Genomic DNA, 280,824 nt, shown 5'->3' with positions numbered 1-280,824 from the left:
TGTCATTGTAACAAGTATAACAAAATTTAGAAATGCCATCCAATCTGTATATCACATAGCCTTTAAACATACAAATAAAAGCAGCTAAAAAAAATAGGTTTAAAAAAAATAAAAAGCTGAAACCCATCACTCACACACAAGCATAGGTTCCACTAACAAGACTGTAAAATGACTTTGTTTTGCAGTGTTTGATGAGGTTTACCATTTCAGTCAGTAAGCTAATGCGTTGCATTAGCTCACTTCTGACCCTCATTACTCCACTCCTTCTGTCACATGGTGACAACTAAAGCACAAACTATGGTCTTCAGAACATAACTTCAAAAATGAATAGATGATGTCATGATTAAAATCAATGTATTAAACCTGTTCAAAAAATGTAAGAAATAATATAGGAAAAGTGAGAAGGGGATCTTTTCTTAAAGGAGGGATATTTGCTTTATTTAAAAATGGAATTATGTATTTTAAAACATTTCCCTGTGGTCTACATAAACTGTAAATGCTATGCTTGGGTCTGAATCCTTCATTAATTCTACTCCACAGGTCCATCTTCAACCCTATTTCTGAGTAATGACACCAGAAAGGTCATTTTGAGCGCTGGCCCTTTAAATGCACATGACCCCACCCCCGCCAGGTTGTTGACTGTGCTGCTCTGTCCCATTCAGCCACTTGTGTTTGTTAATACAATCAACAACTGAACATTTTAGGCAATTGGCTCGAAGTTTGGACATATTTTCAGGATGGACTACAACCACTGCTGCTGACAAACAATTATGTTGTACTCGGAGAAATGTTCATCGGAAGTCTTGACCCTATATCATGACATAACTAGTTATAAAATGTAACAAATTAAGAAGGAATTGAAACAGGTTGTAGAAATCCATTCGATTTTTGCTGGAATGAATATAAAGATAGCTTTGCAGCACCTGGACGGTTCAAATTCAAACTTTATGAACTATTAGGGTCCAAATATACAAATAAATGTACCAAAGACTAATAAAAATGGGTTTAGCAAAATATGACCCCTTTAAGTGTTTGTGCTTAGTTACTTTCTCTTGCTACAAAAAATGCCAAAATAAAAAAATAAAGCATGGAAAATGAAACTAAATATTCACAGTGCAATCTTTCAACTCAGTATTTCCCTTCCCTTGATTTTCCCTCTACAGAGAAAAGAGCAGTGATAAATTACAAGGTAGAATTTTACAGTGTTTGCTTTTGGAGGAAACTATCGTGTGAGGTGGATATTTATATCCTCCTCGGGCAGCCTGGCAGTGACATCGGCTTCACAGGACCACTTTCTGTCTTCACCTGTTGGTCAGGAGCAAAGGGGGCTCTCCTCCCCACATCATACAGAGACTAGTGGAGATGCCCTGAGGATCAAGTGGAGTCTGCGGGCCCCCCTGACCATGCTCTGACTGGAAACTGGAGTTTAGCATGTTCAAAAGCAAAATGATTCAAAGTCAGCCTGTGTTTGTTTATTCTCAGCAGAGAGGATGTAGAGAATGACTATCTTCAGGAGGCCGAGGTGGGACAGACAGTACATAACTCACACGGCTGCCAAGTCTACTCAGCCCTTTGAAGTGTTCCGATGCGTACATGCTGCACATATCCACTTGCAGACACCGCTTTACGAAATTATCGTCATCTGATCTAATTAAAAACACCAACTAAAGAGTAGAATCACCTTTTAGAATCATCAATACGACATCCACCTATGCCACTGAAATCTGAGTGTCTTCCCATAAAGATCTCATCTTTGTTTTTGAGGTCACCTGTGGTTGGCCAGTGGAAACATTTATTCAAAACAAAGTAACGTATCTGTTTGGGAATATACCTCACCCACTTCCCTTTCTCCTGTGGCAGGAAGAAGGTGGTCATTTGTGGGAAGAAGAAGAAAGTGTTACTCAGATTTTACTCACGATTGTACGAGTGTAAGAGGAGCTGTCATGAGGACACATCATCTTGTTTTTGTGATGACTAATCAGCTGATTGCTACCAGCACCTTTCGCTTCTGGTTTTGATCTTTTCATCACGGTAATGGAATCACCTTGAAAAAAATGTGCACTATATGTTTTGTTCGTCTATGAGTAACGTGTTTTTGTCTTCGCTGATGGTATGTAACGTGACAAAGTGAAAGGTCTAGACTAAATACTTCTTTCTGCCATAACTGTAATATAGGATTATTTTCTCTCTAATGCAGTCGACAATTAGAGAACAATTAAGACAAAACGCCAGGAGAATAAGGCTAAATTCCATCCAAGTGAATACCCTCACATCTGGGAGACAGGTGTAGACCTAATTCTCATGTGTCTGAACTTTCTCCCTAATTTACTTATTCAAGGCTCCACAGAAGTAGAAGTGTAACCTCTGAAACTGAGCGGATTAGAGTCTCAGAAAAAGCAAAAGGCATGTTTATCCCCGTAAAATGAAAGCATGGCGGGGCAGGTAGGGGAGAGGACAACTGTAACATGTCTGAAGCGTAACCTGTTCTCCGGCCCTCGCTTTGAAACCAGATGAAGATCGGCTGCGGCCCTGAAGTCATTACACCTTCAAAGGTAATTAACACATGGCTTTTGTTTGGACCCGATGAGCCCCAGATTATGTAGGTACAGATGGTCAGGGGGGTGGACGACAGATACCAAGAGCAAGGTGTGCTTGGATGTGCTTTCATGTCAGCAGGAAGTGCTTGACCCCTGGCCCCCTCTTGACCTCAAATCGAGGCTGTCAACACCACTTCCTTGAGTGCCCTGTAAAGATTAACATGTGGACAGAGACAGGGGGCCTTCAGACCACTGCATGATGAGCAAAAGGACTCAGCTGGCATCTCTGCCCGACAATGCTGTTTATGACCCTGGAGATCTAAGACTTTGTTTATCAGTTTTACCTGAACATATACAGTCATGGAAAAAATGAATAGGCCACCCTTGTTTTCTTTAATTTCTTGTTCATTTTAATACCTGGTACAACTAAAGGTACATTTGTTTGGACAAATATAATGATAACAACAAAAATAGCTCATAAGAGGTTAATTTCAAGCTGATATCTAACCATTTTCCATGGTTTTCTAGATAATAACCAAATTAATTTAAGTTCTTACATCAATATCTATGGCATTGCACTGACAAAAACAGTGCTTTTAGGCATTCTATGTTTTCTTTTTTGTCTGTTTTAGTCACATGATACACACAGGAGTTAGTACTTGATTGCATAGCCATTGTCTTTGATGACTTTTGATGGTCTAATAATTTTGTTCTGCAACTGTATGTGTTTGTGCATGAAACTGCAACATGATGAGCACCCTGATGAACAATGAGCACCTTCCCCATCTTTTTCAAGGACTCTGTCTTTCAATAACGGTGTCTGTACCCATTTAAAGGTAGAGAACTCAGGTCCACTTGGATGTGACCTGGGTGACCAGTCGTCCTAGTTAGCACAGGATGGCACTGCATTTCTGTCAGTCATATAACAGCACATGGATGTAAAAATTTGATGTTAGTTCTGGCCTCAAAAAGCCACTATATCGATGATGCAAATGCACACATCAGGCTTTGAGATGGCAATTCTGTTTTTCTAGTTGTGATTAAGTTATTGTGATTGTAGGATGTAAGCGGAACAGGTTTATTCTGTGTAGCCGAAAAAACTGAATGGTGTTTAGTGCACCTGAACGAATGACAATGTATTCTAAATGCATCACTGTATATCCATGTACAGGGTGGGGAAGCAAAATTTACAATGAACATTTAGTTGTCTTTTCTCAGCAGGCACTACGTCAATTGTTTTGAAACCAAACACATACTGATGTCATAATCATACCTAACACTATTATCCATACCTTTTCAGAAACTTTTGCCCATATGAGTAATCAGGAAAGCAAACGTCAAAGAGTGTGTGATTTGCTGAATGCACTCGTCACACCAAAGGAGATTTCAAAAATAGTTGGAGTGTCCATAAAGACTGTTTATAATGTAAAGAAGAGAATGACTATGAGCAAAACTATTACGAGAAAGTCTGGAAGATACTATTAAAGAAGAATGGGAGAAGTTGTCACCCGAATATTTGAGGAACACTTGCGCAAGTTTCAGGAAGCGTGTGAAGGCAGTTATTGAGAAAGAAGGAGGACACATAGAATAAAAACATTTTCTATTATGTCAATTTTCTTGTGGCAAATAAATTCTCATGACTTTCAATAAACTAATTGGTCATACACTGTCTTTCAATCCCTGCCTCAAAATATTGTAAATTTTGCTTCCCCACCCTGTACATTTTGGATTTTTTGTGTTTCGCTTTTTTTAGTAAACAAAGACATTGCAGACTCCTCAGTCTAAGAGTCTCAGGTTATAAAGACAGTTTAGCTAGGTGGATAAATGGATGTACCCATAACAAGCGACATCGGTGCATATTGTATGCAATCAGTGTCATTTAAAACAAGGACTTTTTACATACTGTACAAAGCTTCTGTTTAGCATTGTGGTCAAAAGTCCAACCCGGCCTTATCCTAGAGGATGTAATTAGCAGTGCTTCCTCCTTTTTGTATCAAAGGGTAAAAGGTCTTGACATAATGTTGAAGGCCCTATTGCATCTGGAGACCACTTTGATAAGCCTCCTATGCCACTCAAAACCGTCTGTTTCCTCCCTCAGGACATATTACATTTATTCAAAAGTAAGCACAAGTTGAGATACCAGTCAGTGGACTTGTACACACTCTGTATCATAATACCCCCCAAAAAAAGTCTAAAGCACAGCTACAATTAACATCTATACATGTCATTTTTATTCATTTACATGACTCATTTGAAATGTTAACATGGCTCCAGTCACTGCAGGTGTGTGTATCTCAAGTTTTCAGTGAAACTAATTTGTAAAGTTACTAAAGTGCTTTTATTTTGAAACAGGAAAGGGTTTGTCGCAAAGAGAAGGTTTGAGGTTTCATACTAAATAAGACCATTTTTACTTATTAGCCCGCCCCCCAGAAGGGGAGCCAAGGGGTATTGTTCTTGGTTCGGTTTGTTTGTTTGTTAACACTCTAGCAGCAAAACTATTGGTTGAATTCTTACCAAATTTGGTTTATATATTGCCAGTGACCCAAAATAGATCTCATTACATTTTAGGAAAAAAAGGTCAAAGTTTACATTTTTTATGAAGTTTTTAAATAATTTTTTTCTCCATTTACTTATAATGGGCAAAATTTCACATGTCTGTAGCAGCAAAACTATTGGTCGAATTCATACCTAATTGGGTTTATAGATTGCCAGTGACCCAGAATAGATGTGATTACATTTTGGGAAAAATAGGTCAAAGTTAAAATTTTTTATGAGTTTTTAAAAACTTTTTCTTCTCCCATTTACTTAAAGTGGGTTAAATTTCACGTCTATAAAAACATAAATTTTGTTTAAATTTACTTCAAACTTGGCACATATATAGAGGCAATTGATATGCAAACATCAACAAATGCAAACACATGATGACATTAGCTGGATCGATGCCAAAATAAACAACAAAACATGCGAGGGGCAGGGTTTGTTGTGCCTGGCACCACTTGTATTACAGAAGAAATCTGAAAAGGCCTGACTAATGCAACCATAATTCACATAAATGCAGGCGTGCCAATATATGAGGAAAGTCATCAGTGTGTTACAACCATGCCATTCGTCTGTGATTTCTGCTTTATTTGTCATGTTTGAGTCACTTAATCTGAATCAGCCACAGTGATGAAATGTCTAGATTATTCAGAATGTAATGGGCTTTAATCATCATTTAACTCACATTCTTTCTGCATGTCATGGCTGGTAATGGTGCAATAATGTCTAATACAGTTGTTTTGTTTTTTTTTATTATTCTTTTGAGTTAGTGTGAGCTTTTATCTGTATGTGACAAAGAACTGAAACATCCAGCGTGATTAAAACAATGCAATAATGCAAAACCTGTGGTGCACAGATTGTTCAACTGAATGGAAACAATAGCCATCAGGTACAGACAGCAGGTCAACATATGAGCATTTGAAGGTTCAACTTAGTAGTAAAGTCAGCCTCACATGCTGTCAGTCACCCACTACTACAACCATATTATCTGTGTTCCAAGCTTCTCACATGTACACGTAAGATATACACATATAGCCACAGTGATTCCTACAGTTTAATATGAATTATCTTAAACAGACACTTGGATCTGGGGGTCAGCAGTCTGTCTCAGGAGAGTGTTTGATGACGGCGTTTTATTGTTCCAGAAGGTCAAGATCTTCAAAGCTCTCCTTCTGTTCTCCACAGGGCACCCGAGCAGCAGCTGTCGGAATACACTCTGCTTTGTGTTTTTATACGAGAGAAGAGGTAGGTGAAGCCCACTCTCACAGAAATGTTTTTACTGGGGGGTAGGCACTCAGCGGACACCATAATATTGTTGTTCTGCCCTTTTGTACTGAAGAGCGGGGAGCGTGTGAATCCTGTCGAATGGGACATCACTGCGCTGGAGTTTGGCACTGATCAAATAGCGTTTTTTGGCATGATTCAGCACGCTTTGTATGTTTATGTGTATGAAGTATTAGACCAAAAAACACCACCTTTTCTTTTGTTTCTTTTAACCCATTATTGGGTACGTGACTATTTTTGGTAATTTCCACACTCATTACAAGACAGTGACAGCAACATTTCCAGTGAGGACAGTGAATCAATAATCTCAGGTCCAATGTGGTCTGCAGGGTCTGTAAGGTCCACCTCTGCATCAACAGTGAGTGGACCTGCTTTGTTAGGTACCATGAAGTAATGGTACTAATGTAAGGAATGATGTTCAAAGGGATAATGTGGATGTGGACAGGGGTCTGGATCAGCTCTTATGTTGTTGTAATGTTCTAAAAGTGATGCTCAATTTTCTAAAGTACATGTTCCTTTCACCTTACATGTGTGTCTTGTATTTTTTACATACCCTTTTTTTGCCACTTACAGGTAAGGAACCAAATATGGTAACTTGATTGACCTTGATTTTCTACATAATAAAAGATTTTGAAAAATTTCACAAAAGTAATAAAGTCTTGCTATGTCCTCCAACAACACTCTGGGGTTGAAATTTGGAATTTCAGAGTATTTCCATGAGTGCCCTATAAAGGGTGAATGCTGTCTGTAAGAGCTTTTATGCTAAAACACTACCAAATCCTTTGAGTGTTAACCTTTAGGTAAAGCGTTGCTACTTAGAAAAATATTTTTGAAATATTATTTTTGTCATATTATTGGATAACGCAGAGTTTTCCTGAGCTCTACTGAATATATGGTTCCAAGATTACATTTTGCAGTCAGTGCCAGGAAATTTTTAATACGCTGTTCCACATATAAGAGAACATAGGGATAACTTTGTATTTTTTGTTGTAACAAGCTTGACAAGCCAGGGCCTCTTTTGCTGCTTGAAGTCCAAGGGACGGCAAAATCAAAAGACTTCAAAGAGCATCTGCAAATACAGATAAAGTGTGGCGGTTCTGCAACCTTCCCACATTTTGTTTACACAGAGCCCTTTAAAAAGATGCACAACCACATATTTTCTCCTTGACATCTTCCAGTACAGAATGCAGTCAGAGTGTGGCGCTGAAGATAAATACGAGTCCATGAGGTGATGAAAGACGTTAAATGGGAACACTTCAGGACTTCAGTCTTCTCGCACCTCAGATCCAAAGAGAGGAAGAGCTAAGACTGACGACACACTGAGCACGAGTGGTTTCAATCTGTCAGGACTCTTGATGCCCCCCCACCAGCAGAGAGACTCACAGCCAACATGGATGCACAGCCAATGCGACCTAGCCTGGCTTGGTGTAGAATAGTTCACACACTGTTTCTCTGACCTCCTGGACCCTCCAGCTGACCACCCTGAAATGCTGACTTTTCTTACGCTCGCTGTGATGCTGCTCCACCCGCGCCCTTCCCTCTTGACAGGATGTCCATGAAAGTCTCCCACTTGCCCCCACCTGTTTTCACACCCAGCACGCTGAAGAGGCTTCTTTTCATGCCGTTGCTATGCATTTGAAGTGTCCAGTTGCTGAACACATACGCTCAAGAAGGTCTGTGGTCTGTGCCTTTGGTAGCTGGAATGCTGTTTTGGGCTTTCTTTTCAAAGCTACAAGTCAAAATGCTCCAACTTAACCTTCCTCTTGTGTTTAGGTTTTAAATGCATAAATGAACCACATAAAATTTGTGTATTGCATCAAGGCTTTTTGACGTTGTCAGGAACCTCTATTTCAACAAAATAATACCAATTTTTTTTTTTTTTATAGTAAATTATGAAATGCTCTGGTTGAAATTATGACCTTTGTGTTGTTAACCCTTTCATGCATGAATTATGAGAACCTTAGTTGAGTTTTTTTCCTGAGTGTTTTTATTCCTCTTTAGGCATGAAAAAAACAATGTGATTGAAATTTTTTTTATGAACCTATTTTTCATGGAGTTACAAAAATGTCCACTCAGCTGGACACCAATTTTTGAAGCAAAAAAACATGGATTTAAAACCCATCATCAGAAAGTGATAAATTGCATGAAAACTATGAAATAAAAACATTTTTCATGCAGCTAATCTGATGTTTTCTCACATTTCAACATACTCTAATACTAGTTATTATGAACTTCATGCAGACAACATGCAAAAAAAAAAAAAAACCCTTTTGATTAAGAAAACTGTTGATTACAGTCTAATAACAATTAACAATTGATTTAACACGTTACTGCAGTAATGGTATGAATTACAATGTATTATGGGATGATGCATAAGTCTCCACTGTGTTGGCTGATATGGAACTAAAACAACAAAACCCATGAATCTATAAGAGAAGAGCTGGAGAATAACTGTCCACTGTAGTGACCAGTATGCATGAAAGGGTTAAGGCTGGATTCAACCCAGTTATAAAAATAAGATTATAAAGCAATAATTAGAGCCCAAACTGAAATCCTAAGTGCACTGTTAGCCAACACACTGACAGCCAGCTCCTCTAACAACCATGTGAGCTTTTGGGATTCTCATTTTGTCTTGTTATCCAGTTTACCTGCACAAAAACAAAACAAGCAAAGATGGGCATTTCCAGACATGTGAGGTCAGCTCAGTGTCGAGTTGGTGACTTGAGTGCACATCGAGGGGTATACTGACAAAAAAAAGCCTCAGAAGCTCACACCAAAATTTTCAAACCAATATTTTCATGGATAAGGAAGCCTAACAAGGTAACCAAGAGATGAGAAACAAATTAGATGATAGATAATTGTTTTTAGTGTATTTTACAGCAGATTTAAGACATGGGTCAAAACTGAACCGTCAACATAAGAGGTAGTAACAGAAAGCTAACACAAGAAGAAGGATAAACCAATTTATTTTCAGAAATGTAGAATAAAAGCAGTTTTGTAGTGCCACGTGTGTAATACATGAAACGACTACTTGTTTTCACTTCACCTAAAAAGATTGCCACATCATGTCATTAGCTTGATAAATCGGTCAGTGTGAGAAAATGTTTTAGCCGCCCACTGTGAAATCAAAAATGAAGCGGTGTGTATATTCCCAGTTCAGCCACTAACACTGAACAGTCAACTCACTCTGCTTGCCAGTTTTTTTTTTTTAAGAATCCTCTTTCTAACAATCCCCAGGTTTTTGAATATTTACTTTGCCAAGAAATGGCTTAGCACAGCAGACATGCAAATATGACAAGAAGTCTGCACCAGTTTAGAGTTTTTATCGCTTTTGTATCACTTGCCACCCAAACATGGTGTCTACAATTGAAACTACAGCAGCGTATTTTGCAGGACTTCTGTTATGTATCAGAAAACCAGTAAAGCTGCATCAGTGAACTTGCCAGAGAACGGGACACAGCGGCAGAAAGGGGGGGTTAGTGCTCAAATAAAAAGCTGTCACTTTGAACATTTCCTGCTGATGTTTGATCTCAGCGCTCATGAAAGGCCCGATAATGATGTTTAATTGATTATGTAGAATGAATAAAGCTCGGTTTGCTCTCATATCATTCGTTCCTCCCCTCTTTGTGTGCTCTCTCCAAAAGAAGATCGCTCGCATGCCATATTGCTCCTTCCCTTTCTTCTTCTAAAACAAATAAAGACGTCAAACATCAAAGCTGTTCTTGGTTAATAAAAGAAGACCTCAAATATTTTCCATTATGTTTGACATGGTTTTGGGTTTCGCCAACCAGAGAAATAACAACAGGACAGAATAAAATGACGCTATTTTGTTGTTGCTCCGTTTCTGTGTTACAGAGGTTAAGCAGACCAAACTTGAGCCTGTTCTTTGATCTTGTTGGCTCTAATTATTCAAAGGTAGTCTCTCTCTTTTCTTGTACTCTTCTGAGACACATGTGCCCCCACCCATCCCTACAAAACACTCCACTGCTCTCTTCTTACTGTCCCTTTCCACCCTCCTGATTATGATATCCAGAGTTCCCGGCTAAAACAACAGTCTGTCAGAGGATCACTTTCCTTTGAAGTCGACGTCAGTCAGTTGTGTTTCTGTCTTGGGCAGAGCGCTGACCCCTGACCTGCAGTGATTACTTCCGTGGCGCAGCCAAGCAGAGATAACTGTAAATGCAGGCCTTTGATATCCACTTAAGAGAGAGAGAGGTTGGGCCTTAAGGGAAATACAATAACACTTACACACCTTTGCATATGTGTGCACACACTCACACACAGATAGACTGACAAGGCTCCATATGGCAGAGGTCCAGGAAACATGGATATGACTTCCTGATCAAAGCTTTAAACAGTGATATCTGAAACTCTCTGAAACAAATCAGAGGTGATTTATAGGCCGAGACTCACATCTTAAATCTTACTCCTGCTGTCACATTGCTACCGTGTGATTTGAGAAAGCATCACGAAATAAGACAGAAGTTGTGCTAATCATTTCTGGGACGGTACGAGGACAAAGAGGTGGGGGGCTTTTTTCTGGAGTTTGGAACTTCTGGACTGTCAGATTTTGGAATAGGGTGGGGAAATATGTCAAAATATACCCAAGGTGTCATGACTTGGTTTTAAGTGGGAAGTACTACATCACTATCACAAATACAAGACTTGTTTTTGGATGTAGGAAGTTTCTCCCCTCACAGATGCATTCATTTGTGAAGATTTCCAGGGTAAATATTTTCCAGAGACACTACATCATCAGTTGTTTGTATTGTTAATGTTGCTTGGCTAGCGAGTGTACCATTTTTACAGTGATTCCTTATAGTCTGTCAGCACCAATGCCACTTTTCCATTGAAGATATCACCTTGACTTGCCTTGACTTACCAATCATTTTTGCATTTCCACTACAATAAAGCAGGAACCACAAAACACTATCAGATATGGTTTCATGTTACATTTCCACCAAGGTTCCAAGTAAGCTAAAGTGATTCTACACATGATCTTAAATCATGCAGTTTACACATGAGTTGACAGTTAACCATTGTTGTTACATTGGTACACCTGTGCATCCTTATGTTGTGACATGTGACACCAAGCCAAGCTAGTGGGAATTCTTCAAAACTGTGGAGCAAATTTTTAAGTAGTCTCTATCTTGGTAAATCGACCATAGTTTTGAAGTCTAAACAACTATATTCTCACCTGAAAAGTCATACAACATAGCTCTACTTCAGTACAACCTCATCACTTGTAGCGTTTTGGGTTTTTTTTTTATACCAAAGATGGCAACACAATGTCCACATTGCATCACTTTGACAGTCACGCAGAGGGAGTATTAGTGGAATTGCAGTGTGTTAGTGCCAAAACTGAGCCAATTCAAGTGACGTCAAGGTCAGTTGAGCTGATACCATCAGTGGAAAAGCAGAAAAAAGTGTTTGGTTAGTCCACTTTAAAGATCCAGTGTGTAATCTCTGGGGACATCTAGAGGTCAGAACCCCCCCCCCATTCTCCCCTATGGGGTGACCACAAGGAACAGAGGAGGCCCTCCTTTTAGTCAGTGTTTCTTTTTTAACACACAGTGGCAATCAAGGTGCAAGAGTATTTCATGTGGTAAGGCCTGGGTGGACTACTTTATTAGGTGAATCACCAAGATATCCAACATCAGTGTTTATTTTATCCACTCTGGGCTGTTTAGCTAAGGGGATAATACGTTTGGGAGATATTCATCATAGTAATAATAATAATAATGGATCAGATTTGTGTGGCGCTTTTCTATTTTGCATATTCAAAGCGCTTACATTGGATCCATTGTTCATTCATTATACAACTGTAGCCACAGCTGCCCTGGGGAAGACTGATGGAAGCATCCACGCCAAATGACCCCTCAGACCACCACCAAACATTCACACACATTCATACACCAGTGTGAGTAGCAAGGTGAGTGAAGTGCCTTTCTCAAGGAAGACCAACTCTCTGGTTATCGGATGGTAAATGGATTGAACTTATATAGCGCTTTTCCACACCTTCATGGAACCCAAAGCACACGACAAACCCTCACATTCACCCATTCACACACTCATACACCAGTGCTGTCATGCAAGGTGCTGCCAGGCCCTACTGGGAGTACTTTAGGGTTCAATGTCTTGCCCAAGGACACTTCAACATGTGGACAATCGGAGCCAGGATTCGAACTGCTGACCCTTTGGTCATAGGAGGACTCGCTCTTCCTCCTGAGCCACAGCCGCCCCAGTACATCACATTTCTATCAAAATAAGTCTAGCTATTGAAGCAGAACAATAGACAAGGCACACTGTGTTTATCATGTGTGCTTGCTATGATCAGCTTTAGTGAAGAGACTCATACACAGGGGTTTAATCTTTTTCAGCTTCTTCTTAGTTTATGCACTGAGATAGAGTAGCAAACCCATCGGACATCAAGAAGATTTAAAAAAAAATACTTGCCACTTGTTGAACAGAATGGAAGACATTTAAAAAGCAAAGTCAAAATAAAAAAAACGATATTGAACATTGAATGCATAAGTCAGTGATGGGATAGCACAAAGGGTTGATTATTCAGTCCTTTATTGTGGATGTTTTTTTTTTTCTTTGAAATAAGTATTTAGTCCATATGACAGTCCATTTTCATTCGGGTCCAGATGTCTGACTTTATTCACATCCACCAAAAAATGCATGGGCAATATCCATTTTCGCATGCATAAAAATGTAAACAATTGTAAACATTCAAGCTGCATTTGGCACATGGGTTAGACCGCTGTCATAACTGATTACCCCTGTGAGAATGGTGTTACAGAGCTATTATAATCATGTTCTGTTTAAATCAGCCTCAGCGAGTGGAGAACAGCATTAAGGGTCCAACACTCTGACATCGGCATATATAGTCATTACTGGAATGACTGTTGACATGTTCTGCAAAACAAGACCAGAATCGACCGCGCTCTGATGCGAAGGACAAATGAAGATGAGCAGATGAGAGTTCCTGTTGGGGACTCACTCTCTCTCTTTATCCTCAGCTGTAATTATGGCCTTTCTTTTTTCACTCTGTACTTCCAGTAGGCTGTGGTATTTTTCTTTTTCTTCTCTGAAGAAAAGAAAAAGCCAAAAGAGTAGTGCGCTGCTGGACTGAATGTCATGTTCTAGCTCAGAATAGTAAACACAAAGCCTTGTAATTAGCAGAATGCTTTTGTCATCTTTACCTCTAATTTCTCTTTCAGCACAAAAGTGAGTGCCACATATGAAAAGCGGGAATCAAAAGAAGCTGTGGAATGTGTCAGGGTAAAAATGAACACAAAAATGAATGACGCCTGCAGACACTGTTGGCTGCTTAGACTATATGTGTCATGCGTCTCTTTTCTCACTTGATTTCAGTTTGTTATTAATTTGTCTTTGTGATTGGTAGGAGACAGACGAGACAAAAAAAGCAAACAAGACGGACCAAATATTTTAGCTTTTAGCTATCATCGGTATGGTTTAACGCATTATTATAATCAGTTTAGCAATTTTCTGCTTAAATTTTCACACTTTGAACTTTAACCCATAAGGACCCAAACATCCACTGGCAACCAAAAGCATCTACTGATGTAAATATGTAATAACTGTTGATCTATTAATCCTATTGATACATGTAAATAACTGGTGTAAAATGCCATTTGTCATCTTTTCATGGTCATCAGATATGACCCATTTGGATGTTCAGAGGCTCCGTAGTTACCATGGAAACACCGTCATCTTCTACAACATTGATTCACCAGTAAAACCCATTGAGTTTAATCAGTTACAGTGGATGGAGACACGTGGTTTATGTTCAGTTAATGATATATTTTTCAGAAAAAGTCACTTTTTTTTCAGTTTTCTCTGTTTTTGATATAATAATCCTCAACTTTAATCTGAGCTTTTATGAATATCTACATCATCAGTGAATTAAATATAGGAAAATACATAATGTCCACTGAAAATATGCAAAATACAGAGAATAATGTCATAATAATTGGTGATAAATCACTTAAGAAAAGTTAAATATAGAGGAAAAAAATATTTTGGAACGGCCATAAAAATAGCACTGAATCTTTATGGGTTAAGTGAACAATGTTAACATTATCAACTGACTAATGGGGAACGAAAATGTCAAACCTCTACTGAGGACTTTTTTCTGTTATTTTATGTTGTCAACACTGCTGATAATTTCCTCCCATCTCCGTAACCCTTAAAGACCTAGAACTACTTTTGTGGTTATTTCCAAATAATTTTTTTCTCTATATTTTACCTTTCTCAAGTGATTTATCACTATTTATTATTTTATTGGCTGCATTTTTCAGTGAAAATCAGGGATTTTATAATATTTCAAACTGAAGAAAAAGTGAGTTTTTCAGCAAAATATGTTTTTAACTGTCATTTGTCAAACTGGTGAATCAATGATGTAGAAGACAATGGTTTTTCCACATTCACTACGGAGCCTCTGAACAATGGGTCAATGGGTCAGTGGGCCAAATGGGTCATATCTGATGATGATGATGAAAAGATGACAAACTGCATTTTACCCAAATTATTTACATGTATAGATAGGATTAGTGGTTTAGAAGTTATTAAACTTTTAGCTTAGTAGATAGTTTTGGTTACCAGAGACTGTGTAGGTCTTTGAGGGTTATAATAAGAAGAATACTCAGTAATCAGTATTGGTCTGTGCATTTTTTTTCCCCACTAAAATGCAGAAAGTAATGCAATAGTGCATCCCTACTGCATGTTTTATTGTGAGATGAGGATAAAGTTCCACATTTTGATGCACAGTACTGGTATGGTAGATAATCCATATTCATCAGGTATCGTAGATGGAAATCAGGTAGGATCTGGAGCAAAGATCTGCAGGACACAGATTTGGGTCAATACATATTTATCCCAGAAATCCTAGATCAGGGGTGTCAAACTCATTTTAGTTCAGGGGCCACATTCAACCCAAAATGATCTGAAGTGGGCTGGAGCAGTAAAATAATTACATAATAATATATACATGATGTCAATTCCAAACTTTTTAATTCTAACTTCTATGTTTTAGAGTGAAAAAAGTAAAATTATATTAAGAAAATGTTTATATCTGATGAACAACCATGAAGAAACTAAAATCTTTGAAGAAAAATATGTGCCTCAGCTTCTCATTTGCACATGTTCAAAACAACTTTTAGATCACAGTGGATCTACAAATACACAAAACATTTAGTAAAAGGCGGAATATTGTTAAATTGCTCTTACTTGTCTTAAGACATTTCAGTTTGTTGATTTTTGTTTAGGTTATTCACATTTTTTGTGAGAGGATTGTTTGTAAATTAAAACATTTTCATGTAATTCTACATTTTTTACACAGAAACAAAGAGAAAAATTTGAAGTTGTCATTATTTGTAGGTTATCATGGCAGCATTTTAGTGATTTGAACCACTTGAGATTGAATTGGAACCTGAACTAAAATGACAAGTGAAATTTTTTGCAATTACAAATTCAATCCCATTGGACTCTTTGGTAGGTCGGTTTTGGCCCGTGGGCCGTATGTTTGACACCTGTGTCCTAGATAATAAAAAAGTGGGACCTGAGAAGCAGTTAATGCTGTTTCAAACAGCTACCTCAGGAGGGAGCTGCAACTGCTCAGGATCCTGCTGCAATTTCAGTCACATCAGCAGTGCAGGCTTTGTCACCTGTCACCTTGTTAACCTGCTTCTTTGTCACTTCAGACGTTCTGTACGCACCAGCCTGGTTAAAAGAGAATCCTGAATTAAACATGTAAACTGATCTCTCTGTAGATGCAAAAAACAAGACAGGAATCATCTTATCACACTCTTTGCTCTCTGTGCTTTTCATGTGATCTGTCTGCTGAGTTCTTTCATGTGAGACTGTTTCAATCCACTGGACGAGTGTCTGTAGGTGACAAAAGATGACGTCTCAGTCCGTTTTAAGGCGTGTAATTCTATACCTTTTTAGGTTTTGTGTTTTCATATTTATCCTAAGTGAAGAGCTGGTATAATGCAGTCAGGCATTTGACAGGGCAGGGCATCTCTTTCATGTCTTTTCTGTAATTACTTCAATTAGTCATGCGAGGAAGAGAGATGTAATTTCGCTGCTGTCTCAGGGATGTAATTTACTGTCATGCCAAGATAAACTGGGTACAAGTGTCCGTGGTACATTTTAATTTCTGTCATTTTAATCCGATGGTGAAGGAGGAAAGCCTGTCCCTCATTCACAGAAATGATACGAGGCTGTGCCCGTGATTTATGGGCATCATCAATTTTAATTTCTTGCCCTCTGACTTTGAATTGTAAATAATTTGACTGCTCCCATGGTAACACCTACCATGTAAACAGACTCAGCACCAGCGGCCCTCTACTGATAGGAACTTTGTTTAAGGTTAGCGTCGGGGCAGAGGGGACTACTTGAGGAGACGTAACTTTGGAAATCCCTTTCATGTGATGGAAAACCGATGAACTTCTGTTGTAGTTTATTGCCGGTGTGATTTTTAAAAGCGTCCCAGTGGCTCTTTGAAGTGAAAACTGGTCTGTTTTTCCTCTGCAGTGGTGTCACTATGTCACTGTTTCTCTGTTTCTTGTCTCTGATTGAATCCTTTTTTAAAAAATTTCTAAACCTGTAGGACAAAACTGAACTGGAGCGAATCAGTGCAGTTACTTTGAACAGGTGTTTCAACATATCTATTGGCTTATTTTATGCAGACAAGATGAAGATTATGGGTTTTGATGATGGGGAAAAGGGTGGGTTTTCTGTTGAGTTTATTTTTACCCTAAGCCATCTTTGTCTAGACGCCTCATGGTGTCCTGTTTCTATTAACTGAGAGTAAAACGAAAGGCTTTATTTCTGTTGAAATGTAGGTTTTAAGAAGATTGATGCCATCAGTGGCAAAAATGCCCCCTCTTCAAAGCACGCTGACCACGCCATAATCGTAGTATCTTTCCTCACTTTTTACGGATTTTGTCATGCATGCCTTCATGCTGCTGAAGCCAGCGGTTCATTATGCTTTTACGGCCTATTCCGGGCCAAACTTGACTCACGCTGCGGTCACACACGTCGAATTGTTCTCCTGACAGCTGTCTATGCCTTTATAATAGCTACTTGAAACAGAGGAAGGGTTTTATTTTCCTTCTGAGCATTATTTTTACTGATTCATGTGTCTTTTTATGATGTTATTTCAGCTCTGAGCAAATGTAAAAATAGTCACAAAGTGCAATTCCCAAGCATTCATATACCTAGCACATAAACATTTTTATTGCTTGAATGTAATTTTGTGGGAAGGAATAAGAAGGAATACAAAAAGACAGGCATTTTTTGATTTCCTTCCAATAAATGTTTGGAATTATAATAACCTCTGGGACAGACAGCCTGGTACTGTCTTATGTGGCTTGAGGATCCGGGTAGCTCTCTCTCCCTGTGGTATGCGTGTCCAAGGGCTTGTTACTCTTTGAGGTCTTGGTTTGTTTAATGAAGTGGTAATCTGTCTACACAGAGGATCACCCTTGAATCTAGAGTTCACTGTGTCAAGTGGCTCTGTTTATAAACTTCTTAGTGTCTCTAATAAAAAATGGCTTCCACACACTCTTCATGCTTTTGGAGTGGTACGTCTAATGCAGTGATTTATCTCCGTGGCCTTTGCCAGTTCTAATTTTTCCCCGTGATGCTACCACCTCCGGGTTTGTATATGTTCAAGTCGGTGCTGACATCGAAACCTATGCTTGTGGCTCTACTGCGCTGAGGGCCAAATGCAAATTGTATCCTAGTGGGCAGCCGGCAGGGTTGTCCATGCAGGCCAAAGGATGCTTGTATTCTGTGTGTTTGTGTTTTCAGGGTGCTGAGGACTTTCCAGCTGTGGCACTGCCGTTTGGCCCCAGGAGCATCAAAAAAACAATATCAACAGCCGAGTTACAGAGAGGGGACTGAAAACACGATCCACTCCGCCGTGTTTGAAATGTTAACTAAAGAAAACAAGCTCGCTAATGGTTTTGTATTTATATATTTTCTTTGCAGGCTTTGAAGTCGGAACCCTTGTTGTATATCCGCCCCAGGCGACTCTGAAAAGTAGCCTCACTTTAAAGAAACCAACATAGTTTTGATTGATCGGATGCTGAGGACACAGATTTGCCTTTATGTACTTTAAGCTGTAAAACAAATGTAAATTTCCATTCCGTTTAAGTCATATTGTCACCCGACATGAAAAAATTTTCAGAATAAACCAACCATATCACTGTTGTTGAGGAGTTTATTGTCTGTTTTTGACCTGAGGCATTATCTTTTCTTGTTATTTTCTTGGTAATGGATCCATGTTTGATAACAAGTTGCAAAACTAATACAGCAGTTCACAGTAATCCCCCATATTTTTTTTTTTAAATAACTTTTTTTATTTGAAGAAGATTTTACAAAGCAGTACAAAACACAAAAACATACCCATCTATACTTAATAATTGTATACATATTTCCCCACCCGTATATACACCCACTCATAAAAATAAAAATATACACTTGCCCATGTTCACAATGGTGAATAAAAATAAAATATCTGTATATATACACTCACACATATAAATATACACCAAAACATATATTTACAACATCATATCATATCAGCATCATCATCATGTGCAACTATACTGCGAATTTGTAAATATGTATACAGAACAAGTAATATAAATATTTCCTGTTTCACTCTCGCTGTAAACACTGCAATTTTTCCACGGTGGGATTAATAAACTCATATGCCAATTATTTTCTTCCTTTTATTATTATTATTATAATCATTTGAAAGTTCCTTCTCATTCACTTACCCTGTGTTCTCCACAAATACAATATCTGAAGATTATTGCTCCACGTTTATTTTGTTACATCCATATGGCGGCCTGGAAAAATAAATATGGTCTTTAAATAAGCTTTAAATAATTTATCCAGTCTGTTTTTGCATATTTGGCTTCACCATCATCGATTCAGTTCAAAACAACTTTCAACACAATTATATTATGTACATTTCAAATACACTGTTGCAGTCTGCACTGTTTCCTGAGGTTGACAATAAGTAAAATTTGTCATTGTATCACGAACATCACAAACCCAATTCCACCAGTCATTCACTTTCTGGATTCTTGAATCCTGAATAAACAAAGCCTAAATTATCTGCATGGCTAGATACCACTAGAGTCACATGACAAAAGATGTTTTTGACCAAACTTGGTGACATATTAATTTTTTTTGAAGGATATCAGTGCAGACTAGTAGACCGTTGTGTGTCTGCGTATGTGTTTGTTTTCTTTGCATGTGTGTGTGTGAGTGCATGGGTGTGTGGGCTGGGGGGTTATTACTGCTTCTTGTTGGTTGCGGCGCAGTCCTGTCTGTTCTGTGGGACATCTGTGGGTTGCGTGTTGAGCTTTGTGGAACGGTGCTCTGTTAGTGGAGTTAAACAGGCACAGTCACGAGCTCCACCAGACGCCATGGGCACAAGTGGCCTTGTCTCTTTGAGGCTTCATACACACGCACATATACTGACTTACAATGCAACAATACAAAGTGATTCTTATACACAAACATAAAGCACATTCAGTTACAACGACATGCAGATATCCTAAATTAGGTCAAGACTTGAACAACTTATAATATTATTAAACCTTCTGGGGAAATTTGACTGGAAATCATAAAAATGTGTATGTTACATCAAAGTTTAGTGTCTTATTAAGCTTTGATAAAAAAAACAGGAAAAAAATAAATTCATAACTGTCACAAATATTATCTAGAAACTGATCATTTATTCAAGACTAGCATGATAGCTTCTTTCATTAGGGCTAAATGTGTTAGCAAAGTATGTTAGCTTGTTAAATAATCTCAAATATATTCTAATACTTTCATAATAAGTTATATAATCAGTTATGTATTACTTTACGTTACATTAGCATGAGAGTTTACAAACATTTTCAACTCAAGACCCTAAAGTCTCTCCCTGGATCTCTAATTTATAAAACTACACAATGAATTTACATAGCATATCGATGGCCAAAAAACAAAACCTCCTATCTGAAAAAAACACTTGTCAGGAAAAAAAAAACACGTTTAGTTTTATAATAGTATGGTCTAGGAGGTTTTTGTCAGGTGACCTTCATGTCATAAGAAAGGGCAGATAGACTGAAAATGTGAAGTCATCCTTGTTCTCACCATTTAATGTGAAAACTCAAAATCTAAAAATTTGCAGATAGGAGGTTTTGTTTTGTTTTTTGGCCTTCAAATATGCATTTTTACACTATTACCATCAAAACATTGTTGAATTAAAACACTTTGCTGTCTAAATCCACATTAAAGACAGGTTAATGAATGCTATGTGCTAATGCTAATTGCTAATGTTTGGTACCGTGTGTGTACAATGCTGCTTTCCAGGCAACGCATAACTCGTGTTTTTCCAACCTTCTACCGGTGAAAATGCACTGGAATGGCAGTCAAACCCGTGACTTCCCACCCGTGAACTCGTACTAGATCGATGTACTCCCAGTTCCGAGCTCTGACATCATGTAGCAATGGCACCCCCCACGGATGCGGGGTTCATGCAAATTGTTTATTAAAATAAGGTATTGCTCTGACATTATTTCTCTGCAAATGTTCTGCATAATCAGCAGCTACTCTAGTGTTAGCTAGTTTTCAGTCCATTGAGTGCAAGAATAAATTAATACCAAATACGTATCCAAATACACAAATAACATCACATAAAAGGTATAACAGCTTCTCTTGCCTTATGCGCCGTTTTTTACTTCTCTGTGTCCCTCAAATAAGCAAGGAATGAACACCTTTGGCGATAGAAATGATTGTAAATGAGCATAACGTACGGTCCGCTATGCTGGTTTGTTTACATCTAACTCCCACAATTCCTTGCGCTCAGGCAGTTTGGCGTGACTTGCCTGGAACGTAACAAAGTCATGAGTCGTGTTTTGAAGTCGTGACTTACAGGTTCAAAAAACGGCCTGGAACTCAGCATTAGGACAGGTAAAATGCAGAGACCAAATTTCCCTACCAGGATAATAAAGTGAGTTAACCTTTAACCTTTAGGTTGGGGACAGGATATCAGTCATATATAACAACACACAAAACAATCAAAGGCTAAGATATACATATACAAATGACTTATATATCAGAAGTAACAACATTGATTCTTGAGAGTCACTATTTGCTCATAGAAAACTCACCTGACTTTCCCAGACACTGAAAATGTTGTTTTGGAGACGTCTATCCAAATGGTTCTGTATAAAAACATATTCAGGACTTTCTTCATTTTGAATAGGTTTGATACAGCAAAAAAATACATGATTTTCTTACATTTTAATCAGGAAAATTAATTTACACATCATAGAACTGTTATTTCATTCATTGAAAACTGGAGACTTAGTAAGTACTGGTCTGTGTCATATTTTGGTTCGGATCTTGGGAACGATAGCATTGTTATATTCATTATTGGATAGCGAGCTAGATAGGTTAGCTCACAGCTAATAGCTTGCAACAGACTGGAGTCTTTTTTATGATTGATGTTTTGCCATATGATGTACCTACACTGTAACTGCAATATTAAAGAGTTTACATGACAATATTTTAGTTTTTTCAGAAGCTTTATAATACTTTTTGATATTTACAATTAACTTGTTTGGAGTCACAGTGCCAAAAACTAACTTCCGAGTCCAGTCAACAACAGCACCTTTATGTTCATTTACCATACCTTCTTTCTTTAGTGAGGCACCAGTTAGGGTTCAGAAATAAAAGTGACTCAAATACATTATGCAGTTTTTATTCTTTTACCTGCAGTAGATTAATGTTACGTATCTTAACCCTTTCATGCATAGTGGTCACTACAGTGGACAGTTATTCAAAGCTGTTCTTTTTGTATATTCATGGATTTTATTGTTTTAGTTCCATATCAGCCAACACAGTGCGTCATCCCATACACTGACATTCCTACCATTACTGTAACTTTACTGTTCTCGATAAACCTCATCTGCACTAACATGTTTTAGTGTAAATCAATTGCTTGTTATTATTATTAGACTGTATTTAACAGGGTTTTTTTTTAAAAAAAAACAAAAGGTTGTTTTTTTTGAGCATTATCTCCATAAAGTGATTAATAACTAGTATTAGAGTGTGTTAAAATGTGACATCAGAAAACATCAGATAGCAGCATTTTAAAAAAAAAAAATGTTCATAGTTTTCACACAGTATGCCAGTAAATACATGTTACTTTGCTTCAAAAATTAAATGCATGGTGTCCAGCTGAGTGGACATTTTTGCAACTCCATGAAAAATAGGCTCATAAAAAAAATGTTGAATCACTTTGTTTTTTTCATGCCTAAAGAGGAATAAAAACACTTAGGAAAAAAATCTTGATTAGGTTCTCATAATTCATGCATGAAAGGGTTAAATACTGTTTAAGCTGTAGGTCTGTTTACAGCACTGTATCGATTCACTTTGTGCTCCACTGTGTTGACATAAATCATCACTTTATTTACCTTTTCCCTGAACACTATTGTCAACTTACACCAAATATTGTTTTCTTTCTCATTTGTTCAATAATTGTAAATTTTATCAGCTTCATCCACTTCCTCTGCTCTTTATTATCACATGTAAATCAGTACGATGTCAGCTAGGTGTGTTTTATGGCTCAGGGACACAGTACTGCAGTATACTGGGGTGGCACTGTGGCATAATGGGTAGCACTTTCACCTCTGAGAAGGATGTTCCGGGTGTGATTCTCAGTCAGATCAGAGCTTTTCTGTGTTGAGTTTACGGGTTCTTTAGACACTGCATGGGTTTCCTCCAGGTGTTCTATTCTCTCAGGTACATATAGGTTAATTCTCCAGTGTCTGAGGATCTGAAGTTGGTGCCCACATGTTTTCTATGGTTCCTAATGTGCCATGAACTAATGTTAGGTACTACATTAAGATGGGTAAAATGCAGAGACCAAATATCCCTATGGGGATAAATAAGAGTTAATCTTTTACATTTTATTGAATACAGAGTAAAGTGGAACTGGAGACAGGAAATGACATCATGGCTTATCAAGTAAATCAGAATCAGAATACTTTATTAATTCCAGAGGGGAAATATTGGGTGTTACAGTCGCTCCATTCAAGTATATTAAAAAAAAAAAAAAAAAAAACGTAGCAGGAAAGAAATTATCAATACAACCAAAAAAGAAAAAATAAACAAATATATACATATAAAGCTAATAAGCTAGTAAGTTAGAAGAGCAATTTGGACAATATGTACTAGATCACAGGTGTCAAACACGCGGCCCGGGGGCCAAATCCGGCCCGCCAAAGGGTCCAATCCGGCCCTTGGGATGAATTTGTGAAATATAAAAACTACAATGAAGATATTATCAATCAAGGATGTTCAATCTAAAGTGGGTCAGACCAGTAAAATACTATCATAATAATCTATAAATAATGAAAAGAAGCTGATTTTTCTTTTTGTTTTAGTGTCAAAAAAGTAAAATTACACAAAAATGTTTACATTTACAGACTAGCCTTTCATGAAAAATATGAACAACCTAAACTGTCTTAAGAGAAGTATGTAGTATTTTAACAATATTTTGCCTATTATTAAATGTTTTGTGTATTTGTAGATCCACTGTGATCTGTACGTTTTGATTCACGTGTATAAATGGTAAACTGAGGTGTAATATTGTTAAAATTACACTTATTTTTCTTAAGAATTTTCAGGTTGTTCATATTTGTTCATGTTATGTTCAAGTACGGTTCGTAGATGTCAACATTTTCATTACGGAATTTTACTTTTTTCACTCAAAAACATAGAGAAAACTTTGGAGTTGACATCATTTATAAGTTCTTATCCTATTATTTATATTATTTTACTGGTCCGGCCCACTTTATATCTATTAGGCTGTATGTGGCCCTGAACGAAAATGAGCTTGACACCCCTGTACTAGATGATATGATAAATAAAGAAATATACATAATAAGTGTTGTGAAATCTAAATTACGAAGCCTACTGTACATTTACATTTACAGGGGCTTTAAAGTGTTGCTGGGATTTTGATTTGCCTTGGCGTTCTCCTTTCTTCATGCACTTAGGGAGAAGGTAAAGTTGTGCTTGGAAACTCCTGCTGTGTTTCTACAGGAAAATGTTCAACTGTAAGACTTGTGAGATCTTTCAGTCTTGCACAAACTACTCAAATCTCTGAAGCTGTGAATGGGTTGTCCTGTATTTGCCAGCATTTTGGGTCTTGACTGACCTACCCTCCGTGTTTGCATCCTGACCACACCAGCACCGTCTATTTATCAGCGGTGTGTGGCCTCCGAAGCCTTTACACAGCAGCCAAAATCCAAGTTTTATTCCCAATGTGTAACTATCCAACACTTTAACAGCTGCCTTTTTATGGATATTGATTTATTTTATTTTAGGACAGAGTGGGTGTCTCTGTGTGAAAGCGTTTTATCTCACTGCCGTCCATTTGTCAAAAAATGAGCCATAAACTACCCTGGAGGCTAAGAGCAGAAAGTCCAATACAACTTGCCGCCGTTTCCTTTCAAAACGACGCAACAGTGATATTAGCTGGTAAATGTTCGGTATCAAAGCAGTAAATGCAGAGCTCTGTTTTATTCTATAGCTGAAACGTTGCGTTCCCCCTTCTCACGTCAGACCCTGATAGATTTTAAATGATTTTAAGGGCAGAGGAGGATAATGAAGACCAGAGTGTAAACGGGCCAGAGTGATGTTAAAAAGAGAGGAAAAACTGGGGGAGATCAAACAGCCCGTCTATTGACTTTGATGTTTGTCTCTTTCGTTCTGAGTTGCGGTGGTTTCAGACGTTTTATAAGTCTTCCACTAAGATGCTTCATGTCTTCTTTCTGCCACCTATTTTTCACATACACATTGCATGTTAGAGTGGAATGCAATTTTTTTTTTTTTTGGTTGTTTTTTTCCCATAGGTTTTACCTGATGCGTTCAAGAAAGGAGTTATTTGCAACTTAAAAATATCCACATCCTCCCTGAGACAATGTGATTTATTTTTGTCCTTTGTAGAGTACAAGAGATTCACAGCTTTATTTAAAAAAAAATGTTGTCCACTCCAAAGGATATTTCATTTAAAAAGTATCTGAAAATAGCTGTGTCCAATGAATAATTTCATGTAAAAAAGACAAAACTTTTATGTTCGTGGGTCTCAGGAAGATATAGTCCTGTTTATTTAAGCAGGATCAAGGTTTTTAATGTAACAGTCGTCTGATATTTCTACATTTAGTTGTTGTTTTTTTTTATTTGATAGTACAATAATGACTTGGTAAACAGGTTTTTTCTATGTTGGACTTTGGTCATGGAACAATTTGCAAAACTCACCTCAGCATCTCATTACCTTATGTGAATTCAAATCTGTTCTGTCAAACTGTCTAACAGAAGTGTCTAACCGCTATCCTTAAACTGGTTTTCAGCTTTTTATGTTTTTAGCCATTTTATGCTGTCTTAATTGTATATAAGTTTTATACGCTTTTTATTGATTTGTATTGTACTGATGTGCCTCTTGGTCAGGTCTCCCTCGAAAAAGCCAAAATTAAAGTTACTCCCTGTCTGTGTACAAAGGTTCTTCTCAACACATGAGTCCAAATATGATTTGCGAGATGTTTGTAAATTTGTTGTACAAAAAGCTAAAAAAGAGACAAAAAGAAGATGTATATCTGTTGTTGGAGTTAAACTATGGAATGAGGCCAGCATGGATTTAAGAATGTGTAGCCCATTTTTGATATTTAAAAAAAATGGTACGTAAGGCAATTTTTGAAGGATACAATTGTTAAGCTCTAACAAGTAATAGGTCAATTATTTATTTTTGAGTCTACATTAAATTACCATTAATTTGGTGGTTAAGTTTTCTATTTCTCTGGTTTATTTTCACCTTTTTATTTTTCGCTTGTTTGTTTGCTTGGATCCATTGTTTTTTTTTTGTTTTTTTTTTGTTTTTTTTCCTATATTGGATGCTGGGTAGCTGAATTTGTTATGTAGGACAGGCATTAATACAAGCATTTTGCTTCTGCCTGTGCCTTTTCAATCATTAACCTGTTGGTAATGTTTGTAATGTTTGAGGTGCTGTTGTTGACACTGGTTATTATGTGATGACTGAATAAAGAATTTCACCATCATCATCATCATCATCATCATCATCAAAAAGATATTTTATCTCAAGGGACTTCCTGGTTAAATAAAGGTAAAAAAAAATAAATATATATATATATAAATAGCATCACCTTTTGATGTAGCCTACTTTCTTTGCAGGGAAATCAAAGAAATTGATTGGTTTTATCTGGATCTTCTTTCAGAGCAATCCAAAAAGAGGAAGTGCTCCTAACATGTTGCACATTTTTATTGGGATGCTGTTCATGCTTTCTGCCTTGTTTGTTTTTCTCAGAGCTCTGATTTGAAGAACAAACCAGCAAACAGACCAGACTCACACACTGAGGTGCCAGCATGGGAGGCCCGGCCGGCTTGGCAGGCAGGCTCAGTCCACCAGAGCGCTCGGCCTTTTATGAGATTACATGAAAGCGCGGGAAATAACGACAAGCGTTTGATCATCTGAGACCAAGCGGATTTTACTGCAGAACACAACACCTCAGCTTAAACCTGGCAGAACATCACCTTCGCCTGCTTGAGACAAAGATGAGAACATAACATGGCCCTCATCACTTTCACCTAACTCCAGTCTACCACGATGGCTTCAGGTAGAGATTTGATGCCAGGCTTTCTAGTCAGACCCAGCCGCAAAGCCTTTTGGGTTACATTTATTGGGAGCAAGTAATGAGCTAATGTTGAGGAAATATTTAACTTTCCCTGTACAACATAAAGGAATTAATAGCATTCTTGTCAAACAGAATGGAAACGTCTGCTTTTCATTTGAATCTGCTCGAGCCTGGGCATTATGTCATGGTATCGTACTCCGCTTTTACCTGAGTGTGTTGAAATTATTTTCCACATGTTTGTGTGGAAGAAATAGTTGACAGATGATCATATCTTTTGGCGTGAGCTATTTTGTATAGAAGCACTTGGCTAATTCTTTGTGATGTTAGTTCTTTGTGTGTCAGCCATTATACATAAATTTGTGAAGTTGCAGCCTTGTAATAATTTGAAGTGAGTCAGACTAAGTGAATGAATCAATATTATCACAGCAGGGAAGGGTTTTGTATCATGCTGGCAGGCGAGATTTACAGGGATCTAAGTGCTTTTTTGCCAGAGGGTTGGTGAAATGAATTAAATATATGCTTATTTCACCAGGGCTTTCTTTTGGGACTATTTACCATGCAAATTATGCTGAACAATCTGCATACAAACTAGGATATTGCATATTTTTGTCTATATTTGTACATCCATGAGGTCGGCTTTTGATGAACGAAGGCCTGACAGATGGAGACAGAAGAAGAAAGACAGAGACCCACTAGAAACCACAGTAGTCAATGGCATGCTTTACAAGAGACAAAACATTGAACAAAAGAAAAAATAGGATAAAGGATGTATTTGCTTCAAAGGTCTTACTGTAAGTGTAATTTTCAAAAGGGCTGGGTTGCCCCCGTTCTGTAATTAAGTTCTTCTCATTGGGTTTGTCTGGAATTAAAAGGACTATTGCCACTTTTCAACATGGATGTTTTTATATGTCTATGTTTGTCTGTGGTGAAGGATGAAAGGGAGATGCTTTCCCCTGTCTCCTGAAAAGTCTTTACACCAGTGGAAAGTAGACGAGGAAGAGACTCAACAGCGTTTGAACTTGTGTCTCGTGCCCTTCTGGTCTTCAACCAGTCAACAGAGGTGGTTTCATTTTTATTGTACAGTTGACACTGTGATGCTTTTGTTTTTTTACCCATAAATTCTGGCCCTTTTTGAGGTAAGGGCTGTCTAGAGGTCTTATACCGCCTTTCAAATCAGTCTCCATTTAAGAAAATGAAAGCTGAAGTGGAGTTAAATTATTATTTATCGAGTCACACTACCTTTAAACCCTGCAAAAATGACAAGTCTAGTAGATCCCTTGTGTCTCTTTCAAATGCTGCATTCATGGTCTACATCCGTTTCGTTTTTCTTTTGATTTACTCTCTTCACTGATCGTCTGTGACTCTTTACACACATCTCATGCTCTTCTGTGCTTGTCTTCATTTTGACATCACTGCGGTGCCCTTTGCTCTGGAGGAAACCGGAATGACAATCTTTTTCAAGTATCTTACAAAGTGAAAATCTGATGACAGTAGTTGAGACTAGTGGACTGTAAAGCATTATCTGTGGTTCCGTGGTTTCTTCCTCAAAGTACAGCTCCAGGGCAGCTCTCAGAGTTCAATCACAACCCCAGCTCTGCTTCCAAGACTACTCTTGAAATGACAATGATACACTGATGTCAGATGCGGGTGTTTTGCTAAAAACCAAGGCAGAAAAATAATAATGATACAATAAGACGGGGCCAGCTGATTTTCCTGGAAACGCTGATTCATTGGAGCCAATGGATTGAAGCTTCTTTGCTTTCTCTTGTCTTTTTTGTGTGTGTGCCAGACATTTTGTCTTCTTGATGAAGGATAGTCTGCAGCATTCTTCAAAGGCACTTAAGATGTGTAATTAATAACAGAAATCAGTAATCTTAAATTACAGCAGAGGACACCAGGTCTTTTTGAACCCATCAAATCTCTAATGGGTGACTTGAGGTCCTTTAATTAACTGGGATTAAAAAAGTTGGGTGGGGTCTGCCTACCCCGCACCCACCAGCTACCACAGGCACCTCCACCCAACACCCCAGACTGCCATGGTGTTTCCCAGCTCCCTGTGTCTCCCTCACTAGACCTTCCATTTCGCATTTGCTCTCCCACAGTAGATTTCCACACCTCCACTCCCCTGAAATCTCCACCCATACTCACCTGTTTTTTTACTTAGTAATGACCACCTTATATATGCTGCTGGTCACCGTCAGATCATAATTACCTCTTTATTCATCTCCACCAATAAGGACGTAGGATGTTCAAATTTACCAACTCAAGCTTGAACCATCTGGATTATTTCAATCCAATATTAATATGTAAGAGCCCATAAAGTTGTTTCACGCCTACAACCAAGAAATGGTAGGTGTCCAATAAATGTGAAGTGGAATCTTGTCCGTCCCATCATCAACAAGTACCTGAAAGAAAAGAACAAAAGCTTGCAGTTGAGCAATGTGATCTGCCATCTACTGTAGCTACAAGACTTTACTTCTATTGTGCATTGTTCAACATCCTCCACTGGTGACATATCTTTGAAGACAATTGTTCCAAACTCATGGAAATTTTGCCTGATCCCAAGTTTCCAAGAATCCTTGTGGAACAAGTTAAAGTACCAGAACTTAACTTGATGGGAAACTGTATTTTACCCAGCATTCAATCTTCCTTCATTTCCATCCGTGGCCTATATTTCTTTTGTTGCTTCAATCTCCTTGGACTATCAAATAAATTCACCGAACATCGCCTGTTTTCCTTCCCCTATTCCCTTTCTAAGGCTTGGGGGAGAAAAAAAAGAAGTGTCATTGTTTGGCACAAACAATTTTTTCTTATCAAGTCATCTCTTGACAGTAGTGATTTTCTACTCTTGGAAAACACCTCCTCAACCATGCAATTTTGATTTGTAGTGAAAAACATCACAAACAATCCTCACTAGCACCCCGCAGGCAACTTATTGAGCCTGCCTTCGTCTATCACAGGGCATTTCTGTCAGTCACAGCCCTGAGAGGAACCGCAAGCCTCAACCAGAGACTGTGGTGTTGTCAGTAACCTTCATGTGGTGCAGTCGTTCATGTATCCCTCCACCCTCCACTCTTCCTGACTTCCTGGCCCCCATGGTTTGTATCTCAGGCAGTACAGAACAACCATCACATGCTTGTCTAAGCTCTGCCAGCTTTGTTTACAGCTTTCCGACAAACAGAGGTCTGACAGAGAGTCGAGAGCTAAATATAGGCCGGGCCTGTCATTATCAGGATCATTTGAAAGTAAAGCTGTTGTTTGCTTGAGGCTACTTTTTCCCATTATGTGATAAGCCAGAAACCCAAACAGTGACATACAGTGTGCTTTAACTGCACTTAAGGTCATCCTTGTGTGGGAGCATGACCTAACATAGAATTTGATGTTTTGATGATGTACAAATGGCTCTATGACACACATGCACAACTTCCAAATAATACATGATGATCCCATTCACAAAAAACTAGCCACAGCCTTTAAAAGTGTTGGGACAAAAATTACTGGCTCATGAATCAACTGCACCACCAAAGCAGCCAGTCCCATGTTTTTCTCTACTCTGTGGGTGGTCCCATAGGGGTCTGTTTGATTATGCTGGGATAATCTTTTGATTACAATTGAATATGGCTGTCATGAGAAAGCAATGCAGTTTCTTTTTTCTCCCAAGAGTAAATATGAATGAGCTGATAACAAGCCCAAAACCAGACTTCATATCTGGCCTCGACTCTAAAAAGCCACTGGTTTTAGAGAATTTCAACCTCGCAGCAATTGTTAAATATGAAATAAATCTGTAGTGTACACATTCTTGGCAAGATTTGGAAGCTTTCTTTCTTGTCTGTGTCTGTGGAGAGTTTGTGCTGTCAAGACATATGTGATTTACAGACCGACAAATGATACAGAAGCTTTGGAAAGAGGTTAATGAAATTAAATCATGTACACCAGTGTTTGACACACTTATCTGTCAGAGAAATCCATTGAAAGCAGAGGGGTGTTTATACTTATCTGTATCTAAGGCCAGTATCATGGATGACTACAGCTGTGTTTTCCACTGCAGGAACTATCCCCAGGAACAAAAACTTTTGTGTTTCCACTGAAGCAACCAGGGTCTAAATTTAGTGCTGCAAGGCTTTGTTTTATCCATCCCCCCAAAAAAACCTGCTTGAAGTGTAGTACTTTCTGAACTTTAGGACTTGACCTACTGAATTTTTACAAATGGTCGGTGTTCACAGCATTTTATGTTGGCTACTGTTTTTAAAGCTGTGACAGTCTACACTATTTTTCCTTGTATTTCAAAACATTTCCATGAAGTTTAAGAAGAAAACATGTGACATTTGGGCTGGTAATGTGGTCCAGGCCTTATTGAGAATTTATTTATGGTTTATTGAATAGTCACCTGCAAAAAACGACATGGAAAATGTTTCTTTCTCTTATGTCATGGCTAATTTGCCTCATCTTTGCACGTCTGTAGACCATGATGGAAATGCAGGCAACCAAAGATTTGAAGGAACCTTTTGGTTTCTGGGACTAGAGTTCTGGGATTAACAGTTACAGCTGGAAATGGGTCTTAGAAATTGTAGTGGAGTCCTTGAATCCACTCCTAAGAAGGGTCGAGTATCTGCTATATACAGTCATTTGTATGTTTTGCTTGAGCAGGTGCACCTGTCTGTCAAAATAGGGTCAGGAATGTTCCTTTTATGGGAGAATAGATGCTGAGATATGGTGACACGTTTAAGGAAGTATCTGAACGCCCTTTAGTTTCCAGGCTATTTCCATTCATTCCTTCATCCTGTACACTGTCCCCTTTTCTTTTCTTTTTGTGCCCATAAAGGGACAGTAGATTAGCTTCCCCCAACTTGTGACCTCATCTGTGTTTGATTTTTACCTACTTGAAATTGGCCATAGGGTTAACATTGCATCCTTTGATCAGGCCTGCCAGGAATTGGACTTGTTTATCTTGTTTATCTGATGATAGCCCCTTAATGGGGGGCATACATTTGGCAGTGGCATGCCTTGATGTGGGACTTGATAGCTGCAGGACACAGAGAAGAGAGGACCAGGACTCTGTAATGGTCGGAGGTGAAGGAAAGACGATTACAGATGTTGCTGGAGGGAATCTGAAACTTGTCTCTCTCTGCCTCTTTTGTCCAACACTTATCTGACCCCATACACATGGCCCTTCATCATCATCAAAAGCACAGATATCCATCCTTTCTCTTCTCTTTTCAATCTAAGTATCTCCTGCCTGCGGCTCTCTGAGATTGACAGTTATTAATCCGCATGCTGACGGCCTTTCAAGGCAGTCTGTAAGTGCAGGAAATGGCACGTAATCAACAAGCTCCTCAAACAAGAAGTCGCCCCGTTCCTCCGTTCATTGACTTGCTGATGGAGATGTGAGGAAACGGGGCGGGTAGACAGCCAGGCCCCATCCCATCACTTGCCTGGCTCGACCTCAGCCCCCTGAAATGAAAGCTTTCCTCTTCTGCGCTGCAGCTGGACTCCAGGGAGTCTGCAAAGGGTCTGTTTATTTGTGCAACAATGTAATCAGGGGGTCTGTCTTTACTAGACCTAGCCTTTGCACCTTTTCTCCCTCTTTTTCTCTCCTTCCATACCAGCCCCATCCTTTCTTCTCTTCCCATCAGCTCCCCTCCCCTTCTTTTACCATCTCTCTTTCACCACCCTCAAACTTTTTCTTTGAGCTTCATCATTATCCAAATCCTTTCGCTGACCCTCGTTGACCTTAAGATTTGTTTGATGTGGTCCTGGCAAGGAGAGAGAGATGAAATAAAGTTGAGCGTTTATTGTTTAAAGGGAAGATTTCCATGATTAGGGTTTTAGAAATAAACTTTCCATCTTTTTACCTAAGAGATTGCCGAGGCCTGTGTGTGTGTAGGTGTGTGTGTGTGTGTGTGTGTGTGTGTGTGTGTGTGTGTGCGTGTGTGTTTCTTCGTGGAGACAGAAAGGCAGTCTGTGAATTGCATGAGTCGTCTTGGAGGCGTGTGTTAATCTACCAGGATGCCCATTGATGTTGGTCGACACATGCACACTTTCTCCTGTTCCAATCAAAGGGAAAGAGTGTGTAGTGCGGTAACATGCTAATAATTTAGTCTGTTATGCTGCGGTTTAAATCACGAGATTCCTTCAGTTAAAAGCCAAGCATAAGTAAACAAGCTCACACATGTGGCCACAATATTGCTGTACTTCTGTCCAGAGACGTTCTCTCTGTGGGAAAAGGTTTTTTTTCATTCAGCATTTCTTACTGATGTATGACAGAGCCCTCAGGAGCCCCAAGGCTTCATCCAAATGTAAAGAAATAAGTCAAACCGCTGAAGTCAAAACATTTCTAAACTATATTACTCTAATTAATGACCCATTTGAATACTTCCCTGCCATAGGTTATAGTACCTGCGTCTGTCCAAAAATAACAGTAGTTACTAATGATTTAGAATAAATTCTTTTAACAAAGTTAATAGTTGTCAGTTTCCCCCTGATTCTACTTCTTTTTTTTCCAAGGCAGTCTTATAAAAAAAAAATGATTCCATTGTGTGTCAGTGTTGTGTAAATTCACAGATATTTGAGTCAGTGTTTCAGATTCAATACACTTAACATCTATTTGTCAGCTTTAACCTGTTTTGTTTTCTACATCGTCTTAAAGTCTGTTGCTAATCCTGCTCCCCATAACTCAAAATGAGCTCCAAGTGCTTTGCAAATCTATGATGTCTCTTATTCCCCTGTTTGTCTCGAGAGACAGACAGGCGGCTTAGTTTGGGCTGGTCCGCCTTCTGAACAACAGCATCTCCAGTCTGCACCGCTCCGCACAGAAGAAGCATCTTGTTTTTCAACTGGTGGTTTTCTTAAGCCACAATGTTTGATGTGGGATTCCCTTAATCACACAACATGCTCTCTAAACATGAACTACATTCATCTTCGCTCTGCGACTTCTGGACTCACCAACCCCCCCTGCCCCCCCTGGTTTGTCGCTGCTTTTGTTGAGTTATTGTGCAACAGTGTAGTGAGACAAGAGGAAGACAGTGGCCTTGATCTCTATGAAGTGATTTTGATCTGGCCAATCCAGCAATTAGGCTACTGAGGGAAGAGTGAACCTCTAATCCTGGATGGGAGACATGTGTTCTTTGTAGTCCTAATGTCTCTCTTCCTCCTCTGTCCACATCACTATCTGATGGGACGCAGAGTAAGTATTAAACCAATGCCTCAGATGGAAGCCTACCATTAAGATGGAGATGTTGTGCTCTTTGAGGCTGACGACTTTTAATTATAAGCTGAGGGCCCGACGTAGTTGTGTTTCCTCCATCTTTTGCTGAATAGAGGGTTTGCTCTGCGCTGGCTGGAGACCTGGTGCCAGGCTTTGGAGTCAGCATGTCACTGGCGGGTACTTTGTGGGTACGAGACATGCCGCCATGCTGAGTATGACTCTACAGGAGTCCCATATGGGGGCAGAGATGAAAGGCTTTTATCTCCCCTCGCCACCCCCTCCTCTTTCCCCACTGTCCCCCTCCACTCTGAGCTTTGACTGGCAGGGCAGTAGGTGGAGGATAGAACTAGAATAATCAGACTGGTTGTTAACATATCAGGCCTTCTTCAGGCTTCAAGGGCATCCAGTGAGATCAAAGCAAAGCATTCAGTCCAGAAGCATGACATTGTCTTGCACGACAATCCATCTAGTCTGCAATTCAGCTGTCAGTGAATGAGGAAGTGGTCATGAACAGCAATGGGAGTCTTTCACTGTCCCCTAATGAGCTTTGATGATCCAGCACAAAGAAAGTGTCATAATGGTCTCATACAAAATCTAATGCTGTTTTTTCATTTGTTTATTGTTGTCGTTAAACCGAGAATGACCCAACCCACACCTTTGTGTATTCAGCAAATGATGATGGATGTGTGACATATGGCTGTTAGTGAGCAAGGTAGGGTTAGGGTTTCTTTCTTTCTTTCTTTCTTTCTTTCTTTCTTTCTTTCTTTCTTTCTTTCTTTCTTTCTGTCTTTCTTTCTTTCTTTCTTTCTTTCTTTCTTTCTTTCTTTCTTTCTTTCTTTCTTTCTGTACATAGTAGCTCTTTTCCCTCCTTCCCTCTCCATGGGTGCTGTTGTGTATATCTCCCATTCCCCTCTGGGACTTCTTTATTTTTCAGTTTTGTTTTGTTTTTCAGGCACTCTGCATTTACACCCAGCAGCCCCTTTGATGTTGTTGCCCGGGTGCTGGTGGACAAAGGAGCCTCCATCAGCTGGACTTAAGGATGGGGTGGTGGGGGTTAGGAGGGGAAAAAGGAGAAAGGGATGAATAAAGAATCAAAGTAACTGGAATGGGGTTTGGAGGCGGAGGACTCCATGTGAAACTGTGAACCATGTACCCCTCTTAAATATGGGCCAGGAGTTCACAGTTGTCATTGCTTTTCTTTGTTTGGCTCCGGTCCCTTTTGTGTTATATATTACCTCCATGTGTCTATTTTAAGGCATACCTATTTATGGGTTTGTTCATACCGTAAAACTGCCAAAAGACTCATATTTTACTCTTTGCAGTTTGGTAACGTCAAAGACCACCAGCTGATGTAAAGGTCTCAGAGTCACGGTGCCCCCGTCGCTCTGTGGCACCTTACTCTGTACCACTGCCTCTTCCACTCGGTGCTTTCTGTCCGCTTAGCCATGCACAGCCAGGCCTACTGATGCCACTGCAGCCCCTCACACTCCCACAGTGGGGGAGAGACAGTCTGTGCTCCCTTAGCCTATCAAATCCCCACAGGACCACTCTGGTCCACTGGAGGTGAATTCAGGGAGCAGCCTTTGGTGGTGCCGACACAGCAGCCCTCTTTCACTGAGGGCCTCATTAAACCTGACAACATCCCCTCAGACTGGGCTTTATTGTTCAGCCAGCTTAATGCTAAATGACATTTAAAGGCATCACCAAGGTGCAGGTATTAATGCCTTTGAGGAGCACAGAGGCCTTGCAAGATAAAAATGACAGCAACTAAAGTGGAATTGAACACTTTGTTTGATGTTGGAAGAAAGATACATTTTCTATAAGGTAGGTAAGCTGTCCAATATAACCAGTATTTACATCCTGTTCTATGTATTAACAGAAAAATCTCACTGGTCATCCTCTCTTATCTCATTACAGTATGTTATCATTAGATTGTTAATGATGATGCATCAGTATCAGAGCAGCGTGTTAGTGTTGAGCTACTTTTAAAGGAGATCAACACATCAATAACGGGGCTGAAAGCGAAAAAAAAAAACAAAAAAAAAAAAAACAAAGCCCTGATATACAAAGCTGTTTTCAGTTTTTGGGACTTTTTCTCTAATTTGATTTTTTGGTGAGATATTGGATTTAATAAAACGAAACCATGTGAGATGTTAAGTGGGAATGATCGCTATTTGGTGGAGCTGTTAAGTCACAGACATCTGAAATGCTTTTTGTAAGATGTCAGAAGCCAGAAAGTGAAGACAATTGGTTTTCTTTTAGAAAAGTATGCTTTGAGTGGCCAATAAAAGGGCTACAGAAATCTAATCCATTATTATTATTATTATTATTATTATTATTATTATTATGATTATTATTATTATTATCCTGTGGGTAAAACAGACATCTGAAGAGTAAGTGGAGTAAGATGAATATATGTCTTCAGTTGTATTGTATGGAAACACTGCAGTAAAGTACATGTCCCTGAAACTGTGTAATTTTGGATTTATTCCTTGGTGGTTGTAGGGGGGGGGGGGGGGGGGGGGGGTTGAGTCCGTCCATGTGTTAATCAAATAACTGACTACACCTGCTAAACCTCAACATTCTTGTCTTAGACAGTTTTAGTTGTTTGTAAGGTGGAAAATTCAGGTAATGCGGTCAAAATGATCACAGGAGTTTCGCTGCCAGGTTGTTTTCACTCGGTCTCGGTTCGTTTGTGTATAATTAACAGATCAAAGCGTGACGTTCTGTGTCACTTGTTTAACCAACTCCATATATACAGTCATCAGAGTCTGTTTAGTTCCCATACCCACCAGGCTCCATCCTCTATGGATTACTCGTGGACATACATCTTCACTTTTTATTTATTTGCTTGTGTGCAGTCACGAAACAAGCGGAGGGTAAAGAGCATGGGCTCCACATGCTGGAGGGGCTCTGCTATGTAAACCACCAGACTCAGGTTGGCAAATGGATCCAATTGGGAATGGTCATAGCACAGATGAATGAAAACTGTGTAAACAGTCTGCGAACCATCAATATGTACTTCGGCGAGGTGGAGGGATGCAACTGAAACATCTGTCCCTCCACTTCCACTAGAGAGTGATTAAGCCATATTTATAGGCGGCACAGGAAACAGACCCACAGCTTATCTTATTGCGGACAGGTTTAGCACAGCTGGTTTAAGAGGACAATAACAGATTTTAAGGAATGACAAGGCTCTGGCTGCCTGTGCAGTATTTGGTAGCTGGAGTCTGTTGTACTCCTCTGTGAATCCTTTCCAACAGATTTTTATCGCCAGGGCGGATTCAGTTTGTAATTCAGAGAAAGTGCAGAAATTGAAGACAGTTCACTAAGATTTCACTCACTCTCTCAAGACTTCAAACACACAGTGAAATAACAAAAGGAAGTCTGGCAATGAAACATGGCTATGTTTGTCTATCTCTATCATTACCACATTTTGAGGTTTTTCCATTTCAAAAATCATGTCTGTGGCCATATAAGATAGACTTAAGTAGTTTATTCAGCTGTAGACGAACAAACTCTGCTTCCCCTCTCAGCGTCAGAGATGCAGTGAGGAGTAAAACTGCTCTGACGGCTGTGTTTTTACATTGTTGCTGTGCATCTGACCTTCCTCCTGACAATATTTCTTTAACTGAGAAAGATCAAGGAAGACGATATGACCACTGTCAGCAAATACAAAGTCTCGTAACCTCAAAAGCGTAGTGCATGTCACGTCCTCTCCTATCTGTGCTTTGTCTACCTGGGTCAGCAACTCAATACACTGCAATTCCTGTTAAAAATAGGCTTTTTCAATGAGAACTTACCTGAAACTGTGTCTGAAAAAGCCTTTATTTGATTTTCAATAACTCTGTCTACATGAACACTTATATTCCGTTTTTTCCAAGTTCCAAAAAATACAATATAACGCTGGCAAAGAAAGTATATTCCTCAAATATTCCTATTTACATGTAGCCATGCATGTCCCTTTAAAAGTAGAGCTTTTGCAAAGTTTTCCACTGATGGGAGGCCACTGGGTCAACATGGCCTCCTTCTTTTGTTGCATCAAACATCTGGGAAACAGTCAGTTTTTGCTATTTTCCATACCCATAGACCTGTTTATATCCTCTGCTATAATGTTTAACTGTAGGTATATTTCTCCTTCTGACCAGAAATGTGTTTTCTTTAGCGCATTCATCATGTGTCACAAATTGGTGCAAAATGCCCAAATTAGATTTATTCTCCAAATACATAGTGTACATGTCCAAAGAATCCTCCTAAAACTGGAATAATATCAGCATAATAATATCAATATGTCTGAATTGGAAAATGCTCCATTTAAAATATCAAGCAGAGTATGGTATTTACATCACTGTCCAATTCAGAATAATATTCACATATATGCATGCATAAAAATGTAATCAGTGTCAGTCAGTTCAGTTTGCACCAAGATTAACCAGTAACACTTTATTTGGATATTCCACCTGAAGAGAATTTACAGTGACCAACATTTCAAAACCTTATGTTCAACATCAAGAATAATTTTGTTTAGTTAAAAAACAAACAAACATTCAATCAATCAATTTTAGCACAACTGTGAATAAAATGAAATACACTTTATAATAAATATTTTCTTTCCTCATAATTTATGTCTTGAAGGGTGAAAAGATTGATTATCTATAGAGTAAATGTAAAGATGATTCACCTGTTGTAACATATAACAGGCAAACTAAGGAAAACAGCTGCAGTCCTGAAAAAGAGCTACTGAAATGTTATAAAAACGTTCACATAAAGTCTGCAGATTAACCTTTTCTTTTCAACTATACCAAGCATTTCCATCTCAAACATAAAGATTTGCTTCAAAAAATTTGTTGTGTCACTGGGTCAAAATAGAAAACATAGAAGCACATATAATACGTAGATATTTTGTATTTGTCCTTTTTAGCTTGTAGCTAAATTTAGTGCAACACATCTTTTCTCTCCGGAATTAATGTTTTTTGTGCATGGTTCCTGATAAATAAACTTAACTAAACACGTAAAGGAATCAGGTGTTCATGAAGGCTGGGAGTAAAAAATATCCCAAATCAGCCATAGTGCAAAAATATAGCAGCTAGAAACAGACTCCCAAACTCTCTGATGCAAAAACAAAAATACTGTATTACCTACTGGGATGTTATTGGAAGTATTTTTTCAGAACCAGAATCAGGAAACTTTATTAAACCCAGGGGGGAATTATTTGATGTTACAGTTGCTCCTTTCAAGTATAATAAAAAAAAAATTATCAATACAACAAAAAAAAAGAAAAATATATAAATATGAAGCTAATAAGCTGGTATGACGTAAAATTAAAACAGCAATTTGGACAATATGTACGAGACTATATATTATCAATATGATAATTAAAGAAATATACATAATAAGTGTGCATAATATCGTTGTATGCAATTATGATTATGTGTAAATAAGGTGGAGTTAAACACTGTTAAACTCCACCTTATAACCACATAATTACAATTACATACAACAATATCTTTTGCTGCTTTTCTCCACAATTTGAACAAATGACGAAAGAAATTTATTTTTTTTAAAAAGCCGCTTAATATACATGAAATATGTATGTATATGTATTATGTGGTTAGTTCAGCACAATACAAGCTCCGTACTTCCTGTTGTTTGCCAGTGATTCATTAATTTTCTATTATGTTCAAATGCTCAGGCAGTAATTGTAAGTCAACAGAGGTCCTCCTTGCACTCAATGCCACAGCTCAGTGGTTGTGGTTCCTGTGCCAGGGGTGGAAGCTCCCTGGTTGCTATTAGTGAGCAGGATCAGTGCTGGGTGGGAGGAAAAGGAAGAGGACGGGGAGACACCTGGCCTTTTCTCTTTGAGCGCTCAGACATGTCACGGCTGTGCCTCTTGACTAAATCAGGATGCAGGATATTGGCCTTCCATTGATGTGCCTCTTCAACTCATGTAGCACCCACAGTGTCCATGGAGGTGGAGAAGGTCCTGCTGGATTAGCCTCTAGCCCCCGTGTGACTCATTTATTCAGTGGCAGACGTAAGAGTCCTTTTGGGATCTCCATATTAAGGCTGACCGGTTTGAGTGTAGTGGAAGAAAAAGAGGAGGTAGATTGACTGTTTGGCCAACAGTGCGTTAGTCAGACACCATAAAAGCCGCTGTATACTGTAAGTCAAATCAAAGGAGTCTTTCTCTTTTCTTTGCCTGCTCCATCTCTCAGTATCTGTCTCAGTGTGCCGTTAGATGTGTGCTTCATCGTGGGGTGAGCGATTGAGGGGTTTTAAAGCACGCCAGCGCTTTGTTTTATGTACAGAAAAGTAAGAGCACCAGCGGCCCCTTTGAAGGACTTTGAGATTTACTGTTGTTTTTTCAGGAGAGGCGTTTTTTAAATTACAGCTCATTGTGATTGGATGTGCTCCTTTGCTGTTTTTGGACAGGGTTTACGTCTTATGTCTGGAAATAAGTGTGGTCTTCCATCTTCATCAAATAAAGTAGAATAAGTGTAGAAACTACACAGTGAACCTGCATTCAGAGGTCAGAGTTTAGCTTGTGCTTTTGGATTTTTATGTGACTGATAGAAATATTTACTGAGAGCCATAATTGAAATTAACATGCATTTGCAAATTATGTCACATTTTTCACCAGAAGTAAGCTTTATATCAACATTTGTAGATACATGTATATTAATGTTATTTTGATAGTATTTTAATTGTTTATGGTGCTTTTCAGACGTGTTTCCCTGAAACTAAACGCATATGTAACTACTTTACGGTTTTTATGGTTAGGTTTGGACACCAACAACACTGTGTTAGAGTTCGGAAAATATACTAGGGCTTGATTTAACACAGGAAAACTTCTCAAAGATGTGATTAAAAATGACTCACAATGTATTTAGTAACATTTTAACCAAATCATGACCTTTGCCTAAATCTGACCAAAGTGCTTTTATGGCTTAAACCAAAACACTTACAGGAATTGGGATACGATGTCCTGGATTTGAGTATCAACTATGCACCCCAACCACCCCCCTGGCTTTTGGAGAAAGGCAAAATAGATCCTTCAAAGACAAATTCTATTGCGATTACGTGCATCTGTGGTTTGACAGAAATGTACAATGGCAAGATTTTTTGTGGTGAGTTGCTTGGGAGCTTACATCAGTAACCATGGCCCACAATCCTTATAAAAGTACTCACCCTGTTGGACGTTTTCCCCTTTTATTGCTTTTTTAACTGGAATAAAGACCAAAATAATTAATCTTTTTTGACAATAGTTTACAAAAACAAAAATTGTAAAACAAAATTGTGCCAAGTCCTATCAATCACTTACAAATATAAAATAAGTTGCTGCATACATATTCACCCTATTGATACTCACTGACATAATTCATTGGAGATCCATTCAGTTGGTGCTAGTACTGGATGAAATGGAGATTACCTGAGCGCAGTGAATGCATCTTAAGGGTTTCTTTCATAAAGACACCTGTATCTGGAGCTCTGGTAACTTGTTAGTAAGTAAAGCCCACTTTTATTGTCCCTATAGGGAAATTAAAGCTCTGTATTGCATTCATCCAAGGAACAGTGGGTGACCAGTGAAGGCATGAAATCCAGATTTTTTCCAGTTCCTTGGTCATGGGTACTGACAGGAGAATTAACCAGGAATAGGTTTGGGATGGCAGAGAAAACTTTCACATCATAAGAAGAACAAACCACACAGAAAAGCCCCGTTCCAACACTGAATCGAACTCGTAACCATCTTGCTGTGAAGCGAGAATGCAAACCACTGCACCTTGTCAGCACTCCTGGATACAACTACACCACGAAGACAGAAGAACACCCAATGCCATGTAACCTGACAGAGCTGGAGCAGTTTTGCAAAGAATGGAGTAATATTGCATTATCCAAATGTGCAAAACAGATTGAGACCAATAAACACACTCAAAATGTGGTGATTGTAGAGCAGGGGTGCCCAAACCTGATCCTCGAGGGCCGGTATCCTACATGTTTTAGACCAGGGGTGCCCGATCCTGGTCCTCGAGAGCTACTTTCCTGCATGTTTTAGATCAGTGGTTCCCAACCTTTTTAGGCTTGTGACCCCATTTTAACATCACAAATTTCCGGCAACCCCAAATATTCAAAACAGAAACTATTTTTTTGCTAAAATTAATTTGTTTTGATCATGTAATAGTTTAAATGTTAATTTTAGATGACATTTAGTCTATATAATGTCTGTTATTGTGGACGGAGGCAGAAAAGCCAGGTGTAGATTACTGCACAAAGGAAGATTTAGATTTTCCTTGGTCAGGATATGTACAGTCAGTCCAGCTTGGATTTACAAGGCTGACAATTAATACTGAACAAACAAGAACTCAAACTATGAATTATAAAAGAGCTGCAGCATCTGAAAAAGACCACAATGTACATATTATTAGTAATTTTTTTTATTTTTATCAAATTCTAGAAATTTCAGGCAACCTCATTTGAATTCCAGGTGACCCCACGTGGGGTCCCAACCCCAAGGTTGAAAAACACTGTTTTAGATGTTTCCCTCTTTCAGCACACCTGACGGTCGTTATCAGGCTTCTGCAGAGCTTGATGACAGTCTTATCATTTGAATCAGGTGTATTGGAAGAGGGATACATCTAAAACATGCAGGATAGTAGCTCTCGAGGAACAGGATTGGACACCCCTGTTTTAGACATTTCCCTCTTCCAGCACACCTGGTTCAATTAATGATCAACTCCTCATCAAGCTCTGCAGAAGGCTGGTAACCATGTAATGGCTTTCAGGTGTGGTGGAAGAGGGAAACATCTAAAACATGTAGGACACCAGCCCTCAAGGACCAGAGTTGGACATCCTTGTTGTAGAGCAGGGGTGTCAAATTCATTTTAGTTCAGTGGCCACATACAGGGTGGGGAGGCAAAATTTACAATATTTTGAGGCAGGGATTGAAAGACAGTGTATGACCAATTAGTTTATTGAAAGTCATGAGAATTTATTTGCCACAAGAAAATTGACATAATAGAAAATGTTTTTATTCTATGTGTCCTCCTTCTTTCTCAATAACTGCCTTCACACGCTTCCTGAAACTTGCGCAAGTGTTCCTCAAATATTCGGGTGACAACTTCTCCCATTCTTCTTTAATAGTATCTTCCAGACTTTCTCATAATAGTTTTGCTCATAGTCATTCTCTTCTTTCCATTATAAACAGTCTTTATGGACACTCCAACTATTTTTGAAATCTCCTTTGGTGTGACGAGTGCATTCAGCAAATCACACACTCTTTGACGTTTGCTTTCCTGATTACTCATATGGGCAAAAGTTTCTGAAAAGGTATGGATAATAGTGTTAGGTATGATTATGACATCAATATATGTTTGGTTTCAAAACAATTGACGTAGTGTCTGCTGAGAAAAAACAACTAAATGTTCATTGTAAATTTTGCTTCCCCACCCTGTACAGCCTGATATGATATAAAGTGGGCCAGACCAGTAAAATAATATAAATAACAGGATAAGAACTTTTGAGTGAAAAAAGCAAAATTCTGTAATGAAAATGTTTACATCTATGAATTGTACTCAAACATAACATGAACAAATATGAACAACCTGAAAATTCCTAACAAAAATAAGTGCAATGTTAATATTATGCCTTAGTTTATCATTTATACGTATGCATCACAACTTACAGATCACAGTGGATCTACAAATACACACAACATTTAATAACAGGGAGAATACTATTAAAATTCCACCTTCTTCTTTTAAGACATTTCAGATATTCACATTTTTTATAAAAGGCTAGTCTATAAATGTAAATATTCTTGTGTAATGTAACTCTTTTTACACTAAAACAAAGAGAAAATTTTGCAGTTTTCATAATTTATTAGGTTATTATGATAGTATTTTATTGATCTGATCATTTTTAGATTGAATTGACCTAAAATGATTTTTAATACCCTTGATTGTTCATATCTTAAGTGTAATTTTTGTATTTCACAAATTCATCCCAGGGGCTGGAATGAACCCTGTGGCGGGCCGGATTTGGTCCCCGGGCCGCACATTTGACACCTGTGTTGTAGAGCATCTACTAAAAAGTGACTTGAAGGTGGCAGTCACTTATTTTCCATTATATTATTTTCATTAATTGACGTACATGTAGAAATTTGTTTCTACTTTGATGTTAAAAAAACTTTTGTTAAAATTCTTGTGCAAATTTAAGCCCAATTATATTTACCATAATTCCATTTCTGAAAGCAATAAAAGAGTATAAATACTTTTTATAGACATTGTACATTACCCAACCAGGTATGTGATGCAGTTCTCTGTCCTCTGAGCTCATGTGTTTCTACTCTGATGTCATGATAAGGTGCTATATCACATTTTCCTGGCCACCAGAGAAACACAGTCTCACCTTTCAGCAGAGCACCCCGCTGTGTCTCCTGATGACCCTGGAGTTTCAACTTCCCTCAAGCACCACTTTTTCTTACACATGTGCAAAAACAGGTGCACCTTCAAAGTCTGAAGGTAAGCAGGAGCATTAGTTCAGCTTGTTACATAGTCTGAAAAGAAACATTGAAGTCAGGGATCTTATAAATCATTGAGCATGTGTCAAATCTAATAAGCTGATCACACATATTGACCTTTAACCTCATCTTCGGTATTATTGGACGTAAGTATCAAGATTGGTGATATGAAAAGTGTGGATGCAGGCAATGTTACTTCTCAGATACAAACTCTGAAAACACTTCTGAGGTCCTTATGAGCAATAGAAGACAAATAAACAAACATAAACAACGGTCTTTGACACCTGACATCACACTTGCAAAAAACTAGTGCATTCTGGGTAGTTGTCGCCATTTTGGAGGGTAAAGAGATAAACAAAGCTGCATGTCAGAGATCAGATGAGAAAGTTAAGGATTGTTTCTTATGTGAGAAATGGGGCACTTTTGCTGCGTGAGAGGATGCAATAGCAGTTCAAAAGGTAGAGTAGTTGAACTAGGTCTATGTTTTTTCTCTTTTCCCACCTGGAAAAGAGGATATGGACTGCAGACAGAGGACATAACAGAAGTTGCTTCTCCATTAGACATCTGCGCAAAACTTTACCGATATCTACTAAGTGTCAAAAAAACAGAAGTGCATAATGTCGGTTTTTACATTAAATCACAAATTTGATGATTTGTTTATTTATTATCGCAAGATGACACAAGAAGTCATTCCATAAACATGGCGATGAACGTAAATACGGTGTTGATTTACAGATATATTCATTATTATTATATACACTACCAGTCAAAAGTTTGGACTCACCTGTTTTTTCTTTATTTTCAGGACTATTTAGATTGTAGATTCTCACTGAAGGCATCAAAACTATGAATGAACACATATGGAATCATGTAGTTAAAAAAGTGTGCCATAACTCAAAGCATGTTTTATATTTTAGATTCTTCCAAATAGCCACATTTTGTTTTTATTGCTGCTTGGCACATCCTTGGAATTCTCTCGATGAGCTTCATGAGGTAGTCACCTGAAATGTTTTCCAACAGTCTTGAAGGAGTTTCCAGTGATGCTGAACATTTGTTGGCCATGTATGGACCTTCTCATGCCATTTAAATGAGAAGGTGAGTCCAAACTTTTGACTGGTAGTGTATTACCCCTCTATCTCGTACTAACTTAAAAAATGATCGGGTTTCCTGGTGTGTCCACACATACCGCGACATGTTTCTTCTTCTTCTTCGCTTGTTGTAACTTACAGTATGTCAACATCCGTTTTTTTAAATTTGCCTGACTCTAGTTGCAAAAAACAGGTCTTTCCAATGCAGTTTTGCGTGATATACCATTTGCGCTACACCCGAAAATTATTAATTATTATAATTATTAATTGAAAAATCTGGCAACTTGTCCAGGGTGTACCCCGCCTTCGCCCCTATGTAGCTGGGATAGACTCCAAGCGACCCCCGTGACCCTAGTGAGGATAAAGCGGGTTCAGAAAATGAATGAATGAATGTTTTTTTTCCATTAGGTAAATTTTTATGCGCAAGTTATATTTGCGCAATTTGAGAGTCAATGGAAAAGCGACTAGTGAGACATCAGGCTGTTTTTTTCATACCTTTGCTGTGATGACTGTGTTTGCACAATTCTCCGGTTAAATGAGTAAAGATCCTGCACCCAGCCACTGGAGAAGTGTCCATGAGCCTCAAGAGATTTGTCTTTTTTGAGCTCTTGAAGAGTGTAACCACTTATGCTGTAAACCAGATAGTTAGTAATATCCATGGAAGACATCAGAGGCAGCAGTGCCATTGGCTTTCCAGCTGTTATTTTTCAGGTTATACAGATCTATGTTGTATAGAGGTCAACTTTGCAAAGTACCGATCCCTGGCATCTTTGCTAAGTTTCTCTTGATATGGTATCCACTTGTTCCTCTTTTTCCTCTCCATTATTATACACTCACTGCCAATGAAAACTTTGAGACCATATTTTTCAACATAATTTTTATTTTGAAACCCTAAACTGGAATTTTTTCATATGAATCATTTGTTTAGGATATTGGCATACAGAAACAAAAATCTAAAGTTTCAAAAATAATTTCAAAACAAAAAACTTAAAAGAAAATGGCACCTGCCAAACACAAAGTCACAACAGTAGCGGTCCTGGTCAGGAGTTGTCACTCTCCCTCACCCTGGATGCGGTCTATGGTTAACAGAGCCTGTGGTCTTGCGGCGTTCAACCAGGTTTCTGATTGTGGGTTGGGAACAGCCCATACATAGGCCTGGCTATATCACTGTAGCACAAACCGGCCTCCACCAAACCCAGTGCCCGGAGACGTTCACGTGATAGATGTGGCATGATGCCGTTCACTGGACTAACAATGGTGGCCTTTTTTGGGCCTTTATTTAGGCCTTCAAAACCAATCCTCAAATTGTGCAGATACCCACTGAGTATTGCTCAATGTGTATTTGGTCCACTTTTGCAAAGAGACCAACCCATGTGCAATGAACCGTGACAACATGACAACTCATCATTATCTCAGCTACCCCAGCACTAAGTCATCAATAAATCCCCAATGAATAATTATAACCTCCCCTACAAGTAGAAATATGCAGACATTTCTACCTCAAAGTTACTATTGACTTTCAGTATATCTCCATACCGCTCCTCTCCATTGATAAACAGTGTTTGTTGTTGTTTGCTTACCCACCAAAATGGCACCAGGGGTGTGTCAGTGAAGTCATTGTCAAAAACCGATTGAGGTTTGTCCATCTGTCTATGCATCACTCAACTAAAACCAAAGCAGTTTGTTTTAATGTAGGTCATCATTTAACAGGTCTTCATTTAACACAGTATTAATCATAGCTGTGTCAGAGTACAAGTGGCCTGATGGGACCCAAAACCTGCACCAGAGAATGAGGCAATCGCTTTGCTTTGAACCTGCATCACAAGGGATTACTGCTTAGGTTTGCACAACCCAGCACACAGGAAGCTGTTAAAGACAAGGACCAACACTGCATCTTGACCTCTGACCCCTACATCCTGACCTTTCCTGCAATCTGACATGAGCCCTTGACTACATGAAAGCTGTCCTGTTGACTCTCCAGGGCTAATTTAGAGTTCCGGTGCCCCTGACCACTGTGAGGACAGACAGTCAACATATTGGCCTCTGGACGTTTGAGAAAAACCTAAGGCAGACTGGTTTCACCTCATACAGAAAATGGGAACAGTTTGCTGGTGTTTGCACCGGCATAGCTTTGGGAATACCTTTTTGATCCCAGATTGTTCTCAGTGTACGCTCAAAGTTGGCATCAACTTGAGGCACGTTCTCCACTTTTATCCCCAAAAACTTCAGTGTGTTTGCTGTGAATATTAGCTTGTTACTGAAGGCTTTACGTGTCTGATAAAGTCCTTTAACCAGTCTAACAAAGGGCAACCTCACACTGTGCCACCTGCCACTAACTAAAGAGATTTCGGTCATTACTTTTTAAATATCATCAAACATCGGCCCTTTCATCATTCTGAGTGCGTGACCTTCAGGTTCACAGTTTCTCTAAGCATGACTGACAGATCTTGTGAGGGTCACTGCTGCAGTATTTTTATACCACTCCTTTTAATGGGACCTAAAAATAGAGATGCTCTGCTGACCTCCAGCCTTGTTAGGTCTGCAGCTCAATTGAGGCACGATGACTCAATCCCCCACCAACACACACACACACACACACACACACACACACACACACACACACACACACACACACACACACACTGGTTCACTTTTGACGTCACCTGGACTGAACTGCTACTTTATTTTTAAATGCTCCAGAAATTAATTGAATGGTCTTGTTTCGTTGAGTTTGTGCAGAGTTATGTAAGGGGATTACTCTGTTGTTATTGCTTACGCCCTGACCATGTAGGCCACCACACAGAGGAAGGAGGTGGAGATGGACAGAAGAGGGGGCTTGGGGTGGAGGTGGAGGAGGGTGATGTAGTTGAGGTAGTAGTACAGAGCTCCAGAAATAACCCAGTTCCAGGCCTAATTGTACATCGCTCCAGCTCACTATTTCCCTCTTCAGCTGCATGCCAAGGTCTTTGACCTTATCATCCACCTCACTGGTTCCGGAAGAATCCTTTCCGCCCCCCGTGGCTACCAAAGCCCCAGTCAATACACAGAGCACAGCAGCAGACCATCTCCAGCCTCAGACTAACAGCCAAGCGCCACAACCAGTTAGGAGTGATCCCAGCAGAGCGCCCAAGTGGCTCAAACTGCCAGGTATGTTCTAATCATCACAGGCGTGGGCCCCGTGGCTCCTTAACAAAGCGTAGCCTAAGGACCCCAGGCCCCTCAGAGAGGCCGGGGGCCTCAGGAAACCTGCACGTCACTGCAAAATATACAGTCAACAAAGACGCAGCTTCTCTCTATTTGCATTCTCTCCACACACGCAAGCTTTCCGGAAGCACGTGTTCACCAAACATCGGCAACCATGTTTTGTTTGTGTATTTTTTTTTTTTTTTTGACAGTGCTCTAAACGTTTGCAACTTTTTGTGTGCGAGTTGCGTGTGGAGCATCTAAGAGGAATGCTCTCTCTCTGTGTCCCCTGCAGCATTCCTCCATGGTTAGGCAGCTCTGTGCCCGTGAGGGGGCCACAAGGGCCTCTTGTCTCCTGAGCTCTAATGCATCACAGCCCCAGATCAAGCACAACATGCATGCAAGCACATACATGCACACAAACATCTTAGAACAGATGCACGCCATCACATATGTATTAGCATCCTTGTGATCCCATGGTTTTTCATACTTTTGCAAAAAAGACTTTAAAAAGAGGCACTTACATGAGACTTGTGTCTTCTTAGAAGTTTATTTTATGGTTTCAACTCAAACCAATCAACCAAAAGCGTCAAAAAAGTGTCAGGACAGTGGCAGTGTAAATGATGAATATACTCCTGTCAACACTTTTAGGAACAGACTGAAGGTTAAAATGAATGTTTTATGGATCATACATGTCTGTAAACTTGATGACGTCTATACTTTTAATTTCCTGGTTGTATGTCCTCACAGGCATCTCAGTGAAGCCAGCATTTGGAGAAACTGGATCTGTCGGTGTATTATGATCACTTGTCTAGAGATGGGACCCAAGTTTGGGCTGGAAAAAAAGGAGCTTTAAGATGACAGAAAGTTGGAGAGATGGGAGAAATGTGTCATTGTAAGAGTAAAAAAACAACAACCGAAGTCTAATGAGTGGGGAATTAAGGAGTGAAATCTGACATAATCCTAACAAACCCTCAATGGGACTCTGAAGACTGATGCAGATGTCTCCACCCCTGATAAATATCAGCCTAAACCAAGATTACTGTTACCACATAACTTTATCAGACATATATGGACTTTTAATCTCTGTTTTCAGTTCGTGTAAATGTAAATCTACATGCAGATATTCCCAGAACTCAAATCCAGTGAATATTATGTTGTAGCTGGTGAGTTTATGAATTAAATGCAGATTTAAAAAAAAAAAAAAAAAGGTCAAGCTTTATCTAACAACTTTTAACCACATTTACAAAGAAAAGGTTATTAGTCGGCTGTAGCTCTATATAGAGTGATCTCTGACGCCTCTATAAAACCTGTCTTATATCGACAACCTCAATCAAGCAGATTTCTCCGAGCAGTGATGAGGGCCTTATCCCATGTGCAGCGCTGTCCAAGACCAGCCAGAATGCTGGAGACAGATCAGTCTCTGTCTCCTGGGAAAAGTTTCTCACTCCGGAGCTTCTCCAAAGCGTCTGGACTGGCTGTCGACACTCCCTGCCTTTAATGTATGATCAAGAAAAGCTTTAACTCATTACTCTCTTCAATGCCCCTCCCCATTCTTGTCCTAACTGCTTTCGTATGTTTAATAATACTGCCTTCAGAAGTAATTTGTTCCACTAAGATGCATAAGGAGAAGTTGGAAAAGATCCATTCAGTTCAAGCAAACCTCCAAAAGAGACAATACTTTCAATGGCTTCGTACAGTACAGAAAAGATTAACTGTTGGTAATGGTGTGACAAAACTACAATTGATCATGGTTAAGTGTTATTGATGTATGTGTTTTTCATTATTATTGTTTTGGTTTTATGTTTGTAATGTCAAGGGAGTCTGTTCAATTTTGCTTGCAGCATTTCATCTGAGTGAAAGCTGTGGTGCTGCACTGTAATGTACTGTACTTACAACCAGAAGGCTGCTATTAATGGCAATAATTATTAACCTAACAAATTACTCACTTCACAGAACGCATATTAGTACACCAATAGTTCAAGCACACCTTTTCCAAAAGGTCTAGAGAGGAAGTGACTCCTGGGATACACAAATCTAGTATGGGCCATAGTAAAAATGTGCCGGGTCAAATTCCAGGTGCTGCGTCGAGTCCCAGCCTGGACTCTTGACTTTAACCCAAGTTGCTTCCAGCTGTATGTAAGCTGCATTTGTAAGCACAGTGAGTCACCAAACAGCCACACAAATAAATAGAGTGAGGTGTTGTACAGCTATGCTGACTCACAGTGAAGACACGTTGGTCAAATACACCACCAGTGGAAAACCATCAGAGGCGCTCGGGTTAGAAAACCCCACATTACCCACTCCCTCACAGTCGCAATTTCCCCCCTCTGCTGTGATGAAAGGAGAGAAAGCACCTCCACTACTTGCCTCTTTTGTTTATTTACCTTCAGAATTACACCCTGCTCTTCTTGGACCATGTTCCAATGTGTTTTGTTATGTTTCCTTTCAAACAGAATATCTATGCGTGTGGTCTCTGGACATGTTTGGCTAACACATGCACACATTCGTGCACGCACACTCCCATTCAACTTTCCCCCTGTACCAGAGGTCCCCTTTGCCCTTCCCCCCACCTCTAACTAAACATCGCAGGACAGCAAAAGGGAACTTCAAAGTGGCCGGAGGGGGTACTCCTTTTTTCCTGGCACTTGTCATCATCTAAGGACTGGCTGCTCCCCTTATTACTCTAATTGCTTCCAACTGCTCCAGGAGGCTTTGATGAAGGGCGCCATGGAGCATGCTGGAAGCACCTGTTGTTGCACTGAGGAGCACAGGTGGGTCTTATTGGTGGTGGCATGGAAGTGAGTGGACAGCGTTATCGGTTAGCCTGTATTTAAGCATCATACAAGTCAAACAAATACAGAATGAAACCTTAATCTCATTTTCGGTTTGAAATTATAGTTGTACAGAAAACATAAACACCAGTAAAATAAGATCAACAAAGGAAGTAAAGTTGTAAGACGGAAGAAAACCCAGCAGGCAGCACTGTGGCTCCATCTTCTGGCATCTCTGTGCTAGAAATCCAGCAGCTGCAAAAGAGATGAAACAGATCAAATAAAGGTGTATGAGAATTAAACACTGCAATGCATGGGGTAAATATAAATATATGCCACATAAATGACGAGCAAAATAATGAACCTAAATTAGAACCTGAAACATATTCCATACGAACAAAACTGAATTGCTTAAGTTGTGACTTTAGTGAACTGAATTCTAAATAATGTAAAAGACTTGAATGTAGAATGTAAAAAACTTTTATGTAAAATACTGACACGTGTAAATACTAATTGCAACGACACAAATAATGAATTCAAACTAGCGCTGGCAATTCATTTAAATCAGTGATTCGCTGACCTTTTACAGCTCAAAACCCAAAAAATCTACTTTGTTTCTTCAGGACCCATACTTATAAAATGAAATGCCATAAGGAACACAATTTCACTGTTTTTTCCACTATCCAAATAATGCGTCAGTGTCCTTTTTCTGTTCTTTTATGTCATGTTCCATGTCTTCCCTCTGTAATCTACAATTTCCATCCAGAAAATGAACTCATATATCACATTACTGTTATTTATTTTACTCTAATAATCGACAGATGATCACTCTGGGTTTGCACTCTGCCGTTGGGAGACACACAATGAAATAATAATCAAAATTGCAATATGGTTACATGCAACACCCATGTCACAGAAGGATCTGTTTGTTATAAATTAAGAATTTTGGTTCTGATCCTAGCAAAAACACGTATCATCAGTTTTATGTTTTATTTATGTATTTTTCAGAGTTTTCGTTCAGCCTTATTTAAAGCCTAGGCTACATCATTTTCTTCCATGAATTCTGTTGAGATACACACCAGCTGAGGGAGAATTTTCTCAAAGTGCTCAATGTCCACTTGATCACAGTCCTCAGATTCGGCTTGTTTTTGTGATCTTATAGCAGCCTCTGCAGGTCAGAGAACACAAAGGCTAAATAAATAATGAACTAATCAACATTGGAGGAAGACTACAGGTACAGGAAGCAAGATTTCTTACCTTGGACAAATATTTTCAACATCTCAGTCATGAGAAGAACTGCATCACCACTCACTACAAAACAGTACAGTTTTAAACATCACAGTTTAACACTTTTTTTCAATGTAATGTGAAATTAATATTTATCCATCTCACATCTGGTTTTATCCTCCTTGAAGAAACTTGACAAAAGTTTGCTTACAGTCTCCTGTAAAATAAAGAGAATAAATACCCTTTGAAACACTGGAAGTTCAGCTCTGTGAAAATTAAAATTATGCTTTGTTTTTATATGTACAATTAAAAGAACAAAAAGTTAGGGCATCAAGCCTCTTAGAGATCATAATCATTCAATGAACAGTGTATGGTGTTTGTAGCCGTTTTATGTGGCATCCTTACACAGTTAGTAGTAATGTTGACAAGAGCTTGCCAAAATGGCCAAAAAAAATCAAACCTCTTTACTTTTTTCTGTAATTCACTGTTATGGACAAGGTACAATTTTAATCAGTTGGTTTCTGGTTATAAGAGCTGAAGACAAAGCCTAATTTAAAGATGAGTTTTTCTTATTTTACTAAAACTATGTGCCATGTACAAGTGTAAAAACACATTACAAGAATTTGTACATTCTATATATTTTTTTTATTTATCTTGCTTTTTTTCTATTTTTCTTTTAATAAGTATATGTCTGTTGATATTGCTACTGTTTGTCTCTAATACACCAAAACAAATTCATCATACATTAAAATGTATACTTGGTAATAAAGTTCAATCTGATTCAGAAGTAAAAAGTTTTAATACGTTTATCGAGCAAGAAAAGGAATAATCTTCATTTTGCAATTTTGTCATTCTCCAAAATTCTTCAATGAATCTAAATTATTCAGTACATCACCCTAATTCAGACAAAACATTCATTTTAGCGACATGTTTATATTCTGAAGCAGCCCATTTAAACATTACCATACGTATACAAGAAAGTGACAAATTACTATTTTGTAAGAGTAACAACCGTTGTCATCGTTAATCATAGTAGATCTATTATATAACATTGCAAAAGTTTTATTTTGTGTTCACAATCAATTTGTGCTGGATCATTACACCAAATTACATTCAGAAAAAGGTAATTTCCTGCAATATTCTTTATCAGCTAAAACATTCACCTATGACTATAAGATTATCGACCAATTTTAAAATCAGTGCAACTAACTTTTCCTTTCGGCTTACATTTTGTGCTCATGCATCTCATAAAAACATCACATTTAGGTTCTGAAATACTGATCCCAAACTATTGACTATCTCTGGTTACGGAGCTATTGACGGAGTTTTATCAAAATCAGGGAATAGACGTCAGAGAAAACGCCGTACACAGTCCTCCCTTTGGTTAAATCGCAGAGAAAACCATAAACGATGAAAAGTTAACGGTATAAACAACAGACAGTTTACCTTCTTAAATTTTATTTCCGCGTCGCCGTCCGCCATGTTTTAGAATCTTGGCGCTCTGTAAACTGATTGGCTGTTGGAATGTGACGTCAGTTTACGTATATGCGTCATTGTTTTGCAGCGTTAAACTTGATTTGTACGCTGCAGTTTACATATGCACTATTATGAGAACACTATCCATACATATGAAGAACTTTTTAAAGAGAACTAATGTTTAAGAATCCCTTGGTATGTATTTGTTTGGTTGCTTGGTTTTTTGTTTGTTTGTTTGTTTGTTTTTGTTTGTATGTTACGATTGTTGCAAGTTCTTGTGACCTTGTCGATTGCTTGTTTGATCTTTGTTCACTGTAATCTTTGAAATACATGTTTAAAAAAATGTCTACACTGCAATAAAGAATATATCAGAAGTGTACTGTTTTTAGTGAATTTTGAAATCCAATCAGAAATAAAAAATATCTATTGTCCACCCCAAAAAAAAAAACAAAACAAAACAAAAAAACACATAACACCACCGACAGAAAAAAACAACAACACAAAAACAAGAAGAGTGTTGCCTTTTGCCCATTTTTTAAAAACCCTTAAAGACCTAGAATTATTTCTGTGGTGACTTTCAAATTAATGTCTCTACATTTAACATTTTCCAAGTGATTTATCAACATTTATTATCATATCATCCTCTGCATTTTGATCTTGTCACTGCAAATCAGGTATTTTCCTATATTTAATTCACAGATCATGTGGGTGTTGATAAAAGCTCAGAATAAATTCAAATGTAATTATATCAAAACAGAGAAAACTAAAGAAAAAGTGACTTTGTCAACAAAATACATCATTAGCTGAATATAATAACAAGCATCTTCAACCAATGTCATTTGATCAAACTCCTTGGGTTTTACCGGTTAATCAGTGTTACAGAAGATGACATTTTATCCACGTTCACTACGGAGCCTCTGAACATCCAAAAAGGTCGTATTTGATAAATATGAAAAGCGGAGAAACTGCATTTTATCTTGACTATTTACATGTATTGATAGGATTAGTGGTTTGACAGGTATTAAAGATTTTAGATCAGTAGATGTTTTTTTGTTGCTGGTTTAGGTCTTTGGTTAAGAAACCTATTTTATTTAGCTTTTTAGGAAAATAAACTTACACAATACTTTATAATTTTACTGTAGCTACATTAAACACTTTGAACATTGATTTGGTTTAATTATTGCTTTACAGATTAGTCAGAGAGTGGTACACTTGAGACTTTTATTATCCAGCAAATTTATCATAATCTCTGAGCATTTTCGAGTGTATATCCCAGACCCATTTGAGGATTAAGCATGACTGTGGAAATAATTTCCTCTGGATGTTCTTCCATCTGAAAGAAAGAACAAACATTTTATACTCACCTGATTCTCAAACACACACATAAAATTAAATATTGACTGGACTTTTTGTAAAACAGGCACAATTATTTGTTTTTGATTATTGTTTATGATCACCTTTGGAATAACAACTCATATCAAATGTTGCTCTAATGGTGAGTGTGAAGTTGGTTCCATTCTCAGAACTACGTACGAGAACCGAAAACGGAACTGGTTCTGTTGGTCTCAGTTTCATCAGAGAGCAGAGATAGCAACACAAACAAAGCATGAACCATGATTCTCAAGAAACAACAGCTCCGTTGCTTTGATAGGTCAGTTATTATTGATGTTATGTGAAGGAATGGATGAGTTGGACTAACAGAAGACATGGAGAGAATTACATGTTTAATGGAACATATACACTAATTTGGACATTTTATTACATGCTTTTTCACAGTGCTGTAGCTGGTCAGATTTTCTATTATAAAAAAGGTCTAAATCTGAACTGTGAACAACTGTGAACTGTGAAATGTATGAGGGCTGTAGCTAAATATTTAATCAGCCCTCATGTTGACCACATCCTGTGACATGTAACACTTGAAGACTCATTTGAATTTCATTTTTAAGTAGCACCACAACTCATATATCGATATTAATAACACTACTATGCCAATGTGTTAGATGTAGAATATACTCAGACTCAGACTCAGTGTCATTCAGCTAATAGTAGAGTGATAGAATGTATTATAGTTACCTAGGTCTCAGGGTTTGTAGCATGAAAAAAAGAATAAAATATAGAATAAAACATAGAGAAGCAAAATAGAAGAGAATAAAAAACTACCATAAAATATTCAAAAAAAAGTATAATAAAATAGACTTCTGAATATGTACAATTTTGCAAAATATACAGCCACATTTAAAGCGGTGGTGCATGTAGCAGCAACATGAGCAGCAGCAACAGTGACACTAATAATAATAATAATAATAATAATAATAATAATAATAATAATGCATTGGTTTTATATAGCACTTTTCTAAGTACTCAAAGCCGCTTAAAGTGACACATAATGGCTATACACATGCCTTTCTCATTCTCTTATTTAACCCTTTCATAAACCTGATAAACCTAATCTGCAGTTACATATTTGAGTGTAAATCAATTGGTAATTGTTAATAGACTGTATCCGATGTTTTCTCACATTTTAACATACTATAATACTGGTTATTACTCACTCAGATAATATGCAAAAAAAAAACAACAACTTTTTGTTTAAAAAAAAAAAAATGTAATTACAGTCTAATAACAATTAGCAATTGATTTACACTCAAATATGTTACTGCAGATCAGGTTTATCAAAAACAAGAAAGTTACAGTGATGTATGAATTGCAGTGTATGAAATTATGCATATGCGTCCACTGTGTTGGTTGATATGCAAGTAAAACAACAAAATCCATGAATATACAAGAGAACAGCTTTGAATAGCTGTCCACTGTATTTACCACTATGCATGAAAGGGCTAAGACACAGCCGGAAATATGGAAACAACTTTGAAAACAATTTAAAAAAAAAAAAAGCAGTTTCTACAGACTAAAGTTAACAATTTTTTGCAGACATGATGAGATTTACTTCAATAATCTTATTTTTTTGTAGCAGATTTATCTCAATATATTAAAAAAAGGAACAGAGGTTACACTAAATACTCATTTTGGCCTTTAGAAGTCATTTAGTCTGATACTGTGGAGATAATTCCTGCATCTCATTGCTATTCCTTAATAAAGAGATTGACAAATAAATATGTTTACACATTATAACTTTCAAAACCAACACAGCTGAATTTTGCATAATACTTCTGCACAGTAGTGGTAGTCTCATATATACTCATTTATGCACCACAGAAGATGAACAGCGTGCACAAAAAGAAGAAGTCAACTGAGTGCGGTGGGAAGGTGGTTCTATATGAGTTATTTCAGCCTGAGAAAATTTGACAAAATCCCCACAACTGCTCAAGTCTGCATGAAATCTATCATGTCTGGATGCACCGGAGTTTTATAGTTTCTATCCTGTGTTTAGTAATGGATGACCTTAGTGCTCAGAAATAAACCAGGTGCACACATTTTCCTCTGATTAGAGAAGATCCTGTTGGGGGAAAAAAAAGGCATCTGTAATTTCCAAACAGCATTACGTAAATCAGCAAACATCTTGTCATGGTTGATAAGAGTGACAGCTGCCCTTTAGTCAAAACACATATCTGAAATTCTTGTCTTTTTTTGATCTGTGGCGGTGAATGTTGAGAGGCCTGTTTCAAAAAATTGTGAAACGGAGTAATAATTATAATAATAACATCCTGTAGGTAATAGAGTCATAGAGAAACAAGCAGAACAATGTTCGGTCAAACTTTGTCTCTGTAATAATATCACTTAAAATGAAGTCCTTTACAAACTTATAGAAACAAGTGGATATTTCTGTCGACTGATTGTGTAATGAAAGAATACAGTTCAGCCAAAAAGGGATATTGTAAATAACTTGATTTGCTTTATATTCTATTACAGTTTATTCTTTATACCACTTGTTTATTCTTGTTCTTTTTTTTTTAACATTTCATGGTATTTAACAATTCCCTGTTTGTCCTGTGCATCTAGTGAACTGACCATAAAAAAAAAATCTTTGAATTATTTTTATTGAATCAGAGGGCAAAAAAAAAATCCAACGATGTTAATCAATGAAATCACAGCCTTACTTTTAGTAACCCTCTTCAATCCTTTCTGCTCTCAACCATATTTTTGATGTTAAAAAATACTGCTGCAAAGGTTCATGGTTTCTTTATTAGTGCCCTAGGGTACGTTTTTTTTGCAGAAGAATATACAGCAATAAAAACAAGACGAAGTTAACTCACAAAAACAGCCTAATAGTCTTAAAAACAAGTTCTACTGGCAGTGAGACCTTATAGGAATAAAAGAGTTAAAGGTGAGAGGGATGAGCCTCCTTGAGCAGGTACAGGTACAGGTACGGGTACAGATACAGGTACAGGTACAGGTACAGGCACAGGTACAGATACGGGTACGAGTACAGGTACAGGTACAGGTACAGGTACGGGTACAAGTACAGGTACGGGTACAGGTACAGGCACAGGTACAGATACGGGTACGAGTACAGGTACAGGTACAGGTACAGGTACGGGTACAAGTACAGGTACGGGTACAGGTACGGGTACAGGTACAGATACAGGTACAGGTACAGGTACAGATACAGATACAGGTACAGGTACGGGTATGGGTACAGGTACAAGTACAGGTACAGGTACAGGTCCAAGTACAGGTACGGGTACAAGTACAGGTACAGGTACAGATACGGGTATGGGTACGGATACAAGTACAAGTACAGGTACAGGTACAGATACGGGTATGGGTACGGATACAAGTACAGGTACAGGTACAGGTATGGATATGGGTACAGATACAGGGGTTATCCCTGGGTTTATTTACATGCTATGAATTGGATTATTTCCAGTGATGAATCTATTAAATCACTATCACTAAGAATAACTGGGTTAATGATAAGAAACAACAACACACACAAACAAGGCTAGAATAGCTTTATTTTACACACTGTAAAAAAAAAAAAAAAAAAAAAAAATCCCATTCTTTTTACAGAAAAAAGACTGGCAGTTGTGGTTACCAGAACAATACTGTAAAAAACACATCAATACATAAACATTTTTACAGAGTAAAATGTAGATTTAACATTTTAAACATGTGAATTCAACATTGGATTTTGGTGATATTTACATGTTTAAAATGTTAAATTTGCTTTTTTTAATTTTTAATTTTTTATTATTATTTTTTTTAAGGTGTGAGAATAGGCAGTTATTTCAACGTTATGGTCTTGCAATTTAAACTGCACCACATTGTTTTTCAATTTACAGTTTTATTTTCTCAAAACAATGGAAATACATAATTTCTACATACAAATCTGGTTTTGTCAACATACTCTTCCTGTAAAAACTACAGCTATATTTGATTTAATGATTGACACAAAAATCTTTTCAAATAAACAACTTTGCATTGTATTTTCACTTACAGTTTTTTTAAGTTGCAATCTTACAACTTTTTGGTGTTAATTCTACGGCCATTTTTTTTTTTTTTTTTACAGTGTATAATATAAATATAATGTAAAAATAATAGTAACAATGTAACTGTACTGTGAATGCTGATCTCCATAGTGCAGCATTAGATATAATATTATGATAATATTTATATAAAATATGTTATAAAACAATACACAGTTAAAACATATTAAATTTGTTTAGCTGTCATTCGCATCCTCTAACCACTGAGCATCTTCGAGAATGTATCCCAGACCCATCGAGCGCCTTGGACGAGGTATAACAGAGACTGTACCCATGTTTTCCACTTGTTCTCCCTCAATCTGTTAGAAAGAAAGAAGATTTTTATGTTTTTTTTTTAATCAGCTACAGCAAGTGTGAGCAGAAATCAAATATTCTGTTAACTTTTACACAACAGACACAGGGTTATCAGTTGTACTTATCGTCACCTTTGGACTGACGACTCGTCTCACTTCCACTTCGCTGCCTCCGATGAAGTGAGGACCAGCCCAGTCTGCTCTGTCAGCTTCATCCTCTGCACAAAACCTGACATAGGCCACGGCCTTAGCGTCACCTGAGTTAGGGCTCTTCTTTACCTGCAATTTAATTCAGAAAAAGCAAGTGATATAACAATCTGACAATACACTGATAATAGAAGTGTTTTTTCTCCTTACCTTACAGTATGTGACAGTGCCCCATTCTCTGAAATATGCCTGAATGTATCCTTCATTTAAATAAGGATTCAGCTCTTTTACAACTAACCCATGGTCCTAAATGAAAGACAATAGAACAACATACAGGACACATAAATAATAAATATATTTAAGTCACATCAGTAAATAAATAAATAAATAAATAAATAAAAGTGGTGTTTCCTATTGAATAACAGTAAGAGAAATTGTTTACCAGTTCATAAATTTTTGCGAAAGAAGCCATGTGTTTCTTTGGCATACTGATGCAAATTCTTCTCTTGGCTGTCGTCTCCACATCCATGTCGTCTGTAAATTTAGTTTAATTTAAGCAAAATTGACAACATAATCTGATTGTTTTTGCAGATTATTTACACGATATAATGAAACCAGGACAACTGCTACTCACCAGAGGTTGTAATAACGATTCAACTACCGCAAGAAGACTCAGGAAGAAAATTCCCAAAATGCTCCACAGTGAGTTTATATACTGTGTCCTTCTGACAGATTCTCCTCCCCTGTCCAACGTGTTTTCTCGTGAAGCTGAAAAAAAAAAAAAACAAATCTCGTTTGAGTCATTGGTTCATGTTACCCAACTTGTTCAGCAGCTTAGGGAAACATACCATTGGCTGGTTCCTATTTATTTCATCAGAGAATTGTTGCATGGATGGCATTTTGAAGAAGTCATATGGTGGTGGAAAACAGTTTTTGGATGCCTCATGTATTTATGATATATTGCATGAAGAATCACTCTTAAGTCATTGAACTCTACCAAGTATTATTTTATTCTCCAAACCAACATGCTTCTTCTGCACATGCTCTGTTCCACTGAGGTCAAAATGGGATGTTTCAGCAAAATAATGAAACACATCCAGGGTCTGGCATGATGAAACTGTCAAGAATTTAGTTGTGTTATTTTTTCTTGTTAACAATAAACAAACAAACAAACAAACAAACAAAAAAACAATAATTTGGATTTGTTTGTGTCTGTCTGATGCTTGTTCAAGCAAATATTTCATAATATTTGAGATTGTATAAAATTTAAAGGGTATCCTACAACTTTTTTCACTACTTGTGATGCTGACAAAATATAATTGCTAACATGTGTATATCCCAATGTATGTGTGTTTGTATTGTTTTGTCCTTTATTGCATCCAATCCAGCCAAATTTAATGTTTTTATTTTTTCTTTATCTTTCTATTGCATTTGATGCTTATTGTCTTGTGTTGCTGTACATTTGAATTTCCCTCTTTAGGGGAATCAGTAAAGCATATCTTATCTATGTTATCTTATCCCAAAATGCACCTTTTCCAGCCCACATGGGAGACATCTCACATTGGATAATACTGTGTTGTGTTTTCCTGTAAATGAAAAATATATACAAAATAATATAATATACAGCTGGAAACCAAATTATTTAAATAATAAGTATCAGTCATATTATAGTATATAGCATAGATATGCTTAGACTAGGAAGGTTATTATTGTTATTAATTATATAAGGAGAAGGGGTGGGAGTTTATGTTACACTTCTTCTCACTCCTTTTCGAATATGTGTCATATGTCTTATGTATTATGTTTAAGTGTTTTTTTTTTTCTGTTTTCTGTTTTGACATTCATATTTGAAATAAATACATCAATCAATCAATCAATCAAAAAGGCAACATTACAAATAAGAGACAAGTCATTTACAGACACCATACCTCTGTCCAACAGGTTGACCTCTGAGAGCATCCTGACTGACCACATCACTGTGTGGAATGCTGCCATCACCAGGACGGAGAAGAAGTTCAGCAGTCATCCAGAATCCCAACCATAAACTGTTGTATTACAGAATAAAATCCAGGAAGGATTTTATCATGCAGGATGTACCGGGAGGTAACTCAAGCATCTTCGGAATTTTGTGCAATGCACATCGCAACAAAATTCTGAAGATGCTTTGATTGATTTGATGAACAATTGGTCACGAAAGTCTCTTGCAGCTTTAACTAATATATGGATGTCACTTCTCCCTGAATCACTGGGGTCACATGTCGATTTTTCCATTAAAACATTCACATAACAATAGAAGAAACATTAAATAAATACAAAAAAGTGTGACTCATTTGTCTGGAATGGTGACTGGAATTAATTTTGGAGTTTACACTTCTGCATGTAAACTAAATCAATCAAAATAGGTGTGCACTCAGTGTAGAATTACAATTTAGGGTGGTTTTTAAGGAATATAGTTGGCATGGAGGTATTGAAATTAACACATTTAATGTTATTCAAATGAAAATTTATTGAAGATCAAGTGAAGCTATCATGTAAAAACTTTGCGCCATAAACTATATCCATAAATTCCTCAGTGCAGCTTTACCATTTAATATGAATCCATATACAGTTGCGGAAAAAATTAATAGACCACCCCTTGTTTTCTTCAGTTTCTTGTTCATTTTAATGCCTGGTACAACTAAAGGTACATTTGTTTGGACAAATATAATGATAACAACAAAAATAGCTCAAAAGAGTTTAATGTCAGAGGTGATATCTATCCATTTTTCATGTTTTCTTGATAATAACCAAAATCACATCAGTTCTTACATCTATATCTATGGCATTGTACTGACAAAAACAGTACTTTTAGTCATTCCATGTTTTGTTTTCTGTCTGTTTTAGTCACATGATACACACAGGCAGTGGCGGCTGCTCATCTTTCAGACAGGGGAAGCTCATTGTCGGCTTACATTAAAAAAAAAAAAAAAATGAGAATGCTCAGTGACCTTATTGTACCAAGTAGGCGTCTTTCCCAGGGACTGGACCAGTGTCCTCTCAATGTCCAGCAGAGCTAGGCTGCTTAGACTGCCTTGGCCCATTGTGTTGTAAGTGTCAGACTTCAGCCTTTTTAAACTACAGATGCTCCTTTCACTCCGACCTAGCCGACAGTTTGATTGATTTAACTATCTACAAAACAATATTAAACTCGAACAAGAAATGATTAAATTATATAACTGAAACAAGAAAACGCTGAAATTATGTTAAATTGAAACAAGGAAGTACAATGAGTGTGTTTTATTTACAGTGCAAGAAATGAACGAGTAATTTCGTAGTGGTTTCTCTTTCGATTTCACAGCAGAATGTGTGACGGTATTAAACTGAACTGTGTCAGTGAAGGAGCAGATCTGAAAACAGCTGTCAATCAAACGGGATTCAGCCTTTCGACCGATCCTCCAATCAGCACGTGGGATTCTGGCGTCCAGCCCGGCCGAGCTCCGCCCACAGCTCCATTCACCCCCAGAGACGCCCGGCGTCCGGGGGCGGGACAACATCGTGGCATTTATACAATTACCGTCCAGTTTTGACACAATGAAAAAAACTGTTCCACTCAGTCCCATTGAAGCCCAGAGACGCCCGCAGTCTACGGACAAATGCACTGAGCAGAGATGGATGAGAAAACAGCGCAACGGGAATGGAGGAGAAGTGAACAACATCGCGTCCGTTGGTTTGTGATAAAGCTGATTCTGAACGAACTCATCTTTAAGATGAACGTGTTCTAACACATTTGTAGTCAATGAAATGTCAACACAACCGAACATATTTAACCATTTAATTTACATAATTTTAGGGGAAGCCGGGCTTCCCTTGCAGTCTATGAGAAATCGCCACTGCACACAGGAGTTAGTACTTGATTGCATAACCATTGTTTTGATTTTTGATGGTCGAAGATTTTTTTCCCCAACTGTACTTTCAGAAGAAAGTTGTTCTGTAGGTCAATGGCGAGAGATGATTTACTTTTGATTCCAGTGTGATATATGGCATCATTTACACATATGATCATTTTACAAGTCAAGAAAGCTGCAGTCTGTTGTAAAATTTTGAAATATCAGCCTGTGAAAATACATAAATACATTGACTACACACATGAAAGTTGCATAAGTCCAGGATATATGCATTTGCTGAAGATGTTTCTGCAGCTTCAACATGATAATTTTTTCCACGACTGTACATTTTAAAGTAAAAATGTGACATCATAGTCCTTTTATTAAGTCCTTCTCATCCTCTAACCACTGAGTGTCGAGTATGTATCCCAGACCCATGGAACACCATGGATGTGGTTTAACAGAGACTGTATCCTCATCTTCCTCTGAATCTTCCTCCATCTGAAAGAAAGAAAATGCATTTATATCAGTTGATGAGCCAAGTTGTCAATTAAGACAACAAGAACACTGCATTCTGGTTTATCCTCACCTTCAGGCTGACAACTCGTCTTATTTCTACTTTGCTGCCTCCGATGAAGTGAGGACCAGCCCAGTCTGCGCTGTTGGCTTCATCCTCTGTAGAAAACATCACATAGACCACGGCTTTAGTCTCACCTGAATTAGAGCTCCTCCTTATCTGTAATTCAATTCCACAAACACATAAATAGGTGATTAAATCTCAAATATTTTAATTATCAGTATCAGTAAATGATTTCAGTCTTTACCTTACAGGATGTGACTGTGCCCCATTCTCTGAAATACGCCCGGACATAACCTTCACTTAAACAAGGATTCAACTCTTTTATAAACAATCCATGGTCCTGGTAAGTGAAAGAGGATTAAGAATTTTATGAAATATATGATGCATAAACAATCAAAATACAAAAACATGTAATTGTTTACCAGTTCATATTTCTCCTCTAAAGCTGCCATGTGTTTCCTTGGCAAACTGATGCAAACTCTCCTCTTAGGTGTCGTTTTCTCTTCCATATTGTCTGGACAGGGCCTTATAATAAACACAAGGCAGAGAAAAATAATATTAGTAAGTAAATAAAGTTTATTTATAAAACGCTTTTCACAGATAAAAATCACAAAGTGCTGTACATAAAATGAGTGCAATAAAACAATATAACATACATATTACAGAAGGAGACATTTAATGCTCAATGTGAAATAGGGAATATATCCCATTTCTAGATTTTATTTATATGATTAAAAGAAATCAGAAAAGCTGGTACTCACTGTGATGCTCTTTACTGAGAATAGTCTGGCTCCAACATCCACAGAACGCGACACACTGGGTTTATATACTGAGTCCTAAGAAAATATTCACTTTCAAAAAAAAAACCCCAAACAAACAAAAGACACATTTCTTGTAAAATTCTGTGAAACCCAGTTACAGTGAATGATCAAAGTTACCTAACTTGGCCGGTCACCTGAGGAAAACATTCCACCATAAAGTGCTCCAGGGGAAATGTTGACATAACTGAACATGTGAATGAGCTGAAGTTCACGTGACATGCTACTTTATACAGACACAGCAACAGGACAATCAGGTTCATCTGCGAACGTGCAAATTTACCTGTCCCAGACTTAACCCTCTCATGCATAGTGGTCACTACAGTGGACAGTTATTCTACAGCTGTTCTCTTGTATATTCATGGGTTTTGTTGTTTTAGTTCCATATCAGCCAACACAGTGGACACTTATGCAACATCCCATACACTGACATTTATACCATTACTGTAACTATGCTGTTCTTGATAAACCTAATCTAGAGTAACATGTTTAAATGTAAATCAAGTGCTTGTTATTGTTATAAGTCTGTAATTAACAGTTTAATTTTTTTTTTTTTTTTTTTTTTTTTTAAAGTTGTTGGGTTTTTTTATGTAGAAATGATAAGTTACTACTCAAACATCACCAAATTCACCTAAAAATTACCCGAAAACCAACTAAAAATTACTTAAAAACCACCTATAAATCACCCAAAAATTACCCAAAAACCACCCAAAAATCACCCAAAAATTACCCAAAAACCACCCAAAAATCATTCCAAAATAACCCCAAAACCACCTAAAAAAATTGTCAAAAACCACCTGGTTTTTTTGCATATTATCTCCATGAAGTGAGTAATGAGTGGTATTAGCATGTTAAAATGTGAGAAAACTTCTGATTAGTAGCATTAAAATGTCTGCTCAAGGTTCATACTGTCTTCCACATATAATTTTTGTAGATAATTCATTTATCAGACAAACTAGTAAAGCAGGTAAAGAAACAACTACCCCGTCTGAAAAATGAATTACCTAAAATAAGCATTAAAAATGTTTTTATTTCATAGTTTTCACACATTATATCAGTAAATACATGTTTCTTTGCTTCAAAAATATAACGCATGGTGTCCAGCTAAGTGGACATTTTTGCAACTCCATGAAAAAAAGGTTCATAAGAAAATTTTCTTTAGGCATGTTTTTTTTTCATGCCTAAAGAGGAATGAAAATGCTCAGGAAAAAAAAATCTTGAGTAAGGTTCTCATAATTCATGCATGAAAGGGTTAAACACATGTAACTGAACCCCAGTCCCTTGTCCTTTTTATTTCTGGTCATCTAAGATCATCAGTAACTTTAACAATGTCATGTGAAATGTACTCTTAAGAAATACGTGTGAGATAAGATTAAACATATCTTTTTTGTATATATTTCCAGATGCAGATAATAAAAACAGTATATGCTGAAGAAAGAAACTAAATATGCTTTTTATATCTTAGAATCGCACAACTCAGCCCTTTAAGACCTAAACGTTTTTTTATGTCAACTTCCAAATGTAACTTTTTGTGAGTAATTTATAACAATATTTTCCGCAGCATTTTGCATTTTTCAGTGAGAAAGAGGTATTTTACTTTATTTAAGTTGAAATCTTAGTGTGTTTTCAAAGGTTGTTACATCAGAACAGAGAAAAGTGAAGTAAAAGTGACTTTTTCAGCCAAATATATCATTTACTGATTGTAAAAACAAGCGTCTACAGTTATTGTCATTTGTCAAAATACATGGGTTTTGCTGGTGAATCAATGCTACAGAAGTTGATGGTGTTTCCCCCTTCACTACAGAGCCATATCTGATGCTGCTGAAAAGCTGCAAAACTGTAGTTTACCAAAATTCTTTACATGTATTGATAGGATTAATGATTCAAAAGTTATCAAACATTTGACATCAGTGCATTCTTTTGCTCACCAGTAGCTGTTCAGGTCTTTGTGGGTTTATCTTATTGTAATATTATATTAAATTAATGAAATTCACAGCAAAATGTTCGAAATTTTCCCAAATAACTACTGTATGTTAAGAATAGACATAAAGTTGAGACTAAACTAAAAACTTAAATGACTCACAGCTTTTGAGAAAAGAGAAAAGTGGAGCCTGAGAAGGCACCTGCACTTCCTGTGCATGTTTCTGTACCTCAGTACCTTTAATTTATTAAAATCAGGTGATATACTGTATATTGCTGTTATTATTACACTATATAGATATTTTTATTACATTAACATCATTCAACATAAATATGCAAAACTGGGAAACTAGCTATAAAGAATGTGATGAACATGTTTTTATATACAGAAATTACACATAGGTATATTTGGCCAAAGATGTGATAACTAGAAATGTAAAAGCTCTACACCATATGTTGGACTGTCCTCTGGTTTGGACAGTTGAGAAGTGATTATATGAGCTCCTACAGGGGTGAATCTAGGATCAGAGGTTGAGTGGTGCTGATCACCCAGAGTGCTGGCTGGCCAGGCAAGATAAATTTCACTGTTTTGTATATTTTAACGCAATATTGGACCATCACTCCCACATTTGTGAAAGAAAAGCATAACATTTTTTGGGTATGAGAAACTCTGTGACTAAACCATCACATCTGATAAAAGTTATTTCAATGCTGAGCCACAATAAAAGAGGAATGAATTGGAATCATGAAAGAAATCTACCCTAACCCTAATTTCTGGTGGAAGGTAATCCTCCTTTTTGATGCAGCAGCTCCTCAACATATACATCTACGAGAGAATGGGTTTAACTCCAGAGGAATGTTAGAGCTACCAGATCTACTTCCAAACACTGTCTGCACATGACAATGCATTCACTTTACAGGTTCTATCAGTGGAACATTTATAAATCTGTTCTATAAATGTACATAAAACAATATATATAGGTGGAATAACACTTTATCTTATACCTACAGACACAACAGCAGCTTCTGTCAGTCCAGTTCAAACAGAGGACAGAGGTGGACTGAACCACATGGAACATTTCCTAGCTAGAAAAAAATATCAGCTAACTCCCACCTAACAGCATAAACAGTGATCTACATTTCAGTGCAGCAAAAACAGGGACTGGCGATGATAATAAAGTGTTGGTATTAAGTGATAGAAGTAAACAAATGTCCTGGTTTAAACCAGGTACTTCCACCACTACTGTACCCAACCCCAGAAGGCAGCGCCTGCCACTGCTCTGTACAGGTGGAGCCCACAGTCTGAGTCAGGGAAGGGGAGGAGGGATGGAGTGGATCAAACTATTTTTGAGACAAAAAGGGTGTGGGGGTGCTGTATTTTTTGTTGCTAAAGTATTACATTTCGACCATGTACTGTATATGGTTTTGATATTTTTCTAGCATGTTAAGAATGGACATTAAGTAAACAAGAAAAAGGAAAATTTCAGCAACCTTAAAATATGTTAGGGGTGCTGGGAATCAATTTAGGGGTGCTTCAGCACCCCCAAAAATGGGCTAAAAACGCCCATGCTACAAGCCAATTATGCACCACAAAAGTTTATTTAATTTTATTTTTTATATTTGTTTTGCACTTATGGCAAAATGAGCCTTACTCAGAAGCCTCTTTGTTGGTAAATGACAGCACTGCTCAACCATTTCAATGTAGTTTTTGCTAATCAGACAATTCAAAACATTGAACAAAACCAAGAAAAGTCACAGCTGATTCTTTGTGTGATTTATGAGAATTATTTAAGAAAAGTATCATTTATTGAACAAGTAACATGTTTTGGAAGAAGACAAAACAGACAGGGTGGTCAGGTCATGCATTATGTCCCCAGGGTGGTGCCTCGTAAAGTGGTGAAACTCATAAAACTGCATAAATTCCATGCATTGTTCATGGTTTTAAAAGGATGACGACCTTTTGATCCGCATCAACCAGAATCAGAATCTTTTTATTGTCATTGTACAAGTACAACGCAATTGAGGTAGAGCTCTCCAACTTAGTACAAGACATTACAAGGCGCAACCAAAGACAGTAGAAGGCACACTTATTTACATTAGAAAAGATAAAAGATAAAGGTACTTCAAAACCAAAAGATAAAGAAGACAATCTCTTAGAGAAAATTTTTCACTTCACTGAAAGGAAAGAAAAACACAGATACCAATCATACATTTCCAGACAAGGAAACATTATCATCCAGTTCTCAAGAAAGGTATCACCTGTGCCAAGTTTTGCACTATTGTGTACTTCCATTGTTTACTACCAGTTTAGTCAGAGTCTTTTATGGCAACCATGGACTAATGATACCTCATTCATTGTTATGTTTTATATTTTTGTTCCCATTTATTGCAGCTTAAAAAACTGAACCTTCTAAACGTTTTATCTTGCATGTATTTTTAAAAATGTTCACATATATTTGGGATAAGTTGGACCAAAAAAGAAGAAAAAATAAACTTGCCTCTGAAGTTGCTGTAGATGTATAAGCATGCATAAGCATTTTGATGGTGTTATTTTATATCAGTGCATAACAATGTATAAAACAGTTTTGCAGTGTCATGCAGCATACACAGGCTGAACAATATGAGGGCAGCTGTTGTCCAGCAAGGCACTTAACCCCCCATTTGTTTCCCAGGTGCTTGACATGACAGCTCACTGCGCTACGCAACAGCAGTGTCTGACGATCAGGAGCTAATATCTGGGGTCTTCTCTGCGGCTGTGCAGTGTCTGATCATTTCATCCCCTTTCTTCTCACACCTCTCAGACTGTCTTTGAACCCTGCGGACTCTGACATCTACTCCCCTCAGGTTTTTTTTTTTTGTTGGTTCCTCTAGTTAGTTTTTCTGTTAAATAAACACTGTTTCTCCCTTCAGCACCATCCGTCCATTCATTCTCTAACACATGACCCTGCTGAAGATTTTGGATTTTTAATCTTTGACATATCAGATAGCACTGGCAGATGATAGTTAAATGGAATTTTGTTTTTTTTATTTTATAGTTGATATGGTTTTATTTGGAACTGCGTTAAAAGTAAAAACAGGTCTGACTGTAATGAGTACAACAGAAGACCCAAAAGCAGAACCACAAGCTCCATTAGAACAGTCTGTATTTTCCAGCAGACAAGCAGCAGGTGAGTCGGGGACAGGCGATGGGTCTGTAACCAGGAGAGCCAGAGGAGCGAAGACAGGAGATGTGGTCAGGGATGGAAGACAGGTGAGTAAACTGGGAGGCAGGTAGAGAGACGTGGTCAGAACTAAGGCAGGTAATTTACCAGGGAGCAGACAGGCAGACGTGGTCAGACAGACAGGCGGCAGATGGGACAGGTCAGGATCAAGGTTCAGACAGGAAAACCCACTGGAGGGTCTCACACAAGGTAGAAAACAATCTGGCAAAAAATAAAGAGCAGACACTTGAATATATAAAGACCCAGCCTGATGGGCCACAGCTGAGCTCACAGGTGAGTGGAGTTAGCTGATGAGGAGGTGTGACTGAGAGAGAGAGAGAGGAGCAGCAGAACAGACAGACGAGACACTGACAATTTCATAAAAGTAATATTTTGTTTTTGTTGAAACACTTTGTGATAATTTAATTATAAGGCACATGTATACAGTAGCAGACAGATTAATACCCAAAGAAACAGTATCTGTAAGCCAATTATGCACCACAAAATTTTATTTAATTTTGTTTATTGCATTTAGTGTTTTGCACTTATGGATAAAAATGAGCCTTACTCAGAAGCCTCTTTGTTGGTAAAAGACAACAGTGTTCATCTATTTCAAACGCAGTTTTTGCAAATCATTCATTTTCTGAACCCGCTTTAACCTCATTAGGGTCATGGGGGTCACTTGGAGCCTATGAGAGTGGAGAGTCACAGAACGCCAACCAATGAGAGCGCAGCATCACAGAACATCAACCAATCAGAGCGTAGCATCATAGAACGTCAGCCAATAAGAGCGGAGCATCACAGAACGTCAGCCAATGACAGCGCAGCATCACAGAACACCAGCCAATGAGAGTGCAGCGTCACAAAAACGTAAGCCAATGAGAGCACACCATCACGGAACGCCAGGCAATGAGAGCGCAGCGTCACGGAATGCCAGCCAATAGAGCTCAGCGTCACAGAATGTCAACCAATGAGAGCGGAGCGTCACAGAACGTCAGCCAATGAGAGTGCAGCGTCACAGAACGTCAGTCAATGGGAGCGGAGCGTCACAGAACGTCAGCCAATGAGAGCGGAGCGTCACAGAACGTCAGCCAATAAGAGTGCAGTGTCACAGAACGTCAGCCAATGAGAGTGCAGTGTCACTGAATGTCAGCCAATGAGAGCATAGGGTCACACAACCTGAGAGCCTGATCCTTAGTTTTTTTCTTTCCTGTTGTGCTGTTACACAGTTATAACAAACATTTTTTGTAATTAATAACTTCTATAGTAGTTTACTTCAATGCAGTTTAAATGGCCTCCGTCACAGAGTAAAAATCTTTGAAATAATCACGAGAAAATTGTGTGATTGATAATTTTTGAATCAGGTCAGTATTGTGAGGAGATCCTATAACTCATCATGCTGCGCCAGTGTTTTTGTGTGTGTGTGTGTGTGTGTGTGTGTGTGTTCTTATAACATATTATTATTAAACACCAACTACTTGCAAAGAGAAATAAATCTAATTAACCAAAAACCTTGCATTTAGGCTATCACTTTTTTCTTGATTAAAAACAGTTGCCAGTGAGAATATAGTCAAGCATTTATTTTGTTTTTTCACACCACAACTTTAAGATCATCATTCACAGTTTCAACAGTTTTTCTTAACACAGTACATACAAGAATATTTCTATAAATAAATATAAATACAAAGAGTTTCCAGTTTGGTTCACCCTTAGATACAATAGAATATATGGACACTTAATTCACTCATACTAGTTATACTGTTGTACTATTGATAAAGTTCCTGATGACATGTTTTTTTAATAGAGATAAAAATCCAACAGGTTGATATGGAGGAGATCAGCTCAGTCACAAACTGAAAAAAAGTAAAAATGGAAGAGCTTTTATGTAGAAGACTTTCTTTCTGGTTTATAGTCGATTGTTGCGACAGATGTGAGGTTCTACAGATGCTACTCACCTGACACCAGATTACTCTGCCGATGAATGAATGTCATGTAGTTTGCCGATGAGGAATCTCTTATCTTTACCCTCCTGTATATGACACAGAAATGGATCATAATGTTATGTTAAAATTATCACACAAAGGTAGTTATTGTCCAAGGGAAGAACTTTTAACATGCTTACATTTTCGATTTGTTTTTCCAACAGTTTGATGATTTTCCTCTGGCCGTCAACAACTTGAGCATGAATGTAAATCACTATTCTGAAAAAGGAAATGACATACTCTCCCAACAAGAACATGGCTGGTACTTCAGCATATTTCACGCTATTCTTTGAGAGCGAGATGAAGAACTATTAAAAAGTGAAAATTATCATCAAACATCTTCAGCAAATGCATAGATTTTGGACTTATGCAGCTTTCACGTGTGTAGTCAATGTATTTATGTATTTTCACAGGCTGAGACTTCAATATTTTTTTACAACAAACTGCAACTTTCTGTACTAAAATGATATAAAATGATGTAAAATGGCATATTTTACACTGGATCAAAAGTAAATCACCTCTTGCCATTGACCTACAGAACAACTTTCTTCTGAAATTACAGTCACGAAAAAAATAATTAGACCATCAAAAGTTATCAAAAACAATGGTTATGCAATCAAGTACTAACTCCTGTGTGTATCATGTGACTAAAACAGACAGAAAAGAAAACATAAAATGCCTAAAAGCGCTGTTTTTGTCGGTACAATGCCATAGCTATTGATGTAAGAACTGAAGTGATTTTGGTTATTATCAAGAAAACATGGAAAATGGATAGATATCAGCTCTGAAATTAAACTCTTATGAGCTATTTTTGTTGTTATCATTATATTTGTCCAGACAAATGTACCTTTAGTCGTACCAGGCATTACAATGAATGAGAAATTGAAGAAAACAAGGGTGGTCTAATCATTTTTTCCATGACTGTAGGCCCCATTATGTCCCACCCTTGGCATGACATGAGACAAAAACAGCTACTGAATGAGTACAATCTGTGCAGCTGCAAGTGAAATAAAAACATCAGACAGTTAGATTACACAAACTGCTCTTGAAACTCTGAACGTGATGACTCACAAAAAGACTCCAGAGGCCAGAAATAAAAATAGTGGTTTTTCCACCAGGTGAGTGTAGGCCCAGCTGAGCCAGCCCAACGCCGGGTAGGTGTCCTCCACGTCCTGGGCCCACAGCTTCCCTGACTGAAACATCGTGGTGAGGTTCCTGAACGGGCCGCACCCTGATGATGGTTTAATCCTGCAGAAGGAGGACAACACCATTTCTATCCTTTGGACCACAAATAATAGTTGTAGATGCAGACTGTTACACCCAGGAGCACTACCACAGACTGTACAGGGTGGGGAAGCAAAATTTACAATATTTTGAGGCAGGGATTGAAAGACAGTGTATGACCAATTAGTTTATTGAAAGTCATGAGAATTTATTTGCCACAAGAAAATTGACATAATAGAAAAGGTTTTTATTCTATGTGTCCTCCTTCTTTCTCGATAACTGCCTTCACACGCTTCCTGAAACTTGTGCAAGTGTTCCTCAAATATTCAGGTGACAACTTCTCCCATTCTTCTTTAATAGTATCTTCCAGACTTTCTCGTAATAGTTTTGCTCATAGTCATTCTCTTCTTTACATTATAAACAGTCTTTATGGACACTCCAACTATTTTTGAAATCTCCTTTGGTGTGACGAGTGCATTCAGCAAATCACACACTTTTTGACGTTTGCTTTCCTGATTACTCATATGGGCAAAAGTTTCTGAAAAGGTATGGATAATAGTGTTAGGTATGATTATGACATCAATATATGTTTGGTTTCAAAACAACTGACATAGTGCCTGCTGAGAAAAAACAACTGAGTGTTCATTGTAAATTTTGCTTCTCCACCCTGTATAACACAACACATGTCTCCCATCTGTACTGTCTGACATGTTGTAGCTCTACTCTTATGTAAATATGTATATGGCCAATACAGTTTCATTACTTACTACTATTATTATTCATTACCTCGGCCAAGGAGGTTATGTTTTTGCCAGCGTTGGTTTGTCTGTCTGTCTGTCTGTCTGTCCGTGTGCAAGATAACTCAAAAAGTTATGGACGGATTTGGATGAAAATTTCAGGAACTGTTGATACTGGCACAAGGAACAAGTGATTAAATTTTGGTGGTGATCGGAGGGGGCGGGGGGCGGGCGGCGGCACTGATCTGCCTTGGCGGAGGTCTGCGCTCTCCGAGTGCTTTTCTAATTTGTACTATCTTTATGCATGCACATTTTTCTTGCACTTTTTCTGTTGCTGCTTTGACCAGTGATTTTCCCCATTGTGGGATCAATAAAATCTCATCCAATCATCTAATCTAATAGTATTGGTGTTTGTTAAACAGCGTACTTCATCTTAACCCTTAGGTCCTCCTCTGTACATTTTTGTACATTTTTCTCCTTTTTTTTTTTCATTTGTTGATCATTTTGGCTGTGTTGCAGCTTTTGGCCTGAAATTTTGCAGAAATGTTTCTCTTTAGTTATATTTTTGAAATCCATCCAATCTAAACCTTTTACTCTTTGATGTGTTTTATTCTCCCATGGTACATTTTGCACCCTGGTCACCCTCATGTACAAAAATGTACAAGCACAAAAAAACTGCTATAAAATCATCATACATCATTTTTCTTAGCTTTTTTTTTTTTTTTTTTTTTAATAAATCTCTTCCCACAACTTCCCACCAGCTCAAAACTACCAAACATTCAATAGTTTTCAGGATTTTAACCCTTTCAATGCCAGTTTAATCAATTGAATTTTGAGTGATTTTTTTTTACAAAAAAAAACAAAAATTTAATATTTCCCATAAAATCAATACCAGGTGGATGAAACATTGTTGGTTATGAGAGTCTTGGATAGGCCAAAGATTATTAACAAAATTTGTATTTTTCCTGTAGTATCAGATACTCTCTCTGGTCACCCTCATGGACAAAAATGTTCCATTCACTTCTATTATAACCACACTTTTTAATCTCACTGCCATTACATTTTATAACTGTACTTTCTGTAATGTCAACATGTTATTTTGAAGATATTTTTAGTGTATTTTATCAAATTTAACACTACAAACAAACCTGACACTTTGACATAGCAATTATTAGAATATGATAAATATGCTTGGAACACAATGACTCACAAAGGCTTCGTGTGTTTGTGGAATTCACACACATGCCATTGTTGTTTCGTTACAGACTGTAAGAAGGTTGACATATTTGTACTCACGTCCAGATTGTGTAGGTGACAGACACAGAAGCGCCAATAAATGACGGGAAGCACAAGAGAGAGATGAACAGTGTTGTCATCTGACTGGCCCTCCAGGGTTTTCTGGATGCCTGACAGTTGAGCATCAGACTGGCCTGAAAGTGAACAAACCTTATGTTTCAAATGCACATGTTCGATATGAAAACACCTGCTACACCAACCTTCTTCATATAAAACAGCACAAAGAGTTTGATGATCTGGACTGCAGGAAGTAGCGGAGCAAACAACACCCCAAGCCTGGGAAAACAACACGACTGTCAACTTTATCATTTTATTATTATTATTATTATTATTATTATTATTATTATTATTATTATTATTATTATTATTATTATTATCATCAATTGTTCTGTGTCTAAATCAAATATTCATGGTCATACCAAGTGAGGGTTTGTCCATATATGAGTTCCAGTACATTACGGGCAATGTCAAACATTGGCTTCCTGTTCCTTCTCAGCACTTTCCTGGAAAAAAGTCTGAACAGAGGATGCTATAAATATACTCATTCTGTTGAAAAATGCCGTAAAACATCAGAATCAGGTGACATATATTTCTGGTGAAGCGCAGCTAACCTCCAAAGAAACTCTCCCAGAAAGCTGTAAAGCACCGTGAAGATAAAATCCATGAGGAGTAAGCGGTACAGTTCTTGCCCTACAAAGTTCTCCCAACACTGTGAAGAACAGAAACACATGTCATGACAAGGTAAAGTTGATTTATTAATGGTTATTTTGGATGTGAGGAGAAACACTGTGACATAATTTGTAGTGAATAAGGTTGTAAAGTTACATCTCAACTCTTGTTTTGACCTAGTTTTAATCACATGATACATTTCAGGAAGCAAATAAAAGAATGTTTGTGACCTGTAGACCATGACTTTCTGGTTCAACGGCAATTCTCCCCAACCAGCGGTAACACAACACTCCAATAATACTGACTTTCAACAGCAGGTTCCTGAGAAAATTATCAATACGACACATATAACTCATTTGTCTGGTGGCAAAATGTCAAAATGTCAGCAAGTGACAACATGTTTCTAAGGTCGACTTCTGAAAAATGCCAAGTAACAAACACTTTCCTGTGTGGGGAGTTTTCGTTCTCACCTGAAGATGGAGACACAAACGCGAACACTGGGAGACTCGTGATTCTCCATCCAAGTCAGTAAGTTAAAAAGTCCAGGCAGTAACAGGTTTATGGCAGATACGACTGCTGATAAATGGAGCAGTTCTGATTCTTTGAAGGACTTGGTGTTGATGGCACTCTTTGTAGGAAAGAATAAACCACAAGAGAGATATGGGTACTTCATGAAAATAAGGAAAATGTATAAACTCAGAAAAGTGTTTATTCTATTCTATGTGTTCTATTCTATCTGACCCACTCTTACTGGTAAATAAGAGAGTTTCAGAGTTGTATTGGATTGGTTGTTCTGTGTTTTTGATGTGTGAAACCACGGGGGGCACTAGGGATTTAAGGCCCTATGAAAAAAACAGCCCTCTGGGCTCCAAAACTTCACTGCTGCAAACCCTAAAAACATTCCACTGTGCAGGCATGGATCACTGTTAAGTTTAGAATAGTTTTTAGGATTTTGTGTGAAAACTGATGAGAAAGATGCAAGCCCTGTTTTACATTTAAAAAATATTTTTTAATGATAATAGTATTAGTTTTTTTTTCCCATTGATAGACAATAACAAATAAAATATAGTTGTACAGTTGTACAGTTGGATGTAAGTATATTTACTAGACGACTTTTTTGCCAAAAACTTAACTAGAAGCACTCGGAGAGCACAGACCTCCGCCAAGGCTGATCAGTGGCCCCCCCCGTGGGCCCCCCCACGCCAAGGAGGTTATGTTTTTGCCAGGGTTTGTTTGTCTGTCTGTTTGTTTGTTTGTCTCTCCGTTAGTGTGCAACATAACTCAAAAAGTTATGAACAGATTTTGATGAAATTTTCTGGTCTGCGCCCCCCCCCGTGGGCCCCCCCACCCCCGATCACCACCAAAATTTAATAATTTCTTCCTTATCCCATTTCCAACAGACCCTGAAAATTTCATCCAAATCTGTCCATAACTTTTTGAGTTATGTTGCACACTAACGGACAGACAAACAAACAAACAAACAAACAAACAAACAAACAAACAAACAAACAAACAAACCCTGGCAAAAACATAACCTCCTTGGTGGAGGTAATAAATAAGAATAACATTCTACTATTTTCTAATGCTCCTGTCAGCCATGTGCCTTTAGAGTTGTGATCACTTTTCTCCCTCTGTAAAACTTTCTGACACTGTGACTTGCATTTTCAGTTAGATTAGAATTATGTCTACCATTCTATCTGACACATATTCACACGACAAATGCATAATGTGCAACGTATCTGCAGGAAAGAAGAAGAAGTAAACTATTTGTGGTGAGAAGGTGTTTCTGTCTCAGTTGCTTTTGTCACACAGCCCCCACTGCTCATGTCTGCAGGAAGTCTGTCATGTCTGAGTGCACTGTAGTGTTTCAGCGTCTAACCTCGGACTGGTAGTGGACGGTGAGGGTGCTCACAAATACACTGGCCAGACAAACAGCCCACCCCGTCAGATGCACGACGAGGCGGCACAGTCGATACAGGCAGCTCCTTTTGTTTTCCCCTCTGATTATCTCAGACAGCAGCTCCTGTTAGAAAAAAAAACAACATTCTTTGTAACATTTCACTACCAATATTTGAAAGTGGAAACACTGACAAGGGTGACAGCTGCCATCACAGAGTGTGTATTTACAGATATGTTAATCCTCCTTTGTTGGAAATGTTCATGTTTAACCTGTCTATGAATGTTGAAAGACTTGAAATGCTGAAAAAAATATATAGGAGGGTAAAACAGGCTCATTAAAAAGTTTCTGCACTGTAAAAAAAAAAAAAAAAAAAAAAACTGGCAGTAATGGGACAAAGTGCAAGCTTTATCTGTTACTTAAAACCACTCTATGCTTGAAAAATCCAACTTTTGTTAAAAATACTTTGTAAACAGATAATGAACGCATTGAATAAATTGTACTGTGTTCAAGTGTTTCCTGATCTGTGTCAATGTGTATGTATTTTGTTAAGCGTCTAGTTTTTTTTTTGTTTTTTTTGTTTTTTTTCCCAGAGTTGTTCTGAAAAACCCGGGACACAGCCTGCCGATGATTTACTGTAGCTACAAATACTATATACTTACATGTTATTGTTTGCATACTTGCATACAATACCTATGTCCTATATGTATTGTCTTTCTATTCAAATAAAGCAGAAAGAAAATAAACTCAACCTTCCATATGAAATCTGTTTTAAATCTGAATACTGAAGCTTCTACGTACTTTGAGCTGAGTTCGGATGTTCTCAGACTGGAGTCTCACCGACATCGTCTTGGTGACTTTAAAGTCCCACGAGCAGAAAACCTTCACTGCCAGATTCACATTTGAGTTCATCACATGAAGATTTTTCCCAAAAGAGTTGGACATACTGAAGAGGAGAGCAATAACTATATAAAAATACTATAGAAACAAGTGATGCCAGGTAACAAACCCTGCCCCTTGCACATATTGTAGCTTATTTTGGAATTGATCCAGCTGATGTCATCATGTCTATGCATGTGCTGATGTCCAAGGTTATAATAGTTTTGGATTTTTCATTATACTTTAGTTTTATTTAGTTTTGAGCTTTTTTTCTCCAAGTCAGTTAGTTTTAATTTTTTTTTTTGAGAGCAGGTTTGCTAGTTTTTATTAGTTTTTGTTATTTTCTAAATGCTTAGTTTTAGTTTTTTTTTTTTTAATCTTTTCTCTTCTTTTCCGTCATATTCAAATAAATCCCAGACAGGACTCTGCTGCTTTCTCCCCACTTTAGTCTCCATGTTTCCAGGTAGAGTGGGGACCAGAAGACGACTGTAAACCACAAGTGACCACAAGTGATGGACCATTAAATACCATATAGTGCCAGCGGTTAAAATTGCTTGAGGGAAATAAATCGATTTCATAGACAAAAATGAAAACTAAGGGAATTTTATTCATAATTTTTATATGTTTTAGTTAGTTTTGTAAGCACACAATACAGTTTCAGTTAGTTATCGTTTTTTTCTTTTAATTATAGTTTTTATTTATTTCAGTTAACGAAAATGTTTTTACAATTCTAGTTTTTGTCATTTCGTTAGTTTTTGTTAACGCTAATAACCTTGATGATGTCAGCATGAGTTGCCTCTATATATGTGCCAAGTTTGAAGTAAACTGAAACAAAATTGATGTTTTTATAGACATTTGAAATTTCACCTATTATAAGTAAATGGGAGAAAAAAAAGATAAAAAATTTCCTAAAAAATTTTAACTTTCACCTACTTTTCCCAAAATGCAATCAGATCTATTCTGGGTCACTAGCAATCTATAAACCCAATTTGGTATGAATTCAACCAGTAGTTTTGCTGCTATAGGGTAATAAACCAGAACTGACTGGATTAATTCAGCCTTAGTCCCACCTGTACACCAGGATGATGCAGATTGTGAAGAATGCAATGGCGATAGTAAAGAAATATGCAGCTGATATGTTGTATGGCACCGTCTGGGAGGTGACTGCGTTACAAACTGGCAGCTCTGTTGATGCACCGCTGTAGGAGGGGTTTGGACCAGCAGCTCTGCAGGTTTTGAAGGCATTGTTGGTGTAGTAGCCGTAAAACATCAAAGTCTGGGAGAAGTAACCCTACAGTGGATAACAGGAACAACATTCAGCTCAAGAGTGCAACAGGAATAATGGTCAGGTGCTGCTCTGGTGTAGTGGGTGGAATCTGACCATGCCTGTGAGAAGCTCAAGGCCCGTGAAAGTGGAGACCTGAGGGTCATGTGGTGGAGGATGCACGGCTTGAGGGAAGACCACGAAGAGGCCGTTTATGACAAACAGGAGGAGGTTAAAGAGCAGGAGTGTTCTGAGGAACAGGAAGTAGGAGAGTACACCGGTTCCGAAACGAGCGCTCATGGTCTTCATGGACAAATGCCACAACCGGAAGTACGTGAGGGCAGGGAGGCAGCTGAACAGGCAGTGGCGCCAAGTCTGAGGGGGCAAAACATCACAACTGATAAGTGTTGTATAACCAGTGGTGTACAAGGTACTTTCAAACTGTAATCCATTACAGATCACTTGTTACTGTTATTTAAAAGTAATTCCTACCATACAATATTACTGTCTCAGAATTTTAATGCATTACATGACTCCTGTATTACTTTTTGAGCTCATACAGATGCTTGTCATAAATGGAGCGTGCATTTTTTTTTTTTAAATTTGAGCAATTAAATTATGGGCAAAAAGTGTGTTATAACAAAAGCACTATTGAACATAAAATAAAATTAAATATTAGTAAATATATAATAAAATATTACTGAAAATTGATTTATAATGCCTTACATTACTGCGTTACAGCAAAAAGTAATCAGTTACTGTAACGCATTACTTTTGTAACATTTTACTCCTAACACTGTGCATTAAGAACTGGAAAGTTTCAGTTGAGTAGAAGTACAGCTCCCCTACCAAAAATGACTGGTAGAAGTTCAAGTCACCAACTTTTTGTCTATTTGTGTGTACTATGTGTTGTTCCTTGTTTTTCTTTTTGTATGTCTTCCTTTTTTTTGGGGGGGGGGGGGGGGGGGGTCTTGTTTTGTTTTTTTTTCCTATGCTTTGTGTTATGTTTGTGTCTGAAATAAACTAAACTGAACTATACTTCAGTTACAGTATTATGTCATTTGTAAGATGCTTTTTTTTTAAACCTGCCAATGGATGAAAATTAGCCGTTTGCCTATAATCTCTTGTATTTATGTGTAAATGTACATTAATTCAAACTGTCCCATTTTAAAAATAAATAAATCATTCATGCATTCAACTGAAATGTTACTCCAGTTAAAGTCTTTAAGTATCTAGTATTTACTGTACTTAAGTATATCAAGTAAACTACAATTAAATGTACTCAAGTAATGAAAGCAAAAGTACCAGTAAATGTTAATAGCAACAAAAGGCAGTCAGAATTTGGAATATTACTATACTACTGTATGCTACTATACAACACTACCACTGATGCACACGGATGCAGGTGGTCGATGGTTTATTACAGGGAATATTATTGGAACTCACCCTTGAAATGTACGCACTGAGGTGACGGTAGCAGGGGATGTTTCTGTTAAGGAGTGAATTCTCAGCCACGTCACTGAAAGCAAGTCGCCTGTTTGAACAAAATAAAGGAGTGTCGTCAACAAATAGGCCTATACCAAATGATAATGAAGTATTTAGTACAGTATTTACATTATTTAACCAACATATGTGTGAAAAAGTTATTGAAATAGTCAATGACGTATCTAAAAAGGATGATGATACTGCTTTGTACCTGAGCTCCTTCTTATCTGCCAGACTAATGGGCATCGCCTGCAGCTTTCTCAAACCGTCTCCCACTGAAAGGCCTTGGAGGTCGGACACCTGCTGCTGCCTCAGGTTTCCTGTAAAACACAGTTTGAACTGTCTGAATTATGAGGATGTCGCTTGGACTCACAAAGGCAGAGAGAAAATGTAAGAATAGAGGTTAAAACACAAAGAACAGCAGGGGTCAGTGGTGCTGAAGCTTCTGTCTCTGTTTACCCTCTGTACTGATGTTGTCAGCCTCTACCTGGGCAGGTCTGGAGGGGTGAGCAAGATCACAGGAGGAGGTCTGCTGTTGTCCTCTGCTAGTCTGTCCTGGTAGATCAAGAAAATGTGGAAAAAAATAATGCCTTCATGGTTTTACGAGTATGAACAAGCATTTTCATTCTTTTTTTTTTTTTTAATATAGCAGTTTCCTGTAACTCACTGATCACAAACATATGGCCCACCAAATTACACAGGAGCTTTTCACAATTATTTTAGTGCAGGGGTCACATTCAGACCAATATTATCTCAAGGAGGGGTCTCAAACATGTGGCCTGAGGGCCAAAACCAGCCCGCCAAAGGTCCAATCAGGCCTGCAGGATGAATCAGTGAATTACAAAAATTACATTGAAGATATTAACAGTCAAGGATGTTAAAATAATTTTAGGTCAGTTCGATCTAAAGTGGGTCAGACCAGTAAAATACGATCATAAAAAACTATAAATAATGAAAACCACAAATTTTTCTCTTTGTTTTAGTGTAAAAAAAGTAATATTACACAAAATTTTTTACATTTACAGACTAGTGTTTTACAAAAAATGTGAACAACCTGAACAAATATGAATAACCTGAAATGTCTTATGAGAGTTAAGTGTAATTGTACCAATATCCCGCCTGTTATTAAATGTTTTGTGTATTTAGATCTACTGTGATCTGTAAGTTGTAATGAACATGTGAAAATGAGAAACTGAAGCCAAATAATGCATAAATTGTTAAAATTGCACTTTTTTCTTAATAAATTACATTTTGTTCATGGTTGTTCATGTTTTTCACATTTTTTTAAAGGATAGTTTGTCGATGTAAACATTTTGATAATATAATTTTACTTTTTTCACTCATAAAACATAGAAGTTAGACATTCATATTTTGGAACTGATATTATTTATATATTATTATGTTTATATGTTACTAACCTATAAATAATGACAACTCCATACTTTTCTCTTTGTTTTATTGTAAAAAAGTAAAATTACATGAAAATGTTTCCATGTACAAACTATCCTTTCACAAAAAATGTAAACTACCTGAACAAATATGACCAACCTGAAATGTTTTAAGATAAGCAAGTGCAATTATAACAATATTCTGCCTCTTATTAAATGTTTTGTGTATTTGTAGATCCACCGTGTTCTGTAATCTGATCCAGTTCAATCCACTTCATTTATATAGCACATTTAAACAACAAAAACATTTCCAAAGTGCTGCACATAGAATCGTAAAAACTATAAAACAAAAAGAAAATACACTAAAAAAACAACTGTTAATTAGCACATAAAACTAAAAACAATGCCATTAAAAGAAAATACAATAAAAAAAAAAAACAAATAAGTAAATAAAACCAAAACAAGGCTATAAATAAAATAAAATTAAATAGTTAAAAGTAATAAAATGAATAAAAGACACAGAGGACCACACAAAGTAAGCTGTAATATACATGGATCAATGAGAAGCAGAAATAAAATAGTCTTTTTTTTTTTTTTTTTTTTTAAAAAGGGGTAATTATTTATATTAACACATTTCAGGTTGTTTATGTTGTTCACATTTTTGAGGAAGCTTTGTTGATGAAAACATGGTGTAAACTTTCATTGTAATTACTTTATTGGTCCAGCCCACTTCAGATCATGTTGGGTTGTATGTGGACCCTGAACTAAAATGAGACTGGCACCTCTGCTGGAACGGAAACTTAGGTGTAAACTTCTTTCCACACCTTGAGTGCATTTGTTGCATTCTCTATGTGCTATAATTCTGTTTTCTTTATTACTCGATTGAGTTCTTGAGTCATTCCTATAGGTTTGCAGTAAATTATTGATCAACAAGTAGTGTAGTACATGTCGTGTCACCTGAAATGCGGCTGGGCATTGATGAGAGAATCCTCAAAGTGGCAGCAGACCATTGTTGTCTCTGCAGGGAGCTAACTGGCACAAACGTTTCCTCACTCGTGTTCGACTCACTGTCTATAGAAACAGAATTACATCAACCCTTCTGTGGTAACAGTATCTTTATTGACTGATTATTTCCTACACATTGGTCCCACTGGGTTACTGGGTATTTGTTGTTTTAGTTACAATAGCAGACCTGGTGTTGTACTTCTGGATGCCGTGAATACTTCCATTTGCAGGGCTTCAGGGCAGCTCTGGGGGGGTGTTTCTGCAACCTGGCAGTGCCCAAAGTTCTGTTCTGGAAAATCCTCTGCTATGTCACTGAAGGAGAAAAGGAAGCAGTCAGTAAAAAGAAACTGTATGATCGAATCATACAAACAACAAGAAAAATAAGTCAGAGTTGGTGAGAAAATTAACAGACATGAAAATGTATTTTTAAGAGCATCAGTGAGGGAAAAGATTTTTCAATTCAGTTCAATATTTATTTGTCATATGTACAGAGAACCAGACAATCATACAATCAGATTCTTACTTTGCAGGTACCCTTTCGCCGAGCACATACAATCTAAGCAAAACAACTATAACAATTTAACTTTAAATAAAGAGCCTGTACAAATACAGCTAAGCATATTTAACAAACTGTAACAAGTCTAGAAAATCTAAAAAAAAAAAAAAAAAGGAGTCTAGATAAATATAAATAAGTATGTCTAAAGAACTAAGCAAACTAACAATTCTAAGTGTAAATGAGTAGCCTAACTAAATAAATAAGAATAAGCATCTAAACCAACAGTAGCGTTAGCAGCAGTCGTGAAGTACACCGAGCATTTTAACCCTTTATCAGGTAAGTAACTATTTTTGGTAATTTCCATACACATTCCAAGACAGTGACAGCAACAGTTCCAGTAAGGACAGTGAGGAAACAGTCAGGTCCAACAGTGAGTGGACCTGCTTTGTTAGGTACCATGAAGTAATGGTACTAATGTAAGGAAACCATGTTCAAAAGAATAATGTGGATGTGGACAGGGGTCTGGATCAGCACTTATGTTAGTCTAATGTTCTAAAAGTAATGATCTAATGTTCTAAAACATATATGTTCCTTTAACATTACATGTGATTTTCTTGCTTTTTTTTTTTTTTTTTTTTTTTTTTTTTACAGATGGGTGCTTCTATGAAACTGGTCCCTAAAAACAGGACAGAGGAGCTAAACATTCAAACCAAATGGAGACTAATATTATGAAGCAAGTTTGGAAGCACTTTGAGTCCACTTTAAAAATAAATATTTATTGAGATAAGAGACAAACTATTTTTCAGATAAAACACATTTTTATATTATTTTTATAGAAAAATCTGCATGTAAGACCGTAAAAAGGACACAAAAATTCTGTGCTACAATTTTTTTTAATATCTTTTTATTCTCTCACATGTACATTTTGGGACTCAAACTAATTATGCAAGGCAGAATGTTTCACAAAAATGACCACCGTTGAAAAATCACTTGCAATTTATGTGTTTAAATGGGCAGGTTCCACATGTAACACTAATGGACACGATGGGTTACACACAAAACCTGGAATGAGACTGCACATTCATGAAAAGCCCACATGTCTGGATTAGAAAAACCACTAGGATCAGCAAATTTAACACGGTGTCTTTATTTACAGCAGTATATAAGACCATTTCAACCCATGGTTTCCAGATCAAATACACTGACAGCTAGGTAGCTTTTCCTGTCCCAATTTTGGTCCTATGTTTGGCCCCAATATTTTATTAAAAATGTATTAATTTTTGGATGGCTCAGAGCAAGAGTATACTTTTTTTTTGCATTCATCTGAGGTCATCATTAGGTACATCCTGGAGGGAAATAGATCTAAATTTCTCTCTCATTATTGGGTCTAAAAAAGCTGGCAAAGTGCCAGGTACCAAAATGAACCCAGTTTCATAGAAACGCCCATATACTGCTTGGATTTTTATACATATATATATATATATATATATATATATATTTTATTTTTTTTTTTTTTTATTTTTTTTTTTTTCCACTTATGGGCAAGGTGCCAAATATGGTAACTTCACTGACCTTGATTTTCGACATGACAATAAAAAATGTTGAAAAATTTCACAAAATTAATTAAGTCTTGCTATGTTCTGCAATATCACTCTAAGGTTGAAATTTTGAATTTCAGAGTATTTCTATGAAAGCCTTGTAAAGGGTTAAGAGTGGAATTAAAAGTGAAAGCAAAGATGCACAGAAGTGAGTGAACTAAATCAAGAAAATTCAAGCATCCTCCCAAATTCAGCCACCAATTAAATAACAGAATGAACTTACTCATAGTCTGAATCCATTTGACAATTATCAACACTTAAGCAAACGCTGTGTTCCATGGTCCTTGATGATTTCACTTTACATCCAACAGAGGCTCAGTCTTCATCAGACATGCACAGACCAGACTTCAGTGGGTCATGGAACTATGGGATCAACTGTTTTTTAAGCATTTTCATCCATCCTCCCAGACTGAAGAACAAACTCTTACAAAATACTACTTGTGTTTCCTGTCTTTCTGAGCGAAATCTCCTTCTAAACGTTATCACAATGCTGCTGGGACATAAACAACTTCCTCACCAAAGAAGCAAGTGTCAAAAACAGATATGCAAATAAAAGACAAGAGGTCAGAAGCCATCGATGCATTTTGTCAAAGACATGCTTCAAACTTCCCCTCTCAATTCACCCACGTACCACAGCTGTGTTTAATTTGCATGTGTGAATAGAGGTGTCTGCAGAGATGCCCCACACCGGCAAGACACAGGAAATAATCATGCGCATAGAAGTAAAAATATGTGTGTATGTCTTATTTTCATGTGTATTTTAATGTAGAGCATGAATGTACCAATATTAAATACATTCTACAGAAACCGCAGCACTTATTTTCATTTGGAAGTTTCACCAAAGACCTCAATATGCTATTTTTATTTATTAATTTTAATTTTAATTTCAATTTCTAATTTGACAGTTGTCTCATGGCCACACATTGCTAACATGTTAACATGTGGCCACACATTTATTCTTTTTTATTTTTTTTACTTTTTTCTCACATGTCACCAAAGGGGCTCCATAAATAAATTCATGGACTTGACAGGTTGTTTTTTTTTGTTTTGTTTTGTTTTGTTTTTTTTCATGGATTTGACAGTTGAAGGAACAGTATTAAAGGTGACTGTCCTATTAGAATCACTGCATCTACTGCCTCCTAGTGATCAAACAGAGGAACTACTGCTACATTACAGTGTGCTGCTTCACTTGACATGATGATACTGGTTGTTCAGTTAACCCCCATAATGAAAGGTTTTCTTACTGTTAGACTATTACTATTAATTTATTACTATTACTTTTTTTTTCTGTTATAACATAATGTTTGTGCACCATACCATGTATTTGGTGATGGGCAAAATAAAATAGAATGAATAATCAAATGAATAAAAATCAAATATATGAAAAAAGAAACACAAATTATGGCTCAATCTTGTAAAATCCACATTTATAGCACCATATTAAACTACTTTACCTTGAAACTCTAAACACTTTAATGTCAATAAGAGGTAAAAACAACAGGAACCACACAGTAGTCATCAGAAACAATCCTTTTTATTGTCTTACAGTTGTCACGAGTTATGAAATTTTCATATAATCTATGATAAATCTGGAAATACTGACTGTCCCACAACAAATATCAGCTCTGTGAATATTTGATATATCAAGTATTTAAAACAAAACCTATATTTTCTCTTTGTTGCATCTCTTGGTTAATACAATAATAACCAGTATACATAGAATCAAGGAGTCAAAAAATATGTTAGTAAATGACTAAATAAAAATAAAATTAAGTGATAAACACATAAAGTGAGGTGCCCTTCAAACGAATTAAAACAGGTCAAAACATTATGTCTGTTACAGGCAATAAGAGCTGGAATAGTCTTCCAACAACTGTTTGTGAAATGTCCACCTTTTCTACATTTAAAAAAGAGCTAAAAAAAAAAAAAAAAAAAAAAAAAAAAAGGTTAAATTCTAATCAAACCAGTCAAACCTGTGATGTCTGCTCAGCATTTCATTTCCATCTCAGAAGTTATTCTTCTTGGCAGTTTTACTTAGTATTTATTTTATTTGTAATGTATAATCTTATGCACACTTTTACACATTAATGTGTTGTATACACTGTATTGTCTTGTTTGTATGTTTAGTCTGTTTTTAAAAGGTGAGGACTACGGATGGAAAATGGCTCCCAGCTAAATCTGGCACAAAATCTGGCACTAAATTTACACAAAGTAATGTTTTTATTTGTACTGAATGTTCATTGATATGCACTGTCCTCATCAAATAAACACATAAATAAATAAATAAATCTCAGTCCAGCATTAGGTTTATTTTGTCAGCAAAGTTATAATTTCCATATATGTTAATTTCATAGTCTCTGTATCAATATATTATTGGAACAGTAATATTCAGAAAATATGTGAAGAACATTATAAACAAACTAAATCTGTAAAATAAGGATGTAATAGAAATTCTATGGGATCATTCGAACAAAGATTAAAATTATATTAAATAATAAGTCAGTGTCAAGTTGAAACCCAAAGAAAGAGAGGTACAATAGATGACATGATTACTTAAGGAAAGAATTAGACAGCTGACCCGAGAGTGTTCAAGATGAACAAAATGGAAAAGTACGTCACAGAAAACCCAGACCTTTGGAATGGTGGTTTGTTTGCACATATTGTATGTCCAGTATTTTCTTGATGTATCTTCATAAGGAGACTAAGAAATAAAAGTATGTATATGTAAATGCACCAAATATAGATGACATCTCTGCAGAAACAACAAAGTTAAAGTAGCCCTTTTTTTTTTTTTTTTTTGCACAGTATTGTATTTTTCTAATCATGATAACTGTGTAAATAATGTACTAAATCTATTTTATTTGTGCCAAAGGGGATGAATGAAGTCAGTATTAATCTTAGTGTATATTCAAAATAAATGTACAAAATTAGAAACAAAAACTCATACAAAAACAACATAAATCCAGTTTTCTGCCACAAAAGAGGACAATAAGAGTTATAAATCAATCTGATTATTATGGCTGAACTGGTACAATATCTAAAAACGATGATGCATAAAGATTTCACAACATTGTTGATTTTAAAACTGCACACATAATGTGTAAAGCACAGAATAATGTACTTCCCTACATTGTTCAGCAGTGGTTTGAGGTTATTATGTACTGAGAGGAATCAGGATGTTAATATTAAAAGGCTCAGCACCAGTTGTAAAAGTACGCGTGTAAAAGAGATCAACAGGGGAACTGAGGACACATGATTCAATTCACATATTGAAAAAACATTCATAAAAAAAAGGTGGTTAAATTTAGAAGTGATGTATGATCAAAATATGTTTTTGTATAAAAGTAATCTGATTTTGTTCTCTCTTTGTTGTTTACCTAAGTAATTTATCACCACCTATTATAATACCATCATCTGAATTTGGCATTCTTTTCAGCTAAAATTGGGTATTTTTCAGTATTTAATTTACTGATCATATAAATCCTGTTCATAAAATTTCAGAGTAAATTTGAAGGTTATTAGAAGGCTATTAAAACATAAGTGGGTACATTCTTGTTTTGTTTCATGTTGATTATATAAAAACTAACTTATTTTGTTTTTAGCTGCATTTGCTGCTCTGATCATAGAAAAGAGGAGTCAAACATGCGGCCTGGGGGCCATTTCTGGCCCGCCAAAGGGTCCAGTCCGGCCCCTGGGATGAATTTGTAAAATGCAAAAATTACACTGAAAATATTAATCATTTTAGTTCAAGTTCCACATACAGACCATATTAAATCTCCAGTGCATCGGATCGGTAAAACACTATCATAATAACCTATAAATACTCACAACTCCATATTTTTCTCCTTGTAAATGTAAACATTTTCATGTCATTTTACTGTATTTACACTAAAACAAACTATCATTTCACAAAAACACGAAAACCCCAAAACAAATATGAACATTTTGAAATATCTAAAGTGCAAGTTTATCAATATTCTGCCTGTTATTGAATGTTTTGTGTGTTTGTAGATCCACTGTGATCTGTAAATTATAATTCACTTGTGGAAATGATAAACTGAGACAGAATATTGTTAAAATTGCTCTTAGTTTTCTCAGGAAATTTCAGTTTGTTCATGTTATTCACATTGTTTTAAAGGATAGTTGGTAGATGTAAACGTTTTCATCACATAATTTTACTTTTTTGCTCTAAAACGTATAGAAAAGTTTGGAGTTGACATTATTTATATATTATTCTGTTATTATTTTACTGGTCCGGCCCACTTTGGATCAAATTTGGCTTAACGTGGCCCCTGAACTAAAATGAGTTTGAGTTAATAAATAAATAAATAAATAAATAAATAAAAATAAAATGAGTTTGACACCCCGTCTTAGACATTTCATTAATAAAAACATAAAAACAACGCCAGTGCTTTAGTGAATTTCCATTTCTAAATGTCAAATTGATATAAAGTAATGTGTTTGATGTACGGTATGTCCCTGAACGCACCTCGTTGGGGGCGGTCTTTGAAAAGTTGTCAGGAAGCTGTGACTGACAAAACGAAACTCTCCCAACTTTAACAGGAAGAGTTTTCAACTTGTCTTTTAACAGTAACTGTCTTTAAAACAAAAACAAAAAACATGCAAGGCAGCGCTTACGGAGCCTCGCTGGCCGGTGGGGCCTTTGACTTAGAGAGTTTTTTGAAACAGCCTCAAACTATTTTGCGCTTCCTCAGCTGGGTGAGTGACTCCACACAAATGCTAACGTTAGCATCAGTGCTAGCAGCTGTCGCATCACACAGTTTATGTTAACAGATGTGCGCTGCCATCGTCGACACAAACCTGTCAGCAGCACCGTTTGTTATATTTATGAGCCAGTGACACAGAACAGAAATGTACTGTCAGGTTAAAATCAGCATACGTGTTAAAAATGTGCAGACTGTAAGCATAACTATAAGCTGGTCAAAATTAGCCAATGTTAGCTTAACGCGTCCCGTGCTGTGTCACCGCAGTTAGAGCCATTTGATCATGTGATGATGAACTATCTGTTTGGCTTCTCATCTTCTTTGGTAGAGATTATTTTATTGTGTAAACTTCAGACAGTAAAACTTCCAGAAGATGTCGCTCTTTTTCTGGAAGGGTTGTGCTAGACAAGATCAGGAAATGAAACTTTGATAGGGTCAGGTGATGTGCACCTGCTCTTGTAACATCGAACTGGTTTCCCCCCTTTTGTATCATGTATCATGCACTATTAATCATAAAATACTCAAGTGGTTGGAAATATGTTCACTTAAGTACATTTTTGAGGATGAGTTTGCAGTATGTGTGGGCTTAATGATTCTTAAATAACTTTGCATCATCATATCTGACAGCCTAAAAGTTTTTGCATATCATAGAGAAAACCTGTTTTGCTGTACTGTTATTTCCAAATACATCCAAATACTGCCACCACTGAACATTCCCTTCTGTTTTTCACTTCCTTGCAGATATTTTCCATTGTTGTCTTTGCCACAATCACAGCTGAAGGCTATATCAACCCTATCACGCAAGCAAATGGCAAGTGCATGTTCAATGACAATGACAGCGCCTGCAGCTTTGGCGTAGGAATCGGGATCCTGGCGTTCTTGGCTTGTGTGGTTTTCCTGTTACTTGATGCCTACTTCCCCCAAATCAGCAATGCCAAAGAGAGGAAATACATTGTTATTGGAGACTTGGGCTTTTCAGGTAAAACTCTAGCTTCATCATCGTGTGTTTGTACTAGAATGATAAAATATGTTGCATAACAGGAAGTTTGGGCCTGGTGTGGTTAGTAGTGTCATCACATTTGATCTTAATCTTAGCTCTTAATTCCTCTTATTCCTTTTCAAAAGCGTTTTGGACGTTCCTGTGGTTCATTTGCTTCTGTGTCCTGGCCAACCAGTGGTCCAAAACTCCTGACAGGACTGCTGTTGCTGCTGACGCCGCCCGTGCTGTTGTGGCCTTCTCTTTCTTCTCAATCATCACCTGGGTAAACCTCGCCATCTCACCACATCCAGCATTTGACTTGCAAAGTCTTAAGAGAACACACAACTCACACGATTCAAATCCATCCCCAGGGTCTGCTGTCCTTCTTTGCTTATCGAAGGTACCAAGAAGGCGTGACCGATTTTAACGAGGAGTACAGAGATCCAGCCAATGACCACAGTTCTCCGTACCCAGCTGGTCCGTATCCCAGCAGCGGCCCCACAGGATACCAGCAGTCGCCTTTCTCCCACAGTTCGGAGAATCCTGGAGATTACCAGCCACCCGCTTACTGAGGGACTGACATTCAAACCTGTGAATCCATCAGGGGAGTTTTCTTTTCCAGACAAAGATGTGTGCCGACAGTTCATTAACAATTTGGACTGCTCTTCGCACTCCGATTTTCCCTACTGCAGAATGTTTTTGCATATTTTTGGGTGCACTGATTTGTTTGTAGTTTCTTTTGTTGTTGCATTGTTTGGTGGGTGTCTGTTGTGTGCTTCGATCCAAACCCTGCTAATATTGTTGAAGTGATTGATTTGGTAAGAGCACGGACAGCTGTGCCATGTTATGTTGTATTTCTACCAAAACAACTGTACTCAGTGCCCCTTTAATTTAGTTTTAGTGCACTTTGAAACTTGTTAGTATCAAGGCACTAAGGAGAAAATAGGATGTGGATTTGCTTTATATCTTGAACATTTGAGTTTTTTCATGTGTTTGTTATTGAATAGTGCATAAACATATTGTAAACTTCCTGATATGCTGCAGTTCAATAATTTAATCTTAACAATACAAACCAAAAATGTCCTTTTACATATGACTATGCCACAGGCTGATGTTATTTTATCAGTGGATGCAGTGAAAATGTTCCCTGAGAAACTGCCGTAATGGCATCGTATTCTTTAAAATTTTTGTCTAATCAACCACTGAAAAATGTCTTTTGTGCACTTGAACAACAATTCACTTCTTTAGGGTAGTTTATTGTTAGAATCCAATCTAATATTGTTAATTTTATTGTCAAATCTTATACAGTTGAGTGTTTTTTAGGGGGGGTTATTTTAATTTAAGGTAGCAGATCACGCCAATTACACAGATATCAGCTACCTCTAAAAAAGTGCGTTCCTTTATTTCAGTTACACATTTTTGTTTTTAAATGTCTCCACCACAGTTTGAATGCAGGATTTCAATGATTTTTGTGGAAAATATTTATTATTATTACTTAATCCTTTTGGCCCAGGTACACATGACAATCACACTGTAATTGTTTCCTAAATTGCCACTTTCTTGTGCTTTTCTTTTTCTCACACTGTGTTCATTGCTTACTGTTGTACTCAAAAGCTTTACAGTAAATCAAGTGCCTTATACAGTGTTCTGTATTACCAAGGTTTTGCCAAATAAAACATTCACATTTAAAGCCTTTGGATCCACCCACAATTTATATCCTGCTTTACAAAAACTAGAGAGAGTGAACAGGGCAGACTGAGCAGGGTTGGGCACCTTTAGCAAATATTTAAGTAGTGATTGTGGTGATGATTTAGGAGGGGCTTGTGACCTTTGATACAATGAGAAAGGCTGTATAATTAAAATACTGTACCGGAGGTTTAATCTTCAACAGTGTAAAGTTAAAACCAGCTTTTGTTCTATACTGAGCTTCTCAGTGAGGTATTAAGCTCATTATTTTATTATTCCCTGCTCTGGGCCTTGTGAGATGATATGGAATAAGAAAATCACCTTTTGTTTTTGATTAATTAACCCATAAAGACCCAATGCTACTTTTATGTAGTTCCAAAATGACAATTTCTCTGTATCTAGCCTTTCTTAATTGATTTATCACTATTTATTTATAATATTATCCTCTGTATTTTGTATTTTGTCATTATAAATCAGATATTTTCCAATATTGAATTCACTGATCATGAAGATGTTCTTAAAAGCTCAGATTAAAGATGAGGGTTATTATATCAAAAACATAGAAAACTGTAGAAAAAGTGACTTGTTCAGTAAAATCTATCATTAACTGAACATAAAAACAAGGGTCTCCATCCACTGTCATTGATCCAACTCCATGGGTTTTACTGGTGAATCAATGTTGTAGAAGTTGACAGTGTTTCCACGGTAACTACAGAGCCTCTGAACATCCAAATGGGTCATATCTAATGACCATGAAAAGATGAATAACTATATTTTACACCAATTATTTACATGTATTGATAGGATTAATAGATCAAAAGTTATTAAACATTTTAGATCAGTAGATGGTTTTGGTCTGTGATGGATGTTTGGGTTTTTATGGGTTACTGGAAAGGACATTTTAGTTATCTGGTAGATGCATTATATTGGGTAAACAGTGTTTTATTCTAAGATTGACTGATAAATTGCAAACAATATGTATACATGGCATTTGTTAAATTATTACACATCATGTTTAACTTCATTCACTACACACTTTTTTCCTTTGGTTTCTTTTATCCAGGAAGATGTAATTTATTCCTCACTACATGATGCAGTATGAAAACACATCGGGTTATTTGTGTAATGTTTTTATTGTCATAACTGTGTTATCTTTCAGCTTGACCTGATCTGTTCCCAAATGACCCACAGGTGAGTTCCAGGAGACTTTGTTTGGGTCGCCAAATAAATTTGCTATTCAGAATATTTCAGTAAGAGGCATTATATTGATAGTGTTTCATGGACATAAACAGAGATAATCAGAGAAGTTGGAATAATATTGATTATTTTATTTCATTATAATGGTACCTTTCCCTGGGTTGGATATAATAGACAGCGAGTGAACATATAGTCCTTAAAGCAGATGTGTTGGAAGCAGCAAAATAAGCAAAGTGCTAAACTCAGTGCTGCCATGTCACACACCCAGGAAGCAAACTGTTCCAACTGTAATGTTATGGTTGATCAGTGTATTTCATACATGATTTTATACACAATCTTATGGAAATGGCCTGTGTATTCTGTTTTTATTGTACTTTAATTGAAATAAATATTATTTTTATAGTATTATGAAGTGTATGATGAGAGAAACAGGCAATGACCATTAATATACCATTAATATACCCACAAACTCACTTTTGACAGAATCTGTAGATTTGTGTTGAATTGGGTCGTGATGGTTTTAAAAAGTAGGACATCAGAAACACTGCTTTAAATCATCCTGTTGAGTAACTGCTTTAAAACTGCTTTAACGACAGTCACATGACACTTGCTCTGGCATATGACCACGGGACTTTCCTGAGCACCACAGAGTACTGGCATGCATAGTTAATACACCATAAAGGAAGAGTGTTCAGATCAACTCGCCGATATGTGATTGTTACATTTCCCATTGCATTTCAATGCACCGTTGAACAAACACCACCACCCCCTTGCGTCGACGCGCGCGCAGGCTGTGCATGGTGCTGACGTCACCAGCACATACAGGAAGTAATGATCGGCTGCCTGGCGAACGGGCAAACGGGGCAACGAGCAAAAAGATCCGATGCACCAGGCGATACAATGATATCTGAGCTCCAACCGAAGGCGGACTGAGAGCTGGACGTCTAGCGCATGTGGTGAGTTGGGGGTAGAACCGAGGGGCTGCTCCACCGGTGAGTTTTAGGGGAGAACCGGAGGCTGAATGCTGCGATTTGTGATGGCATCCCTGTCTGTAACCTCTGCTCTGCTGGCAGGTCAGGGACATGAGCTAACATATACATACATACATACAGGATGAGTGCTAACTACAAGGAGCTTCAACCACTGACAGAATAAGGGATTTCCTAAATAAAACACGTGTATGGGGGTGTCCAGGGTCATCCAATCATTCCCTGCAACACATATCTCCTAATGTTAACCCATGAAAGATCTGAATGGTTCCCCTTGGGCTACTACTCATACCATAGTGTACCTATTATTATGACCCTAGAAACTCACTGAGCAAAAACACACAAAATCAGGCCTATTGTGTAACGCACATCTGTTTGAAGATTCTTGACCTGTTTGAGATTCTGCCTTAAAGCACCAAGTGAACACTTTATGGTCTTCACACATACTCTCCTTGGTCTGTTCCCTTTGAAGACCTCCACCCAGATGTTTCCCTTCATGAACAAGCAATTTGAAGATGCCGCTTTGGGACGTTTGATTGATGAAGACATAAAATAACACATATACTTACAGATAATCTGAGTGGTATTTGTTACAGCCCTCTGACAAGTGTCTGTGTGAGCTGCATTTCATAGAGATGGTGAGTTCAATGATCATTGGAAAGTACATGTGCAAAACAGTTCCTGCTGCTCCCACATTGACTGTTTGTATTGGTTTATTACTACTGCTTGGCTGATCTTTGGCCTCGGTTCACTCCAGGTTCTCAGAGGACTGGTTACGTCACTACAACACCTCTGGTATGCTGGATTGAAGTTATTGTAAAGAACACAGATTTGTTTTTACCACTTGCCAGATTTCTGTTTGCTTCACCTTTTTGCAGGGTGTTTATTCAAGTAATAGGATGCTTTACTCAACTCTATATGATTACAGAACTGCATAGGCTACCTCTTACAAGGCCTTTGGACTAGGTGTATAATCTTCCAAGTCTAGTTAAAGTTCACTACTATTGTAAGCCTTAGTCATGGTTACAACACAAATACTCACAGTCCAGATAAAGAGTTCAGAAGACCAAGCGTTGAGGTGCATTGTAAGGACATTGGGGTAGAATCAATGTCGCCAGTTCAGCAATCAGGCAGGAGGAGACGGAGGGGTAAGACTGTTAAACGTTTAAAGTTTAAATCAACTGTGAAATCTGATTTGGAGTTACTTACACACTTGTTGGTGCATATCAGAGAGGACAGTTGTGTTGCACTGGACTGAGGGCCCTGATGTTGTTGCTATAATGGACTGCTGTTTGGCTCGGGGGCCCTCTTATGAAAGAGCCTTTCAGTTCTTACTCTCCTTTCAGAGAATTGCAGCCATGTTTAGAGCGGTGAGCTCCTGAGGCCAGGTTTAGAGGTCCTGGAATTTGGTTGAGACTTGACGGCACAGAGGTTCTACATTACAAAGCCTGATGGAGTCTCTTTATGTGTGGATGAAATCTGCCTAAGCTCTGGCAGTGTGTCCAGGGGTTAACAGAGCAAACAGCTTCAAGTGTTTTGGTTTTGTTGAGAGTGTTGATTTAACTTAAAGGTCACATTAGTTTGTGCCGCAGCTAAGTAAATATCAGTGTAATAACACATCCTGCAATTTGACTGGTTTTAGCCTCACGTAAGAGCTTGTTAATTGATCTAAATTGTTGAGTGTAACTTTGGCATCATTAGAAAAGCTCAAAATTGTGTTTATCTCATCTCATAGAGGGCTGCAGTTAAAGCTTACTTGCATTATAGATGATCTTTTAATTGCTTTTTTGAATGATAGATGGATAGTCAATAGTCAAAAAGGTGAAAAATAAGGTAAACAAGAGGATCTCATTTTTTTCTTTGATGAACCTCTGAAACAATGAAATCTGTCACTGAAATTACATGCAAATATGATAAAAATAACAGTGGTAGATCCTGCGTCACTTGATTTTCCTGGTCTACCTGTTCACACTCCTTTTTATTGTCACTGAACAGGCTCCTCCCAGCCTCCACGTCAACAATTGAACAGCCAACTGATACTCACAGGACTAAAAGACAAACCACTTTCAGCTTCATTCTGTGTATCTTTTTATTTTACTGAGAAAACAATCACAGTGTCTCTATGAGAGCTCTTACCAGAGGCTAAAATGAAGCAAGATCTATTTCCCAGCGAAAGGAAAGATTTGATTCTGTCTGTCAACTAATGGAGAGTATGTGGGTAGGATATGTCACACTGTCGTCTGTGCTGTTATAATCTCAGTAATGTTTGATAGAAACATACTTGTCTGACAACATATTATTTAAATACTGGTATTCATTTGGATATTTTTCATGCTTCTACTTACCTCTCCATTATATATTAATGTTGTGGACTTTGAAGATGATTGGTATGTCAGTATTATGGTAAGGAAATGTACTAGTTTTATTAAAAAAAAACAAAAAAAAAAAACACACACACACATAATCTGTGTAATAGCCTATTCAAAATAAGTGTTTTCCATAATTCCATTGAAGTGTGTCTGTCTTGTCTTGGTCTTGACTTGCTGTCACGTCTTAAGAGTCATGGTCTTGTCTTGGTCTACTTTGGTTTCGGTGCTGTCTAGGTCATGGGTTGGCCACCTTTGCTGTCTAAAGAACCATTTTAATTAATATGTTTTACCTGAAAGTGGTGACTCTGTGCAAGCTCTCATTTGTCATTACTGGGATGTGCAGCAAAAATTGACTGGTGTGTGAAGGTTTTTTTGCAGTGCTGTATACAGATTAATGCCCCCAGTGTCCTAAAAAGAAAAAAGGTAGTCTACTTTGACTACTACTACTACTTGTGCTTCCGGATTCTCTTGGAATATAGTCTACATTTTTACAACTGCATAACATCAGAATGACTTTATGGTCGCGAAATGTTTAAAATGTTTTAAAATGAGTGTTATTCATTCCCATATCTTTTTTGACAAAACCACAGGGATCCACTGGAAAATGGCTAAAGAGCCATTTGTGGCCCAGGAGCCACAAGTTGCCCACCCCTGGTCTAGGTGGTCAACAACACAATGGTAGTTTGAGTCTGATGATCATAAACAGATGTGATGAGATGTAATGTCAAGAGGAGTGGACTGAACCTGCTGTCTGTTTTGTCCGTAGGTCACCTCAGTCCTTCGTCCCCCATGCCTGCTTCCCCAGGCTACGCTCAACTGGACCAGAATGAGCCTATGAGCAGTCTGCGTATCTCTGTCGGAGGCCTCCCTATGTTGGCTTCCATGGCCAACACCACTGACCCGCGCTTCCGCCTTAAATGGAGGCCCATCGTTGTGGTGGCCCTCTCCCTGACCTTGATTCTCTTACTTTTCATGCACCTGGGCTCAGGCTTTCGTTCTCATCCCTCAAACAGCTGGAGAGCCAGTCGCAGTGACCATCATCAGTCCAGTTCCCATTACAATGACACCTACCCCCTCAGCCCACCAGAGCGCACGCCACTGGGCACCCGCTACCGCATCGGGGTCATTGCCGACCTGGACACAAACTCCCTCAGTACAAAGAAGCTGACGTGGTTCAGCTACATGCGGCGAGGACACCTGTTGGTGTCACAGAGTGGCGACAAAGTGGCCGTGGAATGGGACGCAGACCGGGTGGTGCTGGAAAGCCACCTGGCAGAGAAGGGCAGGGGTATGGAGCTGTCTGAGCTGGTGGTGTTCAACGGGAAGCTCTACAGCGTTGATGATCGAACGGGTGTGGTCTATCAGATTGACGGCGACACGGCCGTGCCCTGGGTCATCCTGCCCGATGGTGACGGCAGCGTTGCCAAAGGTTGGTATTATTAAGGGGGTGCAGATCAATCAGTCACCAATCATATTCAGATAGTCTTCATTCTAAATAGTTTTTTTGGCTAATCAGATGAACCCATCAGATCAACTTTATTGTCCCCGAAGGAAAATTTGCTTTCGGCTAAAGTGTGAAACAGGTGGAACACATACACATGACTATACAGACATAGGCACTCAACATGAGTAAAAGCAAGTATTGTAAATCGTAACCGTAAAAAAATACTCTAATAAATGCAGAAAATACTATAATAAATGCTAAAGCGTGCATAAGTCTTTAAGAAGAGTAATAGACCTTGGTATGAATGAATGTTTGAGTGTATTTGTTCTCTGTTCAGTAGCACGGTAGCGCCTCCTGGAGGGAAATAACTCAAACTCAGTAAACAGGATGTCAGAAATGTCATTAAGAATCCCATTGGCAAATTGTACAACAGACCCCACCCTAGCCCTAATAATCTTCATTGTGGTTTTGGCCGTGTTTCTAAGTTTTGTTTTCTGTAGAACACAGTTAAATTACCAAACGAGGCAGCCATGATATATTATGCTTATGCTCTTCAGAACACCAGTATAAAACAATCACATCATTTTAGTGCTAACACTAAAAAGCCTTGGCCTACGAGGAAGTGCAGTAACCACAGAGAAATCAGATCAATCAAAGTCTACACTATTTTTAAGTTCTATCAAATTATCAGATTGTGGAAAAATAACAATTTTGATGTTTTGTTCATGCATCGTATTGCAGAGATATCTACAGCAGTTACCATGCTAGCCAGCTAGCCGTGGTACATTCTGTTTTCAATACCATTTTTTAACACTAGAGGAAGTTGTGATCCACTGTAGCATCCAGTCTGCCCTAAGTCCTATTTGTGAAGAAGATATAGCTGGGTGACATTCTTCTCTGCTGCATTTAGGCAGTGTTTGAAGTCCCAAACCTGCACGTTAATTAGCCAGCTAAAATAGCATGGAAATATTTTTTGCATTTTTTTTGCATCTAGAACTATAGCATAACAACAAAAGTATGCAGTACGCTGGTGTGGATTTTATGTATATGTAAATCATAATATGGGGTTATTGACAGACCCTTAGTAATTAGTGACTACTACACTGAAATTCATTTAATCATGCTAGCGTGCTATTATGCTAATGGACATTAGCATCTCACTTTAACACAGTATGTCTAATGATGTGTTACAAAAACACACAAAGAGGCTCTGAGCTGCTTCAAAACGTAGTATTTGTGTTATAGCAATACAAATATTGTTGATATTTTGCAAAAAATTTCCTAAATTAGCTATATTGATTTTTATTTCAAAGTTAGCAGAACAAAAATAGTCATTTAGCCACACTAAGCACAGGAGCAGAAATTACCGCTGCATCATTCTGTTTATTTTGTAGTTTGGATCTTGATTTACATGTTAGAACACCAAAGTCAAATAGTGCGCTGTGCTTTGAAGAGACCGTCAGAGCTTCTGTCGCCTACAGTGTACATACTGACTGGCTTTGGTTCTTAAAACAGTTGGTAGTAGGGATTTATTTTTTCATGTCAATTAGAAATATAACTTTTTAGACTAGTGAAATAAATAATTCATGGTAGACCCTGTAATTGATAATCCTGCTCAATATTGGCCGATATTCCAGAAATCCTGATGAGAGGAATTGTAGACGTTATGTTTTCTTACCAAATTTCTCACATGTAGGCAGTGTTTTCCTGTGGTTTTGACTCATGAGTGTTTCACCTGCTAGGGTTCAAAGCAGAGTGGCTTGCAGTGAAGGATGAGCACCTTTATGTTGGCGGCCTGGGGAAGGAGTGGACCACCACTGAGGGTGAATTCGTCAACAACAACCCAGAGTGGGTGAAAGTGGTGGGTTTCAGAGGGGATGTACGACATGAGAACTGGGTTCCAAAGTACCATGCGCTTAAGTCTGCTGCAGGGATAAAGTCTCCAGGTAAGGACAGGAATTTGCTTATGTATTCACAGTTTCTGTTGGCGCTTCTTCCCATTGCTTTACTTTTTGTAATCCTCTGTATTTCTGTAGGTTATCTGATCCATGAATCGGCAGCATGGAGTGACACCCTGAAACACTGGTTTTTCCTCCCTCGCCGCGCCAGCAACGAACGCTATGAGGAGACGGCAGATGAGCGCCGGGGCACTAACCTAGCCCTCAGCTGCTCACCAGATTTCAAAGACATCACTGTAAGCCGAGTGGGTGAACTTAACCCCACTCACGGCTTCTCTTCCTTCAAGTTTGTCCCCAACACAGACGACCAGATCATCCTGGCGCTCAAATCAGAGGAAGATGCCGGAAAGATCGCCACGTACATCATGGCTTTCACACTTGACGGACGCATACTTTTACCTGAAACAAAGATTGGAGATGTGAAATATGAGGGCCTGGAGTTTATTTAGAGGACTCTGAGACTTAGAGACTCCCTTTGAAGGCCGCTGCACTGGGATTCTGTGTTGTTTACAATCCAGTCACTGTTGAAGTTCTTCACTGCTTCCTCATTGAGTTTGTGAAAGACACAAATTCAGCTCATTATAAGGGATCGTCTTGGGTATAAATACACAAACTGTGGGCTGGGATTGTAAAATTTGGGTGAGAGAGCTGTCAGAATAAACAATGCCAGCTAGTCTTGAGGTGGATTAGCTCCTTCCCAGGCTGAATGTGGCCTTCAATGGTACTGTAGCAGCCTTTCTCTTAATGAATGTAGAAAAACTGATTCATCTGACTGTGATTTTTCTTTTTTTTTTTTTCTAAAACTTACATTTCCATGCACATACTGTACACTCTGAGAGGGTCGAAATGTTTTTCTCTTTTACTCCATATTAATCATTCTGTTCTCAACAACACAACAGGATATTTTCACTGTTTTTATTTGTTTTAAAACTCAACGTTATCTGAAGGACATTTTGTTATAAAAAAACAAAACAAAACAAGTAAATTATACTATATGTAACTTTTTTGGATGGGCTGACCGAGTAAAAAATCTTGATTATACTTTTCTTGTCTTGCCTTGTCACTAATTCACGAGCTTATTTAACCCTCAAAGACCTAAATGTCTACTGATCTAAAATGTTTAAAAACTTTAGAACCATTAATCTTATCAATATATTTAATAATTCAGGTAAAATGCAGTTTCTCAGCTTTTCATCGTAATCAGATATGACCCATTTGGACATTCAGAGGCTCCGTAATGAACATGGAAACACCGTCATGTTCTGCAACGTTGATTAACCAGTAAAACTCATGGAGTTTGATAAATGACAGTGGTTATAGATGCTTGTTTTTACGTTTGGTTAATGATATATTTTGTTAAAAAAGTAACTTTTGTGTCAGTTTTCTCTCTTTAGATAATATCTTTCAAGTTTGCTTTCAGCTTTTGTGAACATCTACAGTAAATTGAATGTAGGAAAACATGATTTTCACTGACAAATCCAAAATGCAGAGGATAATGTCATAAATGGTGATAAATTACTTAAGAAAAGTTAAATATCAATCAATCAAATTTTCGTTACATAGTGCCACATCATCACAAAAATTATCTCATGAGCAGGTCTAAACTAAACTAATATAGAGAAAAAAAATTCAGCAAATGCTCATAACTTTAGGAAATTGCATAAATCTCCAACTAGTGACTAATTTCAGAAACATTATGTGTCAAATATAAAATTGTTGAGTGCAGAAGTCATGCTCTAAGTACAGAAAACTAAATTTATTTTCCCTCAATTCCCATAGCAGGTTTGGACCATGCATTATCGTGCTAGTTCTCATAATTCACTTGGATGTGACATTTAACCCATAAAGACCCAGCACTACTTATGTGGTAGTTCCAAAATACGTTCTTCGCTATATTTAACTTTTCTTAAGTGATTTATCACCATTTTTTTATGATATTGTCCTCTGAATTTTGCAGTTTTTCAGTGAGAATCATGTATTTTCCTGCATTTAATTTACTAATCATGATGTTCATAAAAGCTCCAGTTAAAATTGAGGGTTATTATGTCGAAAACAGAGAAGACTGCAGAAAGAATTACTTTCTCAGTAAAATACATCATTAACTGAACATAAACCAAGCATTTTCATACACTATCATTTATCAAACTCCATTGGTTTTACTGGTGAATCAGTGTTACAGTAGATGATGGTGTTTCTATGTTCACTACGGAGCCTCTGAACGTCCAAATGGGTCATATCTGATGACTGTGAAAAGTTGACAAATTGCATTTTACACCAATTATTTTCATGTATTAATAGGATTAGTGGATCAACATGTATTAAACAGTTACATCAGTAGGTGGTTTTGGTCGCCAGTAGCTGTTTGGGTCTTTATGGGTTAAGAACAAGTTTATTAATACCAGAGGTTTGTAGATACTCACATATTGAAGCATTTGTTTCTTTTCCACTGAAGTGCAGTAAAACAGAACCGCCTCAATGAGTCATCCAAAGCACTTCCCAAGCATGTGCACAAAACAAAATAAACATCTTTATAAACTGCTGAAATGTGACTGTGAGGTGCAAAAAGGTGACGTGGGGCTTTCTGGTGTTCAGAGAAACGCAGAGGGAGATCTAGCACAATGGATTATGGGAAAGAGTGTGTGGTGGTGGATGATGTATGACTGAGGCGTTAGCTCCACTTCCCTCGAGCTGGATCTGTCAGAAAAAGTGCCCTTTAGTTTTATTTATGTCCCACCAGGGGGCAGTGCAATTGTTGTAGTGGGTATTTGAAGCAGCATAAATCAGTCACACCATGAGTTCTGCCACTGTGAATATCATTGTTTCATAAATATAGTCCTCTTTTCATTTGACATCATAGCGTCTGGGCCATAATGAAAAGATGAGCTATCTATGTGACTGCATTTACATGGTTGGTGTTATTTATTAAACAGCAGGTCCTCACAAGGCAAAGATCTAACCGAAGTGTTGAATTAAAATCAGTTTCATAGCATGTGCTGGAAATCCTCACAACACAAGGAAATGCAAAATCTCTGCAAATACAACGAACAAAGGAATAGCCTCCTGAGACCCAGTAAGGAAAAGTTTTGGCTTTGTTACCCCGCTCCTCTGAAGGGGAGGCAAGGGGTATTGTTTTTAGTTTTGTTTGTTTGTTTTTTTGTTAACACTCTAGCAGAACAACTATTGGTTGAATTCATGCCAAATTGGGTTTATAGATTTCCAGTGAACCAGAATAGATTTGATTACATTTTGGGAAAAGTAGGTCAAAGTTCATATTTTTTATGATTTTTTAAAATCTTTTTTTCCCCCATTTACTTATAATGGGCAAAATTTCAAGTGTCTGTGGCAACAAAACCGTTGGTTGAATTCATACCAAATTGGGTTTATAGATTTCCAGTGACCCAGAATAGATGTCATTACATTTTGGGAAAAGTAGGTCAAAGTTCAAATTTTTTATGAATTATTTTAATGTTTTTTTTTCCCCATTTACTTATAATAGGTGAAATTTCACATGTCTGTAGCAGCAAAATTATTGTTGAATTCATACCCAGAATATATGTGGTTACATTTGGGAAAAGTAGGTTAAAGTTCAAATTTTTTTATGAATTTTTTCTATCTTATCTTGTACTGAGCGAAATTTCAAATCTCTGTAAAAACACTGACTTTGTTTCAATTTACTTCAAACTTGGCACATATATAGAGGCAATTGATATGGTGATATCCACACATGCATAGACATGATGACATCAACTGGGTCGATGCCAAAACAAGCTACAATATGTGCGAGGGGCGGGGTTTGTTGTGTCTGGCACCGCTAGTTTTTTGATAGGAAACAGCATAACCCAAGAGTTTTTTCAGATACTTCAAAAAAAAAAAAAAGGAGTTGAATACAGCATTTTTTTTTTTTTAATATAAATAAAGCTGTGAACTCTTGTCCACTACAGAGGACAAAAGTGCTGGGTCTCGTTGCTGGGACAGACATGCTCCACGAAGTTCAGACAACCAGGTGTAGAACCATTTTTTTTTGCATAAATACAAGCTCTAAAAGACAGAAAGATCTCAAGAATGGCTTGGCAGCTGTTGTGCAAAATAAATCAGCTACCCTGTAATGTGTAAAAAAAAAAAAAAAAAAGTAATCAAAGGAAAATGCATTGAAACCAAACATTTGTGCTTTTGGTTCTGCATCACTTGACAACACGCATATATTCAGTGCATGACCTGTCAAACCAATGAGGATATTTTCTTTATTTGCTTGTGTTTTGTCTTTATGTGTGTTTTTTTAGTCAACATATTTTCAAACCAGCTTCTGCTGATGTGCCAAGGCAAGTGCAGTACGTCTGCCAAGTTCAGGACTTTAAGTCAATCCTGGTTTCTACTGTGCTGTTTGTGAATAAGACACAGATTGTGCCCTATTTGAGTCCTAATGAACTGCACTTTTACCAATTTGTAGTGAGGCCAGAGGATATTAGATCCAGCAGAATGGGCAGGTTAGATTCTAGACAAACTTGACTAGTTTATTTATTGATTTTTTTATTCATTTATTTTGCACATACATAACATTGATCAAAGTCATAATAAAACAGTAAAGGTGCAGGGAGAGACAGAACACCTAAAATGGCTTGTTTTAAAGCCTCCACCTTATAAATACATAAACATAAACGTTATGAGACTTCCAGTTTCTAGTTTTGTCTTGTAGTTTAAGTAATTTTCTCATTTTATTAACCTCTGTTGATTATTCGTGTGTGAAGGGCATTTTTGCACACAGTAATAAGTGATAAGATCTTGTTCTGTCTTGCACACACCTTTATACAGACAATCCAATGTGAAAGTAAAACCCTCCCATTAATTTTAGACAGATGTAAGCGTCATCAGAGCCAAACTGAATGAATCATTAGACTAGTCTATAACTTCACTGAATCTACATACATGAGCACCGGACCTTGAGGGACCGAGCCTTTGCTGCAGCTGCCCCCACTGTATGGAGCGCACTCCCACAAAACATCAGGAACTTGAATTCAATACAAAACTTCAAATCACTACACAAAACTCACCTGTTCAAACTTGCATTTTCTTGAGCCCCTTTGTACTTTTGTTTTGTTTGTTTGTGAAGTGTCTTTGAGTGTCCAAAAAAGTGCTATATAAGTGTGATGTATTATTTTGATGTGTTATATCATTATTATGAGTTGAGTCATCAAAGTTTTTTTTTTTTCCACTCATTTCTGTTGCAAATATTAGCTGCTCTGACTGTGAGAAGCTTGAAAATGATATCTGTTGCCAAGTGTTTCCCTGAGGGACAGGTTCATATGCATTTCATTACCAGTTCTGCATTTTGTGAGCTGTTTTCCATTTGACATGTTTTTATTCCCTTACACTTATTGCTCTGATCTCATTTATGTTAATTTCTTACCATTTTCCGCATTTTTTTTTTTTTTTTTACTGCTACTATTGTTCCTGCTCTTCGCTGCTGTAACACTGTAAATTTCCACAGTGCAGGACAAACAGAGGATAATGTTATCTCATCTTATCTGGTGAGAGTAATTTACATTTCTGATCCATGAATCATGAAATCCTCAGACGACTGCCAGTGCTTTTTCAAAACACCAGACTGTTTTAAGCCTTCCTCCACATTTTGACAATATGCAGACCTACATGCCCGGCAGGTGAGTTTTCATGCATCAAACTGTAAAACACTCTGTGACTCATGTTTCTGAGAAGTGTATTTCTTTTTGTTGATGTTACAGTGTAGAAAAAGTTGACTCAGTATGACTTTTACACAATTTTGCCCAATCTGCACACAACAAACGTCATTTTCACTGTTGCACTATTTCATTACTTATGAACCTCACCATTATTTAAAGAATATTGTGTACTTTTTCGATGAGCTGATAAAGTCTTATACTTGTCTTGTCATTTATTTATAGGTATATTTAGCTGCCAGACTGGTTCAACAGAAATCTGAGCCAGCAGGCTTGGGCTGGATCACAGCAGTTGTGAAACATCCTGATTGTTTGCTTTCATGGTAAATGAAACTCAGAGAAACCAGCAGGGGAACAGAAGTGAATGTGAACACTGTTTTTTTAAGAAGAAGTGACATTAGTGTTTTGGAGCTCAAAGGGAAGGCCAGCATTTGAAGAAAGGAGGGTTTTACAGCCAGACAAGAAAAGGTTATGTGTTTTTCTTGCAAAAAAGTAGTTTTGATTTTAACTTCTTGCATCCTATCACAACTTTTAGTGGATTTATGTTAACTTTTTTAAACAATACTTTCATTAATTTGCATACAAAAAATGCAGTTTTATGTAATGTTGTAAAGCCATTCATTGAATGAAGAGTACTCTAATATAAAGTTATGCAGAATGAACATAGAAGGGTGAAGATTTATCTCATATTGCCGCTTTTGTGATATTTTTTGTCCGTGTCAGGTGGTTGGAAATGTTCTCGTATAGAGGAGTCTGTGTTTTGTGGCTTCTGCTACTTCTCCATGTTTACGGAAATGCAATGAAGTTTAACCTCTTCAGTGAGTCATCCGAAACAGCTTTTATTGCATGCATAGAAAATTACATATTTTATAACTGAGATTGAGTGCACTGTTAATACATGTTCCTGTACACAGGGAAACCCCCCTCCCCCGGAGTGCAGGAGGGTGATGTGAGACTTTCTGGTTCTAAGAGTAACTCTGCGGGCCGAGTGGAGATTTACCACAACGGACAATGGGGGACAGTGTGTGACGACAACTGGGACATAAATGAGGCCAGGGTGGTGTGTCGTCAGCTCAACTTCCCTAGAGCAAAAGCTGTTGTCACTGGGGAAGTCTATGGAAAAGGTACACTTTACTGTCACTGATCTTCCACTAGGAGGCAGTGTGCAGATTTCAGAGGGCAAAAAGTTGAGTTTTATAACTCTGTTCCCTTTTGTTTTCTATCATAGAATCTGGACCAATATGGATGGATGATATGTCATGTAATGGAACAGAGCACTATCTGCACATGTGTTCATTCAGTGGCTGGGGAGTCACAGACTGCTCCCACAAGGAGGATGTTGGAGTTATTTGTGAAACTTCACAAAGTAAAAATGCCATTTATATGCAACTTATTATATGAATTCTTAAGTAAGCCTACACTTCATTTCTCATTTTAAAAGTATGTTTCTTTCCCTAACATGCACATTATTCTTTTTTTTTATCCCTTCAGGCATTGACATTACTTCCAGTGACTCCACATACCTGCTTGACAACAGTATCACTCTGTCTGAGGAGCTCGGACAGCTGTTTGACAGTGGGAAGGACTGCAACTTCCTGATCTTAGTCCAGAGTGCAACTGGAAACAAGCAGCCGGATGGGACCATGCAGACAGTTGATACAACAATCTGTGCACACAAGATTATCCTCTCGCGCTTCCCATTCTTCACAGCCCCAGAGGGTACTAATAACATGACAGTCCAAGTCATCCCAACCTGCCTTCCACATTTCTCCTCCTTTGTCAGGTACTGCTATCAGACTCTTACTCAAAAAAATTGCAAAAATGCTGAACCCATAAAGACCCAAACATCCACCACTGACCAAAGTCATCCACTGATCTAACATGTTTAAAACCTGTTGATCCACTAATCAATACATGCTGGTGTAAAATGCAGTTTGTCATCAGATATGACCCATTTGGATCTTCAGAGACTCCGTAGTGAATGCCATCTTCTGCAACATTAATTCACCAGTAAAACCCATGTAGTTTGATAAATGGCAGGGGCTGGAGACACTTGGTTTATGTTCAGTTAATGATGCATTTTGCTGAAAAAGTCACTTTTTCTTCATTTCATCACCTTTGAATTTACTCTAAGCTTTTAAGAGGTTTTACATGAACAGTGAATTAAATATTAGAAAAATATGTGATTTTCACTGGAAAATACAAAATGCAGAAGATAATGTTGTAATAAATGATGATGAATCACTTTGGAAAGACAAAAAAAACATTTTGAAGTTGTGGCAAAACTAGTTACGGGTCTTTAAGGTTTAATAATAGAATCATTGTCTTCTCAATGTGGTCCTTCACAGGTATCTTTACACCCGAAAGATTGAGGTTTCCTTCTCCTCTGTGCAATGTCTCCACTGGATGGCTTCTAACTTTGGGGTGGAGCAGCTGAAAAAAGATGCAGGTCAGATGTTTGCTAAAGTCCTTCCGGAGGATGCCTCCTTTGCCACCCAGGTCTCTCTTTATGAATATGCAGTGGAGACTGAAGATCTTGTCCTCCAGGAGAACTGTGTCCAGTACCTAGCCTGGAACTACCAAAATCTAACCAGATCTTCAGCTTGGATTCGCGTCTCAGTGGAACTCCTTGAAGCTCTTCTGGTTCGTTCAGACCTGGTAGTGCCAGATGAGTCATATTTGCTTCAGACTGTGGAGACATGGATCATAGAGAAGCGCAATGGGACAAGCTTAGAATCCCAGGCTCACCTGTTGGGTTTCATTCGTTTTCCTATGATTCCTGTCGAGAAACTGTCTGAGTTAGAGTCCAGCTCTTTGCTCTACAGAACTCATCAGAATCTGTATCGCGATAACATGTTGAAAGCATTTCAGTTTAATGTCATGCTTTTCGGTAATCTTCAGAACAGCTCTAATTTTGACAAAGACGATGAAGATTACCAGCCCAGGATCTATACCGCTGCGCCATGGGGTGTTACTATTGGGCCTTTGGAGAAAACGTCCTCAAACCGAGTCAATTACAACCATCGCTATTCATATCAGAATCAATACAATCAAATTACAAGCAAGTCTCTCAGAACACCACTCCACAACAGCATGATCTTTCAGGACAAGAAGATTAGCTGGCAGGCGAATGTCTTCATGAATCAGTACGAATGTTCAAACATGGGTCTGAGGTGTGAGTCTGTCCCTGTGGCGAGGCTTTCTCTTCAAGATTACTACAACCAACCAAGCATTGTCTTTAGGAACCGTCTTCTACTGATTTGCCAAGACAAGTACATCTGCCAAATTCAGGACTTCAAGGCAAACCTGGCATATATTGCTGTGAACAGTACCCAGGTTCTGCCCTATCCATGCGCCAATGACAAGTTCACTTACTACTTTGTGGTGAGACCAGAGTATGTCTGATCCAGGAGCATGACCAGGCTACGTTCTTATTCTTTTGCATTCAGTGATTATAATTAATTTGATGATAACAAGTATGATTATAAGTCATCAGAATTAATTTGAGTATATTTGATGTGAATTACAGTCATTAATCTTTGTCATTTACCCACTGATGTATAACCTAATCTGCTGTAATTCTCTGTGATGTATCTCTTAGTATCCATTAACATCTGTCCATTACTCACCAATGTGTAAACTGAAATGATTCAGCTCTATTTGCGGCATTTTTGTGAACAAAGTGAAAATATAACCCTATATTTGTGTAAAACTCAGTTCATAATTAGATTTATAGCCTCACTCTCCTTGACTTATGCAGAGACTTTCAGTTTTAGGTCAGCCAACTGTAACACCATACTGCATGAGTGTTCTCTCTCCAAAGTTTTTAGCCCAGTTCTATCCTAAGTATTAGCTGCATTGACTCTGACATGAACTCTGCAGCTTAAAATAACATTTGCTGTTAGGGCTTTAACTGGTTAAAAGCATATAATTGCCAAAGCCCTTTAAGGTCTGTCTGTAAAGGACTTAAGGTATTTTATTAGTATTATTATATATGGGTGCTTCTATGAAACTGGGTACATTTTGGTATCTGGCACTTTTCCAGCTTTTTAGACCCAATAATAAAAGAGAAATTTAGACGTATTTCCCCTAGGATGTATTTTATGATGACTTCAGATAAATGCAAAAAACTTATACTCTTGCTTTGAGCCATCCCAAAAATAATGATTTTTTTAATAAAATATTGAGCCCAAATAGGACCAAAATTGGGATATGAAAAACTACCTAGGTGTCAGTGCATTTTATTTGGAAAACATGGCTTGAAATGGTCTCATATAGCACTATAAATAAAGACACTGTTAAATTTGAGGATCCTAGTGGTTTTTCTAATCCAGACATGCAGGTTTTTCATGAATCAGCAGTCTCATTCTAGGTTTCGCGTGTAACCCATCTTGTTCCCTGGCGTTACATGGGGATCCTGCCTATTTAAACACAAATAAATTGTAAGCAATTTTGCAACAGCTATCCTTTTTTACATAATTACTTCCATTCCCAAAATCTGAGAGAAACAACCTGAGAGAATAAAAAAAAAAAAAAAAATTCAGAAAAACTAGTAGCATGTAATTTCGTGTCCTCTTTACCGTGTTACATGTGGATTTTTGTACAAAATATATATATACATATATATATATATATAAAAATGTGTTTTATCTGAAAAATAGTTTCTCTTTTATCTCGGTAAATATGTATTTCTAAAATAGACCCAAAGTTCTTCCAAACTTGCTTCATAACATTAGTCTACATCTGCTTTAAATTGAATTTTTAGCCCCCATATCCTGTTTTTAGGGACCAGTTTCATAGAAGCACCCATATAATAATGCATTTGAATATATGAGTATTTCAGACAGATGAAGTTTATTTACTGAATGTCATATATGTGCTTCATTCAACATCATCAGATCATATAATAAATGTGAATATGTGAATTGCCATCACAGAGGCTGAAACTATTCTGATCACAAGTATGAACATATAGTTTCCATTTCATCATCATAAAATCTCCTCAAACAACTGCTTTGGCCAAATACCAGACTGTCTTCACTTCTTCCTGCATTAGTATTTCACACAACAGACATACTGTGACTATTTGCAGACCTACATGCCCGGGCAGGTGAGTTATCACATATCATACTGTAAAACAGACTGTGATTCACCCATTTCTGATTAGTGTGTTTGTCTTTGTCATGATAAGATACTGGTATAACAAATGACTCGTTAAATCATGTAATAGTCATCTCGACACAATATGTAGCAGCAGGTTACCCTACAACAAGAGAAAGTTCAATGCACCGTGTGTCATTCATGCATGATCTGGTTCTGGTTTGAGGCCTCAAGTTAAAGAGACACATTAACAAGGGAAAAATTCAGATATTTCATCATAGGTAGAGCAACATCTGTCAGCGTTACCGTTATTGTTGTTGTTGCACCCAACAAATAATCATCCCTGCAAGCCATGACATGCTTTTATTGTTTGTTTTTCCCCAGAATTTTGTAATACAACTGAGTAGGTTTTATGAACAATGACTTAGTGAATCTAGAAGTTTAACTGTTTGGAAGCCAGGGCCCTTCTGAATTTCAGTAAGTGGTCGGAAATAATCTGACATTATAGAAAGAAGTGAATTTTTACAACAGAAGTTCATGTGTGTTTGTCTTCATGTGCATCATTTCATTTTAGTTGTTAAATTATGTGGATCCAACACCACAATGCAATGCATAAATACATTATTCCTTTTTTAGGTGTATTTTTTCTTCTCACATTATAAATAATTGTCTTGCACAGAATCACTGAATTGTGTATTATGATTGATCATCAAGGGTTACCTGATTAAATGGTCAAAATGATCAGTTGGTTAAGTAATTTCTGAAATGAGATGTAAGCTTACTTTTATCTTACATCTTCAAAAACACATACACAGTGATTTATTCGGAAATATACTACTGGGAGACATTTCCTTCCATTTTATAATAGTCAAAAAAATGCCCATATTTAGATATTTTTTTTCAGTTTTGACTCCTTTTGATTTTATTTATGATTTATGCTTTATTCTATAGAAGATGCAAAATATACTTTAGTTTGGAAATGGGGAATTCACAAAGCTGTGTTTATCAATTATTTAACATTTTACATTGTGGAAGGGGTTATTTTAAATGAGATGAAATAAGATAATCCTTTTTTAGTCCTGCACTGGCAAATTTACCCTATTATAACAGCAAAAAACAAAACCCAATAATGAAAAACAAAAAACAAAAAATAAAAAACAGCAAAAGCAAGAATGATATTAACACTAAAACAATTCATCTCATTACAAATGGTGAGAGATTGAGGTAAGAAATAAAGTATAACAGATAGGAGTGAATTCAAACCTTAACATCAACAAGTGACAAAAACAAAGAGAAAACTTGCCCTGAAGTTCCACTTAAAACTATTTTCATTATTTTAGGTCAACATTATCAGGCATTTCACATAGGAAGAAGTGACATTTAGCTTGGATGCACATTTACTACACACAACCAGCTACTCCTGGGACTCCTGGTGTTAAGTTTACAAGCTTTAATGCTTTTCACTTCTTCACCTTTTTATTTTTAGGGAGACATTGGGGATGTGTTCAAGGGTCTGTGGTAATGAAGAGGTTAAAGGAAAGTGTGACAACCTGCTGTGTGTAACCTCAAAAGCCCACGTATCCTTGTCATGGTCTGGTACATGTAAATGCTGCAGAGGAAATGACTGGGCATTAACTTTCATTGTATTTACCAGCACACTTATGTTACGTAGAAGTGAAAGTTCCTGTTACTGAGACCTACAGCCATTCCACTGTAACCATTATCAGGCCCACGATGACTAACTGTTACACGGTGACACGACACTGTGGGCAGTGCACGCCAATTGACCCTGGAGTCAATAGAGTGATTTGTGTGAGATGAGTTTTTTTGTTTCTTCCAGCAGATGTTTTCCTCCTCCTCAGTGTCCTTAATCGTCTAAGCTGATTCACTGTCTCACATGTCCCTAATAAAATAAAAATAGCTGTACTGATGAATGGAAAATGATGGGAATTACCCTTCGGCCATGGCTGGGCCACATCAAAACAAAGATGGTAAAGAGGAGGGAGAGGACGTACAGCAGGATGGAAGGTGGAATAGCTATGTGGTGGTCAGATCATAGCTGAACCATTCCTCCACCTCATGTGGGCTGTATGCAGGCAACAGGGCAGGGGGAGTGGCAGGCAGAGGATGTGGGTCACTGCCGCAGCACCCACCAGTTTCCGGAATGAGACCCTCTTTTTCTGTCTTGCCGGGCACTTCCTTTTGAGAGTATTCCTGGCCTTGCAAAGTCTGTAATTTAGAGGCTGGAGGTTCAAGCCGTTCCTAAGCCCCTCTCTGCTTTTGTAGTGGGTAATGTACACAGGGGGCTGCTTACTTTGCACTTCTTTGACAAATCCGCCCTCTTTCAACAAATGAAAACCAAATGTTGATACAATAATCCAGATCTGAACTGGAGGAGTGAAGCCCAATGCTAAAAGAGAGAGTTACAGTGTGGGAAAAAGTTAAAAAAAAAGCCACTTTAGCTCAGAATGATCACGCTGTGAGGTCACTGAGAAATGATCCAGGAGCCAGGGACACGGCTCGGATCTGAGCAGAGTCCACCACATCACTCAGCATCACAGTGCAAAGGAAGCCGACTGTTTGGAAAGGGGGCGGCGGACTTTGCCCAGAAGAAGGCGTCTGCTGTTCCTCTGATGCCTTTGGTAAACTGTGGAAAGAGACAGCAGCATATTTCTACCTATTTGGGCTCGGATGTGTCACTTCCTTTCATGTGTCTTAACGTCTGTCCTACGCCCAACATCTGCGTTGTTGTCCCTGTTGCGTCTTTTGCTTGTGAGTCATGGGGGCTTGCAAAATTTCTAACAATCTGGGAATTTTCCTTATCTTACTGATGGCAGTCTAACCCCAAAGTTAACAGCAATGATAAAGATAAATAAATATCCAAATTTGCTTTGAACAAAAGCACACAGGAGACGTTTGTCATTATAGAGATAACATTAACCCATAAAGACCCAGTGGTACTTCTGTGGCAGTTTTCAAATACATTTTTCTCTATATTTAACCTTTCTTAAGTGATTTATCACAATTTATTGCAATATTATCCTCTTTCGTTTGAGTTTTTTCAGTGTAAATCATGTATTTCTCTATTTTTAATTAACCCATAAAGACCCAGTGCTATGTAAATGATAGTTCCCAAATGATTATTTCTCTATATTTAACTTTTCTTAAGGGATTTATCACCGTTTATTGCAATATTATCCTCTTTAGTTTGAGTTTTTTCAGGGTAAATCATGTATTTCTCTATTTTTAATTAACCCATAAAGACCCAGTGCTATGTTAATGACAGTTCCCAAATGATTATTTCTCTATATTTAACCTTTCTTAAGTGATTTATCACCATTAGTTGTAATATTATTCTGCTTAGTTTGAGCTTATTCAGTGTAAATCATCTATTTTCCTATATTTAATTAACCAATAAAGACCCAGTGGTACTTTAGTGGAAGTTTTCAAATAAATTTTTCTCTATATTTAACCTTTCATAAGTGATTTATCACTATTTATTGCAATATTATCCTCTTTAGTTTGAGGTTTTTCAGTGTAAATCATGTTTTTTCCTATATTTAATTAACCCATAAATACCCAGTGCTACTTTGATGACAGTTCCCAAATGATTATTTCTCTATATTTAACCTTTCTTAAGTGATTTATCACCATTTATTACAATATTATCCACTTTAATTTGAGTTTTTTCAGTATAAATCATGAATTTTCCCATATTTAATTCACTAATCACATAGATGTTCATAAAAGCTTGGAGTAAATTCAAAAGTTATTATATCAACACAGAAAAATCTAAAGAAATTGGGACTTTTCATGGGTTTTACTGGTGAATCAATGTTGTAGAAGATGACGGTGTTTCCATGGTAACTACGGAGCCTCTGAATGTCCAAATGGGTCATATCTGATGACTGTGAAAAGATGACAAACAGCATTTTACACCAATTACACTGGGAAAAATCAAAATCTTACCAAGTGTATTCTTCTCATTTCTAGTCAAAATATCTCATCACACTTAAAATAAGACATAATCACCTAAAGAGTAACTTTTCAGTGAGATATAAGGACTTATTTTTAAACAACAGATCTTGAAAATCTTATTTCAAGAAATCTTACCAAGATAAGTTTCACTGGTTCCATTGGCAGATTTTTTTTTACTTGAATGAAGCACAAACACTGTATCTACATGTATTAATAGAAATAGTGGATCAACAGGTATTAAACGGTTTACATCAGTAGCTGGTTTTGCTCGCCAGTGGCTTTTTGGGTCTTTATGGGTTAAATTGGTTGTCCCAGTTTCCTCACTCTCAGTACTGTCCCTGCCTGGCTGTTTTTACACAGACATCAAGAAACAGAGACCAGTGGAAAAGCAACCAGGCAAAAAATGCTAAACTATGGAAAAGAGTGGAAATATTTGCCAAAGTGGCCAGAAGACCAGCAGTCAGTGGCCAAATATGATGTCATAGTGTGCGGCAGCCACAGCAGATACAGCGCTCTCTCTCCTCCGTCTTCTTCATTATTCATCATCAGCTCTAATCATCATACACACCAGGCTCTCGCTGTGATCTCTCCCTTTTGAGCCAGAGTCAACACGGGAGGCCACAAACCCAAAACTCTAGAGATCCTCCGTTTCCTGAGGTGGTAGCGCAGTGGAGAACTTTCCAACAATATAGCCATCAGTTTCTGCGCATGAGTCAAGGATGAGAAACAAGTAAAGAATTTGACTATAGTATAATGTCTCTTTCTTTCAGAGTGGAGTGGAAGGTTTGCCTAGGGAAACGCCGCCAGATTGAATCTATTAAGTTTAAAAGCATGATGTCACTTCTCCTCACCACACCGCACCACTCCTCTTCTCGCTCCTTCACTCTTCCTCTGTATTTTCACTTGTCATGAGCATTGTTTTAATGGATAAACACTCACTCATTCAGAACCACAGAAGGGGCTGACAATTATTCATTTAGGTCAGCGTCATCATGTGCGTAATTTGTTAATTATCATTTGTCATGATATCATATTACACAATCATTAACCCATGTAGACCCAGAGTTACTTTAATGTCAGTTCCCAAAGTAATTGTTCCCTATATTTAACTGATTTAACACCATTCATAAAAATATAATCTTCTATATTTTAGGTTTTTTCAGTGTAAATCATGTATTTTCCTATTTTTAATTTACTGATTATGTAGATGTTTGATTGAAGTTGAGATTTATTATATCAGAAACAGAGAAAACTCAAAAAATAGTTACTTTTTCAGCAAATCTATCATTAACTGAATATAAAACATATGTCTCCATCCACTGTCATTGATCCAACTACATGGGTTTTACTGGTGAATCAATGTTGTAGAAGATGAAAGTGTTTCCATGGTAACTACGGAGCCTCTGAATGTCCAAATGGGTCATATCTGATGACCATGAAAAGATGAAAAACTGTTTTTTACACTAATTATTTACATGGATTAATAGGATTAATGGTTCAGAAGTTATTAAACATTTTAGATCAGTAGATGATTTTGGTCGAAGGTGGATGTTTGGGTCTTTATGCGTTAAAAGAAATATTATACAGTCAAAACTAATCAATATATGGACACAGCTATGTTTTACCAGAAAGGACTTTACAATATACAACATTACTGTATGGGAAACTACCCCAGGAAACCCCCTTTAACAGAGAAATAATGGAAGAAACCTCATACTGAGGTGGAGTTTGTCCTCTAGGATGAACAGACAGTAAAAAAATGTGTCATGGCACAAATATGTATTTAACCCTTAAAGACCCAAACATCCACCATCCACCAAAACTATCTACTGATCTAAAATGTTTAATAACTTTTGAACCATTTAATCATATTAATACATGTAAATAACTGGTGTAAAATGCTGTATGTATGTAAAAATCTCTTCATGGTCATCAGATATGACCCATTTGGATGCTCCATAGTTATCGTGGAAACACCGTCATCTTCTACAACATTGTTTCACCAGTAAAACTCATGGAGTTTGATAAATGACAGTGGATGGAGACACATATTTTAAGTTCAGTTAATGAGATGTGCTGAAAAAGTCACTTTTTCTTCAGTTTTCTCTGTTTCTGATATAATGACCTTCAACTTTAATCTGAGCTTTTATGAACATCTTCATGATCAATAAATTATCTATAGGAAACAAATTATTTACACTGAAAAAACACAAAATACAAAAGATAATATTATAATGAATAGTGATAAATCACTTAAGAAAAGTTAAATAAAGAGAAAAATTTATTTGGGAACTGACATAAAAATGGCTCTGGGTCTTTATACATTCAAAAGCAGAAATCCAACTAATAAGAACATTTTCAATATTTATGTAAGAAAGTACAGTCTACTCTCGTTATACCGCCAACTTCCGTTCACGGCCAAATTGGCGGTATAGCGAAAATGGCGTTACAACGGGTTGCGTCCATAATGTGCATGTCTTTACTATATGATGTCTATGCTGCCTCCGTTAACCCGTTCTAATTGCGTTTCTAAATAAATCTTGATTCTGTTATGTTGTAAGGCAGGGATCGGCAAGCTTTAACACTCAAAGAGCCATTTCGACCCGGTTTCCACGGAAAAGACAACACTGGGAGCCGCACCTCGGAGGTGCCGCGCCGCGACGCTGGCGGTATAACGTCGGGAAATCAATGGTATAAGTGTTGTTTGTGCATGGAACTGGGCTGGCGGATGGCGATAAGCGGAAATGGCGGTATAACGGCGGGCGGTTTAACGAGAGTAGACTGTATATAACAAACAATACAAGCACTTAAAACTATATACATTTGCAATTTTAGTATAATGGACAATAACTCACACTGAAAATAGAATAAAATGCCAATAGCACATTTTGGTTAAGTTATATTTGCCATGAAGAGATAGGTCTAACATGGTCTGACTTGTGCAATTAATGAAACAGTTTAATATTGCATTTGCCATGAATATGTGTTTTAATGCTTTTGCCACTTCCTGACACATTCCAAGGTCCGTCATCAGGCTGAATGATTCATCACTTGGGTACATCCATGGTGATTTATTTCCATTATGAATAATATGCTGATTTCCAAAATCATGTTGAAATCACATAACTGTAGCGTAGTTTAGCGGTTGATTTTTCATTGATTCAAAAGCAACAAATGGTACCTTGAGTAAATCAATAACATATACTGTATATATACAAGGCAGATGGATAAGCATTCCAACATATAAGGAATAAATATTAGCCAGTTTGGTCATCAAATTCTAAATGGTTTCATTATGTTCTTGAATCACTGTATCAGTGTAACCATCGAACTAAACTGAATTATTCATTTTGAAATGAATTTTAAAGCAGATATGAAATGTTTGGCCATAGTAAAATCAGATCAGTCTCTTAAACAAACCCAAGACTAAAAATTTGATTTGGTATTATTCATCAAATGTAAAAAACTGGGTAATGATTTTAACATATTAAAATGAATGTCGTGTTGACACAAATCAACTCAGTTCATGCTTGTAACCTCATAATCATCCGATTAATTAAATCTGATAGATGTGAGGAAAGTGGATAGACATTCATGTCATATAAATGCATTGCTGTAAATTTCCAACATGAATTTGTGTTGCAGTGGAGATTTCCTTCCTTCTTCCTGTAATACTTATGTTTTAGAGCCAAAAATGACCACAAACTAATGCCTGAACGATCAGCTGGTTACACAGTCCACTTATTATTAACAATTATAGTCAAACTATTTGTGAAAAAAACTGGAAAAATATCTGAAAATCAAGGTTGAGCCAAATACATACACTCATATACTTCTGTCTATGTCTGACAGCAGATACTGAAGGTATAAAATGTTCTAAAACCAAAAACGATTTAAAGATGGACCACCAGAAAACCTATCAGAGGGTCCAGATAAAATAAATATAACCAGAATAACTAGAGAAAAAAATGTCATTGTCTCTTTTTACTCCTTAAGATACTTTGGAATTGACTTCACTTTGGATTAATAATAATAATTGCATTAATTCGAACACCTCCTTGTTACTTACAGTTTCTTATGTACCAAAAGTTGTCATTCTGATTCATAACTGATAAAGTGCCCTATATTATATTCCATTATAGCTGCATCATAATGTTACAATGTCACCACAGGTACCACGGTAACATTAGATTAGTGTAATGTCCTTTTTGCACCATTATTATCACATGTACAAAAATTTGGAAAAGTTAGAACAGATGATAAACAAATACACAAAATGCTTAATTTGATCTGAGAAAATGCATTTAGTGTCGTTAGTTTGAGGGTGTCTACATGAATTTCATATTCATGCAGCTATTGTTGTAAAATAGCTGCTGAAGCTCTAATCGTATTTATGTGATTTGTAAAGTCACAAAAACGGGACTTAATTTACAAAAACTGATTTGTTTCAGTCTTTGCATTTGTTCAGTACATAGTATAATTCTTTTTGGATACATGTAAATGGTCATTTAATGGAATATAAATAAATACCCAGAAAAATACTCCTGAAAATACCACGATAAATGGATTTAAGTTACTCAGTAAAGGTAAGATTATGCACAAAATTATTTGGAAGCTAAAAATTTCAACTTTTAATTAATTGTTTTTTCTTCATTCATCAATTCTTCATCAATTTCTGTATCCATTCTCAGACAGAACAAAATGTAAAATGTGGACTTCGTAAGAGCAACATGAAGTTTCAAGTTCCTCTAAATCAAAGACGCCTGATCCTGACTAATGTAAAATAATAGACAAACAGAATAAATACGGGAGAGGCCGAGGTCCAAAACACTGCTCTGGGCCTTTAAAGGTTAAAGGCAAATGTTATGTGTTGAGTTTTGGAAGAATACACATCACTGATCTACAAGTAAAGTATCTCCAAAATAAAAGTAGTTTTAATGAGTTTGAGTCACTAATAAAGAAAAAAAAAAGTCAAAAATGCTGGTTGGCTCAAGTTTCCAACATATAGTCATGGGTCAAAATGGGAATTTCTGTGAATTAATGAGAGAAAAATTAGTTTCAGAGCTACCAGATCTACTTCAAAACAGCCTGCACAGTTAACTACATTCACTCTTCAGGTTCTTCCTAATGGTAGATTTATAAATCTATTATAGAAATATATATAAACCAATACTTCATCATATACACTGAAAACATCAGCTAACCAGCACTTTGCCATTTGTTTTCAGTTTCATCTTATTGAAGTATGAATAATTTAACACAATTCATTTTGGAAGCAGATCATCTCTAAATAATTGTACATCAGTGTTATTTTTTTCTACTTAACAGAAGAATTTTGGAAGAATCTTTTAAATGTTTACCACAACAGCATCCATTAAAATGCAAAAGAGGCAACACTTGTAAAAGATGCAACAAGATGAAAATGATGCAAAACGATGGATGTGATGTAAACACATATATGACAAAAACAACCTAAAAATGAAAATAAAATAATGTAAAATACACATCTGGACAAACATTTATGTAAAAGACACTTAAAGACATATTGAGACTAAAAGGGCATGAAAGACACACCAAGACTAACAGTGAAACAGTAAAACTGGGCAGATGGTGTAGATTTTGGACAGTTCATCAGTTCATGACATATTTTTGTACAGTTTGGTACCAAGAAGAAAACAAAACAGTTGTTTTATCTCAGTATTTCTGTCCTTACCATCATCATCTCTTCTGTGTCACCTGGATTCAATAAATACAAGAGCAGTTTTACTTTGTCTCATCTACTTAAGAGAAAATGTACATGTATAATAACATTTTATCATTGAAAAATCAGCTAAAAAGCACTTTAGTCATTTGTTTTCCATATCATCTTATTAACCCTCAAAGACTGAAACAACCACCTGTGACTGAAAGCATCTACTGATCCAAAAAGTTTGATAGCATTTTAACTTTTGTACAAAATTCAGGTCAAATGCAATTTCTAATCCTTTCAGTGTCATCAGATATGACCCTTTTGGACACTTAGAGGCTCCATAGCGAACACAGAAACACAGTCATCTTCACAAACACTGATTCACTAGTAAAACTCATGTAGTTTGACAAATGACAGTGGATGTCGACACTTATTCTTATATATATTTTGTTAGAAAATGTCACTTTTTCTCCAGTTTTCTCTGTTTTAATATAATAACCTTTGTATTTACATTGAACTTGTATGCCTATTCATATGGTTATTAAATTAAATATAAGAAAATACATGATTTTCACAAAAAATAAAATAAAATAAAATAAAATGCAAGGGATAATATTAAATGACTAATGAAAAATGACATAGGGAAGGTGAAATGTAGAGAGCTGCCACAAAAATGGCTTAAGGTCTTGAAGGGCGAAATTAAATTTAACCCTCAGAGACCCAAAAGAATCTGCTGATCTAAATGTTTGGTAAGTTTTGATCCACTAATTCTATCAATATAGTGAAATTGTGGTTACTGAGGTAAAATGCAGTGTATTTTATGTGGTTAGGTGTCTTTTACAGATGCATCCATAGTCTCTGTAGTGAACATTATATTCTGTAACATTAGTTCAACAATAAGACCCATGTGGTTTGACAAATGACAGTGGTTTTAGATGCTTGTTTTAATGTAGAATTAATGATATATTGACATGTACACTTTATATTCTTTGTCAATTGTTTTTATTGAGGAATTAATCACAAAAACATCAATGATTACAATTTGTCCTCATTTTGAAAATTAAACAGAGTAAACAAACCAAAAGTACACCAGAATACATTTTATATTCTATTATAATTTATTCTTCATACCACTTATTCTTATTCTTATTCTTATTCTTATTCTTATTCTTATTCTTATTCTTATTCTTATTCTTATTCTTATTCTTATTCTTATTCTTATTCTTATTCTTATTCTGTGCATCTGGTGAGTTGGCTTTTCTTTTTTTTTTTTAATCTTTGAATCTTTGATGTACTTTGCTAAAAATGTCATGTTTTCTTCATTTTTTCTGTTTTAAAGAAATTAACTTTCAACTTACTGAGTTTTTATGAACATGGTCAGTAAATTAAGTATAGGAAAATACCTAGTTTTCACAGCAAAAATGCCAAGAGTAATATCATAAAATATAGTAATTTAGTGATAAATCGCTTGGTAATGGTTAAATGTAGAGAAAAAAATTCATGTGGAAGTCACCACAAAAATAATTCTGGGTCTTTATGGGTTAATATCTGAGGAAGATCATTAACCCATAAAGACCCAGTGCTACTTTTGTGCCAGTTCCCAAATGAAATTTTCTCTGTATTTAACCTTTCTTAAGGGATTTTTCATCTTTTATTACAATATTCTCCTCTGTATTTAGATTTTTTCCAATAGAAATCTAATATTTTGCTGTATTTAATTTACCGGATCATGTAGATGTTCATAAAAATTCAGATTAAACTTGAGGATTATTATATCAGAACTGGGAAAAACTGAAGAAAAAGTGACATTTCAGTAAAATCTATCATTATCTGAACATAAACCAAGTGTGTCCATCTACTGTCATTTATCAAACTCCTACAGTATACATACAGTACATGTTATTGATTTACTCAAGGCACCATTTGTTGCTTTTGAATCAAACTACCTTGCAGTTATGTAGTTTCAACGTGATTTGGAAAATCAGCATATTTTTCATAACGGAAATAAATCACCATAGATGTACCCAAGAAAACTGGTCATGTGATGAATCATTCAGCCTTAAAACACATTCACAGCAAATTATTAAACTGTTTTATAAATTGCACAAGTCAGACCATGTTAGACCCATCTCTTCATGGCAAATATAATTTAACCAAAATGTACTATTGGTATTTCATTCTATTTTTTAATGTGAGTCATTGTCCATTATACTAAAATTGCAAATATATAAAGTTTTAAGTGCTTGTATTTTTTTTTTTTTAATACTTTCTGGCATAAATATTAAAATGGTCATATTAGTTAGATTTCTGCTTTTGAACCTATAAAGACCCAGAGCTGTTTTTGTGTCAGTTCCCAAATCAATTTTTCTCTCTATTTAACTTTTCTTTAGTGATTTATCACTTTTCATCAAAGCATTTTTCCCTTTTTTTTTTTTAATGTTTTTTGTATTTTCCTATTTCTAATTTACTGATCATATAGACATTCATAAAAGCTCAGATTCCCCACGTTCAAATCCAGAGTCAAAACTCACCTTTTCAGAGCAGCCTACCCACCAAAAGTTTTACTCTCCATTTTACATCTTCATTTCTATATGTCGTAATTATTCTTTTATCTATTTGTTTACTTCTTTGTATTTTATGCATTATCTGTTTTATCTTGTTGTACAGTGTCCTTGGGTGTTCTGAAAGGTGCTTGTAAATAACATTATTATTATTATTATTATTATTATTATTATTATTATTATTATTATTATTATTATTATTATTACTAATAATAAAGTTGAGGGTTATCATATCAGAAACAGGAAAACTCAAGAAAAAGTGACTTTTTCAGCAAATCTCATTAACTGAACGTAAAATTTGTGTCTCCATCCACTGTCATTGATCCAACTCCATGGGTTTTACTGATGAATCAATGTTGTAGAAGATGACAGCGCTTCCATGGTAACTACAGAGCCTCTGAATGTTCAAGTGGGTCATATCTGATGACCATGAAAAGATGACAAACTGCCTTTTACACCAATTATTTACATGTAGTGATACAATTAGTGGATCAACAGGTATTAAACATTTTAGATCAGTAGATGGTTTTGGTTGCCAGTGGATGTTTGGGTCTTTATGGGTCAAAGATCAGTTCTTTTTTCCCCCATATTTTGATAATTTTTCATTTATTATACACAATGTAACTGGTTAAATGTTGAAATTCAAGCCTCTATATGTACTTAAGGCAGCTCTTATCACTATTATAATCTCTAACCAAGGGGCGGCGACCCTTCATCCAAAATGAAGCCAATGTGGAAGTATAAATAGACAGACAGACAGACAGACAGACAGACAGATAGATAGATAGATAGATAGATAGATAGATAGATAGATAGATAGATAGATAGATAGATAGATAGATAGATAGATAGATAGATAGATAGATAGATAGATAGATAGATAGATAGATAGATAGATAGATAGATAGATAGATAGATAGATAGATTTATTAATCCCCAAATGGGGAAATTAATAAATATATTATATATACAGGGTGGGGAAGCAAAATTTACAATATTTTGAGGCAGGGATTGAAAGACAGTGTATGACCAATTAGTTTTTTGAAAGTCATGAGAATTTATTTGCCACAAGAAAACTGACATAATAGAAAATGTTTTTATTCTATGTGTCCTCCTTCTTTCTCAATAACTGCCTTCACACGCTTCCTGAAACTTGCGCAAGTGTTCCTCAAATATTCAGGTGACAACTTCTCCCATTCTTCTTTAATAGTATCTTCCAGACTTTCTCATAATAGTTTTGCTCATAGTCATTCTCTTCTTTCCATTATAAACAGTCTTTATGGACACTCCAACTATTTTTGAAATCTCCTTTGGTGTGACGAGTGCATTCAGCAAATCACACACTCTTTGACGTTTGCTTTCCTGATTACTCATATGGGCAAAAGTTTCTGAAAAGGTATGGATAATAGTGTTAGGTATGATTATGACATCAATATATGTTTGGTTTCCGTAGTGCCTGCTGAGAAAAAACAACTAAATGTTCATTGTAAATTTTGCTTCCCCACCCTGTATATATATATATATATATGTATATATATATATATATATATATATATATATATATATATATATATATATATATATATACATATATATATATATATATATATATATATATATATATATACATATATATATATATATATATATATATATATATATATATATATATATATATATATATATATATATATATACACACACACACACACACACACACACACACACACATATATATATATATATATATATATATATGTATAATAGAAATATTATAAGGTCAAATCTAATCAATATATGGACACATCTATGTTTTACCACAAAGGACTTTACAATATTTTACACCTCTGAATGGAGGAAGTCACCCAGGAAACCCCCTTTAACAGAGAAATAATGGAAAAAAACATCATACTGTGGTGGAATTTGTCCTCTATGATGGACAGACAGCAAAAAAATGAACTGTATTTTCTATCAGTTACTTACATGTATTGATAGGATTAGTGGATCAACAGGTTTTAAACATTTTAGATCAGTGGATGATTTTGGTTCCTATTGGATGTTTGGGTCTTTATGGGTTAAAAAAAAAAAAAAAGAGAGAGAGACAGGGAGAGAAATCGAAAAACAGTTCGTGCGTGTGGGTGGTGTGTTTGTTTGTGGGTGACACACGTCCACTGTGGGTGACGGGGTGAGTGTGAACAGAGTGGGAGCCCCTGACCTCCACGGGGCTCTGCTCACTGGCTGTGGCCGCTTTAGGGGCGGAGTCTGCGGGCGGGCTGCGCACATAAAACGCAGCTGCTCCTGACGGTAAGAGGAAAACAGATCTGGAAGATCGGCCTGAGACTCTGTGTGCAGTCTTCAACCGGAATGAACTCCTTCTCATCCCTTGTGCATCTGATTTTCTGACAAGCGGACTGTGCATATTTGCAGCTGGGAACTTAAAAAAAAACAAAAACCAGTTCATTTCTTTGTAGATTTGCCTGCTCATCTGCACTTTTTTCCACATTTTCTATTTTTTCCTCCAACACTGAACCTTAATCCATCGTAGTTTACAACATGACCTGGGCAGTGAACAGCTGTTTTGTCACTCTGGCCATCCTTTTTCTTTGGCGAGTGGAAGAAATAGCGGAGGCCTGCAGCTGCTCTCCTGCGCATCCTCAACAGGCGTTCTGCAACTCAGACGTCGGTAAGTTTATTTTATTACTTAAAATAAACCCATTCAAGCCTCTTTCTGTTCTTTATGACACGATTGCATGATTCCGAGTGTTTGTGCGTGGATATTTTCCCCCTAAAAGCTGTAAATCCCGAGAAGGAAAACTTTGCAAACGTGCCCTACTCTTATGTTTACAATTACAGGGGGAGGAGGATGGATTGGAAATTTCTGTCTCAGCCTTTCTTTCCACTTCCCTCCTCTTTTTCTCTCTAATCCTCTGTTGATATTCTTGACTCTTTAACAGTGACAGCAACGTACTTCATGTACTTTGGGGCATTTTTACCTTCATATACTGCTTTTCTATACTTTAATCTGCAGTATTTGTCACATTTTAAAGGTTTTTACAGGACTGATTGGAACAAATAAAGTCACTTTTTCCATATAATTACCTGTTTTGTGGCTAAACAACTTTAATCTTTTGTGTTGCCATAGTATAACAACTCAGAAATTGCAGTTTTTCTAATAAAAAACACTCCAAAGCAATCATTCCTGTCTTGCTCAGTTCAGTGATTAAAGGTTTAGATACTAAAAGGTAACTTAATTCACCCTTTACTCCATTCAAAGGTCATTTCTTTCCCATTTCACCCATTACAGAACACTACTTGTTGCTGCCTCCAACACAGGCCTTAAGCGAACGATTCCCAACAGTGACCAGCCTGTCTTGCTATTTCAATGTGGGTTTGCTGAGGGTCTTTTTTTTTTTTTTTTTTTTTTTTTTTTTTTGCTTGGTTGTGAGCTGGCCGAGTGTGTGGTATGTGTGTGTACGTACAGTATACACAAGCTGACTTATTCAAAGGTTTCTTTTCACCTTTGGATTCCATTGCTCCGGAGGATGAAGAAACCACATTATCCTACTAAAGAGTTTTACTGTAAAGTGAAATCCAAATATTCAGCAGTTCTTCACATAATCACAGTCTACTGTTTGATATTTTTAAGATGAAGACACAAAGTGAAATGATAGAAGAAAAGATGAAAAAAACTTTATGAAACAAAGCAAACAAGGGAAACATACTTAGCTTTTCTTTAACATCACAACACTGGATATCACACATGATTCAATTAAAGTCATTCTTACTTTAACACACTGTGACTTTTCTTAGATTTTGCATGAATATAAAAATTCTACTAACTGGGGGAACATCCAGGGCGTAACCCGCCTTCACTCGATGGTTGCTGGGATACAGGCCAGCGCTCCCGTGACCCTCTTGAGGATTAAGTGGTTCAGAAAATGAATGAATGAGTCACACCATTATTGTCATTGGTGTTGCGATATTTGTGTCTGAAATCAGTGAAATATTAAAGGCTCACTGTGACGCTGACCTCACTGGCAAGATACGTAGGCTGACCCTCCAGTAGCTAAAGGGATAACCTATCTCCGCTAACATGGGAACATATTGTCAAGTTGGCTATATCTTGGCAAAAGTTATAAAAAAAAAAAAAAAAGCTTAAAACGACAGTATTTAGACAACTATAACTTGCAGGTACCCAGCCTACATTCACTCACTGGTCACATTCCATCACTGTGAATGTATACAGTGACCTAATGATTTAGCTTCATGCTAGCGCTTGACCAATTAAATAGCAAACTGGTTCTTAAAAGGCCCAAAAGAACCAGCACCAGCCCTGAACTAACTCTGCAACCACTTCACTGGAAAAGAACTGATTCAACACAGCTTTAACAAGTATTTTAAATGTTGTAATACCATTGACAGCCACTGGGGGAGCTCAAAAAGCCCTGGCTCCCGTAAACCTTCTCTAAATTTCTTTCTAAAACTATAAAGTTCATTGCTTTTTTTTTCTAGGACTTCTAGTTCTAGTTTTATAGTACGAAGTGATCTGGCGGTCTAGCATTATTTTTTTTCCTTTAATTAGATCTCAGAGTGAATAGAATCTTCAATGTCTGCTTTGACTGACAGGTCTGTATGACTGGTCGCTCGCCTGCCGAGTCAGATTTTCAGTTGATTTAACAGAATGATTTTCTCCCTGACAGACACTTCAACTCTAATAAGTTCCCCTAACAAAACTATAAATTGAAATTGTTTTGCAGTGCTTGATGCAGTTTACTGTTTTACCAAGTTGATAAGCTAACACTTAGCATTAGCTCACCTCTGACCCCTCATGCTCTTGTAGTCCTGCCCCTTTCATCCAAATATGGTCACTTATGGCTCCAAAAGGCTAAGAACGGACAGCAACTGCCAAATTGCAAACTAAAGGTTTCCAAATGGCTGCTCACAAACACATGGGTGCTGTCATGGTTGTTCTGTCTAATAATTATGTACAGTTTAGGTTCAGCACCATGGATAGACACCCCCACACCCACCCCCCATCCTCCCATAAACAACCATTTCATCATTTCATTCACCTTTTGTCTAAATGTTTCTGTTGTTGATTTCAGATTTGATTCTGTATCGAACTGGCTTCAGACATCACTATGAACTTGCATGTCTTTACCAAAGTTGCTTTTCACGGAGAAATCATCTTAATTTGCTGTGTTTTTGCGATGTTAAATCCCTGAGAGGACTGTTGTAAGTGCAGCTGACTTCCTGCAATAATAATGTGTTGTTTTTTTTGCACAGTAAGACATTGCCGAGAGGAACCACTACTTAGAGTCAGACTGTTTATTGAAATGAAAGTATTACTTACGAAGCACAGACATGTCAGGAAAGGAAAATTACTCAAGAAGAAGAAGAAGACGAGGACAGGAGCTGGAGACTTGCAATTCAGATAAACAATCACTTCACAGTGTAGTAATTACGTCACATCGTTGCAACATATTCTAACTTCTGTTTTTTTGTGAAGTGAGACTGATGTGTTGTGTTTCATGTCATAATTGCACGTACATTGTGTGGACTTAGAGTAAAAGTACCACAAAATTTCTTAATTAAAATTACAAAAAAAGAAACACAAGTTGAAAATCCAGAAAGCAGTAGTTAACTTTTCACCTCTACCCCTAATTGACCTTCCCTTTTTTTGCTGAGCATTGCTTAAGTTTCTCTTCCTTCAGCAGACTAAAACCTAATGCAAAGTCAGCTTCAGTTGAAAACGTCTACTTCTGTTTATCTTGTAAAACGGTCATAGTCGTAACCCAAGAATCTTTCCTCATAAATTGAAATCTGTCCCCTGAGTCTTTGGCTGAAGCTGAGGAATGCTGCCGGTCATATGCTGCGCTTGTTATGTATTTTCTGTTTATTTCACAGTTCTCGGTCAGCGTAGAGCCTACCTGAGCAGCTTTTCGGCTTTAAAAGTGAGCTGAGTCTAACATGACTTCCGGTATAAACAGTCCCTGCAAGCTGTGTAAACAGAGCTGATATTAAAACCAGATTTCCCTTCTTTGAGTTTAAAGTGAGTAAGCTTCCACCGCAGCTGCTTTAACCTTCAGAACGATAATGTTTTTCATCTGTCCAACAGGTACTTTTTATGTACTCAGAAAAACAAAAATCAGTTAATCTAATATTTCTAAAGTGCAAACTGCATGTAAACATTTGTAAATCACATGCAACACTGAAAAATCACCCTCCTATGTGATGCCTTAATTACTTTAACCATAACAGGGTGATTTTTAGGCATCAAGACGTTGTTAAGAAGCAACTGCGGCAGTGAAGAAGTCGCTTCAAATTTGTATTTTACTTTTTCACATGTAAAATCCGACCGCTTTGTGGCTTCTCGGAGAACAAAATTGCTGTACTGGCCCCGCAATTACATGACATGCATTTGCTTTCTTCCCCACTTCTCTTTGTTTTTAAAGCACTCTCATTACCACAATACTGCATACAAAATCTTGTGTTTATTGTTTGAGTAACTGGAAAATTAGATGGTTTGCAGTTTACTGAAACGTATGATTTTTATAGTGCATGGTCAGTCAGTTCCAGGAAATGTTATAAAGAATTATGTATATGCTGTGTATCAGTAGCCTAAACAATGGTTTGTACTGGAGGGAAATTGTCATGACAGAATGACAGCTTTTGCATTGATCAGGGGGAAAAAAACTCAATCTTCTAAAGCTATTGTATTTTTTTGACATTAGATGCAATTTAAAAAAGCTACCCCAAATACCGAAAGCCTACAGGCTCCTAAAAATGTTAAATTTATTAAAGTAATACTTCTCTGCTCATATTTTCATCTGCCCTACTTTATGCTCTTCAACCCTCTGCAACTTTCTCTTCTATTTTCATCATTTTTTTGGACACTAAACAGTTTTAAAGAGCCAGTGGAACTCCTCAGTGCCTCATGTTTTTCTACAGACTCCTAAAAATGTTAAGTTTGTAAAAGTAATACTTCTCTGCTCATATTTTTATTCGCACTGCTTTATGCTTTTCAACCCTCTGCAACTTTCTCTTCGATTTTCATAATATTTTGGACATTAAATACAGTTTTAAAGAGCTAGCGCAACTCCCCAGTGCCTCATGTTATTCTACAGACTCCTAAAAGTGTTAAGTTTGTTGAAGTAATACTTCTCTGCGCATATTTTCACCTGCCCTACTTTTACATTAGTAGAACGTGAAGTGATCTGCGTGTGATTGTGCACACTCAGGAAAGGGGGATTACCACTAATCCATACAGCGAAGTTAAAGAGTTTCTTAATACCACAAGTGCAGCGTGTTTCAGAGTATCTCAAAGGTTGAGATTTACAAAGTGAAATTATTTTGACTGGTGGCAGACGACCGCTCCGTCTAGTTTATGATTTCAGATGGTGTCTTTCGGCGTGCACAGCTTGTTTGTCAGCATAGTTCTACATCAGCAGTTCTGCACAGAAAAGCTTGCATCCTGCACAGCTCAGTGTTTTGCACATTTTCCTGGCTGCAGACTAAATCCTCCCTTTCTCTTTGCTCTTCTCCCTGTCAACTTGTGTGTTTGTGATGGCATAACAGCTTTTCTTTGACTGCTGTCTTCTCACTGGACACACAGGACAAGATTAGGGTAATATTACCTCTGCAATGTGACTGCTATTCCTGTACATTCTCTCATCTGTTGCAACAATCCTCATCGCTCTGTCCCCTCTCTCCATCTGTGCACACACTCTCCTTTTTTCCCCTGTTTTCCTTTTTGTTAAGGCTTGGCTCTTTAGACCTTAAAAGGAGATGTTCTCTAAGCTTCTATTGTCATCGAATTAGGGCACACATGGCCAGCAGCTTCATACCTTCGTCATGTAAAAACCAATGAAACAGTTTGATCTTATTTGGTAAAGAGGCAGGGTAGTGATGGTCTGAGGCAGTCAGTAGCTGCCACTTTGGGCCAGCGAGGACTAAACTGGGAGTTCAGAGACAACATCTGGTTAACATTAGCTCTGTTACTAGTCTCCTCCACTTAAAAGCTTGATTTGTTTCGGCATGATTTTGTAAACCGTTTTAATAGCCATGTGAACGTACAATAATCACTGCAACTTGCATGTCACCAGTAATTTATATCCTATAGCTTGCTATGATTGGCGGTTGAACAGCGGTAGCATATATATTAGTCAAACATTTGGATTCACATGAAAGAGGTAGTGTTTGTAAAACATATGAGTCATAATTTTTGTTGGATACTCTGTTTTTAGGCTTACTAAAGCTCAGAGGCTTATCCGTATGGCTCTAATAATATTTTTCCACTTGAACTGTTATATTTTTTCCCCATCCAAACTTCTCCGAATCTGGGAACTGGAACTTAAGAGAAAAAGGGGAAGGCTGAATGCGAAATAGAGGTTTATTTGCATGTCAGCACCTCTATCCAGACAGAGAGGCAGGCCTGCAGAGAGGCCTGGGGGCAAGGGGAGCATTCTAGTTCAGCTTTTCGAAGATTGCTGACTGGCTTCCTCCTGTGCTGGAAGCAGGCAGCACACATTCCTTCCTCTGATTGCAGCTGATGAAACACTCATGTGCCTCTGTCTTCCCAGCACCTGGCACATGCAAAATCCTCAGATCCAAGCCACAGCAATGTGTTGCGGCCAAACCCAGCATGCCAAACCTGGGCAGGACTTAGATCAGACACAGACAGACCAGATCCAGCTGCTTGAACACAATGATATTATGTGTCTTTGAAACAATGGCTTGAAATTCACTGAATCTAAATCCGAGCTGCCTTTTTTTTTTTTTTTTTTCCTCTCCCCAGTTATCAGGGCGAGAGTAGTCGGAGGGGAAGAGGTTGACGCTGGCAATGACATCTATGGAAACGCCATCAAACGGATCAAGTACGACATCAAACAGATCAAGGTAGTTGGCAAACATTGAATTTGTTTAACTGACCAGTGTCTCGTGTGGGTATAAGCTTCAGAATAAAACCTGAATGTGTTTGAAATGCAGATGTTCAAAGGTCCAAACCAGGATATTGATGCCATCTACACTGCACCAACATCTGCAGTGTGTGGAGTGACTCTAGAGACTAATGGAAAAGAGTATCTCATTGCAGGTAAAACTATAACCACACATCACATCCTATACATATTATAAAGTATATAAAGTAAAGGCCATGGACCTTTTGTCAAATGTAATATTCATGCTTATTATGTTTTGTATGTGATATAATAAACTGATTTAGACGTACTTTGGCTCTGATGCAGCTGCCTTACAGCGTCTGTAGTCACTACTCTGTAGTCTTTTTATGTTTATGTTTGTGCATTTGGCAGATGCTTTTTTCCAAAGCAACTTACAGGGGAAAACCAATCAAATCACTCAATCAGTCAAATTTTATTTATATAGCGCCAGATCACAACAAAAAAGTTATCTCATGACACTTTATATATAGAGTTGATCAAAACCAGACTCTTAGCCAATTTACAGAAACCCAACAGAATTTAGTTGTATATCATAAGTAAAAGTGGTGACCCCCAGCCCCCCCTTTTACACTATATGGACACAATTCAGGTGTTTCTTTTCTATGATGGCTCTGGGCTATAAAACAATAATGACATACTGTATGTCATAATATAGTTTTATATTATGACTAATATCATTGCATTAGTTAGTTGCATTGGTTTAAATTGTTATCTTTTCTTCCAAAATGCCTCTGAGATGGTTTTTGCTTAAATTCTCTCAACATTGATTTTGTTTTTGTATTTTTAATTTGAATACTTTTGCCAATATAGTGTATTCACTAGTATTTATTCATAATCCTTCCAGTTTAATGTTAAATCTGATGAATATTCAGTTTTGTTTTCTGTATTTAGTGTTGCAGTCAGCTTAAAGTTCCTCTAAAATGTGCATCAGTTTCAAATACTACTTTTCAGTCTCCTAACCATTAAAGAAAGTATTTTATAAACTATTTCCTGATGCTTCTTTCTGCCACATTTTACAACATCTCACGGGCTCCTTTACAGGCAAGCTTGAGACTGATGGGAGGATGCATGTCACACTGTGTGACTTCATTGAGTCCTGGGAGACCTTGACTGCCACCCAGAAGAAGAGCCTGACTCAGCGTTATGAAATGGGCTGTGACTGCAAGGTAGGAACGCTGTGTTTGGAAAGTTACAGGACAGTTAGGGTTGAAAGTAGAGTTTATGGTGTGTTAGCTATCAAGAATCAGAAGGGGTAAAAAGAAAGATGAAAGATATATTGGTTGTTGGAAAGTGAATCATAAAAATCTGGGCTCTTTCCTGGTCCTCAGATCACCCGCTGCACCTCCATCCCCTGCACGATCAGCAGCCCAGCAGAATGCCTGTGGTTGGACTGGGTGATCGAGAAGTCGGTGAATGGAGAGCAGGCCAAACACTTTGCTTGCATCAAAAGGAGTGATGATTCTTGTGCCTGGTACAGAGGGGCAGCGCCACCCAAAAAGGATTTCCTGGACATTGAAGACCCTTAACTCCACCTCTGTGCAATGGTTCGAGGATGTCTGCAGCTGAAATATTCTAAATAATTGTCAAAAATATACATAAATCCACCAGTCAAACTGTAAATGTTTTTGTTAGTTTAAAAAAAAAAAACAGTCTCCACATTATGTTACAGTAATTTTATAAATACAAAAAGTGGAATTGTATTGTTTCTAAATGTAGGTTATGAATTCAGCACTTTTTTTTTTTTTTTTTTTTTTTTTAACGCTTCCACCGCCAATTCCAAAGCACTTCATCATAAACCACTTCTCCTGCAGCTCAAATAAAGGGAATCCTCACAGTGCAGTGTTACGTTTTGAAGCTATTTGTTCCTGTGCTATTCATTTTTTTTTCTCTTTTTCTACCAAAGATTTTTTTGTTAAGTGAACTATAACTCTACTATGAAACACATTCATTCCTATAAATATTCTGTGAATTTGTAAGTTGATCAAAAAAAAAAAAAAAACATTGGCTGGAAACTGGCATCCTGACTTGTGTGACAGCAGAGCTATCACAAGGAATGAGAACCACCTCTTGCCTGTCCTGCTTTAGATTCTTTCTTCTGTTATGTGCTGAGTATGTAAAACTTTTCCCCCTTTCTCATGAAGTTTGGCTGTTTATAAACTAAAACATTAGAAAAAAAAAAAAAAATAGCGGCATGTTAATGATCACATTTCAGGTGCCAGTCGGAGCACACAGTCAGTGCATTTACTCTGTAACTATTTCCTTTAAATAATCCTGAATAGACAAGAATGCACTTTGAACACAATTATAACAACATTCATATTTTCTCTAATGATAAATGTCTGCAATGAGGATTGAATCCTCCATTTTGTATTATGTATGTTTTATATCACAGCTCTTCTCTTTGTAATGCTTTAGTGTAAGAGCGTATTTTATTTAAGGAGGTTATATGTTTTGTTACATCCAGGTTAAAAAATGCCCACTTGTTTGCTCCTTTTTTGAGACACTATTGGTACATATAAAGATAATATTTGCTATTTTAGGAGCAGCAGAATGTATGAATATTGTGCAGTTAACGTCAAACTGAATCTATTCACACAACGTGACACATACTTAAAAACAGAGAAATAAAGATCACATTAACCATTATGTTACTTGCAATGGAATGACCACATGAAGCAGATGTCTTTTAAGTATGAATATAAATAGAGTAGAGATTTCATTTGAAACTGTAGTCAAGTATGATGTCTTGTGCTGGTTTCACATGAGACTTTGAAGAGAAGGCAGATTTTTTTTTTGCATGCATATCCAAATGAAACAATACTGTACATTTGACTATTATATTAAATGCCAGACCCTGTTTTGTTTGCTTTGTAGTGGTTATTTCACTTACACCATTCACTACTTTTCTACACCGGAATGAATGATTCTGCAGTCATGAAATAATTATGAAATAACCAACAGTGATATTTGTTAGAATATGCAGAGATTTCAGTAATCTTTCATATGCCATCATCATCAATCAACAGGGTGTCCCATAAGTCTCCATACATAGGAGATATAATACATTCCATACATATATGGTTCTAACATGTATTTCTTTATATTTCTTCTTTATAGTTCTTCAGCAGTGGAGGACACGCATTGAAATGTGTTCCCGACAAAATGGCAGTCATATAGAGCATATTATATAAATAAAAATGGTTTATGTCAAGAAACGTTTATTTTTCCTATGTATGGAGACTTATGGGACACCCTGTATATTATAAAAGCCAAGTGGCCTCTGTGTGCTTGTGTGTATGTGTGTGTCCAGGAATTCAAACAAAATCTGGAAAGAGCTAACTGCTTCAGTTTTGCATGCTTATGTATTTTTGGTCAAGGAAGACAGTAGCGAAAACAGCAAGTTAATAGGACCAATATTTTGGGAGACGTTAGTAATTTTGGAATACAGAAGCCTTGCAATCACATTGCTATGGCCAAAACACTTTGGTGGTGACTGCTGGACAAGTGCAGTACAGCATGCAAGAATGTACAACAGCATAAAAACTACCACATCTAGAACTTGTGCACACTAGTTTAAAATTATCCAATCCAATTTTATTTGTAAAGCACTTTAAAATAACAGCAAGGTTGGCCAAAGTGCTGTATATATTTTCAGTAAATAAATATACATATTATTAAGAAACAGAACAATAAAAAATACAATAAAAACCAGGGACAAGACAACAATACAATCCACATCTCATATTTGGATTACTGAATTATTCAGTTAAACCAAATAGTGAAGTCTCACAGCTGATTTGCAACCTTATAATATCATTTTGCTGCCATCTAGTGGAGAAAAGAGCATAAGACATCCACAAACATTCAGTCTGTACAAAGGCAGTATTTCATCATTATTATATCATTATGCAAAGACTAGATTTCTGACAGCAGCTGCAGTTGCAATAACTCTGACATTATTAGTATATTTAGGCTATTTTGGCTTTAGAAATGTAAATGAATTACAGATTGTCCAATAATACCTCAACCATAAAGAAAGCTACAAAATTTGAGCATTATTTAACCCTCAAAGACCAAGAGACCCTGTGGTGCCCAAAGCCTCTACTGATTTAAAGTGGCAAATAAGTTTCAAGGCACTAATCCTATCGATACATCTAAATAACTGATATAAACTGCAGTTTCTCAGGTTGTCTTTGGCATCAGATATGACCCATTTGGACATTCAAGAAGCTCATTAATGAATGTGGAAACACCACTATGTTCTGCAGCTTCACTCACCTGTACAACCCAAGTGGTTTGGCAAATAACAGGAATAGAAATTTGTTTTTATGTTAATTTAATGAACACAAAATTTCACTGAAAATGTCACTTTGTATTAAATGTTCTCTGTTTTGATATAATGGCCTTTGTATTTACTCTGAGCTTTTATGAATATCTACATGATCAGTAGATTAAATATCAGACTAAACCTCCTTTTCACTGGTTAGAAGAGTGGTGCAGTTATACTGTAACACACTGGGCTTCTGTGATTGAAAACTTAGACTGCTCCGTTTGACTGGAAACACTTGTTTTGTTTGCATATTCCTACTACAGTAAAATGTAACTGGGAGTGCCTGCACCAATGTGAAGTTTTCTTTTACACAAAAATGAAACAAACAAGCCACGCCCCATCCTGGAGTCATAAGATGCAGTCTGATAAAACCTCCCTGTTCACTTCCTACACTATGCTACTATTTGTATCATGTGTTTTTCCTTATTGTCATAGATCTTCAAACATGAGGATGGATCAAAGTACCGTACGCTGACAGGTAAGAGCCGATGATCTTACAGACAGTAGATTAGGTGTTACTAATAACTAAAATTTTGACATTATTTTTTTCAACAGTTTTTGGATTGAGCTCACTGAGACGAGGAAGTGCTGCTGAATCATCTGATCTGTTGCTGCTTCAGATGTCATATATTGCATGATTTTTTTTCCCACATCAAAACAAACTCTGAAGCAATGATTCTATGATAAATATTTGATGCGCATATTGACGCTTCAGTGTCGCAACACCATCACTACTTAAATATTAGATGGTGAGAAAGTAAGCAGACCTGTGGCTTGAAACAGAGCACAGTAGACGTACACTGAATGCTATTAATTTTTGTCAAATGGAGAAATGGCACACCAGCAGAACCAAGAAAAACTCATGTGTTCGGTCTGTTTGGACCTTTTCAAAGATCCGGTGACGATTCCTTGCGGACACAGCTACTGTTTGCCCTGTATTTCACATTTTTGGGATGAAGAGGATCAGAGAAGGCACAGCTGTCCTCAGTGCAGGCAGAGCTTCACACCCAGGCCAGTTCTGATGAAAAACATCATTTTAGCAGAGTTAATAGATGATCTAAAGGGAGCAGCTGCACCTGATCATTGCTACGCAGGACCTGAAAACGTGGCCTGTGATTTGTGCACTGGGAGAAAGCTGAAAGCCTCCAAGTTCTGTTTTAAGTGTATGGTCTCGTATTGTGAGCAGCACATCCAGCCTCACTATGATGATGATCAATTAAAGAAGCACAAGCTCTCAGACATCCAGAACACTGTCTGTTTTCGCCATCATGAGGTGATGAAGATTTTTTGCCGCACTGATCATCAGTGTATCTGTCATCTGTGCTCGGTGGATGAACATGATGGCCACGACACAGTCTCAGCTGCAATAGCAAGGGCTGAGGGGCAGGAAGAGCTCGGAATCAGTCGGCAAAATATCCTAAAGAGGATCCAGGAAAGAGAAAAATATGTGATGGCAATTCAGCAAGGAGTGAATGCCATCAATCACACAGCTAATCAGACTGTCAAGGAATGTGAAAACATGCTTGCTGTACTGAAATGTTTAATTCAGAAAAAAAGCACTGAAGTGAAGAAGCAGGTCGGATCTCAAGCAGAGGCTGAAGTGATGTGGTTAACAGAGGTTCAGAAGAAGATCCAAGAGGAGATCGATGAGCTGAAGTGCAAAGACACTGAGCTGAAGCAATTCTCTCAAACAGAAGATCACATCCATTTTCTGAACAACTACTCTTCACGTTCATGTGTGGGTGAATCTACAGACTTACCCAGCGTCAACTTCAGCAAAACTCTGTCATACTTAAATTATGTGAAGGCAGCTGTGTCAGAGTCCACAAATAAAATGAAGGTAGTTCTGGATGAAGAATTGAATAAATTATCATCTTCAGTGGCTAAAGTGAGGGTTTCACTGCTACAAAATAACCTCCAAACCGGGCCAGAGCTTCAGAGGCATTTTTGTAACATTACACTGGATCCAAACACGACACACAAACGTTTGTTTCTGTCTAATGAGGGAAAAAAAGTGACCATAACAGATCAAGACCAGAGTTACTCTAGTCACCCAAGCAGGTTTGTTGAATGCCAGCAGGTCCTGAGTAGAGACGGTCTGACCGGATGTCATCACTGGGCGGTGGAGTGGAGTGGGACTGTTAGTATAGCAGTCACATACAATGGCATAAGCAGAACAGGGACCTTGAAAGAATGTGCATTTGGATGGAATAACAAGTCATGGGCATTAAGGTGTGACAGCAGCCATTACGAATTTTGGCACAACAACATCTCAATTCCAATTTCAGGTCCACTTTCCTCCAGGGTAGGAGTTTACCTGGATTACAAGGCAGGCATTTTGTCTTTTTACAGTATTTCTGAAACCATGACTCTCCTCCACACAGTTAAGACCAAGTTCACTCAGCCTCTCTATCCTGGATTTTGGCTTCCAGGTTTCACTGGAGATAGCATCCAGTTGCTTGAGTTGCTTGCTTAACCCCGTCAATTGATTGACAGGGTTATCTTCTTTTGCTGACTCTTGATTTTGGAAAATAATACAAATGTGTAAAATATAGTACTGAAAATGTGCATTTTCTTTTCTATTTGTCATTGGAAATATATTTATTCTAGAAAGAGTGGTGGAAGGTACTCTTCTATATCATCAAATCTCAGGATCTGAAATTCTTTTTGTACCAGTGCTGATAAAGCATTTTTTTTAATCTACAGATGTGTAAAACTTAGATGGATTTTTTTTTTTTTTTTTTAAATCTGTTTCAGTTGTATGTTGATGAATATAATATAGTGTTTATGTTCTGTAATGCAGTGGATACAGTGGTGTACACACTGATATTCCATAAATTAAATACAATTTCTTTAATGTAGTTACCTCCATTTAATTTTTGGTGTCACTCAAATGCAAAGTGCTGTTCTGAGGAATATTGATTGTTAAACTCACACTACTGAAGCTACTTACTCTCGTATTAACCACTAGTATCTTAAAAGATTTGATATTTCTGAAGCAGTAGAATGTACGACAACACAATAAAAGGCAAATCTAATTCTGCATGACACAAAACCTAAGATCACCAGGAGCTGAAATTATTGTTCTTGCACTAAAACGTTGGTAACAGTGGAAAAAATTAAGTATGAGTTTGTTTATTTTCCTTTGAAATTGTTAGTTTCATATTATATTGTGAGGAAACTGCATATTTTTCTGAATGCCTATTGATCTAAAACTTTCAAACATTCCATGTTTACATGTATTGTTATTGTTATTCTGTTGTTTTATTCGGTATTTGGTATTGGTTTATTGTTTAAATTTAAATTTTTTAATTGTAAAGTTTTTTCATGTCTTTTTTAATCTATTCTTGTATTTTATTCTTTTATTTTGCTTTTTCATTCTTCTGTACAGCATGTTTTTAATTGTACAGCTGTTTGATCTCCGTAATCTATTCTTGTATTTAATTTTTTTTAATTTTGTTTTTAATCTTTTCTTCTGTACAGCACTTTGGTCCACTGTGGTTGTTTTAAAATGTTTTACAAATAAAGTAGAGAGAGCTGAATTGTTAATCTTCCTCTTGTGAGTTGCTTTGGAAAAAAGTGCCTGCCAGTTGCATAAATATAATATAAATGTAAATGATCTGCAAAAATACTGTACATTTGATTATAAAAATAAATGCTGAAACCAGTTTTTCTGTTTTGTTTTTGTTTTGCAGTGTTTCATTAATCCAGCCAGTGGTTCTAGTTTTAGGCCTAGTCTTTGTTCTAGTTCTGATTACTAGTGCAATGTCAGGTAACACTTGAACATGAACATTTCATTAACATTATTATTTTGTGTGTAGAGAAGAAACTACAATACACTTGGGTAACTTTTCCTTACTCAGATACACAGATAAATATACATATAAAAGACTTGTGCATGAGCAAATCTCATGAGCTCAGTACAAAGAGAACAGTAGCCCAGTGTCATGTGAAAAGAAGGCACAGGTGGAACAGTTTCTTAAAGTCTAAATAATCGTGTTGAGGATAAACTTAGGGTTCATCAGTATGTTGTTGATACTCAAGAATAAGTGCTAAGAACTGCTTTGCGGCCTTGTAACATAATTCTACTGCCGCCTAGTGGAGAAAATACTATGAGGCATCCATCAGACATTTCTCCATCAGTATGCCAAGGTACCGTGCAAAGTGCGACTTCATTATAGAGTTACAGCTGTGTAATACAAGGTTGCAGCTGTTATATACATAGAGGGTAAAGTGCATGTTGAAGTGAATCCCCACCTTATGTTTTAACGCATTTGATCTTCTCAGCGCGACGTGGAATTGGGTTTCAAAATGAAGAATACCTACCTACTATTATAAGGGGAATATTTGGTGATCCGCATTAAGGGTGAGTATTAAGTCCACACAAGCTAAAATAAACGATGCATTATGCTTTATGTCATAATATGTGAAAGTCCACCATAAAGGAGAATAAATGACCAGTCTTATTACATTAACACTGTTAATCATGTATTCTTCCAATTGCATCAATGGTAAACAGCTCTGTCTGGAAGTCACGTGTGTCTCGCTCTCGAAAGCGCAACGTCAGTTCAATCTCCAATTGGTGGAAACTTTTAGCGACAGCGTGACCTGTTCTCTGATTGGCTCTTGAACCGTGCCAGTCATAGTTGTCCCCGCCCTCTGATAATGCAGCATGGGCGAAAATACCAGACCCAAGCGCTACAGCTGAGGAAGCAGACCCACTACTGCCGATGTTTTTGGACGGTTGAGCTAAAGGTGAGTGAAGGAAGGGCTATGGGATATTTGTTACAATTCCTATGGATCACATTTAAGGTGTTGTCTTTGAGTAAATTGGCAGGATGTGGTGACTAAGGATTGCTAGCGCAGGGACGCCGAAATGCTAACCCACATTGCAGCAGTGAGGGAGGTTGGAGGCTCTCGCCACGTTAAGTTAGCTCGCTTTGCTAATTTGTGGCTCCTGTACGCACAAGATTAACCATAAAAATGACACAACAGCCTAGAGTATCGGACGAGTGATTTAATATTTCAGGGGTAGACATTAAAGAAGCAGGTACGACAATTTCTTTTCGACGCTTTTGTCGACATTGTGGTTGTGGCTAGCAGCTTAGCATATAGCTAGCGGTATTGCTGGCTATTATGACTGGCCCGAAGAGTGCAGCGTTACAGCTGGCGTTAAAGCTGGTGTATAGCGGTATAGAGGATAACTTTGTACTGCCTGAGGTTGATAAAACGACCACTCAGCGGTGACACATTAAAAACCCGAGGCGCTAATAAGCCTCTAATAACCAAGCTACTACAGTGTGATTTTAGGGAGAAGTGACAGCAGCATTAGCGCTGCTTCCACTGAGTCAAATCCTTCGTCTGACTTCATCACCCACGAGGACTTAGTTGTGGGTTTTCTAATTTTTGGGCTCATAAAGCCTCTTGCAATGAATAATGTTAAATATTCAGTTGGTATTTACGCTGTGATTTAGCAAAATGACCTTGCCACAATTGTAATCATTTGCGTTTATTTAGTCATATGCCAGAAGTTGTCATGTCATTTATAAGTAATATTTAATGTAGATGTGGGTAAATGTCTCGGTAAATCTTAACACATTTAACTACACGGTTGTACTCAATCATCCTCAGCTATGGATACGGTACTTTGCATAGCTCTTGAAGGCATCACACGTCATCATATCTTTAAAACCGCAACTTTTCTGTCCACATTCCTCACTGCACATTTTTTGCACGATGAATGTTGCTAAAAATCATGTTAATATGCCAAATGAACCCCTATAAAATATACTCTGCTGAAAATCTAGGGAGGGCTTGTGCTGTGAAATCACATTATGAACACTAAGTGTTGACACTGTTGGGGTAGTTTGTAAACATGATGGACAAATTATCTGCAAAACAAAGACAGGTGATATCACCTAAAACCACTATCAAAATTAGTTGCACTGTTTTATTCAGTTGAACAGTTGGATTGATGGAATCTACTTTTAACATCTGCATACAGTAAAAGCTATTTGTTCTGGACTATAAACACAAATTAATTAACAATGATTCTGGCTCACATTAGTGTCAATATCTGTATTAAAGAAATATGTTTTTGTTAACACATGATGATACAATAGAATACAAGTAGCTTCTGCCTGCCAGGTTATATAGTCTACATCCTCAAGGAGAAGCTATAGTTAACTTTTATCATTATCATCTATCATTACATGCAACTGAACACTAAACTGTGGGTTATAATGGATATTTATTGTCCTGCTCACAGTTCAGAGCTAATGTGATTGTCCAGTAGGAGCAGATCAGCTTCTGTGAGCAGATGTACTGTCTCTCTACACACTGGACACACACACACACACACTGCTGCTCAGTCTGCTCTCTTCTTCTGGTTATTTCACTGGTACAAGCTATTTTCTGACAGCATTACATAAAAATTGCTTCGGCCAGTGCTGTGTTGGGTAAAGCAAAAGTGAGATCACCTGACCGCAGTCTCATTGGCAAGTTTTCCCAGTTGCATGTTCTCCATATATTACATTCCTTTTTTACCGGAATATTAAGTAAATGTCACATTGTTTAGGGGCATATCAGGGCCTGATTACTATTTAAATAGTCCTGTTAGTTTTAGTTTAGATGATCAGGTTCAACATGATAAATAAATAAATAAATAAATAATTTACATTAGAAGCTGACATTTTTGGGCATTTTTCCAGTTTGGTGATACTGTTATGTAATCCAGCATTTTTCTCCTTGCTCTCTCTTCGTCAAAACTCTAATTTGTCTCCTCTGAACAATCTCCACCATTAGCGTTTCTATTATTATATTAGGTCCATAAATCTAGACGTTGTTTAAGTCATGGAACTTATCTTAAAACATGCCAAAAGTAAAAAACCATCCCTTTTTAATGGCAGCATTATAGAGAATTAACCAATCAGTGTAGCCATTCAGATACACCAAACATAAAATAACACAAATGACATGACTAATTGTTTTTTAATTAGATTTATTTCTCTCTCCTGTGATGACAATAATCTGATGTAACTCCTGTGTTGTGGCCAGTGATTTATCTTTCTTTCTTGGTCTCACAGTTGCATCCCTGCAGTTAGCTGTGTCCCTGTGGGCTGTGTCGTTCTTAGTTGTATCAGTATCAGCAGCACGTGAAGGTCGTTGTGCCCTTGTGCATACAATGCATGTTCAGCCCTCCTTCCCTCTTCATGACGTCACAGCCCACTCTGATGAGCACGACTCTGATGGGACCCCATGCCGCTGGTGTTTTGTGTGGCACATCTACATGACATGCTTTCACTTTCGGGCTTTTAGCGCGTGAGGCACCTCTGTTACATTCCCAGTAATTGAGGCAATAGGAAGGTGAATGATTGCTTCGCTCTCTTCTCAGTCAGCACTGAACATGTTTTGCCAGTCTGCTGACATTTGTAGAAAATAACACATCACAAATCATTCACTGGGCTGACTCTGGCAGACAGTTGTTGTGAAAATGTGCACACACTGTAATCTATACTGAAATGGTCCTTTCAAGTGCACTCAGCTACACTGTATTTAAAGAGACAGTAGTCAACTAATGCAAAGGTCTTTTTTCCCAGTAACATTTATGTTTTTTGAGACTATAAATAGGCTAGGCATGTCACTATTATTACATAATACAATTATTTGAGTGAACTGCCGTTATTGTGTATAATCATGTTGTATATCTGCATTCACTTTTATGAAACATCTGGATGAAACTAGAAGTTCATCACTTCCACATCACGTTCCATCTTTTGAGATGTGACTGGTGGTCATTTGATGATGTTGTCTAATTGTGCTTCTTTCACATCTATCTTCTGTTGAGCCATACTGGTAATTTCTTTGCATATTTCAGTAATAGGCTTTGCTTATTTAAGTTATTTATGATAAAAAATGTAGTTATTTCCAGCTAAAAAGTGAACAGAAAGGTATGTTTCAGTATCCAATAACAATAAATGGCAATTCATTATTCTTTAGTTTAACTGTATGTGTATAACTGTTTAGACTTGTGCTCTCATAGTGCCATGATACGAACTATAAAAAATTGTATGTCTCCTAAAATGTGACCAACCTAACCACAGATATTAAGACAGAATGACATAAAATACCATTTTAATTAAGAAATATGCCTTTAGGTGTGATAAACGTCACAGTAAAATGATTGAGAAGGCGGGAAATGATGAAGCATAAACAGGTTGTATTAGAATTTGTCTTGGCTGTGAACAGCAGCTGTTTATGCCTTATGTGCTCTAAATACTCGTCCTGTCTTATCAACACCCTCCCCCACCTTATGTTACCAGTGCCTGATGTCTTGCATAACTGTGAGGACAGCTGCCAAGACACAGCTGCCTCCTCAGACCTTAACACGGCCAATCTGTATATCTCTGTAAGACTTTTATAGTGGACTTGAGAGGTAATGATTGAAGTCCCATCAGACAAGGTCATTAATGACCACTTAAGTCATTAACTAAGAGATAATTTAACATTATTAAATCATGGCGTGGCATCATGTCAAGGTAAAGTTGAGGACATTAATGCTGCCATTGTCAGAGGTTTATGTGCTGCTCCACTAACTGTGTAAATAAAAGAGAGCAGTGATTCTACAATGAAGAGGATGATTAGGGTCTCCACCTAGTACATGAAGTCCAATCCCCCACTTTATGAAAATAACATGAAGGGGGTAATTTGGATTTATTCAGCAAACAGTCTTATGTGTATGATATGTTGTCTTCTGCAGTGATGTTCCAACAATGCCGATAGTAGATAAACTCAAGGAGGCATTGAAACCTGGTCGAAAGGAGACGGGCGATGAAGGCGACCTCAACAAACTGTTGGCCTCTTCTGCCAAGAAAGTCCTTTTGCAGAAGATAGAATTTGAACCTGCCAGCAAGGGGTTCTCCTATCAGCTGGACAGTTTAAAGAACAAGTATGTGATCCTCAATCCGAGGAACGAGGCTGCAGCAGGGCAGAAGGCCACAGAGCCTGCCCAAATAAAGAGGCAAGGTAAGCTCCAAATGAATTTGTATTCCTAAAACAATCTGTCTTAAAAAGTTTTTATATTTCAATGTAATTTTAGTTTGTTTTGTAACAATAGATCTGATGCTGTGGTCTGCTGTTAACGTCACAAAATGTCTTCCTCCTTCAGCCTCTGAGAATGTTGTTGGGAGCCAGAGTGATGGCATTCCTGCCCCACAGAAAATGCTCTTTCCAGGGAACAAGCTGACTCTTAAATGGGAGCGAGTGTACAGGGTGGGAGCCGGCCTCCACAACCTAGGAAACACCTGCTTCCTCAACTCCACCGTGCAGTGTCTCACCTACACCCCGCCACTTGCCAACTACTTACTCTCAAAGGAGCACAGCCGTGCCTGTGAGTACTTGACTTATGTAGAGTAACAGCACTTATCCTCCTATTCACTAACTTTTTTTTTCCAACACTCTGCTCCAATATAGTTACAAATTTGGGAGGTGACTTGCTACTGTTTACCTATGTGAAAATTAATACAAAGGAAAAGCAGCTGGGGAGGATCAACAAAAACAGATGTTAGATTGCCAGTTTTTGTCTGGCTACAAAACATTCATCAGTTTATGATTTAATTATTTTTTTTACAAACTATAAAACAAGCTCAGTGACATATATCTCAGATTGTTAATTAAAGTAATCATCAGATTTTTGCCTTTAATTTCCAATGTATGTCTGAATATCTGTCTTAAAAATGCATGACAAAAATACTTGTAATTCCACTCTTGCCATATGTTTCTCTAACACTATCAGGTTTTTTAAATGGTATATACAAGCTAATTTACAGTTTTGTGACTAATTTCTTGCTGTGCTTTGTTCTTGTTTCAGGTCATCAGTCAGGCTTTTGTATGATCTGTATAATGCAGAACCATATCATCCAAGCCTTTGCCAATACAGGCAATGCCATAAAGCCTGTCTCCTTCATCAGAGACCTAAAGAGTAAGTCTGTCGCATTCCTTCAACACTGTGACTGTCTGAGCAGGCTGCACTTGCTTCTTACAATGTAGGTTGTGTGAGGAGTCACAGACACCTGATTTTTGGTTGAATGCTGCCAGAGGCTCAGTGACGCAATACTGGCTACAGTGTGTCATGTGACGAGTCGGTAACTGCAGAGCATAAGTGGAACGTCGAGGCTGGGGGCTGTGAATGAACAGCATGTAGTGAAGAGAGATGAGGTGTTAGTTGCACCTTGACATGATAAGGTAGAGTGCTGTAGTCTCACAGGACGCACCCCTTTCCTTCTATCTACCTGCCTGCTACTTTATGTGCTGCTGCAATCATGTCTCCACCTCCTGCGTGTCTTTTTCTGTCTCTGCCTCCCCCATCGTCTCCCCTCCCTCCCTACTTCCCTGATGCCCTCTCCGTCTCCTTGTGACTGCGGGCTGAGAGGAGCAGCTTTAGCACAAAAATGTACTGTCCACCTTTCCCATTCTTTTCAGATGGCACAGACACAGATACAGACTGTTTGTGTCTTTATTTTGTTTTAGTTTGTCTTAACATTCTGTTAGATGGTTGCCACTAGTGCTGCAACCAATGATTATTTTCATTCTTAATCTGGTTATATGTGTAATTAATCGTTTGATAAAGTGTAGGTCAGTGTTTCCTATAGTTCAAAATGAAGTTCTCAACCCACATGTATTGACCAAGATAAAAAGAATCCAGAGAATTTTTACTTAAAATGTAACTTTAGCCCAGTTCTAAGTCTTAACTTCACCCATGGCGTGAAAATTACCGCAAAGTCTGAACCCTGCTGAGATGGAGGTGTTCGATGTCTGAATGTCCAGGTATGGATGTGAGATGGCAGTAATTCAGGTGTTATTCAGAAATGTGAGGTTCTGAAGGGGCTAGTTTGAGTGTTTGTTTTGGTCTGGATAGTTTGTAGATGTAAACATTTTTCATAATGTTATTTTACTGTTTTCTATCTAAAACATAGATAAAAGTATGGAGTTGACTAGTTATATATTATTATGTTGTTATTTTACTGGCCTGGTCCACCTCACATCATATTGGGAGGATGTGGCCCCTGAACTGAAAGTTTGACACCCCTGGATTAGATTGTCTGTTTCATTGTCATCACAGTGTTTTGATAATCATGTCCATCCAAAAAACTATTCAAAGTGCTTGCTGTCTGACAAACTAAATACCACAACCCTGATAATATATGCCCATAGACTTTTTGAGTTTCTTTAGATCATTGCTTCCCTCCACTCTGAAATGTAGCCCTAACGGGTAATTAGTGCATGGTGTCTTATTTCTTCTTCCCTCTCGAGTGACTCATGGTTGTAAATGCTTTGGGATGCTATGCTGGGAATGTGGCAATGACCACATTATCATTCTGCCAGCTCATACTCTCCCCCTTTTCCATTAGGAAATAACAGTAGAGCCAGAAGGTTTAGAGCTACATTAGCTTTAATGTGAGACTTTTCAGATGAGACTGAAGTCTGCTGATGTCACTAAGCTCTTTATTAGGTCACTGTCGAACTGCCAACTGAGACACTAACATTTGCCCTAAGTACCCATAAGAGAGGAATGTTTAACTATTAACTGCTACTAAATGCATTAAACAAGATTTAAGATGTGTGTAATTGCCATATGTAAACATGACAACATAATACCACACGGAAACTGATGCGCAGAACATTAAAAAAGTGTCAAGTTTTGGGATGTATAGATTTATTGGCCTTGTTGGCTGACATCTGCATATATGACTGACATTTTTCTGTTTTTGTCTGCTGTTTCATCCAAAAGCATTGAGATGAGGATCAGAAAGAAACACTTTTGTTATTTTAATTTTTTTTTTAGTAAAGATTTGTTTCCTTGGCTGAAGGGGGGTACTTGCTTGATCATTTTGCTGCTGCTGTTTTGTCACATGGTCAAAAATCTCAGCTGTTTGTCTGTGGCTCCTGATGCAACATGTAAATTGGATAAATATAGGACGTGGGTGGTCAAAATTTAATGTATGCAAGAAAATAAAACACCAAACTATATACAGATATTGATATTTTTGTATTTTTGTAATAAACATATAAATAAAACATTAATAACTGTCATAAAGTACCATGGTTGAAACACTCTTAAAGCTGTTACTGTTAATAAGTAAAAAGTTCTAATGCACTTTGTGTTTTCCACAGAAATTGCCAGACACTTTCGTTTTGGGAGCCAAGAGGATGCTCATGAGTTTTTGCGGTACACGATTGATGCCATGCAGAAAGCCTGTCTCAATGGCTACCCAAAGTAAGACTTCACAGTTTTGATTTTTTATTATTATTTGTTAAGACAAACTTTTCATCTGTGTAGTTATTTCCTTTTAATATATCATTTTTCCTATCTGTAGACTTGACAGGCAGACCCAGGCCACAACGCTGGTTCACCAGATCTTTGGAGGTTACCTCAGGTCAAGAGGTACTTTTTTTTTTTTTCCTCCCCCCAACCATAAGTGTCACAAGAGCTGTGCGGTTTTACAGTTTTCACTATCGAAGCTCATGTGCGTTGTTATTGGTCTCTTATTATTTATGCCATAATCAAATTAAAGAGGGAACATTTAAAACTGATTATTTGGTTATGATTAGGGGTTTTCTGATACCCAGACTCATATTGTCGTAAACTTTAGATTTCTCTGTACATACTATTAAAGTGTAATTTAACATCCTACATTGTAAGTGTTGATTTGGTACAAGATTAGCTTATAACATTCAGAACTAAACATTTTGACATAAAATACAAATGGATTTCTTCTAGATTGAGATCTAACTGTAAAATTGTCATACTTTATGCATAGGAAGTGAAACTGGGGCTTCTGTGAAATATTTCTGTCATATCTGTCTATCCTTGATCTTGTCTTTCAGTGAAATGCTCTATTTGTAAAAGTGTGTCAGACACATACGACCCTTACCTGGACATTGCCGTGGAGATTCGGGTAAGTTTCACAACATCTGGTTCATTTCCATGGGAATGATCGTCATGGTTGTTTTTGTAGTTAAATGCTCGTGTGCAGTACTTCGTACATTTCCATCCCTCTCTTTCAGCAAGCAGCAAACATTGTGCGAGCTCTGGAGCTGTTTGTCAAACCAGATGTGTTAAGTGGAGAGAATGCGTACATGTGTGCCAAGTGAGTCATTTTCTACTGTATGGAACGGATACCAAATGTTATGTATTTTTCCACATAAAAGTATTCGCATTGTATTGGTACATTAGGTATCATTACTCTTCTTTCTTTGTTTTTTCCCTCCAGGTGCAAAAAGAAAGTGCCAGCAACGAAGCGCTTCACAGTCCATCGAACATCTAATGTACTGACCCTTTCACTGAAGAGGTTTGCCAACTTCAGCGGGGGAAAAATAACAAAGGTTAATATAAAGATTTCTCACACCATTTGCTGTTTTAAAGTGCTCGTTGCATCTCTTAATGTACCATATTTATTTTTCTTCTCTTTTCAGGATGTCGGATATCCAGAATTTCTCAACATCCGCCCTTACATGTCTCAGAGCTCAGGTGATCCTGTAATGTACGGCCTCTACGCTGTCCTGGTGCACTCTGGCTACAGTTGTCATGCTGGCCACTACTACTGCTACGTCAAGGTACAATGATGAAATCCACATCTATTAATGTGAAGAGGGAGTGGCCATGGCTCAGGAGGTAGAGCGGGTCGTCCAATAACTGAGCCGGCGGTTCGAATCCCACTCTGTTCTAGTCATGTGCTGTTGTGTCATTGGGCAAGACACTTTACCATCCTTGCCTCCAGTGCTGCTACTCACACTGGTGTATGAATGTGTATGAATGTCCAGTGGTGGTCGGAGGGGCCACGCTTCTGTCAGCTGTGGCTACATATGTAGTTTACTACCACCACAGTGTGAGTGAATGAATAATGGATCCACTGTACACGCTTTGAGTATGCGTCCATAGAAAAGCTATGTAAATCTAATCCATTATTATTATTATTATTGTTATTATTATTATTATTATTATTATTATTATTAAGAGTACTAGCATACGACAATTATAGTATTTTTCTACCTGAGGTATTGATTTTAAGAATGGTAAAGGCAGTCAAAGCATTAAGTGCATTGTTTATTTACTTTCAAAGAGCAGAAGATTTATGTGAAATCTGTGTTTTTTGGGAATTTTTTATTTATTTTTTGTCTGTCTTCATCTTTGTAGGCAAGTAACGGACAGTGGTATCAAATGAATGATTCAATGGTGCACTCGAGTAACATCAAAGTAGTCTTGAACCAGCAGGCTTATGTGCTTTTCTACCTGAGGTAAGATGCAGACAGAGCTGCCAGAGATCAAATAGTACGTCGTCTTGTTGTTGTTGCTTGTTATATATTTAAATAAATCCAAGTCTTGTATTTGTATATTAAAGGATCCCTGAAACCAGAAAGAATGCAGATGGGCAGACCACCAAACAGGCCATGTTGCATTCTGGGAAGAACAATGCATCCTCTGAGCAGATAAAGAGGACCAATCTGAACGGTCCACTCTCCTCCCCACAGGTCACAAAGGTATAATACAAAATAACAGTCACGTTTCTTTTGTGAAATTTCTTCAAAAAAAAAAAAAAAAGTATTAACACAAATGCACGCCTTCTTTTTCAGAAACTTGAGCCTGCACAGCTTCGTAAGATTCAGTCCATGGACGGTGGTCTGGGCTTACCCGTTTCTAGAAATGGCGTGAGCAGTCAGCCGCAGCCCAGACTATCCAACTGGACATCATCCTCTAGTGGTCCACCTAAGCTGCCAGGTGGACCCTCAGTCATTGAAGAACCTTTTAAAAAGCTGAAGAAGCCCACTCCCCAGAGCCAAGCACAGTCCCGCAGCAGTACTCCTACCCCCTCCACAAACGGAGTCAGCAGGACCGAGGGAGATAAAAAGCAAGGCGGCGAAGGCAGAGGCATGGCAGCGTCTACCTCATTTAAGTCTTTGTCTGACTCCTCCTCTGCTGACACCTCTGACTCAAAGGTAACATAAACATTCATTCTAAATGCAGCTTTCAGCTTTACTTTAGCAGAATTTAGTCTATAAGTGACTGTGTTTACATTCACCTCAGTATGCCAGGTACTGGGTGATCTTTGGAGTATCCTGTCTCTGTTTTTTTTTGCATTTTAACATCTTATCCTGATTTCAGGACTGAATACAACCTTATCCCATGTTCGAGAAACTTGGATATTCTGGCTGGAGTACTCTGATAGTATCTGAGATGCTGTTATATGTATAGACCTTATCCTGGTTACTGACAGTCGAGGATCTTTCTGTCTTCATCCTACTTGTGGTGACAATGACAGAAAAACTGCTGGAAGTCATGTTTACCTGTTGATCTTGTCTCCCTGGCAGTAGATGAATACCAGTTAGACAGATCCATGATGCTATGTTGTCATTTCACAGTGTTTTAAAGCAACCTTGTTTTGTACAGCCACAGTAACTTTAAAGTTTGGCAGCCACTACTGAAATGGCAGATTAAATGACCATATTACAATGTAAATGACCTAAAGCTTTAGTTTTGCAGATTTTGGTCTATAAGTGACATAAACAGCAGCAGTAATGCCTGACCAGGATACTAGTGTTTATCATGTAAACAGGGATATGATCATCTACATTTTTCTGTCATGTTAATGGCATATTAGCAATACAGTCAAATCCAGGATGCGCCTTATAAGTGGGATACTGGTGTGAATGTAAACACAGTTTTTATCTATGAAAGAATTCGCACTCATATTTCTCTAAACATAGTTAAGGTAGTGGGAGTCACTAAAATTGGCATTTAGAGTTTGTTACTGCATTATTTAAAACACTACAGCCCCCAACAACATTAATTGTATTTTTGTGTCAGGGAATTTTAATTTTATTATGGATGAAACTGATGAATAAGACCACACATACCTGTTACTACTACAGGCCGTATTTACACATTTTATGCTAATATCCTGGAAGATGTTGAAAATGGCTTACCCTTTAGAAGGAGAAACAGTCAGAACTTTTTGAGAAAAGGTGTTTCCATTGGCCATTAATTCAGTTAGCAGTTTTTCAGTAATCACCAAAACTTTCTATAGCAAGCAGAACTGTATTGTGGGAACGGGGAAATTTTGTCTTTTTTTCATCCTCCTTTTCTGATGCACTATTATATCACAAAAAATACACTATTTAAAACCCATTGTGTAATGGTCTTTGTTTGGTTCAGGACTCTGTGGGTCCTAAAAGTGCGCCTCTACCAGAGACCCCCTCCACCCCCCGGAAAGGCTCCAACGGTCTTGCATCTCCAGCAAAGAGTGTGGAGCGCTCTCAGAGCACAGAGGACCAGAAGACGGCGAAAATAAAACCCCCGGCCCTCAACAACATCACATCTGAAGCCACCAGCACCATGTCACCTCCACCTGCCAAGAAACTGGCCCTGTCAGCCAAGAAGGTGACCCTTACCCCCATCCACTGCAGCAGCACCACTTCTTCTGTCGTTCTGAAAGCTCATGATACCAAACTTCACTACTGTCCCAAATCTGACCTTTTGATTTCAATGAGTAATTTTTTAAGGCAAGAATACTCTCCTTATTATCTTTTACTTCCTGCTATGTACAGTTTAACATTATTTCTCCAGTGTGCCTGTCTAATCAACCACATAGTAGCACCTGTTTAGAGTTTGTCTCCTTTTCCTTTAGTTTCTTTTTTTCTAACCATTTCGAATTCTTCTCTGCCATGCCCCCTCCTCTTTGTTCTCCTCCCTCCATCTTTTCCCCCCATCCTTTAATCATCCCCATCCTTATTTGATTCTCTTCCTTATTTTTGTTACATTCATGGCTATTTTCTTTAGACCACCAAGTTTTTATTTATGTCGATAACTGCAGGCTCGCAGCCGGAGTCTGAGCAGCATTGATGCTCTGCCCCCTTTGCCACGCCAGCCGTCCAGTGACCCCATGCATCAAACTCAACTTAACTCCCTCACTTTTGCTTCACCTAGTCACGCTCACAGGTATGGAGTGTGCACCGCTCATCCCGCTGGAAACACACTGCAGATTATGCATCACAGAACAAATCCAGTCAGTGCAGACGTTTTCTCCTGTTCTCTTCCCAGAGCTGGTCCATTCCATTCATCCGAAGTCCAGTCATCGCCTTTTGCCCGCCTAAGTGGAACCTTCAAACAGCAGAGCCCTCAGAAATGGCCCCTTCTCTCCACACTGCAAAAACCAAATGCCAGCCTTTCTCTTACAACCAACGGGCTTCACAGTCCCTGCCCAAAGAACAATAAGTCTTCCAACAACCTCAGCTCTGTGGTCCAAGAGCCCGATTTCAACAGCCCCTCTGCCCAAAAGGTGACCCAAAAGAAGAAGAAGAAAAAGAAGCGACGTCATTCTGAGGTTGAGGGAGAAGCAGAGCCAACAACATCCTCAGCTACAGTGACACAGCCTGACACTGTGGAACCAGCCAGTGAGAAGAAGCGGAAGAAGAAAAAGAAAAAACGAAAGAGGGAAAATGAGGATGGAGAGAAGGCAAAGGAGAGAGAGTGCGTCCAGTCACACCTGGACACATCGAACCAAGAAGAGGATTGGTGTGAGGGCGGAATATGGAGCCTAACATCCCATCCAATCTCAGAAAAGTCCAAGCAAAAGCCTCAGGTAGACGCCACAACCCCAGAGCAGTGTGAGCCTGAGTCAAATCAGAAAGAACAGGGAAGGGACTGTTGGTTGTCGAAGAAGAAGAAGAAGAAGAAGAAAAAGAGGAAAATGCAGCTGATGGAGGCTCTGCAGAACATTACTTCAACAGGCTCTGTATCAGAAAGGTAAGTTCATATTTACATGTTTAGTTATAAATGTATTGGCCTTTTTCCTTTTAGAATGTACTTAAAGAAAGGAAATTAATGTGTTCCAAGCTACCCTTCATTTCCTGTTTCCAGTGCAGTATTTTTCATATTAGACAGTCACTGCAAGATGTTGTGATCAACACTTAACACATATTCACCCAATACCTGTGAATCTTTGCTTGAGCTTCCTTTTTTTGTTGATCACGACAAGATTTCTGTCAAACTGACCAATCATCTGTCTCCCATATAAACCACTGAGCCAAACAAGTCACACTTCGCCAAACCCCTTTGTTTGTGGTTGTGGAGACAGTGCAGAAATTACAACATTATTGCTGCTAAGGACAGCCCTCTGATGTTACATGCAAAAGCAGAGGTAAACTGTTGCCAACAGTGATTGAAGTGGCTTTCTGCAAGACCTGTTTGACATAAAGTCAGCTAAAGACAGCTGCTGAGCACCAGTTATGCTGCTGTAACAGTGATGGACAAGTGATTTTTGAATGGCAGAGTAATTATTTTTTGATAAATTCATTCACTATAATCATCGGTTTTTCATATTTTAACTAATTCACTTTGTGCAAATAGTGCAGTCCCTCCAGGCACCTTCTGTAGATTTTGGCATTTTTTCAGTTGCTCCGGAAATTTCATATCTGTAAATTCCTACAATCGCATATTGCATAGCCCATTAGTTTGTTTTCAGGAAAGCCCAAAACAAACTGCAAAATGCTGGAGAAACTGATAAGATCATCATCTTAAAATACTTTATTTGTACAACTTTGGAAAATCTAATGGTTTAGGCAGATGCTTTAACCTTGTGGCTTTCATTACCCTCAGTCATAGTTTCCTTTTGTCTTTTAATGCCTACAAATGCGAATTTCCCCTGTTTACATTGAGCACAAATGTAACCATCCTAAATGTACTTTTTCCTCTAACAGCAGTTTGGAGACAAAGGCCCCGGTTGTTCTGAAAGATACAGGAGATTTGATATTGCTGAAAACGAAATTGAAGATGAAGAAGAAGAGGCTAAAAGAAGAAGTGAGACTGTGGGAGGAGAGCAGACGATGTGCAGATGAGCCAAGCAGTGAATCTCAAGCAGAGGAGCCCCCCACCAAAAAGAATACTGCTGAGAAAGATAAACTGAGCCAGCAGAGGACAGGTATGTCAGAGGCAGCATGCATGCATATTGATCACATGCAGAGATCTGTGCTTTCACACAATACAATACAGTAGGAGATGTGTGATCTTGTTGCCATGCCAACACAGAACTTAATTTACCCTTTTGTGTCGGTAAGTCATTATGTGGGAATTGCCTCACACCACCACAGCCTCCTTTCATTTAAGTAACAATTATTCAGAGCGGACTTTACAAGACGCCACATTTAGTTACTGTTCACTTGAGAATTTTATTGTCTTATTTATTTTTGGTTCTTTATCTGTATCCAGCTCCAGTGGTCGTGTGGGACAGCCAAGTGAAGGACGGCTACAAGCGCAGCCATGCTCCAGCCACTGATGGGAATGTGTCTGGAGATGCTGCGACCCATACTGCCCCGGCAGCCTGGGATGGGAAGAAAACAAGTGGGGTGGTACAAGAGCTGCTCAAAAATGCTACAGATAAAGCTTATGGAGCCAATGGTGAGTAAAAAAACTCTACTGGAAAAAAAAGAAGCCCTAACGAACAGCATCTAGACACCCCATGAACCTGGATGATTGAGACGCATTAATTTGAAAGTTGTTAGTAAAATTTGTCAGAAAGTATGTTTATGTGCTTACACATTTTGTCTGTCTACTTTAGTCCTCAGCTGGGATGGAGAAGCGTCTGTAATTAGTCGAGATGCTATTGAAGATGCCCACCATGCCATGTGTGAAACTGTGATTGACGAATGGGATGAAGACTTTGACAGAGGAAAGGTAACAACAACATGAAACTGAAAATTAATTCATCTTAAAGGTTCATCATGTAAAATGTAGGATGCCTAATTGCTAGAAATCTTTACGTCACCTGAAAGAAAGAATAGTGTTTTTGGAACCTTGATATGTGTGGTTTATAGCTCAAAATAGACTACTACTGCGTTCTATTTTATAGGAAATTACGTCCAGTCTTACAACACATTACCATCACCTCCTTTGTGCGAGAGTTGACCAGAGTTTTTATTCTCTAAACCAGTGATACTCGAAGTGTGGTCCCCTCAAGTGGCCCGTGAGAGGATGTCATAAAAAAAGTTTAATTTATATCAGTGTTTCTCAAGTACAAATAATTGTTTTCTAAATTAAAAGCGAATCAGATGTGGCCTAAATAAGCCTAAGAGTTGACTTTTACTGAATTTGTCTATACAAACCCATGCTTTGCGTCACCGTCTCTGTACAGTTAGGTTACCTGGGTTGCCTATTGTTATATTGTCAAAGACCTCTCGTGACTTCTGAATTGTGGTGGAAATTAAGTAGAATAGCTAACTAATCAGAAATGAAGACTGAGTTGAACAGTTTTAAAATACGGCAATTGATCGTTGACTGAAGAGAAAAGCTGGAGTAACGATGACCTATGTTAGCAGCAAGGTGGATAGATATTCTGTTAGCATCGAGCTGTTAGCACCATTTGTAATATACTGTAGACGTAATATACAAAATATAATAATATTGTAATATAGGCTGTTTAAAAAGTTCTTTTTTTAAAGGGTGGAAATGGGAAACTAGCCAGCTGATTAAGTGGTCTGTGAATTTTTTTTTTTTTTTCATGATAAAGTGGTCCTTGGTGTGAAAAAGTTTGAGAACCCCTGCTCTAAACCATAAAAATCTACAGAGTGCTAGATTTTGTTAGCGTTGTACCAGTGCTGTAGATGGGTCCACTATCATTCAGGAAAAGGGGTCAAACTTATGGGTGGTATTTGACTAGTTATGGGAAGTGACCGTACAATAGTGTTAGGAGAGAATTTGAGAAAATAAGTCACATTATTAAAATGACTATACCTACAAAAGTATGCACCACATAAAAAGAAGTATCAAGGCTAGAACTTGGACTTTTCAGGGTGTAGTGTCAGTTCAGAGGTCAAAGCAAACACACACACACAGCAGAAATAGCAAGACTCCCCTTTATGTCAGAGTACATCTAATAAGTCAGACCAATGACCAGCTTTACCCTTAGAGGTCATTATACACTACACACTGAACCTGTGAATGAACGACTGTATTTCAAGTACAACGGCTGAGCTCATTACCACCCCTCATTGCTTTCATTCTCTCCCCTTGACTTATAAACAGGTGAAGAAAATAAAAAACTATAAAAGAGAGAAGTGGAGAAGCGGAAGCAGCATCTTTCAGAAGATCCAGGACAGACGGAACAAGTGGTCTGTAACACCTGGAGGGAAGCGAGTTTTTGGAATCAGACGCTGAGTCCAGATTGTGGTTGAGATGGTGCTGATTGAAGATGGAGACAACTATACTGTATACCTGTACCCTTTCCCTTTTATTTCTCTCTGTCTTTGTGTTCAGTTCAGACCCAAATTCAAGAATGATATGTAACCCACACACAGTGCAGCCCACTGTACCTACTGTCCTTCAGGATGAATTGAAAGAATATGAAGTGTTTCCTTCAGGCATCAGTAACACTGGCCAGTTGGATTTCACATGTTTTTTAAACCAGATCCACAGTCTGTGGTTTAGACTGTTCTATGCATGCAGTGTTTAACAGAAGAGCCACTTTGTCACATTACTTTGGTGTTCTTTGAGCCTTGGTTTTGGCCCCAAAAAATGTTCTACAAAACAAAATACACTTCTGATTTTTGTAAAGGGTAATTTAAGAAGGGGAAAGTCCTTGTGCCACACTCTGGCTGTCTGATACTGAAAACTGTACACAATCTCAGAGCTAAATGCTGCTTCTGCAGACATAAGGGCTCAGCAAGTGGGAGGTTTAAGAAGTGACCTTTTTATCTTTTTCCTGGAATTATTCTATACCAAATTGCAAAAGATCCACAATTCTGTATTCATATGAACAACATTATTTTAGATTTCTGTTTATTTTTCTTATTTTATATCTTTATCTGCTGTTTTTATTTTGCTGGAGTGTCTGTGCCATGTGGCATGTTTTTAAGGACCAAATTTTGCCTGCATATTGTTGGTAAAATTAAGGTTTAAAATTGCCACCATTATCTAAACATGCATGTATGAATTGGGTAAAAAATAATGAACTATAGTAAATTTTATTTTAGTTCTAATGCGGTTTCATTGTTTTTAAACTATAATTAATTTTATTTCAGTCATGTTTATGCTTTGTGCGCAGAACATGCTTATGTTTATTTTTCTGACAGCTCATAGTGCGTCGTGCATCTGCAGAGGAGAGCGTAAGGTTGTTGGAGGAACTTAGACGGGAGCAGTTATTTTCTACAGTGCAGCTATGAAACTATGTAGCTCATCTCATCAGTCCAGCGTTCAGGATTTGCTCTGTCTGGAGGTTTGACTTCACAGTTCTCTGTAATAAACATCACCGCAAACTGTTCTTTACCAATGTACTGAAATAAAAGGGTTAAATTTTATACTTCAGGCACTGTGTTAGAATGGGATTGCAACGCGCTAATAATTTCTTTTCCCCGTGTAATTTATATCTCTATGCAATTTTTCTGACGGTCATGCTGGTCACCTAAAAACTGGGCTGAGACTCAGGAACCAGATATCCTGCACCCTATCCTCATCTCTGATCTACATCTCCTGTTGATTATCAGAGGACTCCTCCTTTTCCCTGGACCACCATCCTGCACCCTGTACATCTTGTAGAAACTGTTTTATACATGTATTTCAGGTGTGGAAACCATGGGATCATCTTGCACCGCTATCCTGGCACAGATGTGTAGAGAAATCACGATAACAAAATGCTTTGCCAGTGTAGAAGATTGTACAGTCCATCTTGTGCTTCCTGTGTTTCCCTCCAACGCTGTAAAGACTTGCCCATGCATTTCTTTTCATTCTAGAGATGTTGCCTTGAATTGGCTATAAAAAGTATAGGATTTAATGTTAAAAATATATAATTTAAAGATGAAAAGACAGGTCTTTAACGTGGTACTAATACTTGAGTCAGTTGGTGGATGTTAAACTTGACAATTTATCTGCAAATGTGTTTGCTCATTTGTGTATAGGAGAGTTGTCTTTTTTCATGCAAGACCTTCCCTATGTCACTGTAGTGTGTACAGTACAAGAGAGGCTGTGACAGTCTAAAGCTCCTAGGACGTGTTCGTCGACTGTGACATCGATGTAGGGTGTGACTCTCAAATGGACACAGGAACATTTAACCAGTATGACTGGATGGTCCACATGTTTGCATTGATGGTTCTATATTTTGCACCACCTTTTCTGACCAGGGAAGAGACCTTTCATAGTGAAAGTGGCTCTTACCACATTATAGGAAACTATAAAGGTGCAATAAAGTTGTGACTTTTGTGAACTGTTTGTGTATTTTCTGAGTGTAATTGTATGGATGAGCGTGTGAAGGGATCATGAATTCCATTCTTCAAGTTAATGTGAACTTTAACTCCCTTTGTTGTAGTTTGATATTAGTGATCAAATTAACTTGTATAGCAATGCAATGATACTACTGATGTTTTAGACTCCAGTCTATTTTATAACAGGTAGATCACCTTGACACTGGTGATGGAGTATAAGTAAGCACATCAGCTACTTTATACCTCTGCATCAAAACATCTGAGAGGTAACTATTGGACTTTTTTTACTCCATTACATCTGTGTGACAAGAGTTTAAAGAAGAGAGTGTGGGGTCTCTGCTCCCCTTCACAGGTCCACTGCTGACGTCTCCTCTGATGTCGTCCACACCCACATCTACAAACATCAAGACAATCATTTAACACTGTGTGGATGTAGAAGAGTTGATTTCATTTTGTTTTTGTAAATGTGGGTCCTGAGGAGACAGGAAGTGGATCTGTGCAGACCTCTGGATCTGATGGAAAATGACCACCGATGGATGAACGGCTCCATCAGACAGGACTCCTCCTCCACAGAGGATCTGCATCACTGTTGTCTTTGCTGAAACACAGTCAAAATCATACCCAGGTTATCCATTGTGACATCCACTGACACAACAACACAAATGTACATTTATGATCAGAGACGCAGAAAAATGCATCTTCAAAGACCAACACACTGACTTACACAGTATTGCATTTCCTCGTCCTGCTGCTGAAAACAAAAAACTAGAAAGTTGAAGATGACATACTTGAGCTTTGATAATAAAAAAAAATATTAAATCCAGTCCCTCCAGGATTTCGCGGGATTTTTTTTTTTTTTTCATTATTGTGGTCTAAAATGCCCGATTTTGTTGCAGCTTTTCCAAAAAAGTTGCGGTGAAAGTTTGCGATGATTTGAGGCTTCTTTCATTAAAGTCAGGAATATGTGCATTTGCAAAATACCTAGAACAGTCTTTTTTGGGTTTTTAGCCTTAAAAAGCACCAGGAAGCCATGATTTAAAAAAAAAAAAAAAAAAAAAAAGGCTTTTTTTCATTCATTCATTTATTTGTTTTGAGCGGCCAATGAGAGCGCAGCGTCACAGAACACCAGCCAATGAGAGTGTAGCATTACAGAACGTCACTCAGAGAGAGCAGCGTCACAGAACACCAGCCAATGAGAGCGCAGCGTTACACAACACCAACCAATCAGAGCGTAGCATCACACAACGCCAGCCAATGAGAGCGCAGCATCACAGAACGCCAGCCAATGAGAGCACAGCATCACAGAACGGCAACCAATCAGAGCGCACCATCACACAACGCCAGCCAATGAGAGCGCAGCCTGATAGAACGTCAGCCAATGAGAGAGCAGTGTTACAGAGCGCCAGCCAATGAGAGAGCAGCGTCACAGAACGCCAGCCAATGAGAGCGCAGCGTCACAGAACACCAGCCAATGAGAGCACAGCATCACAGAACGGCAACCAATCAGTGCGCACCGTCACACAACGCCAGCCAATGAGAGCGCAGCCTGATAGAATGTCAGCCAATGAGAGAGCAGCGTTACAGAGCGCCAGCCAATGAGAGAGCAGCGTCACAGAACGCCAGCCAATCAGAGCGCAGCGTCATAGAACACGAGCCAATGAGAGCGCAGCGTCACAGAACGTCAGCCAGTCAGAGCGCAGCGTCACAGATTGCCAGCCAATGAGAGCGCAGCGTCACAGAAAGTCAGCCAATGAGTGAGTAGCGTCACAGAACGCCAGCCAATGAGAGCGCAGCATCACAGAACGTCAGCCAATGAGAGCGCAGCGTCACAGAACGCCAGCCAATGAGAGCGCAGCGTCAACGAACGCCAGCCAATGAGAGAGCAGTGTCACAGAACGCCAGCCAATGAGAGCGCAGCGTCACAGAACATCAACCAATGAGTGAGTAGTGTCACAGAACGCCAGCCAATGAGAGCGCAGCGTCACAGAACGTCAGCCAATGAGAGCGCAGCGTCACAGAACATCAGCCAATGAGAGCGCAGCGTCACAGAACGTCAGCCAGTCAGAGCGCAGCGTCACAGATCGCCAGCCAATGAGAGCACAGCGTCACAGAACGTCAGCCAATGAGTGAGTAGCGTCACAGAACGCCAGCCAATGAGAGCGCAGCGTCACAGAACAACAGCCAATGAGTGAGTAGCGTCACAGAACGCCAGCCAATCAGAGCGCAACGTCAACGAACGCCAGCCAATGAGAGAGCAGTGTCACAGAACGCCAGCCAATGAGAGTGCAGCATCACAGAATGTCAGCCAGTCAGAGCGCAGCGTCAACGAACGCCAGCCAATGAGAGAGCAGCGGCACAGAACATCAGCCAATCAGAGCGCAGCGTCACAGATCGCCAGCCAATGAGAGCGCAGCGTCACAGAACGTCAGCCAATGAGAGCGCAGCGTCACAGAACGCCAGCCAATGAGAGAGCAGTGTCACAGAACGCCAGCCAATGAGAGCGCAGCGTCACAGAACGTCAGCCAATCAGAGCGCAGCGTCAATGAACGCCAGCCAATAAGAGAGCAGCGTCACAGAACGTCAGCCAATAAGAGCGCAGCGTCACAGATTGCCAGCCAATGAGAGCACAGCGTCACAGAATGTCAGCCAATGAGAGCGCAGCGTCACAGAACATCAGCCAATGAGTGAGTAGCGTCACAGAACGCCAGCCAATGAGAGCGCAGCGTCACAGAACGTCAGCCAATGAGAGCGCAGCGTCACAGAACATCAGCCAATGAGAGTGCAGCGTCACAGAACGTCAGCCAGTCAGAGCGCAGCGTCACAGATCGCCAGCCAATGAGAGCGCAGCGTCACAGAACGTCAGCCAATGAGTGAGTAGCGTCACAGAACGCCAGCCAATGAGAGCGCAGCGTCACAGAACGTCAGCCAATGAGAGCGCAGCGTCACAGAACATCAGCCAATGAGAGCGCAGCGTCACAGAACGTCAGCCAGTCAGAGCGCAGCGTCACAGATCGCCAGCCAATGAGAGCACAGCGTCACAGAACGTCAGCCAATGAGTGAGTAGCGTCACAGAACGCCAGCCAATGAGAGCGCAGCGTCACAGAACAACAGCCAATGAGTGAGTAGCGTCACAGAACGCCAGCCAATCAGAGCGCAACGTCAACGAACGCCAGCCAATGAGAGAGCAGTGTCACAGAACGCCAGCCAATGAGAGTGCAGCATCACAGAATGTCAGCCAGTCAGAGCGCAGCGTCAACGAACGCCAGCCAATGAGAGAGCAGCGGCACAGAACATCAGCCAATCAGAGCGCAGCGTCACAGATCGCCAGCCAATGAGAGCGCAGCGTCACAGAACGTCAGCCAATGAGAGCGCAGCGTCACAGAACGCCAGCCAATGAGAGAGCAGTGTCACAGAACGCCAGCCAATGAGAGCGCAGCGTCACAGAACGTCAGCCAATCAGAGCGCAGCGTCAATGAACGCCAGCCAATAAGAGAGCAGCGTCACAGAACGTCAGCCAATAAGAGCGCAGCGTCACAGATTGCCAGCCAATGAGAGCACAGCGTCACAGAATGTCAGCCAATGAGAGCGCAGCGTCACAGAACATCAGCCAATGAGTGAGTAGCGTCACAGAACGCCAGCCAATGAGAGCGCAGCGTCACAGAACGTCAGCCAATGAGAGCGCAGCGTCACAGAACATCAGCCAATGAGAGTGCAGCGTCACAGAACGTCAGCCAGTCAGAGCGCAGCGTCACAGATCGCCAGCCAATGAGAGCGCAGCGTCACAGAACGTCAGCCAATGAGTGAGTAGCGTCACAGAACGCCAGCCAATGAGAGCGCAGCGTCACAGAACGTCAGCCAATGAGAGCGCAGCGTCACAGAACGGCAACCAATCAGAGCGTAGCGTCACACAACCCCAGCCAATCAGAGCACAGCGTCACAGAACGTCAGCCAGTCATAGCGCAGCGTCACAGAACGTCAGCCAATGAGATCGCAGCGTCACAGAACACGAGCCAATGAGAGCGCAGCATCACAGAACATCAGCCAGTCAGAGCGCAGTGTCACAGATCGCCAGCCAATGAGAGCGCAGCGTCACAGAACATCAGCCAATGAGTGAGTAGCATCACAGAACGCCAGCCAATGAGAGCGCAGCCTCATAGAACGCCAGCCAGTCAGGGCGCAGCGTCACAGAACGCCAGCCAATGAGAGCGCAGCCTCATAGAATGCCAGCCAATCAGAGCGCAGTGTCACACACCGCCAGCCAATGAGAGCGCAGCGCCACCCAACGCCAGCCAATGAGAGCGCAGCGTCACAGAACGTCAGCCAATCAGAGCGCAGCGTCACAGAACACCAGCCAATGAGAGCGCAGCGTCACAGAACACCAGCCAATCAGAGCACAGCGTCACAGAATGTCAGCCAATGACAGCATAGGGTCACACAACCTTAGAGCCTGATCCTTAGTTTTTCTCTTTCCTGTTGTGCTGTTACACGGTTATAACAACCATGTTTTGTAATAAATAACTTATACATACAAATGCAATGTAGAACAACATCACTTTCATCCAAATACATGCAGTACGTTATTAATCAGTCCCTCCAGGATTTCGCGGTATTCTTTTTTTATTATAGTGACCTAAAATGCCTGATTTTGTGGCAGCTTTTCCAAAAAATTGCGGTGAAAGTTGTGATGATTTGAGGCTTCTTTTATTAAAGTCACAGGAACATGGGCATTTGCAAATGACCTAGAACAGTCTTTTTTGAGTTTTTAGCCTTAAAAAGCACCAGGAAGCCATGATTTTACACAAAACAGGCTTTTTTTCATTTGTTCATTTATTTGTTTTGAGCAGAAGAAAAATGTAAACATTTTTTGTGTACAAGGAACTAATATCAGAGCAAATACATTAATAAAGATGATCAAGACAAAATAACATTTTCCATGTACACTAGTAATAACAAAATAAATTCAGTATGTTCTGCTCAAAAAGGGGTGGGAAGAAGAAAACTTCTTAAATCCCACCCCCATCTTACATTTATACAACACAACACATGACTTTTGCTTCCTTAATGATTTAGTAGTATATTTAGGGTTAGGGTTAGATGGGTTACGTGCACACACACAGACACACACACACACACACACACACACACACACACACACACACACACACACACACAGTTCAGCCAAACTTGGGTTGCTTTCTATCTAAAACATAAGAGTAAACATTAATATTAACACCAAGTTTAATGACTAATTTCGTTTTTGAGCTCGTTTTTTAACTCCACACACAGACTTGCGCTTACACTCCCTCACGCACACACACACACGCACGCGCACACACACACACACACACACACACACACACACACACACACACACACACACCTACACACACACACGCACAATCCACAGAAAGGAAAGCATGCCTCCACAGGTTCTTTATTCTTCTCTTATATTGCCTTATAGACTATATCTGCGCTAACCTTGAAATACATACATGATTTACACTGAAAAAAATGTAAAATAAAGAAGATAATATTGCAATAAATGGTGATAAATCACTTAAGAAATGTTTAATATAGAGGAAAAAATCCTTTGGGAACTGCCACAAAAGTAGTGCTGGGTCTTTATGGGTTAAAATAAGTCACCAAATATTAATGAGCTGAAACATCTGCAGCAGTAAAATGTAACATAAGCAGTAATATTAAACAAATACAAGATGTACTGTCACTTCATTCTTTATTTACAATTTACAGATAATACCCTATTTACATACTTACCATGAGTTCATTTTTATTTTAAGTATGAAGTATTTTCACCCTCTGGTATGAATACTTTTACTTAACCCTCACAGACCTAAACATACCGAACCATCTATTGATTTAAAATGAATCATAACTTTTCAACCACTGAGATGTGTCTTATTTGGACATTTAGAGGCTTTTTAGTGAATATGGAAACACTGTCATCTTGTGCAACACTGATTCACTAATAAAATCCATATAGTTTGACAATCACAGTGGACGTAGACACTTATTTTTTTGTTCAGAAAATGGAATATATTGCTGAAAAAGTCCCTTTTTCTTCAGTTTTGTCTGTTTTGCTGATAAGCCTTAAATATACTTTTAGCTTTTATGAGCATTTGCAATAAATTAAATATAGGAAAACACTTGATTTTTTATTTTATTTTTCCATAACCTTTATTTGAGTGACACCAAGTGGCAAGAAAACGTATCTACAATAACATACAACATTTACATTAAGTCATCATAATGTGGGGGGAGGGAGGGGGTTAGGGGTTAGGATATAGGCTATAGCGTGTAATGTACAAACAAACAAAATGACTGAGCAGGTTGTACAGATCAATGTCCTGTCTTGGTTGTGTAAATGTTTTGTGTGAGATGTGTATGTGGTGTGAATGTTGTGATGTGGGCTTCTCAAAAAGTCAAGGGTTTGACTAAAGATAATCATTAAGTAACTGAAAATAAGTGAGAAGAAGAGAAAGGAAAAAGAGAGTGAGAGAGAAAAGGAGGAAAAGGGGGGTAATAAACATAAAAAAGCAAATAAATGAAAACAACCAATGAGATCACAAGTACAATTTATCTAAATAGAATGTCACCAGTGTAAATATAAACACTTGATTTTCAATGAAAAATGCAAAATACAGATGATAATACTGAAATAAATGGCAATAAAGTATATAGGAAAGATTAAATGCTTGAGGTGAGGCAGAAAGAAATTAAATATAAATACATAGATAGGTAAGTAAATTAAATAAATAAATAAAAGTAAAAGAATAAAAAAAAAAGAAAAAAAAAATACAACTTAAATTCATTGCATAAGGCTTTAGTTTTCACAGCTTTAGAGTTAGTGCAAAAGTTAAGAGTGTCCAAGTAGGATTTTAAGTAGGACTGAAAGACCACAAAGCTGGGTTTCTGTTTGGCAAATTTGCTTGCATGCACATGAAATTTTGCTAATAACGAAATTAGATTAAGAATAAACAACTTCTTAACAGGCAGATCAGTAATAAAGAAACCAAATAAAATATCTTCAGTTTTGAAGCTTAGAGAAATATCCAGTTTTCTATTTAAAAAAGACTAATTTCCCACCAAAAAAACTGACTGAAGGCACATTCCCAAAACAGATGAGCTAATATTTTATCAGTATTGTGACAAAATGAGCATAGAGGGTCAGCGTTGATCTTATACTTAACAAGAGCTGAATTAACTGATAACACCTGTGTAACAGTTTTAGAGATACCTCTCTACCTTATTCAAGATGAAAAACTTCCTAGGTAATAACCATACTTTTTCTCAGTTTCACTGAATTTAAAAAAAAAAAAAATTCTCATACTTTATTTACATAATACCATATACACACAGAACAGAACATAGCATGGAGAAAACATAATGCTCAAGGTAAGGCAGGAAGAAATTAAATATAAATACATATATAGGTAAGTAAATTAAATAAATAAAAGTAAAGGAATAAACAAGAAGAGAAAAAATAAATAAATAAATAAAAATAAATAAAAATACAACTTAAATTCGTCACATAAGGCTTTAGTCTTCACAGCTTTAGGGTTAGTGCAAAATTAAGTGTGTCTAGGTAGGATTCTAAGTAAGATTTAAAAACCACAAAGCTGGGTTTCTGATTGGCAAATTTGCTGGCATGTATATGAAATTTGGCTAATAAGGAAATGAGATTAAGAATAAACAATTTCTGAGCAGGCAGATCAGTAATAAAGAAACCAAATAAGATATCTTCAATTTTGAAGTTAAGAGAAATATACAGCTTTCTATTTAAAAAAGACTGATATCACACCAAAAAATTTGACAGAATGCACATTCCCAAAACAAATGAGTTAATGTTTCATCCGAATTATGACAAAATGAACAAAAAGGGTCGACATTGATCTTATACTTAACTAAACCTGAATTAACTGGATAACACCTGTGTAACAGTTTTAAAGATACCTCGCTCGCCTTATTCGAAATAAAAAACTTCCGGGCCTTCCTAATCCGAATGATGAATGACACGGAATAACGAATGACCACTAAAATTTGGCGTAAGATTTGGCGTAACGACTGCTCCTTTGTCATTTGGAATAGTGTAAAATGGAATGACAACTACAATGGGAATGACAGATAATGAAAAATGACGTGTCGGTTTACTGGCTGGCTGGCTTCTAGTAAATATAGTGAACAGAATATGGAAGTAAGAACATTTACCCCTGAAGTTAGCTGTCGGTGTAGCCCTGTCTAAGAATGGATAATACATTATCATTCTACCGAATGACAGTGTCGTTCTATGGGATATTGGTGACGTTTCCTTTAGAGAGGTAGACAGAGATTATAACAAGGAGAAAACACTGTCATGCTAATGAATTACAGTGTTATTCCACCCAATATCAGTGTCATTCAGTGGCGGCACCAGGATTTTAAAAGTGGGGGGGCAACTGGAGGGCAAAGAAAATGTTGGGGGGGACAAAAAAATTATGTGCATAGTGCGAAATTAATGCTTTGCGCTTTAGTGGCTGCAATATATATAGCCTATCTGTTACACTTTATATAGAGGGCAATTTTAGGTAAAGTCAGGTCATACTTAATGTATTCAAGGTATTTGTTAAAAGCTATAGCATGAACAACTCAGACTTTCTGTTATGATTATTTAATAGGTACAATCTACTTTCACATATTTCTCTAAACACATCAGAAAAACATGCAGCAAACAAACAGCAATGCCAATGTATGCAAGTGAATAAATGTTGAAAACTAAATAAAACCAATCGCCTAACCAACTAATCAAACAAAACGTATGTATACAATGGCTTCCACTACATGCACATGTATATAATCACTGACAACATCTGTAGGCTTAGGTACACTTTCATACCGACTGGTATAATCTTCTAGCAGAAATTTAAATTGAGTGATAAAACAGACCTGAACAGTTAACAAAACTATTTGTAATTAATAGGTGGGATCAAAACATAAAAAACTAGTCCTTATGCTACTCGTGCTAATTCTTTGCTTTACATTTCTTATGTAGAAGAAAGATGAATGCAATACAAGCGGAGGTATTAATCCATTCCAGAACTGAAGGCACACATATCATTATGAACCTAGAACTATATTATTCAGAAGAAACAACCTCTGCATGTTGGACCTGCTCTTCAGTCTCTTCTTGAGCAGCAGTGGGGCTTTGGACAGCGACCAGCTGGCCTTTGAGACAACCCTCTATAGATACGTGCATGGAGGGGGGGGGGACTGTCTGCCTGGTTGTATTATAAGTGTATCAAAATGTGTTATGTACGCTTTCACTGACGGATTTTTCATATTTCTTTGTTGCCTGAATTTTCCCAAAGATTTGCCCAAATCTGGGGGGGGGGCAACTGGGGGGGGCAAAGGTTGTGACTGGGGGGACATTTGACCCCCCATGCCCCCCCTTGGTGCCGCCACTGGTGTCATTCCATTTGTCAAGGGAGATGGTGGTCATAGGAATGGATAATACAGTGTCATTCTACAGAATGACAGTGTCATCCCATGGCATATTGGTGGCATTTCCTTTAGAGAGGGAGATAGAGATCATAACAAGGAGAATGACAGTGTCTTTCCACTGAATGTAAGTGTCATTCCATTTCTCAAGGGAGCAGTTGTTAAGCCAAATCTTACGCCAAATTTTAGTGATCATTCGTCATTCAGATTAGGAAGGCCCAAACTTCCTTGGTAATAACCTTACTTTTTCCCATTCCACATCAGAATATAAATTACTCCAGAAAAACATATTAGTTGGCTTACAAATTGTATCCCTTTGGATCAGTTCTCTAATGCATTTATTATTAGTTTTGTTTTTTTTTTACTCAAGAACGGATCTAAATTTCCTATTGCGCAATTTGAGGGGTCAGTTTCCCTGAAATAAAAGTTGCAGGTTAAAGAGAAGTTGCATCACGTCGTGGATGGGAGGGGCCAGAGTGTTCACCGGCTCTTCTGGATGCATATCAGCAGGCAGCCAGCATCGACAACACACACACACACACACACACTCACACACATATTAAACGACAACTCTGGGCACAAACAGAGCAGTGTGAGCTGCACACTCCCACCCTGTGTGGAGCCTGTGCGTCCAGACGCGGTGCCATCCGGTGGAGACCTGGGACGTGAGCGACGGAAAGGCGAGGAAGAGCCGAGAAAAGGAAGGAGGAAGAGAACCAGATCGCTGCGGGCTCTCGGCGAGAGAAACCCCGGACAGTGACGCCTGCAGCAGCATCAGGACCACCAGGATGGAGGGGGACGCTTACGGTTTGTCCGCAGTCCTCTCCCACTTAGACCGTGTCATGAGAATGGATGTCTGTGGGCTGGCGTGACGAGTGTGCGTCTGTTTCAGCTGGGCTGTTTCACAATGTTCGTGCTGTGCTGTGGCAATGATCCACACATATGACAGACAGTTCACTACGTGTTCGTACTGATCTGAGTAAGTCCTGCGTGGTGGTGGAAGTTGGCTTTGTTTTTGCGTTCTGCTCTGCGCACACAGGGAAGGAAGTTGCCCTGTGGTTGTGTTGTTATAAAGCAGCTTATAAACAGGTGGCCTCAGTGGCATTCAGAGCCAAAAAGATATAAAAAGATCTGAATGATGAATTATTAAGCATCACACTGCAGCTATGACAGCATGGTGGAAACTGTGAAAACCCACACATTTACAGCAGTGAAGACAAATGTCAAAGTTCCCATTTTAACTGAAAAAAAGAGTCATTTTTTTCTAGTTTGAAGCTCTTTTGGTGACACAGTTTCACATAAAAACTGCCCCCATTTGCTAAAAACAACCCTCATCTTTAAAAGAAGCTGTGTAGTGACATCATGCATAGGGTGACCCCGAGATGATGTCAGGCCATGATGAGCTGATGGCTCATCTTAGGCTACCACTGAGGCTTTTTTCTCAATTATTTAGCAGTTAAGTTTTCTCTGAGCTTAATGCATCTCAAAATAGAAGCACCAGCAATGTCCTGATTGCATGATTTCATCTGATGCTTTGTTAGGAGGAAGCAGGGCTCCTACTCTGCACTCAGAAGAGATAAGTTTTGGTTTCATATAAGCAGATTATTCATTTGAATCCTCAAAAATCTCATCTCAGCAATAGCTGTATATCGAGCAACCTCTTGCAATGTTTTCCAGAAGTTGCATTTCATGTCCGATGCTCAGTACAGGGGGTCAGGAGTATGTTTGGGAACTGGAGTCCATCCAGTGTGCTCAAGGGTCCCAGTTTATTTGCATTTATGCTCCCATGTCAGTATTTTCAAGTTGCAATTCATCACTACATAAATATCTGCTACCAGGGGCGGATCTACAGGGGGGCAAGGAGGTGCAACTACCCCCCTATTGTAGAGCCTTGCTACCCTAGCTGCCCCACCCTACCCCCACCCAACTTTAATGTCCTCAAAATTATACTCTTCATTTATATATCCTAAAGCAGGGGTGTCAAACTCATTTTAGTTCAGGGGCCACATTAAGTCAAATTTGATCTGACCAGTAAAATAATACCATAATAATATAGAAATAATGTCAACTCCAAACTTTCCTCTATGTTTTACAGTGAAAAAAGTAAAATTATGCGATGAAAATGTTTACATCTACCAACTATCCTTTAAAACAATGTGAATAACATGAACAAACTGAAATTTCCTAGGAAAACTAAGTGCAATTTTAACAATATTATTTCTAAGTTTATCATTTACTCATGTAAATTACAACTTACAGATCACAGTGAATCTACAAATGCACAAAACATTTAGTATCAGGCAGAATATTGGTAAACTTACACTTCAGACATTTAAAAATGTTCATATTTGTTCAGGTTATTCGTGTTTTAGTGAAATGACTGTTTTAGTGTACGTACAGTAAAATGACATGAAAATGTTTACATTTACAAAGAGAAAAATTTGAAGTTGTGAGTATTTGTAGGTCATTATGATAGTATTTTGCTGATCTGACCCACTTGAGATTAAATTGGTTTGTATGTGGACCATGAACTAAAAATATTAACATCTTCAGGGTAATTTTTGCATTTCACAAATTCATCCCACAGGCCAGACTGGACCCTTTGGTGGGCTGGATTTGGCCCCTGGGCCACATGTTTGAGACCTTTGTCCTAAAGCCTCTCATAACATTGAAATAAAAGATGAATTCACCACAAAATGTTGATTGTAAATGTAATCTTAGGCCTCTTTCTGCAGGTGAAGTCAGTTTCCTCAGGTGACATTTTAACACACAAAATTAAAGTTAAAGTAAATTTATAGTGAACTGAATGTACGCTAAAGATGATGAATGATCACGGTTCAATATGTGTATTAATACTTGCCAAAAGTGCATTAATACTTGCTTAAACTCTCCTAAAAGAGATGACTGATATCAGTCCTGTATTGTAATTTAAGTTTGAAGAACCTTTGTTTCATTTAAGCCTAAGACCTGTTTTTGTTTTCTTTGAAGGGATAATGTTACAATAACTAGCTTTAAAGTGTTTCAGTGGATCATTTGCTTTTAGACACAGGGGATTTTCATATACTGTATTGAGGACGTCTTGCCACTCCTTTGCCACCCCATGTAAAATGTTCTAGATCTGCCACTCTCTGCTACAGTGTGATGCATAAAAGGCAGGACTTGCTGAAGCTCCCGGCACAAAAAACCCCTTAGCCTTCAAGGCACTTTCTCAGTGAAATTGTCCAGACATGACTTTCACATACTCTTCATTTTTTGGCAGTTATTTTATTATTAATACAGAGTAGACTTACACAACTAAACATGTTGCTATGTTGAAATGTTACATTTATGTGCAGTCTGTCTGACGACAACCTGTGTCTCATAACCTCACTTTATTTTGTAAAATTTATGTGGTTTGTTGAAGCGATGTTGCCAGGTTCTGGTGCCCTAAATCAGCGATCTGGGGATTCATTGGGTGCGGCTCTGTTTCAAGACTCACTTCAAAGGCATTGAGCTGCAGGCTGTCAAAAAGTCTTTGTTTTATCTTTTTTTTCATGCACTTTCACCATGCACTTGCACCTGTCAGTGCAGCCCTTTGCATAATAAAATGTTTGCACACAGAGGAAGCAGTGTGCCGGTTCATAGGTGTGGTTCTCACGGCAGCAGGTATGTGTGGTGGCTGTGGTTATAGGCGTCACCTGTCCTCATACTTTGACTCCTCCTTGCTTCAGTGATTAGCATTTGAAAAATACAGTTGTTTTTATTGGCCGGTTAAACGTTAGTTTCCTGCTGTGTACTGTCACTGTTACTGACGTGAAGAGACAGCTGTGCTCCTGTACTAAGCTCCTCTCACGCTCAAAGTAACTGCAGAAAAAAAGACAAAAAGTCAAAGCAGCTGCAGCAGAATCTCAGGAGACGTGACTAGTGTCTAAGAAAAAAAAAGTGTAGGATGAAAATGTTAAGATGAAAAAGAGTAGAAGGGGATCTTTCACTTTGGAGCATGTTCATGCTACTGCTGCTCTTCTGCAAGGCACTATTCCAAGCAGGCTGTGGTCTAGAAATAAACTGAAGTTTTCCTAATATGCAGGATGCAGACTGGTTGATGAGCACTAGTTACAAAAGAATAAAAAAAGAAACACAAAAAGGAGAATATCAAAGCTTTCAGACCGCTGAAATGAAAATTGGGCCGTTGCTTCTGCAGCTTTTGATCAGTTAGATGTTACTTTCCCGGTTCATTCTATATTTAGCCTGTTTATCTTTTGCAGTGAGTGACTTCACTTGAGTTGTACCTGCAGAGGTGCTGGTCCTGCTCCCATGCAGCCAGCTGTTAGTCACCATGGGTGATACTAACATTAGGTTCCTATGTAGGAGTTCCACCAACACATATCAGCAGGCGCTCTGTAGCTTGACTGGGGTAACTCTGTCGTCTCTACCATCTGATTTCATATTACACTGCAAGTCTCTAAACTCTAAACTCCTAAGTCAATGAAACCGAGCCTACACCAGTAACAACTACCAGGTTTTTTATGTTTATATACATCATGTTTACATTTAGTTTGACTTTCAGCTTCACATTCATGGATTTATTACTGTGAGTGTGATGTTCAGTGATGCAAAATTACCCCTTTTTGACTTAGATGTTCAGTTGAGCAGTAATCTAGTTTCTGATAAAGTGGAAATTAATTTTAGACATGCATAATTTGTTTTCAGAACCCTTTAGGACTCAGATGATATTGGCTGATTACTGTGCTAATGGCTTTTCCACTCTTTAAACCATCATTGGTACATCTCCCTTTAACCTCCTAAGACCCAGGACATGTCAGCAAAGTACAAGCGTTTTTGTTTTTTATTAAATAAGTGCCTATATTGGAAACATCATGATGCAAGTGTTTTCAGATGCAGTTTTTAAAAATTTTATGGAATGTCCTTTGTGGTGGACAGTTTTCTTTTCTTTTCTTTTTTTTTTTTTTTTTTTTTTTGTATAAAGTTGTGAAACTCTTGTCCACAAATGTGGACAGTGGGTCTTAGGAGGTTAAATATCCATTGGTGGTCAGCCTGTTAATGGATAGGTTAGTTGTAGTGACGAGCATTTTTCTTTCTTTCCAAGTATAATAATCACAACAGTTTAAGTGGATTAATTGTGACGCTATCAGTAATGCATACCCCCCAATAAACCTAAACAGTAATAACGATAAAACTGACCAGGAGCAGGTGAACCTCAAGTATAACATTTAATTTTTTAACACTTTTTTAGACTGTTCTTACCATTTGCCGCACTTGAGCAGAGACAGTGTCCTAAAGATTAGGTCTGAGTTAATACAAGTAAAGCATAATTCTGCTCCCTTTCCAAAAAATGTCTTAAAAAAGTTGTCATCTGTCCTTACCGTTTTAACTAATCTGCAAATCTGTTATTTATGCATGTCCCTTATTAGTAGAATAAAACAGTATCATGCTGTATTATATGAGTTTTGTATGTTTTTATGTCAAAATTAACAACATGTGCTGAGTAAATAGAATAAAGTAAAGGCATATGAAGACATCAAAGGACAAAGTAGCATTAAATATATAATATGATAATAGATATACTGAGGTAAATGTGTCAAGTACATTACGTCAAGTTATTTGCATTCCACCACTGACTGTAGTTTCATGTCCTGGTCAATTAACAGGGAGTAAAACTGTTGTTGCATCTTTTGTCCACCTGGTGGCATGTTTGCATAGCTGCTCAAATAAACTGTTCAGTGTCCAGTTTAAAACCAGCCCTACTCTAACAAACCATGAAATCTCATCACAGCAGCCATTACTCCTTCTAAATAAAGACTGAAATGAATGAATGAGATTCAAACATATAGAAAATTTAATTACCGCCCTCCACCTGGAGTTGCAGAGAATACGATAATCTCTGACCACCTGTTTATGAGTGGCTCAGTTAGCTTCAGAACGCTCTCATTTATTGTGGAAGTGAGCAGAGAGGGAGGAATATGCAAACTAAAATAGAGAAGATAAACATTTGTGCTGACTTCACTGTGTGCTGCACTGCTGTTCCTCCTGTGACAGAGCTGCTCCTGTGGGTGATGTGCAGCTGCGGCATTTTAAAGAGGATACTGACTTTGCAGTTCATGCCGGGGTCATTGTGAAGCACTGGGCGTTGGACAATGAGCTGGACGACGATGGCTCGGTCAGAGGTGGTGACATGGCAAATGCAGCACATGTGTGTCAAACCCACATTATCATTTACAATAACTTGTGTGGGTAAGACACTACCCTTGAGATGTTGTCGAGAGGGCAGAGTCATTAAATGCTATTAAATGACTGACAGTGAATGAGAGGCTCATGTTAAGGGCTTTAACACATTCTATGAGACTGACAGGTGGGCTAATTCAGAGTGACAGGTTCAAGTGGTAAACCTAAGAGGAAGCAAAAATCAAATCATAAAACCGTCAGATATTGAACTTGTCACGGGCAGAACCAGGTTGATTTGTTTTGATTAAGTAAGTGAAGAATTGTGAGTCTCTAAGACCCCTGAATGCAACCGTGTCATTGTGAGTAACCTCAATAGATGTGAAAATAATCTAATCAAAACAAATTGCTCACAGTGTTTTGCTCTGGAGCAAATAATTTCTTCTAACCCGTTGCCAAGCAACAATGAAATCTTTATTTTATATGCAGGACTTTTGAAGTCAAAATGTGGAGTGGATAGAAACTAAGAGCAACAGAGGGTGTGGAAGTTGAAACAGTGTTACCAGAGATTTAGTAAATGTACAGTGATTTTCATGTACGGCAAAAAACTATAAGTATTTTTCAGTTGATTTTTTTCCCATATTTTCAATCAGCTCTACTTGATTTGTATTCGTGAACATATATTTGTCCAGAATGTACAGTGTAAAATGCATAAGTGCACCATATGTCTGTTTGCAATCTGTTAAGTCTAAGAATATCTGCTTGAATTAGAATGTAAAGTAGCAAGGGAGTGCAAGTGGGAGAGATGAGCAAGAGAGAGAGAGAGAGAGAAAGAGAGAGAGAGAGAGCGCAGAGGAGTATAGCAGGAGGCTGAGACAGAAGCACGAAAGGGGAACAGGGAGAAAGCAGAAGTGAATTCAACGTCCTGGCAAGTTGCACATTCAAACCGAGGGGAAGAGAAAGTGTGTGAGTGCGAAGGCTTGGAGCGAGGGATTGATCAGGCCGGGGATTAGGTGAAGCAGGGTGACACGGAGTGGGAGCGTCACAGACAGGAGTCCCTCCATGAGTGGAACGGAGGGGAGCACCGAGTGACTGTCCGCAGTCACAGAGGGGAGCCTGGGTCTTTGCAACTTCCCGTTTTCCCCCGTTCGTCCAAATCTAAGAGGAGCACGTACTGTGGCTTCACTGACACTGAGACGCCCCCGTAACGTCCTGCATGAGCCTCACTCTGGAACCATGGGGACAGTGAATGAACTTTGTATGTCCAGCCTTCAGACCTTCCTGTGTCCTGCTGTGAAGCCTGTACAACAACCCACAGGTAAAGTAGGCTCAGAAATATGGGCCTTGTGCTTCTGGGTTTGTATTTCACTGTCATTTTACTGCAATGCTACAACATTAACTGTTTTACGCCAACGTCATCATCCAGTTTTTAATCATTACTGTACATAAAGAAGGGTTTTTGACCTAACCTGTTGACATATAGGTTTTCTATTACATTTCACTCATAAAGAGCTTTAAAAGAACATAACAATACACTATATGGACAAAAATATCGGGACACATCACATCTAAAGTTCTGTTTTCCCTTTCCAGTAAATTTAAATATTACCATGATAAAGATATTCTTGTCAGTCATTGTCAATAATAATGCAATCAATATTAATTTAATATTAATAATATTGGCAATAATATATCCAGGATTGTACACAAACTAGATAATGGTGAATAAATATATTAAATAAAGTATAAGCAGTGGTTATGGTTGTGTGTGGATGATGTTAGGTAGGCCAGGATTTTTATATCTCCGCCCCCCAAAGGGGAGGCAAGGGGTGTTGTTTTTGGTTCGGTTTGTTTTTTTCTTTGTTTGTTTCTTTGTTAACACTTTAGCAGCAAAACTATTAGGTGGGTTTATAGATTGCCAGTGACACAGAATAGATGTGATTACATTTTGGGAAAAGTAGGTCAAAGTTAAAATTTTTTAGTAATTTTTTAAATCTTTTTTTTCCCCACATTTACTTATAATGGACGAAATTTCACGTCTATGAAAACATCAATTTTGTTTCAATTTACTTCAAACTTGGCACATATATAGAGGCAATTGATATGCTGATGTCACCACACACATAGACATGATGACATCAGCCGGAAATAAGTTACAATACGTGCGAGAGGCGAGGTTTGTTGTGCTTGGCACCACCTGTTTTAAATTTTTTCAAAATTAAGTACAAACAAATCCTGAAGCCTTTGTGTAAATGCCGTAGATGACACTGTTATAGAAGTTAACCCTGTAGATTAGACTGGATTAGATTGGATTAGATTAGATTAGATTAGATGTGTTTATCACAATATGAATTCAATGTGTCACCAATACTTGTGTCCATACAAAAAAAAAAACCAAAAACCCAGAAATATTGAAAAGTAAGTAACTAAAAGACATTGCCATGCAGTATAGCTAAAGAAATGATGGCATTGATGTACATTGTATGTCATATGGTAGTTATAAGACAATGATGTGTATTTGTGGCTCATCTCAGATCTATTGGTAGTTTGTTCCAGTTGCTACATAACAATTAAATGCCGCTTTAGTTCCTGTGTTTGTGTTTCTGTTACTGTAACTGCGGGTATAAACACCACAGTTCCTCCAGAGATGACAACAACTGGTCAGAAAAAAGAGCTTCATTAAGAACAACCTAAACCTCTGTCATGTGAGGGAGCGAGCTAATGTCATTATGTAAGGAATGAACAGATCCAACCTTCACCAGGTCACACACATACTGTAGCTGCGAGCTTTACTGCTTTGGCTGGCTGTTTTTCACACTTCTAGCTGATCTACCTCGAGTATGACAACATCCCGGTGCAAACACAGCTTGTCAGTTCTGCAGAGTGACAGGTTGAGTTCTGTTAAAGGCTCCTGTTTCTCCTCATGCCCTGCAGAGTATCTTTACTTGCTGTTGATGCTTGTTGCTATAACAAGGCTGGCAGTGTTGTGTTTACTGGAAATCATCACTCTGACGTTCCCAGACGGATCAGAGCTGTAATTTATGTGTCATTTGGTAGTTAAAAGAAAATCTGAATATCGATGGTGTCTGCAGTTGCCTTTTTCAGGTTAAATTGCAGGTGGTGTGTGTAGACTCCCACCGGGGGTGTTGGAGACCGTGTTCCCAGGCAGGGTGTTGACATGACTAAAGCGGCTTTACTGCGTTGTGGTGAATCAGCTGACGGGGTGCGTAGCAAGGGGAAGCGGTGCTGTCTCAGTGATTTCAAAACACCTGAATCAGCACCAGGCTTATACACGAAAAGATGGGACTTTTTTTGTGTTGGATATGCAAGGAGGAAGTAGCATGAATTTTCTACAATGAAGAAAAAAATGATATATTTAATAGTGCTTATGATGTGGTGTTAACCCTTAACCCTTTATAGGGCACTCATTGAAATACTCAACTTTAGTGTGTTATTGGACATCATCATCCACGTCCTCGTTGGTTGGCATGACAACAGTCTCCCTCCTCTTGCCATAAAACATCAGAGCAATACTTGCTAAAAAGTAAACACATGCAATAAAACAACTGTTACAAGGTCATAAACTGACAAAAGTCACTCGTATTCACTATTTGCAGCTTCAAAATTTCTATAAAATCTCTCTGTGTCACTGTATAATGTTGTAAAAACCAACATGCGTCTGGACCTCACAAGTCGCTTTTCCACTGACCTTCAAATTGTGTGAATATAACTTGTGCATAAAAATTTGTCCAATGGAAAAATGTCAGTTTCACCAAAATTCTTGTTTTTCAATGAAAAGTTTTTGCACTGCAAGATGTGGTTTTTCAGGCATAATGAAATTGGTATATCACGCAAAACTGCAATGGAAAGACCTTTTTCTGCAACTAGAGTCATGTGAATAAAAAAAAAAAACAGATGTTGATGGATGTTACAACAAGTGAAGAGGAAGAGTCTTAAAAGAAACATGGCGCAGTATGTGTGGACACACCAGGAAACCGAATAATTTTTTAATTTAGTACGGGATAGAGGGGTAATATATAATAATAATGAATATATCTGTAAATCAATGTGATATTTATGCTCGTCATGATGTTTATGGGATGATTTCTCTTGTCATCTTACAGTAATAAATAAACAAATCATCGCATTTGTGATTTAATGGATAAACCGACATTACACACTTCTGTTTTTTCAACATTTAGTAAATATTTTTAAGTTTTGTACAGATGTCCAATGGAAAAGCCACTACTGAGGCATTGGATTGGCCCCATGTTTAATGTTTGTGGAAATTACCAAAAATAGTCACTTGCCCAATAAAGGGTTAAAGACTTAGAAATATTTTTGTGGTAATTACCAAATTATTTTTCTCTACATTTAGCATTTCTTAAGTGATTTGTCACGATTGTAAAATTATCCTCTCGGTTTTTCAGTGAAAATCAAGCATGTCCTGAGTATATTTCATTTACTGATCGTGTAAATGTTCATAAAAGTTCAGAATAAATTTCAAAGTTACAAGTAAAACATAAAAAACGGGGGCTTTCCAGCTGAATATATCATTAACTGATCACAAAAGAAGTGTCTCCAATCACTGTTATTTGTCAAACTACAATGGTGTTACTAGTGAATCAATGGTGCAGAAGATGACGATGTTTCCATGGTCACAATGAAGCCTCTGAATGTCCAAATGAGTCATATCTGATGCCGCTGAAAAGCTGAAAAACTGCATTTTACATGATTTATTTCAATGTATTAATAGGATTAAGGGTTCAAAAGTTATTAAACATTTTGGATGAATATATACTGTTGGCTGATGGGAGCAGTTCAGGTCATTGAGGGTTAAGTGAATTGATGTTCGATGTAAAGGTTAAGATTAATTTGGGTTTTCAGTGTCTTTGTTTGAAAAATGTCAAGTGTTTCCATCACCCTCCTGCAGGTGTCTGTTCATCATGGGGAATCATTTAGACTTTGGACCCCATGTGGTGGAGAGACACTGGGCGTTGTTCTGTTGATTTTATTTCCAATCGTGAATCATGCGAGTGAATCATGTGTGATTCATCAAATGGTGATCCAGCAAGTTCACAGCAACATTAATAAATCACTCTCAATAAATTAAACGCACACTGTTTGACATGAGCAGTTATAAACACAAGTGCAAACATGAGTGAGGAGGCTGCCTCTTGGGTGACCTCATGTCAGAGTGGATATTAATAAAACTCCCATATCTGTAATGCTTCTTAACGGAAATGAGTTGATATTTTAGGTTGTTGTAGATAAAATGACCAGGCATATGTAGTCATTTTATAACTAATATTACCATAAGTGTAACGTCACCACAGTCATGATTAGTCTGACTCAGTGTGCTAAACCTCCCGAGACCCAGCAGTTTTTTTGGCCTCTATAGGGGATGAGTTTCACAGCTTTATTTAACCCATAAAGACCCAAACATCCACCACTGATCAAAAGCATCTACTGATCTAAAATGTTTAATACCTGTTGATCCATTAATCCTATCAAAAATAATTGGTGTAAAATTACAGTTTGTCAACTTTTCATGGTCATCAGATATGACCCATTTGGACATTCAGAGGCTCCATCGTGAAAGTAGAAACACCGTCATCTACTTTAAGACTGATTCACCAGTAAAATCATTGGAATGCTTGGTTTATATTCAGTTAATGATGTATTTTACTGAAAAAGTAATTTTTTCTGCAGTCTTCTCTGTTTTTGATATAATAACCCTCAACTTTAACCTGAGCTTTTATGAATATCTTTATGATCGGTAAATAAAATATAGGAAAATACCTGATTTATGCAGATAAAATGCAAAATACAGAAGACAATATTATAATAAATGGTGATAAGTCACTTTAGAAAAGTTAGATTTAAAGAAAATTTCATATGGGAACTGACACAAAAGTAGCGTTGGGTCTTTATGGGTAAAAAAAACCACAACAACAAATCTGTGCAATATATGAACGATGTGTGGGTGAGAGAGAGTTTATAGTTTTCCAGTATGCTGTATTTTATTGTTTTTACACTGTGTGCTTTTATATTTATTGTTTTTACATTTATTGCTCTTTAATCTGTTACACTTTGGTAAGGGCATCCTGAACCCATTTCGTTGTAACTTGGAGTACAATGACAATAAAGCCTATTCTCATTCTTATTCTCAAAACACTGTCCACTGTAAAGGACATTCCATAAAAAATGTAACTGAAAAAGCTGTTGCATTATGCTGTTTCCAAACAAGACAATTATTTAATGTACAAAAACCAAAACTTTTACTTTCCTGGGTCTCGGGCGGTTAATTAAATGTCCTAAAACCAAAGCATGCACCGTTTACAGCATACGTAATCGTAGTTTAATTAAGATGTCGTTCATTACAGTTGCAAGCTCTGAAGCAGGTGTGTCCCAGGCAGCGTCCCCCTGCGTTCTCTGACATAGAAACTGCTGGTGTGAGCTCCACAGGCAGCTGAGGACACAGTGATGGGGCTGAAATGATCCTATCAGCAGCTTTCAGTGTTCAGGAGTATTCTGCTAAATCAGCTTACTGCCACAGAGGTGTAGTACTGACAGTTGGTGATGGTTTTAATGTGATTACAGCAGTAGCCACCAACCTTTTTAGCTCCATTTAATGCCTGCTTGTCATATATGTTTATTTCTCAGGTAGTTTTTAGGTGAGTTGTGAAGGATTTATTCTTTCAGTCTGTTCTAAATATCTTAAGTTATCTGGTAAAAAAAATGCCCTTAAATATGCTTTGATCAGTCACAAAATGATATATGTTGATGTTTTGCCTGGTTAATTTAATACTTAAATGACTCCCTTTACACATATAATTCAATACTGAGTTTGCATTTAATATGATGTTTGTGTATATGTATGACTTTTTGCAATTCGGTCTGCAAAAGAGTTAACTGTGCTGCTTCTAGTCTCCACCAGGGCTCTCTTGTTAAAAAGACTATTACCCCAGCAAAACTATTGGTTGAATTCATACCAAATTGGCTTTATAGATTGCCAGTGACCCAGAATAGATGTCATTACATTTTGGGAAAAGCAGGTCAAATTTAAAATTTTTTATGATTTTTTAAAATTATTTTTTTCTTCTCCCATTTACTTATAATGGGCGAACATGTCAAATGTCTATAAAAACATCAATTTTGTTTCAATTTACTTCAAACTTGGCACATATAAAGAGACAAATGATATACTGACATCAGCACATGCATAGACATGATGACATCAGCTGGATCGATGCCAAAATGAGCTACAATACGTGCGAGGGGCGGGGTTTGTTGTGCCTGGCACCACTTGTTAATCTTAATAAGTCCTACCTGGTTAAATAAAGTTTAAATAAAAAATAAAACTTTATAATTTGTTCATTCAACCTTTATTTAATTTTGTGGTGTATGGAGGTAATTTGTAATATAGACACTGACAGGAAAACATAGGTGATAACATTCAATAAACAGGTAAAAGGAGAAGAATAACAGACAAGAAACTTACTTAAACCATTGTAAAAAAAACAAAACAAAACAAAACACTGGAAAGTAATTAATCAGAATTTAAAAAAAAACAAAACAATAGGAGTAATTAAGGCAATTAGACATGCACAGCCTGGACAACAAAAAAAAATCCTATGCATTAATATTTTGCCTTTAGCTTTGATTATGTCACACATTAGTCATAGTGTTGTTTCAATAAGTTTATACAATGTCACAGTATTTATTCCTGTTTTTTTTTTTTTATAGAAATATAACATTACTGACCAAATGAAGCAACCCCAGGCCATAACACTGCCCCCGCAGACTTGTACTGCAGACATGAGGCATGATGGGTAATCACTTCATCCTCCTCTCTTCACTCTAGAACAGGGTCAATCTGGACTTAACAGGTAACATTTTTCCATAGAAACACAGTCCAATATTTATGCTCTCTATCAAACTGAAGCTCCTCACTGTGTCAGTAGGGGCAGAAAAACTTGTTGCAGCTGAAACAGATTCATCACAGCAGTAAATCCAATGGGAGGATCTGAGGTATTTGCTTTGGTAGATACAGGTGGGAACTTTTTTTGGCAGTTGAATCAAAGAATATTTATTATATAAGAAGTAAAAGTCTGTCTCTTTTTAGACTTTCCATTCAAAAACCTGTAACATTAGAATCTAATTCAACTCAAAATGTACAAACCGCCATTACATTAGAGCGATATGACACGTACTTCGCTTCATCGCATGATTTTGAGTCACAGAAGTACATTCCACTGGTAATACACAGTTTGACGTGCTTTGGATGCTGAACTAGGCTGTGTCTGCCAGCGAACTCCTTCAAAAGGAGGTGTGTGGGAATGTAAACGCAGGCCCATGAATCCACACAGCTCTGCAAGCCAAATCAAATCTTTCTTGTGGTGGTAGGATTCTGATTTTCTTGTGATATTTAATTCTATCTTGATGTAACGGTGTAGGGAAGAGGCACTGCAGCGGGGTTTACAGAATGGGATGTAAAGGGGATAGATCGTCCAAAGATTAGATATTTCGGAGCATGTGTTATGAATATGCAACTAGGGATGTAATGATTACCGGTATAACGACAAACCACGGTAAAATTCCCAATGGTTAATATTACTGCCTAAATTAGAATTATCATTAAAACCGTATTAGATTGCTGAGCTTTGAAAATTCATGGTGATACTGCTCATTTCCTGGAGAAGCAGCGGCACTCCAGGTGCGCATGAGCAGTTTGCAATGTTTGGCCTCTAAAAACATGGCTGAAGGCACCTGCATGGACAGCGCTCCAGAGATCCAGGGATAGCGGGCTCCCACACAGACCAGGTCCGAGCGCACCTCCGTCCCATACACTGGAAAAAATCTAAATCTTAGCAAGTGTATTTTTCTCATTTCTAGTCAAAATATCTCATCAGAGTAACTTTTCAGATCTTGAAAATCTTATTTCAAGAAATCTTACCAAGATCATTTTCACTTGTTCCATTGGCAGTTTTGTTTTTTGTTTTTTGTTTTTTTGCTTAATTCAAGACAGGGAGATATTTTTGCTTGAATTAAGCAAAAAAACAAAAAAAAAAACCCTTGAATTAAGCAAAAACAAACAAAAAAAAATCTCACAATAGAACAAGTGAAAATGATCTTGGTAAGATTTCTTCAAATGACATTTTCAAGATCTATTGTCTAAAAATAAGTTCTTATATGTCACTGAAAATTTACTGTTTAGGTGATTGTCTTATTTTAAGTGTGATGAGATATTTTGACTAGAAATGAAAAAAATACACTTGGTAAGATTTTGATTTTTGCAGTGTACATCTCTCTGTCTTATTGTGACATTCAGAATGATTTGATCTGGAAAATGGTCAAACAAGCTCCACTATGACCTGACCAACTGCTTTTTTTCCCACTCAAAAAAACACTAGGATAAGGAATTGGATTGGTAAGCAGAATGGACAATGGCACTGATATCGATAAAATCCTATCAATTCCCACCCCTAGTGCAGATATCGCTTCTGGCTATAAGGTGCCATCTTTAATGCACATTTGTATGTCTGATGTTTACGTGTTAATATTTTAATGTTTCATTTCATTCATTACTTGTTTATTTCGAGCATTTACAGAATACATGCAAGTTAAAACATTCCAAAACCATTCATTTACACTCAAAAAGGAGTGGGAAGAGGAAAAACTTATTTAATCCCACCCCCATTCTCATCATCAAATAATTTAACATAAAGACGTCACTCACTCCTGTCCTTAGACTTCAAGCCAGAACAATGAACAAAATAGGCCTATACCAAATTAGAATGTCATTCAACAGTATTTACATTATATAACCAAAAAATAGAAACAAGTACATTCATGGTGGTGTTACCGCGGGTAACAGTTAACCGTCAACTTACATTGTAATAATTACATACCAACGACGGTCAGAATAAAAGTACAATACCACTAATGGTAAAGGGCAGCACATACCAGCAATGATAAGAACAATACCAGAAGGTAAAGGACAACACATATCGACTAGATGAGGAACAACAAGCACACATTAACAATGTAAGACAGAATATTGATGTAACATAAGTATTAAGATCCTCTCTCTTTATACTGGGTCCAGACCATATGTTTATATAACTGTTTAAATCTGTGGATATTTTGGCATTGCTTGTGTTCTGCCAACAGAAAGTACATTGTGCGTGTTATTTTATTATTTTTTTTTTTTTAAACGCAGCTTGGTTAAATTATTTCACTGTGTATAAGTACTTTTTGAACATACTGAGCACATTTCAACAACACTGCAATAATAATGATTGCTATGATAATTTTGGTATGAACACATTTTGATATGAAATTTTCATATTGTTCCATCTTTATACGCAACGGGATAGACACGCCAGCCTCAAACTCATTATACTTTCATCAATGAGGACAGAATTCACACACTTGGGTGCACTTTTTAATTCCTCCAAACTGCTTATTAATCAGTGTCATGCATAAATAATCCCAGATGAAGAATTGCTTTATCAGCTTGCAGTCTACTAAAGCAGTGATGCTCGATGGTGTGACTGTGTAAAAGTGCAGAAATGTATGCAGTGCAGAACGCCTGGGGATGAGTGACTTGTCCCAGACAGCTGTCCTACTTCATCAGGAGCTCACTGCATTTCACACATTCCTCTTAAAACTGATGTGCAAAGTCACAGCTCTTGACTGCAGTGCCGTTTATTTGTAGAAGTAGAGGTGAGACCCACTGAAAGCTGCATTACTCTATACAACATAATGTGAAGGTCATCATTTCCTTCCTATTTCATTAGGAAAATTTCATCTAAAAATAGCTAGTGTAGAAAGGAAGGGAGCTGTTTTTGCTCTTCTGCGTCTGCATTTACAATAATACTCAAAACACAGCATTTTTCCACTTGCAAATTATTTTTCTGTTTCTCCCACACACAAGAAAAGTCGCTCTCCAGCAAGATATATTTTTATATTATGACTAATGCTAGTAATTAATCATTCACATACTATATGCACTCCCTCTCACCTGGAAAATTATAGGATAGATCAGTTCTAGGGTCTCATTACCTCCGACGGCACCTGTAAAATGAGAGCAGTGGTTTCCAAATCATATACCATGCAGTGAGTCATACATGAAGCAACAAACTCCAGCCACTGCTAATGCCAAAGAATGCTGTGATTTAATCCCAAAGGTACCAGAGTTGTTTTCCGTGTCTGCTGTTTACTTCTTTTTGTTCACATTCGCATGGAAACACTCAATCTCATGTTTCTCAATAAGCCACTGTCCTGAGGATGAGTTTTGTCTGCGTGCCACATGGCCACATAACAACAGGTCTTTCATTGTCTGAAATAACCAAACGCCCAGAAGCAAACTCAACATGTGAATTTACAAATAAGTAGTGATTATGTAAGGACCAATACACTGAACAATATGCGTGAAAAGAGTTGTTTCATTGACCTCTATTGAAACTGCAGGGGATGCATTTCATCAGCAGGGGTCACTCTTGTCTCTTGGACAGTTTAGTGATCATAGAGGGATTTTTCCATCTCCTTTTAGCTATTTTCATATTTCTAGTATCTGGGTGCTTCTATGAAACTGGGTTTATTTTGGTATCTTGCACTTTCCCAGGTTATTAGACCCAATAATAAAAGAGAAATGTAGACATAATTCCTCCCAGGATGTACCTAATGATGACCTTAGATAAATGCAAAAAAAAATGATACTCTTACTTTGAGCCATCCTAAAATTAATGAATTTTTAATAAAATATAGGAAATTGCAAAATTGGGACATGAAAAGCTACCTAAGTGTTTGGAAAACATGGCTTGAAATGGTCTTATATAAATAAAGACACTGTTAAATTTGACGATCCTAGTGGTTTTTCTAATCCAGACGTGGGTTTTTCATGAATCGGCAGTCTCATTCTAGGTTTCATTGTTTCCACTGGCGTTACATGCAGAACCTGCCCATTTAAACACAAATGAATCACGAATGATTTAGCAACAACAGTCATTTTTGTGAGACACTCTGCCTTGCATAATTAGTTTGATTCTCAAAATGTACCTGTGAGAGAACAAAAGGATATACAAAAAAAACAGTAGCACGTAATTTTCATGCCCTTTTTACTGTTACATGCGGGTTTTTGTATACAAATTATTTTAAAATGTGTTTTATCTGAAAAAATGTTTTCCTTTTATCTAAGTAAATATTTATTTTTGAAATAGACCCAAAGTGCTTCCAACCTTATAGAATAGAATAGAATAGAATAGAATAGAATAGAATAGAATGCCTTTATTGTCATTATATACATGTACAACGAAATTAAAACTTGCTTCATAACATTAGTCTACATATTTTTTTGGAATTTTTAGCTCCTCTGTCCTGTGTTTAGGTACCAGTTTCATGGAATCACTCATATCTGTAAAATGTATGTTGTGCACAGAGGCAGGAGAACCAGATGAACATTTAACTGATAACATGTTCCCAACAGTAGTTTAACACAGACACAACACTAATGACACTGGTGACATGTTGAAAGGCCACAGTAGTGATAGTGTGATACATTTATACTTGATACACTATAATAAATCCCATATATCATAACATCTGTGTGTAAGAAGTAAAAAAAAAAAAAAAAAAACAGTCCTGAGAAGGGAAACAAAATTCTGTATTTACTCTCTGCATTGTGGTGTCAGTTTCAAAGACTTTGACAAATGAGACTGAAAGTATAGAAGCAAAGAGGTGCTTTTTTTTGTCAACCACTGCTACATTGCACTGCAGTTGCACTAGCACCGTTTTGAACTGAATGACACATGATGTATTTGGTACTTTTATTGGCAATGGTTGGTTAAAAGTTAACTAAAGTCAACAGTACAAAATGTTGCACAGTACAACACAAATACCACAAAAGAGTATTAAAAAATATGATATATTTAGAAAAAATTCTTAATATTTAAAGCACAAAGTCTAATATTCACATACAATGTTTTTTCTGTCTTAATTTCCTGTTGTAATGATTTTTAAACTCTTAAATATAGGCTATTTTTAAGATGTATAACTGAATTTAAAGGATCTGATTTACACCTAAACAGAGATGTATTGTTTGGCTTATGACAGAAACTATCTCAAAAGTGTAGAAGAAAATAATAAAAAAAAACTTACAAATTAAGAATCTGTTTGAACAATTGTGGTGTTTTTGACAATGTACAGAAAAAAAGTTTTTAAATTATGTTTTTAATGGGAAAAAAGTTAATTCTCAACTACCTGTATCTGCATAAGTAAAAAATGTGCTTAAATACTATTAACCGTTTTGTTGTTAATTGAAGTTAAGATAATGTTCATGGAGAAAAATGCATTTGTCAGACGATTTTTTAGATGAAGAATTATGCACATATGAGATTAACCTGGGAATATGAGAATATTATTGCTGATTCTTATAACTGAACATAATATCAGGGTTAAAGACACGACTTCATTTGACCTTATGGACATGTTTTACATCCCAGGGAGGAAACGATGACCTTTTTGTGCTGATATGCTCGACATAACTCATCACAAAAACCCCAGTAAGTGCAATAATTTGAAAACCAGTTTTCCACTTGACCAGCCATGCACACTTATTTGTAGAAAGAATATGAGGACACAATGCTTTGTTTACACTCGGCTCACTTATATTCTCTGCCCGGTGACTTTCACTGTAACCTCTAATATAACAAATGCATTTTGTAAAGGGCTGTTACATATTTGTGTCATTATTGTTTAAAGGCATTATATATTCCAAAGTTTGACCAGCAGGGGGATATTGCATACCAGAACACACTTAGTACTACAAAAACCAACAACAAATAAAGACAATGTATCCACAGACTGTATCAGTCACTGAATAAAGTCAGACGCTCATTGTTTATACACATCTGTATTATGGTATCATCTAGTATTCTTCTTCAAATAAAAAACTCAATGGCTGGTTATTTTTACAGTCGGTGGGTCACCTGATAGTTTACATCACAGGTGTCAAACATGCGGCCCGGGGGCCAAATCCGGCCCCCCAAAGGGTCCAGTCCGGCCCTTGGGATGAATTTGTGAAATGCAAAAATTACACTAAGATATTAACAATCCTTTTAGTTCAGGTTCCACATTCAGACCAATTCAATCTCAAGTTGGCAGGACCAGTAAAATACGATCATAATAACATAGAAATAATGTCAACTTCAAATTTTTCTTTTTGTAAATGTAAATATTTTCATGTATTTACACAAAAACAAAGTATAATTTTGCAAAAAATGTGAATAACCTGAAATGTGTTAAGAGAAGTAAGTACAATTTTAACAATATTCTGCCTGTTACTCACTGTTTTGTGTATTTGTAGATCCACTGGGATCTGTAAGTTATAATGAACATGTGTAAATGATAAACTGAGGCAGAATATTGTTAAAATTGTACTTATTTTTTCAGTTTATGTTATTCACATCTTTTGATAGGATAGTTTGTAGATGTAAACCTTTTCATAAATATAATTTAACTTTTTTCGCTCTAAAACATAGAGAAAAGTTTGGAGTTGACATAATTTATATATTATTATGTTATTATTTTACTGGTTCGGCCCACTGCAGATCAAATTTAGCTGAATGTGGCCCCTGAACTAAAATGAGTTTGACACCCCTGGTTTACATTATAGCTCTGTTTGCTTAGCTCTGTTTTTAGACAGAAAACAGCCACGGTAAAACGACAAATCACCTCTCTTTTCTGTACAGTTTGTGTTGTCAGTAGCTGCACTAAAGATCATTTTGGAATCAAACAAGCAAGGTCAGAACTGTCACAGTTTAGTCTGAACCGTGGATCAACAAATAGCAACTTAGTGAAGAAAAGAACATCACTTAATGACCTTCATAAAGTCATAATCAAACTCACTTGTGTAGAAGAAACGCAGTGATTTCATCATCAGACTCCATTCTTTTCATTTCTAACTGTGTCCAGTGCTTCTAGCTTTTATCTCTTTGTCACTTTCTTTGATTCATAAAGTTGTTTCTTTGCAGTTCTCATCCCATCTTGTCACTTCATACAGTCGCAGAAAAAAATTATTAGACCACCCTTGTTTTCTTCAATTTCTTGTTCATTTTAATGCCTGATTCAACTAAAGGTACATTTGTTTGGACAAATATAATGATAACAACAAAAATAGCTCAAAAGAGTTTAATTTCAGCGCTGATATCTATCCATTTTCCATGTTTTCTTGATAATAACCAAAATCACTTCAGTTCTTACATCAGTAGCTATGGCATTGTACTGCCGAAAACAGTGCTTTTAGGCATTCCATGTTTTCTTTTCTGTCTGTTTTAGTCACATGATACACACAGGAGTTAGTACTTGACTGCATAACCATTGTTTGTGATGACATTTGATGGTCTAATAAGTTTTTCCACGACTGTATGGCGTTGGTGAACGGCAGACTGACTCACTACTCCCCCTAGTGGTCATATAAATCCCCAGACCATCAGTGTGAATATTCAGTTCATATCTCTGTACTCTGATACATCTGCAACTTCATAGCTCTTCATTCTCAACTCTTTAATGATAATTTTAAGTCATTTTTAACCTCCTGAGACCCAGGAAAGTACAAGTGTTGGCTTTTTTTTTTTTTTAACATTGAATAATTGCCTTTATTGAAAACAGCACAATGCAACAGTTTTTTCAGATGGAAAAGAGGCATAAAGAAATGATTTTCCAGAGGTACACTGATAAATAAACTCCACAAGGAGTATAACAATGATTTAGGGTATGGTGAATGTGTTGTAATATGGATGAGTGGTTTAATGTATGTGTTTAAAATTTGCAGATAAATTTGGGGCCGTGTTGTTTGTAGTAAGTATGGAAAGATTTGAAGGGGTAGGATTAGGTAAGTTTATACTCCTTCCTACTTCTTTTCGGTCATGTGCATTTTAAGGCTCAAGACGTTGCAGTTTTACATTACTGTTTTGTTTTGTTCTCATTTTCTTGATATCATTTATTTGCATTTTTGTTTTTAAATTGTCATTTACATGATTGAAATAAAAATATCAAATAATAATAATAATAATAATAATAATACATCGGTTTTATATTGCGCTTTTCTAAGTACTCAAAGACACAAGACGCAAGACACCAAAGAAGCATTTTTAAAATTTTTATGGAATGTCCTTTGCAGTGGACAGTGGTTTTTTTTGTTTGTTTGTTTGTTTGTTTGGGTTGTTTTTTGTTTTTTTTTAATAAAGCTGTGAAACTCTTGTCCCCTACAGAGGACAAAAATGCATTGCTGGGTCTCAGGAGGTTTGGTAGAACTACTACATATAGCCCATTTACAGAACGATGACAGAGGCTTGTTCTGGGCCTGTGTCTCCTTTCCGCACTGCAAACCAGGAGCTCTCCTGAGGATTGGCTCTGTCACCACCACACCATGGTAATCCAAGGTCTTAACATAGTACACTAAGACTCAACAACAGCTATTTCATAACATGACCAAGGCTTGCGTTGGCTCAGAGTGTTCCTTGGCATTAGAGAGCTACTTTTGACTTATACAGATTTAGCTTTTGCCCTGTCATGATTTTATACCTGACTTTAACGTCTTATCAGCTCAAAAAAACAATACAGATGATAACACGTATAAGTTAAAATGAAACAAGACACCTGACAGTATCATAACTGTGTAGACTGTTATATTTGAGAAGTTAAGGTCATGTTGATGCCTACTTCGGGAACATCCTTAGGGTTTATTTTGACTGTTACACTGTCAGATGCAACTGTTTGCACACTATGTGACAACTGGAGTCAAAACTAGCTGAATACAAAACCAGTGTGTGAAAAACTCAGTGTTCAGACCACACTGATGTATGTATGTGGTGGTGTTTGTATTCTGTTAACATCATATTTATTCAGGAAGCAGTTTTTTGTGTCTTTGTGCAGAGCAGGAAGCATCAGACAACAGTACATGTGTTGATATCGAATGGATTTAAAGGTCAAACTACGGTCTTCTTCCTCCGAGGTGTGTTTTTTTAATGTTTGGTTTTTTTAGCACAGATTTATAGCAGTCCTTGAGGGAACCTGAATCTTCATGTGAACGGGGTGCACTTCATTTCACTTCACACAGACTACTTTGTCAGTGCTGTTGAGTTCAGGCAACACAACAGAGGCATTCATGGACGATTCAAAGCTAGCCTCTTATGTGAAGTGGCCAAGCAGACTGTAGTGCTTTTCAGAGTCTGAGAAGCCTGATGAGTTCGCCCACTGACTCAGTATAATCTTCAGACTGACAGCGCATCTTTCGATTGGGGTCTTGATTTCTCAGGTGGTGGTTATTCAACACACTTAACATATAAACACTCAGTGCTATGTTTATGGCGGTTCCCAAATGCCTTTTTTCCCCTCTATTTAACCTTTCTTAAGTCATTTATCACCATTTATTATGATATTATCCTCTGTATTTTGCATTTTTTTCAGTGAAAATGAATTATTTTCCTAAATTGAATTTATTGATCATGTAAATGTTCATAAAAGCTTAGATTAATTCAATTCAATTCAGTTTTATTTGTAGAGCCCTATATCACAACAAGGTTGCTGCACAGGGCTTTACAAAGTTAGTTGGATATAAAAACAAACAGCAGTCAAATAAACAACAGATGAAGGAAATGGATTAATGTCCTGGGCATCCCCCGGCCTTAGACCCACCTTCTCGGCAAGGAAAAACTCCAAAAATTCCAGTGGGAAAAGAGAAACTTCAGGGAGAATCACAGTGAAGGAGGGATCCACTCCCATGGACGGACAGGCTGTAGATGCACCAGGACTGATGGATGTCCATTTGCAGATGTAGTTCCAGTGTGTAAAGATGCAGTAGGGTGGGAACACATGAGGGGGTCCATCTAGTCAGATGAGACAGGTGAGGGTGAGGAGGTCCATCCAGACAGGTGAGGGTGGGGGCGGAGGGCTGGGGTCACAGGTCTGGATGAGTCACCTCAGATCCTGTCGTCATAAGGACCCAATGCGACATTTGTGGTAGTTCCCAAATTAATTTTCTCTTAAGTTAACCTTCCTTAAGTGGTTTATCACCATTTATTGTAATATTATCTTAAGTCTTTTGTATTTTTTTTCAGTGAAAATCAGGGATTTTCCATCACTTAATGTGCTGATCATGTAGATGTTTATAAAAGCTCAGATTAAACTTGAAGGTTATTATATCAAAAATACAGAAAACTGAAGAAAAAGTGACTTTTTTTTTTTTTTTTTTTTTTTTTAGCAAAATCTGTCATTAACTGAACTTAAACCCAGTGTCTCCATCCACTTTCATTGATCCAACTCTATGGGTTTTACTGGTGAATCAATATTGTTGAAGAGTCGGAGCCTCTGAACGTCCAAATGGGTCATATCTGATGACCATGAAAAGATGAATAACTGTATTTTATACCAATTATTTTCACGGATTGATAGGATTAATAGATCAACATGGATTACATAGTTTAGATCAGTAGATGATTTTGGTAAATGGGGGATGTTTGGGTCTTTATGGGTTAAAGTTGAGGGTTATTATATCAGAAATGGAAAACTGAAGAAAAAGTGACTTTTTTCAGCAAATATATCATTAATTGAACTTAAACCAAGTGTCTCCATCCACTGTCATTGATCCAACTCCATGGGTTTTACTGGTGAATCAATGTTTTAGAAGATGATGGGGTTTCCACGTTCACTTTGGAGCCTCTGAACGTCCAAATGGATCATATCTGATGACCATGAAAAGTTGACAAACTGTATTTTACACCAATTATATTGATAGGATTAGTATTAGACATTTTAGATCAATAGACGATTTTGATCTCTGGTGATGTTTGGGTCTCTGTAGGTTAAATGCTTTCAACATCCTCCACATTTTTCCTCAGTGAATCAGGCAGGAATAGATAAACGGGAAAGAAAAACCAGAGGAGCTACCAGAGTAGCATTCCTTTAGTTCATCAACAGGCAGCGACAGGCTCAGCACTTCCCCATCTGACAGCAGCAGCACAGTCATACAGGTATTATACCAACACAAGTCTGATTTATTCCATTTAACAAGGACTAGACGGCCTGATAATCCCCTCTAGATTCTATACTCATCTAAGAAACTAATGCTGGTATAAACCTTGTCTTGGTTTGTGTGGTGTTTATGTTTTTACCTGTTCTGGCTGCTTTCTATGTACTACCTTTGACTGCTCTGGATAATTCAGCATATAACCAAAGGACAACGGTTGAAAAATATCCATTTGGCAAAACATGGGCACATTTACAGTATTGTTAATTGATGTGCTTTGTCCCTTGATAAATAGATAAAAACTAATGCCCGCCAGAAAAAACGAGAGCCCCCTCATGTGAAAACACTGTCTGTTCATAGGCCAAGATGAAACAAAAAAAAATCAAAAGAGATCAGGCTTTTATTCCTGCAGATGCTGGTAAATGAAAAAGCTGTATCATGTGAGTTTTGGATATCACTGGTTTAATATATTTCTCTTTTTCTTATCTCCATTTCCTCTGTTTTATTTGGCTTTTCCTATCTTTTTTTTTTACATTGCTTTTATGTTCTTAGTTTGTATAATATGTTAAACTGCTTTTTATGTGATGCTGTTACTTTTGCCGACACCCCAGAAGAAGAGATCGTGTACATACAATTTAAAAAGTACCTAAAATGAAACATACAGCAGGTGTCAAACCAGTTTCACCATATGAGCTGGGTCAGGTTTTTGGTCAAAGATGTGCAATACTCGGCTATAAATGGGATGCACTGATTAGAATTTGTTTTGGCCGATACTGATACCAATATTTCAAATGTCATTTTGCCTGATACCGATGCAGATACCAATGTACACACAGCTTCTTTATTTTGTTTTGTTGTTATTTATTCCCCTTAACAAATAACAATCACTATTAAAATAAAATACACACTTTTTTAAAGTCTTCCAGCCCTTCAACACATCATATTGGAATGAACGCAGATTAAAACATACAAATGTATGCATAGTAATAAATAACTACCGCCACCATCCATGAAACACTATCTTATACTGTACGTTGATACTGATATTGGAACCTTATGTATAATAGGCAACAATGACCCCTTATTTATGTTTTTGGACACACACTGCACTTGTGATAGCCTCCTGAGACCCAGGAAAGGGAACATTTTAACTTTTTTACTTTAAACAATAGTCTTGATTGGAAACAGTTTTTTTCAGATACATTTTTAAAATGATTTCTATTTATTTATTTATTTATTTATTATTTAATGGAATGTCCTTTGCAATGGATAGCATTTTTAAAGTAAAACTGTCAAACTTTTGTCCCCTACAGAGGATAAAAATGCGTTGCTGGGTCTGGGAGGATGTATTGAATGAAGAATTACTCTTAAGTCATTGACCTCTGCCATGTATAATATAAGTATTGTGCCATTCTTAAGCCCACATGATCCCTTCTGGATGTGCTCTGTTCCGCTGAGGTCAAAACTGGATGTTTTAGCGAAATAATGAAACACATCCAGGGCATGATATGTTGAAACTGTCATGAATTTAGTTTTGTTATTTGTTCTTGTTAACAACAAACTAACAAAAATCATACATTATATGATTTTAATATTTCAGTATATTTTATAGTATCTATCTGTCTATGTATCTATGTATCTATGTATCTATCTATCTATCTATCTATCTATCTATCTATCTATCTATCTATCTATCTATCTATCTATCTGTCCGTCTGTCTGTCTGTCCGTCTGTCTGTCTGTTGTGGATGTGTTGTGTTGCTGTTACTTTTTGCCACACACAGGTGTTGTTTCTATTTTCTCTAACATGGTTAACATGGGTTTTTCGGCTCTCTGGGCTCAGATGTCTGCTGTCGGCGGATGTGGTGAATTGGAGCAGTATATGTGCTGTATCAGCAGCTCAGGGAACGGCTGCACACTATGTGTTCGTCACACACACACACACACACACACACACACACACACACACACACACCCTGCCCCCACTCCACCCGTGTGTGTGTGCGCGTGTTGTATGTGCGGGAGAGGGAGAGGGAGAGCCCGCGGCAACGGCGGAGAAACGCGGCAGACGCGTCATCTGGTCCATTTGTTGCACTTCGAGTCTCGGATGTGTCAAAGCTGCATCAATGAGGATGAAAACAGGATGTAGAGCTGTTATACAAAATAAAAGTTTGGTCTAATGAGAGAAACATGAATCTATACTGACAGTCAATAGAAACTTTGATGTAGAAATGTCTGCATATTTCTACTTGTAGGGGGGTTGTAATTATTCATTGTGGATTTATTGATGACTTAGTGCTGGGGTAGTTGAGATAATGATGAGTTGTCGTGTTGTCACTGTTGTTCATTGCACATGGATTGGTCTCTTTGCAAAAGTGGACCAAATACACATTCAGCAGTACTCAGTGGGTATCTGCACAATTTGAGGATTGGTTTTGAAGGCCTATATAAAGGCCCCAAAAAAGGCCACCATTGTTAGTCCAGTGAACGGCATCATGCCACATCTATCACATGAATAACGTCTCCGGGCACTGGGTATGGTGGAGGCCGGTTTGAGCTCCAGTGATATAGCCAGGTGTATGGACTGTTCCCAACCCACAATCAGAAACCTGGTTGAACGCCACAACACGACAGGCTCTGTTGACCACAGACCGCGTCCAGGGCGAGGGAGGGTGACAACTCCTGACCAGGACCACTACATCCGTTTGCAACACCGGTGACTTTGTGTTTAGCAGGTGCCATTTTCTTTTGTTAAGTTTTTTGTTTTGAAATTATTCTTGAAACTTTAGATTTTTGTTTCTGTATGCCAATATCCTAAACAAAATTCCAGTTTAGGGTTTCAAAATAAAAATTATGTCAAAAATATGGTCTCAAAGTTTTCATTGACTGTGAGTGTACAAAGCATGTGACCCCCAAATAGATTTTGCTTTTCTTGTAATTTGTCAGATTTCATGTGCAGAAACAGACATGTCAGCTGTGGAGTTATTCAACTGAAAATGCCAGAGGAATTTACCAAGGAAGTACAGAAAGTAAAGGAATGAACTGTGTCAGAGGATCTAGAACCTGGGATTCCCCACAGGTCAACAGGCTAGTTTTACTTTATCATAAGATCTGAATGTACAGTTCTTCCATTTCTGACACTGAGGCAACATGGCCCTATTGTTTATTTGTTGCTAGGTAACCCACTTCAATGATGATTCTATGATTCTGGCCATTGGGAGGCCATTTTATTCCAGAATTGCTAATATCTCCAAAAATACTGGTCCTATCAACTTGCCATTTTCGCTAGTCTCTTCCTTGATGAAAAATACATACGTATGTCAAACTAGTCAGCTCTTTCCAGAGTTTGTTTGATGTCCAAGACACACAGACAGAGTCTACTTCCCTGTTATAATATATTATTACAGATACTTGTCTTAAACTTCAGTTGAGCCAGTTGGTAGGGACTTGGTTTGACTTGGGAGCTGTAACATCACCAGTTCAAATCCCATCCCAGACAAGTTAGTTAACTTGTTTATTGTCCCCTTAGGGAAATTCGTCTTCACAGATCTTATGCATCTTCATATCTTGCTTTGCATAAGCATATTAAACAGACAAACAGACACTGAGTAGCATTAGATATAGACATACATATTAAAGGTATACAGAGGACAGCAGGTTAAGGCACACATCATAGACGCATAGGGAGGAGCAAGGAGGACACATGATATGGGGGGCATATAAACATAGGCAGACATTTCCTTCACTTGAAAGAGACTGGGGAAGCATGTAAAGTGCATTATATGTATTGTTTGGTGCATTTGAACCAGTGTTCACTGCTGAGGTGCCCCTGAGCATCCTATCAAACCTCCACCAACCACATGTATATTGGTCCTGTTTGTGTATGAGTGTGTATATGAACCTCTGTGTGTATAAAAAACAAGAGTGAAAATTTTTAATTATTCCACTGAGGAACTAATAAAAGCAGTTCTTCTTTCTTACTCTTCTTAGTATATGTTATGAGCAAAGTATTTTTTTTGGCAGTGAAACAAATTCTGTTTCCGCATGGTCTACTGCTTCATTTTTGTTATATTTTTTCCCTGCATTTCAGAGGTACACTGATGAAGTATTAAAATGGTAAGTTTGGATGTAACCACTTTCAAACTTACTTCAAACCTTCAATCTACAAGATCAGTAAATTAACTGTAGGAAAAAATGCAAACTGCAGTGGATAATAATGTAAAAAAAAAAAAAAAAAATACAAAAAAAAAAAAATGGTGATAAATCACTTAGGAAAAGTTAAGTGTTGAGAAAATTTTATTTGGAATTTTCTAAGTCCTTAAGGGTTAGCATGTTGTAACGTCATAGATTTTCTTGTTTTGCTTGTTTGTTTGTATCTGTCTTTTCCACATCAATCAGCAACTTTTATTTAATCCTAGTTGAATGTCTTTATATCTGGCTTTTCTTAAAATACTTTGGTGCAGAAGACAAAACACAGAGCACTAATCCACATTTATTGTCACAGTTGGTCTCACTGCAAACAGGTTTTAACAGAGGCTTTTATTGTGAAAGGAATAACCGGATGTGTAAATGTTACTGCCGGTGCATTCACGGGAGGTTCGGCCGTAGGAAAGCTCGGCTGGTTAAAGTCTCAAACCACTCCCTTGAGCTGTCGACAGAGCCAGCCTTCATTTACCGCAGAGCCATTCCCCAGAGTATTTACTAATTCGAGAATAAGAAGTAGCTAAAAACTTCTAGACACATAAATTTATCATTACCGGCGTCTTTTGGCTGTAGTGGACGTTTGGCGACCACTTGAAACTTCGTGGACTTCGTGGAAGTGAGAGGAACAGGCAGCATGGTGCTAAAATCCGAAGACGGAGTCGGTGAGTGAAACTGTCACGGAGAGACGTTTTTTTTTTTTTTTTTCCTGCGTCGAAATCTAGTTTTGTCTTGGCAGTGTTGTGTTTAATCGAGGAACTGTTAAAGAGAAAACCTGAAAGTTCGAATAATATGAGTTCGAGTGTGAATTGTTTATTAAAAGTCTGATTTTTACTGTGTGAAGTAAACGCTCCGTGTCTGTGGCCTTGTTTACAGTGCGGGCTCTGCTAGTACTTGATTCATTCACTTTAATACACTTTAGCTTGTTTGTAAAATGAGTCCTAAAATGAATGTTAAATGTAAAAAAAAAAAAAAAAAAAAAAGTGAAATAACATCTAATTCTTTGTCATTAAAAATACAACGAGGAGAAATAAGTTAAGTTTATTTGGCATGTGCAGACTTATATATATAATTATACACTAATACACTAATTATACACAATAATATATACTATTATACACAGTGAAATGAATGTTTGTACCTGCAACTAATGGTAAAATAGAAAAAGAGCATGTAGAACATATACTTGGGGGTAAAATACAAGTTATAATGTAAAATATGAGCACTGCTATCACATTCAACACATCTGATGTACATGTCAAAAGCAGCTGAATGGCTTTTTCCTCAGCCTGAAAGAACATCTTCAGTGTCATTTTTCACTGAATGCTGATCTATCAGGAGTAACAGGTGTGAGAGCGCTTAACTCCTCCATGTCAGTGTGATTGCATTCAGATTACAGCTCCTCTTCATGCTGCATCTGGTGTCTTTTTTTTTTTTTTCTCCACTGTCTTGCATAGCTGTGTATATTCTGAAGTGACCATACTATTGTCCTTCTGCAGCCCCTTTTCCTGTGTGATGGATGCGATTGGTACCACATCATGTTTTACTGTATAGGATTAAATGAGTGTGCAGCCTGTAGACACAGACAGAAAGCCTTTGTTGCAGAACATAACGCCTGTCTCTTTGGGCTGCTTGGCCATGGCAGCATTAATTAGCACCCCCGACTTGCGTCACTATTAATCGTGTTAGAGAACAGTGAACATTTGACTGACTGATCCTGTTATATGCTGCTGCTCCCCCCTTTTGTTCTGCTGATAAGGGGGGGTGCTCTCATTCTGTGTCCCGGCTCGGGCTGTTTGGCACACAGCTGCTTTGTTTTTACAGGCAAACAGATGAGAGAGGGGAACAGTCGATTCTCTTCAAGTCCATTTGTCTCTGCCACTTAGAGTTGGGTGGTCTGGGAAGTTAAAGTAGTTGTCACTAATGGTTCCCTAATGAGCGGCGCTGAGAGCTCTAATGGGCACTCCTGAACAGCGTGCCCTGCCTGGCACTAATGCCCTGGTGGTTTGATAATCATCATCTTCTCCCCATAATCATATTTTACTTTCTTTTTGCATCAGTTGCAGCCGTCTTTTCCACTTATGCAGCATGCATTGTGTATGATTACCAGGATAATGTAACAGGACAAGTGGGGTTGAGCTGAGTGTTTGCAGGTTTTATGTTTGGTAGCCAATATTGTTGACATTTTTCAACAGTATCATGAGCCCAGAGTTCAGATTAAACATGGAAAAGCAGAATTTAGTTGCTATGCTGTCAAAAAACTGGAACAAATTGCAATTATAGAGTAGATTTGCTCTGAACGTTGACATTTTAAGCTTGAAAACATTGCCAATGAATGAGCTTAAATGTTTTTTTTTTTTAACTTGTCTTGTCCAGCATCATAACAGTAGAATTGTGGTCTGGCTGCCTTTTGGTGCTGAACAAATTTGCTTTGCCAAGGGAAACTTCATAAAGTATATGAAACTCCCCTTGAAATTCCACTGTCTTTATTATGAGTTTTGTTGAGCCACATTTCGATGCCAGACCTGACATGGAGGAACGGGGGAAGGAGAAGTGGGGAGAAAACGAAAGAAGAAGGTGGCGAAGACCCTCACAGGAAAATATCAACAATACTAACAATAACAACCATGGTGATAATTATAATGGTAACAATAACTAGAACCAGAACTAAGTAAACTGAGCGGAAAGACAGAAAGAAAAAAGAAAAAAAAAACAAATAAACAAAACATTTTTTTAAATAAAATAAAATAGATAAGACCTATTAAATGAGGAATATAAGAAAAGAAAACATGAACAAAATATGATAAACGACAGCCCAAAGAATGAGCTTAAATCTTATTCTTATTTCTATACAAGTCTATTATTATTATTGTTTTATGCACCTTGTATTCTCTCCTAATTTTCTGATCTTTTGTTTGAACACTGTTTATTTTCTTCTGGATGTTCCTTTTACTAAAGTAAAGCATATTGAATTCCCTCTGTGTATTAAATGCACCATATAAATAAACTTGCTTTGCAGTATCACCATGACTGAAATAGGAATAGAAACATTGGCATAAAGGAATGACTGGCAATATCTGACCGTATTGAAATGAAATAAATGATCCAAGCCACAAAGGAACTTAAAAATGTAAAATATAAACTTTCATTTTAGAAGTGTAGGTGTATTTACCTGATGTTCACTATATTTACTGTTAACATACTTGACAGTTGTGGCTGATTTGCATACGAGTTGCGTTTGTCCTCATAAATTTGCGATCACACAGAACTTTGGATATCTCATCTCAAGTGTTCCATAAATAGATCAGTCAGCCCTCATTTCTCCTCTGAGAAGATACTGTACCGCTAAGGCTTTATTTTACTTACATTCCCCTGTTTGCCTCTCAGTAAAAAGCATGTCAAGTCACACAAACAGCTGAGCTTTGTTTTTCTGGCACCAGCATCTCTCGGTTCTAATTTTGTCTAAGCCCGCTCTGCCTTTTTCTTTCTTTTTTTTTCTTGTCTCCTACTCTCTTTGCACAGATCTGAGAATATTTCAGGTTTGTCTTCAGCAGGTACAGACATGCCTAGAGTCATTTTTCTTCATGCAGAATAAAAGTCTGTCGGCCGTGCTGATAGGAACCACAGGTCTAAAATGGCACCTACAAGCCACTTTGTAGTGATACAGTTTAATGGAGTGTGTGATTTGCTTATCAAATACAGCTGTAGTGCAGGTCAGGGTGTAGTTTAGTGTTTTCACTGTCAGCATTATCTGTGTGTTGTCTATTTAGGGTGTGACGTGCTTCTATTTTCCATTTCTTCTGTCTATTATTTTTGTTGTGATTCCAGGTTTTGTTTCTGGGCAATAAAACTTTGTCGACCCGGTAACCTGTAAGTCCGGTTACACGCCGATTGTGCTTTCCGTAAAACTTTTTTATTGCTTCTGGTGTTTATACTCTGCTCATATCACAGCACAAACCCGCTGTCACACAGTTCTAGAGCTGAAGGACTGTAAGAGAAAAAAAGGTTCAGCTGTTTTCTGACAGGATGGGTAGGCTAAGCCGCAACTTTCACTCTTCTCCTGAAGTAAAAGAACGGTTCATAAACAGGAAGCGAAGAATTTGACGATATGCTTGACAGGAAGTGACATCCCACAGTGGGTGCGTGGGTTGTGTTATCTTCATCACTGTGCTATTAAAAAAAGAGAGGACAAGACAAAAGTAATAAAAAGTTGAGATGTGTGTTGGCGTCTTTCCAGTTTTCTCTGTGTGTGTTTTCTGGAAATATGTGTGTATTTAACTGGCGAGAGAGGATGTTGATAGTAGGACAGCCCCGATAAGAATCAAGGCTAACGGCATCAGAAGACAAAGGCACGCATTGTGGGTAGAAATAGCACTTCCGCCTTTGAGGAATAACAAAGAAAAGCCTCCACATCGACCTATAAAAACAATTAATGTTGATGATAAAACATAATGGATATTAATAAAGAAAGCTGGTCTTTTGTGTCTGTACAGGGGGATTTGGTGTGTGTGTGTGCAGCTGCAGGATGTTTATGTTGTGGACTCATCGCTGTGGGCTTTAGGCTGAAGTGTGTGTACTGTGGCAGACCTCGCCATACATTTTCCTGCTTTAGTTCCCACCCAGTTACATCCTCTCATCCCAGCATTCCTTCACAGCAGCCACACCACAGCCTGTGAACTGTCGGCCATTTAGTGCGACGAGGTCATTTCTGTTTCAGCAGCCTTCCCTGGTGTCGTTGAAGAGCAGTGGCATGAGAGCGCTGCTTCACATACTTGTTTAGTTCAAGAACTAAAAGACAACTTCAGTGGATCCTCAGGACCCAAACTGACAGAGGGTCATGAATCTATTTTTTATAGACTTTTCTACTGTCAAAATAATGTCTGTAAAGATACTTTTTATGTGTTTTTTTGTATGTCTCACATCACGTTTTCTTATTTATTTATTTATTTTTGCATATTTTTATTTATTTTTTACTCGTTGCATCCTGCACATTTTTCTCTTGTTGGATTTTTTTTTGAAACATTTTTCTCTTGTTGCATCTTTTATAACATTATCTTGTTTTTGTTTTGTTTTGTTTTTTTTACGTGTTTTTGTCTCTGCAGGATTTAGTACATTGCTTTAAAAAAAAAAAAATTATATATATATATGATTTTTTTTTTTTTTTTTTTACATTGTTTCATCTTGTTGTGCTTGTTGTGTCTTATTATAGAGTTTTTATGTAGTTGCATCTTTTACAATTGATGCATCCTATCAGCATTTCAGGTTAATGTGCTGAAGTCTTCACTGCATTTATAAACTCTTCCTCTGTTTTAATTGGTAAAATATCTTTACATATTAATGCTATTTACTGTATATTCCCAACAAAACAGCTTTTTAACCTATATTGGGTCCCTACTGTGAGTTTTGGAAACGGTGCTGTAGAACATTATTCTCAAATCACTTTTTTTTTACATTTAATATTATTATTCTTAGAAAATATATACTATACCATACAAAGTTATTCATGAATTAAAAATTTACCTCTCAACTTTGTAAACACTAATTTGCAATGCAGAGGGAATTTTTTTTAACCCTAAGAATACCTTAAAACAGAATTATTTGGCATGATTTGGCATGAATATGAATACAGGTGTGTTGCTGTGGGTGCAGAAAGTTTGCAAACCTCTAAATGAAACTTTACCCTGTACATTTCCCCAGAAAAAAATAGACAAAAACAAGAAGTGAAAGAATATGCATGAACCTGACGTGCAGACATTTTCATACCTTGGAAAAAGTACTAAAGGTAAACATAGCATTAGTATGACAAAGTGAGTGAATTCCACTGTGTTGCTACATCCCCAACGTGAAGAATCTCCCAAAAGTACCTCTGCATGAATGATTGTAAAATATTTCTGTTCTGTTTAAAGTTTTTTTCCTTATTTTGGATTAGTCTTTTCAGTTTCGTATTGCAATGTGCTGGAGTATATTAAATATACTAAAAATATAGTAAATACATTATGTTGCGTTATAGTAAATACTAAAAAGAGGTCTAACACAAATACATTTTATTAGGGTTGGATCTATTTTTATGACCTATTTTTAACAAAGACCAGGAGAAAAAAAGATGGAATGTAAAGGATTTTACCACTTTTTATAACAATAAAGACACATACAGGTAGATAAATAAGAACATACAACAAAACACCAGTCAGTAACGTGTTATTTAGCTACCACTTGAAAGTCACATCTAACATTTTCCACTGCGACACAAACCTGAGCATTGGTGTGTGGTTTCATTCATTTGGTTTTGCCCAGGAAATGTCTGACAGTAACCCTCTCTTCTTCTTTTTTGATTGTGTTTTGTAACTACTGTTGTTTTACCTGCTTACGTAGCACTTCTGTGTAAATGGTAACACATGTCAATGCCTTGTGTCCTTCTACAGCAGGGGTGTCAAACTCATTTCTTCCAGGGGCCGCATTCAGCCCAGCTAGATCTCAAGTGGGTCGGACCAGTAAAGTCATAGCATCATAACCTATAAATAATGACAACTTTTCCCCTTTGTTTTAGTGCAATAAAAACATGAAATTACTTATTATATTATTATATTATTTGGTAACAGGCATAATATTGTTAAAAAACTGGAATTTGGAACTAAAATAAACACAGTTTCTCATTCAATTTCTCATTTGCCCAGTTCATTGTTCTTGCAAGTTAGTTCTTCAAGGTTCAACTGGACTAGTTTTGCTTCAGAAGAGCAAAACTAGTCAAGTTGAACCTAGAAAAATTGAGTTATCACTATTTATAGGTTATTACTCTATTCTTTTACTTTAGATCTTATTGGTCTGTACGTGGAACCTGAACTAAAATGAGTTTGACACCCTTGATTGTTAATATATTCAGTGTAATTTTGCACTTCCTAAATTCACCCCACGGGCCAGATTGGACTTTTTGGTGGGCTGATTTTGGCCCCTGGGCCGCATGTTTTACAGAAAGAGGGCGTCACTAAAATCACCTCATCTTGTCGATATGTTCCGTTGAAGTTCACATATGAACATCTATTACAGCCTTGTTGACATTGTCGACATCTGTTATTGCATTAAAAGATGTGTCATAATTAGCCTTCAGTTAAAGATGATATGATTAGGGCTAAAAAGATTTCCCAGAACTGGGAATAAATACAGGGTTCATACAGGTGCTTGAAAATACTTGAATTTAAATGTTGGGTTTTCAAGGTCTGCAACAGTGCTGGAATTTTCGTATGTTATTTATTTATTTGTAATATTAACTCTGCCAGGTTAGATTTCAAGCCGAAACTACTTACAGAGAGGTGATACATTTTATTAAATAAAAGTTTATGTCAAAAAAAAAAATTGGCAGGGGCTCTCAAGTTGAGTCAAAGTACATTTTAATCCCAAGAGCGCCAAGTGGCTTCCCTTTGTTTGGATAAAGCTTTGTGTTCTTCTTTAATTTCTACAGTTTTTTGCTGTTCCGAAACATATTTTTAGATATTTATAGCATAACACAATATATATCATTGCGATAAAAAATGAAAAAAATAATCACGCGTGTATGTATTCCTGTAGATTTGCATTTTACCCCAACGATAAAGTGCTGTGCTGGAAAAATTTGAAAATGACCTTTAAAAGTGCTTGAATTTGACCTTGAAAAATGTGTATAAACCCTGTAAATAATGAAACACATACAACAAATACCGCTATCAGCAGAAATTGATATCAGTAACACCGTTATTGTTATCCATCTGTGAATTTCGTAATGGGCAAATTCCTAGCTGCAGCTGTGTGTGACTTCTAAACGGTTACTCACTCATGTTTCACCAAGAGATATTAGTTTCCGGCAGCATTGTAAACCGAATAACACCTGTTAAATGACAGGCACTTTGTATCAGACGTAGCATGCTGCATTATGAAATGACGTGAATTTCTGTTTATGAGGCAAAGAGGAAGCAAACAGATTTGGTTCATGCCTGACAGCCAACATTTGAGTGTTTGTTGTGTAATTTCAAGGCAGTTGTGTCTTTAAATGACTTAATTTAAACAGTTGACTTATATTGCTATTGTTTGTAGGACAGGCTGACTATTTTAATATAATTGTCCAATCCAGAGTGTGAATGTACAATGTTGATGGACAGAGTTTATTTTTGATGTGATTAACCTTTTTGTGTTTTGTGCAGGCAGAATTTACCTTTATGTGTATTAGATTTGTTAAGTTACTTTGGGGACCTGACATGGAAATTTATGGTCAGTAAAAAAAGATAGGGTAAGGGGGTGGGATTACGGTATATAAATTGAATATGTTTTCTTTCTTTTTGTATGTATTGTTTTTCCTTGTTGTATTTGGTTTTAAATGATGATATTCGAAATAAACAAACCAACCTCTATGTCAGAGCTGGTTTCCATAGTTCTCCTCGCGCATGGATTCGGTTCATACATTAGTCATGGGGTCCTCTGTGATCCAAGGGCCTGCAGAGAACAGTCAGTACAGCAGAGGGCTCCAGGTTGACTCATCCTCATTCTCATTCACACAGACATGAGGCAAATTCTCACGTCTGCTCAGACAAGTGTACACTCATGCTGTAAAAACACAGCACTCAGGGCATGATGAGGAGAAACCCTGGGATTCATGCACAGTTTCTTGGAATGTTGAGCGTAACGCAGACTGGGTGTGTCTGGGATGTGCTAATGCATTATATATAATACTGGTGCGCATTTGTCTTGAGGACAGACTCTATTGTTTAAAAAGTTTGGAGGTGTTAATGACTGGTCGTATGACTGGTCAGGAGAGAGGAGAGTGGGTCCGAAGCACTGACTCATGACAGCAGATCATACACCACCATATGGATTCCACATTGTCTCTATGGCCAGATGTGTTGGTTGGATTTTGCCACCATTTGTCAATTTAAATGATAATTTTACTGAAAAAGTCGTCGTTCATGGTAAACATGGTAACACCAAAACAGTCACTGCCTTGGCGTGTTTTCTAAAATCTTTGGGAGCAAGGTATTAAAAAGAATGAAGGTGAATACAGTTTGGTTATGTTAAAGCGGTACAGACATATTCAGCGATTCTGAACAGATTGTCATCTTTGTGTATTTTGAGTTTGTAGTTTCAGTCTTTTCCAACAAACTGACTTTGACTTGTAAAATTATCTTTTAAATGAACAAACATATGTGTAAAGGGGATCAATAATTAGGCCTGGTTGTCTCTTGATATCAGCTATAATGCAGTTTTTTTCCCCAAAGTTTGGTCCCATGTGACACAACCAGAGAGGGCGGGACTTCAGCTCTGTATTTTACCTATCATCATTTATATGTATGTATAATATCAGATTAAGCATGGATTTGTGTTCTCTTCTAGTATCTTCCCTTCTGAAAAGTTTACTCATGTGCCCAGTCTCAGTACTGTTTGACTCGAAATTCTTCACAAAGAAATGCTTTTTATGATAGAGGAACATGATCATCTTACCTTAGTCTTACTCTTATTTAGTATTGAATCATCATTGCTGGTTCTTACAGTTTTATGAGCCAATATGAGACTTTGTGGGTGTTTCCCCACTACCGGCTGCTTTAAAAACCTTTTCACACAATATGAAATGAATGAGAAAATTGTGCAAAATATGTAACTTATGGGAACATATTTTATTGTTTTGTGTATTTTAAAATGCTAAAAGTTAAATGTATTATTTATAATGCTGATAACTGAACTTGATTGTACAGATTCCTCTTAGTTGGTAGAACTTTGCTGTTGAACAGTAAAAATATTGCTTCCATCTTAACTGTATACATATAAATACATATAAATACATATATATAAATGCTGACAGGTACATTGTGTGCTTAGATGTTGCTGATATATGAACACTGCTTTTTTTTTTTACTCCCTTACATTGGTATCTGCTCTAAAAATCCCTTATCACTTAGGCTTCTATGTAATCATACATATTTTTTTTCCATTTTGCCAAGCTGTGGGTTTGTGTGGGAGAGGGGGAGGCAGAGAGAGGAATGACCACTGGGTGGAGCCTCCATGTTAATGGTAGTGACAGTAGAATAGTGAGTGAGTGAGTGAGAGAGAGAGAGAGAGAGAGAGAGAGAGAGAGACAGGAGGGAGGGTGTGAGGTTTCTTCCCAAATGGACTATGTCAGTGTGCTGTGAGCAGGCAGAGGGCTGATATCTGCTCTACAGTTGAGGAAACTCAGCATGCTCTATCTGACTAGAGGAGATCTCTGCTACTTGTCATGTGGACGTCTGGCTCCTCAGATTTGAGCCACAGAGGCTGGCGTTAAAGAGGAGAACTGGCTTTTTAAAATTTTTTTACTTATATCAAGTAGCAGTAAAGGTACTTGGGAAAGAATCCGGACGACTCAAAACTGACACTTTGGAGGACTTCTCGCTCAGGTTAGTCAGTAGTGAAGTGCTTTCTGATCTTGTGTTAATTCTGTGAATGAGTCTTTTTTGTTCTTTACAAGTCTGTTTATTATCCTTGATGTCACGTGGGACTTTGGTCAGATTTCATTGACTTTTTAATCCACTCCTTGACAGTAGTGAAGATAAGAGCAGTCCAGCTGGAGGTAATTTTATGATAGGAGTCAAAGAAAATGTAGTGAAGCTTCTGTCTTGTCATTATCTAGTGTGACCTGGGCACTGGGTAATTGCATTATGGTTAAAGCTTTTGGCTGGAGGTCCACTGGCTGACACTTGAGATAAGAGAGTGCTGGTGCATCAGGTCGGTGGCTGGACAGTGCGATGCTGAGGTGTGTCTGTGTTGCTGAGGGGGATGGTAGGAAGACACATTGACTCTGCGGGATCATATATCTGAGCTTTAAAAGTGTAGTTCATCCAGAGGCGAAGGCTTTATGACCATGTCTGTGGAAGTCAGGTTGAAATATGGCTCCATCATGTGACTTAATGAGGGATTTAATGAGTTCAGGAAGCTAGGATGACCCCTCGTGTGACACCAGATAAGAGTAGAGCCTGGACACAGGAGGAAATCCAAGGATGCTGAAGCCTTAGTCTTCATATTTGGGCCTTGCTGAGGAATGTCCTGAGTGGCTGCTGGCAGACACAAAGGGAGAGCTGTGATCATCCCACCGCTCTGCCCACTGTCTCTGTGTTCTCCTGCCATTCGCCGTCCCACGCCTCCCCGGCCAAACACCAGACTTATTCTCCTGTTATCTGTCCTCTCAGTTCCCCCTCTCTTCCTCCTACTCTCAGGACAGGTCAGGTTGGATGCTTTGTGGCTTTTTGATCCCTAACCGGTGGTCCATTTCAGTCTAGATTGGGTTGAATTTTATGTGTTGAAGCTAAACACGGGGAGGTCAGAGGTGACAGAGTTCTTTTTGGGTTGGTGCCCACATTATTGCCTGACATTCTTTTGCAGCCCCTGCTTTGCTTTGTTACAGGCTGTCTGGTCCAAAAGCCTAGAGATGTGTGTATGTGTGTGTGTGTGTGTGTGTTTTCAAATATATATGAGGGAGAGTCCTCTTGGGATTTGCTGTAGTAATGAGATTCAGACTCAGATCTAAGATCAGTGGCTGATACAGTCACTTAAATCACCTCTGGTCATTCAAGCAGCTAATAGCAGGAAAGATCAGAAAGCTTAAAACCATTTAGTAAACCTTGTGAGTGTACAGTCCATGTGTTGTCTTTCCCATCTCAGAGCACATAATCGATTTTGTTTGTGTGTGTATGTGTGTGTCTGTGTGTTTGGTGCTGAATGCATTAAAGCTCATCATGAAGTAGACTGCTTCTTGTTACTGCCGAATCTCTTATTGGTTTAGGCTATGGGTCGATTGATTGGAGTCTAAAGGGATCTTGGAGGTGGGTGATGCTTTTTAGGAAGTTTATAGTCAACATTCTAAGCTGCATATAGGCAAATACAATATATGACCTATATGAGGTATATATAAATCATCCTGATAAGTGAAGGAATAATCATAAAGCATTTATGACTAGTAATATTTCATGCATAGTTGTTTCACACATTTACATATATGCTGTAACTTCATTTTTTCAACAGAAATTCAACATATGTACATGTACAATCATGGAAAAAATTATTAGACCATCAAAAGTCATCAAAAACAATAGTTATGCAATCAAGTACTAACTCCTGTGTGTATCATGTGACTAAAACAGATAGAAAAGAAAACATGGAATGCCTAAAAGCACTGTTTTTGGCAGTACAATGCCACAGCTACTGTTGTAAGAACTTAAGTGATTTTGGTTATTATCAAGAAAACCATGGAAAATGGATGGATATCAGCTCTGAAATTAAACTCTTATGAGATATTTGTGTTCTTATCATTATATTTGTCCAAACAAATGTACCTTTAGTTGTACCAGGCATTAAAATGAACAAGAAATTGAAGAAAACAAGGGCGGTCTAATAATTTTTTCCGTGACTGTATTTGCATGTGTGTGTACATTAACAGTAGCCTTGGGGAAAGGGGGGGTTGGAGGGAAACTGTTGTTCTTGGTTTTATGTTGGAGATAAAGTTGAAGATACAAGAGCAGAAATGAGAATGGAAGAAGAGGAAGATGGTAATCAAGCCTAATGGATAGCGTTTAAGGACCAGATTGATTCTGTTTCATCAGCAAAGATGTATAGAAGAAAAAAGCTCCAGACATGTGATAGATGAAGGGCAGGTAGTTGTTGCCAGTCTATTGCTCTGCACTCTGTCAAGATGTAATCATGCCCAGCACATGAACAAACGTGGCTACAGAATTGAATGTGTATCCCTTTGCATATCCCCTAGTCAGCAGTGTTACAGTGTAAATACAGTCGCGGAATAAATTATTAGACCCCCCCTTGTTTTCTTCAATTTCTTGTTCATTTTAATGCCTCGTACAACTAAAGGTACATTTATTTGGACAAATATAATGATGACAAGAATAGCTTTAAGAGTTTAATTTAAGAGCTGATAGCAATTTTCCATGTTTTCTTGATCAGAACAAAAATCCCTTCAGTTCTTACATCAATAGTTATGGTATTGTACTGCCAAAAACAGTGCTTTTAGGCATTCCATGTTTTCTTTTCTGTGTGATTTAGTCACATGATACACACAGGAGTTAGTACTTGATTGCATAACTACTGTTTTTGACGTCTTTTAATGGTCTAATAATTTTTTCTGTGACTGTATATTCACTGATGACTCCATCTGCGAAGCAAAGCAAAGCACCGTGGTTCCACTTTTAAATATAAAACATCCACAGAGCAAAGGACATGCTCTGTCTCGGCCTGTTTAGTTTCACCTTGCACATTTGTCTTGATATAGCCTTTATTATTTAACCCTTGTGTGCATCTTTTGACCCGATTGAGTGGCAGTGCCACTAAGGACAACATGGGTCAGTTAATAAGTTTTTTTTTTTTTGTCATACACTGAGAAGAGCCCCTAATTTAGGTCATATCTGCCGAGAGTGGGGGCTGAGAGATACTACAAGCACTCAGAATTCTAATTTCCTTATTTTCCAAGGAGAGTTCTTCAGTGATCTGGGTGGAAATGAGATGTCTGCTACTTCTGCCAGGATAGCAATCAGGATGTGTATTAGTGGGCCCTGCCGCTGTGGGAGAGGGAGCTATAATTGGTATCTCCCTTGATGTCACCTTCCATGTGCTCTTCGCTGACCCAGCCCTCACTAAAAAGTGCTTGGACCAACTCTGCTCATGCTCTTTAATATACATAAGTAACAGATACGACCCAGATGTAGGTAGTGAAGGTGGTGCTGCGGCGTGATTTCACACAAAGGGATCATATTGAGTATTTTGAGTCCTGGATTTGGGTTAAACATCACTCAGTAGTAATGAGGTCCAGGGTACGACAGGACAAAGCTCAGATTAAGCTGTCCCACATTTAGCACATCACTGGTGTCAGTATCTTAACATAGAAAAACTGTAATTATCTGCTCTCCATTCACACATTTTTAAATGTTTTCCACCACCTTCACCTTGTTGTGCACTACTCATAAAACTAGATAGACTCATTGTTGGTATATTAGTAGAGTTTCCATGCACTAATCAGGTATCGATGCACAATCTGCTTTGCATTAAATTGCATTGGTCCTGGTAGAACAGAGCAGGTCATTATTGAAATGAACTGGCTGCATTTGGGTTCATATTTTGCGAGATTTTAGTAAATCACCTGCAAAAACTGGCACGTTTTCTGGATTGCACTCTTGCTAATGCATGCTGTTTTAGTAAATCTGGCCCTAAATGTTGTGTTGTTGTTTAATAAATTGAATAGAAAGACCAAATTTTCCCAAATAGCCAATAGTTTTTTCGTGTTTGTTGGGAATGACGTTTTCTTTTCATTTCTAATTGAATCTTGAAGGATTTGGGGAACATATTGGTGCTGTGATGTAATATATTATGTCTTAACATGACAGTCTCACCAGTTAAGTGTGGAAAGTTGAAATAAAAAGTAAGTTAGCACTTGCACAGCAGGAGATGCGCTATGTCCGCCTCAGGCAGCGTGTGTGGGTGTTACGGTGTAGCGTAGTCGACGTGCCAGACTGTTGCTCTGTGCATGCACGCCTCCATGTGCTTGTGTGTTTGTACGTGATTTCCCTGAATGACCCGTTTTCCAAGCAGCTCAAGTCCCTGAAGAACAGAACATGTGGGCGGTCCGTGTTTTTCTTTCAGCCCGTGGAAATCGCTTCATGCAGTCGCCCCATGACAGTGCTTTAGGGGCCTCTGCTTCTGAGAAACTCCTGAACTCGGATACAGGAGTGAACCCTATGAATAAGGAGAAAAACACCACATTTATCTTTTTGTGGTTCACTCTTTGACATGATGAAGTAAATGGGCCTTTTGATAATACAGTGTTTTTCTGAACCGAGGATTAGGGCCACTGAAAAAAAAAAGAAAATTAAGATCCAATATATATATATATATTTTATTATTATTCTGAGATTAAAGTCAGAATTCGTTAAAAAAAAGTCTGAATTCTGAGAAAAAAGTTAGAATTGTGAGATTAAAGTCAGAATTCTGAGGGGAAAAAAATCAGAATTCTCAGTTTTTTTCCTCAGAATTCTGTCTTGATCTCAGAATTGTAACTTTTTTCTCAGAATAATAATAAAAATGTTTTTATTGGACCTTCATTTTTTTTCTCCATTGGCCCTGATCTGTAATTATAAGACGCCACAGCTGAGATAAAAGCACAGGAAAACTCCTTTCACTACCGTTCTACAGAAAACAGATATTAACCAGAATACTGACGTTTATCTAGAAATAGAGGGGCTTTTCTGTAATGGAATGGAATTAACGTCATCAGTTGGCTGATTTATTTCATGTTAATTTGAGATTTTTTTTCTAAAAATTGACCAAAGTTAAGCATGTATCATTCATCATGTTGCATTTTTTGCCAAATAATGACAGAAAACCATCATATAACACATTTGCCCTCCATTCAGCTAAATAAAATGGATAATGAAGACAATCGGTTTGTCTGTTCATCTTTATCCTCTAACGTAGCTTCAGAGAGCAGCCAATCTCTAATAATCAGCTTTTCCACCGGCTTTATTGACATAATGGCTCAAATAACCACCTATCGGCTCCAGCCTCTTGTTATAGATTCTTTTATATTCTGCTTAGATATTCAGTTCAACAGTTATAGATAATTTGAGGCTGTTTCTTTCTAATCAGTAAACAGCTTTTTCAGATCTACACAGTCATTATTGCACCGTCCTCTACTTTCGATTACAGATACGTGTACTCCATCTTTCTTTTTTTAACCTCAATGGCTTTATCCGTCTCCTCATTTGACCTCGTGTTTTTTGCCTCCTCTTTTTTTCTGATGACAGCCTCTTTTCATTGGCCGTGCCATTGCAGAGTTTAGCTGAATGACAGCCAAGCAGCGCTCCCCGAATGAAAGAAAACAAGCATCTCTCAGCGTTTAGTTAAGTGGATGGACTCCCCCTCATCTGCTGTGTTCGAAGAAATCACACCCACTTGGTACCAGCTTCTGGCATGAGCGTGGGTAGGGCCTTTCCCTGCCCTCATGTGGGCATAATTATTTAAGGTGGAGCCTGAAAACGTGGCTTTGGGTGTACCTGATATAACTCTGATCGTGACGGTGACGTGAGATGATGTGTGCGGTGCCGGTTAATTGCTGATGGGCCACGTTGCTGATTTTCAACCAGTGTTTTTCTTGATTGTGTTCTTAAAGGAAGCAAGTGAACAGATGATTTCCATCCTTATATGATCATCCTTTTCTATCTTCTCCCAGCCGTTAAATTATAGTCCTTTCTCCAGCTTGTCTAACCCATCAGTCCTTCACTTTGTGGGTTTCTTTTAAGCTAGGAATGCTGTGGTTGTGTTGTGTGGGGCCCTGTCATCCTTCGCTGTATGTTGTGGGTCTCTTCAGTGTCCTCCAGCCACCCACCCTGACATCATGTTTCCAGAAAGAGGAAAAGACTCACTGCTTTAAGCTCATCCTCCTGGTTTCCTCCATATTGGTGTCTAAAACAGTAGTGTCTTCTCAGAAGATAAAGGTTGTGCAACTGTTTATTTATCTGTCTGCCTGTGCTTTACACTATCCTATCAGCTCCCCCTCCTTTTAAGTGAGAACAGTTGTGCAGCCAAACATGGTTTCCATGGATACGCACATGTTTAGGATGGACCAGGCTGTTTTTTATACTGTAGGCTGTGAGGTACGATGTGTGAAAGGTCAGCCTCGTGTTCGCTGCTGTGCTCCCCCAGCTGTCTGAAAACACCAACCAAAGACAACATGGCTTTGTTTTGGAGCTCTCAGCCTCCTTAACAGCCTGCTGTAAGCCTCTCATTTTGGAATATCGCCTATTGTTTATTGTATTAAATATTAGTCAGGAAATTTGCCTCATGGTTCCTTTTGTTATTATTATAATTATATACCCTCTTCTGTGAAATATTTATTTAACTCTAGCAATGGCAATCTCTCCGGTGCTCCATTTTGGACTTTACAGCATTCAAATTACTGTAACTCCTGAACCATTTGCACTATCCACAAAATTCACATGGCATCAGAAAGCTGAGGTTTTGAGCTTTCCGATGCTATATAACTTTCACACAGGCTAAAAAATAACAAACAAAACAGTGACAAAAATATGAAGCCATAATATGGAAAGTAAATATTCAAAACCAAAAAGCATGTTTGAGCAGATGTAAAATAGTTGAAAGTTTATTTCTACAATCTCAAAAAGTTTCATTTTGGACATTTACAGTTCTGTACAGAATTGGCAAAAAAGACATTTTCTGACACATTTATTGCAAAGAAAACATATCTTAAAAGGGTTAATGCCATTTGTTAAACTGTGAGTATGTTTGTGTAGACATCAGCACAATGAAGGTTATGAGTTGTAGATTCCTGGCGACGTCCTTGCTTTATTGATTGTGGTGGCAGATTCTGTTTTGCTCCTCTAACCTTCATTCCACTCACCATCACTGCAGGTACATTGCGTCTGCTTTTTTAGGATTATGTGGAGCAGTGCCACAGCATCTTTTATTTAGGATCAAAGGGTCAAATGCATGAGGGAATGGGTCATTTTCAGGTCATCGGTAGCGCTGCGGATGTTGCAGTGACTAATATAAAGCCTCTTGTCAAAGTTTCCACTGTCCTTGGCTTCAGTCACTCTATAACCATTACCTTGTTAACCGTTTGCAGAGATCCACCAATTCACCCCTGTCATCAGACCATTTAACCTTTAATCTCTGCTGCTGAGGTAATGAGGGGAGGGGGGGGAGGGGGTCAGGCAGAGGGCTTGTGCCTGAACACTGAGCTAATCAGACAAAGAGTCACTGAATGACAGACGGTTACAGATGATGGCACTTCAGGGGGCGTGAAAAGGATTGTTACCGGAGCTCCTGTGTGAAGAAATGTTTAACTTTGCGACATGAGGCATGTGAAGTCCAAATGTTCAGCACCTTAGAGAATGAATTTCAGTGGTTCAGTGGTATTCTGTCTGTGTGGTTCAGCTATAGGCATCTCCAAACATTTCTGTTAATAATTCATGTGTATACTTAATTATTACTGAACCTTACATTGTTTATGGGTGTTTTTGTTTTTTAAGTGGTGGTTGTTGTTGCACATTGGAATTATGTGTGATAAAAATCTTTGTAATTCATCATTGTCAAAAGTTTAAAATCATCATAAAATCACTCTTTAGCTATATTTTCCCACTTTAGATACAAGCAAGTAAATATTCTGATGCATGAATCACTGGGTTCAGAGTCAGATCACTTTATTGTCATTCAGGCAAATTACATCAGAGATGCACTGGAGAATGAAAAGACAATGCAGGGTCAGCAATAAAAACACATATAGTTAAAAAAAAACAAAAAAACACCTGAGATAAAATAAGTTATAAAATACTGGTGAGGTAGTGCAGTGAGTCAATAAATAAATATAAAATGAGAGAATAAATAGGTAGTTATTGCACAAATAAGTAATAAGTTATTGCACAATTTTTCAGAGGTAATTGTTCAGATTCAGAAGTCGAAATGCTTTCAAAGCAAATGCATAATATACCGTTTATGATTAGACTGTTATGATTAAAGATGATGGTATTTCCTTGATGCTGGCTGTGCAGGAAGTGTACACGCACGCACACACACACACACACACACACACACAAACAGATTGTCCATCAATTAGGACATCGTGCTTGCCCTTCAGTCCTTGGCACAGACAGAGCTAATTATAACGGTCTTTGGTGTGAGTGACAAGAGGACTGCCTTCTGCTTTGAGACCTGTCAGGTTCATGGTTCTCCGGAGTTGAGGCTCAGCACTGCATTGCTGACCTGAGCTGTTTCAGTTTCACACAGACCTGGAGCTGTTGGAGTGGATGTTTCAGAAGCAGAGTGTTTGTTGTGATTAGGAAGATTATGTCCCTCATTATGTGGTGTGATGCTGTGTTAATTACTTGAATTGATGCAAAGATTAATCATAATTTGGTTGTGTTTTTCGCAATTCTTAATCTTTTTTTTTTTTTTTTTTTTTTTTTTTTTTTTTTTACAGTGCCAGACGACCTCACACCAGAGGAGCAGCAAGAACTGGAAAACATCCGCCGGCGCAAGCAGGAGCTGCTGGAGGACATTCAGGTAAAACACAAAGGATGTGGCAATTGCTAAAAGAACAATATTCGCTTTTCCAGTGGACATCTGCACAAAACTTTACCAATATTTACTGAATGTCAAAAAAACAGAAATGCCTAATGTCAGTTTTTCCACTGAATCACAAATGTGATGATTTGTTTATTTATTATCATGAGATGGCACGAAAAGTCATTCCGTAAACATGGTGATGAACGTAAATATCGTGTTGATTTACAGATATATTCATTATTATTATATATTACCCCTCTATCCCGTCCTAAATTACAACATAATTTGGTTTCCTGGTGTGTTGACGCCATGTTTCATGTGTTTTTTTTTTTGTTTTTTTTTTAATTCACGTGACTCTAGTTGCGGAAAAAGGTCTTTCCATTGCAGTTCTGTGTGATATACCATTTGCACTTTGCCCGAAAAACCACATCTTACCAGTGCAAAAACTTTTAATCGAAAAACAACAGTTTTGGTGAAATTGTTTTTTTTCCATTAGGTAAATTTTTATGCTTAAGTTATATTTGTGCAGTTTGAGGGTCAGTGGAAAAGCGGCTGCAGACAATTTTAGTGGCTAAGTGTGTGAGACAGGCTTTTACACATTAGTAGACCTTCACTTCCACTTCTCCCCTTCACCAACCACTGCAGCTCTTCTGCTTTCAGATTAAACATTTACCTCCTGTCCAGTTATTTTCAATCTCTGTATAAATCTCTGTTTTCCAAGGAGTCCTTCAAACATCTCAGCCCAGTTGGAATGTGGAGAATGTGAAAAATTTCCTACCAAGTGCTGACTTCCTCGGCAAACAGTTTGTTTATTGTTTTGCCATTTTTACGACTTCTTTATATAGATTAAATAAGTGTGTCTATTGAAATGTGGCCAAATTTACTGAAATGAGTGCTTGTATATAAAAATAGTGATTCATGTTGACATTTAGCGAGCAGAGAATATCTCGCACTCTCGCTGCTTTTCAGACTAAGCCTGGATTCAAATCAGCCAGGCCAAATTTCCCTAAAGTGGTTTGTTTGATTCCTGTCCATGGCACAGCAAGCATGAGATAATGCTAAGGCAAAGACACTGTCACATGGTGGCAGAGGCTGGACTTCAAATGTCCCAGTGGGCGACTCGACTTCCGCGAGACCTGACAGACAAACAGTGAAGGCGTGATATGACACCCTGTTTTTTATGAGCCTGGGCCACCCTGGCTGCCCTGCCCCCAACCCTGGCTTCCACTACTGCCCCCGTCCATCCTTCACCTCCCCTGTGGTCTGCACACTGACCCCGCTCCTTCTCCTTGACACCCCCCCCCCACACACACACACACACACACACACACACACAGCACAGTCACCCGTTTTCCTGTATGAGCACGGGCTTTGTTTGCGAAGGCAAGCATCTGAGGAATGTGTTGTGATTGCGCAGGCCTTGAAATCACAGATGTTCCCTTTGTGGTTTGGCCTGTAGTGAGCTGGTATTATGCATGTGATATGATATACTAACACCGTGGCAGGATGATTACATCCTTTATCTGCATGCAGTGTCTCTTCTACAGTCAATTATTGCACACTTTTATCAAGCTGACATCCTTTCCATCCTCTCCGTTGCTTTCATCGAGCCAGCCTGGCACCAGTGGGCTGGCTTGATCGACCAAATCTGCCCTTAAGACCATTAATCACTAAAATGCCATGCAAAATATAATCCACTTCTATGCTTCTTTACTCAGTTTGTATTGAGGTCATCCCCTAAATGTTCTCTGCAAAATCAAATTCAGAGCAGGACTGTTTTGCAGAGCCATGCATGCGCACATAAGCAAACATGCATTATCTGATATGACATATATCAGCTCCTAATGGTGTTTTATTTCAAAACTGAGGTGAGTGTGCAGCAGTGTGCAAAGTTCCAGCTCCTAAATGACCTGTGTGGTGACTCTACTGTCTTGGACTTGCTGATAGCTCTGATGTGAGCATTTATGTGATTAAAAGGCCACCTGGTTTATACACAGATGATTCAGAGATGATTGCCTTTCGCTATGCACTGTTTAATAAACCCAGAGCTTATTAATGCAAGTACTTTCCGTTTTGTGTGCCTGTTGGTCACACCCTTCCATTTCTCTTTTTGCTGGTGCAATCATGCACTTATGCTGAATTCATCTTTCTGTAATACTGGCGTCTCAAATGTGACTCTTTTTCTGTTTACTGCAGAGGCTGAAGGATGAGATAGCAGAAGTTACATGTGAGATCGAGAACCTGGGTTCCACTGAGGAGAGGTAAGAAAAACAGTCGTGGCCCCCTCCCCCATACACATATTTCTCTCTTTTTTTTGTCCAAATTGACTTGTTTGGCTTCTATTAACTTTGCAAATGAAGATGTCAGTTATTAATGTTTGATGGGCAAAGCAGACCGTCCCGTCACAGTACCTCCCCTCCTAAATTGTCTTTGCTTTTAAGGCAGTTTAAATGTTTTATCAGGCACACCCCCCGTGATGGGAGGCCTCATTGAATAATGCAGTGGGTGTACGGGCAGGAGCAGACAATGCATGATCCCAGGGGAAGCAATGCTCAGGGTCTGGTCAACTCAAGTGGATAGGAATCCCATCAGCTAAAGGATATTCCTAAAACACTTTGCCTTGGATCTAAAGCCCGTTACGGGATTTGACATCTTCTCATGATCAAACACTTAAAAAGGGAGTGCACTGCGCCTCTCAGCTGTATTTGCCTTCATGGAGTTTAGGTGAGCATCAGATTTTGGCAGATAAATCCGAAAGAATGCTAGTCGGATGAATTAGTGAGAAGAAGTGGTGACCTCGCGCCAGTTGGGGATGGAGAAGTAACCATGGTGATGGTGGACTCTTGGAAGTGCACTTTGACCCCTGAATAACTCGAGGCCTGAGAATTGAGCCGTTTCCATATGCATGATGTTAAACACTTTATCAACGCTTTGTCATCAAAAGCAAAGGGGGAGTGGGGTCTGTCCTGCCAAACAAATGAAAAATGTCAATGAAAAGGATACTTTCAGGAAATTAAGTGAATTCATTTATTATCATTGCCTAAACCGTGTTGAGTATGTATGACGATGAATTTACCATCTTTGTTGTTTGAATTTTTGTGAATCATAAAAGCTAAATATCAAACAACCTGTTACAACTTCCCTCTTTTTGCCATCAGTTGAATGTTAACTTATGTAAGATTACTTTAGATTGTTCACTGTTGTTTTAATAACAGTGTCTGTTCTAATGTTTCAGGAAAAATATGCAGAGGAATAAACAGGTGGCCATGGGCCGGAAGAAGTTCAACATGGACCCCAAGAAGGTAGGTAGAAGAAAGAGCTGAGTGATATGGCCAAAAAATTCAATCTTAATTTATTTTTCCCCAATGTTATGAATTATTTAAGATTTTAATTAAGTATTCTCTGGCTAGGTGAACTGAAGACAAAACTTGAAACTAAACTGAAGAACCGCATTCACAATTAATACATTACAAGATGTAAACAAGATTGCATTTCAAATATTTCTCGAGGCATAAATTTCTCCAAAGGATTAATCTTGATTTTGCAAATTTGCAAAAACCAGAGCCTCTATTAATCAAATTGATTCGATATAATGACTAGGGGTGTGCATTGGCAAGAATCTGGCAATACAATACAAAGTATAATACTAGGATCAGGATATGATATGTCATGATACTGTTAACAAGGCAATATTTTTTGTTTTGTTTCTCTTTTAAAGGATTTCCTGGAAAATTGAATTACACCAAAAATATGCACAAATACTAAACATTTGATTAGAACAGGATCTAATGCTTTATCACAAAACTTGCCTTTGTAAAATCTTAAAGTGCAGGATTTTGATAAATAAAGTTTTAACATCTGGTTTTACCAGTGCAAAAAACACACAATAAATAAAAAAATAATATTAGTTTTTACAGACTTACAGTTTAAGATCCTGCTCAAGTGTTCATATTCTATTAGTTGTAAAAAGAATGAATAGTGGACAGTCCCTGAATCATCCAACATTATAACATTATTTTTGTGCAATCCCAACAAAGGAACTAACATCTGCCTCTTTCTGACAGTAAAAAGTGGTTTTAAGATACTTGAAATAACCATTATTTAACAAAACAGTGTTATTAATTAAAAAAAAAAACTTTAACTTTAATAGTATACAAACAACAGAGCAAAATACCCATGTGAATATATAAATAAAAGAGCTTGCAGGATTCCCAAAAATATACACAAAAGATGAACCTCTGCATTTGAATAAATACCTAAAAGTATCGATACAGCACTTTCTAATATCAATACAGTATCATGAAATGAAATATGATATATCTCAGAAATGATATTTTCTTACACTCCTGATTATGACCAGCCCTAGTCAAAGGAATCTTGTAAATCTCCAGAAATGTGGTTTTTGTCTCATGTTTTCATAAATACGCTGTAATCCAAGGCCCTCTCTCTTTCTCAGGGGATCCAGTTCCTGATTGAGAATGATTTGCTGAAGAACACCAGCGATGACATTGCTCAGTTCCTCTACAAAGGCGAGGGCCTCAACAAAACAGCCATCGGAGATTACCTCGGAGAGAGGTCGGAGTCGACTCTGAATCTTTGTTTTTCTCTAATCACCTGCTTTCTCTCATACTTTTGTTCTTCTGGTTTGTTGTCCTGCCATGTGGTCGATAACGGCGCTGAATAGTGGTGACCCCTCTACGGCAGTGCATACTTTTCATATTGCTCTGTTTCCTCTTGGTCAGGCACACACCCATCCTTTCCCAAACATACTTTATTAGTCCCACATTTCAGGGATCCTCTCAAGACGTCGTCCATTACACAATATCCTCCATCTGTCCGTAATTATCTGACTCATTCAAAACTTAACATGATCAAGAGAGTCACAACTTAAGAATGGCCGTCTTTAAAGGGAATTAAAGATTTGACTCAAGAGCAGAGATCATCCTTGTTAGTCTGAACAGGAAATGATAAACGGTGTGTTCTGCTCGGGGACTCCAGAGCAGGCAGTCTATCAGTCAAAACCAGGTCAAACCAGGAAATGGAGCACGGGCCGTTCCTTGATAGATGCTTTTTTTTGCTCGTTTGATATCAAGCTCTTTGCATGTTTTTAATTCTGTGAGGAGGGGCCTGAGCAGTATTGGATCTGGAGAAAGGATTGGTCACCTGTCCACTGGGGATCGTAGTGACTGGATATGACTGGTGTCAGCGAGAGCCCCATAGATCCATCCCATGATCCCACAGGGCATATAATTTACACTGAAGGGTATAAAGGTCAGAAATGATGTCATGATTAAGATTATATGATAAGGGGGGTGGGGAGTGTTTGTCTCAGATGGAATGAAAGTATTAATTCTCAGACATATTGTTGCCTCGTCTCTAACAGTCTATATCTCAAATGCCCCTCCTTACACAGGTTCTTTTTTGGTCAGTGTTTTTCAGCCTTGGGATCGAGACCCCTCATGGGGTTGCCTGAAATTCAAATGGGGTCGCCTGAAATTTCGAGTAATTGATTAAAAAAAAAAAAAAAAAAAACTTACTAAAAAAAAATATATGGTGAGTTGAGTGAGACAATCATAATACGTAAAGACATGACAAACTGTGAACCTGAAACTGAAGCACTGTGGTTCTGTTTATCTTTCAAATGTTCATTGTGGTCGGTTTCAGATGCTGCAGCTCTTTCATTATTCAGAGTTTGAGTTATTGTTTGTTCAGTATTAATTGTTAGCCTTGTAAATACAAGCTGGACTGACTGTACATATCCTGACCAAGGAAAATAAAATTCTCACTTTGTGCAGTAATCTACACCTGGCTTTTCTGCCTCTGTCCATAATAATATCCATTATATAGACTAAATGTTGTCTAAAATTAATATTTATTTGCAACTTAGTATAGCAAACTATTACATGATCAAAAACATATTAATTTTGGGAAAAAAAAAAAAGTCTCCGTTATGAATGCCTGGAGTCGCCAGAAATTTGTGATGTTAAAATGGGGTCATGAGCCAAAAAAGGTTGGGAACCACTGTTTTAGGCCATTGTGTATTGCAATGCAGAATATAACCTGACTGGGGACAACGGATGGTTAACTTTGGCTGATTTACTGTTTCTTATGTTTCTGTTCATTAATGACCAACATTCCATCATATAAAGACAGTAATACAATTACTAATGTTGCTTCGTTATTGTTCATTTTTAAATTTGTTTCCTCCAGGGATGAATTCAATATCCAAGTCCTGCATGCCTTTGTGGAGCTTCATGAATTCACAGACCTCAACCTGGTTCAGGCTTTAAGGTAAAACAGTATCTCTCTGACAACTGAAATCATCACTGGTACTCAGTCATTAGACTCAAGAAGTTTATTGTCATATACGCAGCAGTACTGAGCAATGAAATTCTTACTTTGTGAGTTCCCTTCACATGACTAATGTAAACAATTAAGCTAAACTAAACTGAAATAAAGGAAATAAACTGTACATTTGTAGCCAAGGAGGCCAATATTTGGAATCAGTATTTATGATCTGCTGTAAGAATGAAAACATTGGATCTAATAACTGTCCAGGCCAGTAATCCATCACCCCTATGAGAAGTCTTTGGCTTCTGTCTATGGAAATGATATGCACACTGCAAAAAATCAAAATCTTACCAAGTGTATTTTTCTCATTTCTAGTCAAAGTATAAATATAATCACCAAAAGAGCAACTTTTCAGTGAGATATAAGAACTTATTTTTAGACAATAGATCTTGAAAATGTTATTTCAAGAAATTTTACCAAGATGATTTTCATTTGTTCCATTGGCAGGTGTCTTTGCTTGCATTAAGCAAAAAAAAAAAAAAAACCCTGAATTCAGCAAAAAAAAAAAAAAATCTGCCAGTGGAACAAGTGAAAATTATTTTGATTTCTTGAAATAAGATTTTCAAGATCTATTGTCTAAAAACGAGTTCTTATATCTCACTGAAAAGTTACTCTTTAGGGGATTATGTTGTATTTTACATGTGATGAGATATTTTGACTAGAAATGAGAAAAATACACCTGGTAAGAATTAGATTTTTTCCAGTGTTTCAGTTTTGTGTCTTAGTAGAACTCACTCAGCCTTCAAGTCTGTTTCTGATCACTGAGCTGTGTCGCCTCACAGACAGTTCCTGTGGAGTTTCCGGCTTCCAGGTGAAGCTCAGAAGATCGACCGTATGATGGAGGCCTTCGCTCAGCGCTACTGTCAGTGCAACCCTGGTGTTTTCCAGTCCACAGGTACAACTGCCATTTTTTGTGATTTCGTATCCAGTGTTCCTGTAGATCTAACAGCAACTCAGATCTAAACTACTTTATTTAACAGACACAAAGTCTGCTGAGTAGAACTGCATGATAGGAACGTGTCTGGCTTAGGAGAAATAATGCTCCTAGCAGACAGACGACTGCCTCTAACATGCAGATGGATGTGAATAATGCATAGGATTTCTCAACAGCCTCACAGTCCAGATAAAGTGCTGCTGCGTCAGCCGGGTCTCTACCATGTCGTCTTTTAGTGCTCACATGAAGCAATGTGTATGTCCAGAGTCATAGATGCATACTTTGCTGCCCACGCATAACCTTTCACTCCTACCCACTCCCCCTACTAGTGAAACGTGGCCTATCTGTCCCTCTTTGTCTGACTGTGATCCCCAAAATGCAGCCCTTTCAGCTCAGCTCATTTACATTCATATTTATTAGACGCCACATTAAACACAGGCAGCAGTTTGACAGCTGCCTCATACTATATCATAGAGCTCATCCCTCTGTTAATCATCAGACTGTGTGTTACTCTGCTTATGTTTCAGATACCTGTTACATCCTGTCATTTGCCATCATTATGCTGAACACCAGCCTCCACAACCCCAATGTCAAAGATAAACCCACTGTGGAGCGATTCATCTCAATGAACCGAGGCATCAACGATGGAGGCGACTTACCTGAAGACCTGCTCAGGGTCAGGAGGCCTCACCTTTCTTGGTTTTTCTTTTATTGTTTTACTTCTCCTTATGCTCAAACCAGTTATGCATTCATGGTCTAACTCTTCATTTTGTAGAATCTGTACGAGAGCATAAAGAACGAGCCTTTCAAAATCCCAGAGGACGACGGCAATGACCTCACACACACTTTCTTCAACCCTGACAGAGAAGGCTGGCTACTAAAACTGGGTGAGTGAAACAGGAAACAAAGTTATTTGAGCACATAAAGGATCGCCCATGTGATGGCGTTGTCAGAAATATGCCAACGCTGATAGATGACTCTTACTTGTATGGCCTTTCTAAAGTGATTTATGCAGGCTGAATTTCTCCTGTATCTCCCCTGAGATCAATAACCTGAGAGTGAATGCGCATGCGCCAGTGTGTTCAGGCACATGTGAATAGGTGTGTGCACACTCGAACCGAGGCATCTGAAGACATCCCGGCTGCTTTAATGTATTATGAATGTGGCCTTGGGATCAGACCCCCACATTTGGAGGCCTCTGAATTATTTAAGAGAGGGCATATTCATACGCTGATAAGTTCACACAGAAATACTGACATACTTGCAGAGCATGTTAATCAAGTGTACACTTCATTTACATGCTCTGTAAGTGTGTTGTATGGATTGGAGCAGATGGTATATGAGGTGTTTAAAGATTTAATGTGCATTTTGGTAAAAGGTTTGTCCTATTCTGGAAGTTCTCACCTGCCTTGAGTAATTTTTGGTAATATAGCTATTAATACTGCATCATATATCGAAAAAAAATCATTATCGCAAGAACAGTGTGTGCAATATTCATATCGCAAAGACCATGCAATATAATTTTTTTTTTTTTAAATTAACTTTCTGTTTTACATGCCATGCAGTACCAGAGTGGTTTTCTCTACCACTCTAACGTTCTAGTTTTTCTGGCAAAAAGACTGAAGTAATGCTACTGCTGCTGGTTGAATGCAAGTTTACATCTGTTATCAATGTTGAAAAGATGTGAATATTTCCAGCGCACAACTTTGGGCAAGGCCTGAACACTTATATTTAAAGATTTTGTTTTGATATGCAGTATTTACCAAACCAGGCAAGCAATAGAGTTTTGTTAAAGCTCTTACATGGGCATGTACTCTGGCGCTTTTGTTATTATGAAATACATCCATGTCATTTACATGTTGTTATATGTAAATAATATGACAAAATATTTGACTATGTTTGTGTCTGAAGGTCTATGGTAGCAGCATCACCAGGTTCTTGGACAGAATTGTGTTATTGATTGTAGTAGTAGCAGTAGTAGTACAGTATTTTGTCTTAAATGATGAATAACTGAGTCAGCGTACAAACAATTGGCTCATTTTAACATTAAGGAACATCTTTCTTAGTAGATGAAATTGGTATTTCTTTAGGTGAATGATAAATATTGCAATATTATCATTATCGTAATGCTGTACATCCATATCACATATCACAAGTTTTGCCAGTATCATGCAGCCCTAATAGCTATGTCTTGGTAATGCTTATTATAACTCTCGAATGTTTGGTGATGTTTCAAGGTCCCTTTTTTCTCAAACTTTTGCAAATTCCTTCTCTAAGTTCCTACATACGATATATTCCTTTTTTACTGATTTAAAAAAAAAAATTCTAAAGGATATCATCTGTGATCGTTATTGGTCAGTGTCTACAATCTTGTACCCCTCATCTCTCATCCTCTCTTTCCTCTGAGATCTCTTTCTGTTGTACAGATTCCCAGTGAATTTAATTAAAGAGTAAATGTGTCAAGTGAAATTGAATCTTAAACTCGCTGCGAATCTTTACAACTGGGTACACCAAAGAAACACAGAATCACTCTGCCTCTCCAGCGACTGCATATTGGACGATTGGAGAATAATGATCAGGGTGGAAGTTACGGTACTGGATGTAGCATAAGCAGAGGTGATGTTTAATGTGGTGCTTTACAGTTGCAGTCAGTAATTCACAGTGAATATGGCTCCCCCTTGTGGAGGGAAATTCTAACAGCACACTTCTAAGTGTCTGAAAAGCTGTGAAGCATTGCATCAAAGCCTCCTTGGAACCAGATTAACAGGACTGTGGTGCTGTAATTCCTTATCATTTAATTTGATTATTTTTGTTTTCTTTTCCTCTTCGTTTGTTTGTTTGTTCCCATGATTTTGGCTGTTGTCTTTCCTCAGGAGGTATGTACACCTGCTCTTCCCAATGCTAGTCCATCTCTTCAACTCTCAGGTGCTTTTTGGTGGTCTGCCATGCTTTTGTTCTATTCATTTTTTTTCCATACAGGGTGTTTTTTTGTTTTTTTTTTCATCTTCAGATTTGTATTTTTACTGTTCGTCTCTCCATTGACTGGGTTTCATTTGAACTTCAGATGTTTGTTTGTCTGTTCAGTCTCTCATTGAGCTGGTGGTTTGTCCACTCTCTTTTATCTCCGTGGGTGGCTGCCAGCCGGTCACCGGGTGCATTTGCCACCCCGTGGGCTCGGCTCGGGGAGCTGATGCTTTGTGACCACTTGCTGAGCGGTTTGACCCTCTATTCTCTATTTGCTGTGGTGGTCACTCTCTTTGATCTCTGTCTTTTTTTGGAAGCTGCATTATACCTTTTTTCCATACAGTGAGCACAGCAACGGACCGATATGATCATGAATCCATTATAATTGGCTCATTTCCTTTGCTCTCTGATCGCATGGAAAGGAATACTGCACCTTTTCAACAACATAGCTCTGCTCTTTTTATCTCATGCTGTAAATGGACCTGAAAGGGAACGGTGCAGCTGTGGCCCGGTGAGGTGCTAGACTGGACTGGACCGAACACTGTGGGAGAGAAGCGTGGGCAGGGGATGGTGGTGCTGAGAGGGTTCGGGCATGGTTTATAAGACACATCCATGAGAGAAATACAACCAATTTGTCTGTGCATTCATGTAAATAACAGTTCTAACATTATGACAACATATTTCTTGCAACTTTTTTTTTTAAAAATCAGACAATTTCTAACTCATCCTGGTTAGATAAGTCATTCCAAATCCGATCATGAAACCAAAATGCAGAGCTGTTTCCTGTTAACCTCCACACGCCCAGCCTCCCACAGTCCTGTCTTGCATGGGTGACTCCCTCCACTCAGCTCCACTCCAGCCTAGCATCACCCTCACCCCCTCTGCAACAATCTGCCAGGACGCCCCGCCTCGTCCTGGACATTGTTGCACAGGTGGAGGAGGCAACTTCTGTCTTTTTCACTGCGACAGGAACGGACACGACCATCAGCCAATCAAAAACCCCCAACCCAATCAACTCTGGGGCCGTCAGCTGTGTGATTCTGCCATCGCGTCTGTGTTTGTTTGTCTGCTTTTTGTTGCAACACGCCGACAAGTGGAGAGCGGCGAGGGGCTGCCGTTCTCCACCTTTGCCTCTTGAGTGAAGCGTGTCAATGGCACCTGTAGATAACAAGTCTAGACTTATGTGTTCGACCTATCATGATGTCTGTGATGTGATGGGATATCATATACAGCCTCAGTGCTGTTATATGATAATACAAGTGTGTTCTATTTGTCTATAAGCTAAAAACACCCACAGAGCCACTTGGCTACCTTCCTCTTTCACGGTAGATGGGTTTCCCAATGCAGCTTTTTTTACTAACACTGGTGGTGGTGAAATAGTCGAGTCTAGACACAGCTTAGCTCTTGTTTAGAAGTACCACTCCTGTATCACCGTCTTCTTAACAAAGATCAAACTCAGCTCTGAGATGCCTGTAGAGCGGCTGAGCTTAGCTGCGGGCTCTTAGCTTCCTGTCCCACTCGGTTTGTTGGCATCCAATCCTCCCATACTGAAACTGCCATCTGTTCCTGTGATCAGGTTTCCCCTCACAGGAAGTATGGGTGACAAAAAAGGTCAGAGGTCAGCAACAGATCAACGAGTACCGAGTTAACCAGAGAGCCCCCGATGTGCAGAAAATGAGGCGAGAACTTAATCTCGATGACCTTTCAGTCACTCTTTACTCTCTGTGTTCAGGAACAAAACAGTAATTGGATTGTTTTCCACGCATTCCTAGACATTCTAGTTTCATGTAAATTCCTTCAGTCTTCCCTACATGCGGTATATTTTATGAGTTTGGATGTAAGATATGGATGTAAATTGTACTTTGTTGATGGAGGCATACAATCACTAAGCAGTAAATCAAGTCCAGGGGGTTAAATAAAGTCCCCAGAACTAAATTTAGATCCATGCAGGGGAGTTCCTCCAAAGGTTCCTAATTCCTGGGGAAAGTTCCTGCAGTGGAAACATGGCTTTAGTGAAGCCTTATTTTCCATATCCAGTCTCCAGACAGTAATTCGATTGTTTTCCACATTTCTCCCTCTCCTAGAGTTCCATTTGGGTTAGTAGTTCATTACATTTAGTGGGTGCAAAGCACATATATCTGTATCCTGTCTATCGATCTGGCCTCAGACTTATTTCTCTGAGTCAGCGACTAATGAAAGGCACACAAGTCCAAGTGAGGGCAGGCAGTTTCCAGACGCACTAAGGTGAGGTTTAAGGGGGCGAATAACAACAAAAGAACAACTCAACACATTAAAAATTCAAGGAAACTAAGACTGATGTCCAGACAGGTGAGGGCTGTGCAGGAATGGTGATGTTGAACGCTTGGTGCAGTGGTGAATCAGGGCCCGTAGGTGGGGTGTTGGGGTATAAAGGAGTCCTCTGAAGCCGTCATCTGTCTGTCTGCCCGTACATCTGTCTGCCTGTCTGCTGCTCGACCCGGTGCTTCCGTGCTCATCTCTCTCCATCTCTGCCTCTCGCTGAGCCTTTCTGACACCGACTGTTTTGCTCCACAGGGGGACGTGTAAAAACCTGGAAGAGGAGGTGGTTTATCCTCACAGATAACTGTCTGTACTACTTTGAGTACACCACAGTGAGTACAGCTCAGCTCCGCAGTCACAAAAAGATGGCAGTCACTTTTGTTTTTTGTGTTGTTCCTTGTGTTAAGTTTGTTTATGTTTGCACAGGACAAAGAGCCCAGAGGAATCATCCCGCTGGAGAACCTGAGCATCAGGGAGGTGGAGGATAAAAAACCTGTAAGCACAACGCCCTCTACTGGTTTATTCTACGACAAATTTTCCAAACTGACAACAAAAAGCCCATCTCTCCAGTACTGGTCTTGTGTAAAATTGAACATAGACGTTATTTCTGCTTCACACTTCTCAGCTGCGGCAAAATTTATTTACAGGGTTCCCATGGGGTCTTAAAAGTCCTGAATTTACAAATTTGCATTTAATTCCTTAAAAAAGTCTTTAAAAGGTATCAAAATCGATATAGTAGGTCTTAAGTTATGTCACCATAAACTTGTTGGCTGTATTGTGTTTAAATGTGTCTGTTAAATGTCCAAGCTGCAAAGAAAGTAATATTAGTCTACTCGGTTCCACCTGTTCCAAGCTGACAATTTATATTGAAATTAGGAACCAATTATCGCTAACTTTGCAGCCCCCAGTGAGAAATGATCACAGAAGTGAAAAGTAAACATTGGGAAGTGCAAATGTAACTATTCCTGGTTGGAGAAAAGATCGTTCTCCACCTGGTTGACATGAGTAGGGGGGAACATGTTTGAAACTTGCTTCCCCTTGCACTGCAAAAATCAAAATCTTACAAAGTGTATTTTTCGCATTTCTAGTCAAAATATCTCATCACACTTACAATAAGACATAACCACCTAAAGAGTAACTTTTCAGTGCGATATAAGAACTTATTTTGAGACAATAGATCTGGAAAATCTTATTTCAAGAAATCTTACCAAGATAATTTTCACTTGTTCCATTGGCAGATTTTTTTGTTTGAACTGAGCAAAAAAATCTTGAATTTAGCAAAAAAAAAATCTGCCAATGGAACAAGTGAAAATTATCTTGGTAAAATTTCTTGAAATAATATTTTCAAGATCTACTGTCTAAAAATAAGTTCTTATATCTCACTGAAAAGTTACTCTTTAGGTGGTTATGTCTTATTTTAAGTGTGATGTGGTATTTTGACTAGAAATGAGAAAAATACACTTGGTAAGATTTAGATTTTTGCAGTGTGTGCAAGAAATGAATTCAACTCGGAACGATGGGGATCAAGGTGTTGTAAATAAATACGTTTTCCTAAATTCTAGGAGTCACAAATCTTTGCCAGTATGGCCTTGAAATAGGCCTTGAAATGGGCATTAAATTCTGTTCTAAGTGGTCTTTAAAAGTCTTAAATTTAACCTGTAGGAACCCTGATTTAAGAATCAGCAGATTTTTTTTTCTAATTATTGCACATATATTATCATAATGATCAATACTAGAGATCGATAGATGGTGGATTTCTGACAACCAGCATCATAACAGTAATTTAGAGCCTGAAAATACATCTTCATACCTTCACCCAAAATGTTGATTCACTTTATTACAAACTGGAAAACTGTTGAAGTCAAAGTGAATGAATACTAAATTAATAAATTGGATATATTTGTATTTGAACGTCAGACTAACTATAAAAATTGTAGATGGGGGGGGACTTTTATGTTTCAGGCTATGCATTATTAAGTCAGTATTTCACTTGAGAAGCTTAATATTGACTACTTGCCACTATTACAGCTGACTTGTGCTGACACCAATAATGTTCCACCGCCGTCATTAATGGACCGAACAGAGCAGTCTCTCTATGTCTACTTAAAACAGGCTGACAGTTGGTTAGATTTATTTCAAGCGATATAAATAGAAATATGTAGGAACTCCGTATTTTACAGCCTTTTTCAGCCTTAAACTCTGCTTCTTATTCAGCTGTGTTGTAAATCTACCCTGACTTAATGTTTTGTAGAACTGCTTTGAGCTTTTCATCCCTGACAACAAGGATCAGGTGATAAAAGCTTGCAAGACGGAGGCTGACGGTCGCGTTGTCGAGGGCAACCACACCTTCTACCGTATTTCTGCACCTACTGCTGAGGAGAAGGATGAATGGATGAACAGCATCAAGTAAGTGTTGATTTTCTAGTTCCTGATTGTTTTGAGCCAATTTGGCTTTTACAGTCGCAGAAAAAATTATTAGACCATCAAAAGTCATCGAAAACAATAGTCATGCAATCAAGTACTAACTCTTGTGTGTATCATGTGACTAAAACAGACAGAAAAGAAAACATTGAATGCCCAAAAGCACTGTTTTTGGCAGTACAATGGCATAGCTATTGATGTAAGAACTGAAGTGATTTTGGTTATTATCAAGAAAACCATGGAAAATGGCTAGATATCAGGTCTTAAATGAAACTCTTATGTGCTATTTTTGTTGTTATCATTATATTTGTCCAAACAAATGTACCTTTAGTTGTACCAGGCATTAAAATGAACAAGAAATTGAAGAAAAAAAGGGGTGGTCTAATAATTTTTTCCACAACTGCATGTTTTGTTTTTTTTGTGATTAATAGCTGATTTCCACCTAATTTTGGCACTCAAAGCCAAACTCCTCTCCTGTGTACCGAACATGTCCACTTCCCCCTGATGTTTTTCTGCTTCCGTGCCCACAGAGCTGCCATCAGCAGGGACCCTTTCTACGAGATGCTTGCAGCCAGAAAGAAGAAAGTGTCGTCCATGAAGAGACACTAGAGTCGCTCAGCGTTCCCAACGTTGCACTTGACAGAGCATGGGGGTCTGGGTATCTGTGCCGGTGCAGAAGCCACAGCCGGCGTCTGCCTTTGACTTCTCCAGGGGTTTTCTCTAGAATACTACATACTAGTTCTGGCTTTGGGACTCTGCAGGCCAGAAACGCAGGAAGCATGCTGGGGTTTCTAGATAAGAGTCAGGGCCAAAGTCTCCTCTTACCTCCCGTCTGTCTGTTTCCTCCTCGGCTTTGTTTGTGTGCTCTATGTCTATGAAAGGAAATCTTACTGTGTAATTCAGTAAAATGCCCTTTGGAGAGTTTCCTCATGCTTTAAACATAAACAACACGCAGAAGCTCATGCAAACTCTTTCTAGCACACGTCGTTAAAACTCAGCAGGTCTGACCCAGTGTGGAACCCAAACCAAAATGTTTCTCGCTTTCTAAATGAAAAGACAGTTTCTGATGTGCTTTAATATGTTTTAGTAAAATATGTCTATTTTTACAGCTTTTATTGTCAATTCCTGTCAGTCTTTCTTTGTTTGCTACTTCTTTTTTTTCTTTTTTTTTTTTTTTATTAATCTTGCAACTGAAACTGCGGGGGGGAGGTGTAATTTGTCAACTGTTAGTGATTTTATAGAAAAAAAAATTGAAAACAAAAACTTCTCTGTCAAAAAAGTTGCCACTCAGGAGATTGTTCCAACATTTGGAAACTTTCCATGTAAGGTTTGACGTGGATCCTGTTCACAGCGCGACAGCCATGCGAGGAATGAAAGCCTCGTCTGTTTCTCAGACTGAACTGTTTTTGTAAATGTGGGACACGGTGCTGCAGGTGAGGGCGTCTGGACAGGGTCTCAGTTTAGGATATGGCTTTCACTGTTCATTTCCTGAAGGTCCTGGAGATGCATCGTGGGGATTTGTGTCTTTGAAAGGGACTAGTGTGGGCCTCTTGTAGGGGTTTTGGCTTGTCTGGAAAACACACCTATTGTCCCTTTATTTTAGTTAATTCCTTTAGGTTTTTTTTTTTTTTTTATCGTGTCGCTCTCACTTTTGTCTAAAACCACTTTCCTTTACTGTATCATACAAGAAGCAACTAAAGTGTTAGAAAAATGGACTTTACTGCACAGTGCCTGGCGCTCTAGGTTAATGTGATAAGAATGCTGCTGGTTAGCGACAGTAATTCAGTTTTTCTTCCCAGTCAAACAAATTGTAATATTTGTCTCATGCCTTTTTTTTAATTAAGATATTTGTTTCTATGTAGATGCTTACCTATTTAATGGTAAATTAAATCATGTGAGACCAACCTCATTAAGCGTTGTACAATACTGCATTTTAAAATGGCTGTCATAACTTATGTACGCTTCTAGATGTTTATGCATAAGACATGATACTGTATTTTACATACTGTTGTAGAGGCTTTAAAGCGTCACAAATAAATCACCAATGGTTCATTAAAACTGTGCCGCTATAAGAATGGGCTGTCCACGTCTCAGGATCCAAAGTGTGATGTGAAACAATACAAAAAACTACTTTTCAGGAATGTAATGTGGTGAACCCAAAGATGGGAGAGGGCAGGATGGCTCATTGGTCACACCGATGCTGTCTTTATGTCTAACAGAGTTGAAGAAAAAAAAAAAAAAACAGCTTCAAAGTTCAGTTTTGCAAATGCAGCTTGCGTCGTCCATCGCAGTTTGTTTTCCACTCTCGTCCTGTCATCTCTTCTATCGTGTACCTGCTGTGCATTACTCCAACTACCTGCCTCTTCCTGTTTCCCACTTCTTCTCATCTCTCAGCGAACTAATCCTAGAGAAACAAGGATAAAAGCAAAACAATCATAAATCTAGACAGTATTGGTTTATTTATCAAAGTTGTACATACTTAAATGTATAGTGGGTAAATGTCTTAATTTTGTGTTTTTGAGTTCTTAGTTGTGCCATTTTCTTTTGTTATTCTGTTCAATGTTTGATTTAAGATTTCTATCATCGACATTTAATCAAGCTGAAATAAAGACAGAATTGTCACAATACTCATGTAAGTGCTTTTATTGAAGATCCATTTGACAGTTTTAAAACATCTCCAACAGGGGGCAGTGTGCACTAAGGACAGCTGCGGAATCAAACAGCTGAATTGCATCTACCAAGGAAGATTAATGTTTATTTTATAAGTGGTTCATTATTAATATGAATTTCAGCCTAATTACAGTCCTCTGAAAACAATCCCTAGTTATAGCATTTGTTAAATGCCCATAAACGCTGAAACATCCACAGGAGGGCAGCTTTGGAGTGGAATCATTCCAGTGCTGTGAGTCAGCTTTTTATCCAAAGTTTGCATCTCCACCACATTTCACCCCTCTCCTCTTAATGTTTCAGCATGGCCTTTATTTACAGCTTCATAGCATTTAATCTTTTCACAAGCTTGGATTTAAGGTATTTATGGCACAAATGTCAGTGCAGTGGGGAAAGGTCGATATTTACAAGTGAATATGTATCATATTAAATGATGCCTGGAAAAGCAATCAATAGAAATGACTTTTTCTCAATGGAAGGGGCATACAGGAAATATAACAGCATAGATGCAACGTGATGGAGGGCATGTTTGTACTCAGCAGGAGGACAAGGATACTGTTGAAAAAGGGAAATAAAATACTGCCATGTCACATGCATTCTTTTGTTTGCAGGTCTGCAAGTACGGCTCAGGTTTTACAAGCTATTTGCCTTGCATGGAGAATACTTCTTCCTGTTATTTTCCTGAAATTCCATGGAATAGATTTGCTATGAGAAGTTTCCAAGAACATCTAATCCTAGAGTTGTTATAATAGGGCTATATTACTATGGAATGGAAAATTAAGTTGTAGCAGAAGCCAGAATACCTGTTGAAAGATGTAAGTGTTGACTCAAATGTTAAGTAGATGATTTATCTCTTTGTTATTCTCAGTCTGAAATTCTTTTTTGCACAACCCCAAATAGGACAAAACAGGCCTGCACTGAATTGGAAATTAAACAGGAAAGCAATGACACTATAACGATATCTGTATTTGCTTTTTGCTTTCTTTTTTTTTTGTTTAGTCTTGCAACATATTCAAGAAAAACAGTAATATTTTCAACTTTATAATGATGCCATTTCAGGTCACAAAATTAAAGATTTTTTATGAACTGACGACAGAGTGAAGGAGTGTTTAGGGTGAAATTTTGTTGTATTCCTCCAGCAAACAATTCTTAAAATGTGCAGTAGTATAGGATGTTAATTGAGGCGTTTATTTTGTGTTTCACAAATGCACCCCAAACTCTCTTTTAGGGACAAGTTCAGTTCTAAACCTTTGGTCATAAAAGAGAACTTACAGGTTTCCAGTGAGTGTTGATCCATCCCAGATGCCTCAGAACACAGAGAAGCTGACAAAAATTCAAGACACAGTTAACATGAGACCACAGTAGAGTTTGACCTGACATCTGTGGATCTGATTCCACATTGTAGTGTTTGATAAAATTTTGCTCCTGAATCCATGTGGATGAAGGGCATGGTGTTATCTAAGGGTTTTGAGATCACTGTGTTCAGCTTAGACTTGTGTCCTTGTCCTTTATGCGCTGACATACACAGTTGTTACAGGATGTTTCAGCTGCAACAAGTTTTTTAACCGATGCAGTGAGTAGGTTCTCATTTCTTGAACAACCTTCAGTTTAATAGAGAGCATAAAGACTGAACTGTTTCTATGGACAAAGGTCACATGGTCTGATGAGTCCAGAGTGATGGATGCATCAAGGTGAGAGGAGAGTTAGATGAAGTGATTAGTGCCTACAGTGTAAGTTTGTGTGGGCAGTGTTAGGATCTGAGGTTGTTTCAGCAACATTATTGTAATAAATATTATGACATTGCAAATGTGCATCAAAATGACATTATGGTGAAGGTGTGCTGTAACACTGATCTACAATTTTTTAGAAATGATTTGCTTCAGAGATTAAATGTGCTAAATGTTACATATTTTAATAAGATTAATTGGAAAATAAATGGCAAAAGTGCCGGTTTGCTGATGTTTTCAAGGTATATGATTAAGTGTTATTACACATATATACTGGTTTATGTACATTTATGTAATAGTTTTATCAATGTTCCACTAAATAGAACCTGTAAAGTGAATGTATTCTAATGTGCAGAAAGTGTTTTGAAGTAGATCTTGTAGCTCTGAGACAAATATTCCTTTTGAGCCAAACCCATTCTCTTGTTAATTCTTGAATTTCACATTTTGACCCTAGGCTGTATCTTGGAAAGTTCAGCCAACCAGCATTTTTTACTTGATTTTTCTTTATCAGTGACTCTCATGTGGTAAAATTTCATTACTTTTATTCTGGAAGCATTTTCCTTGTAGACCAGTGTAATCAAAGCTAAAGCCCAGACAGTGTACATTCAGATCCCTTAAATGCTTTAATTCTGCTCTACATCATCCAAATTCCATCTTATCTTTCAGTGAAGAAAATTGTTTTTAAACCTTTAAATAATTTTCTCTTACATTTATTCTTAAACTGTTGATCCTCTGCCCATCTTTGCTCCTAAAGTACATGACCTGTTATAATCCCAATCACTGTTCACATCACACTGAATCATGTTCATTCATTACTAGCCTTAAATATTCTGTTTCCCGTTTTGTGTTTCAGGTCTTCATGGCAGGAATGGAGGAATATTTACAAATGAAACCAACCACACACAAAATGAAAAGTGTTGTATGCACTAAAGTGAAATACAAATCAGAGTAATTTTTAATATCACCGCTGTCTTTTTTAATTTGCATTCGTTCCAGTCTTTTCTTATTTGGGGTTGCATGCTGCATGTGTAACACAAACACTGTAGTTCAGGGAACTGTTTCAGGTACAAAAACATTTTCTGTAAAATACTTGTTTTTCACAGAACTTTCATAGTCGTACTAAGCATATTGCATTTGGACATGTTGTACACTGTTCCTGGGGTAAGTTAAGGTAAGGTAATTACAGGCACAATTAAATCATAAATAACTGCAGCAGTTATTTTAGGATTAAGTCTTCTAAATGCTGAGATTAAGACCAACTCAAATGCTCATAAACTCAAAGGCTAAATGTGCATATTTGTATATTTTACTCCAGGCCATAGCCTGCGGTGTTTTGAAATATGGATACAAATGAAACAATGTGTTCCAGATGTGTAGTGAAAACAGACCTTAGTATAAATTCTGCACAGCAACATTCCTGCCTTGCATCTTTGCTTTCTGATACCCAATGAATAGAGTTTGTGTTGCCTTTGAAAAAGAAGATGAAGAGCATTGTGAAATGCCTATAATCAACTTTGCACCACTGAGGTCAACATTTTGCACCACTCCTGTAAAACAAGATGATAATGACGTTTTTGAGAATTACAGGGCCAAGGAGGTGACCGTGACTGATGGGAAATGAGAGGCATGTTGCCACAGCACGTGAAAAAAAAAAAAAAAGCTGAGAAAAATGTAAGAGAATGCGTGGCAGTGAGGTAGTGGGGGGAGTTTTGTTTTTTACCCTGTGTGCTATTCTTTACTACTCATATTTCTCACTGCCGTGTGGATAAGCAGGTCCTTGAAAGACAAGAGAGATTGAGGCTTGTGTGTGTGAGAACGGAACATGATATAAGTAAGGTTTATCAGTTCTGACCCACAATGAGGGAACAAAAGCAGGAGGGAGCACTCACTGAACAGAAAGGAGATCCCTGGAACAAACTGTTCCTAAAAGCAATTATCCTGTTCAAAATGGTAAAACATTTAGAGAACACCATATAAAATGGCATTACACACGTGACCTCACTGAACCAGACTGAAACACATATCAGACCACCCCACTGAGTCATGCTGTCATGTCAGGCCTGTTTGCTGAGCTGCCTCCACTGTGGTTATGCTGATGAAGGGGAAAGGCCTGGGCCTTCTGCAGCTTTCATAGGCCAGCGGGATTCTCCGTCTCCTCCAGTAAGTGGAGACATGTGAGACCAGTCAGGCTTCAATTAGGCCCAGACTGTTTCCCAGAAGTGCTAGAAGCCTCCCCCTGCCGCTTAGCCCACCACGGTGGGAGAAGGGTGCACCCCACGGTGTCCGAGCCTGACCTCAGCTGGCATGAGAGAGACTCTTTCTTGTATGGAACGCGACTCATGCAGGCAAAGAATGTTACACACACATAAACACTGTCACGCAAATGCACAAATGCTGCACAGTATGGTGGACACATCATGCAAACAAGTTCACAGCTGCATAGAATTTTTAACTCTCTTAGTTTTCTGCTTTGCATAAAAATACCATGATAATTTTTATTTAAAAAAACAAACAAACAAAAAAAATTCACTTAAAAGTTGACATCTACCGGTTTTAAAGTTGTCAGTAATATGACTCATCTTTGTTCTTCAACAATAACATGACGACTGGCTGTCAGGGTCGATTCAGAAAGCAGCATCCCACCAGATCTCTCATGAAACTACTGTGACAGTCATGCAAATGCAGAAAATGATGCACAATGACAAACTAAAACCAGCTGCAGCTCACACATACCACAAAAAAAAGGAAAAGTATTTTTAACAACAGTCATACAATAGAAATGAAGGAGCATAGAGATGGTGCAACATTAGTGACAGTACGTGCACTGGTTTAGGTGCATGTATGCCTCGGGTGCATCTGTGTTGACGAATGTGTTGTTTTAACAGCAGGATAAATCCAGCTTAAATCACCCCAGGAGTTATTTTCTCTACTGAGAAAAAAAAAAACAAATTCATCCAAGGGGCAGGATTTCTGAGAAAGGGAGTAAAACACAACTGTAACTAAATTGTGCCCTCCCTCTTGTATTCCACTATCTCCTCTTTTTTTTCATGTCTCCTCAATTGCTCTTTACCCTCTGACATACTGTTATATAACCTGCAAACACTGCATTTATGATATAACAGCACCTGCTGCTGGTAAACCACCTGCTTAGACTGTAGTTATACCAGTAATTTTCATGGTAAATTGCTTGAGATTGATTTACTAACATCTACTAACATAGACATTCATTGGGGAAGAAGAAGTTGCCTAGATTAAAAAAAAAAAAAAAAAAAAAGCTAACATACTCAATTAACCCATAAAGATCCAAACATCCACTGATGACCAAAACCATCTACTGATCTAAACTGTTTAATACCTGTTGATCCATTAATCATATCAATACATGTAAATAAATGGTGTAAAATACAGTTTGTCATCTTTTCATGGTCATCTGATATGATCCATTTGGACGTTCAGAGGCTCCGTAGTTACCGTGGAAACACCATCATCTTCTATAATATTGACTCATCAGTAAAACCAATGGAGTTTGATCAATGACAGTGGATGGAGACAGTTGGTTTATGTTCAATTATTGATATATTTTCTGAAAAAAGTCACTTTTTCTTCAGTTTTCTCTATTTTTAATGTAACAACCCTCAACTTAAATCTGAGCATTTATGAATATCAAAATGATCAGTGAGTTAAATACAGAAAAATACATAATTTTCACTGGAAAAACACAAAATAAACAGGATAATATTACAATAAATGGTGATAAGTCACATAAGAAAGGTTACATACAGAGAAAAATTCATTTGGGAATTGCCACAAAAGTTAAGGTTAGGACTGGTTAAGACTGATGCACAGAAAATGAAGAATACAGAAAAACAATTAATTATATGGTGTTTATTACTGCTTCAGTTTTTGTTTTGTTTTTTGCAGGTGAGTGTATCTTAAATCAGGCCTAAAATGACTGACTGCTGTTTGCACATGAAGTTAAAGGTGAATAATTATTTTAGGGCAGTGTTTGCACTCAAGCATATCTTATCTCTTTGGGTTTTCTACACAGATGTTGTCACTTTCCATTGTAAAACTCTGTTGTTCATAGGTGACACAGTGACCTACATACAAGAGCCTGAATGGTATATACTCAGGAAACAATTGGCTCTTCAACTCTAACTCCTGTTAACCTTAAACCCTCGGCCAACACAGAGCTCAACTTTATGGCCTGGTTGTAAATAAAAATCATGTGTAGCTTATTAAATTCACTGTGAATGATTTGACAGATATTGCATGATCAAAATAAGGTCAAACAGATGACAAAAAAAAAAAAATGAAGCAGTCAACTAAAGTATAAATCTAAGTGTTTATTGCTTAATGTAATCTTTGCCACACGATTGAATTTGACTAAATAGAATGGCATTGAAAGAGAGACACTGTCTGGATCCTGCATAAATTAGATTTACTGGAAACAAGAATCAACTCTTTTCTTGTCTACGGTAGCTTTGGACGTGGTGAAATGCAGAACTCTTGTGCAAAGACAGAGGCTTCACAGTTGTTTGTCCCAGTGTGGGAAAAATGTGAGTGTGGTATTTTCTGCACATTCACTGAAACGTGGGTGGCTTTTGTGCTGAAATAAAAGCACGTTTCTTTGTGTTTTTACTGGAATTTTCAGATTTATCTCACGTCTTAATGGAGTGCCCTGTATATTATCTCTTGTGGATTGTGGCTTATTGTGCCGCTCAGTAAATACAGATATGAAGCATCTCAGAAATCTCCCGATGAGAACCGGTAGAAGTTGGATAAGCGGGAGTGATTTCTGGAACAGGCAGATTGTTTGTTTACATGCAGGTTGAAGGTTGGGACACGCTGTACCCTCTTTCCAAGATTTCCAACGAAGACCGGGAAAAGAAGGAAAAGAGGGCTGTGGTTTGGAGCAGCTCCAGAAGAATTTCCTGTCTACAGGGAGTGCCCTGCAAAAGGGGGGACAAAAGGAAATGCCTTGAAGTGCGAGAAAGGGCCCTGTCGTGTCCCCTCTGCTCTCTGATCCAAAACCACTTCACTGCATGTACTGTTGTTTTTCTCCATCTGAATGCCTTTTGCTGTAAAGAGCTGTTCTTTGAGAAGTAATCAGAGTACAAATCTAGGAGGCTTTGCAGACAGGATCTCCCTCTGTTAGGCCTCTAAGTAACACTGCATTGCTGTTTTCAAAGGTCACAGCACCCGAGTGGAGGAGTCGTAGATCTAAGATGCAGAGCTGTTGTAGGAAAAAATTGGATGATTACTGTTACTTTTCAAAGGAACAAAGAGAGTAGAGCTGTACAAGAAAGAGAAAAGCAGATCTGCAGATGACATTTGATGAGAACCCTCCATTTCAGAATCATTGAAACACTCAGAGACTATGAATGAAGATAAAAAGAACCCTCCAGGAACATGCTCTTGTACTCTGAATAAGCACACCTGCATGAGAAACAATAGGCCCCATTCAACACAGCTGACGGTTTGGAGTCGGTTTATAGTCCCTCTGATATGACCTCATTGTGTCTACCCTCAAGACATTTCGTGCAAGGTCATCGCAACGCAGTCACACACATATGGGTTCATTTATGGATTTGAGGGAACAGCTAGGATAAAAGCTTTCCTCTTAGTTACTGATGCATGCTGGGTAGTATCCTGAAACATCTGCGACTGAGTCAGGGCCTTTAGGCGAGTCTAGAGGGTGAAAGAAAAGGTAAGTTAATACCAAGGAGAAGTGAACAGTCAAGACTTGACTCTGCTACTTCCAGGTAAATTCCCTCTAATTCACCTAAATGTCCTGGTCCTCAGCCTGGCATGTATCGCTGGCAGCTATCGGGACTGTTATCTGAACAGCAACCACAAAAACCCGTGTGTGAACATTGCACATACACACTAAATCTATCCGGAAATGTCAGGCTGCTTACTGGCACAGCTCAGGATCAAGTTACTGCTACTGTAGTGTTATAGAGGAAGTGTGCATGTGTCTGGTGTTTGCATGTTCATAAGGGTAGATGCATGCTCTTGAAGGCATAAACATTCCTCTTGTATTTGCATATAGAACGCACACATGGGTGTTTTCTGTGCACACACACCCGTGCATATGTAGGTTTTAGTTGCACGCTACTTTGCTTGAGCTCATTTTAAACAAGGTGCTCTCAGTTAACAGCGTCCCACAGCCAACCTGCTATTATAGTGCAGACAGATTTATTACCATCTGCACAGTGACATCAGTTAGCTATTTTCGGGGTTTGTGGGAATCAAAGTCCATTTTGAAGATCCCGATTATGTCACTGGTCACTTTGTCTCCAAGCATTTGATACTGATAAACAGAGGGTGGCGGCAGCGGCAGGCGAGTCGAGATGCACCGGCGGGCCTTGTATCAGTCATATTATCTGCCATGATGCAAGCTGAATGGTAGGAACAGTATTTGATCATGATCTGGACAATGGCCTTTTACAAGGAAAGAACAACGTGTGCAGTTTTCAAATGCAACTCATGCCATCATGTACTAGGTTGGAATGTTCAGACATGAAAGAAGAAAAGATTGTTATCTTTTCTATTATTATTTTTACCAGTTCTTTCTCTAGTTTACAATGAACATGGCTAATACATGATAAAAGGCATTAAAAGTGACTGTAGGATACAAAAGAGTTGTCATATTTTAGTATTTGAACAAAGTGTATTTGGGTGTCTCTATGAAACTGGGTTCATTTTGGTGCCTGGCACTTTTCCAGCTTTTTTAGACCCAATAATAAAAGAGAAATTTAGACATATTTAACCCCAGGATGTACCTAATGATGACCTCAAAACTAGAAGCACTCAGAGAGCACAGACCTCTGCCAAGGCAGATCAGTGCCCCCCCCCCCCAATCTGTCTGTCTGTCTTTCTGTCTGTGTGCAAGATAACTCAAAAAGTTACGGACAGATTTCGATGAAAATTTCAGGAAACGTTGATACTAGCACAAGGAACAAACGATTACATTTTGGTGGTGATTGGGTGGGGGACTGATCTGCCTTGGCGGAGGTCTGCGCTCTACGAGAGCTTTCCTAGAAAAGAAAGTGCAGAACTCCGCCAAGGCAGATCAGTGCCCCCCCCCCCCCCCCCCCCCCCTCCCCCGATCACCACCAAAATTTAATAGTTTGTTCCTTGTGCCAGTATCAACATTTCCTGAAATTTTCATCCAAATCCGTCCGTAACTTTTTGAGTTATCTTGCACATGGTCAGACAGACAGACAGACAAACCGACGCCAACATAAACATAACCTCCTTGGCGGAGGTAAAAATGATACTCTTGCTCTGAGCCATCCCAAAATTAATGAATTTTTAATCAAAATTTTGGACCAAACATAGGACCAAAATTGGGACAGGAAAAGCTACCTAGGTGTCGGTGCATTTTATCTTGAAAACATGGCTTATATACCACTATAAATAAAGACACTGTGTTAAATGTGATGATCCTAGTGCTTTTTCTAATCCAGACATGGGTTTTTCATGAATCTCAGTCTCATTCCAGATTTCAGGTGTAACCCATTGTGTCCACTTGCATTACATGCGGGATCTGCCCATTTAAACACAAATAAATCACGAGTGATTTTGTAACGACGGTCATTTTTGTGAAACACTCTGCCTTGCATAATTAGTTCGATTCCCAAAATGTACCTGTGAGAGAATAAAGAGATATTCAAAAAAATAGTAGCGTGTAATTTTTGTGTCCTTTTTATCATGTTACATGCAGATTTTTGTATAAAGTAATATAAAATGTGTTTTATCTAAAAAATAGTTTCTCTTTTATCTCAGTAAATTTTTATTTTTTTTGTAAATAGACCCAAAGTGCTTCCAAACTTGCTTCCTAACATTAGTCTACATCTTGTTTCAATTTTTAGCCCCTTTATTCTGTTTTTAGGGACCCGTTTCATAGAAGCACCCATCTGTAATCCCCTAAAACTGCATTAATAGACAAGGTATGCTGTGGATAAGCTGACATATACACTGTAATCTCCAACTTTTAAACTCCAATTTACCAGTAAATGTTGCAGTACCATGTGCTTAGCAACCACATCTAACGCAATGTGGCTCACGGTGGGAAAAATGACACACTACAATAAGGCACAGATGACGTTTGTGACATTCACTTCTTTCTTTAGCTTCTTCCTCAACATCATGACTGTGCAATCCAAGTGGCCGAATCATTCTTCCCAGAATGTGCATTTCCTGTATCAGTTTTCACAAGTTAACACTAAATGTCAAAATTGTCATTGCCACATTGTGTCAGCTGTGTCATTTGGAAAGGAAAGAATTTTGAAACCCCTGCTATATCTCTCAGAGGAGATAGCCTTGTGATGCAGATTTCAATAATAGCACCAGCTCACTGTCACATGACTATTAAAATGTTGGTAAATGACCCACATGCCCTTCCAGTTTCAACTTATCACAATAGCTGACGATATAGAAGACGTTCCTCTTATTCTCTCGCACAGGCTTTACCAGGAAAGTAAAACCAGAAAAAACAAAACAGATTCTGGAAAACTGCCCGTATAATCAAATGAGCACTTTTATTGCAGCTTTCCTGTTGCCACATGGAAAGCTTTTCCCATCTCCTTCTCCTCTAGTTAACATATAGAAGGACACAATTGGCGCTGGCTCTGTGGGTGCAACACAGTGTGGTGTAATGAAAATACTGGAACGGTGCCTGGGACTGAAAAGTTAGGTGATCAATAGCTGGCAGGACATACATACAATACTGCCAGACTGGATTATATAAGGAAATATAGAAAAATCAATCTACAGCTAGGGTGAGATATGTGTATTTCTGAGGAATGTTGGTGCATTATTTGGATAAAACAATAGATTTTAAATCATTAAACTTACCTTTACTATAGTAGTTACGGTTAAATGTCTTTGTAGATGGTAATATGGGTGTGAAAGATAATGTTAATGGCTCTGTGTTCTGTTTATAGCTCTTCCCAGAAGGCAGCTGTGACAGTTATGATCCTCACAGCCAGAAATAGGTTTTGTATGACATGCAGCGAGGAGTGTTAGCCTATGTTACTCCAGACTACACTGCCAACTTTCACATGTTTTCAATCAAGTGGCAACCATCCAAGGAGAGGTAAGGCACTTGATTAAGAGACAAAGCACTCTGGTGCAGAAGGGTGCACACACATTTAATCTGAAGTTGTGCATGCAAGTAGTATGATGCATTACACTGCAAATAAAAGTATTGATAATAATGCTCAATTCATACCTGACATACCGTAAAAGCATGTACACTCCTGGACAAAAGTCTTGTCACATAAGTACACAATATTGACAATATCTAATATCTGAACTCCTGATTATGTAATAAAGATCAGCAATGACTCAAAATAACTCTTACATGTGAGTAAACTGAAATTAAAAAAAAAAAAAAAAAGGGAATATTTACAGCTGGTTAAAGATTCTCAGTTCATGTGCAGCACCTCTTCTGACAACATGCCCAAGATCGACCCAGAGATCAAAGTGTTTATCATCAAGAGCTGGAAGTCCAAGTTTCCTGATGAAGTTGCATTTTGATTGATTATAATTTGTGACAAAACTTTCGTCCATCTACAAATTGATTTATTCATTATTATCAAGCAATAAATATTTATGACATCTTTGAAATGTCATTTTGCTGAATATAAATAAAGTGCAGATGTTTAGCGTCATTATGAATTATTAATGACACCAATTGATCAATTAGCAGTTGAGTTATTAGCTGTTATAAATCTAATGGGTACATGCGACTAGACTCTTGTCTAGGACTGTATGTATTATCTGCAGACTGTGCTGTAGACTCAGTATAGTATTCCCTGTCAATGTTTTACTATTATATGCTGTTTACAGATTCATTTTATTGCTGCTTTAATGTGTATGGTGCATTTTGCTGCTGTTGATGTTTAAACTTGAGCTCATTTGAACTATTTTTCATGTGATTTAATCTACAGCAATGCATTATATGTTTGCATTATCACTGTCCTATCAGAACTGGCCCTGTTTTCATCTGATCCAGTGGTGTATTTCACTTAAGGAAGAGGAAAATTTAAAGGAAGCAGTTATCAAAGCATCTGCACGTTTGGAAAACAATTTTACTGAGCAGGAAGAGTTGAAACATGTTTTATAGCTGTCAAACCTGACAAAATCTACGTACCTCTAGCCTTGGGGAAAGATAGTGTGAAATAAATAATAACAAAACATCCTTCCTCTTAAATTTACAGTAATACTCTGTGGTATTGTTACCTAATATGTGTGAAGCCAAACATCTATGACACACATGAACACAATGTTCTTGAAATAATTCCTTGCGTCACTTTGAGCGGCGCTGAGTGGCTAGTTTGACACATCTTTATGCAAAACAATGTAGATATCAATCTTACAACAGCGAAAGGCGAGAATACAAATGTAGGATTTTTTTTTTTTTTTTTTTTAAGGAATGTATTGTGAAAAACTGTAGCCACTAGATATTGTGGTTGGTGTTCATTTTCCTCTCAGGCGATGACACTTCCCATAATTCACAGACACACAAAGAGCGACATTGACAGCAACATACACAGATATACAACACACACGGAGGAAGACACACAGAGAGAGTTACCAGGAAATTATCACTGTGTGATTGGTAATCACATAGAAGTACTCTTGCTCAACTAACAAGGAAGTTTTACAGAAATACATCTGTAAATGGCATCTCTACAGCAGAAAAGAAGTGATATTTAAATAAGGTATATGAAACAGGAAGTATATATACTGTAAATTAATCAACAAGGGAAACAGGAATTAGATTGAATGATATCCCAGAAACCATCCTGCATATCTCTCATTATCTCCAGCTAGTGATACATGTAGTTCCACAGCAAACTAACCACACTGATTTACATGTCATTGTTTCCTTCTACATCCTTTTCTTTTATGTTTCATTTAAAAAGTTCAAATTAAAAAAAAAAAAAAAACAAGCTTTTATTTTTCTATGTAATCCTCTAAAATGTCAAAAGATATTGTTCATTTGCTCAGATGCTGTTGACTCAACCTGAATCCAAGGCTTACTGTATTCAGCTGTGCAAACAATACGCTTTATAATTACCAGCACCACAAATAATTTCATAAAACTGGCAAAACACGCGATGTTCTTAAAAGATCGCCTTGTTCTCGTTGCTGAAATTCTGCTCGACTGAGCGGCTCAAAAATATTTTGTTGAATAACACTTTTCTGCATTTCATCCCTCTTCCTAGTTGAGTGGTCTGCTTTTTTCCCCTTATGCCCACTGGGTTTACGGGAATCATGAGCTAGAGTAAATTTCTGAGTCAGTGTGGGAAAACCTAAACAGCTGCCTTTTCCACTAAACAGTGGTTTTGACCAACAAGCTGTCATGCGAGAACATGTCATTCACTTTGCTCATGAATTTATCTCTAAACTTCAACATATTCATTTTTTATGTTATGCTCGGTGTATTAGAGGGCAGAATAAATTCATCTGAGCCCAAATAAATGTTCAGAAACAGGAATAAAATGAGAAAATTGTGTTTCAAGTTGTAGATTCTGTATGCAAGTTAGAAGCTCTGAACATGCATAAAGAGGCCTCACATGAGTCTCACATGACTTCCCACAGCATGTTCATTTAGTTCACCAGCCTGTTCAGTGTTGACCCAGTCTTTGGTTTGCTTATTTTATACATTTTCTACACCCCCGACAAATTTGGGGACTTACATGTACATTTTCATCATTTCCCTTCTTGCTAGGCTTAAAGGTCCTTCCATTTAAAATGTTATCTTCTGGGGAAATTACAGTTAATTAAGAAAAAAAAAAAATCCCACTCAGCTGTTGTAAAGTGTGCAGTGGTTTCCATGGAGAAGTGCTGCGCTAAAACCTGATCTAGGACGTGTTCTTTCCCACCCCAGGCCGACGTACTGCTGCTTTCCTTCCATTGACTCCATTATTGTCCCAGGGGAGGCCTTAGATGCTGAATCCATGCCTCACAATGATGACACAATAGATTTTCTGGAAACAAGCAGATTATTACGAGGCTATCCTAGTGATTTCCCTTCCCCCTATCCTGCTGGTGGTCTGAATCAGACAACACCTGACTCACCTCTGTGGACACAGCTGGCACTTACCAAAACCCATCAGGCTCTGTGGCGTCAATCTGTTACCCACAAGCCCCTCCTTCTAGTTATCTCCCAGCCGAGCTTTGGTTAAAGTCACGCCAAACCAGATGCTCTGAGGAGGAATTAACTGGTTTATGTTGGGAACATTTTTTTTTTTTTTAATCTCCAGTTTTCACTTATAGGCGACAGCATCCTATTAAAGCTGATGAGTAAAAGAATGAGTTGGTCAAAGGAAGACACAGTCTGACATGACTCCATAATCAGCACTAAACCACCTGAAAAGGACTGTAGTAATGGCTGAGTCAGCAGGGAGGGAGTTGATGTGTGTGGTGTGAGCACTCCATCAGTCACAAGCATGTTGCTAAAGATCAGACTTTACATGAGGATCTGAAGTCACACTTCCCTTACACACTGAAATGCTGATATAAAGTCATATTAAGTCATGATAAAGAGGTTTTTTCGGTAAGACTTAGATCACAATTGGAATAAAAGTGGGATGGGGGGGCGAGTTTTTTTCTTGTCTTTTTTGTTCCTTTTTTCTTTTGGTAAGGGCTTTGTAACTGTCCACAAATTTGCCAGTTCTGGGAAGTTGCTTGTGAAATATTAAGATCATATTTATAACTAGAAGAGCAGTTCCTGACATTAACATGGATGCCTTGAAATTTCACATAAATCAGAAAATTACCAGAAATAAAAAAATAAAACCAGGTTATTTAATTATACTCTTCTTTTAAACCAGCTGTTGCTAGAGGGAAATAAAGCTTGTGAATGTGCTTTAACTTCCCCCACTCTCTATTTGTGGCGCCCTCTATGGGGAACTACACATGTGAGTTGGTATTAACTGTGAATTTCTCAGAAACTGATTACACATACTATCTCGGTTATCACTGAAAGATGACTTCATTCTTTAAGCTACAGCTGACCTTTTCAGATAAAAAGACCAAAAAGAATAAAATACAGTAAATTAGTTCTACTTGCTTAAATCTGAAAAGGAAAATAATTTGTGTATTTTTTATTTTTTATTATATATATATATATATTTTAATATAAAGTGTTTATTATAGTGACTCTATAAAAATACGCACTAGGTTACCAAATGTAAATACCTCTTGCTTGGAATCCTTAACTTCATTTTGGTGTAGCATCGGGGGGAGGGGACTTCTCATAGCAGGAATCCTTAAAAAAAATAAATAAAAGCTTACTGACAATGTGCCAACAGAGACGACTTACTGGAATACATTGAGGAGGCGGAGTCAGCACAGAACTTATGAACACTTCTCCCTCCATGAACCGCTCCACTCTGAAGGCGCAGAGCACCAAGCAGCTCTGAGCTGACACGAACCCAGGAAACTACTTTTACAAGCTTTAGGTTTGTTGCCAAAATAACTCCTAAAGCATTTTGACTATTGTTTATAGTCTTCTGACCACTGCGAACAGCATTTATCCGGCAACACTGCAATATATGGATTTAGTACAAGGACCGGGGAAACATTAAAGGTGAGGATCTTTACCTACTTTCTTTCTTTCTTTTTTTTTTTTTTTTTTTTTTTTAAGCATCTACTTGTTAGCAGTCTGTATCGAATAACTAGTCGTTTTTTAATCTAAATGAGTTTTTTTTTTTTTTTTTTTATAATATATTCAACCCGGTCATGGCATTTAAATTGCGCAACCAGGATTACGCGCCGTCTTTACTGGAACTGACCGTGGTGCCTGCGTCCCGAGGGCAGATTACACAAAAAAGTTTCCAGAAAATTGCTCAAACTCAAATAGAAGTATCTCAGTTAAACAAACCCTTAAAGCTGCAGCTCCATTCACATAGACAAGGAGTTTAAAATACTTCTTTTTTTTTGTGCTGCGTTATTTTCCGTTTTTACTAGAGCTGCTAGATGCGTAATGTACAGAACTTCCACATCTGGAAAAATAATCAAAGTTTCCAATAAAGCTGCATGAGTCCACGAGCATTGCTTAAGACTTAATTAAAACAATTCTAGATGACTATGTGAGGCTGCAGCTGAAGTTTGACTGGACATAATTTTTAACTGGAAATCCTTCTCTTGTCTCCTCAGGTGTTTGATTTCCAGACAGACCTGGACCCCCCTGCACACCCAGACAGCTGTTTTAACCTCTGCTTGACCCCACCTCTGCTTGTTCTGTCTGTGTGGTGCCCAGAGCTCCCCATCCTGCCTAGAGTGGGGCACAGCGCCATGGTAACTCACAGCAAGTTTGACTCCGCAATGAGCAGCAGCCACTTGGACTCCAACATGCGGCTGCCTCACCGTTACAAGACTTTTACCTCTAAAGCGCAGTACCAGATGGTCCTTTCTACGATCCACAAACTCCAAGAGAGTGGCTTCTACTGGGGCGCCATCAGTGGAAAGGAGGCCAATGCCATGCTGGCATCCGAGTCCACCGGCACCTTCCTGATCCGGGACAGTTCTGACAACCGTCACCTGTTCACCCTCAGCGTCAAGACGGTGTCAGGCACCAAGAACCTGCGTGTCCAGTGTGACCCTTCATCCTTTTTTCTGCAAACGGACCCTAAAAACATTCAATCTGTTCCTCATTTTGACTGCATCCTCAAGTTGGTCCATTACTATATGCCTCAGAGCAAAGGGAATGCTCGCAGTGGGAGTACTTACTACATCTACTCTGGAGGGGAGAAGATCCCCCTGGAGCTCATCAAACCTCTGTCCTGTAGTCTGTCCACGCTGCAGCATCTGTGCAGGAAAACAGTAAATGGACACTTGGACATTTCTTCTAAAAGAGACCAGCTCCCTCATCCTCTGAAGGAGTTCCTTCAGGAGTATGATGCTCCTATCTAGAGGCTTTGGACTGATGCTCTTGAAGGGGCAGAGACTAAACTGAGGAAAGAAACTGGAAGGCTTCAGCACCCACCGTGTCTGAGGAGTCAAAGGTCAGGACTGAGCTTGTCAAAAGGAGCAGTTCAGAGCCTCATTAGGTCCACATTTCAGGACGAGAGACACTGGATTGAGGACTACAAAGAGGGCTAAGACACACAGGGTTCTGCTGTGAACTGATGTGAAAGAGAGAACCCCCACTGTTCTGCTCTGCATCACTAATGACGTCCAACTGACTGAAAACTGAAGTGAGGTTCACAGTCAGCTGTGGAGATGACACGCAGGTTCCTTCTGCTGCTGCTAAAGTGAAGCATGGGCAGCTCACACACATCAGCCTCCGAAAATTATCCATCCATTAAAGCTGGACTGGCTTTTATGAAGAGAATAGCATTTTTGCTGACGTTGGATGATAATCACAGACATATTAGACACGTCTGTCCAGCATCCTGGTATCTCTGACCAAGTACTGTATTTGCTGGAAATACACAGACAAAAGGAAACGCAGATTAAAAATGAGTGGACACTAGTTGCCTTTTGAGGCCATGTTTGTGCCAACCATGATGGGAAAGGGCTGAGCATTTTTTTAGAAGATGGATCATGTGATATCTTAAAATAATGAGAGGAATGTTCCTTTTTTACATAGTGGAAGTTTTTTTTTTTTTTTTTACCAAACTTGCCTGAACCACCAGTTTTGTTTGTGATGGAATTTGACTGAACACAACAGGATCTTGCTTGAGTTATTAAGAATACAGATCCTAGCAAACCCTTAGAGCCAAACTTTTGTACGACTGCAGTGGTGAGGACATATAGAGTAAACACCAAAAGATGTAGTAGTGGCACAGACAGGGTCCTCATTGTTTGCAAATGAATGTATTAAATATCTCTCTTCTTCAAATTTGGAGAACAGATGACACATATCTTATTTTCCTGTCTCTTTTTTAAAGTAATGTTTACATGTGGGAAGATGAAATTGTAAATCTGTTTAATCCTGTCTTTTATAAAGATATACCTTTTTCCAGCCAAATCCAATGGCTGTGGATGCTTGAAGATATTTGAGAAGTTTAACGAAGCAAGCAGACTGATACAACTTTGCACTTATTTATATTTGTACAAACATTTCTTTAATTTATAATAAAAAAAGCACTATTTTTATATGAACTTTTGTCTCATTGTTTGATTTGTGTTGTGACATGAAACACTGAATTGTAGGTTATCATGATTTCCACCTCATCTCTAATTAACTAGTAGGTTAATTGGGTAATCTAAATTGCCCATAGGTGTGAATATGAGAGTGATTGGTTGTTCATCTCCATATGTCCAGGTCTTTATTGAAAATGAGAATCATTTCTCAACTAACTTATCTGGTTAAATAAAGGTTAAATTAAAAATCTCCAGTTCTACCTTCAGATTACAGCAGCTTTTTGTAGAAATTACAGAAAAAAAACTACTTAAACCATTAAAATGTCATCAGTTTGGTTACACACAACAGATAACAGTCTTTTTTAGTTCATCACTGAAGTGTAATATTGTCTCATTCTAATTTTCTGCGCTGACAATCTCTTTTTGTGATGAAATTGAGCAACTGTTTCAACAAAATACACCAGAACTCTAAATTAAAAAAGCCCTTGGCCAATCTTCTACAGAAGTACTGATGTGACTCACTGGTTTCTTTGGAGGTGAAGCACAGCCCAACATGCTCCCACATGCATATACACAGTGACGCTGCATTGTAGTACAGACCTTTGTAGTTATTGTCACACCCTGCACACAAGCACCAGTGACACATGTCAACATGTGATTTCAGTACACAGGAACTTCAACACAAGTTCTATTTAGGCTTACGTGGTAGTCGAGCGGGGTGTTGTCAGCTCTGTGGAACAATGTATTCTCAGGTTGAACCACAATGTGTCTGATATGTGTGTGTTCACCTGCCTCGCAGACGCTGAAACAACAGCCAGACACAGGTCAACACACAGTATACACAGAGTTCACTCAATTAGACACAGACACCAGACCAGCTGCATTAGAACTACATCAGTGTGCATCTGCTGTGTGAATTATTGTTGAGATTATTTTTAGAATAACACATCCTGTGTTCCATGGGCCTCTTTCCTTTCTAAAAGCTGTGCAGGCTTCAACTGATTTCATTCGTGCATGGGTGTAGGAATATTTTTGCTTGATTATCTGCATGAATTCTCGAAAATGGAAATCCCTCTCATCTAAACACTTGTACTGAATGTTTATTCCATCTGTTTTTCTTAATGGCCCAAAATAGTGTTTCTGAGATGACCCCTGTTTTAGTACATAGTTTATATAAAGGACTGTGACCTCACTGACTGTGAGCAGAAATACATGCACAGTTATGACAGACTGCCGCAATGATGGATGAATGGGAACCTGCCATAACATCCATATCCAACATAATTACGGGAAGAGGCTCCTGCTTCAACAGCACTTTACGTTTTCTCAGAGTAGAGGTGAAAACACTGGAGGGTCTCTGAGGGGATTGGACTGTGTAAATGGGGGAAACAAAATCAGTTCTTTCTTTCTTTCTTTCTTTCTTTCTACGACAACACTAGACTTAGAGGGATAATTATAATTGGTTTAGAGGCAAAAAAAAAAAAAAAAAAAATCAGTCTTTGTTCCAATATAGGCTTTAAATATTTAATAGTTCTTCCGAATATTCCATCCTACTTCAGAAATAACTAAGTCAGAGGATTTATTGCTCCAGTAAGCCTAAAAGTATACAATATGCAAGACAGAGTATAGACAGATGGAAAAGTCATCCACAAAAAAAAAAAAAATCTTCATGATTCTTCACAAATATAATATGACTATTTGAGGTAAGATTGAGATACTGAGTAACTTGTGAACGTGTGACGTGATAAATATAAAAAAAATTGTTTCATTCTGAGAAATTGTCTGATTGTCTTAGGGTGAATTTTACACACTATGGTTATATATCAAGATCTATCATGTGCATTGCACCAGGGAAAACAGCTGACACCCGTCTAACCTTCCGTGGAGGCCCATAAAAAGCACGCCGCTCAGGAGAAGTTCACTGGAAGTCAGTCATGTGATTCTAGAGAACAAGCTCAAAGGAGTGTGTGCTTACCCATGCCATAAATGTATCATATCTACACACCCTCGAGCAGTGGCTTTGTTGATGGCAACAATCTGAAAGTATTACAGCTCACCAGTTTTGTTCTGAGGAAGCATCGCTATGTGCCCCCACAGCTGTATTCAAAACTACCACAGATGACATAAAACAAAGAACTGAGAGGTGGAAGTTCACAAAAACCATTAATGGTACTCATTAAAGAAAGAGTGACAATATTACAACGTGAAACTCAAATGTATTTTCCCACTTTCTTGAGGACATTTAGTTATAAGTTGGTTTATCTTTATGTAGCATTAATAAAATGACAGAACTACAGCACATCATTGCATCTAATTATCTACATATATAACCTACATATACAACCAACATATGTCTAATTCCTATTTCTTGTGCTTCATGTAACCAAGTTGAGTAGATCCTGTGCGATTCATTAGCCGAATCATACTTAATCTGACAAATCCTTACTCATTTTATGGTAATGCTCTATTCGATAAGCCACCAGTAAAAGGTTCAGCTTTAATATTACTGTGATTTGTTACTCATTAATAATTTGCAGGTGTAATGACTGTATAATAATCAAAAGCTCATTTAAAAAGAGACCATTTGCTACCGCTAGAATGAGTTCATGGACATGTCCTCGAGCACAGTGTTTGATTACTGACATGGTGGGCTTATGATAAATACAGATTCATGTTTTGCGAAAATACACCCACGTCATGTCAAGTAAAATGTGGGATTTGGTGGATTTCGATGTGTTGAATTTGATGTCACAAACATTTGTCCATGAGTGAACACCCCCAGAGAAAGCAAACACTGCACAAATTCTCACACGCCTTACTTAAACTAAAGGTAAACACTAGATTAATTATACTCAACAAAATGCAGTTGCCTCTCCCTTTGAAAAATGACTGTTTGCTTAATGTCTCATCTTATTAATATATGCTCCCTTTTTTCTCATACTTTTTGTACGGAGAAAAACATCCCCCAATATACTCTGTCACATGTTTAGACTTACTTACAAGAACATCTGAATGGTAAGCCAGAAGGATGAGTTCTCGAAAGTAGGATAAACACAGGTGATATATCAGTGTCAGTTAGCATGTAGAAACCAAATTATCACAAGCAGCAAATGTATTTTGAAATAAGGAAGGCTTTTTATGTCTTTAATGTATTCAGGACTCAACACTTTTTCATACATTCCTGCAAAAAAAATGAGAATGGGTTCCAGAGGCCTGTGCAACCAGTCAAGCAGTAAAATCTAATATATCTCAACTAATGCTTAGCCGTTAGGGGATGTAGGGGAAGTTTAACACTTATCTTTCATCAGACAAGTTCTTATTACTGTAATTTCCTCTAATATAAAAAAGTATAACTTTAAAAAAGCTTGATAAAAATTTTACATTGTGTACCAATATTTAGTGAAAAAACTCAGGCAAGTCATAAGTTGTTGGGTATACTCTAAGGGATTTGTGCAAAAAATGGGAAAAATCTAATTTTGTGAGTAACATAACAGATAAGTCTAGTACAAAACTGCAGAAAAAAAGTGACATAAACAAGTGCAGATAGACAGAAAAGGGCATATAAAATCGATTACGTGACAAGTATTGTGTGAGAATGTGTTTGTGTATGAGGGAGAGAGATTGGGGGAGAAAGGGGGAAATGGGGGAACAGTAGAACAGCTGGTGCTAGTATAATTACCAATAACTAGAACAAATGCCCATAACTGTTAATATTATGTTAATACTCCAAATACAAGTATTAACAGTGGATATACTACAACTGCAACTGTTAGTACAAATAGTAGAAACCAATACCATCTACAGTCGTGGAAAAAAATGTTAGACCATCAAAAGTCATCAAAAACAATGGTTGTGTAATCAAGTACTAATGCCTGTGTGTATCGCGTGACTAAAACAGGTAGAAAAGAAAACATGGAATGCCTAAAAGCACTGTTTTTGTCAGTACAATGCTATAACTATTGATGTAAGAACTGGTGATTTTGCTTATTATCAAGAAAACATGGAAAATGTCTAGATATCAGCTCTGAAATTAAACTCTTATGAGCTGTTTTTGTTGTTATCATTATATTTGTCCAAACACATGCACCTTTAGTTGTACCAGGCATTAAAATGAACATGAAATTGAAGAAAACAAGGATGGTCTAATAATTTTTTTCTGTGACTGTATAATAATCACTATGACAACTATATGGATAAATGAGTGATGATGATGAAGGCAGGAGAGAAGAAGGACCACAGCAGCAGTTTCTAAAGTTTTAATATTAAACTTCAGATCATTTTAATATTACACTTTAGATTATTTAGCAATGAGGCTTGAGTGCTACATTCTGTTCACCTGTTCTGGAATGATAAATGACAGTATCCTCATATACTTGCATTTCCCGGTACTCCTATCAGAGAAGTGTGACCTGACTGACCCCTGAACGTTGCAGAAAGCTGCAGATGGTGCTCATACAAACAGGAAAGGTCTGCATCTGGGTCTTTTCACCTCATTTGCTCCTCATGACCTCTGCACGTGCACACACAGTAAGCTCAAAGTCCTGTCAGAGCTCTTGAATGCCTGGTGGAGAGCCTGATTCCCGCTCGTCTTTCCAGTTGCTCAGTCTGTTTACAATTCCACAACTGCTCGTTGCCATGGAGCTGTCGTCAATGAGCTCCAGATGCCAGATAGCTGAGCCAACCAGGGACGAGCAATGAGTCATCCCAGCCCGCAAGTCCCACCCCTCCAGACTCTTCTACGGGCACGCTCCTCCTGTTCAACCTCCAGGCCTCCAGATTTACTGTTAGCACTCCACTCCCCTGTTCTGTACTTCACTGCCGGACCATAATACCATAAATCTGCACTTCTATCTTCACTGTATTCTTTGAAACTGAATCCACAGTGTTGCTCAGGAGCTCTGCTTTGCATCACAGGGGTTTCCAAGCAGAGAAAATAAAAGAAAACAACATTACAAATGCTATAAAATTAGACCTGGATTATAATTCCACTAACAGAACTGACGGCATGACTACTTTTGGCAGTTGAGCTGCTGCTGAAACAAACACGGCTATTTTAGTCACTGCATATTTGAAGTATTCCAGGTTTCAATGACACAATGCACACAGGAAAAAAAAAACAAACATCAGGATTGCACAAGACGACATCGTCTGACTGATGATTTCTGCTGTCAGTAACTATGGCTGCAGTTGTTCCATAACGTTAAGCCTCTATACACATGTGCATGTAATGTTTGTATAAGTCTTGTTTATTTTCCAAAAGTCTTTTTTTATGCACTTAATGCTTCTGCATGAATTGTTAATTTATGCTTTGAGTCATAAAAGTGTTTCTTTCACTATAGTTGTGTAATTATGAGCAATTCAAGTAGGAGCAGGCCACTTTTACAGTTTTAGACTTCCTGGGTAATTTCTATTTTATGTCAGTGCTCTTTCGTTAAACTGTCTTTGTATAAATTTGGTACTTGAGTCACAAAAGAACATCGTGTCATCAGGTTAATGTGGTTCCCCACTCCTACGCAGTCAACAAACAACAGTCTACAGGTGACAGTCAGAGTTAGCACAGTTTTTTTATTCTCAGCAGCTACAAATACTACTATACTACTAGTATTAACACTACTATTCCATAGGTACCACTCATTCTGATCAGGTAATAGTAACTGTTTTTTATCTGATTCTGTTTTGCTGTCACGTGAGTTACAGAAATCCTGCTGACTTCAGGTAAATCCCTGTCTGTTTGTCTTTCTAAAAAAAAAAAAAAAGTTAATGACAGTTGGAGTGATTGTAAATTGTGATGTAAACATAGTCAGCTGAAAAGAAATCCCTAACAGTCCTCCTTCACTGCTGGGAAACACCCTCTGAGTCACTACTGCAAAAGAGCAGCCCGGTGTACGTTGCTTTAGACCAGCCCAGCCTGAAATGACGTTATTTCTGGTGCAAGAAATACTTCTCTACCTCAATGCTATGCAAATAAAACCTTTAGTGACAACATCGGAGTGCGCAAGGCTCCAGTACATGGCATCATATTATGAGCAACAGAAAAAAAATGTCACCAACAGTCAAACAACACTGAACAGATAGTGCACAATGGAAAAAATGTGCTGTGATCTTCAACAAGCTGGTTGCTACGCACCGCTGTGGTGATACTCTGACTCACTTCCTGATCATCGTATCAAAGAGGGAAACACTTTAAACAGTTCTCATTTGTTCATTATCTTGTCAGATATTCAAATTAATGAGCAGTACTTTGTTTCTGTCTGCTGTATGTCTGACACATTGGAAAAGGTGACCTAAAAACACATATGAACAATAGTTTCAGAAGAGAAGTAAAATACCTTATTCTAATAATTCAAGCATTGTTATGGGATGTTTTTGATTTACCTGGCTATTATGTAACTGCACTGTGGGGTTTTTTTTAGCTTGTTTTATTGGAACAAGGTGTGTCTGTCATATCGCACCACTGTAAAAAATGACCATAGAATCAACACCAAAAAGCTGTAAAATAGCAACATAAAAAAAACTGTAAGTGAAAATGCAATGCAAAGTTGTTTATTTGAAAAATGCTAACGATTAAATCAAATATAGCTGAAGTTTTTACAGGAAGAGTACGTTAATAAAACCAGCTTTGTATGTATTTCTATTGTTTTGAGAAAATAAAACTGTAAATTGAAAAACAATGTGGTGCGGTTAAAATTGCAAGACCATAATGTTGAAATAATAGCCTATTCTCATACTTTTTTAGAAAATAAAAAAGTACATTTAATATTTTAACCCTTTGTAGGGCACTCAGAAATACATTGTGTGTTGTGTGTAGTGTGTTGCTGGAGGATCTAACAAGACTTTATTACTTTCGCCAAATTTTTCAAAATTCAAATATTTTATTGTTATGTAGAAAAAAGGTTAATGAAGTCTCTATGTTTGGTTCCTTACCCATAAGTGGCAAAAAAAAAAATCCAAGTAATATATATATGAAAAATATAAGGGAAAAAAAATGTGAGGTGAAAGGAACATGTATTTAAGAACATTAGAACATCATTTTTAGAACATTAGACCGACATAAGTGCTGATCCAGACACCTGTCCACATCCACATAATCCCTTTGAACATCATTCCTTACATTAGTACCATTACTTCATGGTACTAAACAAAGCAGGTACACTCACTGTTCATGCATCCTCACTGTAACTGTTGGTGTCACTGTTTTGTAATGTATGTGGAAATTACCAAAAATAGTCACTTGCCTTATAAAGGGTTAAACACGTAAATATCACTGAAATCCAATGTTAAATATACATGTTTAAAAATGCTAAATCTACATGTTACTCCATAAATATGTTTACGGTTTGATGTGTTTTTTACAGTATTGTGCTGGTACCCACAGCCGCCAGTTTCTTTTCCATAAAAACAACAGGATTTTTTTTACAGTGTACATATCTGGTAAATGGTATCTGGTAAATCCAACAGTATGTTAGTACATGGAAAAGAGATAATGCCTAACTGTGCTTTTTATGTGCTGTACCATGTATCCATCTTTACTGTAATATTCAGTGTAAACATTAAGCCCCAACAGGATTTGACTTTAGTTTTGATACAGAAAAGGAGGACAAGTTTTGTGTGTAAGACAACGTGTTTGTGTAACTGCAAAAACTCAGCAGATTTTCACACTAAATATAAAAAAAATACAATAACTTCCTTCTTCTTGGGAAACCATATAGTTTTGCAAGAGAAGTCACGCAATTTTCCACTTAAGAACTTATTATGACCAATATTCCATTGATTGTTGAAACTTGTCAGTTCTACTTAGAAACATGTTGTAAAAAAAATGATGTGTAATGATAAGGACAGACGTTATCCACACTACACAACACACTACTCTGAAGGAGAACTTAACACTCCCACAGCTGCTGTGTTTCTGTGGTGTATGGTATCAAACTGAAAGTAGCACCTGGCAAATGCACAGTCAAGCACGAGGCCTGAGCAGAGTTCCTCTGAAATTTCCTCTGAAGTTTGCATTTGTAGGTGTTGTTATGGCATCCAACAAATTAACAGCTAATATTATCTGCTCTGGGTCATCACGTGACTCCTAGTGTGATTTAGCACAGTTGGTCCACCCACTACATGCATGCATTTTAAAAATAAATGTGTGAAACAGCTAGAAGGACAGTAAAACTCAGCATTTCATGAAAAAATAACGCTGAATTGAGATTCTTATACGTATCCATATTACTATCTGTGTTTGCATGTAATACAGTTTGCTTCAGGCTGTAAGCATTTTGCTAACTGTGCTTATCCTGGAATGCATCAGTCACCAGATAAAAGACTTTCAAGAGAACTGAGTGAGTTAAGGCAAGGCATGTCACGTGAATGCAGGCCTACCATTATCTAATTAGTGCTATCTCTGTAAAACCAATAGCATTAAAACAACAGCTGTGAGCCATGTGCATGGGGTATGCATTGCCACGTCACATTAACTGCCATGGGAAATCGTTCTTCTTATCAGGTGAATGACACTGGGTATAATTTATCTGAGTTGGATGGGTTTTTTTTAAACCATAAAGACCCAAACATACACTGGTGACCAAAATCATTTAGTGACATAAAAAGTTAAATAACTGTCGATCTATTAATCCTATCAATACATGTAAATAATTGGTGTAAAATGCAGTTTTTCATCTTTTCATGATCATCAGATATGACCCATTTGGACATTGTGAAGCTCAGTAGTTAACGTGAAAACACCATCATCTTCTACAACATTGGTTCACCAGTAAAATCCATGGAGTTGGATCAATGACAGTGAATGGAGGCACTTGTTTTTCTCTTCAGTTAATGATATAGTTCACTGAAAAAGTCACATCTTCTTCTCTTTTTTTTTCTGTTTTTGATATAATAACTCTTAGCTTTAATTTGAGCTTTTATGGACATCAGTCATAATCAGAAAATCAAATATAGGAAAATACCTGATTTTCATGCAAGAATGCAAAAATACTGAGCATAATATTAGAATAAATGGTGATAAATCACTTACGAAAAGTTAAAAATAGAGAAAAAAATATTTTGGAACTGGCACAAAAGTAGCACTGAGTCTTTATGGGTTAACAGGTGAATTAGCACTGGAATGTTGCTCTTAAAATGATCTGACCTCAATCTCATAATGAAAATAATGAACCATGAAGCGTGAGTTAAAGAAAAGTAAACCAGTCAAGTGAACTGTGTGAACAAACAGACGAATGAAGAGCAAGCGATCTCAACACTCACTCACTTGACATATTGATGGTGGTAAAACTAAAGGTTTTCTTGTCATTTATGCAAATGTAGATTTTAAGGGTGTTTAAGGCCAGTGCACTGAAATAACCAGACAAATAACAGGGAAAAAAGTGTTCATTGTAGAAAGGGACATCCCGTGGATTTAAATGACATTTACATTACACCAGTGTTTTTCAACCTTAAGGTCGGGACCGCATGTGGGGTTGCCTGGAATTCCTAGTAATTGATAAAAAAAAAAATAAAGAAAAACAAAAACAAAACTTACTAATAAAAATATATGGTGTGTTGACAGAGACAATCCCAATCCATAAAAGACATGACAAACTGTGAAGCTGAAACTGAAGCACTGTGGTACTGTTTATCTGTCAAATGTTCATTGTGGTCAGTTTCAGATGCTGCAGCACTTTCATAATTCATAGTTTGAGTTACTGTTTGTTCAGTATTAATTGTCAGCCTTGTAAATCCAAGCTGGACTGACTGTACATGTTCTGACCAAGGAAAATCAAATTGTCACTTTGTGCAGTAATCTACACCTGGCTTTTCTGCCTCCGTCCATAATAATATACATTATATAGACTAAATGTCATCTAAAATTAATATTTATTTGCAACATAGTATAGCAAACTATTACATGATCAAAAACAAATACATTTTAGCAAAAAAAAAAAAAAAGGCTCCGTTTTGAATGTCTGGGGTCGCCAAAAATGTGTGATGTTAAAATGGGGTCACGAGCCAAAAAAAGGTTGGGAACCACTGCATTACACCTTCATATACAGATTGTGTTGCAGGTCTACATATTGGTATGACTTAGGTTAAAAATAGAAAACCTGCGGGTTTAGAAGCACCCTTTTTTTATTACTTGGAAATCATCAGCTCAACAGCAACAGGCACTAAAAACTCTGGTTATGCATCAATTAACAAGTGACATGAATAGTCATGTTTGTGTATCCTGACATCTGCCTGGTTTTTACTTTGCAGGTGTACATGTGTCTTATTGTAAAGGTTAGCTCTTTACAATAAGAGAAGCTGAAATCAGAGCCGGGCTGGGTTAAACAAACAAGTCTTTCCTGTAACAGAGGTCGTCAGGTGACCAGGTTGACCTGAAACGCTCTGGTTGACTGCCGGAATGGCATGTCAGCAAAAAAGGGCGGCACTTACTGGATGTCATTGTCATTTAATCCAATGTACACAACTTAAATAAACATGCAAAGGGAATAATGCTAAATAAAACAGAGCATTGCATGAGAAGTTTTTAAATTAATTTCATGGGCTGTGATGTTTTTTAAACTATTTTAGGACTTACTGTAAAGGATTATAGCACAGGAAAGAGCCAGAGAGGAAATAATGTTTGGTCTTTTAAAGGTTCATAAGTGTTTAAACAGTCCTTGGCTTTGTCAGTTGGATTACTTGCATCCATTCAGTCATTTTCTGCAGTTGGTTCCATTTTAATGTTGTTTGTGAACAGATGGTTGATAATTCACCGCCTCTCACCATTCAATGAATAAAAGAGAACTGAATGATACTGAATGGGGAAAGCAAGCAGTAATAGTATTAAAAAAAGCTGTGACACAGAAAAACAAAACAGCATTTTCTGATTGTTTTACAGCAGTTTTGTACTAAAGCACACATTAATACTCCCTCACAACTGTGTACCAGTTGAAGCACATGGTCCTCCTGTGTTACAGATCTAAGTGACACATTACAGGCTGGGAGAACTGAGTGTCAGCTTTGCCCTGAGTTTTGTCTCCCAGACAGAACTTCACCACAAATAACAACAGACCAAGTGAGAAGAGTAAAATTAACCAGAGTCACTTTGTTTTAGATGTAACTACTTAGCTTTGATATTGAGTAGAAGTACAAAATCACTACCAAATGGACCACACTCAAAAACATCCCCAACAAATCGATGAAGAGGCAAAGTGCAGGGTAAATTCTCCACTGTGTACTCGTGATGATAGGAAGGGGGTCATGCAACAGGGGGGTGCACTGGTTAGCGCTGTCACCTTATACTCTGTGTGGAATGCACATGTTCTCCCCAGGCTGTGCAGGTTCTCCCATAATCAAAAACACATGCTAAGCTAATTCTCCTGTCAGTGCCTTTGACTGAAATGTTGGCTTAGATCTGCCAGCACCTTCAGAGTCACTAGTTCAGTTCTGACAACTTTTATTAATCCCAAATGGATAATTAATTTCCAGCTTTCTCACATGCATCCAAATCAGTAAAAGAAACATAAAGAAACATATGGACCCATAAAATCATCAATCAATAAATAACAAAATCCAACTAGAAGCACTAGGAGAGCGCAGACCTCCGCCAAGGCCGATCAGTGGGCCCAAAACCACCAAAATTTAATCATTTGTTCCTTGTGTCAGTATCAACATTTCTTGAAATTTTCATCCAAATCCGTCCATAACTTTTTGAGTTATCTTCCACACGGACAGACAAACAGGCAGACAGACAAACCAACGCTGGCAAAAACATAACCTCCTTGGCGGAGGTAATAAGTAAAAAGCCATAACTAAATTCAAATACATAAATCTAATAATTATCAGTTTCATCTAAAATGGGTGGGGTCTGTGGTTAAGCATGAAGGAATAAAAGACTGCGTTGTAATTTGTTTTACTTTTACGTACATTATAGGGTTGACCAGAAGGCAGGAGTACAAACTCGGTCGACGATAACGATGCGTTGAATGCAAAGGTTGATTTTTTTTCCTAGAGGGACAATAAAAATGAAGTTTTCGAACTTTAAAGCTGCAAGAGTTGAAACCACAGTGAATAAACTATCCCAAATTGATAATCCATGCCGTCCATCTGTATCTTACTCCTCTTGGTCTAAATTGAATTGTCAAACATAAATATACATGAATCTGGTGCTTTTTCATCTTGCAGCAGAATCGTGTCCAGGTCATATCTGACCAACACTGGTCAGTGATCAATAATTCTGGTTGTCAATCACATGTTAACCCACCTCTCTACTTGAAATGCCTGTGATGAGACAATAACCTGCTCACAAAGTACATTTTCTACTGCTAAAAACATAAGGAGGGAATAGATGCAGAATTACATTATAATTATAAGTATTAAACTAGCACATTAACCCACATGGATCCAGGGGTTGTAGATGTAGTAGTTTTTATGCTGTTGTGTATTTGCGCATGCTGTACCCCATTTATCCAGCAATCACTGTCAAAGCTTTCTGGGCATATGATTGTAAGGCAATAAGGTATTCCAAAATTACTAATATCTCCCAAAATATTGGTCCCATCAATTTGCTTTTTTCGCTACTGTCTTCCTTGACCAAAAACACATAAGTATGCCAAACTGCAGCAGTCAGCTCTTTACACATTTTGTGTGATTCCCGAGACACACGCACACAGGCAGGCACACAGAGGCCAGTTGGCTTTTATAATGTAGATAATAACAAACTGACAGGTTATTATGGACTTTTTCAAGAACTCTGTGTGTACAATTTGCCTTTAATATGTTGCAGATTAACAGTGGGGCTAAAGCTTGTCCCACCTAACATCCCTCACCTCTATTCAGATGATAGTTCATCACAGAATGACAGTACTTGATTAATAGAAAACAGTAGCCAGTAAAATACTATCAAAATAACCTATAACTGATGCCAAAATGACTTGAAAATGTTAACATTTGCAAACTATCCTTTCACAAAAAATGTGAATAACCCGAAGAACTATCCACAACAACTATCTACAAGAGAAGTAAGTGCAGCTTAACTATATTCTGCCTGTTACTAAATGTTTTGTGCCTTTGTACATTTTAATGCATGTGTGTAAATGAAAAAACGAGGAATGATACTGTTAAAATTGTACTTATTTTTCATGACAAATTTCAGGTTGTTCGTAATTGTTCATATTATTCACATTTTTACACTCAGCCACACTGGCTATCAGTTGGTAATTATCATCAGTTGGTAATCCGCCCGTACGTCCGTCAGTCCAAAAACTTTGGAATACACTGATAAGTCAGTCCACTGGGTGGCAGTAGTGTGCCTGAAAAGTCAGGCCAAGGGTTTTCAAGTGCACGCACATTATGAATTTTTTTCAAAGATTTTCCTCATGCTATTTTACTATTTTCACTATTATTATTATTATTTTACTTGCACTGTTGAGCTTATATTGGTCTGTAGGTGGCTACTGAACTAAAATGAGACTGACACCCTGGTATAAGGTTTTTGTCTCATTGTATTACTACATTATTCTGAAAAGTTTGAGAAGTCCATAACTTGAGGGATCCTGCAGTGCGTGGGCTTTGAAAGGTCCAGCTTTTGGGTCAATTTAAAGATTTTTCAGGCTGCTAATTTGCAAGAGCAAGTGTCACTGGAGTTTCCTGAAAATAATGGGCAATTATGTTGAAAGGAAAAAGAACAGTCACTTTTTTTCATGCTGAGTTAAATGGATTTTTTTGTGCATGTCCAGAAAATCACCACACATCTGTCTGCAAATAAGTCCCCTAGCTTTATATCAAAAAAGAAAAAAATAACACTGGTGTATTTCTAATCCTTTTTGGAAAATCCAACTAAAGACTAGGGGAGGAAAAATATAGGCGGACCTGTGTTCTCCATTTTCAGTAGAAAATTCCTGTCAGGACATGAAAGGTGTCCCAGGAAAAACAAGCGGCTGCCATGGTAATGCCCGCAGAAGACACTCTGATCCCTCACGTCACAGGAAACCACACAGCACGGATAATGCTTCAGAAACAGCCCCTTCTACTTCCATGGAAACACCAGGCAGGGAGCAGCAGGGATCGACCTGACTCTACACTGAGCGCTGTGTCCCAGTCGGCCTCACTCAGCCCACACACTGGCTCCAAAGCATGTCCTGCTGCACCCTGACTCGCACAACACAACAAACCTCAACCTCAAAAGTCACTGCCACGATAATAAAGGCCACTATTATGGGCTCGGTGGCTTATAGAGTAAACAGAACTTTTATTTATTTATATATTTTTTTGCTTTATTCTCAATGGGGAAAACCAGCTGTTCTGTAAACGGGCTGGAAGCTTTCATCTGCTATTGGAAATCCTAGATTTGGCCATTTGCAAGGTAGGCTAGTGGGATTTTTGTTTTTTTTTCTTGTTCAAATGCATTTAAAAAGCCCACTATGCATATACAGCAGTGGTTTTAACTGCGTGTAGAGCATGCAGACAGGGTAAAGAAGTCCAGCCTCTAATTACGGCTCACAAGAAGGATGCTTAAGCTGCTTTACATGGATGCCTTATGTGCAGGGTCAAGGAATAGGATTTACAAAGACAAAGGTTAATTAAGAATGGCACTGCTGCTGATGCATGTTAACAATGGCTCTGGAAAGACACTAGATCATTTTAGAATTCACAGTGTGTTAAGGAATAAATGAGCAGCCACAACAGAGAAGCAATGTTACACATTTTAAATACAGAAGAGCTTGAGATACTGCATGCCATTAAAACTATATGATTGAGGGATTAAGTAAAGCAGCTAATTTCATTTTTGCCACATTTGAATGTAGTCATGGAATTGAACATTGCTCCTGACCAGCTGCAGGTTTCAAAGTGTGATCAGCTAAAAAAGAGCCTGACTGAAGCTTTTCAACATGACCACTGGCTTTTGTTTTTCCCCAGCGCTCTTGTGAACTTGCCAGATATCAATTCAACACAGACCTTACGACTGTGGTGAAATGGGATATTTGCAGCATGACTGTGCAGCTGAAAAACTTGCATGAAGAAACAGGATTTCTCTGAAACAATTTTAGGGCCTCACTGAATCCAAGATTCTAAGAATTTGTTGTGTTCTTCAGGGAAAAGTGGGCCTCAGAGAGAAGTAAACATACAACAAAGGCCTGATACAGGTAGACAGAACAGGGTGAGACCTTGGAGACTTTAATAAAGTATGGGATTGTGTTTTTAGTGGTTTAGTATGCATTAATGAAGCAGAAGACAAATTCACAAGTGAGCGTGCAACTTATGTCGGAAAACAATATTAATCACAGTGGAGGGTTGACCTATAAAACTGGAGACAATAATAATAATAATATCCTGCATATGGAAAAGCCGGAGAGTTGCCTGGTAACACATGGAGAGAAAATACAAAGTACCGAAGGAACTTGTAGTGTAAAAAATGTGTGAATACGTAAATCTTTCTAAATGCAGTTTCCAAGCCGGTCATGGTAAGTAAACACGCAGTTTAAAGGAATGAGCTCACAGGTCAGTAGAGGACAGCATACACGCAGGCAGACACATTTTCACTGTTCTGACTCATATGTTTAGTTTATGGAGATTTATAAAGCAGGCAGCAAGTGTTAAAAAAACGACCAGAGGATGAAACTTCTTTTCTTTCTTCTTAGCTTCACTAGCTCTCTGTTATTTTATTATCTGCCTTTAAAAGCTGAAATCTCATTTTCTGCATCATGTTCGATTATTATCTTTGGAACATATTTGTACTATCTCTGGTGTTAGCGGTTGTTCCACCAGGTTTACAAATATGTCACAGGAATAACATCGAAACTTTTCCCTTTTCTCGGACAAACAAAACCACTCAACATAGAACTTACTTTGAAGCATGCACAATATACAGCTCCCTGAGGACATTATTATCAAAGATTATAATAGGCTCACAACTATAATAGACCACTATTTTTTATTTTACAATCAAATGAGAAGCGTTGTTGTGTATATAAAGAAAAACCATAAAAGTGTTGAATGAATAGAGGTGATTATTAGACTCAGTTCCTGCAGGTTGAGTCATAAAGTACACACAGTGACTGTAAACAGGGATGGATCACAATTCCCATCATCCATGCTTACACACTGACACACACACACACACACACACACACACCCTATCTGGATACACATTGTGCATCAAATGTTATCCCCTCACTTGCCAAAAATGAAATATTTTATCATGTTTTCTTGTGTCTCTGTTATGAATATCCATGTGGGAAGTGCAACTGCGAAGACTGGAAGTAATGAAACCATTGCAACATCGGTTAAGACAGGAAAATAACATTGCAACATCCAGACTTTGCATTATATCCTGAACCAAAAAAAAAAAAAAGTTAATGTACATTACACTGTTGCAAAATGGCTTTAGCTAGAAAAACACTTGCACAATTTCTACCTGGATGAAGATCTTAAATAGCTCTGCATTAATAATGAAATAGTGAGTCTAATTGACGGTACAGGTGCAGATGGTGAAAAGGGATCACACCAAGAGATGCAGCTGCAGGAGGGAAAGCACTTACTGAGAAGTTCATTATCAACAAAATCTGCACATGTGTAGCATATGTGTGTCGTTCTGAGGTTCAGTGTGCACTTTTGTAACTTTTCGACACAGCAAGAGAGGAGAGAAATGCACCGTTTTTCAAGCAGATGTGACAGATCGTTGATATATTCCACAGAGGCCACACTGTGTTTTTGTGGCAGTAATTGGAGTAACTGGAAATGGATTAAATGTGCTGTAATGAGTCGGTTGTGGATCACTTCGTTCTGATGAAATGGGGGTTATTTTGGCAAAAAAAAAAAAAAAAAAAAAGAGATGTGGCGATTTCATGATTTCTCATGAAACAATGTGTAAGCCTTGGTAATGTTCTGGGGAGTTTTGTCTTATCAAAGGATCTGCCTCACTGTAATCTAACATCCTTACAACATAATTCACGCAGGCATAATGTTGATGTAAAAAATAAATTGGAGATAATTTGTGGGCAATTTAGAATTAACTCTAAATTTCTTGAGGAAAACCCATTAAAGGGGTCATATTTTACTAAACCCACTTTTATATGTCTTTGGTACATTTATTTGTGTATTTGGACCCTAATAGTTCAAAAAGTTTGAATTTGAACCCTCCAGGTGCTGCAAAGCTATCTTTATATTAATTTTGGCAAAAATCGTGTGGATTTCTACAACCCGTTTTAATTCCTGTTTAATTTGTTACATTTTGTAACTAGTTACGTCACAACATTTGCACATATAAGGTTAAGACTTCCGATGAACATTTCTCTGAGTACGACATAACAGTCTGTCAGCAGCAGTGGTTGTAGTAAAAACTGAAAATATGTCCAAACTTCAAGCCAATTACCTAAAATGTTCAGTTGTTGGTTGTATAAACAAACACAAGTGGCTGAACGGGATAGAAAGCACGGTCAGCAACCTGGAGGTGCTGGGGTCTGAAGTACCTCATGTGCATTTAAAGGCCCAGCACTCAAAACAACCTACCTTATGTCATTACTCAGAAATAGGATTGAAGATGGACCTGTGGAGTTGAATTAATGAAGAATTCAGACCCAAGCATAGCATTTACAGTTTATGAAGACCACAGAGAAATGTTTTAAAGTGCATAATTCCATTTTTTTTTTTTTTTTTTTTTAAAGCAAAATATCACTCCTTTAACCCTATAACGCCAAATGTGTCATATTTGATACATGAGTTTTGAATCCCTCTACATGATCAGCGTGATAACTTTTTTCTTGAAAAACCTGATGTATACAATTAGATACATGCAATACACAGATAATCCACCAGGGGTGAGGAATTCATTCACCAGAGGCCTTTCCAGTGACACTACGAGATTGTTATTAATGAAGAAGGAGACAGAACTTTGCCAGTTTTGAAAAGGAATTACCAACTGTTAGACATGTTCATATTATATTATGTTTTTGTTCAAAAATAATAATATTTGAGCATTGAGACCTGATGTACATGATACAAAACTGAAACTCATACATGGAAATTGATATCGTAATTTTTATTTATTTGTTTATTTTTTTGGGGGGGGGGTTGTTCAGAAGGACTAATAAAGGCTCCAGTTTCAAAGAACTGGAATTTTCTGTCAATGATTTAATGGTTCAGGCTTTACAAGGTTAAACTCATGTGATTCTCACACAATAACAACCCCAAAAATAGTCTGACAATGAGAAAAATTTATAAAAATGTAAATGCATGCAGTATTTATTTAATAATAACGAGAAAGGGGAAAGAATGAGTTTAGAAGTAGGGCTGAAATACTGTGAAATTTCGTAATGTAAAGGATTATCTGTGTTCAGAACAGCTTGTCTGACACATGTCTTATGAATGAGAAAATTACTACCATAGACAGAAGAATGGGAGGAGGGAGGGAGGGAGTTGCTCTCTTAGTAACAATTCAAGGAATTGATTGTGGCCTCTGAGAAGTGTGACTCATCCTGTGGCGTATCAGGAAACCCTTCTGATGTTGGTTACAACCTGTGCCTTTCATAAACGTGGTCACATTTTATGCAAAACTACCATCCCTAGCTTCTCTCTCTCTTTCTTGTTCTCTATTTTCAACTTCATTCACATTCTCAAAATGTACATGATGTGTGGGTCTACTGTCTGCCCCCACATTCTCTGCTTCCTACATTTATACTTATGCAGGATTCTGACACATTAGTGATTGGAACTGGCAATGCCGAAACACAACTCCACATACCAGACAGCTCATGTCAGACCAGTTTTTTAATTGTTCAAAGCCTCACTTCCAATAACAGAGCCATATACTGGAGTCAGCATGAATGTGCATTATTTACAACCAATAAATAACTTGCGGGACATATAAAGGCAATTTAAAGAACAAATTGCTTAAGAAACGTATATGGAAAGAACAAATGAATCAGGAGTCAAGACGAGTAATTCCAGTCTCATCTGAATCACTCATCTGGAATCTGTGTGTAAGCCCCACCAGCACATTTAGCCAAAAATCTGTGAACTTTTTACGCCTGTGACTCTATAATCTGTCAAAATCAACTCGATTCTCCAAACATCTGGAGATTTCTAATAAAACCTCAGCACTGAAATTGCAAGGAAACTTCCCCCATGGTTTCTATCTCTTTCATGATATGTGACATCAGGCTGTTAGACCAGAAAAAACCCACCCCCTCCTCCTTTAACCCACAGCAGTGATAGGAAGTGACTCTGTTGAGACCCCCGGGTTTCGACAGTGGGGAGGATAACACCCTGGGTGTACTCCTGCCAGATTATTAGTTTCTTCTAAACTCTGTGTCTTTACCACTGAAGCCCCGGTGTCATGTTTAGTCAGATAAAGGTGAAGCCAGTAGATCCAGTCAGATTGAACAATTCCACTGCTTTGTTGGTGAGTGGGCAAAGGAAATACTTCTATGACTGACTATTCATAATTCCTGTAAAAATGTCATTGTGATATTGTGAAGTCGTACATACACCAGGAACTTTACATCAGATTTTCACTTCCTCATAATCATTTGTCGTGAGAAAGAATATGTTCTCACTTCACGACATACATACATGCATGTACTTCATTATCCGGTGTGTGTGTGTGTGTGTAGGTGTGTAGGTGTGTGTGTGTGTGTGTGGTGGGGGAGGCACAAAGAAAGATAGCAAGAGAGAGCGATAAAGCCACTCTCACACAGCAAATTGTGGGAAGTGAGAGTGAAACATTTGAGGTTTTGGACATCAAAGACTTAAACCTCATATCTTTATGCTAATCTGACTCAGGTGAGCAGCGTCAAACACAAGTTTTCTCCTTGTTTCCAGGAAAAGACTGCTGCAAAAGTAAAGGTTTTTCTTCACACATCAGGTAACCAGAAAGCATAGACTTCCCATAAACTACAGCCTTGCAACGTAACAAAACCACCAGGCCCTCACAAAGGCAGCGATGCGAGAATAAAACCTTACGACATTTAACAGAAATTTTGATTGATTGAACTTTTTCGCATGAATACCTTTAAAATGTTACAGGATAGTGATGCTTCCCCTGATCCGCTGGATTTCCTGGAAATTAAATAGATAGCCTTATTTGGAAGTCAAATGACACGGTGACTATTCAAATATCCTTCTATTCCAGTAATTCAGATATGACACAAGGAAATGCCTCTTCATCCTCCACTGCACATGCACACTCCTATAAAGTACATTATTTCCTGTCGATGTGATAAGACTTATCCAACCATCTATTTACTTTTTTTTTAATTCACGTCAAAAGCATTGTGGATATATTCATATTTACTGTAACAAATATTGATTATCTGGCACCGGCTCATTATTACTCTCCAAGAGTCCTGTACAAGTTAGTTTTACTGTTCAGAGTCGCAAGAATAGAGTGGTTGCTCATTAAATATACTGTGTGAAAGTTCAACAAGTAACTGTCAAGGGCGTGAGAGCTCGCCTTTGCCCCAGTATAAACACATAATAATTATATCTCTTTAGAACTGTAGCTGTAAAGTTTACTGCATATGTTCATCAGCAGAAAACAGCAATTATGTCTCTTCTACAGAATGTTTCTTTGAACATAAAAGGAGTTTACGCATCACTACCAGTTAAATGTTTGGACACATCTTTCATGACTATTTGGGTGCTTCTATGAAACTGGGGACATTTTGGTACCTGGCACAGACCCAATAAAAAAAGAGAAATTTAGACATATTTCCACCCAGGATGTACCTAATGATGACCTCAGATAAATGCAAAAAAAAATTATACCCTTGCTCTGAGCCATTCCAAAATCAATGAATTTTTAATAAAGTATTGGGGCCAAAAATAGGACCACAATCGGGACATGAAAAGCTACCTAGGTGTCAGTGCATTAGATCTGGAAAGCATGGCTGTAAATGGTCTTATATAGTGCTATAAATAAAGACATTATTTTAAATTTGAGGATCCTAGTGGTTTTTCTAACCCAGACATGTGGGGTTTTTGTGAACTGACAGTCTAATTCCAGGTTTTGTACATAACCCATCGTGTCCACTGGCATTACACACAGAACCTGCCCAGTTAAACACATATAAATTGCGAATGATTTTGCAACAGTGGTCATTTCTGTGAAACATTCTGCCTTGCATAATTAGTTCAATTCCTCAAATCCCCACGAGTCAACACGCTAGTAACTGTATGACCACTGGTAGGTAAAGTGGTATTGATTTTGATTATCTGATCCCAGTAGGACCTGTCAGTGGGTGGGATATATTAGGCAGCAACTGGGTGTTTAGCTGTCGATGTTGATGTGTTAGAAAACAGCAAAATGGTCAAGAATAGGGATCTGAGCAACTTTGAAAAAGGAAAATTGTAATGGTCAAATCACTGGGTCAGATCATCTCCAGATCTTGTTGTTCATTCCTAATGGAAAGTGGTTCCTAATGACTAAAATATCTAAAGAACAACAACCAGTTCTCAACCAACTGAGCATGACATTATAACCACCTGTCTACGATTGTGTAGGTCCTTTTTTTTCTCCACAAAAACAGCTCTGACCCGAGGCCTACACTCAGCCAGACCTCTATAGGTCTGCTGTGGTACCTGGACCAAGACGTTAACAGCAGATCCCTGAAGTCCTGGAAGTTGAGAGGATCAGACATGGATCACATTTGTCCAACACCTCCCACAGATGATCATTGTCCTCAGATTGGGATGTCCTTCCTTAGTCCATTTTTGGTCGGTACTAACCACTGCAGACCAGGAACACCCAACAAGACCTACAGTTGTGGAGATGTTCTGACCCTGTCAGCACCTTTATAATATGGACCCGGTCAAAGTCACTCAATTCCTTATGTTGCTCATTTTGCTGTTTCCAACACATCAGTTTTGAGGACTAAATCTTCACTTAATGCCTTATAAATCCAACCCCGTGAAAGGTGCCATTGTAATGAAATAATCATTATTATTAAGGCTTCTCCTGTTATTTGGTCATAATGTATAAGAAAGAGCAAAAGTTTCTGGACACCCATAAAATTTCAAATATTGTCATGATATACTTGCAGAAAAATCTTTTTCTTTTTTCTTTTTTTTATTTCAAAAGGTGTGGCTGCATCAGACAGACGCAAATGAATGCAATTTTTTGTTGTTGTTGTTTTTTTGTTTTGTTTTGTTTATTGAAAACAACAAAACTAAATTCTTGACGTTTCAACATGTCATGCCCTGGATGTGTTTCATTATCCTGATGAAACCTCCAGTTTTGACCTCGACAGTGCAGTACAGAGCATGTGCAGAAGGGAGCCTATGGGTTTGGAGAATGGAACAATACCTGGTCAAGTCCAGTGACTTAAGAGGGATTCTTAATGCAATATATCACACATGCATGGGGTATCCAAAAACCTTCTTTCACCACTGTATGTATGCAGTGATCATAATATTCAATGGATTTGGATTTGTTGACTTGAATGGACTATGAGGTTTAATGTTTCCAAATGCATTTATTTGAGTATTTATCGTAATACATGGAAGAAAATTGGATATTGAATAATGGATAATGAACACTACCTCAGTTCAAATAATCACAGAAAAAAGGCAGATTGACATTCCCATGCTAGATTGGTGACTTTATTGTTTGCTTTAGATAAAAGAAAAGCCCACTTCATATATGCACATTATGCTCACTTATCTGGGCTGTGCTGCTGTTTTGCTTTCTCATACTTAGAAAATAATAGTGTTAAATGTATTTCCATAAAATGCCATTCATTACAATGTTTGTGAGTTTTCCTTCTGCTTTGCCAAGGTAGAAAACAGTATAATCTACCTATATGGCTGATACGACTCACAACCATTGAAGCCACTGTTCGTATTTGATATAAACACAGAAAACTGCCTGAACATGTCCGCAATGTACACATGGAAAAGGCTCCTAAGTTGTTAGATTTTCCATTAGCTATATGAGTATGACAGGAGACACAGGCAGGAAAAAGTGCACAAAAGCAGCTGCAGCACATTACGAGGCCAACATGAGGAATTTCTCTGTAATAAACAGTACACTGCTAATTTGCTGCAAACCACTACTAATTTGTCATTCTGTATTGATACATTTGGCTTCGGACGAAAATCGTGCATGATTTAATCCAATAAAAGACAGCTGGCAGTTGGGTAAACAATCACTGAACTCAGACTTTACAGTAAATCCATATTAATGTGCATCCTGTCTGCACATGCTAGCAGTACATGTGTTTATAGGTTGAAGCAACTGTATCTATTCTGGGGATTCTATTACGAAGTGTTCTTAATACATTGGTCATGTTCCAGGATGGAGCTTCTTCCTATGAAATAACTGGCGTAATGAATTCCCCTGAAATTCTTTTGCCTGAGTTGACAAAGCATGACTGACCTTTAAAGCAGGCATCATCTTTCTAGGGAACTGTGTGGTTTCTTATCAAAGATTCTTATTACATTACTTAGGTTTTTTCCAATTACAACCAAAACGTCCAAAAACTTGACTTTGTGTAAAATGTAAAAAAAAAAACCACAAATCTCATAAACCCATATTTTATTCACAATAGAACATAGAAAATACAAAGACGCAGTTAGTTTTTGTTGTCTTGTTGAAGCATGCCAATCCTTCCCTGAAAAAGGTGTTGGTTGCTCTGATCTGATCTGTATATACCTTTCAGTGGTAATGGTACCTTTCCAGATTTATAGCCTACCTATTCCATAGACCCTAATGCAGCCCCACACCACCACACATGCAGTGATTTTGAACTGAGGGCTGATGGTCCATCTCATTTTTAGGATGTGGCGTCCATGACATCTATATTTTTAACCCTTTATAGGGCACTCAGAAACTTTATTACTTTTATGAAAGTTTAAAAAAAAAAAATTTATTGTTAGGTAGAAAATCAAGGTCAATGAAGTTACCATATTTGGTTCCTTTCCTGTAAGTGGCAAAAAAAAAAAAAAAAACAAACAAAAAAAAAAACCAAAACGAAAAATCCAAAAAGTATATGTGGGTGCTTCTATGAAACTGGTCTCTAAAAACAGGATATGGGGGCTAAAAATTCAAACAAGGTATAGACTAATGTAATGAAGCAAATTTGGAAGCACTTTAGATCTATTTTAAAAATAAATACTTACTGAGATAAAAGAGAAGCTATTTTTCAGATAAAACATGTTTTTTTAATTGTTTTGCATTATATTTAATACAAAAATCTGTATGTAACATGGTCAAAAGGACACGAAAATTACATTTTTTTTTTTTTTTCAACATCTCTTTTTTTTTCTCACAGGTACATTTTGGGAATTGAACTAATTATGCAAGGCAGAGTGTTTCACAAAAATGACCACTATAGCAAAATTATTTGTGATTTATATGTTTAACTGGGCAGGTTCTGTATGTAACACAAGTGGACACGATGGGTTACATACAAAACCTGGAATGAGACTGCCAATTCATGAAAAACCTGCATGTCTGGATTAGAAAAACCACTAGGATCGTCAAATTTAACACAGTCTCTTTATTTATAGTGGTATATCAGACCATTTCAAGCCATGTTTTCAAGATAAAATGCACTGACACCTAGGTAACTTTTCATGTCCCAATTTTGGTCTTATTTTTGGCCCCAATATTTTATTAAAAATTCATTAATTATGAGATGGCTCAGAGCAAGAAGATAATTTTTTTTTTTGCATTTATCTGAGGTCATCATTAGGTACATCCTGGGGGGAAATAGGTCTAAATTTCTCTTTTATTATTGGGTCTAAACAAGCTGGCAAAGTGGTAAGTATCAAAATGTACCCAGTTTCATAGATGCACCCATATAAAAAATACACTAAAAACACATGTAAGGTGAAAGGAACATGTATTTTAGAACATTAGAACATCTCTTTTCTAACATTAGACCAACATAAGTGCTGATCCAGACCCCTGTCCACATCCACATTCTCCCTTTGAACATCATTCCTTACATTAGTACCATTACTTCATGGTACCTAACAAAGCAGGTACACTCACTGTTCATGCAGAGGTGGACCTTACAGACCCTGTAGACCACACTGGACCTGAAATTGTTCCCTCATTGTAACTGTTGCTGTCACTGTCTTGTAATGTGTGTGGAAATTACCAAAAATAGTCACTAGCCTGATAAACAGTTACATTTCCATTTGTCTGATCACAGAATGCTTTTACTATTTTACTTTGTCCCAGTCCATTTAAATGAGGTCTGGCCTGGAGAAGACAGAGGTGCTTCTTGATAATGTTCACATATGACTTCTGCATGACTCAACTTTAACCTGCATTTATATATGCAATGATTTCTGTTATAGAATTATGTCTGGTTTTAATGTAGTGCTACTTGAGGATCTGAAGATCTTGGGCATTCAGTACTGATTTTGTTGCGCTGAGCTTCTTGAGCACAGAGATTCCTCCAGATTTCATGAATTTTATATTATGTTCCAGAAATTACGAGATATTATGAGAAGTCTTTTACATAATTTTTACACTGAAGAACATCATTCTGAACTTTTGCATAATTTGTATTTGTTTGTCCCAATTAGTGAACTGCTGCTCGTTGTTACTTCTGAGACACTCTGCTTCTCTATGATGCTCTTTTTATAACCACCCACTCATGTCAATAACCTGTTGTCAAGTAACCTGTTTAGCTGCATAATGTTCCTTCAGCTGTTTATTTTTAGTGTCACTTTCTTTTCTAACCTTACCTGAACCTTTTTGGACACATCTTGCTGCTATAAAATTCAAAATGACCTTTTTTTCCT

At 37.9% G+C, this 280,824-nt stretch overlaps 11 protein-coding genes and 1 long non-coding RNA gene across 22 annotated transcripts; 8 read left to right on the top strand and 4 right to left on the bottom strand.

Annotated features, from left to right (window-relative positions):
* Positions 1–51,964: 51,964 nt before the first annotated feature.
* On the bottom strand, positions 51,965–54,620 carry cenpx (centromere protein X). Its single transcript, XM_030140352.1, has 5 exons — positions 54,554–54,620; positions 53,273–53,324; positions 53,138–53,191; positions 52,960–53,048; positions 51,965–52,135 (listed from the first exon to the last, which is right to left on the bottom strand). Exons 1-5 carry the CDS (start codon positions 54,587–54,589, stop codon positions 52,121–52,123), a joined length of 246 nt encoding a protein of 81 aa, XP_029996212.1. The 5' UTR covers positions 54,590–54,620; the 3' UTR covers positions 51,965–52,120.
* A 9,999-nt stretch (positions 54,621–64,619) lies between these two features.
* Positions 64,620–65,422, bottom strand: LOC115424804 (heterogeneous nuclear ribonucleoprotein A1-like). The gene is made up of 4 exons (XM_030142222.1): positions 65,336–65,422; positions 65,158–65,253; positions 64,923–65,069; positions 64,620–64,834 (listed from the first exon to the last, which is right to left on the bottom strand). The coding sequence occupies exons 1-4, from the start codon at positions 65,420–65,422 to the stop codon at positions 64,703–64,705; spliced, it is 462 nt and encodes a 153-aa protein (XP_029998082.1). The 3' UTR covers positions 64,620–64,702.
* A 7,005-nt stretch (positions 65,423–72,427) lies between these two features.
* tmc6a (transmembrane channel-like 6a) lies at positions 72,428–87,278 on the bottom strand. Of its 3 annotated transcripts, XM_030140324.1 has the most exons (20): positions 86,995–87,278; positions 84,865–84,989; positions 84,630–84,743; positions 82,744–82,839; positions 82,496–82,604; positions 82,246–82,333; positions 80,917–81,174; positions 80,606–80,826; positions 79,458–79,602; positions 78,639–78,782; positions 77,230–77,387; positions 76,990–77,080; positions 76,702–76,799; positions 76,510–76,605; positions 76,291–76,366; positions 76,091–76,224; positions 73,905–74,081; positions 72,974–73,052; positions 72,807–72,880; positions 72,428–72,704 (listed from the first exon to the last, which is right to left on the bottom strand). In XM_030140324.1, exons 1-19 carry the CDS (start codon positions 87,048–87,050, stop codon positions 72,818–72,820), a joined length of 2,328 nt encoding a protein of 775 aa, XP_029996184.1. In that variant the 5' UTR covers positions 87,051–87,278; the 3' UTR covers positions 72,428–72,704; positions 72,807–72,817. The 3 variants fall into 3 exon arrangements, with proteins under 3 accessions (XP_029996184.1, XP_029996185.1, XP_029996186.1); XM_030140325.1 differs by lacking the exons at positions 84,865–84,989; positions 86,995–87,278 and having other exon boundaries at positions 82,772–82,839; positions 84,630–84,694; XM_030140326.1 differs by lacking the exons at positions 84,630–84,743; positions 84,865–84,989; positions 86,995–87,278 and having other exon boundaries at positions 82,496–82,623; positions 82,744–82,822.
* Positions 87,279–91,285: 4,007 nt separating this feature from the next.
* Positions 91,286–94,164, top strand: syngr2a (synaptogyrin 2a). The gene is made up of 4 exons (XM_030142313.1): positions 91,286–91,490; positions 92,237–92,474; positions 92,621–92,757; positions 92,846–94,164. The coding sequence occupies exons 1-4, from the start codon at positions 91,392–91,394 to the stop codon at positions 93,044–93,046; spliced, it is 675 nt and encodes a 224-aa protein (XP_029998173.1). The 5' UTR covers positions 91,286–91,391; the 3' UTR covers positions 93,047–94,164.
* A 2,001-nt stretch (positions 94,165–96,165) lies between these two features.
* cant1a (calcium activated nucleotidase 1a) lies at positions 96,166–103,158 on the top strand. 5 transcript variants are annotated; one of them, XM_030141832.1, is made up of 4 exons: positions 96,166–96,313; positions 99,482–100,144; positions 101,902–102,105; positions 102,196–103,158. In XM_030141832.1, exons 2-4 carry the CDS (start codon positions 99,505–99,507, stop codon positions 102,564–102,566), a joined length of 1,215 nt encoding a protein of 404 aa, XP_029997692.1. In that variant the 5' UTR covers positions 96,166–96,313; positions 99,482–99,504; the 3' UTR covers positions 102,567–103,158. The 5 variants fall into 5 exon arrangements, with proteins under 5 accessions (XP_029997692.1, XP_029997690.1, XP_029997691.1 ...); XM_030141830.1 differs by lacking the exon at positions 96,166–96,313 and adding an exon at positions 97,371–97,494; XM_030141831.1 differs by lacking the exon at positions 96,166–96,313 and adding an exon at positions 98,401–98,556.
* Positions 103,159–108,070: 4,912 nt separating this feature from the next.
* Positions 108,071–111,509, top strand: LOC115424515 (galectin-3-binding protein A). Its single transcript, XM_030141829.1, has 6 exons — positions 108,071–108,278; positions 108,534–108,628; positions 108,725–108,934; positions 109,039–109,176; positions 109,302–109,593; positions 110,159–111,509. Exons 2-6 carry the CDS (start codon positions 108,544–108,546, stop codon positions 111,213–111,215), a joined length of 1,782 nt encoding a protein of 593 aa, XP_029997689.1. The 5' UTR covers positions 108,071–108,278; positions 108,534–108,543; the 3' UTR covers positions 111,216–111,509.
* Positions 111,510–127,437: 15,928 nt separating this feature from the next.
* timp2b (TIMP metallopeptidase inhibitor 2b) lies at positions 127,438–136,565 on the top strand. Its single transcript, XM_030141934.1, has 5 exons — positions 127,438–127,821; positions 133,936–134,036; positions 134,127–134,232; positions 135,140–135,264; positions 135,427–136,565. Exons 1-5 carry the CDS (start codon positions 127,692–127,694, stop codon positions 135,622–135,624), a joined length of 660 nt encoding a protein of 219 aa, XP_029997794.1. The 5' UTR covers positions 127,438–127,691; the 3' UTR covers positions 135,625–136,565.
* Positions 136,566–138,788: 2,223 nt separating this feature from the next.
* On the top strand, positions 138,789–141,763 carry LOC115423490 (E3 ubiquitin/ISG15 ligase TRIM25-like). Its single transcript, XM_030140328.1, has 2 exons — positions 138,789–138,906; positions 138,984–141,763. The coding sequence occupies exon 2, from the start codon at positions 139,261–139,263 to the stop codon at positions 140,902–140,904; it is 1,644 nt and encodes a 547-aa protein (XP_029996188.1). The 5' UTR covers positions 138,789–138,906; positions 138,984–139,260; the 3' UTR covers positions 140,905–141,763.
* Positions 141,764–143,054: 1,291 nt separating this feature from the next.
* usp36 (ubiquitin specific peptidase 36) lies at positions 143,055–161,669 on the top strand. 2 transcript variants are annotated; one of them, XM_030141037.1, is made up of 20 exons: positions 143,055–143,183; positions 147,187–147,452; positions 147,595–147,816; positions 148,297–148,407; positions 150,600–150,702; positions 150,803–150,870; positions 151,314–151,384; positions 151,494–151,576; positions 151,700–151,811; positions 151,902–152,042; positions 152,623–152,723; positions 152,828–152,966; positions 153,060–153,422; positions 154,639–154,863; positions 155,297–155,421; positions 155,524–156,228; positions 157,185–157,402; positions 157,690–157,878; positions 158,039–158,154; positions 159,502–161,669. In XM_030141037.1, the coding sequence occupies exons 2-20, from the start codon at positions 147,200–147,202 to the stop codon at positions 159,631–159,633; spliced, it is 3,477 nt and encodes a 1,158-aa protein (XP_029996897.1). In that variant the 5' UTR covers positions 143,055–143,183; positions 147,187–147,199; the 3' UTR covers positions 159,634–161,669. The 2 variants fall into 2 exon arrangements, with proteins under 2 accessions (XP_029996897.1, XP_029996895.1); XM_030141035.1 differs by having other exon boundaries at positions 157,182–157,402.
* On the bottom strand, positions 160,536–162,268 carry LOC115423980 (uncharacterized). Its single transcript, XR_003936036.1, has 2 exons — positions 162,177–162,268; positions 160,536–162,066 (listed from the first exon to the last, which is right to left on the bottom strand). It is a non-coding gene; the product is annotated as an uncharacterized LOC115423980 (long non-coding RNA).
* Positions 162,269–171,689: 9,421 nt separating this feature from the next.
* Positions 171,690–237,222, top strand: cyth1a (cytohesin 1a). 4 transcript variants are annotated; one of them, XM_030140727.1, is made up of 13 exons: positions 171,690–171,971; positions 219,542–219,624; positions 221,824–221,888; positions 222,863–222,929; positions 224,084–224,202; positions 225,838–225,918; positions 226,761–226,873; positions 227,440–227,588; positions 227,688–227,800; positions 232,428–232,506; positions 232,601–232,669; positions 234,426–234,580; positions 235,126–237,222. In XM_030140727.1, the coding sequence occupies exons 1-13, from the start codon at positions 171,953–171,955 to the stop codon at positions 235,202–235,204; spliced, it is 1,191 nt and encodes a 396-aa protein (XP_029996587.1). In that variant the 5' UTR covers positions 171,690–171,952; the 3' UTR covers positions 235,205–237,222. The 4 variants fall into 4 exon arrangements, with proteins under 4 accessions (XP_029996587.1, XP_029996585.1, XP_029996586.1 ...); XM_030140725.1 differs by lacking the exon at positions 171,690–171,971 and adding an exon at positions 178,242–178,641 and having other exon boundaries at positions 227,688–227,799; positions 232,430–232,506; XM_030140726.1 differs by lacking the exon at positions 171,690–171,971 and adding an exon at positions 200,970–201,221.
* Positions 237,223–252,389: 15,167 nt separating this feature from the next.
* Positions 252,390–255,120, top strand: socs3a (suppressor of cytokine signaling 3a). The gene is made up of 2 exons (XM_030140729.1): positions 252,390–252,601; positions 253,171–255,120. The coding sequence occupies exon 2, from the start codon at positions 253,309–253,311 to the stop codon at positions 253,924–253,926; it is 618 nt and encodes a 205-aa protein (XP_029996589.1). The 5' UTR covers positions 252,390–252,601; positions 253,171–253,308; the 3' UTR covers positions 253,927–255,120.
* Positions 255,121–280,824: the final 25,704 nt, after the last annotated feature.

Source organism: Sphaeramia orbicularis, chromosome 8 (genome assembly GCF_902148855.1).
Source record: "Sphaeramia orbicularis chromosome 8, fSphaOr1.1, whole genome shotgun sequence".
In the NCBI taxonomy this organism is placed as follows: Eukaryota; Metazoa; Chordata; class Actinopteri; order Kurtiformes; family Apogonidae; genus Sphaeramia; species Sphaeramia orbicularis.
The sequence above is the reverse complement of the archived record's forward strand: the minus strand, read 5'-3'. Positions and strand labels throughout refer to the sequence as shown.

Excerpts from the sequence above, each read along its gene's own strand:
- LOC115424804 (XM_030142222.1), bottom strand. The coding sequence starts at position 65,422 with ATGGAAGAGAAAACGACACCTAAGAGGAGAGTTTGCATCAGTTTGCCA. Across the intron at positions 65,254-65,335 it reads TAGAGGAGAAATATGAACTG|GACCATGGATTGTTTATAAA; the intron begins GTAAACAATTAC and ends TTCACTTACCAG. Across the intron at positions 65,070-65,157 it reads GCACAGTCACATCCTGTAAG|ATAAGGAGGAGCTCTAATTC; the intron begins GTAAAGACTGAA and ends ATTGAATTACAG.
- cenpx (XM_030140352.1), bottom strand. The coding sequence starts at position 54,589 with ATGGCGGACGGCGACGCGGAAATAAAATTTAAGAAG. Across the intron at positions 53,325-54,553 it reads CGGAAATAAAATTTAAGAAG|GAGACTGTAAGCAAACTTTT; the intron begins GTAAACTGTCTG and ends TTTATTTTACAG. Across the intron at positions 53,192-53,272 it reads CAAGGAGGATAAAACCAGAT|TGAGTGGTGATGCAGTTCTT; the intron begins GTGAGATGGATA and ends ACTGTTTTGTAG.
- socs3a (XM_030140729.1), top strand. The coding sequence starts at position 253,309 with ATGGTAACTCACAGCAAGTTTGACTCCGCAATGAGCAGCAGCCACTTG.
- cant1a (XM_030141830.1), top strand. The coding sequence starts at position 97,455 with ATGTCGCCAGTTCAGCAATCAGGCAGGAGGAGACGGAGGG. Across the intron at positions 100,145-101,901 it reads TGACGGCAGCGTTGCCAAAG|GGTTCAAAGCAGAGTGGCTT; the intron begins GTTGGTATTATT and ends TTCACCTGCTAG. Across the intron at positions 102,106-102,195 it reads TGCAGGGATAAAGTCTCCAG|GTTATCTGATCCATGAATCG; the intron begins GTAAGGACAGGA and ends GTATTTCTGTAG.
- syngr2a (XM_030142313.1), top strand. The coding sequence starts at position 91,392 with ATGCAAGGCAGCGCTTACGGAGCCTCGCTGGCCGGTGGGGCCTTTGAC. Across the intron at positions 91,491-92,236 it reads TTTTGCGCTTCCTCAGCTGG|ATATTTTCCATTGTTGTCTT; the intron begins GTGAGTGACTCC and ends ACTTCCTTGCAG. Across the intron at positions 92,475-92,620 it reads TGGAGACTTGGGCTTTTCAG|CGTTTTGGACGTTCCTGTGG; the intron begins GTAAAACTCTAG and ends CCTTTTCAAAAG.
- cyth1a (XM_030140725.1), top strand. The coding sequence starts at position 178,560 with ATGGGGACAGTGAATGAACTTTGTATGTCCAGCCTTCAGACCTTCCTG. Across the intron at positions 225,919-226,760 it reads AACCTGGTTCAGGCTTTAAG|ACAGTTCCTGTGGAGTTTCC; the intron begins GTAAAACAGTAT and ends GTCGCCTCACAG. Across the intron at positions 234,581-235,125 it reads GAATGGATGAACAGCATCAA|AGCTGCCATCAGCAGGGACC; the intron begins GTAAGTGTTGAT and ends CCGTGCCCACAG.
- usp36 (XM_030141035.1), top strand. The coding sequence starts at position 147,200 with ATGCCGATAGTAGATAAACTCAAGGAGGCATTGAAACCTGGTCGAAAG. Across the intron at positions 151,577-151,699 it reads AATGCGTACATGTGTGCCAA|GTGCAAAAAGAAAGTGCCAG; the intron begins GTGAGTCATTTT and ends TTTTCCCTCCAG. Across the intron at positions 157,879-158,038 it reads TAAAGCTTATGGAGCCAATG|TCCTCAGCTGGGATGGAGAA; the intron begins GTGAGTAAAAAA and ends TGTCTACTTTAG.
- tmc6a (XM_030140324.1), bottom strand. The coding sequence starts at position 87,050 with ATGGAACACAGCGTTTGCTTAAGTGTTGATAATTGTCAAATGGATTCA. Across the intron at positions 80,827-80,916 it reads TTGAGCTTCTCACAGGCATG|GGTTACTTCTCCCAGACTTT; the intron begins GTCAGATTCCAC and ends TATCCACTGTAG. Across the intron at positions 73,053-73,904 it reads CTGGCCTCTGGAGTCTTTTT|AATAGTGATTTACATTCATG; the intron begins GTGAGTCATCAC and ends TTCCTTTTTCAG.
- LOC115423490 (XM_030140328.1), top strand. The coding sequence starts at position 139,261 with ATGGCACACCAGCAGAACCAAGAAAAACTCATGTGTTCGGTCTGTTTG.
- LOC115424515 (XM_030141829.1), top strand. The coding sequence starts at position 108,544 with ATGTTCTCGTATAGAGGAGTCTGTGTTTTGTGGCTTCTGCTACTTCTC. Across the intron at positions 108,935-109,038 it reads TGGGGAAGTCTATGGAAAAG|AATCTGGACCAATATGGATG; the intron begins GTACACTTTACT and ends TTTCTATCATAG. Across the intron at positions 109,594-110,158 it reads CATTTCTCCTCCTTTGTCAG|GTATCTTTACACCCGAAAGA; the intron begins GTACTGCTATCA and ends GGTCCTTCACAG.
- timp2b (XM_030141934.1), top strand. The coding sequence starts at position 127,692 with ATGACCTGGGCAGTGAACAGCTGTTTTGTCACTCTGGCCATCCTTTTT. Across the intron at positions 134,233-135,139 it reads AAAAGAGTATCTCATTGCAG|GCAAGCTTGAGACTGATGGG; the intron begins GTAAAACTATAA and ends GCTCCTTTACAG. Across the intron at positions 135,265-135,426 it reads AAATGGGCTGTGACTGCAAG|ATCACCCGCTGCACCTCCAT; the intron begins GTAGGAACGCTG and ends CCTGGTCCTCAG.